Source organism: Phocoena sinus, chromosome 6 (genome assembly GCF_008692025.1).
Source record: "Phocoena sinus isolate mPhoSin1 chromosome 6, mPhoSin1.pri, whole genome shotgun sequence".
Classification (NCBI taxonomy): Eukaryota; Metazoa; Chordata; class Mammalia; order Artiodactyla; family Phocoenidae; genus Phocoena; species Phocoena sinus.
Genome location: NC_045768.1, coordinates 26,210,248 through 26,498,605, shown reverse-complemented (window position 1 = coordinate 26,498,605; position 288,358 = coordinate 26,210,248). Strand labels below are relative to the sequence as shown.

The 288,358-nt window shown below is 43.0% G+C and overlaps 3 protein-coding genes and 1 pseudogene across 12 annotated transcripts; 1 reads left to right on the top strand and 3 right to left on the bottom strand.

Moving 5' to 3' along the window:
* Positions 1–109,944: 109,944 nt before the first annotated feature.
* LOC116755766 (lipopolysaccharide-induced tumor necrosis factor-alpha factor homolog) lies at positions 109,945–111,828 on the bottom strand. The gene has a single exon (XM_032635661.1). The coding sequence runs from the start codon at positions 111,783–111,785 to the stop codon at positions 111,300–111,302; it is 486 nt and encodes a 161-aa protein (XP_032491552.1). The 5' UTR covers positions 111,786–111,828; the 3' UTR covers positions 109,945–111,299.
* Positions 111,829–121,023: 9,195 nt separating this feature from the next.
* Positions 121,024–125,647, bottom strand: LOC116754968 (homeobox protein engrailed-1). Its single transcript, XM_032633857.1, is given in 6 exon segments — positions 121,024–121,353; positions 121,355–121,485; positions 121,488–121,592; positions 124,489–124,522; positions 125,139–125,341; positions 125,623–125,647. Coding segments are annotated over 6 exon segments (828 nt in total).
* Positions 121,253–265,783, top strand: ZNF462 (zinc finger protein 462). Of its 10 annotated transcripts, none has more exons than XR_004350411.1 (14): positions 124,256–124,479; positions 180,007–180,256; positions 181,406–186,987; positions 187,810–187,974; positions 189,567–189,853; positions 193,609–193,727; positions 198,172–198,366; positions 228,358–228,625; positions 230,528–230,664; positions 240,248–240,471; positions 257,121–257,253; positions 261,775–261,898; positions 263,013–264,019; positions 265,078–265,783. XR_004350411.1 is itself a non-coding variant. In XM_032635375.1 (13 exons), exons 2-13 carry the CDS (start codon positions 180,034–180,036, stop codon positions 263,218–263,220), a joined length of 7,665 nt encoding a protein of 2,554 aa, XP_032491266.1. In that variant the 5' UTR covers positions 121,253–121,313; positions 180,007–180,033; the 3' UTR covers positions 263,221–265,783. The 10 variants fall into 10 exon arrangements, 7 of the variants coding, with proteins under 7 accessions (XP_032491266.1, XP_032491271.1, XP_032491268.1 ...); XR_004350412.1 differs by lacking the exon at positions 265,078–265,783 and adding an exon at positions 262,181–262,326 and having other exon boundaries at positions 263,013–263,140; XM_032635375.1 differs by lacking the exon at positions 124,256–124,479 and adding an exon at positions 121,253–121,313 and having other exon boundaries at positions 263,013–265,783.
* On the bottom strand, positions 180,740–180,837 carry LOC116756179 (annotated as a pseudogene).
* Positions 265,784–288,358: the final 22,575 nt, after the last annotated feature.

Below are 288,358 nucleotides of genomic sequence, written 5' to 3'. Positions count from 1 at the left end.
AATAGTGCTGAGGTTGAAAAACCCTGGTTTTGAATCCTGGATGTTTTCTGACCTTCATCCTTTATAGGCTTATTTTATTTCTTTTATGTTTATATTGATACCTTGAAAGCCAACACCCATTTAAAACAAAAGGAAATGGTTTACCTTATATCATAACAATAATGAAAAAGTCCCAGCAGTTAAGAAGATGTTCCAATAGTGTTTACTCATCTCCACTGGGGGTGGCGGGGGGGGGGGGGGCGGGTCATGTAGAATGGAGAGCTTGGAGATGAGGAAGGAGATACTGCAACACAGTCAAGAGTCTAATCGCTTGAGATTTCATTTTGTTCCTGAATGTGAGGCTACCTAAGGATTTGCCAGACACTTCCAGAGCCTCACAGTCTGAAACAATGTTTTGGAAAAGTCAAATGTGAGGATGTGTGATATCCTGTTTGCTAGGAGTGAGTAGGACCCCCCTACAGCCTGAAAAGATCTTGCTGGACTGGATTATGTGATTCTCTTCTTGCAAGCTTCAGCGACTCTCCACTGCACCCAGGACAAAATACCATGCCATGCTCCTCCACCTGGCTCCTACCCATCTCTCCAACCATCTCATCTCCTGGATTTTACCCCAGTCATACTGAACTTCTTGTCTTCCCCAGGATATAACACTCCTATCATGCTTCCTCTCTTGTTTGGTAAACACGGGAACTTTCTTCTGCCTGCAAGGTCCTCCACTCTGCTTTTCATCTAACCCCTAGCATTCTCCAAGACTTATCTCAAGTATCAACTGCTTTCTCACCCTTTGTCCAACCCCCCAGCTGGAGTCTGGTGGCCCTCTTGTGACCTCCCAGAAGCCCCTGTATTTACTGCCAATATAACACCTGCCCCTGTGGTCCTGAATTTCAACTAGTTGCCCATTGCCTCTGAGAACTTTTTTTTTTCATAGTTATTTAGTTGGCTGCACCGGGTCTTAGTTGCATCATGCAGGCTCTTAGTTGCATCATCGGATCTAGTTCCCTGACCAGGGCTGGAATCCGGGGCCTCCTGCATTGGGAGCGCGGAGTCTTAACCACTGGACCACCAGAGAGGTCCCCGTCTCTGAGCACTCTGAACAGTTCCCTGTTCAACCCCTCTACTGCCTACCAGACCCAGGGCAGGGCTTGGGTCCCTAACTAGCTTTCAAGGACGATTGGGGAAAAGAATAGAAGAAAAGTAGAGAAGAAAGGTGACAAAAAGAGAGCGAAGCAAAGAAACAGAAAAGAACAATGGAAGGAAGGTAGCGGGGAGGGAGGGAAGGAGGGCAAAGGGATGGAGGACAGAAAGAGAATGAAGGAGGGAAGAAAGCAGATTGGGAGGGGAAAAGGAGGAGATGGGAGAGGAGGGAGAGAGGAAGGAGAAAAGAAAGGAGAAGGAAAGGGAGAAGGAGGAGCTGTGCTCTTGTTCCCTGCTCAGAAAAGACTTTTCAGATCTTGCAAATTTAAGACCAAACCCTGCATTAACACTTTTTAGGAATCACATAACTCTTTCACAGCACTCACTACATTTGTAATTTTAGATGTATTTGCATGATTATTTACTACGATTTGCAAGCTCCATGGGGTCAGCATCTGTGTTTTCACACACTATTGTGGTTTCAGTACACAGTGTGTCCATAAAAATTATTTGCTGAATAAATGAAAGGGCGGGCAGACTAATGAGCAGTGCCAGCAGCTAATCTTATTAATAAAAAGGCAGCCTCTCTGTTGTTTAGAAATAGATCTGCGAGTTTGGATTTGGTTGTTTTACCTCCACCTAAATTTGTCCATATTAAAAAAACTTCCTCTGGTTCTGGGTAGAACTCTTCTAAAGCATTCAAGACAGTGGCGTATACATTCTCACTTTAAAAATTAATCCCAGGAGCAATTTATTACAGGGAAATTTCCTGGACTCCAAGAAGCACCTTGAAGTCAGGAGATGATTAATTTGATATAAACTAAAGTGCTGCAAACATCTGCTCCCTGCTGACATCTGCCTCTCATTAGATTACAGCCCCCACCACCCCTCACCCACCCACCACCACCCGCATCTGGGTGGTGGGAGTTGGGGGGAGCTGGCTTCTGTGTTGATCTGGTGACTGTAATTATAGGGTAAGCTCGGTGCTCAAGGCCCTGGTGCCAGCCACCTGGTGGGGGATCAATATAAAACTTGCTCTATTGCCTCATGTTCCAGATCCACCCTGAGCACTCTGTAAGTCCTCCGTCATTCCTTACATAATAGAAATAAAAAGTAGAAATGAGTTTGGCGAGCACGTTTTCATCTTGCAGCCCTGGGGAAGCCTGCGTGTGGATGAACCCAAACCCTCGGTTGAGTCAAAGAAGCAAATCAATTCCATGAAAAATCCTCTGAATCTATTATTTTGGCATCGGGTTTTGTAAACGCTCTTTAATTGATATCTCTTACTCCATTATCCTTCTCCCACCGGTTCCACCTTCAGTGCAATTGTCCTAAAACCTGTCTCTGACACTGAGCCACCCTATTCAGAAACCTCAGAGGCTCTGCCTCGTCCAGGAGCACATACCACCTTCCTAACCTTGACGTCTAAGCCCTCCACTGCTGCAATAACCTAACTTCCATCCCAGGACTCTGCTTCAAACAGCCTTGTCTTTTGTCATCCAGTGTGACTCTTGCTTTCCAATTCTGCTCGTGCTTTTTCACCTTTACACCTTAGCTTATCAATTCCATGTAAAGCCCAGATTCCGTATAACACCATCTTAATACAGCGCTGTGTTGAAGCAACGTCAACCCAGACCCGAAAATGTAAAATTAATTAAACCCCTGGCAGTGTTTCATAAAAACACCAAAAGGGAGAACATGCTCACAACACACAGAAAAACGTCCTAAAACTTGTCTTTCCCCATTCTTTTCTCTTATTCTTTCCCATGCGTCAAGGCTGACACAAAGTCTCTCTCCTCCCCAACTCCTACTCCAAGGTTGCCTTCGAGCCCACATCAGGCTCTTTTGTCTCCTTGCTAGACTAAGCTCTTCATATCTATAACATGTCAGCCTCCCTGGCTTCTTTGAATTTTCCTGTGAAAGCCCCAGAGCTAATCCAACAAGCAAAAATTCTTCCTCATTAGAAGACAGTATAAGTGGAAAAGACGGAAAAAAAATGTTCTACACTTTGTCTTATTTCTGTCATACTGACAATGCACACTCTGCCTGGAATGCCCTTTGCCCATTTCTAATCATTACTACCCCACTCGACCACCACAGCCCAGAACAAAAGATCCTTCCTCCTTGAAGACTGCATGATGCCCCCTTAGAGAACTTTGTACATGATGCCTTGACTTTTAGCTTTTGGTGTAAATAACTTATTTCTACTTTTGAAAATCAGGACTCAAGATCATCCGGCAAACCCCTATTTGCCTTTCAATACTCACCTAAGTATCCCTTCCTTGGAAATGACTTCCTCACTTTCTTCCCATCCTTGGTTTGGCCACCTCTTTGATGCCATAGAAACCAGCAATAACTTGACATATCACAATGAACTTCAGTGGGTATCTTCATCTATTCAGGCTGCTATGACACATTACCATGAACTAGCGAGCTTCTAAACAACAGAAATGTATTCTTCACAGTTCTGGAGTCTGGGAAGTCTAAGGTCAAGGCTCTGGCAGCTTCAGTGTCTGGTGGGAGCCCTCTTCCTGGTTCATAGGTAGTTATCTTCTCATTGTGTCCTCACATGGTGGAAGGAGCAAGCGAGCTCTCTGGGGTCTCTGTTATAATGGCACTAACCTTGTTCATGAGGGCTTCACCCTCACAATCTAATCACCTCCCAAAGGCCCCACATCCAAATACCAACACACTGGGGATTAGGTTTCAACATGTGGATTTGAACAGGACACAAATATTCAGTCTATAGCAGTGAATTTTTTACTTATCTGTATTGTCTAACTCCAAACACATGTATACCTTGGAAACAGAGAAAGCTCTCATGCCTCTTACACCCCCAAACTTATCCAAGTACTTGGCCAAAGGTAGGTTCTCAGAAAATGTGTATCTGGTGACATGTTTGCTAGTTTGTGAGTTCTCCACAATATCTAGTGCTGTGCTTTACTCATAGTAGGGGCTCAAAAAGTATCTCTGGAATTGAATTAAGTGTCTCTGGAACATCCAGCTTGATTGAATTTCATTTTTTTTGACATAATTTTGTCTGCGTGGTAGTCTAATGTTTTCAAAGATAAAAAATGGTGAAGGGAAAACAAAAGATTAAAAAAATAAACTGGTTTGACCAGTTTCTTTCCCTCTGGATACAAAGCCAAGCTTGGAGCTAGTCTCAGGCAAAAGCTAATAGGCTGAGTGTGGGTCCTTCTTCTGTAACCTGCAAAGCTGCAAGACCTTTTATTTCTGTATTAGAATATTCTATTAGGCTCATGTGGCTCCTTTGGTTAATGGTAACAGAAAATGTGACTCCAGGGCCACATAATTGCAAATACTATTGGCCTAGAAGCTGGAACAGATTGATACAATTGGCAAACCCCACCTATGCTGCTCTTTGTAAGAGGGGGGAGAAAATACAGTGATTAAACGTAATCACTCTTGTGCATTGTGCAATTAATCTCCAGCACCCCTGGACTGCTCTCCAGACTCTGTAACTTACACCCAACCCACAGAGATGGGCCCATTGACTGTGCTTCCAGTGTATAATGGAGTCTACACACAAAAATTCATTAATTCTTTTGAAATTCAGTCCTTCTCCTACAGTGGAGTGGGAGCTTGGGGGAAAAAGGATACATTTTCTTTGGCAAAGCTTTTGAGTCAGAAGTTCAGGATAGAGTAAGCCTGAGGAAAACAGATACCATTGGTTGCCTATGCATGCCCTTAGTTCCAGCCCCAGGGATGGGTCATGAACCTATTCCCCTTGACAACAACTGGTTTAGATGATGGCATGGATGTAATTCAAGCCAATGAAGTGTGAGAGAAAATCTGCTGGAGAAGTTTAGGAAAATCTTTCCTTAAAAAAAAAAAAAAAAAAAGAAAGATACATAGGAAAACCTGATCTCTCTTTTTCCGCTGGACATTGTCGTGCCTAGCTGTGATATCTACAACTGCAACAGCCATCTTGCAACCAAGAGAGAATTTAGCCTGAGGACAAGGACAAAGATGGCAGAGGCGAAAGAAACAAGGCCCCAGGTTCTTGATATTTTGCTACTGAGTAACCAACACTGGTCCCCGTTATCTCTAAATTTCTTATAATATAAAATAATATATTTCTTTATTGGGTAAGCCACTCAGAATTAGTTTCCTTTGCTACTTGAGGCCAAAATAATCTTAATACATTTGGTTTATTAAATTGACTGAAACTTTTGAAGATTTTTTTTAAAGCATAGCCCCTCTACCTGCTACATCATAACCAAGAAGGGAGGCCCCATACCTGCTTTGGCCATTCCCCCTCATATCCCTGGCCCCATAGTCCTGCTGTGGGTGGTGTTGCTGGCCTTCATCCTCAGCTGGGCGACCCACTGATTAAATGGTCTACACTGAACTATCAAGTCTATATGGCCCCTTAATTGCATGCCCAAATCACACACCATCCTTTTCTCCTCCCTTACACTTACAGAACACTCACTTGCTAAGCCAGCCCCCGACATCTCTTACCAGAAAGAGAATCTAGACCATATGCAGGTAGAGGCAAACGTCATGATCGTTACCATGTCCACCTATTCCGTTTACTAAGTTCCTGAACACAACCAGCACTTAGTTAAGCTCTTAGTGAATTAAAGGGACAAGTTGCTGGACCTCCAAGTGACTTCAGGCTCCAAAGAGCCATCCTTCAGACAACTACCTAGGTATTCCTATAGAATGCATCCATTTATCTATTTCATTTATTCAGCATTTAGTGAACAGTTAATCTATTCCATTCATCCTGCTTGGCCTTGGGGATACAGCAATGAACGAGCCTTTTACTCATTCAACAAATGAGTGTCTACTTTGTGCCAGTCAAACACTAGGAATAAAATTGTGATGGAAAAAATATGTGAAATTTGCCCAAAAGGATCACCTATGGTAGAGATAGACATTTACCATATATTCACCAAAACACTGGGTGAAGGGGAGAAATATGGCAAGAGAGAACATTCTAGGCAAAGGGAACTGCAAGTTCAAAGGCACTGATGCTGAAGGGGGAATGGTGCAATTCAGAATATCAAAGCCACTGTGACTGGAGCACAGTGAGCAAGGGGGAAACTGTTTCAAGATGTGGCTGGACACAAGTGACAATAATCAAGACATGGAAGCAACCTAAATGTCCACTGACAGAGAAATGGATAAAGAAGATGTGGTGTGTATATATATATACAATGGAATACTACTCAGCCATAAAAAAGAGTGAAATAATGCCATTGGCAGCAACATGGATGGACCTAGAGATTATCATACTAAGCAAAGCAAGTCAGAGAAAGACAAATATCATAGGATATCACTTATATGTGGAATTTTTAAAATGATACAAATGAACTTATTTACAAAACAGAAACAGACTTGTAGACATAGAAAACAAACTTGTTTCCAAAGGGGAAAGGTCAGGGGGAGGGATAAATTAGGAGGATGGGATAACATACACACTACTATATATAAAATACATAAACAACAAGGACCTACTGTATAGTACAGGGAACTCTACTCAATACTCTGTAATAACCTATATGGGAAAAGAATCTGAAAAAGGATAGGTATATGTATAACTGAATCACTTTGCTCTACACCTGAAACTAACACAACATTGTAAATCAATTATACTCCAATATAAAATAAAATTTCAATTAAAAACTTTTTAAATAAAAAAAAAGATGTGGCTGGAGAGGAAGGAGGTAAGGATTATGGCACAAAGTGCCCTTTATACCGTATTAAGGAGTCTGGACTTTTTCCTAAAGGTCCTGATGTGACACTGGAAAATTTTAAGCAGGATAGTAAACTGATCAGACTTTTGCTGGAAGGGCCAGGCCTGGAATCATGAAGACTAGTAGAAAAATAAACATAAAGTGAGGAATGACTTAACAAAGGTCATGGCAAGGGGAATGGAGGAGAGAGGATGGGCAAGAGACACCAGGTAGGTGGGATCAGCAGAAGATAACAGCTAGGATGCTATTGGAGGAAGAGGTGAGGAAGAAGGATGAGGAGGCAGAGGTGATTCCCAGGTTTCAGTGGAGTTGATTTGAGTAGGAGCGGAATTAGAGTGCATTTAGTTAGTGATATATTGTGTCCAAGGTGGAGGATCCAAGGTAGACGTTAAGATATACATGTCTGTGGCATTTTTCACAGAACTAGAACAAAAAATTTCACAATTTGTATGGAAACACAAAAGACCCAGAATAGCCAAAACAATCTTGAGAAAGAAAAAGGAGCTGGAGGAATCAGGCTCCCTGACTTCAGACTATACTACAAAGCTACAGTAATCAAGACAGTATGGTACTGGCACAAAAACAAAAATATAGATCAACGAAACAGGATAGAAAGCCCAAAGATAAACCCATGCACATATGGTCACCTTATCTTTTTTTTTTTTTTTTTTTTTTTTTTTTTTGCGGTACGTGGGCCTCTCACTATTGTGGCCTCTCCCGTTGCGGAGCACAGGCTCCGGACACACAGGCTCAGTGGCCACGGCTCATGGGCCCAGCCGCTCTGCGGCATGTGGGATCTTCCCGGACTGGGGCACGAACCGGTGTCCCCTGCATCGGCAGGCGGACTCTCAACCACTGTGCCACCAGGGAAGCCCGGTCACCTTATCTTTTATAAAGGAGGCAAGAACTTACAGTGGAGAAAAGACAACCTCTTAAATAAGTGGTGCTGGGAAAACTGGACAGCTACATGTAAAACAATGAGATTAGAACACTCCCTAACACCATACACAAAAATAAACTCAAAATGGATTCAAAACCTAAATGTAAGGCCAGACACTATAAAATGCTTAGAGGAAAACACAGGAAGAACACTCTTTGACATAAATCACAGCAAGATCCTTTTTGACCCACCTCCTAGAGAAATGGAAACAAAAACAAACAAATGGGACCTAATGAAACTTAAAAGCTTTTGCACAGCAAAGGAAACCATAAACAAGACGAAAAGACAACCCTCAGAATGGGAGAAAATATTTGCAAACGAAGCAACTGACAAAGGATTAATCTCCAAAATATACAAGCAACTCATGCAGCTCAATATCAAAAAAACAAACAACCCATTCCAAAAATGGGCAGAAGACCTAAACAGACATTTCTCCAAAGAAGATATACAGATTGCCAACAAACACGTGAAAGGATGCTCAACATCACTAATCATTAGAGAAATGCAAATCAAAACTGCAGTGAGGCATCACCTGACACCAGTCAGAATGGCCATCATCAAAAAATCTACAAATAATAAATGCTGGAGAGGGTGTGGAGAAAAGGGAACCCTCTTGCACTGTTGGTGGGAATGTAAATTGATACAGCCACTATGGAGAATCGTATGCATGTTCCCAAAAAAACTACAAATAGAACTACCATACGACCCAGCAATCCCACTCCTGGGCATATACCCTGAGAAAATCATAATTCAGAAAGAGTCATGTACCCCAATGTTCACTGCAGCACTATTTACAACAGCCAGGACATGGAAACAACCTAAGTATCCATCAACAGATGAATGGATAAAGAAGATGTGGCATATATACATAATGGAATATTACTCAGCCATAAAAAGAAATGAAATTGAGTTATTTGTAGTGAGGCGGATGGACCTAGAGTCTGTCATACAGATGAAGTAAGTCAGAAAGAGAAAAACAAATACCGTATGTTAACACATATATATGGAATCTAAAAAAAAAAAAAAAACGGTTTTGATGAACCTGGGGGGGCAGGACAGGAAAAGAGACGCAGACATAGAGAATGGACTTGAGGATACGGGGAGGGGGAAGGGTAAGCTGGGATGAAGTGAGAGAGTGGCATGGACATATATACACTACCAAATGTAAAACAGATAGCCTGTGGGAAGCAGCTGCATAGCACAGGGAGATCAGCTCGGTGCTTTGTGACCACCTAGAGGGGTAGGATAGGGAGGGTGGCAGAGAGACACAAGAGGGAGGGGATATGGGGATATATGTATATGTATAGCTGATTCACTTTGTTATACAGCAGAAACTAAAACAACATAGTAAAACAATTATATTCCAATAAAGATGTTAAAATAAAAAGATATACACATCTGAAGCTCAAGAGAAAAATCTCAATAGGAAAAAGAAAATTGAGTTCCACAGCAAATAGGTGGTACAAAGAGATAGAAATGGATATCACCCAGAGAAAGGATATAAAGTGAAAAAAGAGGCATCCTCATGAACATCCCTGAGGACAGTCTACATTTATGGGGTCTTGGGCAAGAGTACCAATGGAAGTCCCACACATATGGTTAAATACTTGAAAGTGAAACGTCAAATTAACAGGCTGTGAAAATGTTTGATCCTGCTACTTTTAAAATTATATCTTTGTGGGACTTCCCTGGTGGCGCAGTGGTTAAGAATCCGCCTGCCAGTGTAGGGGACACGGGTTTGAGCCCTGGTCCGGGAGGATCCCACGTGCTGCGAAGCAACTATGCCTATGCACCACAACTATTGAGCCTGTGCTCTAGAGCCCATGAGCCACAACTACTGAGCCCACGTGCTGCAACTACTGAAGACCGTGTGTCTAGAGCCCATGTTCTGCAACAAGAGAAGCCATTGCAATGAGACGCCCACGCACTGCAACGAAGAGCAGCCCCCGCTCCCCGCAACTAGAGAAAGCCCTCGCACAGCAACGAAGACCCAACACAGCCAAAAATAAATAAATAAATAAATTTATTTTAGAAATAAATAAGATTATATCTTTGTAATAATACAGTTTTAAATGTGTAAAATAATGATTTTAGATGACTAAAATTTGGCAAAATATTAATAAGATGACTGAGTTCAATTATTATTTTAAAGGTCTGCATGTTCTGTTGGTAGGCCAGCAGTGTGCAAATAAGGGATTAAAAAAATTCATACACACTACATGAGTTATTATCAATTTGTTCCCTGAAATTTATCTTCTTGTCTTCATTTCAAAAAAATCACAAATTACGTTGTTATAATCAAGATTCTCATATAATTCATGTTCTTTTCACAGTAGTGTCAAAATAGAAAACTGAGGCAGTAGCGATTGGAAGTGTCCAAAAAACTGTTAAAGTAATGCTTCAATTCAGAAATGAATTGTTAATTTTACATGTTATGTTCAAACACTGCAATATACAGAATATTTTAACTTCATTATCTCTTAGAGTAGTATCTAGATCTATAGAGCAATATAAAAATTCAGTGTCATACTTCACCCTTATTACGCCTAAACCTTCACATATACAAATTTAAGAGAAATATGAGCGAACAGTACAAAATGTTTCTCTGCTTCTATGTGACGCTACTGTAAATTTCACACTCATTCAAGAGTATTTCTAGAACTCCGAATCAGAAAGTGAAGAAAAGCAAGAAAATGGACACTTGGTACTTTGTAGAAATGATACTTCATTATATAAGAATGTATTGCATTCATGTTATCTGAGAGGAAAGGTTTGACACATTAATTAATTTGTCTTTCCTTTTATCTAAGCACTTTCGCCACTCAGATCCTCCCTATACTCCAAAGCAGTGCCCATCTCTGGCTTCCTCAGCAGCATAACCCACACACCATTATGGGACTTGAACTTAGAGGTCTTTTGCTTAGAAGTCATGGTTGAAAGATGTAGGGAAGGATTTCCCTGGGGCTTGAACAGTGTTAGTCACGAGAGTAATTGGTTAAGGTTATGAGACATGGTATGCCCCTGCTGAGCACTGGATACCAAATGGTAGAGGTGTCCTTGTGTCCTTCAATAAACATATTGGGAAGGTATGATACATGGGACTTTCTAAAGGATGTTGTTCAGGCCAGGGCTCCCTGTTGCTGAGTCTGAAGAGTGGACCTGTCCAAGGAGGATCAATGGCTAAAAAGTGAGTGGAAAGAGGGGATCCCATGAAGGAGTTTGAGGTGAAAGGGCTAGAGGAATACGAGGAAAATCGAAAGTGGTATTGCAGAAATCAAGGGAAGAAGGATTTCCAAGGAATCACCAACGGAGGCAAGGGTTGCAAAGAGGTAATAGATAAATAAATAAAAGTAGGACTTTACAGAGAAAGGTAAATATCATATGTCATTTATATGTGGAATCTTAAAAAATGATACAAATGAACTTATTTACAAAACAGAATAGACTCACAGACATGGAAAACAATCTTATGGTTACCTAAGGAGAAAGAGGGGGGAGCGATAAATTAGAAGTTTGGGATTAACACATGCAAACTACTGTATACAAAACGGATAAGCAACAAGGACCTACTGTATAGCGCAGGGAGTTATATTCATTATCTTGTAATAACCTGTAATGGAATAGAATCTGACATTCTGAAATATTTTTTCTGAATACATATTCAGAAAGCATATTTCTGAAAATATTCTGAATATATATTATGAAGGAATATATACAACTGAATCACTTTGTTGTACACCTGAAACTAACACAACACTATAAGTCAACTATACTTCAATTTTTTAAAAAGTAGGACTTTGGATAAACAAAATGTGGCATATCCATACAATCAAATATTATTCAGCAATGGAAGGGAATAAAGTACTGATACGTGTTTCAACACAGATGGACCTCAAAAAACGTTATGCTAAGTAAAAGAGGTCAATCACAAAAGACCATGTACGTTGTATGATACACTTTATATGTATTGTCCACTATAGACAAATCTATAGAGACAGAAAGTTTAGTGGTTGAAAGGGGCTGGCAGAGTTGGAGGGAGTGTGAGTGACTACTAATGGGATTTCTTTTGGAGGTGATGAAAATGTCCTAAATTTAGACTATGACAATGGCTGCATGACTCTGTAAATATACTAAAGGCCACTGAATTATACTTTCAATGTTGAACTTTGCGTATATAAGTTATATCTCAACAAAGCTGTTTTTTAAAAAGGGAAAAAAATAGAAAGAGATATCCACTACATTTAAGATCACATTATCCTGTGTCCAAGCCACCAAACATTGTCCACCTGCGAAAAATCAAACCTTGGGAGCTGCCAGATGTTTAAGACTGAACAGTCTACCATGGTGATTTGTCCATTGTCTCTGACAAAAAACTAAATCGATCTTCTATTCTTTGAAAACCAAGAGATGAGCTAGAGGGACCGCTTCATAATAAAGGTCTTTCACACTAAGGTAAACTTGAAAACAGAGAACATTTATGCAAAAATCCATTTACTGTGTCAGTAATTTTCAGCATTTCCCCTGCTGTTATTGTAGATAATTGAGTAAAAGCTTTTCCTTCCCTACATCAAGCATCAGTTTCCAACTGATCCTCTTAGAAATTCAGTTTTGAGATTTCACTTCAAGACCATGACTACAGAATTTATGGGAAATGCATATGTTTTTGGCTAAACGGAACTATTTTCTTTCCTTGAGCCAAACACTTAAAACGATTGGAAGAAAACAGAAGAGCGGAGAAAAAAGTAAAACCTCCCACCAACTGTATCAATAAAGGGTCATAGCTATATTTTTTTGGTAAACTTCCAACTGACTCTATGTCTAGGTATAAATCCCTATCTTTCCCACCCAATCAATTATTCAGCATTTTTGTGAATTCAAGGTACTAAATGCTAATATAGTTCTATTGCTCATGTATTTCATGAACAAATTAGTTGCAAAGTCCTTAAGCTGCCTAATGTCCAAGTCTGCCTAATGTGTAGGTTTGAATATACACCCGCTAAGAATTTATTTCTTAAAACCACAGATTGGAGGTATGGTGCCTACAAAGAAATAATATGGAATGGGAAGATTAATAACTGATGGGGACCTTATCAATCTCACGATAACAATTCCAGATAATAGGATAATTCACATTTACATTTTTACATTTTACATGATACAATCATACACAATACTTGGGTTTTTATGAAATGAGGAGAGCAGTACCATCTCCATTCTTTAGTTAGGTAATCTAAGGTTGGTCAAACTATTCAGTGACTAGAGGAGGTCTCCTTGCTGGATGTTTCCAGAGTACTTGTCTAACACCCACTCATATCTGATTACTCAACACCTGTCTTCCCTCTAAGCTTCATGGAAGCAGGGACCTAATTCCGCATCTGGCGCACAGTGTGTGTTCAATAACCATCACTTGAACTAAACTGATCAAGTTCCCATAGTTATTAAGACACAGAGACTAGATGTCAGACTCTGTATCACATGTCCTTTTAAAGCCCTAATAGTGTTTTTTTTACCTACTGTTACTGACAGCTCATGGAAGGAAGGAAGGAAGGAAGGAAGGAAGGAAGGAAGGAAGGAAGGAAGGAAGGAAGGAAAAGATGCAAAGTGAAACAGATCAGGAATATGTTTACTCCTGTACCTCAAACCACCTGTGTGGAGCAGCATTTTGGCATATAGCTCAGGGGTCACATAGCTCAGTGGTCAGATACCTCAGTAGCTATATAGTTTAGTGGGTCAGAGGGCTGTGGAGTCAGATCTTTACCCAAAACTTTGCTCTACTCTCTCTAGCTCTGTATTCTGTAATATATCATTGAACTTTCCCAAGCCTCAGTTTCCTCATTTGCAAAATGGAGATAAAAATTTCTCAATCTCTCAGAATTGTTGTGATGATTAAATGAAATCAAACCTGTAAACCATGCAGCACAATGCCTTAGCATTCAATATCCATCAACATCATCATCGCCTTGATCATACCATTATTATTATTTTGTGTCCCTAACAAGAAAAGCAAAAGCCTCTTGGGTTAAACACAGAATTGTCAACAGCAGAAAAGGCAGTTTGCTGATAACTCATGCATGATTTGAAATGGAAAAGCTTTTACTCAATTTTCTACAATAATAGGTGAGTAAATGTTAGCTCTGTCATGTCTTTTATAGGACGTTGAAGCCACGAGGGGCAAGTATGGCATCTCCAGCATTCTGAGAAGTTGATTGACTTGCAAGTTGAAGAATCTGGGGAGGGGACTTCCCTGGTAGCACAGCGCAGTGGATAAGAATCCGCCTGCCAATGTAGGGGACACGGGTTCAAGCCCTGGTCCGGGAAGATCCCACATGCCGCGGAGCAACTAAGCCCGTGCGCCACAACTACTGAAGCCCACGCGCCTAGAGCCCGTGTTCCGCAACAAGAGAAGCCACTGCAATGAGAAGCCCGTGCACCACAACGAAGAGTAGCCCCCGCTCACCACAACTAGAGAAAGTCCACGCACAGCAATGAAGACCCAAACGCAGCCAAAAAAAAATTTTTTTTTTTAAATCTGGGAAGACCTGGAATATTCTCCTCTAATTCTCTTTTACCAGCCTTCGGACATTTAATCTCCTCATCCCACTTCCATTGCTGTGTGCAATATTTTATCCAGACACCTACAACCCTACTTGATCATTTTAGGAAAGGGAATTCTTAAATCTCGTTGTAGCTCAAAGCCCGCGAGCCACAACTATTGAAGCCTGCGTGATACAACTACTGAAGCCCGCATGCCTAGAGCCGGTTCTCCACAACAAGAGAAGCCACCACAATGAGAAGCCCGCACACCGCAGTGAAGAGTAGCCCCCGCTCGCCGCAACTAGAGTAAGCCCACACGCAGCAACAAAGACCCAATGCAGCCAAAAAATAAATAAATAAAAAAATTTTTAAAAAAGAAAGAAAAACAGAGCATTAGGAGACAGACCGTTGAATGTGAATCCTGATTTAATCATAAATTAGGTGGCTGAGTTTTTGGCAAGCGATTTCATATCTCCATACCTTGGCTTACACATTTATGAAATGGTAATAATAATACCTACCTCAGTAACTTGTGATAAGATCACATAAAAATGCTTTGCAAAATATGACATTCTTCAAAAAATACTTTCATTACCCTGAATGACAGTAGAGAAAAAGAAAGAGGATGGAAAATCAATATGAATTTAGGGTCCACTGGGGGATGGGTAATTTGTAACTTTTAAAATGCTACTTTGTTAATTTCTGGGTTAATGCATTATTCCAGGCTGCTTCCCTATTCCTTTTTGTTCAGGAATGCTTATTCTGTTCCACCAGAGTGAATGTGATGGTCACTGCTCTGTCTCTATTCCTCTTCTCCCTTTACACTTTCTCTTGTCAAGCTCAGCTTCGCCATTATTTCAACTATCAACTGTAGACAAATCTTTCACAAATCTACCCTGCAGGCTAGGGAGTCATGAGACCATTAAAATCCCTTCACTTTTACCCCATGATGTAACCTAATCATAGAAGTGACATCCATCATATTAATAGGTATATAACGTCCATCATATTAACAGTTCCCATGCATACTCAAGTGGAGGAGATCATATAGGCATAGACACCAGGGGGCAGGATTCTTGGGGACCAACTTAGAATTCTGCCTACCGCAAGCATCCATCATTTGCCAAGCAAGTGCTTGGCAAAAGGGATACAAGAGAATTTCACATGTTCTTTACCTTCAAAGACTTGTAAATTGGATGATAATCATCCCTACCTCATAGGGCTAGGTGGAAAGGATCATATGGAAAAGATATACGTAAAGTGTTTATCATCGTGCCTGACACATGAAAATTAAGTGTTCAGAAATGTTATTTGTTATTATCAGATAATTGGAACACAATCTGTTCAGAGATGGGTGGAAGCTCTGGAGAAGGCAGAGGCTGAGAGGAGGAATGCTTGGGTGTTGAGGAGATCAGAAAGGGCTTCAAAGAATAGAAACCAATTGACCTCAACCTTCTCAAAAATCTCATCACACTGGCTGCATTAAGACCATTTTTTAACATATTTGAAAACCGAGGCTCGGTTAAGGAACTCACACAAAGCCATTCAGCTAGTAAGAGATGAAAGCAAATTTCACGGCCAGGTCTTCTGACTGGAACACCAGAGCTTCACTGTGTGTGTGTACATGTATCCAGTAACCAAAATTCCATTTTAGCCGTCATGAGGCATGTGCAGGGACTAGTGGAAAATAAGCTTATGCAGATGCCATGGGTTTCCACCACTGAAACTCAGGGAAAGGGTCTAAAATTAAGCAAAATAAAAAAGCAGGTGCCTTTGACAGTAGAATTACCTAATATCTAATCAGAATTTTATTTTAGAAAGATTGTCCTGGTCTTCATGGGCAAGATGCTTCATAAGAGAAAAATTAAATACATGATGGGGATAAGTCACGGAAGTTGCACTGGTGCTTTAGATGGGAAGCAACTGCAACTAGAAAGTGAGCAGTGGAGAGCAGTTAGGAGAAATGCTGGAAATGGAAGTGAGCAGTTAACAGGAGTTGGAAGAAAGGCCTGATGAATTTGAACCCCTCAGATGTTGGGTGGCCAACATCTCATCTTGGATTGTCACCAGAAGAATATTCTTTCCACAGCTGAGAGAAAGAAGGTTTCTTTTCATCTGAGAAGAAACAGCTTTTTGCCCTGACTCTGCAAGGGCCACGCGAGTCCTGAGGAAGGGATTCATTATTTCCAACTGCAATCTTCCACATTCCCAACACAAGCGCCATTCCACACCCAGACACATTCAGACCAACTTCAGAGCAGTGGAGCACATACATGTTCTTAGGTTGCAACTATTCATCACAGACGACTTTATTTTTCTTAAAGTCTGCTGGGAAAAGAAGGAAAATGAAGCAGGCCAAATAAGGAGTTTAGCAGGCTTGAGATGTGAATTTTCAGAAACTCCCTTTTCCCCCATTAATCCTTCTTTTTTGTCCTTTATCCATTATGTGGGATTAGTTCTTTGTAAATTTGGATTTGTACTGATGAATTAAATTCTTGGCAACCGCTGTTCCTGCCGACTGGGTGCTTCTTTGTGTCCTTTGTAAGATCTATAACTCACTGCACCTGTTGCATTGAATAGTCCTCTGCAGTCAGGAGGGTGTGTGTGTGTGTATGTGTGTGTGTATGTGTGTGTGTGTATGTGTGTGTGTGTGTATGTGGGGGGGGGTGTTCTTTAAAGCATTCTACAACGTTCAGTGTAAAAGGAAGAACTCCAGTAGATGGGAGGGGGTGCTAAACAGTGGACTGAGTTACGAAGGCAACTTGCAGAATCCCTTTCCTTGGCGATGGTTTAAGAAAAGCACCAGAAAAAGCTCTAAGCAGCGCAGTGGGCATTCGGTGCTCATTTGGGGCAACAGGTCATAAAAAATGAATTCTGAAGAGCTTCCAGCCCTCGGGGACTACTATATGTTTTCACCAGAGACCAAGAAGGGAAGTTGATGATCCTCTAAGTCAAGCACAGTTTTCGGATGGGGTCAGTCTAGGTCAGAGGAGTTTAGTAGTCACTCACCCAAGGTAACACAACCAGTTAGTGACAGACAGGGAACTAGAATCCACACCTCCTGACTCCAGCCCACCCCGAATGTACACAATCTCACTTTACATCCTCTTTTGTTCTTTCAGATAAATATTAACCAGCTGGTTTGCAAGGCCTTGGTGGAGAAGTTCTCTATTTTCATCATTTCACATTTCTGAAAAATTACATCAGAACTTATGCCAGAAGGACGCTGTATCTTTTCAATGAAACAGATTTTTTAATGGGAAAAAGAGAAAGTGGCCCTGGATATAGATCTTAGCAGCTGAATAAACAGATCTAGAGAACAAGCATTTTTGCCTTTATATGTTATATATTATTTATAAGGCAATCATTCACTTTATTAAAGATTGGACCATTAGTTTCATGATATCTGAAACGGAACTCAGCCCAATGGAGTCTGAGCATCTTTCTTGGAGATTCTGCTAGGTTTCCTCTCTTATTTTTCCCTATTTCCCACTGCTACCCACTACCACCACCATCATGTGTGAGCCTTTTCCCACACATACTTGAACTTATTCATTGGTTATCTGGGCATCCAGAAACGTGGAATGGGTCTAGTCCTAGAGGTGAGGATATTCTCACATATTCCTGAAACAGGTGGTCGTTTATGGGATGTGGCATAGCTGCAAATGGACCAATCTCTACGTCATCAGAACGTCAACGTAGGGTTGGACACTGACATCCCCATCAACAACCTTCAGCTGAGAGGCTACGTGTCTAAACGTTTCATGGTCCCGACTAGTCTGCTATGTCTTGCTAAAGGGTTACTGTCACCCGGGAAGACTCTGAGATGGTAACTAGAACATGTTCATCTGAAAAACCATTTACCACAAACTATCACACCATTGCAGAAATTAAGCAGGATCTTGAAAGACTGAGGACACAGACAGTCAGCTTTGATTGAGACAAGTAAGAGCTTTAGGTAAGCAAAGGGCAAGAGACAGGGTTTGCAAAGACCAACTTCGACCTCTCTACTATTGGACCCAGTGCTGTCTCTGTCTGGATGCTACCCCCACGTGTCATCAGCACGGCCCAGCTTGAGTGCACTCATCAATAGTACCCAGGGGAAATGGAGCCCATGTCCCATTCCAAGGTTCTGTTTCAGCTTCCACTCACCTGTCTAGATGGGATTCCTTTGTTGTAGACTGGAGAAATAGGTATTTCCCTGCTCAAAGTAGAAATTTATGGTAAACTTAACCTCTGACTTCATAGATTGCTCTATCCCAAATCCTGTTGCATCTCCATGACTCACAGTAAATCCAAAGGAGTAGAAAATCATTGAACATTTTATGGCTTCCAATTCATAGGCTGCAATCAAGATGCTAACAACACCAACTTTGATGTTTGATGAGGACTCCCTGTGTGTCAAGCCCTTCTATTATCACTATATATGCTACACACTATATCTATATATAGCTATACAAATGTATATATACACTATATATTAGCCACTTATATACATCATATATACCACTCTGTGAGGCTGCTAGATAATATCAGTATTAAACAGAACTATGTACGTACACGTAATCAAGCAATCCTAGAAGGCTGGTGCACTTTACAAATGAGGAAACCAAGGCACAGTAAGGTTGCGTTGACCTGCACAGCTAGTGAGTGGCAAAGCTCGAGCTGGAACTCAGGCAGCCTGACCCCAGAGCCCATGCTGGCTCACTGCACGTCTGCTGCATCCACACTGGGCTGAGCACTGTGCCATGTTAAAGCCTCTGAGCTGAATAAGCCACTGAACGAGGCCACTGCTCTTGAGGAGTTCACAGTCTGATGGCTGCGGCAGACGCGTAATTACAGTAAGGCAGGACAGGGCTGGCTGAGCTGAGTTTCGATAATGATTAGCATTGCATCCCTTGGTTGGATACCAGAATGAAGTATTGCACCTGCAGGAGTGTTGTGTGCAAAGGCAAGAAACAGCAGTGGCCATCATGGGGCTTCCATCAGGGTGAGCCACTGCTGGGGGAGGGGAGCAACACAAAGCCAGAAGGGTCGGCAAAGGCAAAGGGTGAAGAGCCTTGAATGCCAGCATACACGGCTTGTACTTTCATCCTGTGAGGTATGCAGAGCTAGTGATGGTTTGTAGGCAGGCGACTGAGATGCCAGAATGTGGTGCAGAAATATCACTGAGAGGTGGACTGGAGAGGGAAATTGTGTAGGGAGCAGACCAGTTAAGACACTCCTGTAGGACCCCATGCCAGAGAGACTCTGCTAGAAAAGACACATCTTTCCATTGTCTTTTCGTGATAAACATTTATTTATTTATTTTGGCTGCGTTGGGTCTTAGCTGCGGCACGCAGGATCTTTGTTGTCACGTGCAGGATCTTTAGCTGTGGCATGTGGGATCTAGTTCCCCGACCAGGGAGCGTTCCCCGACCAGGGATCGAACCCCGACCAGGGATTGAACCCTGACCCCCCTGCATTTGGAGCACGGAGTCTTAACCGCTGGACCACCAGGGAAGTCCCCCCCTCTCCATTTTCTTAAAGCATCTTAAAATCTTCAATGGTCTCCATTGCCCTTGGGATTAAATGCAAATTCCATGAGATCTTGAATAAACTGGCACGCACCTTCTAAAGTAGGTCCTCAAGTCCCAGCACTCCAGCTCCCCGCCCTACATTCCAGCCACATAAAGGGAATCAGTTGCATTTATTTACATTTGCTAGTTTTACTTCCTCACGTTCTGTGTTTCCTGAAGTTAAGAGCATCCAGAGAGAGAGGTATCGTAATGCCCATCTTACTGATAAAGAAATTGACGCTCAGAGAACAGCAACTTGCTCCAAATCATATTTGTAAGTAGAGATGGAGACAAGATGGAAATCCAGGAGCTATGAACCACCCAAGAGCGTTACAATGGAAGTCACAAAATCTAGGTTTAAGTTTCTTCTGTGCCACTTGCTTCTTTTAGAAGACTACTGTATAGCTGATTTACTTCATTGTACAGCAGAAACTAACACAACATTGTAAAGCAACTATACTCCAATTAAAAAAAAAAAAGAAAAAAATTACTGAACATCTCTGCACTTCAGAGTCCTCATCCGTAAAATGGGTCTATTAAGTCCCCCATCCCAGGCTGCTGGGAACACACAGGAAGATGGCAAATGTAGAGGTATCCTGCTACTATGAGGAAGTATCTTTCAACACAACCTGCTTTTGCCTATGCAGGCAGATGAAAAATAAGATTAACTGGACAGATAAAAATCATGACTAATACAAATCTTTTTAGCAAAGGATGTCAACCTTAACACAGTAGCAAAATTTTTTTTTAATTAGGGATTTTTAATTTCAATGGAGTCATTTCTCATCTATGTCTTCTAAACCCATTTCCACATCTCTTACAGGCAAATATAAAATAGTAGTGGATGAAAAGGATAAGAACTTGAAAGACTTCATTATCAATTAAGTCACCTGTGGGTCAGTTGAGGTCTAAGAAAATGTTTGTTGAAAGTTTCTAGCTTTTCATTTCTTCTCTGAACATAGTTTGACTCAAGAACTTCAAACCCCTCTAAAAGGTACTGTCTTAAACATAAAAGTTCAAAACACAGGAGGTCAGATCCACCACACGTAAGTCAGAAGATTACATGTGAAGCCGTGAGGGATTAAAATAGTAGGTCCGTGTTTGGTAGTGGTGGTGATGGTGGTGAAGGGGAGTCTTTCTCAAGGCTTATCTCCTCCAAGAAGCTGTCCTTGATACAGGACGAACTCTCCCACAGTGACTGCCTAAAGCACATGATGTTGCAAACAACACTTCGGTATTCATCAGACTTAAACACGTTATTGCATTCCAGTTGGCCTCCATGTACTGCATTGGGAAATCATCACGTCTTCACTATCTACGTAAACATGTGTCACTCCCCCTGTGTATGCTGTGTAGAGCTGTCCACGTGAGAAGCAGTTCTGTTTCTTTTCTGCACCTGCATTTCGAAGCATCTTCCCTTATGATTTTTATCTGGGGTGTATATTTAAAACCACTGGTATTTTCTCTATCTCAGCAAATTTCTCTGTCCTACGTAGGCTATAATTTAATTCAAACCATCTCAAATTGACCCTCACGTTGGTGACCAGCTATCTACACATTTTGCCTCCCAAGACAACAGACAAACAATAAACAATTTTTATTTAAGTGAATTCAATAATTTATTCATTAAATCAGAAAACACTGTTGAACACATTCTGTGCTAGGCCCGATGCTAGAACCTGGAAGCAGGTGAGATACAGTGAAAATGCTCAGTCACAGGCTCCTTGAAGAGTCAGGCAAATAATTAACCCCCTTCAATACAATACAAGAGCTGTAATGCAAGTGTGTGCAGAGGCTTGGAGAAACAGAGCAGAGAGGATGATGGGTTTTGCCTGGAGAAGTATGACGCAGGGCTTCACGAAGAAGCTGTGCTAAAAGGATTGAGCAAAAGCTTCCTGGGCTGGTACACAGAAGATGGGCCTTCCAGGCAGAGGGGACACTGTAAGAAAAAGGCAGGGAGACGTGGAGCAGCTACTGTGAATTGTTCAATGTGCCAGGAGTGCATCATGCCTGGGTGGGCAGCACTGTTAGACAAGAACCTGATGAGGGGGACTTCCCTGGTGGCACAGTGGTTAAGAATCCGCCTGCCAATGCAGGGGACACGGGTTCGAGCCCTGGTCCAGGAAGATCCCACATGCTGTGGAGCAACTAAGCCTGTGTGCCACAACTACTGAGCCTGCGCTCTAAAGCCCACGAGCTGCAACTACTGAGCCCACGTGCCACAACTACTGAAGCCTGTGCGCCCAGAGCCCGTGCGCCGCAACAAGAGAAGCCACCGCAATGAGAAGCCTGTGCACCGCAACCAAGAGTAGCCCCCGCTCACTGCGACTAGAGAAAGCCCGCGCACAGCAACGAAGACCCAATGCAGCCAAAAATAAATAATTTTTTTTAAAAAAAGAACCTGACAAGGGAGGTTGGGCTCAGATTATAAAAGGCCTTGAATGTGTCCTCCAAAGATGTTTGAGTTTGTCCGGTTAGCAACGGAACCATGGAAAGATTTCCTTGAAAATTGATGCTGGTGGCAGGGTTGATAAAAAAAGGTTCAAGGAGAGAAGCAGTTAATAAAATGGGACAACCAGTTAGATACTTACAAAGATCCAGAAAAGATGTCTGCACTCGAGGGAGGGAAATAGAGTCAAGAGATATTTGGGGATTAAGATTGCCAGCACTTATGGACAGGATATATACTTCTTTGTGCTCACCATACACGTTTTGAGTTTACAGAAGTCCGTAAGTTCCTTAACTGCTTGAGTAAACATCCATAATTCGATAAATAGACCCTCCAAGATGACAAATAAACAACATTAATGTACTAGGGGAAAACAGCTCTTCTGAACCCTGAGTCAGCAGTGCTTGGGATGGTGTTCTGGCCCTGTCCTTTAGGAGCTGGCCAGACGGTAAAGTCCTTTCATCTCTTTGAGACTCTCTCGTGTCCCAAAACGAGAAGCTTACTGGGATGATTTGTCTCCAAGGCCTCCTCTTGCTCTCACACTCTGTGAGTCAAACCCTTGTGATAAGGACCACCAGTCCCGGCCTTTCCAAGATGAATCACCTCTGAAACAAAGATTATTCTGGGCTTGACCAGGAAATGAGAGTTCAGTCACTGCAGTAATATCCCAAGGTCAATTCTTAGGACCAGCAGGTCTGGTCCGAGGCTGGGCCAGATGTCAGAGGCAGCTCCTTGATCACACGAGCCTCTCCAAGCTTCTCCCCTTCCAAGGTACAACCGAACTAAGTCCAAGAGACCTGCTGGGACTTCCACAGAAGAAAGAGTCCTCTGTTTCAGGTCTCTGGATTTCTCCCAGTCGGTTTTTCCTGCCTGTGTCAATCCCCACAGCCAATTATCCTGTTTACATTGTTCTAAAGATGCTCACAGGACTTCGCCACAAGAATGCAGGGTTCTCAGGTGCCCTTCACCGACTTCCTCAACCCTAGCACAGCTGGGAATCCACTTCCCTAGGACAACAGCAAGCCCTGCTTCTCAAAGCCAGTAGAGGGCTCCACCTCTGCCTATTTGCAGTTGTCTGACTCAGTGAGCACCTGCTGTATGCCCCAAGCACTTCCGCAAGTCAGCGATTCCATACAGCAACCCCACAAGGTGGATGTGACGACCCTATTTTAACGTGAGGTTTGGTAAAGAAAAGGTGAGCCATCAGAGACTGAGCTTCCGGGATGTGCCAAACCCAGATTCAACCTGAGGTCGGTCTGATTTCCAGTCAGCTGCATCCTTCTCCCTGTGACCAGAGTTAAGCTCTAAATAACATTACGCCCAAGCACTAACTATCCGCAGTCACTAAGCACGTCTGCATCTGTGTCTTTGTTACCCAAGGAAGGCCCAGTCAAGAGTACTTCAGGCCAAGGTACAAAAAGAGGTAAAAGGTCATAATTCACCTAAACAAGAGCACTCATGTTGGACGTTCAGGTTCCTTCCAAATTTTCCCCATAAAGTTGTGATCTACTGCTATCAGTCAGTATTGCAGCGTCGTGAAAATGAAGAGACCCTGTGAATCAGGCTGCCCGGCTTTGAATCCCTTTTATCACATCATAGCCAAGTAACCTTGGCCAAATGATTGAGGCGCTCTAAGCCTCAGCTTCCCGTGTTTAAATGGAGATGAGAATAATACTCACCTCACAGCACTGTTGTAAGGAGTAAATAAGATGATGCATGTAAAGCACTTAACACAGAGTCTGGCATATGGCGTGAGCTGGATAAATCCCAGCCATTATTATTATCATAATATCTTTGTGCATAAATCTATCTGCACTCTGATTGTTTTCTTAGGACCGGTTCCAATGGGTAAAATCCCTGTATCAAAGGGTGGCTCTTCATACATAGTACTTAATTATCTTCCAGAAATTTTAGAGTAACTTATACACCCAACAGAAGTAAATGCAGCCCCCGTAGCAGTGGACTCAAAAGATACATCAAATGTAGACGACTATGATACAATAAAAGATGTCTGAACATCCTTCAGTTCTCACATATAAGGACAGTAACTTTCTTTTTTTTTTTTTTTCATGCCTCTACCGTCATGGGAATAACCAAGGCCCAGGCTGATCACCCCAAAGGCCTTTGATTTAAGAGTCAGAGAAAATGGGCTTAATTCCAAGCTCTGCCACTTACTGGCTGTGAGATTCTAAGCTAGTTTATTTCCTTCTCGGTCCCTCAGCTTCTTCAACAGTTTGTTTGTTTTTTTTTTTTTAATAGAAATTATATCCAGGCAGTATCTTTCATTCATCTTTGTTGTAACTTCAAATGCAGAGTAAATGTGGCTATGCCTGGTGATAACAGCTGTTAATATTTTTTGTACATTTTTCTATAAGTGCATCGCATTTACAAACAAATTTTCACTTTAATATTATATAGATACCTCGTGTGTCAGTATCAAATGGAATGTAGATCCAGCTCTACCAAAATTTTGCTGTGCAATCAAGCCTAAGTGACTTCACCATTCTGGGCCTCCTTTTCCCGTCTGTAACAATGAGGACCTTGGTCCAGATTATCTCCAATCGCTATGTTTCTATCATCTTGCCTTCCCAAATATCAGGATCTCTCAATCTTGGCACTACTGACACAGTGGGCCAGATAATTTTTTGTTGTGCTGAGGAGGGGTGACTGGCCTGAACACTGAAGGATGTTTAGGGGCATCCTTGAGCTCTACTACCCATGGGCACCCCCAGCCCAGTTGGGAGCACGAAAAATATCTCTAGACATTGCCAAACATCCCCTGAGGGTCAAAATCATCACCCCCGATTGAGAACTACTTCTATATACTTAAGGATTTCAGGCATTGGATGTTAAAGAGCTGGCTTCAATGTCTTTTAATACTCTTCCGAATCATAAAATTCCAAAGGCCAAAGATGCTGTGACTGATTTGAACTTAAACCCATCTATAGGGCTTCCCTGGTGGCACAGTGGTTGAGAGTCCGCCTGCCGATGCAGGCGACACAGGTTCGTGGCCCGGTCCGGGAAGATCCCACATGCCGCGGAGCAGCTGGGCCCGTGAGCCATGGCCGCTGAGCCTGCGCGTCCAGAGCCTGTGCTCCGCAACGGGAGAGGCCACAACAGTGAGAGGCCCGTGTACCGCAAAAAAAAAAACATCTATAAGCCACATATTTGAGAGAGGACCTAGTCATCTACCATGTCTCTTCTACCTGCTGGATTCCATGGAGGAGACTGACTCAGTCCTCAGCATTTTGCTGGAAGTGACAGCTAAAACATCCCACCCACAGGCTTGGGGTCCATCTGACCCAATCACCAGTCAGGTATCCCTGGGCAAATTCTTTAGGTTTTCTGTGTTTTCCCACGTGTCAAATGTGGATGACATCTCAGAGCAATTTGGAGCAAATATACCTGGTACCAAGAAAGAGAAGGAGGAACTCCAAATGGGAAGCTTTTGCTTTCATTTTTCCCTACGGAAACTGATCACCACGTGATCATTTCCCAGCCCTAGCCTTGGGGTTTGAACCAGGTTTCCTTTTTTTAAAATAAATTTATTTATTTATTTATTTTTGGCTGCGTTGGGTCTTCGCTGCTGCGCACGGGCTTCCTCTAGTTGCAGCGAGCAGGGGCTACTCTTCATTGCAGTGCGCGGGCTTCTCATTGCGGTGGCTTCTCTTGTCGCGGGACACAGGCTCTAGGAGCACGGGCTTCAGCAGTTGTGCCTCACGGGCTCTAGAGCGCAGGCTCAGTAGTTGTGGCGCACAGGCTTAGTTGCTCCGCGGCATGGGGGATCTTCCCGGACCAGGGCTCCCCTGCATTGGCAGGTGGATTCTTAACCACTGCGCCACCAGGGAAGTCCCAGAACCAGGTTTCCTTTTGATTTAGGTGTTTCCAGCCAGAGTCAAGGAGCAGCTCTTGAGAAAAGGAGTGGACAGATGATCCAGTTAGCAGTCAAAGGAATGCTATGGACCAAGAGAGGGACTTTGGTTCCAGCTGAAAATGTCAGCAGAGTGCTGGGAGAAAGGAATCTGTTTAGCAGGTGTGTTTGAAATCTGGCAGAGAGCTCTGGGCCAGGGCCAGGACCACTGAGCTGCTCTGAATGCCTTCTATGTTGACTCCCTGGGACTCAGACCCAGGATTTAAAGGGGAGAACGTCTAGGGTAAACACACAACGGCCAGACAGCGGCTAGAATTTTTCCTCAGGCCTTCCGCGTCTCTTGCAGAGCACCAAGAGGCCAGCAACAGGCATGTGGCCTGAGTCGGCGGCCTTTGCCCACCCTCTTCTACATCACCTGATCCAAAAGGAGCTCCGAAAATAGCTCAGAATCTGGGCCTGCCTGGGAGAGACAGAAAGATCCATTTACATGGGAAGGTGACTGCTCTGAATACCCACAGCAGACCAATCTATGCTAATGGCTCAGTCTCCCTCCAATCTGGGATTTATATAACTGGCTCCTACACGCTGTCGTTGCCAGCAGAAATGCCTGAATTATCTTAATTCCAGAATGTAAATTATTCCAATTTTGAGGCCATCATTTTAAAGCTGTCAAAGTCAATATTTTTAACAGCCTAGAAAAAAATTACAACTGGAAAATGTCTAAACAAGTTGTGCTTGAGGTCTCAAGACAACTTCTGGCAAAATCTGTGCTGAGATGGAGAAATATCCCACACTGATTCCACAACAAGGGAAAAGCGTTAATTCATCCCGTCCCCAATTTGTCTTCAGGAGAAACAATGAGACAGTCTCCTCGCACTGATCACTTTCAATCTGCTACCTTCCACTTACGGATTAATCATTTATACTTTGGTCCTACATTTTGTGGGGTTTTGTTTTTTGTTCTGTTTTGTTTTTAAGAAATTAATTCCTAAAAGAATAACATTCAATACTTGGTCATGAGGGGAAGGGAAAAAGTCCTGCCCTAACCTCCCCTCTTTCAAAGTTTTCACTTCATTTTTGTTTTAATTCACTTCCTGCATTATTCTCTAAGAGCTACTCTATGCCGGGCACAGCTCTGGGGTGCTGGGATGAGTGAGAACTTCCTCGGGGTGAGAGAAGAAGCTTTTAATCGAGCTACCTTGCACTTGGTCAGGAAAGAAAAGGCAACTCCTTTTCATATTTGTGTGTCTTTTTCCATCCAGGTAAATCATCATCTCTACCTTATTAACCCTCCCAGACAGAAACCGGGAATTGAAGGAAGCGAGCGGGTGAGGAAAGGAGTGTGCAAAGCAGAATCACAGTCACGGTTCACCTTTGGGGCAGAGGCGATTCATGAGTACCTGGGGAGCCAGACAGGCTCCTGGAACATGGCATCGCCCAGTTGGGCACCTCCGCTCACCACTGCCCCAGACACCAGACTCAGGATGGTCCTCGCGGGTAGCGCTAGGAGATCTCCGTTATGGGTCCATCTTTTATTCAGGGGCTGGAAAACACCCCATTCCTGCAGCTCTGAAGCAGGATTAATTGATTGGTCCCGTATGAACCTAAAAGCTGTTAAGAGCAAGGAGGATGAAAAGCAATTTAAATTGCTTTATTACCATTTTCTAGTAAAGTACCAGTTTAGTTCTCAGCCCTACTGTGAAGCAGCAGGATTCCAGATATTGACTGTGCTGGCATGTGCTCCTAGAAGAGAGGAAATGCCTGGGTCTGAAAAGCAGAAACATCTGCTCAGATCTCCAGCGGGCCTGTTGCTAAAGTCAAGGTGGGGAGGGAGGCGTGTGCCCTCCAGGTGGTGTCACCACAGGCAGGAGATGGGGAAGTACTCCCAAAGGGGGAATTTCAGTTCGTGGGTGGAGGCTCTTTTTTTTTTTTTTTAAGACCTCATTCATTGAATGTGGGGGGAGGATGGGGAGAGAGATTATAAATGGTTTTATAAGGCATTCTACAGACTCTGACAGAGGGCAGCCAAGGTTATTATAGTAGTTATAATGATCATAACAATGGCCATCATGTAGGGCTTCTATATGCCAGGCCCTGAGCCCTTAAAGCATTTAATCCTCAGACAACACTACAAGGTAGGCACTATTATGATCTCCTTTTTACAGATGAGGAAACTGAAGTGCATGGGCCTAAGTAACTTGCCCAAGTTCACCAGTGGGTAAGTGCAAGAGCCAAGCTTTAAGCCTGGCAAGTCCAGTTGCAGAGTCCCTGGTCTTCATCGCTCCCTATGGTAATAATTACCCCCCTGTGCCGGATTCGGTCATGCGAACTTTTTCCTTTGATCCTTACAGGAATACTGTGAGTTGGACATTACTGTCCCCAATTTTCAAATGGGCAAACTGCAGCTGAGAGCTACGAAGTGGTTTGTTCAAGGTCACAGGGATAAGAAATGTCAGAGCCTGGATTAACCCACTTTTTGAGATAGCCTGATCCCTCATTGTGATCTGAAAGTTTGGACTTGGGTTACGCTTTCTCAGTGGGGATCAAGCCCAGAATGTCAATAACAAATCAATCAATAATAATAAGATTATTAATAGCTACCATTTACTGAACACTTGCATTTTGAGAAGCCCTCCCCTAGATATGAGTTCAATCCTCGCAAATCCCTGCAAGTCAGGTTTTTCTTTATTTTCCCCATGAATCAAAAAGGGAAACGGGGGCTCAGAGAAATGAAGTGACTTGACCAGGGTCAACTACACTTAAATGTGAGCTAAGTTGTTCTGGTTCCTAAGTACAAGTGCTTACTGATTGTCCTTTTTTCTTAAAAGCAAAAGAAAAAGAAATAAGGGGAAAAAGAAAAGAAAAGCAAGAGAAACTGAAATGTTAATATTTGGGGGGACTGATGTATATACACTACTATGTATAGAATAGATAACTAATGAGAACCTACTGTATAGCACAGGGAACTCCACTCCGTGCTCTGTGGTAACCTAACTGGGAAGGAAATCTAAAAAAGAGTGGATATATGTATACATAGGACTGATTCACTTTGCTGTACAGCAAGAAACTAACACAACATTGTAAAGCAAATATACTCCGATAAAATTTAATTAAAAAAAGAAATGTTAATATTTGAAATCCTTTCAGTGCCCTAGAGAAAGTCAAATGTAACAAAATCTTTGCCACACATCTGTAGAACATAAAGCCCACATGAATAGGGATTTTTGGCGTTTTCATCCTCTCCTGTATCCCCAGCACCTCTAACAATACTGGTAGATACTTGTTGAATGAATGAATGGCTGAATTTACTTTAGGTTGTAAAAGAAACATCTTAGGAAGCTTGAGTAGTTTGCAGGAGGAGAGTCTCATGACACTTCTAAGACAAATCCAATAGTGGGGCTACAACTAATCCAAAGTAATGAGGTAGCTCTCCCAGTAATGAGTACCACAAATATGTCCATCTGACCTAAATATTTATTTACAAGAACAGAACTCAATGGGCCACCATCTCTCCAGTTGCTCAAACCAAAACCAGAAACCCTATCCCCACACCTTGACCAAGCTACCGTCATCTCTCCCCTGAACTAACACAGGTTCTTCCCATCTTAACTCCTTGCTTCTACTTTTGACTTCTACAATACATCCTCCGTCCAACAGTGAGGGCATGCCTCCTAAAATATAAATCAGATCATGTCATACACCCTACTTCCCTGGCTCCCCACTGAACTTTGAGTGAAATCCAAACTTCTTCCATCGGCCTCTGCCTTCCACTACCACCATTTTGAACCACCTCCCCATAACTTAGCATCTAACAAACTATGTCCTTTCCCACCTTGGACCTTGTATATATGATCTTCTCTGGCTGGCTTCTCCTTCTCCCACTCCTCCCATTCCTGGCTCCTTCTTCCTTTTTTGGCCTCAGCTTTATGTCACCTCTGACCAAGGTTTTTCTCTGATCTTCCAGTCAATTTGTCTGTTTTTATTACTCACCCTCTCATAGCATTCTATTAGTTCCATAGCACTTACCAAGCACAGTTCAAAATTATGTATTTCGTTTTTTATTTATTCTCTATATCCCCCACTAGGTTGTAAGCTCATGAAGGCAAAAGACTGTGTCTGTTTTGTGTGTGTTTGTTGGGGAAAAGGGAGGGAGTCACCACTGACTATTAGCACCTAACTTTGTGCCTAGCTCTGCATCTGGTCTATAGTAGACATACAAAGTATTTATTGTTAGTGAATGAGAAAAGGTTATTGGAGCAGGAAAAGAGCACAGAGACCCATAAACTGTAAGCATATTGAGAGCAAGTTCTATGTGTTGGTCAGCTCTATATTCCCAACAACTTGCCCAGAGGTAGGGGTTAGATGAATGCTTGTTGAATGACAAAATGGGGTGGACAAGTGAATTAACAGTTACTAAACTGCTATGTGTTCTGTGCAATCTACATATTTCATTTCATGTAATATTTCCAATAACCATGTGTACTGGACACTATTATCTCCATTTTACAAATGAGAAATCAAGACTCAAAAAGTTTAAGTATCAAAGGTCACCTAATGATACACTTCCATGTTTATCATGCTGAATGAGTCACCTTATTCAACCTGCTATTTTTCCAGATGAAAAACTGAAGCCAACAGAAACACTCAAGAGGGTTTCCGTGGTGGCGCAGTGGTTGAGGGTCCGCCTGCCGATTCAGGGGACGCGGGTTCGTGCCCCGGTCCGGGAGGATCCCACATGCCGTGGAGCGGCTGGGCCCGTGAGCCGTGGCCGCTGAGTCTGTGCGTCCGGAGCCTGTGCTCCGCAACGGGAGAGGCCACAACAGTGAGAGGCCCGCGTACTGCAAAAAAAAAAAAAAAAAAACCCAAACACTCAAGAAACTAGGCATATAAAGCAACTACCTCAATATAATAAAGGCCATATATGAAAACCCCACAGCTAACTTTATCCTCAACAGCGAAAGACCGTAGATCGGTACAGCAGCGACAGAAAACAATATGGCAATGAGTCAAAAACTCAACATATAATTACCATCTGATCCAGCAGTTCCACTTCTGTATATATACCCAAAAGAACTGAAGGCAAGGACCCAAACAGATACTTGTACACCCATGTTCATAGCAACATTATTCACAATAGTCAAAAGATGGAAACAACCCTAAAGTCCATCAACAGATGAAGAGATAAACAAAATGTGGTATACCTACAATGGAAGTTTATTCAGACTTAAAATGGAATAGATTTTTGATACATACTACAACATGGATGAACCTTGAAGACATTATACTAAGTGAAATAAGCCAGACACAAAAGGATAAATATTGTATGATTCTACTTATATGAGATACCTAGTATAGTCATATTTATAAAGACAGAAAGTATAATGGGGTTGTCAGGGGTTGAGGGGAGAGGGGAACGGGAAGTTGTTGCTTAACGGGGACAGAGTTTCAGTCTGGGATGATGAAAACGTTGCGGAGATGGATAATGGGGATGGTGGTACAACACTGTGAATGTACTTACAGCCACTGAACTGTACACTTAAGAAGGGCCAAAACAGGGCTTCCCTGGTGGCGCAGTGGTTGAGAGTCCGCCTGCTGATGCAGGGAACACGGGTTCGTGCCCCGGTCTGGGAAGATCCCACATGCCGCGGAGCGGCTGGGCCCGTGAGCCATGGCCGCTGAGCCTGCGCTCTGCAATGGGAGAGGCCACAACAGTGAGAGGCCCGCGTACCGCAAAAAAAAAAAAAAAAAAAAAATGGTCAAAATGGTAAGTTTTATGTTATATATATGTTACCACACACAAAAAAGCTCGAAACCAAGATGAGAAGACTTGCCCAAGATCATACAGTGAGCACAGCCTACACTGGAATTCCCAGCTTCCTGAAGCCCAGGCTTGGGCTATTCTTATCTTTGCTTTAAACTAAAATAGGACTTACAGTTACAGAGCATTTGCAAACACAGGTAAACATCAAGTGGCTTGAACAAAATGAACCAAACTCCTCACTTATTGTTTTCCCCAGACTCTCCAAATAAAAGAAGAAACTGACAACCAGAATGTGTAACTGGTGGTGATGGTGGTGATAACAAACCCTCCACGCCCTGAGGCCTGGGCCAATGTGCATTTAACTCAACTCCCTGAACCCTATACTCTAACTATAAAAACATCCCAAGCCCCTTTCTCAACAAACTTAGACTTCGTTTTTATTTTTACCTTGATAAGTTGGGACTAAGCAGAAACTCAATGAATCAGAAACTCACTAATCTCCCAGTTAATTGTGGTTTTACTCTTAAGGTCCCTTTATGGAGGGAAGTCACTGGCGGTCCAGTGGTTAGGACTCTGCGCTCTCACCGCCGAAGACCCAGGTTCAATATCTGGTCGGGGAACTAAAATCCCATAAGCTGAGTGCCGAGGCCAAAAAAACAAAAAACAAAAAACAGAGCTTCCCTGGTGGCACAGTGGTTAAGAATCCGCCTGCCAATGCAGGGGACACAGGCTCGAGCCCTCGTCCAGGAAGATCCCACATGCCGCGGAGCGGCTAAGCCCGTGTGCCACAACTACGGAGCCTGAGCTTTAGAGCCCGCAAGCCACAACTACTGAGCCCACACAACACAACCACTGAAGCCCACGCATCTAGAGCCTGCCCACTGCCACAGAGAGTAGCTCCTGCTCACCGCAACTAGAGAAAGCACACACGCAGCAATGAAGACCCAACGTAGCCAAAAATAAATAAAACAAATTTTTTTAAAAAAGAAAGAAAATGAAACAAAAAGCAAACAAATGAAAAAAAAAACCTTTACGGAAACGTCTTTCTAACACAGGAAAATCAAAAAACTACCTGAAAACATTTAAAATTTTCAAACTGAAGCTGGGTTGGCCTCCTTTTTCTTCTCTCCTTTTTTTCTTCCCACTGTCAGGTTACCCCTTGTTAGGCAACTGAAGAAACTGTTGGCGTCACACTACAACCTATCCTCCCAAGGCCAGTAAGACTCTTCTGGATGTCATCTGTCACAGCTCTTTGACTACTCAACCAGTGTCTACTTCTCTTAGTCAAGGGTTAGGAAAGAGAAAAGAGCAAAAAAACTGAAGCTTTGTCGAACAAGATTACAGTCAAAACTAGATCACTAAATCCAATCAGATCATTTTACATGAACATGTATTCTTCTGTCCCATGCCATCAAGTAGCACTTTCAACAACACCCTTGCTGTTATAACTGATCTGCCTCCTTATTAATGTCCAAAGGTATCAGAAATCCCAGCAGTGACAGACTCACTGTCAATAAATTTAAATATTAAATTCCCAACTACATTTCCCTTTCAACCTCAAAAAAAAAAATCAAATGTAGTCTCATGAATATAGTGAATTTTAATTGTGCCATTTTTCCACAACAACCTGAATATGGTTATTGATTTTTCCTCCACTGGGTTTAAGTGTTCCGAGTGATACACCTCCCCTTCCCACTAAGTCTCTTCATCCTTCTTGTCCATTAAGAATCCATGTTAACTATGAAGAACATTTATGCTATCAAAGTTCAAACTTTTAAAAAGAAAAAAAACCTTGATTTCATTTTTTTAAGTTCAAGGCTTTTTGATTGGAATTGAAAAGGAAAAGAAACTTTTATGTGTCACATAATTCCAACCAGCTATTAATCACCTTCATCCTAAAGATGTGTGCTTTTCTGCCCTTTTAAAACATTGAAGTTCAAGGACTTGAAAATCCCTCGTTGGACCTAGAGATTATCATACTAAGTATAAAGTAAGTCAGACAGAAAAAGACAAATATCATATGATATCACTCATATGCGGAATCTAATTTTTTAAAAATGACACAAATGAACTTACTTACAAAACAGACTTACAGGTAGCGAAAACAAACTTATGGTTACCAAAGGGCAAACATCGGGGGTGGGGAGGGGAGATAAATCAGGAGCTTGGGATTAACATATACGCACTACTATATATAAGATAGATAACCAACAAGGACCTACTGTATAGCACAGGGAACTCTACTCAATACTCTGTAATAACCTATATGAGAAAAGAATCTGAAAAAGAATGAATATATGATAGCTAGTGGGAAGCAGCCGCATAGCACAGGGAGATCAGCTCCATGCTTTGTGACCACCTAGAGGGGTGGGATAAGGAGGGTGTTGTTGCTTCTATTGCTGTTGAACAACTAGGTTGCCTGGATTTGTGCTGCTCGCAGATGGGAGAAACACCATCTGAACAAGGTACCTTATTGATTCTACCGCCTTTATTCCTTGAGAGCACAGTCCTTCTTTTCGGCTCCAAAGATGAAGCGGCTCGTGAACATTTAACTGGCCGCTCATCTCACAGAGACTTAGGATACTTTTTCTCCAGTTCCCAGTTTCTCCAAAGGGAAACAAGTGGTAAATTTCTACTTGGGATTCCAGATGGTCCGACTATCACCCTCAGCCCCATCTCCCGGCCAAGCTTTGAACCACCCTCCCCTAGCAAAATCCCTCTCCTCCTGTCAATTTCCAGTAAGGTACATGTTGATTTAAAAAATATCTTAAGTAATGTTTGGCAAGCACTTTACAGTTTACTGTATACTTTTTTAAGTTAGATGTATGTTTTATGTTTTTCTAAAATATATTAGTTTTTTCAGTACAAAGTCAATTTTGAAAAATTCTTCACAATCTCACAAACCACATAACCCCTCTTATCATTTCTGAAACAAAAATAATACATTTATAATCTATAGTGACAGAAAGCAGACCAGCGCTTGTCCAGGGCTAGGAGTAGGGGGACTGACTATAAGGGGCAAGAAGGAATTTTCTGGGGTAACAACAGCATATTTTTTCCAGCTTTATTGAGATATAAGTGACATATAACATTGTGCGAGTTTAATGTGTACAGTGTGATGATTTGATATGTGTGTATATTGTGAAATGATTACCACAAGTTTAGTTGACACACCTATCACTAACCCAGTTACCATTCTGTGTGTGGGGTGAGAACTTTTAAGTATACAATACAATGTTGTTAACTTAGTCATCATGCTGTACATTAGATCCCCAGAATTTATTCATCTTATCACTTGTACCCTTTGACCACTTTCACCCACTTCTCCCACCCTCCCAGCCCCTGGAAACCACTGATCTACTCTGTTTCTATGAATTCGAAGATTTTTTTTAGATTCTACATATAAATAAAATTATACAGTATTTATGTTTCTCTGTCTGACTTATTTCACTTAGCATAACGCCCTCAAGTTTCACCCATATTTTCGCAAATGGCAGTATTTCTTTCAACAAAAGTATATCTTGATTGGGGTGGTTACATGGCTATATTTATTTGTCCAAAGTCATTACCCTGTACACTTAAACTGGGTACATTTTACTGTATGTAAATTACATCTCAATAAAGTTTAAATAATGATATATTCATTATGAAATTCAAATAAGTCTCCCAGTTAAAGACGCTGGATTTATTTTACTTTTCCCTTTCTCATAACCTCACTAAAATGGTAGTAAAGGAAGGGATATAAGACATCCAAGGACAAGGAGAACGGAAATAAAAAGTCTTCAGAAGATGAAAATTCAACAGCTTTTAGAACTTAGCTGAGCAGAGTAAGTTACAAACTCAGTGCCTACAGATGGATGAATAAAATCATGAGAAGTTACTGGGCATTTTTCTCTGTGGGATCCCTGGAGGGAAAGAGAGGGAAGCTTAGAACTTGAGGGAGGGGGTTGAAATATAAAAATAAAAGAGGGATTAGCTGAAGGTCTGTATGGAGAGGAATGGGACCCCTCCCACAACCCCTCCTTCACTATAGGCAGCTAGATCATTACCACTTCCTCAGCCTCCATGGTGGTAGGACAGAGGTGTATTTCAGACAGACCCCAGACTCAGAGGCACCAAGCACAATGGAAAGCAGGGGCTGGGGGACAAGACTGAAACAAGCCATTTACAAGTAAGTTGACCTATGAACTGCAGCCTCCACAGGTCAGTAATCTAAACAGTTCAAAGCAGACATTTTGAAGTTCTATCTCTGGAAAAATTAAACAGTTCTAGAGAAAAGACCATGCACAAACCTTCCAGGGTTTTACCCATGGTGAGACAGTTACCATCCTTGATCTGCTGAGACTGAAGCCTACCAGTTCATAAACATTCAATCAACACACACCCATACACACACACACACACACACACACACACACACACACACACAGCTTCCAGATAATGGCTCCGTTTTAAATAAGAACAGAGTGGAGAGCATAATTAGACATTTAAGAAATGTCATCAACGTGATTTTTTTTAAGAGTTGAAATAAGTATTTTTTAAAAAAAAGAAACTTGGAGGGAACAGAGACAACATAGGGAGCTTAAGAGAGCTTTTGAAAAAGAAACATATCTTTAAAGTGATAAGAGACACTGTTGCATCCATAAAACAAGAAATGGGTGCTATAAAAAGGAAATAATCAGAGAAGAGAGAGCTCTCAGATATTTAAAATATGTTAATCTAAGTAAAAGTTCATGAGAAGTATTGAAGTAGAGAAAATCTTATGTAAAACAGAACAAAAAGACACAGAGATGAGGAAGGGGATCAACCAGGAGGAACTACATCCCAATAATGAAAATTAAAGAAAAATAGAACCCAGAAAAAGGGAAAGAAATCATCAGAGAAATAAAGGATACAAATCTTTAATTGAAGGGGCCCGTGTGTATGTACACAAAAATGAACATACATAAATGCAAATCATCATGAAATTTTAAGATGTCAGAGATAAATAGAAAATGCAAAAAGCTTCCAGAAACAACATATAGGTCACAGACAAGGAATACATAAAAGAGGGCATTAGACTTCTCAGCATCAACATTGATTTTTAGTTAGTGAAGTATGGCCTTTAAGTTTGTGAGACATTTCTTAACTTAGAATTTTATATCAAGCTAAACTATCATTCAGGTTAGAAGGAAAAATAGGGCAATGTTTATATATGCCAAGCCTCAAGAATGTTTACCTCTTAGACCTTTCCTCAGAAACTACTAAAGGATGTACTTCAGCAGAAGAAGGACTGGGTTGAGAAAATGGAAGTTCAAAGATTAAGGAATAAAGAAGAGTGGCAAACAGAATTTTATGATGTGCACCAAACCTAGAGAAAAACCCATCCAGTTTAGATGAAGGGTATTGAGAACTATAGGAAAGAACTTCCCAGGAAAAAAATATAGAATTGATAGCTTTTACTTTATGTATTTAAGCATCTGGAAAAATTACTGCTGGGTGTTTGACATGTCTGTTGCTGTGCTTAGGGAAAAAAAATAGTGTGATAAGTAAACAGAAAATTAAATAAGTGGAAAAAATTCAGGTATTTATTAAATGCATAAAAAACAAAAATTATATGATAAAGAATCCATACTATTTAGCTAGGTAGTGAACTATTTAAGTAGTTGTGACAATATTGCCCTATCTATAAATTAGTTCAAAAATATTATATAATTATATTGGGAAGCTGGAGAATTGGAAAGGGAAGAAATGGGTTTATATGGGAGATAAATCCTCAAGGAACATAATAGGAATCTAATACATATCCAAAAAAACACAATTTTAAGTATATTATTCATATATTTGAAGATAAATATCAAAAGAAACAGTTAAACGAGTTTAAAGTAGCTCCCTCTGAAATACAGACCAGAGATAGAAAAAGTTGGGGCAAGGAATTATTATATCTTATGTAAGATTTTAGTACTACTTTATGTTGAAACTACACGTATCACACATGTGATTTTTAATACAAAAGAAAAGCAGTCTCATGTTTTTACTATTACAAGTAATATTACAAAGTACTTTTGCATCCACTGTCTCATTTGGTTTTCACAAGAGTCCACGGGGATAGAATTTACTGTTCACCCTATTTTACAGATGAAGAAGTTGAGAATCAGACAAATGAGGTGAGTTGTGACAAGTCTACTGATTCTAAGTCCTTACCTTTTCCTCCATCCAAAAGTCAAAGAACAATATTGTAATATGAGTGTATTTATTGTTCTGCCTGACTCCAAAAAGGTACTTAAGGTAACTTATAAAGATGCATATAGCACTGTCAGATAAATTGAACTAAAAATAAATCATTTGAGAAGCACATAAAAGAAATAAGGATAGTAGTCTCAAGGGTAAAACTAGTTTATCGAATGCAAGCCAGTAAATCCTATACATCACCATAGAAATAAAGCCAAACTCTGGCTCTGAGCTTCCTAGCAACCAATGCTAAAAAGGAAACAAGATTAACAAGTTAGAAGATTCACTTTGTCTACAAAGCAGGATCAAATCAGATATACCCCAAAATAAATAAATAAGGAAACTCATCTATTCTTGCTGCTGAAACCAGGGAGAGCTTTCACCCACTAGCCTTCCTAAAGAAGAAACTACATAATGTAATGAGCAATACCCTCAAGAATGTTCCTAAAATAGGTCAGTTACAAGTAGAATCTGTGTCCTTCAATGTGGACCAATTTCATCACACCACTACCAATTTGAATAAAAATAACAGGGACAGGAGGAGAGGCCTCAAAATAATGAGACCTAAGTATAAGAAAATATTCAAAGCAGATGTAATGCTCCGATTAGCCATGTATACATATATGCATATACAAGACACACATATACACACAGGTCTATATGAAATCTATAGAGTTTTTAAACAACTCAATTTCCTGGCACATTCACCAAGAGAAACTAACTGCAAAATGTATACAACCTAACGATTGATGCCACTTTTTAAACAGGATTATTCACTATAAATGAGTATAAAATTGATTTATCTACCTAAAACGGTGACATTGGTTTTGGAAGGATTGATCGGCAGCTATTCTTTCCCTAAGAGGCAACTGTCTCTTAAATCCACTCTTGATCCACGAGAACAAAACCATCTCAGCTGTTAAATGTTTTGTTTTGTTTTGTTTAAGACTTTTTTTTTGATGCAGACCATTTGTTTTTAAGTCTTTTTTGAATTTGTTACAATATTGCTTCTGTATTATGTTTTGGTGTTTCAGCCACGAAACCTGTGGGATCTTAGCTCCCGGACCAGGGATGGAACCTGCACCCCTGCATTGGAAGGTGAAGTCTTAACCACTGGCCCGCCAGGGAAGTCCTTCATCTGTTAAATGTTGACTCTAGATGAGAGATGTTGAAATTGCCTTTCCCTGTATCCACCTCCATTTTTGTCTCAAGAAGAGTTGTCCAAATTCTATGACATTTCATTGGGCCACAGCACCAGGGATGCTGGTTTGACTGAGCCACGCTGGAGAGTGTGTAAAAGATGGAAACTCTGGAGCTGTCCCTGGGCATCAGGTCCCTCCAGCACTTGCCTGCTGTTCTCTGGGTGAATAATGGGCATTCCAATGTGCTGACACCAAAGGATGACACCCAAAGCTGTCTTCCTCAGAGGTGCCAAAAATTCTCCTTTAGTCTTTAATGCATTAAGACCCTGCTGAGTTCTATGCACAAATGGAAACAACAGACCTCTCTTATAGAGTCCAGACCTGGTGCACATGGACCTACTGATAACAAGACCCAATGCTGTCTCTCTTATTTTGAACCGTCTACTCAAAACTTCCTCCTCGCGTGTATCCTTTTCTCTATGCCACTCACTCCTGCAAATAAATCCAGGCTCAATGGGATTATCAGGCTCCTAGTATCAATGTAGCCTGTGTGGTTCCAGGACAAACCAGCCTGTGGGATAGAAATGGATTCTCATTAAAACAGTATTTCAGTAGGTCTGACTCTATTCACTCCTCTGACCCTCGGAGGACTCGGGCATCACCCTCATCATTTTGCCCATTGACTCCCAGGAGGCCTCTAAGGGCTGTCCCACGCATGCTCACTTCCTCACTCTGTCTGCTCTCACCACATACCACGTCTTCCCTTCCTGGTCCAGAACACCTCCCCGATGTCCATCACCTTCACAGCTGTGTAAAGGCACCCCAAAAATGTTGCTAGGGCACACCATCAAAACACCTCCCATGGGGCTTCCCTGGTGGCGCAGTGGTTGAGAGTCCGCCTACCGACGCAGGGGACGCGGGTTCGTGCCCCGGTCTGGGAGGATCCCACACGCCGCGGAGCGGCTGGGCCCGTGACCCATGGCCGCTGGGCCTGCGCGTCCGGAGCCTGTGCTCCGCAACGGGAGAGGCCGCAACAGTGAGAGGCCCGCGTACCACAAAAAAAAAAAAAAAAAAAAATCACCTCCCATGTATCCACCAAAAATGCAGCTAACGTGCGGTAGTTCTGCAGATGCCAAAGCAGCACTTTGTTTCCATCAGTCTTTAAGGTACTTAAGTCAACTTATCTTTGCGCAGAAGTGGAGGGAGAGTCTTACGAGCTCCATTGTAAGTGGAAGTATTACGACAACTGTAGTGATGTATTTATGCTTACTTGAAGCTCGCTCTTTCTCTGGAGTCCATATAAGAATCTACAGAGGGCTGGACCAGGGGAGAATTCTGAATGGCAGACACCATGGCTGAAGGTGGGTGATCCATCCTTACCTATAAATTCTAAAGTTTTGATATGGGAATAATCATGTCTAACTTTAGAATGAAGTCTCTTCTGCTGGCACATAAAACAGAGATAAGCCCATCCCGTCAGACTTCTGAACAAACCCAGCCATGTCTTTTTTTTTTTTTTCCCAGCCATGTCTTGATCTTAGGGGAAACCAGATTTGACTCAAACTGTCGTACAACATTCACAGCTTAACAAGCACCTCCATGCACTTGTGCTGGTTCCCTCGTTTAATACAAGAATCCTGGGAGTGGAACAGTATTTTGTCCACTTTGAAGGTAATAACTGAAGCATGTCCATTCACGATCTTCTCCAGAGCTCCTCTCTGGGGCTACGGAGGCCTGGACTGTGCAGGGTCTACCCCAACCCAGTACTGGACACCATGTTGGGCCATATTGGCAGGATCCAACTGTACCCTTTTAGAAACTGCAACCGTAGAAAGAGAAATGAAACCTAGACACGAATCAAACTATTAAGAGGTCACATAATAGATTACAGGGTGCTGTAGATATGCTGGGGGTGGGGAGGACTGGAAATTATGGCACACCAAGTGCTCATGCTTTAAACGGCCAAGTGATACTCATTCATTCACTCAACAAGCAAAAACTGAATGTCTACTCTGGGCTAGGAACTGTACTGGGCACTGAAGTCACAACCATATAAGGAAACTCATAGTCTAATAGAGAAAGAATTAAATATTCCCACCGTGCTATTAATTTCCTAGAGCTGCCGTAACAAATTACCACAAACTGGAAAGCTTAAGACAAGAGAAATGTATTCTCTCTTAGTTCTGGGGTCTAGACATCCACAATCAAGGTGTTGGTGGGGTCATGCTCTCTCTGAAGGCTCTAAAGAAAGAATCCTTCCTTGCTTTTTCCTAGCTCCCAGTGGCTGCCAGCAATCCTTGGCATTCCTTGTAGCTGCATCACTTCCATCTCTGCCTCTGTCGTCGCCTGGCCTTCTTCCCTGTGCATCTTTACATCATCTTCTTCTCTCTCTGTCTTCCTCTGGCTTTCATATAAGGACACGAGTCGTTGGACTTAGGGCCCATCCTAATCCAGTATGACCTTAATTACATCTGCAAAACCCTATTTCCACATAAAGTCATATTCTGAGGATCCAAGTGGACATGAATCTTGAAGGAACATTATTCGATCCAGTACACCCACAATCAAGAAAACTCAACAAGTGCCGGATAGGGAAGTACAGGGGGCTATGGGGGCACGTGGACTGGCACTGAATTCAGACTCGAGAGAGTCAAGAGATCAAAATCCAGGAAGAGAGTGAGTTGGTGAATGCGCAAACCCAGAGTTCACTGGTATGGAGACAACTTGACTGCTTCTCCCCAAACGCACCCACCAACTCTCCATATCTCTAACTCCTCCTTTGTCAAAGTCAAGGCCCAAACCTACCTCCTCCATCAAATCTTTTCTGATTTCGCTCTCTTGGAATGAATCACTCCTTTCTCTGCACTTCCACAGCTTGACCTTGTTCATAGGAATGAATACTAGCATACATCGAGGGTCTTCTATGAACCAGGAATGTGCTAGTCACTTTCACGTACCAGCAATTCCCCTAAAGTGGAATCCTAATTTTAGAGGTAGAAAAACCGAGACTCAGAGCACACAGTGTCTTGTCAGTATGGCCCCAAAGGTCGTGCATGATGTTTTGACGCACATGCCTCCTCTGTTCAGGGGCTCAGTACAGTCCTAGGCCCCTTCTGCTTCCCCAGGACAACGTGAGCCAGCTCAGAACATAGACTGTATCTTCTGCCTGTGGCGTGGAGGAAACACCCCTAGGACACAGCTGAATGTCGCGCCACGTTGAATGCCCACAGAGGTCATGAAGGTCCATGAGCTACTCATCGCTCTCTGCATCTTCACTACACTCTGTCCAATCCTTCTTTCCTCCCAGGAGAAAATCAGACAGGTTGGGAGTGTTTGCACCAAGAAAAACCCACCTCATAGCAAACATTCCTCCAGTCCCCAAGGATTCCTCATAAGAGCTCTCCACAGCACCCGCTCCCAGGTCAGACAATGCGCTAAAGCAGCTGTTTAACACAAGAGGCTCCAGGTCCCTGGAGACCTGAGACAAGCTCCTGAGACATGTAATATGTCTCCATTAGCCAAGCAACTGGCTTGGGGTATGTTTTCTAATTCCATATTCCTGAGTTCATTAGCTGCAAGCAAGCCTGCCAGGAACTCAGGGCTCACCGGCTTTTCCAAACAGAGGAGAGAGAAATGTATCACATGGATTGCCCTACAGATCTCTTTTTCCTGGAACCCAATGCCAGAGAGGCTTGTTACCACCACAACCTGGGCAGGCTGAGCTGCAGGGCATGCTGGGATGTCCATGCTGAGTCAGCAGGGCCAGGTGAGTAAGCAGGAACAGTCATGGAGGACAGAGTAAACTCGGCTCTGAGAGACAGGGCAGGCTTCCAAGTCCCAGTATCCAAAAGGGCGAGAGGAAAGGGGATACAGCACAGCAGGTAACAGCTCAAACTCCAGAGTTCGACAGTATTGGTTTTGAATCCTGGCACTGCCACTTAGCAACTCTTTGACCTTAGGCAACTTACATAACCTCTTATGCGCCAGAGGTAATAAAAGAACCTCCAGATTGTCCTGAGGATAGAATGAGATAATGCTTGCAAAGCTCTCAGCACATGGCTTGGCCCAGGGTAAACTATAATTAATGTCCTTTGCAGGTTGATTTCAGTCTCCAGGGAAAGCTGGGGGCTGAGCTGGCGGACAGCGACCTCCCATCAGAAATGCCCTCACAGAGGGACTTCCCTGGCGGCCCAGTGGTTAAGACTCCACGCTCCCAATGCAGACGGCACGAGTTTGACCCCTGGTCGGGGAACCAAGATCCCACATCCCGCATGTCATGGCCAAAAAAGAAAGAAAAAAGAAATGCCCTCACAGAGAATAGCAGCTCACCAACTCCAGGTTCTCCTTCCAGGCTGCAACAATGTCCGAATTAACCAGTGTGGGATTGGGGCATGTATCGTCCAACAAGATAGTCACAGCTACATGTAGCTATTGAGCACGTGAAGTGTGGCTAATCCATCAAGATGTGCCATAAGTGTAAAATTCACATTGGATTTGAAAGGCTTAGTATGAAAAAACTTAGTAAAATAGCTCATGAATACTCTTTCTTATATTGCCTTCATGTTGACATGACAATATTTTGGTTATGTTGGGTTAACTAAAATATACCATTAAGATTACTTGCACCTATTTCTTTTTACCTTTTTCTTTGTGTTGTTTCGGTGTTGTTTTTCTTTCTTGTTTTGTTTCGGTTTTTATTTATTTATTTATTTTTTGGCCACACCACACAGCATGCGGGATCCAAGTTCCCCGCCAAGGGATCGAACCCGTGCACCCTACAGTGGAAGCTCGGAGTCCTAACCACTGGACCGCCAGCGGTAATTCCCATCTTTTTACCTTTTGCAATGCGGCTATAAGAAAATGTTAAATTACACACGTAGCTTGCATGCATGGCTCACATTACCTTTCCATTGGACAAGTGTTCCAGCCAATGCACTAGACTCAGGGCTTCAATTCCGGTGTCAAGAAAAGTGGAGCATAAGGCAGGCAAGGTTCTGAGCTAATATGCGGGCCAGGCCCAGCTCCCCTGGAAATAGAGATGATGATGGCAGCAAGACACATATCAGACCCACCTCCCGGTGGGAAGAAGCCCCTGTCAAAGGGCCAAGCCTGTACAGGGCTGGCTCTGTGACTAGGTAGGGCCAAGCTGTGAGCTTTAGGACCTGCACTGGGCACGGCTGAGGGCTCCAGGGACAGACAGTTACCATATCTGGGATTGTTGATAAACCTGGTAACAGGTAGGCACCTCATAACACCATGCGTTCCTCCCTCACGTGTCATTGGCAGAGATAAGGCATCATGACACCTCCCTCAAATGAATTCACACCCAGCTCAGAATCCTGGGCTGGAAGAGAAAGCCAGACAGAGCAGGGAGAAGAAGCAGGGAAGTTTTGGAGGAAAGCTTTCAAAGTATTGAGTGTGTCCTCAAGCCAAGCTAGCCACAGCCAATTCCCAGTCCGGACATAAGAAGAGTTCTTGGAGAGCTCTATCTCCTAGGCCCTTGAGAACACGATTATAGTTAGAACCATATGTAGGGCCTAACACGTTTGAGGAAACTCTCTCAGTCCCAAACAGCCTCTGGAATGAGATGAGGTACAATCTAAACCCAAGACTCCTCTCAGGCATGACATCAAAACCTATTTATTAACTCCTGGAGTTAAAGTTTCCCAAGAATATGTGCTGTCCTTACATGAATGAGGGTGAGCAGTTCTGTCAAATAATTTCTCCAGTTTGAAAACTGAGAAATTTAGCGTCTGATCTTGCCTCCATGAAGTACAAACCAACAAGCTCATATAAAGGAGGCACGTGGAAAGCACTGGAGAGCGAAGGAAAATAAGACAGTTTTGCAGCTCAGGAAGGAGACCTCTGTGATGTGCTGTGCTCTGGACTTAGATTATTTTTAGGCTTTGGCATGAAAATCAGGGTTAGTATTTCACTCCTTGGCCTTCTGAAGACACTCACATGCCTTGGTCTTCCTGGACAAAGCATGTGTTCTGGTACAGGTTAGGTGAAGACCACCGCCAGATTCAGTGAGGCAGCCCCATTCTTGAATATAATGTGCAAAAGGCAAGTCTGATCCCCGTGTCCAATGTGGGGACATGAAGAAACCTTGAATAACCTCTGGAAACTATTGGAAGCCACTCCAGTGGTATACCTCCAACATGTCTTATGAAAAATCCATTACATTGAACTGCATTCAGCATTTTGGGGGTTGCCTGTTTATCTCAGCAGCATGGATGACTCACCTCTATCGCCACATGTCACATGATAAGCCCAGTTCTAACAAACAGATGGGGACTCAGGTGAGGTGGGGACGTTTCCTCTGTACTCCCTGAGACCCCTGTACTCACCCCTCGTACTGTGTCACACACCATGTGTTGAGACTGTCCGCTAACTCAACCCACTAGGGCCACTCTTGTTTGTGTCTGCTCCATTTAACAGATCCTAACAGAGCCTGGTCTGTGCTGAGCACTTCATAAATGTGTGTTAAATAAGAATTACTGCCTAAAACTCTGAGCTTCATCTTTCTCAGTGCACCCTCTGCACTCTGTTTAACACAAGGAGGGCTAAGTCACCGAGCGGTTCACTGGGTTGGAAAGTTAACTCCTACTAGGGAGAAGGACTAGGGGGAGGCCATGGAGAAATGGGACAAGGCCAAGGTCTTCCACGGGGGCAGTGTTGGTTAGGTAAACCAGAGATGACCAAGTTCAGGGTGAGCTTCAAAGAGGCAGACATAATCCAACCTTCCCCAGAAAAACTTTCATTATCATAGTACTGATGATGCTAAAACTAAGAACAATAAGAATATTCACTTAACGTTTTTCATGCTCGTGTCTTGAATCTCTACAATGTTCCAGACAGTGTTCTGAGTGTTAAGGACACGGCAGGAAATAGAACAGTCCAAGTCCTCACACTCGTAGATGCAGGGAGACAACATAAGGAAGTAAATGTCATAGCATACAAGAGAGGGGGTGTCAGGAGAGGAAGGGCTGCGATTTTATTCAAGGTGGCCAGGACGACCTCGGCGACACATGGATACCTGCAAGGAACGTTGCAGAGGAAGCAAATACAACAATGGTCAGCACGGTCAGGGAGATGCAAGGCAGCCAGAGGAGTGGCGCTCAAGAAGGTTTTTCACTGCAGGACGTACCAGTACGTTGCTTCCCACGTGAAATTGGATAATATAGAGTCCAATGGTTGTGTCATAAAATTCAAAAACAACCACCAGCACAGTGACAAAACTTCTCACCAGAACCAAGACCAGTAGATGTCTCCCACACCAAGCCCCAGACGAGGGGACAAGTGATAATGTTTATTTTTGACTCTTGGTAATAAATGTACAACTGCCAGAAATGTCTCTCTGAAAAACAAGACACCACCTTCTACCGCCCAGCCCATGTAGCTTTACCACGAAGCTTTACCACGGGGCCCGGGTTTTGTTGGACGGTCCTGGACTTTCAGGCTTTTAACTCCACTTTCCCTATCTGCCTGCAAAGAAAAGAACAGCGGAAGGTTCCCTGTACCCGTTTGGATGTGACTGTGTTCCTTTGGTTATCCTCAAACCTCTACTAAAGTCTTATTTGTGAATCATCCTCTTCTCAGCTGCTTGAATCACTGTTACAACAAATATGAGTTACGTTTATTGAGTCCCCACCTGTTTCCCACAAGAGCTTTACGAGATACTATTTGTATTAGTCTGCTCAGGCTACCATAACAAAATACCACAGACTGGGTAGCTTCAACAACAGGCACTTATTTTTCCACACTTCTGGAGACCAGAAGTCCATGATCAAGGCTTGGGCAAATTCGGTTTCTGGTGAAGGTTCTCTTCCTGGCTTATAGACAGCTGCCTTCTCATGTGTCCGCATGTGGCCCTTCCTCTGTTCTTGTGCAGAGGGAGGGAGAGGGAGAGAGAGAGAGAGAGAGAGAAGACTGGTGTCTCCTCCTCTTCTTATAAGGACACCAATCCCATCAAATTAAGGCCCTGAACTTAGGACCTCATTTAACCTTAATTACATCCCTAAAGGTGCTATCTCCAAATACAGTTAAGGTTAGGAATTTAGGGGAGACACAATTCAATCGGTAATGCTATTACTTTCCCCATTTTGCGCTTAAGAAAACTGAGGCTTAGAGAAGTGAAGTAGCTTTGTCATAGCCAAAAAGCCAAGTCTTGGATGCCCAATGGAAGAAACACACCTTTATCCACTTCACTATACCACTGTAGTGAATTAATGTGTGTGGACACTTTGGCCAACATATTCCTGGGGGAGCAGGCTGGGTGGTGGCAGAGAAATCTACAGGAGAAGGGAAATCTTAGCAAGGATGGAGTCATGGCAACCAGGGTCAGCCAGCTGAACCCACCAGGGCTTTACCTTGTCGCCACACTTGGAGGTTCTAGGTCTGAGGTTTATTAAGAGAGATGACAATTTCACTTACATGATTCTGATAAAGAAGAAACACTATAGTCCGGACACTGGAGTCCCCAAGGGTTTGGCATGTCTGGTGGCAAAGCAGGGAGCCTGTGGTTCAAAATCACCCTGTTTCTTTCAACGCAGAGAATATCAGGTAAGCCGTGGGGATCACAGAATTCCTTTTTATTACCACAAACAGACTTACCCATCCTGGATGACCCCGTGCTCCCAGCCTTTCCTCCTTTCCCCTAACATCTCAATGTATTTGTCCGGCATCCTATTCCCTCTACCTGGCATGCTAAGGGAAAATAATGATTTTTAAAATGCCCAGTGGTCATAATGGCTAAAATGTCTTCTATTGGTATTTCACGGATTCATTCAACAAATACTTGTTGTCTCCCTATTATAGATCGGATAATATTCTAGGCACCAGTATTATAAGATTGAATAAGTCAAAAAAGATCCTTGTCCTCAAAGCACACATGTTCTAGGAAGGAACTTACATTTTTATGAGGTTCTTAACCTTTATCTTAAGGAGAACACCTCTACTGCTAAGTCAGTCACGAGCAGTGTGAAAAAATCAAACATGATTTGCAATCATGATTATAAGACCCGATTTCAAGCTCCAGCTTCACGTCTTTTATTTATTCATGTAACATCCACTATGTACCAGGAATTGTGCTTGGTGTCAGTGATATAGAAATGACCAGGGGGGGAGAGACAGACCATCACAATGCAATATGCTAAGTAGTATGAAAGAATCACCGTCAAAGTGCTTTGGAATTAGAGAGACGGGAGCAGTTTGATCTCTTTCAATAAAATATAGACCGCTTCACAGAAGAAATTAGATATTTGAGCTAAGTAATTAAGGAGCAAGAATCTTCTAGGTAAAGAAAGAGAGGTTGGTCTATGCCTCGATATGCACGGAAGTATACAGCACTTGGGGAAAATGGGGGGGGCGATCAGCATAGCTGATGATGATTTTAGGCAGGTGGGAGAAAGTATAAGGAACTCAAACTGGCCAGATTTGTCTCCATTTCTATGATTATTTCAGAAACCCAACTCTAACAGTTCCCACACCCTCATATTTTAATGGCACAATTGGAGAACCATAAATAAAATCTACCTCTACAAATATGCTTCTATTCTCAGAGCGTACGTGCAGGCAGACATGTACACAGATATATACTTCAGCCTGTAAACATATCATAATGAGATATAATAGAACTGAGATGCTTCATACTCAGCACTTGGATGATCTGACTTTACCAACAGTTATTCAAATTCGACTTGGAATATAAAATATCTTTATCTCTTATGGAGACAGAAGAATTAGCCTCAAATGCCATAAAACTGAGCACGTCAGAACTTGCATCAGGAAATCCTGCCCTTGCACTGTCTAAATCTTTGACTCAATTAAATGATGTTTAAAATCTACTGCTTCAAAATCATTATGATGCATTGAAAGCAATCCTCTGCTGTCAACCAGAGGGTAATTGATCCTGAGAAGGTACAATAAGCCAAGGAAACTTCCTGCCACTCCCAGAAAGTAGCTGCCCAACGGCCCCAGGCCTCAGCCTTCAGGAAGAGACTGGAGAAACAGTAAAGCATAACATATTGTTGTGTCAGCCTTAGTGCTATTTGCTACATAATTGCAGCTTTCTACTTTGCAGGCACTTGGGAATGTTACATTCTCTTCAAAAGTTTATTGTATTCCTTAAAAAAAAAAAAGAAAACTAAAAATAGAGCTACCGTATGATCCAGCAATCCCACTCCCCAGCATGTATACAGAGAAAACCATACTTCAAAAAGATACATGCACCCCTATGTTCATTGCAGCACTATTTACAATAGCCCAGACAGGGAAGCAACCTAAATGTCCATCAGCAGAGGAGCGGGTAAAGAGGTGGTACATTATATACAATGGAATATTACTCAGCCATAAAAAGAACGAAACAATGCCATTTGCGGCAACATGGATGGACCTAGAGATTCTCATACTAAGTAGGTCAGAAAGACAAATATCATGCGATATTGCTTATATGTGGAATCTAAAAAAATGATACAAATGAACTTATTTACAAAACAGAAACAGACTCACAGACTTCGAAAACAAATTTATGATTATCAAAGGAGAAAGTTTGAGGGGAAGGGATAAATTAGGAGGTAGGGATTAACATATACACACTACTATATATAAAATAGATAGTCAACAAGGACCTACTGTACAGCACAAGGAACTCTACTCAATATTCTGTAATAACCTAAATGTGATAAGAATCTGAAAAAAGATTATATATATATAGATAGATAGATAGATATAGATATATAACTGAATTGCCTTGCTGTACTCCTGAAACTAATACAACATTGTAAATCAACTATACTCCAATATAAAATTTTTTTTAAAGTCTTTAAAGAGTTTATTGTAGATTTTCCAAGCTTTTCTCCTCTCTCTCATGATGGCCAATGATAATAGCTGCTTCATCGTCCTGGTTCCGGAATGGGATACCCAGAAGCAGATATCCAGCCATTTTGTGATATGTGTACACAGCAAGTGAGAAATAAACCTCATTGTTAAAAACCAATAAAAATTGTGGATTGTTTGTTACTAGGTATAATCTAGCCTTGCTAGTGCATGAGTGTCACAGATTTGAAAGTTGAATCAACTCTATTTTAAAGTAGGACCAACTATTCACATATCAAGCACACACCATATGCTAGTATGGGTTCCATATTTTATCCTCATTTTCATACCTTTTGGGTAGGTAGGTATCTTTTGCAAATGATGAAACTGAGGCCCCAAACAGTAAGTCACAGAGTCAAATTACAAACCCTGTCGTCCTATTCCAAGTTTGGCCTCCTTTCACTATAGTACTTCATCACTTCTATTATTTCTAGGGCAAGATGTAATCTTGCCAAATGTAACCCAGCTATCACCTGAGACTTGGCCCTCAAGATCTAGACTCTGGACTTGAATCCTAATTCAATGCTTTGTAAAAAGTCAAATCCTTCTCCAAGAGTTTTGCAAATTCCCAGAGGGCTTCTGACCCCAAGCCTGTGTCCACTTCCTGCAATCCTGATTCCTTATTCCACAGTTACAAAATGTGAAACCGAGCCCCTTTGCCAATTTCTACAGAGACAAAAGCAACAAACCAACAACACCACTGCGCGCGCACGCGCGCACACACACACACACACACACACACACACACACGGCTGAGTAAAGGGTCTAACAGCACACTTAGATCAGACAAGTGAATATCTCATTTTAGACATTTCTGGTCTTTAAAAGTCCTTTCGGGCCACCCCGCCTCTAGGAGAGTTCCTTTTGTGACCTGTGCCCCCCAGGACACCTAAATTCCCAGCTGCTCCTGGCTCCTTTTTCCACCCCCTCCTCCTACCTTCTTCCCAGATTTCCCCTGGAAATCCAAATTCCTCTCCGCCACTCAGAACAAGTCAGCTCTCCCTAGTTCTCATGGTCAAATTCAGCAAGGTTCTCAGCCTTCCATTTGACAGACACTCACCTCTCAAACAGTTCACTGTGTTTCTTGTTTGTTTTTTTTTTTGCGGTACACAGGCCTCTCACCGCTGCGGCCTCCCCCGCTGCAGAGCACAGGCTCCAGACGCGCAGGCTCAGCGGCCATGGCTCATGGGCCCAGCCGCTCCACAGCACGTGGGATCCTCCCGGACTGGGGCACGAACCCACGTCCCCTGCATAGGCAGGCGGGCCCCCAACCACTGCGCCACCAGGGAAGCCCTGTGGTTATTTTTAAAAGCACTTTTCTGTTATACAAACTTTAAAAATGTTTCTTTTCTATCTTCCTTGATGGATAGCCCTTTCAGACACCAGAGTAGAACAGCTTTAAGGCAACACAAGTTCAATTCCCTCACTCAACACCATCCACCATCAGACATGTCTTGAGATCTGTGCCAGGCAAGGTAACAGTCGAAAAAGATCCAGCCCCGACCTCAAGATGTTTACCTTCGAGCTGAGGATCCATGGTAATTACAAAAAGAACATCTTGAAAACCTCCCAGGTTCTTATTGGCCTGGCAGCCTTTGTGAAGGCTGCGTGAGCTCAGTGAGGACCTGACATGGGCAAGCAAGGTCTCATGAGAAGCTATGACTTGAGAAAGGACTGAATGGATGTGTGGGATTTGAAAGATACACAAGCTGGGAAGCTTCAATCAGGCAGTGGGGAGAGTATAAGTGACAGAGTATAATAAATCAAGACAAGTTGGTGGGAGATGTCTTGGTGTGCACTAGTGACACTTCACCCCATTCTCCAACCTCTTTCTAGTTCACCATGCCCAGAACCATAGAGCAGCCCAGAAGTAAAAATGTATAAGACCCTGTGTTTCTATCTCAAGCCCAAGGTTCTTTTTCATACCCCAGTAGTTCTCAAATGGTGATCCCACAAAACAATAGTTTATCATGAGTTGGACTAATGAGCTCTGCAACCAAAATCTGGTCTTTTACTATTTGTTAAGGGAAAATATTAATGAATAACATTTTGCTCCATTTTGAGTTTTTCTTCTCTACATTTTTTAGTCCTTTTACTCAAGTTTCCACTCAAATTAACAACAAAATAATAACAAGCTGCAAGCAAGTGTTAATGGAGAAAGTGAGCGATAGTCTGCACTCAGTTTTTCTTTGTTTATTTGTGTCTGTTCTTTCATGAACAAGTACTCAGGGAAGTAGGAACTCAGGCTTTGGAGCCATTCCACTTGGGTTCACACCTCTGCCTCACCACTTATGAACTGTGTTCCTTCCTTGGGAAAGTTATTCAACCTCTCAGTACCTCAGTTTTCCCACCTGTAAAATTGGGATGCTTATAACATGATTTCACAGTGTTGATCTGAGAATTAAATGAATATATATACACAAATATACATATTGTATAGTATAAGCATTAGGAATCACTCTACCATCAGGAACATTTATGATAATGAAATAATAATAGCTAACATTGATTAAGAACTTAGTATGTGTCAGACATTGCCAGGCACTGATGAATTTATCAATAAATGTTAGCTATTACTATTATTACCATTATTATTGTTGTTGTTGTTTTATCATAGAGCTGTTACCAATGTGTGTAATGGAAAGAAAGGAATCATTATTCTGCAGTGTTCTGTCATGTTCTCTGCCACCTGAAAAACATTTGAGGAGCCCTGCATTGCTCATCAAGGAGGTTGATGTCATTCTTCCTTCCTGTATACTTTCATACCAATAACTTTTCATCCACAGTTCAAAATAGAACATTTGCTTCTAGTTGGATGAAAATCCCTGTTCTGAAGCCAACAAGGCGTCCAGAACTCATTGACTGTTCTGGTGTATGTTAGATAAGGGGGAGAAACCCTAGGGGGAAATGCTTAAAATTTCCTACTCTTGTTGCTCTTGGGGGATTTCTTTATGCATATGTTACAGACAGGGGTGCAATTACGTAGGTGTGCAGTTCTCCAATGTAATATATTTCAGTGTTGCAATCATGGTCAAAGCTTCTTTCTATGGCTTCAAATCCTGTCACTTCTAGTAAGATGAGTTCTTATTTAAATGGAGAAAATGGAACAAGATGCATTGCAATTCCATTTTAAGATTCTCTCAGTAAGCAAATTAATCCTGACATCACCCCGAAACTGAGTACATTCTGTGCTTAAATGGTTACCCTGGACGATACCTAAGAGTCCTTAACCATCATGCTTCTTCACAGAACTCATGTGTTAGGAGGCTTTCATTCAATCCCCCACCAACCAGATGGTAAGAATTCTCACAGATTCTCCTTTACCTAAGGGGAGGATATGAAATTAAATGACCAAAGTATTAAAGCAGCACTTATCTTCTAATCATTAGTCATTGTTTAGAGATTGACATTTTACAAATTCAGTCCGCACCCCGCTGAGCGCATAGCTATTTGCACCACAGAGCTATCCTTTGTCTCAAGACGGCAGATTTTAGAATTTACTAATGTATGTATTTCAAGATTCTCCTGTTGGAAAAGACCACAGTGAACCAATTCCTGTAAGGTCGCACTGAATTGAAACAGTGTGGTCATTTTTAATGGCCCAAGGAAAAATCTCTACATCATCAACAAGGCTGCATGATTAAATATTTCAGAAAGCAAGGGCATAGCTTCCAAATCAGTACTTTCTACAAAGCACAGACAAAAATCTTTAAACAACTGACTTACCAGATCAAGAAAATGACTGGGACCAGAATCTCCATAATTCATTTCAGATATAGCAAACCCAACCAAGCTGCAGAGACTCACATTAAAATTCTACTTACCCGGGGCTTCCCTGGTGGCGCAGTGGTTGAGAGTCCGCCTGCCGATGCAGGGGACGCGGGTTCGTGCCCCGGTCCGGGAGGATCCCACAGGCCGCGGAACGGCTGGGCCCGTGAATCATGGCTGCTGAGCCTGCGTGTCTGGAGCCTATGCCCCGCAACGGGAGAGGCCACAGCAGTGAGAGGCCCGCGTACTGAAAAAAAAAAAAAAAAAATCTACTTACAAAATTAGCAATGTGAAGTGCAAGTTCTCCAAAAGAAAGGATAACGTTAGCCAAGCGTGCTCTTCAGAATCCATTAGACTGGAATCTAGGAACATTGTTAGCAGTGCCCATACCCGTCATCAAGAGTTCTTGATTATCCAGATACAGTGAATGTGAATGGTTGGAACATACTCAGGGAATATAGGTCAAGTTGCTTTTGATAGATACTTAAAAATAGTGGTTACTAATTCTAAAGGCTTCATATCAGGCATTTTCTTAACAAATATTATTTCCAACCCTCGTAATAACTTTGCAAAGTGAGTGCCATTATCCCCATTTTACAAATGGAACAAGTAAGGGTCAGGAGTGTTGGGTCATCTTCTGAAGGCCTCAGACACAGCAACTGGCAGAGCCAGGAAACACAGGTGTGCTCTGTGAGAAACCATGCTCACTTTCCTACACACTGAACTGCTTCCCCAACGTCTACATGGTGCTTTTCTGTATAGTAATTGCCTCCTTGGCTTCAGTCAACAGTTCTCTGATGTAGGTATTGCTATCCTTGTTCAAAAGAGAGGGAAACTGAGATTCAAGAAGATAAGTGACAGCTAAATGTCACACAGGGAATAAGTGGCAATTCTCTTCCAATGGTACCACAGTGCACCTGTGCTAGAATTGAAAACAGAACTCCAACACCAACCAGGAGAGTAAGATTCAAATTGAACTCAGTTGCGGTAGATCCTTAATCAGACACATTCCATTTAAATTTTTGCAAAGTCTGTTGCCATGGTTGTTAAGACCAGCATGCATTCCTTGAGATTACAACAATCTCACAGCTGACGATGCTAGAAATTGCATTGTGAGGTATCATTTTAAGGGGAGTGGAACCAAAAAACAAACAAAAAAAAGAAAAGTGTTTACAGCAATAAGCTCAAGCACCCAAGGCCACTGTTCCATTTGGAATTGTATTTAAATATTTTTACCTTTTGTAATAACCCATATGGAAAAAGAATCTGAAAAAGAATATATATATATATATATATATATATATATATATATATATAATGGAATCACTTAGCTGTATGCCTGAAATTAACACATTGTAAATCAACTACCCTTCAATAAAAAAATTCTTATAATAAATAAATATTTTAACCAATGTTTACTACTACTATTATTCTTATTAAAGAAGTACATGGTCTTTATAAAAGAAATGTTAAATATAGAAAAGTAGAAAGAAGATGCAGGAAACCCATAGCATCAGCTCCTAAGTCAACTAGAACTATCACTTTAGGGTTGGGGTTTTTTTTCTCTTTTTTTTTTTTTTTAACATCTTTATTGGAGTATAATTGCTTTAAAATGTTGTGTTAGTTTCTGCTGTATGACAAAGTGAATCAGCTACACGTATACATATATCCCCATATCCCCTCCCTCTTGCGTCTCCCTCCCACCCCTCTAGGTGGTCACAAAGCACCGAGCTGATCTCCCTGTGCTATGTAGCTGCTTTCCACTAGCTATCTATTTCACATCTGGTAGTGTATATATGTCAATGCCACTCTCTGTGTCCCAGCTTACCCTTCCCCCTTCCCGTGTCCTCAAGTCCATTCTCTAGTAGGTCTGCGTCTTTATTCCCGTCTTGCCACTAGGTGCTTCATGACCATTTTTCTTTTTTTTTTTTCTTTAGATTCCATATATATGTGTTAGCATACAGTATTTATTTTTCTCTTTCTGACTTACTTCACTCTGTATGACAGAATCTAGGTCCATCCACTTCACTACAAATAACTCAATTTCGTTTCTTTTCATGGCTGAGTAATATTCCATTGTATATATGTGCCACATCTTCTTTATCCATTCATCTGTCGATGGACACTTAGGTTGATTCCATGTCCTGGCTATTGTACATAGAGCTGCAATGAACATTGTGGTACATGACTCTTTTTGAATTATGGTTTTCTCAGGGTATGTGCCCAGGAGTGGGATTGCTGGGTCATATGGTAGTTCTATTTTTAGGTTTTTAAGGAACCTCCATACTGTTCTCCATAGTGGTTGTATCAATTTAAATCCCCACCAACAGTGCAAGAGGGTTCCCTTTTCTCCACACCCTCTCCAGCATTTACTGTTTGTAGATGTTTTGATGATGGCCATTCTGACCGGTGTGAGGGTCTACCTCATTGTAGTTTTGATTTCCATTTCTCTAATGATTAGTGATGTTGAGCATCCTCTCATGTGTTTGTTGGCAATCTGTATATCTTCTTTGGAGAGATGTCTATTTAGACCTTCTGCCCATTTTTGGATTGCTCATACAAGCTGCATGAGTTGCTTGTATATTTTGGAGATTAATCCTTTGTCAGTTGCTTCGTTTGCAAATATTTTCTCCCATTCTGAGGGTTGTCTTTTCATCTTGCTTATGGTTTCCTTTGCTGTGCAAAAGCTTTAAAGTTTCATTAGGTCCCATTTGTTTATTTTTGTTTTTATTTCCATTACTCTAGGAGGTGGATCAAAAAAGATCTTGCTGTGATTTATGTCAAAGAGTGTTCTTCCTATGTTTTCCTCTAAGAGTTTTATAGTGTCTGGTCTTACATTTAGGTCTCGAATCCATTTTGAGTTTATTTTTGTGTATGGTGTTAGGTAGTGTTCTAATTTCATTCTTCTACACGTAGCTGTCCAGTTTTCCCTGCACCACTTATTGAAGAGGCTGTCTTTTCTCCATTGTATATTCTTGCCTCCTTTATCAAAGATAAGGTGATAATATGTGCATGGTTTTATCTCTGGGCTTTCTACCCTGTTCCATTGATCTATATGTCTGTTTTTGTGCCAGTACCATTCTGTCTTGCCTACTGTAGCTTTGTAGTATAGTCTGAAGTCAGGGAGCCTGATTCCTCCAGCTCCATTTTTCTTTCTCAAGATTGCTTTGGCTATTCGGGGTCTTTTGCGTTTCCATACAAATTATGGAATTTTTGTTCTACTTCTATGAAAAATGCCATTGGTAGTTTGATAGGGATTGCATTGAATCTGTAGATTGCTTTGGGTAGTAGAGTCATTTTCACAATGTTGATTCTTCCAATCCAAGAACATGGTATATCTCTCCATCTGTTTGTATCATCTTTAATTTCTTTCATCAGTGTCTTATAGTTTTCTGGATACAGGTCTTTTGTCTCCTTAGGTAAGTTTATTCCTAGGTATTTTATTCTTTTTGTTGCAATGGTAAATGGGAGTGTTTCCTTAACTTTCCCTTCAGATTTCTCATCATTAGTGTATAGGAATGCAAGAGATTTCTGTGCATTAATTTTGTATCCTGCTACTTTACCAGATTCATTGATTAGCTCTAGTAGTTTTCTGGTAGCATCTCTACAATTCTCTATGTATAGTATCATGTCATCTGCAAACAGTGATTGTTTTACTTCTTCTTTTCTGATTTGGATTCCTTTTATTTCTTTTTCTTCTCTGATTGCTGTGGCTAAAACATCCAAAACAATATTGAATAATAGTGGTGAGAGTGGGCAACCTTGTCTTGCTTCTGATCTTAGTGGAAATGCTTTCAGTTTTTCACCATTGAGGACGATGTTGGCTGTGGGTTTGTCATATATGGCCTTTATTATGTTGAGGAAAGTTCCCTCTATGCCTACCTTCTGCAGGATTTTTATCATAAATGGGTGTTGAATTTTGTCGAAAGCTTTCTCTGCATCTATTGAGGTGATCATATGGTTTTTCTCCTTCAATTTGTTAATATGGTGTATCATGTTGATTCATTTGCATATATTGAAGAATCCTTGCATTCCTGGAATAAACCCCACTTGATTATGGTGTATGATCCTTTTAATGTGCTGTTCGATTCTGTCTGCTAGTATTTTGTTGAGGATTTTTGCATCTATGTTCATCAGTGATATTGGCCTATAGTTTTCTTTCTTTGTGACATCTTTGTCTGGTTTTGGTATCAGGTTGATGTTAGCCTCGTAGAATGACTTTTGGAGTATTCCTCCCTCTGCTATATTTTGGAAGAGTTTGAGAAGGATAGGTGTTAGCTCTTCTCTAAATGTTTGATAGAATTCACCCATGAAGCCATCTGGTCCTGGGCTTTTGTTTGTTGGAAGACTTTTAATCACAGTTTCAACTTCAGGGCTTGTGATTGGTCTGTTTATATTTTCTATTTCTTCCTGGTTCAGTCTCAGAAGGTCTCAGTCTAAGAATCTGTCCATTTCTTCCAGGTTGTCCATTTTATTGGCATAGAGTTGCTTGTAGTAATCTCGCTTGATCATTTGTATTTCTGCAGTGTCTGGTGTTACTTGGTGTTACTTCTCCTTTTTCACTTCTAATTCTATTGATTTGAGTCTTCTCCCTTTTTTTCTTGATGAGTCTGGCTAATGGTTTATCTATTTTGTTTATCTTCTCAAAGAACCAGCTTTTAGTTTTATTGATCTTTGCTACTGTTTCCTTCATTTCTTTTTCATTTATTTCTGATCTGATCTTTAGGATTTCTTTCTTTCTGCTAACTTTGGGGGGGGGGGTTTGTTCTCCTTTCTCTAATTGCTTTCGGTGTAAGGTTAGGTTGTTTATTTGAGATTTTTCTTGTTCCTTGAGGTAGGATTGTGTTGCTATAAGCTTCCCTCTTAGAACTGCTTTTGCACCATCCCATAGGTTTTGGGAGGTCATGTTTTCATCGTCATTTGTTTCTAGGTATTTTTTGATTTCCTCCGTGATCTCTTGGTTATTTAGTAGTGTACTGTTTAGTCTCCATGTGTTTGTATTTTTTACAGTTTTTTTCCTGTAATTGATATCTAGCCTCATAGCGTTGTGGTCCAAAAAGATACTTGATACGATTTCAATTTTCTTAAATTTACCAAGGCTTGATTTATGACCCAAGATATGATCTATCCTGGAGCATGTTCCATGAGCAATTGAGAAGAAAGTGTATTCTGTTGTTTTTGGATGGACCGTCCTATAAATATCAATTAAGTCCATCTTATTTAGTGTATCATTTAAAGCTTGTGTTTCCTTATTTATTTTCATTTTGGATGATCTGTCCATTGGTGAAAGTGGGGTGTGAAAGTCCCATACTATTACTGTGCTACCGTCAATTTCCCCTTTTATGGTTGTTAGCATTTGCCTTATGTATTGAGGTGCTCCTATGTTGGGTGCATAAATATTTACAATTGTTATGTCTTCCTCTTGGATTGATCCCTTGATCATTATGTAGTGTCCTTCCTTGTCTCTTATAATAGTCTTTATTTTAAAGTCTATTTTGTCTGATATGAGAATTGCTACTCCAGCTTTCTTTTGATTTCCATTTGCTTGGAATATCTTTTTCCATGCCCTCACTTTCAGTCTGTATGTGTTCCTAGGTCTGAAGTGGGTCTCTTGTAGACAGCATATATATGGGTCTTTTTAATACATATATACATTATATATAGTTTTGTATATCTCTTACAAACTTGTAATTATTTATAACTTTACATCTTACGCTGAATATTATAACATGGCCATAAACAGTACCAGGTTACTGGCCACTTAATTATCCATTGAGCATGTTTACCATGATTTGTACAATATTTTTCTCAACAGAATAGTCCTTTTAGCTTTTACCAATTGATCTCTATTACGAAGAACATTGCAGGCAATTTCTGTTGCTGACATTGGCTATGACTCTGGAGTGGTTTTAAAATATATTCCAACCTAAACAAACTTACAAGCTTTTGTACAGCAAAGGAAACCATAAACAGAACGAAAAGACAACCTACAGAATGCGAGAAAATATTTGCAAATGATGCAACTGACAAGGGCTTAATTTCCAAAATATACAAACAGCTCATACAACTCAACAACAAAAATACAAAAACCCAATCGAAAAATGGGCAGAAGACCTGAATAGACATTTCTCCAAAGAAGAAATACAAACAGCCAATAGGCACATGAAAAGATACTCAACATCGCTAATTATTAGAGAAATACAAATCAAAACTACAGTTAGGTGCCACCTCACACCGGTCAGAATGGCCATCATTAAAAACTCTACAAATAACAAATGCTGTAGAGGGTGTGGAGAAAAGGGAACCCTCTTACACTGTTGGAGGGAATGTAAGATGGTGCAGCCACTGTGGAAAACAGTATGGAAGTTCCTCAGAAAACTAAAAATTGAATTACCATATGATCAGCAATCCCACTCCTGGGCATATATCCAGACAATACTATAATTCAAAAAGATACATGTACCCCTATATTTATAGCAGCACTATTCACAGTAGCCAAGACATGGAAACAACCTAAATGTCCATCGACAGATGAATGGATAAAGAAGATGTGGTACATATATACTACTCAGCCATAAAAAAAAATCAAAATAATGCCATTTGCTGCAGCATGCATGCAACTAGAGATACATACTAAGTGAAGTAAGTCAGAAAGAGAAAGACAAATACCGTATGATATCACTTATATGTGGAATATAAAATATGACAGAAATGAACAAAAACAGAATCACAGACTCAGAGAACAGACTGGTGATTGCCAAGGTGGAGGGGCTTGAGGGGGCCATGGAGTGGAAGGTTGAGGTTAACAGATGTAAGCTTTTATATACAGAACGGATAAACAAGAAAGGCCTACTGTATAGCACAGAGAACTACATTCAATATCCTATGACAAACCATAATGGAAAAGAATATTTAAAAAAAGAAAGAATATAGATGTATACCTGAATCACTTCGCTGTACAGTAGAATTTAACACAACATTGTAAATCAACTATACTTCAATAAAAAACATTAAAACTGAAAAATAAAAAAAGAACATTGCAATAGGCATCTTTATTCATAAAGTCTTCATTTTTTCAGACATTTCATTGGAGAGATACTCAGAAATGGAATTAATGATCATTTTTAAGACACTTGGTAGATGTTGTCAAATTATTTCTCTAAATGTATTTCCCACTTTTAGTATCATCAATATCATTTGAATATCCCAATTTCAACAAGTTGGCAGAAATTTTCCCAAAATATTCTCTGAAAAACTGTGTGAGCCTATCTCATTCATTCTGAATTTAACCATTGCACCAATTTATTCTGATGCTGGAAATCATCTTTGGCTCCAAAGGAAAAAACTGAAGATTTTTCAACAAATAATTAGTGTCCTCAAACCAGCACTGCCCTTTTAGCCATGTCCTCCCCTTCATTATTGCCTAATAGTTGGCACTGTGGAGAACGCAGCTGTAACCACAAACTCTTAAGCAGCAACCCATATATACAATATCTTTGGACAATCTGGTTCTGGATGTTCTTGCCAGTGGCAGGGACTTTGCAAAGCCTAGCCTTGTCCAACTTGGTCAATAGCTGATCTTCCATGAAGCAACTGTCGCTTGGGAAGGATCAAGTTATATGCCTTCCCTTTGGAAATTCTTTTCCCCATAAAATTTTCCAATGTCAGGATAGTTTGGAAGAAATATACCTTAAAAGAGATGAAGTTAGGGCTTCACTGAGTCTTCAAAAAGGAGGGCTGATCTCTGCAAGGTGAGAGAGAACTTTATTCACCAGAATCCTGCTCTGGACTGGGGAGTCGGAGGAGTAGTCCCAGGATAGAAAAAGAGGAAAGGAATGACGGAGGGGCAAGGAGCACAGAGTTAGGGTCAGAGACTGAGAATCAGAGATTGAATTGGAAATGGAAAGAGGGGACATTTTTTTATGTCTTTGGACAGATGGATGAATGAAGAAAACATTTAATATATTTTGCTGAATGAAATAAGGTGTAAACCCCTGGAGCAGTCCTTCAAGAAAAGATAGCAAATATCCACATCATTTTCCAGTCTTTAGAGTTAAACTGATAGTGGTTTGGGGTGGTGGCAGTGATCTGCACTTATTGGGCTGTTGTTAATGTGTCACCTGGCAAGAGCAGGTCTCCAGGTGATTCACCCGTACTTTAGTTATATGACTATTCCTCAAGGAAACCACTCTGTCCGAACTGGGCCTTCACCGAAGTTCACATACTTTATGAGCGGATATGCTCCTGTCAACTTTCACCTCTCTCATCAAATCGCCAACCCCCAGGTGATGAATTTCACTTGTGAAACAAAGAATCTCTTTTGCTCTTCCGATACCGACTTAAGCCCTGACCACATCTCCCAACTATCACCCCCATTTTCACATTTCTTCCTAGTATGGGCTTTGCTATCCTATCTGCCCTACATGCATTCCCATAGCATTTCCCCCTGACCTGATTGCTAGTACTTATAGCTTTAGTTGGCCTAGGCAGCTAGCAACAGTCTACGCAGCAGAAACAGCATACCAATCACGCAAAAAAAGGGAAGATAAATTCATAAAAAGACTTTTGATTGCCGTACATCATTCTGACAAATTACAAATCAGAAACCTAGAGGTCAAGTTAGAATTTCAATATCATCTTCTTAAGCTTTTACATTAATATTCTATCCACCACTCAATAGTAGAGTCACATCTTATTCGAAGGTTAGTTTCCAGTGTTTGTTTCAGATAAAAATTCAATATAGAAAAAAATAGAGGGCTTCCCTGGTGGTGCAGTGATTAAGAATCCGCCTGCCAATGCAGGGGACGCGGGTTCGAGCCCTGGTCAGGGGAGATCCCACATGCCGTGGAGCAACTAAGCCCATGAGCCACAACTACTGAGCCTGCGCACTAGAGCCCGTGAGCCACAGCTACTGAGCCCATGTGCCACAACTACTGAAACCCGCGTGCCTAGAGCCCGTGCTCTGCAACAAGAGAAGCCACCTCAATGAGAAGCCCACGCACTGCAACGAAGAGTAGCCCCCACTCGCCTCAACTAGAGAAGGCCCAAGGGCGGCAATGTAGACCCAATGCAGCCAAAAATAAAATAAATAAAATAAATAAATAATTTTTTAAAAAAGAAAGAAATACTACTCTTGAAATTCCTTAAGTCATCCATTTTTTCCATTGTTTTATATAATTCTTTAAGATTTATTTGTTATTTATTTTATTTATTTTTGGCTGTGTCAGGTCTTAGGTGCGGCACACAGGATCTTTCGTTGCAGCACACGGGCTCTTCGTTGCAGTATGTGGGCTTCTCTCTAGTTGTGGTGTGCTGGTTTTCTCTTCTCTAGTTATGGCACGTGGGCTTAGTTGCACTGCGGCATGTGGGATCTTGGTTCCCTGACCAGGGATCAAACTCACATAACCTGCATTGGAAGGCGGATTCTTTACCACTGGACCACCAGGGAAGTCCCTATAAAATATAATTCTTCAACAACTGCAGAAGCCAAAAATACCCAGTTTTTCTTCTAGGATCAGAATGGATCACCAGTATTTCAGTTGAGCACCAGAGAAAATCATTAGCATGTGTTTAGAGGCCAGGTCACAGACAAAAATATAAACTGTGTCTTAAACTCTAGACATAGAATTAGCATGGCAAGATGCTCCCACTAGAAGAGGCACAGAGCAGCTTGGAGAGACACTTAGGAACACCAGAATTGCAGCTTACAATTCACAGTCACTCTGAGGTATAAGCTCACTGAGTGTAAACGTAAGCAGAAATATTATGCATCAGAATAGTTATATCTACTCCTAGACTAAAGCAAAGGTGTTAAGTCCATTCATTCATTTATTCCAGAAACGCACACCATATGCCTACTCTGGACCAACTATCATGTCGGGTACCACAGCAGTTAAAAGAGGAAAGAGGGGCTCTCCTGGTGGCGCAGTGGTTGAGAGTCCGCCTGCCGTTGCAGGGGACACGGGTTCGTGCCCCGGTCTGGGAGGATCCCACATGCCGCAGAGCGGCTGGGCCCGTGAGCCATGGCTGCTAGGCCTGAGCGTCCGGAGCCTGTGCTCTGCAACGGGAGAAGCCGCGACAGTGAGAGGGCCACGTACCGCAAAAAAAAAAAAAAGAGGAAAGAGATATTTTCTCGATTCTCTAGGAGCTCATTGTCTGGTGAGAGACAAACACTTGAGCCAATATTGATAATATTTGATAAATTTTTATCAGAACTCACCATTTATCCATTCTGATAAAAACAGAAGTATGAATTTATGGGAGCACAGTGGGAGGGCCTATGAACCCTACCTGGAATGGATTATGGTGGTAATCACAGGAGCTTCAGAGAAGAGGCTTGATGATAAATTTACAATTCTCAGTGCAAAAAAAGGGCTGGTAGCTCCTACTCTAAAGATAAAGGATATATAATTCACGCCATGTTTTCTCCAAAAACGAAGCTCGCAATCTTCCTAGTACTATTGGTTCATCCTTTCGTCTATTCGATCACTTAAGTTTTCAAGCACTACGCCGTAGAGATTAGAGTATGGGCTCCAGAGTCCTTCAGCCTGGATGCCGTGTGTAAATTTGGCAATTACCCAAGCTCTCTAAATCTCATTACCTCCTCTTTAAAATGTGAATAATACCCACATGTTGGGATTGTTTTAAAAGTTGAGATGATACATGCCAAGCCCTTAACATAGTCCCTAGATCGGAATAAAGGGTCAATTAATATGCCTGTTATCAGTGACTGTGCTGTTTTTAAAGATGACTAGGGACTCTGGGAAAAAGTAGAGGGGATTCCAAGCCAAGGGAAAAGCTTATGCAAACAAACACAATGAAGAAAACACACCATGTGTTAAGGGAACGAGACAGTTCAGTTTGGTGACTGTGAAGTGTGTGTGATTGAGGGGAGTGGCAAGTGATGAGATTGAAAAGATAAGTCAGGTCCAGATTGTGAAAGACCTTGTAAACCATATGAACGAGATTGAACTTTACGCTGCTGCCAAGGAGAAGACAATGGAGATCTTTAAGCAAGGAAGCAACATGATGGCATTGTTTTTAGGATGAAAACTCTCACAGCAAATCATGTAAGAGACTGGAGAGAGGAGAGGTGGAGGCAGGGATATTGGTGGGGAATGTCCGTAATAATCCTGGAAAGAGAAGTGGGAATGAGTGGTAAATGAAGTAGAATTGAATTTGAGGGATACTATTAAGGTAGGATTAACATAACATAGGGATTCATCAAATGTAGGGAACAAGAGAAAAGAACAATTCTAGAATGACTCTAGCTACAGTTAAGAAAGACAAGAAAACAGAGGCACAGTGATTCTGTTGGTCAAAGAAGTAATACATGTATGCAAAACATGTTGGTGGAACTGTTGAACAGGCAGTTGAAAATTGGGTCTGGAGTTCATTGCAAAGCCCTGAGCTAAAGATATAAATTTGGGAATCATCAGAGAAGAGTAAGCAGTGAAAGCTCTGGGAATCATTCCAGGAAGAGGAGTTCAACATGCAATCTTCTTAGTCTATTGCATTACTTTCCCTGGTATTCACTCTTCTGAAATGAAGTGAAGCATAATCTATGTCACATGGTCTCCAAAAACAAGGTCCTTAAGCCATCCTAGAGGTATTCAATTTTCACCACATTTTTCTTCCACAAAATGCAACCATGGTTAGATCACCTCGCTTTCTAATGCAGAGGAAGTGTCCGATGGCATTGAATTAATCAAAAGAAACATGTGTCTTGGACTTTTGAGGCTTTGTTACCATTTGATGATGGACAGAAACCATGGCTTCTAACTGCAAGTAATTCACTTCAACTTTGCTCAGCCACAAAATGTTTGGAAAACTAAATTGCTCAGTTTTTTTTTTTTTAACCAAGGCAAGAATAAACTCATCTTCAGAAATTAACTGCATACACATTGACCAGAAAGCTCATCTTTTTATTACAGAAATCAAGGTTGCTGCCCCCTTACCTTCAACTTCCTCTTAAGACTTTGGAGATAGATTCTTCTCTACAGAGAAGTTTAAATTTTTTATTGTATCCCAGGTCCAGATGACTTTGTATGACTCTTCTAGGACTAGAAATATTGACTGTAGATGTCTCTAAAGGGCTTGTGAACTAGAGTGGTGCCTAGTTCCACCTTAGGCATCAGCCCTAGGTCAGTTATTTGAAGCAAATGAATGACCAAACACCATCATTTTTTTTTAAAATAGTTCACCATTAATCTTGGTTGAGTGTAAAGAATTTATGGGCAGGAGCGTTATTGGAGGACCATCATGCCTCGTCACCCTCAAGCTAAATGTTGGGCAAAAAAGAGGGTGCAGACTACCAACAATGCCTGCAAGGTGACTGATGGGCAAGATTAACCAGCATGGGTTGGTGGTTTCCTCCTTGCTCAACAGACCATATCTCGTTAACAACAGGAGCCTGTTATACCAAATCATCAATGAAAGAAATAGAATTAAAAGTTAGAAACCCTGGGTTCACATCCCAGCTCCTACCCTGAACAAATCTATTAAATTTTCTAGGAGGTCAGTGTCTCTATTTGTAAAACAACCGAACCACCTTTAGAGTATTTTTTAAGCATTAACAGGATAATAAATAATAATAAATATAAAAAAAACAGCATGGTGTCAAGTAAATAAAGACTTGCCCCAAATATCAATACTGGATCTGGATAAGAGCTTGGGGTAAATAAGATTATGGTCTGCTTATATCAGGTGTTGAGTCCCTGTCCAAGACTCAGTGGGGTGGATCCACTGAAATCACATATCTTGGGTAACATTAGATAGAGGGTGTACAAGACCCATCTTCATGTTAACCATCAGCAAATACATTCCCATTTGGGTGATTATACGATTCAAGACTTTTAAGTAGTTTCTCTTCTGACTGATTTTTCAGGTACTCCACAGGAAAACGTACCTTTACCACAATACACACACAAAAGCTATAATCAGTCAGTCACACAACTACTGAAGTGAAGAAAAAAATTGGTTTTTTCTATACTTGCAGAACTTGAGACAGAAAGGTAGAGCATACTCCAGATTTAGTAAAGTTTTGTGTAGACAGCTAGCTGCCTCTGAGACTCCAAGCTAGAGTTGTCTTAATATTTATTATAATAATAGTATGCATGACTAATATCTTGCGTAAGTTGTAAACCTATTTCATTCCCTAGGGAATTAGACTCTGTATATTTCCTCTCTGGTGTAAAATTTTGTTGGAGGAAAATCCCAGAGAAGTTCCACCGAATACAAAGAAATGAAGAGAGCAAACTTGACAAATAAACCAGCTTGTAAAAAGTCAAAGGACATTTAAGGGAGGTTGCCAAGATAAACAGCATAGGTTCAAAGAAAAAAAACAAAAACACTTAAAACGAATTAGTATTTTAGAGCTCAATCTCATACCCTAGTATATATCACTCTCCTTATATATTATAATGAAATCAGCATATATTTAGCAGATACTTACCAATAGGAAATTGACTTCTGGGGCCCACCTGCCATTCACCCCACAGCTTGCTACTGATACAAAGGAAGATTAATGTACCTGTTCACACAGAACCAGTGGAGGAGGTTTGAGGTTGCATCTTATTCATGACCAAATTCTCTCCAGCCAACCATGCGACTTCCTGGAACCATCTGTGAGAAGCTGTGGACTTTGTCATCCTGGGCCATTTATCCAGGCATAATGTTTAATTAGTGCACACAAAGTTGATGTGAAAGTCTTGGCAGCTCATCCCCTCACCCCGTTGGGTTCATTGCCTCATTAGAAAAGCCCTGGATGGCTGACCAGCCAGACAAAACTAACAAGCACATTTTTCTAGCCATTCACAATAGTAGTAACTAACATTTTCATAAAGATTTAAGGTTTACAAAATGCTTTTATGTATGCAATGTTCTCCGTGGCAGTATAGCTGACAGACCTTGGATTAGGAAGTCCCAAGTCTAAATTCTGATTCTGCCATTAGGTGACATTGGGAAAAGTATTCTGTCCTCTTCATGTGTCAGTTTTCTCCTCTGTGAAATGCCTGAATGGGAGGGAGTTGTTTGGATTAACTGAGATAATATATGTGGAAATAAATATGCCTTTACAGGTGTTCAATGATTATTATTCTAACTCAATCTACTGCCCTCCAGCTTCTCCATCCATTTAGCTTAAATGGTCTGCTGTGCATCTAAAGAGATGGACCCCAAACAGACCTCTGCGTATATATAGAGGTCAAATGAAAAGTCTATAATAGGAGATTCAGGTGGGAAAAGTGGAGTGGAAGAGAGTGTCAGGTAGATTTACCTGTCTTCAGATAAGATCTCATTGGCCATCCAGACCTCCTAGAAATTATTTTCTAGCTAAACAAGGTTCTTATTGGTTGCTAAGCCAACATGGTTAGGCTATGTCCACATGGCCAAAGGAAACGCTTTGGACGAAACACGGAAGACTGTTCAAGTCTGACTCTAGAATAGAGATCTTGCCTCTTGCATCTTTTCTTTCCCCATGTTCTGTTTCCAAACTCCACCGAGTCCTGAGCTCCCTCAAGAAAAGGGAGATGGAACTCCGCCAGGAACTGGATTTGCAGGAAAGAAGTGATTACCTCTCCAATCTTTCACGGCCAAATAAATATTTATTAAGTAACGACACACAGTGTACATTAAAATTAATGCTTCACACAGCTTTGGAAATATCTGTCATATCTGTCAATGTTTCAATAGCTCCATGACCGTGGATGGCTCTGCTGTCTCTCCGTGAGAGCTGCCATTTTCCTGACTATGCCCAGCTGGAGAGCAGGCCTGATGACACACCCAGAGCTGGAGGACAGGCAGCTAAGCAGGGGAAAGCTCAAGGGAGAGAGGACAAGCTTATAAAGTTTATGTTCAGTGAGGTCTGCGGCTGTGCTACAGTATTTGGGGAGAGTAATTTAATGGCGATTTCAAATAAAGAAAAGGACCTGCACCTAAGAGGGACATCCGTGTTTACAGACTATTAATAAAAGAACGCCGGAGAAAACCGACAATCATCTTCCCTTGGTTAAATAGCCTATGCAGAGTGACGCCTTCTGTGTGTCAAGTTGTCACCAGCCCAAGGGTTTAAGAAGGGACAGCGTGCACTTAAAAGATATTGATGCACCGCCAAGTGTCATTCACACCCAAGGCCTGTGCGGCATGGAGATATTCAGACCCAGGGAACTTTATTTCAGCGCTTTCCCCTCCTCTAGGAACAGTGTCAACTCCTGACAATAATCTGGCTGCTGAAGAGATGGCTTCCAGTTTCATTAATGGTATATTTATGATCCCTTTAAAATGCCAGTGATCTATTCTTCTTGGAAATATACACACAACCATTAAGAAAGCCAGAGTTTTCAGCCATTGCTCTTTCCGTTGGCACCTGGGGTCCTACTGCGGTGACTCACCAGGAGATGGAAGGAAATTTGACCAGCTAGGTGGGGATAGTGAGAGAAACAGATCTGGAGAGCTGTAGAAAAGGAGACACGAAGAGGTGCAATGGGAAATAGCAAACAGAGAGGTATGTGTTACACGGTTGACTACATTTCCCTCCCCCCATTCAGAAATGAATTGGTGACATTCCTGAATGTGCTGGTATGCCTTGCTTCATTCCAGCTGTGTTTTCTCTGTGACTCATACATTAGGGTCTCATCTCTTCAGCTCTAATACGTGAGTGGTCCAGTTTAACATCAGTGCTGGCTTCCTGGTTTTTTTCCTTAGAAACACACACTTCTTTTTGTGAGGAAGAAAGCCAGTCCTCTCTAGCAATAGGTTTATCAAGGGCTATACTTCCCCATGAAAGGTATGTTGCATCATAAAACATGGTATTGGAAATTATTTCAGGAGGTCTATCTCAAATACTTCTTGAAATTACCTGAGTGTTTGAAATATGCTTATTATTTCCGTATAAATTGCAGAGAAACTTGCATGTGTAATTCCAACATTCAGAATTAGCATAGGTCTTAGTTTGGCTTTCCCCAAAGCAAAACCTGAGGTAAGGATTCCTTCAGGGGAGACCTATTGAAGAAGTGTTCTCAGGAGAAACTGGGAAGGGCAGAGAAATCAGGACAGACAGAGAAAGAAGCCAAACATGGCGTGAGCTCAGGGGAAGTTCCAGCATCGATCTGAATTTGCGACAAGCTCTGGAGGAGAAATAATGCTGCAGAGGTTTTTTCAACTTTGAGGAAAGGGAGCTGGGGTTTCATACTCCTGACCCAGTAAACCACCAGCTCCAGGATACCCCTGAGGAATGTAAACTACCGAACACTATGCATCTTGGAAGGTCAGGGCACAGAGTGTCCAATGGCCCAAGGCTAGTCCTCTCCAGAAGGTTGATGGTGTGAACTGCTAGAAGCAAACCATACAGGAGCTTGGGGATGGTATCTGAGGGCATCTGTGTAGAGCACCGACAGCATCCACTGTGACATATGACCATAGGACCATTTATTCTCAAAGCAATCACTGAGTGCCCGCTATGTGCCAGGTACTGAACTTAGAAAAATAAACAAGAAACGATTTCCTGAAAAAGCTCAACAGCTAGAGGAAGAGACAGGGGAAGAGGTCACAAAGTATCATGTGTTTGGTGCTTTGAGGGATAAAAGCGCTATGAAATCACAATGAATCAGTGCCTAACAGTCAAGGGGGATGTCACTGCAAAACTTCAGAGAGGATGTAATTTTAAACACTGGACACTTCTGAACAAGTAGAAGAACTCTAAATCATTGCAAAAGGATGAAGTTCTACACACTCCGCTCTGCTGAGCTGTGCTCAAACCCTGCATTACTGTTGTTTTCTCTGAGACATTCATTAAATATTCACCCAGAAAACATTTACGGAGAACTTGATATGTTCCAGGAACAACAATAGGCACTGGGGAGAAAAAAGGAACAGCCTAAACCCCTAGAGGAGCTCACATCCTGAGCTCATCATTTCCTATCGTGGAAATCCAGATCTCCCATCTGAAAAATAAGGGTTAGAAACCCTGGATACCTGTCTATACCCAAAACTGATACATGAAAGATATGAGCTCAGTGGAAGGGCTTCAAATAGTTAAGATCTCAGAAGTGCCCAGAAAAGAAACCAACAAGCAACGTTTCTTTCTCTCATCTTGGTGGGAGATACGGGCACAGTTTGCCACAGACTTAATCTCAGCTCTTAGAATGAGTGACTTATCCCCAGTGAAATATCCCAAATGTCTTCATATATGCCCAACAAATAAAAATAAAAAGTAAATGAATCTTAAGTTCCCTGGGATAGTCGCTAGCACAGGCAGTCAAGGGAAACCACATAAAAGAAAGCGTCAGAATGAAGGATGGTGACACCCAGGGCCCAGATGTGGATGTGACTGTCAACAGAAAATGAAGAAGGAAAGCAAATAATGTAGAGGAAAGTCAAGTCCTAAGTGATTCTCGTCCGCATGTCATCTACCCTAGTCCACCAACTGTGATGCTGTCCTTTGGCCAATCCAAATCTTGCCCAAACTTCCTCAGACAGCCAGGTTCTACCTCTTTAATGAAATAATCTAAACGCTTCTCTTAATTCTAATTGTTCTTAGGTCTACACCACTCATGGACCCAATCCTTGTTAATCATCTGGTCTTATTTCTTGCCTCATCTCCAGCAAGTACGTAAACTCCTTGAAGGTAAAAATTCTTACTTTTCAATCTCTCCAAGCTGAGTGCAAGGCAAATAGAAGATGTCAAAACTCATGCTTGGGGCTTCCCTGGTGGCGCAGTGGTTGAGAGTCTGCCTGCCGATGCAGGGGACACGGGTTCATGCCCCGGTCCGGGAAGATCCCACATGCCGCGGAGCGGCTGGGCCCGTGAGCCATGGCCACTGACGCTGTGTGTCCGGAGCCTGTGCTCCGCAACAGGAGAGGCCCGCGTACCGCAAAAAAAAAAAAAACTCATGCTTGTTAATGGAGGACTAAGCAGAGTCTCCTCAGACTCCAAGTATGCCCTCAAATTCTGAAGGGCAAGGCAAAATCTGGGCGCAGGGAGATTGCATATTGGCAACGATGCGGGTGAGTCATCAAATTTAGCAAGATTAGCACAGGAACGAAACAGAACAGGCTGAAATCAGGAGCTGACTCCAACGAAAAAGATGACTTTGATTGTCAACCCTAATCAAAGGGTTGACAAAAAGCAACGGGCAAGAGTCAATTTGAGGAGTAAGTCAAGATCAGAGCTGGCAGGGACGGAAAGGCAAAAGTAGAGAAGAAAATCTGAAAGTTAGATCGGCCTCTCTAAAAAAATTTATCTTCGGGATTTCCCTTGTGGCGCAATGGTTGAGAATCCATCTGCCAGTGCAGGGGACACGGGTTTGATACCTGGTCCAGGAAGATTCCACATGCCGCGGAGCAACAAAGCCTGTGCACCACAACTACTGAGCCTGTACTCTAGAGCCCGTGCGCCACAACTACTGAGCCTGTGCGCCCTAGAGCCTGCACACCACAACTACTGAGCCCACATGCCACAACTACTGAAGCCCGCGCAACCTAGAGCCTGTGCTCCGCAACAAGGGAAGCCACCGCGATGAGAAGCCCACGCACCACAACGAAGAGTAGCCCCCCGCTCGCCACAACTAGAGAAAGCCCACACGCAGCAATGAAGACCCGATGCAGCCAAAACTAAATAAATAATAAAATAGAATTAAATTTTTTTGACATACAGAAACTATACATAATTAATGTATACAACTCGATGAATTTGGAGATAAGTTTGGTGAAACTATCACCACAACCTATGCTTTAAACCTACCCATCACTTCCAAATTTCCTCCTGCCCTCTTATTTATTATCATTATTATTATGTTTATTATTATTTTGTGATAAGAACACTTAACATAAGACCTACCATTTTAGCGAATTTTTAAGTGCACAATTCCGTATTGTTAATGCCATGCTGCATAGTAGGTATCCAGGACTTACTCATCTTGTATAATCAAAACTTTGCACCCTTTGACTAACAACTCCTAGTTTCCCCCCTTCTCTCAGCCTCTGGCAGCCATATTCCACTCTCTGCTTCTATGAGTTTGACTGTCTTAGATTTATCATGTAAGTGGTATCACATAGTATTTGTCCTTCTGTGTCTGGTTTATTTCACTTATCATAATGTCCTACAGATTCATCCATATTATTGCAAATGACAGGCTTTCCTTATTCATTAAGGTTGAATAATATTGCACCGTGTGTGTGTGTGAGTGTGTGTGTGTGTGTGTGTGTGTGTGTCTTGGCTATTGTGAGAAGTGCTACAATGGACATTGAAGTGCGGATATCTCTTCTAGATCCTGATTTCAATTCCTCTGGGTATATACTCAGAAGGGGGATTGCTAGATTATACAGTAGTTCCATTTTTGGTTTTTTGAGGAGCCTTCACATTGTTTTCTATAGTGGCTGCACCAACTTATATTCCCACCAAAAGTATACAACGTATCTCCACATTCTCACCAACACTTGTTACATTTTTGTTTTTTGATAAAAGCCATCCTAACAGGTGTGAAGGAAGCTACTGTCCTTTTTTGATGACAAAGTTTCCACTCAGTAATCACCGTTGAATTGTGTTGATGGCCGCCTCAAAGAATGAGGGATTACGTGTCTTCATAGCTCCTATGAAATTCTGTCTTTGAGAATAAAAATCTTAAAGACTACAACAACTCTCTGATCTCCAATTTAATCGGCTGAAAAGGTTACAGAAACTAGAAAATGGCTATGCCCAAGACAAAGAACATTCGTGCCACGTATGTGAACAATTTATCGAGATATTTCTTTTGTTTCAAATGAGTATCTTTGACTTTTTTATAGGAATAAGGGTAAAAATTGGTAGAAATTAGCTGAAAGTAGGGGGGGAAAGCACTACAGGAAGTAGAAAAATTGAATACCTAGATCAGTAGTATCTGCGGGATCTTCCGTGATAATGAAGATCTTTTATATCTGCACTGTCCGGTCAATACAGTGGCCACTAGCCACATGTGGTTCTTAAGGACTTGAAATGGGACTAATGCAACTGAAGAGAAGCTGAATTTTTTATATTTTCTTTAATTCTAATTTATACTAAAATAGACACATGTGGCTAATGGCTCCCACAATGGACAGTGCTAATCTAGATCATCAGCTTAGAAGGATGAAGAGAAAACAATAAAAGAATGAGGTGGAAAGAAGAAAATAGAAAAGAAAAATAATGACGAAGGTTGAGAAAGTGATGTGAAAGGGTAACACAGTTGGTCAATAGAAGGAAAGAGTGAATGAGACCATCTGGGAGATCTGTTTTTATTTAGGAGAAGATGTGTTGCTAGGAGATACATCAGCCTAAGACCAGAGTTAAAATAGCTTAGCTAGGAGAGGTTAGATTGGCAAGAGGCCTTGTCAGGAAATATCAACCAGTTTCTACAATCTGCAAGGATGTTGAGTTAAGAACTCCTTCCATGTTCAACTTCCAGGCTCCTAAATAAAGCCATGTGCAGTATCTGTTTCAGTTTAGATTAGGCCAAGGAATATCCCTAAAAGTCACTTTATTTGATACTACTTCCCGAGAAATGATAGTTCTCATTATCTGAAAGACAGCTCTGATCATTTCAGTCTTAAACCCCAGAAAAGAACACTTTAGAGACTGACACTTATCCTTGAGTGGGTTTCATTGATTTACCAAATGTGTAAAGGTTTATAGCACTTTGTCCATCAATCCAGAAAAGCAGATGACTTTGCTTCTCATTGGTGAAATGTGGAACTCTCCACCTAGACCATAGGTCCAAACATAGACCAAACAAACCAACCCACCTTGTTCCTGTTCAGTCAGAGACATTTTCTGAACACTGGGAGAGTCTCCCAATGGAGTCTCAATGGAGTCCCATTGAGGTCACTAAAAATATCAAGGGTGGGGAAGTTCCTGAAGAAGAACAAGAAGAAACATGCTTTCTTTTTTCTTTAAACATAGGAAGCTGCTCCCAGATCAAGTCATTTGCATTGTTTATTTTCTACCTTCCCCTTGAGTAGGCTATGCCCATCTGACTATTACGTTTATATGGTACATAAAAAAGCTATCAAGTTGAGGAAAAATAACTAGTATCTTCATAGAGCTAAATTATGGAGGAAACCTTTCTAAACCCTTATTTCCTTGATCAGCAGATCATCCTTATTCTGCAGAAGAGACAACTGAGCCTCCCAGGAAAGGGTAGTCTGCACAAGATTACCCAGCTGGTGAGTGGGAGAGATAGGGTAGCCCAGGTCTGCTTCAGCCAAATCTTATATGAAAGCACCTAATCCAGGGTCTGACTCTTAGTCTTAGGAATTGCTTCCTGCCTTCCTCAAGAACACACACAGAACAAAATCCAAACTCCTCAGGCCAAAAGAGAGTTTTCAGACTACAATACCTAAAAATCACTGGCGGGTGAGCAAAGAGGCACCAGGACATTAAGGTGCTCACGGTTACGTCCACTGTATGTGAGACACAGCCCTGGCAAATTTTGGTGAGAGGTGAGAAGAGGGATTTAGGCAAAAAAATGACTTCTAAGTAAAAGAAAGAAGAAAAGGGCAAGAAATGTTATTACAAATCCAAAATTTGAGTTGGTCATTTTAGATCTGAATTCGTGGCTGGTTGGTAAGTAGAGCTACCCTCTTACCATGTTCCAAACAATGAGCTAAGAATTTAGCAAACAGTTTCCTTTAAAAAAAAAAAAAAAAAAGAGGAATTCCCTGGCAGTCCAGTGGTTAGGACTCCACTCTTTCACTGCCAGGCACCTGGGTTTGAGCCCTGGTTGGGGAACTAAAATCCCACAATCCAGGTGGCATGGCCAGAAAAAAAAGGTTGATTTTGTAGTGGTTGTGATGGACTCTCCAGCATTTATTTGTCCTGAGATGATTGGTCTATACCAGTTATGATAACTCCATCCTTGCTACCAGTCATTAATTTCGGAATAAGCTGCTAATCCAGTGGTCTTCAGATAAAATCTCCCTTGCTCCTAAGCCACAGACACTGGAATGTGTGGCCTCTACTTCCCTTCAGAAAGTAGTGAACCCTGAAGATGATAATGCCGAAAGATGGAAAGAACATTAGAGTCGTTGAATCTCACGATGGAATCCACTGTGCCTTTGAATTTCTAGCAATGTGAAACAGCCAGTTATCTTACTGTTGGAATGTCTGCTACTTGTAGGCAAAATTATCCCAACCGATGTAGTCTATTAGCCTCATTTAAAGACAAGAAAAGTGGGGCTTGGAGACATTAAGCAACCAAATCACACAGGTAATAAGCAGCTAAGTTGGGGTTTGAGCACATATCCATCTGACGTAAAAGCACAAGATCTTTTGTTTCATTTGGTTTTGGCCGCACCATGTGGCTTATGGGATCTTAGCTCCCCGACCAGGGACTGAACCTGGGTCCACAGCAGTGAAAACCCACGTCCTAGTCACTGGACCACTAGGGACTTCCCAAAGCTCGAGATCTTAACCACAAAACAAACTGGACTCATTTGCTCAAGTGACTTGGTCACTGACAATCACTTTACCAAAAACCTCTTTACTTCACATTAGAAAATGACACACTTAACAGTCACCAGTAAATTACTTGACCAATTCCCCTTTTAGACCTACCAGTCCTGTTTCTTATGTATTACTCTTTTTTTTTAATTTATTTATTTTTGGCTGTGTTGGGTCTTCATTGCTGTGCACGGGCTTTCTCTAGTTGCTGCGAGAGGGGGCTACTGTTCGTTGTGGTGCGCGGGTTTCTCATTGCGGCGGCTTCTCTCATTGCAGAGAACTGGCTCTAGGCGCGCTTATGTATTACTCTTATATTTTTCATTCAAATACAAATTCACGCCCTCAAGGAACTCAACATGGAGTCCAGTGGTGCCCCATTCTTTTCATACTTGTGATACACTTTTTTTTTCTTTCTTTTTTTGCCACACCGCGCAGCTTGTGGAATCTTAGTTCCCTGACCAGGGGTTGAACCTGGGGCCGTGGCATTAGAAGCACCGAGTCCTAAGCAATAGACCGCCAAGTAATTCCCTGTGATACACTCTTAAATACTAGAAATTTGGGTGTGCATTTGAAGGGTTTAAGTTTCCTTCATCAATCACAAAGCACTGTCTCATTGTTGGGGTAGAACTGTGGACTGGCTTCACATAAATTTCTGATCTCTATTCATTCCTGGCCTTCTGTTGACAATTCTTACCTTTCCCTGTAGCAAATAACACCCTGTTTTATACCACACTGCACAACTTGCTCAGCTCATCTGACAGAAGTCACTATAATAAATGTGTATACTCGGTTGTAGCAAAATAAGCTTCACACTTGGAGCCGATGTTGGGAGTGTATCAGGGGAAGATTCATTATCTATCTGCCAACCTTAACACAACAGCCAAGAATCACTGATCAGTTTAAAGAGACATTTGTAAACAACTAATTACAACATAGTCTAAGGGATTCTAGAAAGAGAGGTTAATGCAGAGGATGGAACAACTTATTCTTCCTAAGGGGTTACCAGAGAAGGCTTCACAGAAATGTGAAATTTTGAGCTGGACCTTGAAAGATGAATAGAGTTATGCCTACCTGAGAAGGCAAGTTGGATGGAATGTGGAGGAGAGGATTCCAGATGAAGGGAATAACCTGGGCAGAGTCATAGTGGCATGACATTTCCTGTTGTAGTCACAGAAGAGGGGGTTGACCAGTGAAGCTGAGCACTGCTTGGATCAATACTAGGAGAGGGACTTCCCTGATGGTCCAGCAGTTATGACTCTGTGCTCCCAATGCAGGGGGCCCAGGTTCAATCCCTGGTCAGGGAACTAGATCCTGTATGCCACAACTAAGAACCCACATGCATCAACTAAAGATCCCACCCACCGCAATGAAGATCTCACATGTCACAACTAAGACCCGGTGTGGCCTAAACAAATAAATAAATAAATATTTTTTAAAAATACTAAGAGAGAGTGTCGGTCCATGATAAATAAATATTTTAAAAAAAAAATACTAAGAGAGAGGGTCAGTCAGTCCATGCCCAACAATAAGGAGAAGAGGGCCTTGTAAGGATACCTATGAACTTTAAAATAGAAATAATAATTATTATCCCTAGATATATAATACACCCCACACTTTAAAAGAAGTTTTGCATGTATTATCTAAGTTGGCATTTACAATGACTCATTATCATTTGCACTATTCTTCAGAAAGGTTGGATGTCTTGCTGATAACCACACAGCAAATACTCAGCTTAAACTTTAAGTAAAATATTGATTCCATCTCCCCTTCAGCAAGAGCTGAGCATCTCCCCTTGAGCACCTCACAAACTAACCATCCTGGGGAAATTAACATGCACATTTATACTGATGCCAATGAACAGAAGACAACTGCTGAGTAAATCAAGAAATTGGGACAATAGTACATTGCTTATATTCTCCAAAATTGCACTCTTCTAATAAAAAAAAAAAAAAAGAAACATTGTGAGTGTATCTAAGATGGAAATGGTAATATTTCTCTAAATTTCAAAATTTTTCATTTTATGTTGCATTTAGTATTGCTTTCTAGATTACAAAGTAATTTACACTCATTTCATAGAATTTGAGGAAGAAAAGCTCACTTTAATCTAATCACCTGTTTATATTTTGATGCATTTTTGGTTTCTGTGTATCAATGTTATGTACATACATATGTACCTCACTGGCCACCAATTTCTTTCTCAGATTGCTCATCCACAGAGGTGGAAGAGAAGACAAGCAGACTATCTGAATTAGGTAAAACACTTCATGCTGAACAAGCCACAAAATAGGATTGCTAGGATTGCGACTTTGAGAAAAGTCTCACTATTGGAGCAAGCAGAGTATAGGGAGGAGAGCTTGACCCAGTTCAACTGAAGAGAGCTGAACACTGAAAGCATATTTAAGCTGCTGGTCCTTCTCAAACCCAGAAATCCCAGTTGGACATACCACAGTGAATAAAAAGGATGTCACTTGGAGGTATGTTCTAATAGGAAGTCACAGCTCTGTGGTCCCAGTAAGGATGGACTCACTTCATGAATGTAGGACCCACAAGGCATTGCTACCACTGGTTGGTCCCCATGACCTAATTTGAATGTTACATCTACATTGCCAAAAACATAGGGTCAGAACGTGTTAAGATACAAATATGAACAATGAGATCTAAAACCATGAAGATGGTTGTCAGCACTAAAATAGTGGTCAGTAGGGAAGTCAGAGACCAGGAGGACATTCTTAGGATCAGAAAAGAGAAATGGCTAAGTTGCCTTCTCATCCATGCTTCCTATGAAGGATAAAATCTTAGACTAGGATCACCCAAAATGATGTTCTGAAAAGAACGTGATTACCACTTGAAATAAACAAGTTAATCCATGAATCATCTCAGTCACCCCAACTGGAAATACCACGCCCCCCATCATTCCTGGATGGGAAGGACTGCTACATATGCCCCATCTCTGTGCTTGTGCCACCACTAAGCATCACTTCTGTAGTTAATGAAGCTTCCAGCTTCAGGATCTGGTTCCCATTCGTAATGAGTAAAGGATCCAATCGCTACACTTCACAGCTAAAATTGTCTCTCACCAGTGGTTATCATATCAAACTCTTTTCATGGGACTTGTCTGTGTTGGGAATGGTCATCACTTTTGTAGATGACAGCTTCGGAAACCTCTGAGGATTGTCATCCATCCCTGCATGATATTTTCAATCACTTAAGGAATATTCAGAAACGCATTGATCACATATATGCCAAGCTTCATGTGAAGTGCCAGGAGGAATGACACACTAAAAGAAAGTTTACTCTTTCTGCTCTCAACAAGCTTGCAGCCCGTTAAGATAGACATGAATAACACAAGAGCCAAATATATATCAGAGGAATATACAACTAAATACTACATGGTGAGGTGGCCACTCTGATGTACTAGAGGAGGGTAAGACCCTGTGGGCTATAGACAGAGCTGTCTAGTGGAAAATATACTGAAGTCAGAACCTAAGTTCAAGTCCTGGCAGCACTACTTACTAGTTGAGTGACCTTGGGCAACGTAGTTGAGACTTTGAACTACATGGCTTTGTCCTCTTCCTGCCATAAAACTCTGTAACTCTCCATGACTCATCTTGAGTTACAATGAAGGTGAAATAAACATTGTATAAGTAGAGAGGAACAAAAGGGCATTCAAGATAAGAACAATGTGAACCCAGAGAGCGATGGCCTGTGTGTGGCAGGGAAGACACTAAGGCAATGACAGTAATGCCTTCTGGATTGAGAGTTAACAAAAACAGACTATTGTCAGGCCAGGGCTCCCATTTGCTCTCCTCTCCCAACCACGGGCCCTCCCTTAATACAAGCAGGTTCAGACATCAGAACCCAGCCATACCTAGACAGCCATCCAGACACGTAAAATGTAGAGTTCAGAAGAGTTCTCTTCTGAGTAGTTTAGCTTTGTCAGGAACCATTTGGTTGCTTATAACAGCAACCCATTCCAGCTACTTTAAGTAGGGACGGATTTATTGAAATAATACAGGAAGATGCTACGGGATCTAATTGTAGAACCTAACAATCAGGTATCGCATGATCTATAATGTCATCAGGCACCTACTCATTCCATCTCACTCTCTGAGCCACGTGGTTTCTTTCTCATTCTTTGCTGTGCGTCGACTTCACTCTCCTCTTCCTGCACGCCAGCTTGGTCATTCTTGCCCCATCCATCCCAGGACCATAGCATGGATTCTGTCTCTAACTCTTCATCAGTGTAGCATCCCAGTGTCCAACACACTTAGGCTACGGCTTTGGGAACTCATTTCAAATTTTAAGGAGAGCATCTGATTGCCCAGTGGCCAGCTGATGGATTTATAAGTTCTTGAAAACTCCTCTAATTATCAGAGGTCGCTAGAACATGGAGTATCCAGTTCTGGCTCTTCCGTGGCTTTGAGTGGAATAAGTTAAGCCAGAAGGAGAATTTGGCTATGACAAACAAATCAATTACTGTCTCTGCTACCAGCTATTATAACTTAGATATCTTGTGGGTTAAAGAAGATTGTATGAACTAGCCTAATTACCTATCATTTATAACATATCATTTTTAGAAGAAAATATGCTTCAAGTTCCAAATTGCAACAATCTTTTTGGGGAAATCTATTTTTAATTCGGGGGCCATTTCTGTACAATGTCTACCAACTAAACATGGCATATGAAATGAAGGCATTGGCCAGACTGCCTTAACATGGTTCCACAAGGATATTCCTCCATACCACGAATTCTCTAACACTCTTGAGCAGAAACCTATGCCTTTATGTGGAGAACAAAAACCAATCATTTAGAAAAGAATTCAGTGGCAGTCCAGTGGTTAAGACTCCGTCCTTCCACTGCAGGAGGTACGGGTTTGCTCCCTGGTCAGGGAACTAAGATCCCACATGCTGTGTGGCGTGGCCAAAAAAAAAAAAAAAAAAATCGCTTTTGGAATGGTGGATGAGTGGCTGAGAAGGTAAGATGGCCATCCTTCCTCCAAGACATTAATGAGAACTTCAAAAGAAGGAAACTAACCTTTGTTTGATGTCAATCATATGCGGGAAACTGTACCAAGGGCTGAACAGGCATTTCCTTATTTAATCTCATAAAATCCTAACAGGAGGCTATTATTAACCTCACTATCCAGACAAAGGAACTAAGACTCAGTGAGGACAACTAACTTGCACAAAGTCACAAAAGTTGCGAAGAGTCAATACACAAAACAGGGTCCATCTGACTTGAAAGGACATGCTCACTCATTTCCCTCCCTCACTCAAATCAGCATAGTGGTAATGGACATGGGCTGTGCAACTAAACTACTGGATTCCTACCCACCTCCATCCATCCTTGGCCTGTCTTATGACGGGGGCAAGTGAAACTGTGCCTCAGATCCCTCGGTAAAATGAGAGTTATTTAGAACCTATTCCAAAAAGCTGTTAGGAGGATCGAATTTAAATCTGCGAAGTGCTTAGAAAAATTCCTAATACAACTTAAGCACTACACCATTCCCTTTGGTATACTCCATTGGCATTCCTGGGCTTGAGAAGTACCAGAAACTGAGATATGTTCTCAAGGTCCAGATGCCTTCAGTTGGAACTGAATCAAGGTCTCCTTGCAAACCCTATTTGCTCCAATAATGAGATTTGGAGCAATCCTATTTTGTGGCTCATTCAGAGTGCAGAGTTTTACATAACTCAGATGATCTGCTTGTCTTTTCTTCAGTCTCTGTTGATGAGCAATCTGAGAAAGAAATTGGTAGCCAGTGAGGTACATACATACATACGTATATGCACAGAAGCAAAAAACGCATCACAACTATGGATATTATTATCCCCACATGGCTCTGGAGGCTACGATCCATGAGCAGATGACTGATGCATTGAAGAGGGAAAAAGCATTTGCCTAGATCTGGTTATCAGCACACAACAGTATTTTCAAACTAGAAAAGAATGTGTTCTAGGGCTTCCCTGGTGGCACAGCGGTTGAGAGTCCGCCTGCCGATGCAGGGGACACGGGTTCGTGCCCCTGTCCGGGAAGATCCCACATGCTGCGGAGCGAAAAAAAAAAAAAAAAAGAATGTGTTCTAAATGTTGAAGAAATGTAAGGAAATCCAAGAGGATATACTTACCCAAGGAAACAAGCTGAATGTCTGTTAGCACAGACATTTTAGAATGAGAGTGGACCAAATACTGAAGAAGTAGAAGAAGGAATAAAATATGCTATCAGAGTCATCTTCAGTACTGGCCCTAGGAAGATAAACTAAGTAACCTAATAGGTGTTTTCCATCTTTGAATTCTATGACTAGAATAACAATGAAGGTGTTAGCTCAGAATTGGGATGCTACAGCCAACTTAGGTCTGCAGAAAGAAGCTTTTATATTACCTACCCACACTGCGTCTGGCTTAAACTAGCGCTGATTGATTGCTATTTTCTAAGTGCTCACCCACCATAACCATGTTTTTACACACTGTGTGCAATCGTCATGCTCACATGCGTACAATTATAGCTTCAGATACACGAGCATTTGTGTATAGACAGAGTTTGAAAGGTAATGTTCATCCCTGATGCCTTGGTTCTGTTTTACCTTCAATACACAGAGAATGAAAGCATATTTCTTTTAGAAGGGAAAGAAAAGTAGTAGTTTGGAATTTGTGGGTCAAATGTTAATTCCCTGAATATTTCAGTAAATGAGTATTATACTTGTAACTTGCAATGTTTATCAAAAAATGGTAGTGTCTGTTGGGAAAAAGAGGCCGGCGGGAAGAGAAAGCTGTAACTTCCTTCAGACTTCATTATCAACATCACTTGGCCTACCTATTAAAAATTATGATGATTATGTCTTTAAAGGTAAAAATATGCTTATACTGATCACATTAATTTTCTTATGGTGGTAATGAGTTTGAACAACAAGGTAAAAAGACTAAAATTAAATAACCACTAACGGTCTTGCAAAGGTTATTAAAAATAGAAGATTTCTCCAGATGGTCTAGAAATTATGCCCGTTAAATAACATATGGGTCCAATTCCATGATCTTAAAGTCAATAAAAGTATATATTTTTTGTTATACTACTTTTTATGATATTACATGAATAGTTTAAACATAATATTAAATGAACAGATCTTATGATATAAAATGAATAGATTATTAGCTGGGGCTTTCTTATCTCTCGCAAATAGGTATTTGTTGAAATGGAATCTGACCCACACGAACAAATTTATTTTTATGGATGTGAATCTGATATGGCAGAAACCCTTTCAAATTTCCATGTCACATGTTCTTTCCATTACTAAACACTTTCAAGAATATATTCTAAGTGCATGTAAAAGTTATTTCCATCGAATGAGGCGTTAAATTCTATATGAATCTCAAAAGGTGGTAAATTATCATAAAATACTAACTCAAACTGTTGCATTTAAAGACACTCATTGTAAAATATACGGGTGCATGGAAAAGTACCTGAACAACTATTTCAGCATTTCATTCTCATTTAATTAAGCTTAGAATCCTTCAGTTGCAGGAGATGATTATCGCCTATTCAGCCTTTTTGTTTTTCCTTCTCCCGTTGTAGTCTAGGGACATTAAAAATAACTTTCTTGCTTCGAGTCTCCCACCTTGGATTTTTCCTCTAGGTGCTTGAGTTTACCAAAAAAAGTCCTAGGGCCCTCTTATGTGGAGACTCTTATTGTACATTTACAACCAGATAGCATCCTCTTCTGTAGGTACCAGCCAGATGCTGTGTTTAGGGTCTGTGCAACCCTCATTCATTCATACGTTCTTTCTTCAGCTAATAGGTATTCATTGTGCCAGACCCTGTTCTGAGGGTTTCGCGTGGCTAAAGACAGAATAACACTCAAGTAAGGAACAGAGAAGAAATTCTTCATCCTTGAAGCAAGGCACTGATACGGTGCTTCCTTTGTTAACAATAATTGCTTGTTACCTTACAACGCTATCCTTTAATTAGAAATGCCGATACAGGAAAATGTTAACTAGGTCTCACACCTATTATCAAATGTAAGATACGTCAAAATCACACGTAGTTGTAGAAATGCGCACTCCTAATAATGATGAGAATAATATAATCATAATAGTAACATCTACCACTTATTAGTGCTTCACACATTCTTGACACCGTGACAAACACTTTACATTTAACCACTAGACAGTCAATTCTCTTAGGGCAGGAAACACGTATGTGTTTTGTTCATGGCTACATCTCCAATGTCAGGCAAATTGTAAATATTCAAAACATACTTCTGTCAAAGGAGCGAAAAGATGAATGAACGAATCTACTACCTCATTAAATTCCTGAGCGATAGGTATTATTACCTGTCTTTACAAATGCGTAAACTTAGGTACTCATGAGAGAGATGCAGTATGCATGGCAAAACTAGGATTTAACTCCAGTTCTGATTTACTCCAAGGTCTGTGATTATAACTACTCTGCAGAATGTCTCCTGGTATTATGGGTCCTAAGTTTCACTTACTCATTTAATTAAACATACTCTTGATTAAAATAAGCATATAATTCTCTTTCATTTGATATATCGTTTTGATCACCTACTATGTTTCTCATTTTTTCATCCCATCCCTCTATAAACACTAATTCAGACTTTATTCAGAACACCTATAATTAACTTTCAAAACAAATGTGTCTTAAAACAAGTCTTCTCCCTTCCACCCCGCAAATTCAATGTTCACATTACCAAAAGGCAGAGAGCCTTGAAGGGATGCACATATGGTTTCAGTAACCCAAATCACTCTTCTTTGTATTGAAACCCGGTGTAGTGAAAGTAACTCAAGAACCGGGTAAGGCCAACCTGGGCTCAAGTCCTCCTCACTCCACTACTTCACCAGCTGTGTGACCTTCTCAGTTTGACTATGCAAGCCTCAACTCTTTGAATGTAAAATGGGAACAATTAGAGGAAATAATGGTATACTATCTGCCGAGCTCCTAGTACAGTGTGACATATGAGAGGCTCAATAAATATCAGATTCCTTCAGAGAACATGTTAAAAGGATGCAAACAACTGGAACAACCAGAAGCAGACAGAAAACACTGGCATGTAGTGGTTATGCCCCTTTTGGAGAACAATACCAAGGAGGAAGGCAGAAGAGTTAGCCTGGGTGACTCTGTTGCTGGTCCTGACTTACTGATGGGTCAAATGTATGCTCTTCTCCAGGAAAGATGCTCAGAGGGATGGCCCTTCAGGATGAAGCATGGAAAGGGATAACTGCTCCCTGACACAGAACCTGAGCTTTACTCTTTTTGAGAGGTCAATGTCATCTCCCGTAGGGGAAGTCTTTGGGGTAGAAGCTGGTGGAAGGTCTAAGGTGTGGGACTAGACAGCTCTGAGATTCAATCCAGCAGTTACATACTATAACTCTAACCTCTGACCAATTTCCAAAAGTAATCTGAATGATCTCAAATAGCCTGTAAGTTCAGCAATGCAGAACTCCCCAGTGTTGAGGGAAAGAGGGGAAAAGTGGAAATTCACATCACCCAGAATGCAGAAGCTCTAAGGCTGGTGAGATTACTTTAAACAGAACTGGGAAGCACAGCCAAACAGATTTCAGAAAGGGCACTGCTCTCTCCCTCTCGCCAGCACCCCAAAAAGAAGGCCTTCTGCGCTCACTAAGTCTTCCTAAATATATGTGAATGCAGCCTCAGATAGAAAATTCTAAAAGCATGCAGGAAAAGTAACCTACCAAATTTCACATTGAAAAGAGAAGGCTCTGCTCTCTGGCTTGGCAAAGAACATCAACAGTATACTGAATATCTGCCTTTTACTGGAGAGAGATACAAAAACAAATAAGAAAAGGTTTCTGGGGCTTCCCTGGTGGCGCAGTGGTTGAGAATCTGCCTGCCAATGCAGGGGACACAGGTTCAAGCCCTGGTCTGGGAAGATCCCACATGCCACGGAGCAACTAAGCCCGTGAGCCACAACTACTGAGTCTCCGCTCTAGAGCCTGCAAGCCACAACTACTGAGCCCACGAGCCACAACTACTGAAGCCCATGCACCTAGAGCCCGTGCTCTGCAAAAAGAGAAGCCACCGCATTGAGAAGCCCATGCACAGCAACGAAGAGTAGCCCCTGCTCGCCACAACTAGAGAAAGCCATGTGCAGCAACGAAGACCCAACACAGCCAAAAATGAATAAATGAAATAAATAAATTTTTTTTAATGTGCTATGGGAAAACAAAGATTCAAAATAAGAAACTAGAAGAAAATTCCATGGAGAAAGTGTGTTTTAAATTGAGCTTTAAAGAATAAGCAGGATTTATAATAAAGAAGAAAAACACACAGAAAATAACCTCCCTAAAAAAAAAAATGGACAAAGGCCAGGGACAAGCAATTTCCTACAAAATGCAATGTAGATGACCAAAAAAAAATTTTTTAAAAAGAGATTAATCTCACTAACCCTCAAAAATGCACATGAAAGTAACGCAAAATTATTTTTCATCTATCAGATTGGCAAACATTTCGTAAATGATAATATTCAGTATTGGCACAAATAGGGATACTGTGTGTGTAGTTCTTATGAGAGATCAAGCAATCTATATCAAGGTCCTTAAAAGGATAAACACAATCTAACCCAGTAAATCCAAATCTATTCAAAGGGGGAAAAAAATCAGAGAGACACATAAAGACATATATCAAGGCATTATTTATAAAAATAAAATATTAGAAACCACTCAAATGTTCAATAATATCTGTATAATAAAATATGATGCATCCATTAAGTATATTTTAGAAGAATATTAATGACATTGGAAATCTTTCCATATACATTAAAAAAGAAGGGTTCTAAATATATATGTATGTATACATAAAATATGTGTATGTGCTTTTAAGTAAAGACTAGAAGGTATATATAAAGATATAATTCTATTTCTGGATTGTGGAATTATGTGATTTGATTTTATACTTAGTAACCTAGGTAATAGTCCAAAGTTTTAATCAGAAAAATAATGTTATTTAAAAACAAATTTTTAATGAGTTGGATTTAGATAGGTGGAGAAGTGAAAATGACATTTTACGCCAAAGAATAATGTGAGTAAAGACAAAAAGACAAATGTGAAAGGCACTTTTGGAAAAGATAGGGTAGAACAGTAAGGAATATAGTTGTAAGTGAGACTGGAAAAGTGGCTGGAATTGGATTACTGAAGACCTTGACTGCTACGCTCATGAATTAGTAATACAAGTAGTGAAGATCTTTAAACAGAGTGATTGTGTGATCACACTGGTTTGTAGAAAGGCTATTTAAATGACAAATTGGGGGATGGAGGATGGATCAAAGGGCGAAAACTAGAAGAAGAGAGATTGTTTCTATATATTCTAACCTAGCAGCGGCCTCCAAAATTTTAGACCATGACCCACACAGTAAGAAATACATTTCAGAAAAAAAAAAAAGAAATACATTTCATACTGTGACCCAGTACACTCATACACATGCACAAGTATCCTTCACTATGACTAAAACAAAGGTTTCATGAAAAGGTCACACCCTTACCTTGTGAAATCTACCCTACTGCTTTCTCTTCTGTTTTGTCCTATTCCTTTCCACTCTATAACATTACATTTTATTTTTTTAAATGCTGGTCGCAGCCCACAAAAATGATTTCATGACTTACAATGTGACAACACTACTCTGGGAGAAATCCAAGTCTCCCTTACCTCTCCCCAGCTCCACTCCCGGGGCGTAAACCAAGCTCCAGTCATGGGTTAAGACCAAGAACCCACAGCTGGGCCGTGATACAAGGAGCTGGAACTCTGCAGAGAAAGAGACAAGAGAGAAACAGTTTTTGACCCCGTGTTGAGAAATATTTAAGGGGATCTCGCTATTTGACCTCCCCTTCTTCCTTGGAATGAATGCTTCTCTGTCCTGTAAATCACTTCCCCTAGAGCCAGTGAGATAAGAAGGCTTGGGCCTTGTCCTCACCCGCTGCCAACCTACTCCACCCACAGAAGGCCAACGGGAAACTCAGTTTAGCCCGGGAGAAAGGAGCCTGGGCAGATGAGCAGCCAGCCCAGACACAAGCAATTCTTCCAGCTGGCATGTCATCCAACCCGATTCCTAACATAGGAATTTGGAACAAAAGCCCAAGCCAACAGAAAAATATAGTAAATCGGTAGGCTGCTGTTGGTATAACTTTCCTTTGGACACAAATTCATAGGCGGCGACTATGGATGGAAGCTGTGTTTTCATCTATCCCGACAGTGAAGGATTCAACTATCTTAGTGAGAGATGATTCAGGCCTTACCTAGGAACAGAGGGGATGACAAGTGGAAGGGAAATCCAGTAAACATCTCTGTGACATTATCAGCTGGATTTGAAGCCCAGGTGGATTGACGAGGGGAGGAATGACAGAAAGGGGGGTGTGGGGGGCAGGGGGTGGTGAATATGGCAGGGAATAGCTCCCAGGTTTTCAATTTGGGAGACTGGGATGGAAACTGGGTGTATTCTGACATTAACAAGGATAGAAATATGGGAAGAAGAGGAGGCTTTATGGAGGAAGTAATAAGGTGTATTTTGGTAGAGGTTCATGTCGGGGAAAATTCGAAGCAAAGGGACAAAGATATTATATTCTCCTCTCCTGAAGTATTCTTATTTTTTATGGAAGGAGGCAGAAAATAAACCAATTCATTATTACACATTCCTGGATTCAGAGTGAGCTAAGATACCCCCACTTCACATGTCAAATGCAAACAGCAATACTCAGACACTTAACCAAGTTTTCTTGTTACCTTTTCACTTACAAAGCTCACAACAACTGGGAAATACAAGGGTTATCACTTGCAGTTTGTAGATGAAAAGCCTAGACACAAAGATTTTAAGAGGCTTGCCTGGAATCACATTTAGTTCCGGCAGTCTTTACCACTGCCTGTTCTACCCTGCAGCCCCCTCTTATTGAACAGTGAGTCTGTAAATTTGATCAGGAGAAGAGAGGGGAAGGTGCCAGCTGAGGAGGCCCAAGTGGAAGAGTCATCTCCAAAAGGGATTTGGAATATTCCAGAAGACAGGAGAGAAAGACAGGCCTTACTCGGATTGTAAGAGAGAATAAAATTGTGGAACACAAAATCTAGGCCATTAGAAAACATTTTCATATTTTGATGCTAGTTATGTTATGAAATACAGCCCCAATGAAATCAATCTTACAGCTTTACAATCACTCAGAAAAAAATCATTTCAGAAAGAGAAGAATAGTAAGAGAATTAAAATGTTTTTTGCTTTTGAAAACTCTTGTATTTTCTTAGGCAGAAGAAATTTTCAACCATTCTGGAAGCATGTCAATTGACGTAAGTCATATATGTTTTAGCTATTTCAGGAAGGTTAGTGTGGATGAATGATGTTTTTATTAACAATTTGTTTAATCTTTTTGATGTAAAACAGCTGAGTCAGACTTTGCCGGTAGACCAGTGCTGCGGAGAAAGGAGAACTTTGGATTCAGGGAAGTTAGGATTCTAAGTCTGGTTCTACCACATACTAGTTTGCTGACTGCAATTGGACAAGTTGTAGCAGAATTCATCTGAGCCTCAGCTTCATCATCTGGTAACTAAAAATAACAATACCCACCTTACATACTGATGTAAGAATTAAAAGAAATAAAAATGTATACAAAGCCTTCAGTCCAATGCTTGACATACCAGAAATTCAAGGAATAGTCGCTATGATGATGAAAAAGAATGAAGAAAAAAATAACACTATATGCCAGCTTTGAAAAGATGTGGTAATTTTTTAGGTCACTGGGGTAACATTCTTTCTGGAAGTTTCAATCTTTTAATAAAACACAATCGATACTTGCAAAATATATGTTTGGTTCTAACACTCATAGTTTGGGTAAGCATGAAAAAGACACCTTGTCTTCTTTGGCTCAGATTTTGCAAAACACCAGGATAAAAACACTTACTTCTGACCTTTCCAGAAATATAGTGAATATTTGCAAAGATCAGACGGGGTTAGAAGTTAGAACAGAAGTTCTGTTAGAACAGAAGTTCTGTTAGAACAGAAGTCAGTCCAGCTCTTCTCTTCAGATAAACACATACACACTCATAATCAGGCATAGAAAACCAAACCAAACCATTTCAGGCAGGTAAGAGGTAAGCCTTTTTGGTCTAGGTTTTCAGAAAGGAAATGTGGCCATACTTCCTTTCTAGAGAACCCATTAAGGTATTTATCAACCTACACTATTGGGAAATTTTTCCTTAAAAATAAACAGAATGTCTATCTTATACTTCCTTTCTAGAGAACCCATTAAGGTATTTATCAACCTACACTATCGGGAAATTTTTCCTTAAAAATAAACAGAATGTCTATCTCTCCACTGTATTTCCTCATGTTCTAGCCTTAGCAGAGTTCATGTACAATTGGTTGCCACTTCTCAATGGTACCTCTTTAAATATTGGAGGATTTATAACAGCTTCCTCTCACTCTTTCCCAGGATAAGTCATCCTGGTGCCTTTAACCTCTGCAGACCTTGCTGGAATGCCCTGATTCTATTCAAGTGCTTGGCACCCCATGGATCTTAATAAAATACTCTGGACAAACTGGCTAACGGGTTGACTTTTGCCATAGATCTTATTTCCCAAACTTCTAAACATGCCTGTAGCTTTCCTGTCCAAGTTCAAATATAGTATAACACATCACAAGTGCTGAGAAGCAGGAAGTCCATCACTGGATCTGGCACTGCAGTCCTGAGTGGAAAATACCATTTGTTTCCTTGAAAATCTATCCTTGGTAACTGGCCAGTAGGGGAGCAAAGGGTTAATACAGCCATGGAAGAGCCTCTCCAGCCTACCAGCTCTCAGAGGACAGGGAAGGGTGGTAGGGACTGGAATTCCTGGTACTACTGAACAGGAAGTTGGAGAAAAGGTCTAAAGGTCTAATGGCCTCCTAATTAAGAGCTTCTACTCCACAACAAGTTTATAATCAGGAGTTGTTGTACAGGAAGAAAAGGAAAGGACGACAGCAAATGGGAAAGTCACTTTTGCATTGAGAATTGGCCAGCCTAGAGGATGGAAGGCAGAAGACCTTTCCAACATGTTAAGAGCCAAAACAGTACCTTTTAGTGTTTGTTTTGATTATATTTGCCTGTAACCCAGCAACTGGACCCAGATGCCAGGAGCCCAAAGAGAACACTGCTGATGACTGGTGTATGGAAAGAAAAAGAAATCCTTTTGTTTTCTTACTTCTATGGTTCTTCTCAAGGTGAGTGAAAAGGGCTAGTAAGGACCTTTTGAAACTGTTTAGAACCCTTACTCATTTTTCTAACAACAGCTGGGATGATTTATAATACCACATGTTCTCATTGGTGGTTTCCTCTTTTTTATTTCTGAAGACAAGACACAAGTGGGAAATGTGAATGCTGAGCCAGAGTTAAGCTCATCTTTTAAAGCAACCGAATGAATTTTCCAGTTACCATTCTCCCCCCTCCCCCACAACCCATCTTGAGGCTTTCCTCCCTGAATCACTGAGTTCTCCACCGTACAAGGGTGATCATGGCTCAGTGTCACTCGAAACTTTTGGATTTCGAGAGCTCCATGTTGCTCAAGATTCCAAGTTGCTTTTGCTTAATACATTCCCTTTCTCTCACTGAGAGAAACAAAAGTAGTATATTTAATGTATGAAACTCATTAGAGCTATTATAAAATCACACCCAAATTATCTGAGACAAAATTACATTATTTCAATAGCTATATAGAAAAAGGAGAAAACAAAACTAGGTCATTCTTGATAATCTTTGCAACTAGGTAAGTCTTCTTTCTTCAAGCTAAATCCCTCCTCTTTCAGCATTTAATTTCTCTTGTTCTTAACTCCATGGAAATAGGGAAGAGTGTGTGTGTGTGTGTGTGTGTGTGTGTGTGTGTGTGCGCGTGTGGTGGTGGTTATGGTGGTTTTATTTTAATTTAACCATCATCACTCAGGCATTTGAAGATAAGTATTACACAGATGCAGACGTAGAGAAAGGACTTGAGGACATGGGGAGGGGGAAGGGTAAGCTGGGATGAAGTGAGAGAGTGGCATGGACATATATACACTACCAAATGTAAGATAGATAGCTAGTGGGAAGCAGCCGCATAGCACAGGGAGATCAGCTTGGTGCTTTGTGACCACCTAGAGGGGTGGGATAGGGAGGGTGGGAGGGAGACGCAAGAGGGAGGAGATATGGGGATATATGTATATGAATAGCTGATTCATTTTGTTACAAAGTAGAAACTAACACACCATTGTAAAGCAATTATACTCCAATAAAGATGTTTAAAAAAAAAAAGAAGATAAGTATTCACACAATCCTTAACCTATTCTTTTCTAGATGAATTAATCCGAATTCTTACGATTTCACCCTCCCCGCCAGGTCTTATTTGATATGGTAGAAAATAACTTTGAATTAAAATATTTTATTGTTTCTTAGTAAATTCAAAGACTCCTAGAATTTCCCATGATATGTTGATTTAAATGGAGAAATGACAAGTAAATTTCATTTTGCTGGCTAATTTGGTGAATGGGGTTTTTTGATTAATCAAATATCCTCCATATATCAATACGCAAAAACTGTGAAATATATCTAATACTAAAATTATGTGCAACAAAAACTTAACCACTCTGATGATTCAGCTGGCATTTACAAATCCTGCATTACTTCAAAAGCTGTTTTTGAGAGTCCATTATGCAACTTCACACTGGTAACCTGAAATCAGTTGTGATGGGAGTATTTACATCACAGTAAGCAGTAAATTCTACAAAAAGACCCAATTGTTAAATATTTAGTAGTGTACCATTGGCTTCTAGGTCACTATTACAAACATAATGACCAACTACCTATAAAATTCTAATTCAAAAATCTATACCGTCGGGCTTCCCTGGTACTTTCTGCGTACCGCAAAAAATAAATAAATAAATAAATAAATAAATAAATATAAACGAAAATCTATACCCTCAAATATGCTGCTACAAAGTAGAATAGAGACTAAATGAATAACAAAGTCTGCAAGTTTTGCTCATGCAAAAATGCAACCTGATTTTAATTATCATTAGTAAGCATTTTCTAAAATTTTAAAACAAACAAGTTTCCTCATTAAATGTGAGCAAAACAATTATACATGCTGAAATGACAATGTTTTAAATCCTGTTAAAAAGGTTAGGGGACTTCCCTGGTGGTGCAGCGGTTAAGAATCTGCCTGCCAATGCAGGGCACATGGGTTCGAGCCCTGGTCCAGGAAGATCCCACATGCCACGGAGCAACTAAGCCCGTGTGCCACAGCTACTGAGCCTGCACTCTAGAGCCTGTGAGCCACAACTACTGAAGCCTGTACACCGCAATTACTGAAGCCTGCACGCCTAGTCCTGTGCTCTGCAACAAAGAGAAGCCACCATAATGAGAAGCCCGTGCACCGCAATGAAGAGTAGCCCCCACTTGCTGCAACTAGAGAAAGCCTGCGCACAGCAACGAAGACCCAACGCATACAACAATAAATAAATAAATATTTAAAAAAAAAAAAAAAAAAAAGGTTAAAGGAGCTTTACAATGTAAAGAATCCTTGAAAATCAGTAAGGAAATTTCACAAAGTAATACATATGGATACTAATTTTGAAAAAAATGTACATATTGTAATAGAGAAATATTTTTAAAAGTAAGATTCTCTTTTATCTATAAGATTGGCAAAGCTTAACTTCTTTCTTTTCTTTTTTTAAGTTTTTGGCCGCGCTGCACGGCATGTGGGATCTTAGTTCCCCGACCAGGGATCTAACCCACATGTCATGCATTGGAGGGCAGAGTCTTAACCACTGGACCGCCGGGGAAATCCCAAAAGCTTAATTTCTTTTTTTCTTTTTTTTGCGGTACGCAGGCCTCTCACTGTTGTGGCCTCTCCCGTTGCGGAGCACAGGCTCCGGACGCGCAGGCTCAGCGGCCATGGCTCACGGGCCCAGCTGCTCCGCGGCACGTGGGATCCTCACGGACCGGGGCACGAATCCGTGTGCCCTGCATCGGCAGGCGGACTCTCAACCACTGCACCACCAGGGAAGCCCCCGAAAGCTTAATCTCTTAATAAAAACATCCAATGTTGGTGCAAGTATAGAGAAACAAACGTTCCTACACAGCTAGTGAGATCGTAAAATATCAAAATTTTCTGGTGAAGTTAACAATGTGTACGAAAAGCCTTAGAAATATGTATACTCTACAACCCAGAAACCCTCTCTCCAGAACTGTATCCTAAGAAAATAACCAGAATTTTGAAACAACTAATTATTCAACAGTATTAGATTGCTAAAGTAAATTAGATTATTAAACTAATAATTAAAACAGTTTTCCATTAAACAGTTATGTTGCATTGAGTAGCTCATACAGCATTTCACATTTATGCAAACAAGGTAAAGGTCAAGTAGTTAAATCTGACAGCAACAATTTTAGGGAGCTAAGTTCAGGGCACATCTGAGACCCACACAGAGCCAAAACTTAATATAATCCATCTTACCTAATGTTGGGCTGCACCCCGCAGGCCTATAAGGCCTGCACTTGCCCAGCTTTAAGACTGAAGAAAGCCCAGAGTCAGCAACAGAGACATCAATGGTTTAGCGGCTGGGGCCGGGGCTTACATGTCTGAAGAAAGGTCCTGGAGCAACACTTGACCATAAGCGGCAGACCGCGGGCAGGACAGGGCGGTAGGCTTCCCCGCGGGGGGAGGGGAGGAGAGGCAGATTGCCAGTTATGGGGGAATTGACCTCAGGTGGGCTCGTTAGTTACCACGGGAAACAGCAGAGGGGCACGCCTCTCACCGCCCCTTTGATAAGAACAATCACTAGCTGGGGCGGGGGCAAGTACGTAGGAAGGTCAGTCCTGTGAGTAGGGTGTAGGCGAAGCAGACGCTGGTTGGGCAGGGGAGGTACAGAGAGCAAGAGAAGAGCCGTCTTGAGTGGCCTGACCATACAACTAAGAGCCTTCATTATCAAAAAACAAAACAAATCATAATAGTATTGCTCTGTTTTCTAAGGCTGGAAACCATGCTCTGGGTCTTAAGCGTTCTGAATTCTATTCTTCACACTATATACAGTCTTTCCTTCTACAACGTTTCCAATAAACAGTAGGTTCATCACCCTTGTAACATGTTTTTATTAAGCGGTTTTGTTTTTTGTTTTTGTTTTTTTTTGCGGTACGCTGGCCTCTCACTGTTGTGGCCTCTCCCGTCGCAGAGCACAGGCTCGGGACGCGCAGGCCCAGCGGCCATGGTTCACGGGCCCAGCCGCTCCGCGGCATGCGGGAACTTCCCGGACCAGGGCATGAACCCGCATCCCCTGCATCGGCAGGCGGACTCTCAACCACTGCGCCACCAGGGGAGACCTATTAAGCGTGTTTATAGATATCGCCATGACCCCAGATTGTGCTATCACCGTCTCTTGCTCATCACTTCAATAGCCTTCTAATTGGTCTATATTTCCCTTGCCCCTCCACAGTGCAGCAACAGACACCACTCTTAAAACACTCATCCCTTAATACAGCCTCCATGTTCAAGTTTACATGATTGGCTCCTAAACACCTCTCCAACTTCCTCCATCTTTCCCTCCAGTCCAGCATCCTTCAGCTTCTTCAGGGCACGATGCACAGGCTCTTTGCGGAAGCTGCTACCAGCGCAGCGAATGGGCTTCTCACTGTCCTCCCCACCCACTACGATCTCTATCCCCCTTAATTTTTTTTTCATCTTTTTTTCAAATCTGACTTCGTTGGGTGTTGTTTTTTTCCTTCTCAAAGAAACCTTCCATGACCTCTCCAAATATTTGAGGCTCAACTAACCTCTCCTTCTGGGCCCCTGCTGTCCCACCTGTGTGGGAATTACTGGCATTTGTCCCTCTTCCAGATGCCAGCAGGAAATAGCCGACAGAGCTCTGGCTGGCTCGTTCAGGCGTTACTCACCCCTTGGCCTGGTGCTTTCAGGTAAGGCCTAACCTGAACAGCTGCGGTGGTCCTGCCCTCCTTAACAAGGATCGCAGCTGCAATTTCACAGTTTTCACGTGCAGTCATTTTTCCTTCTACTTGCCCAGCCTCTCCTACTCTACTCACTAGAATGTAAGTTCCAGCAGGTCAGTGACGGTTGTCTGGATTTGCTCACGATTGTATTCCCTCTGTCTCGCACATTGCCTAGCACAGAACAAGCACTTAATAGGTATTTACAAATCAATTGAAGGAGTCTAATCTTCCTTTTTGTCATGGTTATTATTCTTTCTTCTCACCCTTTCCACTGTTGATAATCCACACACAAAGACCATTGAAACCTACCAAGGAGGCTCCATAAGTGACTTTTTACATCAAAATTACACCAGAAATGAGAATAACTTAAGATCCTCAAAAAAAAAAAGGCGGGAACCACCATCTTCACAAGAGATCCAGCACATGTGTTATCATTATTCCGTTTCTTCATTTTTAACATGTATTTAATTTTTGGTTTTTTCTGCATTTTTAATGTACAGTGAAGGGTGGGATATTTAGGAAATGAAAGAATCAAGAAGATCTCAGTCTAGCTTGGCAAATAATTTTAAAGCATTTCTAAACTACCAAAAAAAAGGGATGAGGAAGACTTACAAGAGAAATGACTAGGTCAAAATCACACTAAGGAAAGGAAGAGCCTAAAAAATAAAGTTTAGCAGTCAATGACCACTTGTACTTAAGATTGACTAGGGTTTGTATAAGGCTGAAATCCAGTTTTAATTCTGGCAGATCTCAAAGAAATATCAGACTTCACTGTTTTGGTAAGTATGAAAAAAAAAACTGGATTTCAGCTTTAAGCAAAGAATTAAAAGAAGACAACTGCATGTTTATAATTTTTAGATAGATATTTTATAATTTTCTAAATAATTTCTCAGATTAGAAATGAAGAAATAATCCATTAAGACAGGTGGAGAAAATATAAGACAATGAACACGTATTGGTTTATGTAGAGAAAAAGAAAGAATGAGACTCCAGGGACATCCCTGGCAGTCCAGTGGTTAAGATTCTGTGCTCCCAATGCAGGGGGCACGGATTCAATCCCTGGTCAGGGAACTAAGATCCCGCATGCCTCACGGTGTGGCCCAAAATGAAAGGACTCCATGCCTTGGGTTAATTGGATAGATGCAAAATTGGTATTATTGTCTTTCTCTCTTGATTTTCTAAAAGTAGAATATTGGTGCGTGGAAATGTTTAGGAAGAAGGGCGAGTTCATGATGGAAGAGGAATTCTGACTCCTTTTTGCTTCTAAATCCAAATCCTACTGGTAAAACAATGTACCTGGGGAAAATTGGAATGCTTACAGAAAATATAATCAAAGTAGGAAGAAAAAGAACTCACTGTGTTGGTCTAAAGTGCTTTTAGATAGGTATATAAACTTATAAAATCAATTTAACCTAAACATTCCAACAGATATTCCTCCGTGAATCAAGAAATGTGAATAACAGGCAAGTTTTGGAGATTAATAATGAGAGTGAAAAACAAGTCTTTTGTCTGATTAAACAAGTTACAGCGCATATTCTATACTTTCAGAGTCAACTAAGATCATGTAGTATTTGAGTGAGAGGGAGATAGGAGATCTTGTAGACCAACATTCCCTGATTTATAGCTGGCTTATTACATCATTCACAGTATATGTGTTGGGTGCCTTTTCATGCCAAAAACTGTGGTGGGTGCTGGGGATTCAACAGGGGACAAATCAAAACCCTGACCTCAAAGAACTCATGTTCTAGTTGGGAGAGAAGGATAATGTACAAATAAAGAATTGTGTAATAGGTCAGATGGTGCTAACAGAGATGGACAGTGTATGTATGTATGGGTATGTATTTATGTGTGAAGTGGATGTGATAGAGTGGTGGGGAAAATCATCTCAATAAGGTGACATTTGAGTAGAGATCTTGGTGAAGAGAATGTGTCCCTGAGGATACATGATTGCAGAAAATTCCAGGGAGAGGGGACAGCAAGTGCCAAGAATCAAGTAAGAGAGAGGAGGCCAGTGTGGCCGAAGCAGCCTGAGCGAGAAAGAGGGCAGTAAAAATTACAGCCAAAAGGGTAGTGGAGACAAGGTCATAACAGACCCTAGAGTCCAAGATGATCCAATATACTTGGATTTTATTCTGTATGAGTTGGGGTACCACAGCATATCGGTCACTAGATCTGACAATGTTTTAAAAGGGCCACTCAAAATAAACTTTAAGAGGTCAAGGGTAGAAGCAGAGAGGTTGGTCAGAAGGCTATTGAAATCATCCAGTCAAGAGATGATGGTGCCTTGGCCCAGATTAGCAGTAGAAGAGGTAAGGGATGGCTACATTAAGGACATATTTTGAAGCGGAAGGATAGGATTTGATGATGGATACCATACTGTGTGACACAGTAATGAGTTAAACATGATTCAGGAGTTTTGGGAAAAATGGAACTGCCATTTACCATCGGAGAGAACAGGGTGAAGTGGAAATCAAGGATTCAGTTCTGAAGTATTAAGTTTGATGCCTATTAGACATCCAAGCAGAGATGTTGAATATGCACTTGGACATCAGTGTTCTGGAGTGCAGAGGAGAGGTTTAGGCAAAGATGTAAGTTTTGGAGTCACCATATATTTATGGTACTTGAAACACACAACTGGGTGAAAGTACATTGGGGGTGGGTTTAAATAGCCAAGGGAGGGAGTCTAGAGACTGAGCTTAGACTGAGCTTAGACTGAGCTCCAACCAATAGAAGTAGGAAAATGAAGAGGGTCAGGCAAAGGAGACTGAGAGTGTGTGTCTTGTGAGACTGGAAGAGAATCAAGAGGGCGATCTCACAGGTCAACTGAAGAGCATGTTCAAGAAGAAAGCAATCTGCTGATAGAAAGATTGAGACCATTGAGAGCTGAGATTTGACTTGAGGTCTTGGTTAGATTTTCTTCTAACTTCCATGCTTTTTCCATAACACCACCTTCCCTCTGCTCCATTGTTATCTTACCTGAGCTACAGATAGGATTCTTTCTCACTCTGGGAGTTGCTAATATAATCAAATTCACTGACATAGAAATGGTGAAGGAGGAGGTGTTTCCCCAAAAGTAGACCCTGAGACAAGGATTTGAGAGAAGACAATAGGTGTATTAATGAGTATGTCATTGTTATGGGCAACTGGTTCAGTTGAATGGGGACCTTCTGAGGAAGCATGCTGGCATCATCAAGAGGGTCAAACTGGGGTAGTTATTCATAGACTCATTGATTGAAAATCGCATTTCTTGGGTTGCCCTGTGTATGTCCTGTGGTGCTAGCAGAAGTCCCTAGGCAGGGAAACAGAAGCATGGGTACTTGCGGTAGGAAACTGTTTGCATGCCCAAGAAATGCCCATCACAGCTGCAGGTAAACCCTGAGGTGGGCCGAGGGAATATGGGCATTTGTTGTTGAGGACAGTGCAAATGTGATGGTGGTCACATTGGTCACAGCACCTAGTAGTAGATTGTCTGGACTTTGTTTCTTCTTAGACTGTGAACTAAGTCTTGTGCAAATGGTCAAGTGCTTTTTTTTCTTAAGCACTTGCTAGATTGGGGGAAAATATGCTGTGGGTGAGAGATTATTCTTTAACAATATTTATCACATATTTTGAGTAATAAAATATGGCTTGATTAATATAAGAAGGCATAACACTCTGCTCGCGTTTTTGTATCTAGAAATAACTGGAAAATCTTCAAGTGTCGGCTGTATAGAAAATGACAGAAAGAAAATTATTAAAATATAAACATTTTAAATAGCATTCTTTCTTCTTTTTATTTTAAAACTTATTATTTTGATCCACCTAGTACCAAAAAAGATTTCATCTAGCTAAAATAAATATTAATACTTTTTAATGTTTTAATAGTGCACATGTCTATGTGAACATCTCATTAAAGTGAAATTATTCATAAGTTTGTCCAGTGAGCTACTACCATATCTCAAGAAGCTATATTTCTCCCCTGATAAGCAATGGGCCTTTATTAAAGACATGATAGATACATATCTTAGTAAGGTTTCTTAACTTTCTACAGAGAGCTTACCCACACAGATATGCCTATAATTTGCAACACAGACCATCTGAAGTCCAGGTTCTCATTCAAGAGCTCAGCTATTCCAAACAAATAAAAAACGTGGTGGCAAGAATTCCCTGGTGGTCCACTGGTTAGGACTTGGTGCTCTCTTGCTGCCAGGGCCCCAGGTTCAATCCCTGGTTGGGGAACTAAGATCCCGCAAGCCATGTGGTGCGGCCAAAAAAAAAAAAACAAAACATGCTGGCAAGCAACGAGATTAATAGGGGATTGGCTGAAGCACAAGTAGTATATCCTTTTCTCTACGTTCTTTGGGTTATCCTGGAGGAGGTCAAACCACGAGAAACATGTCAATATAAAGGACATTACTTTTGCTTTTCTAGAACTACTTTCAACCAATCAGGATTTGACATTGTCCCTCTAGCCTGTTGAGAGGCTACAGATGAATCCACAGAAGTAATGGCTCTCTTAAGTGTTTAGAAAATAAAAACGAACAAAAAACTAAAAACTTGTTTTGCCTTTATCTGCTGAATGCCACGTCACTGATCATGTGTTTTACCTGTTTGGACCTTCCCCAAACACACGTAGGAGCCTATGCCACGCATGTCTGTATGCTATCTGAGCACATATAACAATCTGTTTCTCTTACTATGTAGGTCAGATACTAACTTAGCTATGTGACTTCATCCCTGATTGAACAACAATAACAAAGGACGATTGATTAATGAATCTATTCCAACTTGGAAGTGGTCATTAGTAGCACAGTTCAAAACTCCCTCCTTTGCCTTGATCTTTCAAAGAAATCACAAAAACATTGGGCTTTGTGGATTGAGAATTCTGTAAAGCTGGGAGAGATATCTAATAAAATGGAAAACAATATCAAGACTGAAAAAAAGTTGGGGAGTCTGAAATGATAAACCAATTTTAAAGATTGTACTTAATAGGGATAACAATAAAGTCTTGATTTAAGAATTAAAAAGTTTGTTTCGCAAGTAAAATGAAGGAGAAAACCAAGACCTGGATAGACTAATACTGGTTAAAATAAAAAAAAAAAGAAGTGAGGGGGTGCTGAGTGGTATTAACGTGACTTAATATAAGTAAATAACATGATTGCAATCAAAGCTAGAGACACTAGTGCAAATATTAATTGAAGTTGACATTTAAATAAAAGTCAGCTAAATCTCCTCTGTACTACCATAGCATTAACTTCATTGTTTTGGTTCAAAACCCTGTCTTTTAAAGACAGTATCAGGTACATATCTGGAGAAAGAAAATTGAGATGGAGAGGCTCTGGAAATATAGCAACAGTTGAAAGAACTGAGGGTATTCAATGTGGAACAACAACAAAAAATTCAGTGAGGGGTGGAATGTTTTTTGGAAGGGGTGAAGGATGGATTGTTTTCAGACTTTTGGAGGGCTCCCTGGTAGAAGAACAGGTGACATTCTGCACTCCTCCAAATAGAAAAAGCAAGAGTATAAACTGTGTGAGGGTAGAAACCATGTCTTAAACATCTTTGCATTTGTGGTAAGTCCAATTACACTGGAGGTGTTATTTGATGCTCACTGAGGTACGTAACTGATGCTCCAGGAAGACAGATGCCAACATTATATAGGGAAGAACTGTACAAGACGTGAAACAAGAGTCTTTCAATATATTGAGTGTCTTATCATTGGAAAGGTCCCAACTGTGAAGACAGTAGGGTGTAGTGGTTCAAATTAAGAACATAGGCTCTGGGATGAGGCTGACCTGGGTTCAAATTTCAGCTCTGTGAATTAGGTGTGTGACCTCAGACAAATTACTTAACCTCTTGTGGTCTTAGTTTCTGCCCATAAATTATGAATAATGGTAACTAGCTTTCAGTTTTGGTGTGATGTTTAAGTTGAGAGAATGTTTGTGAAGAGTTAGGACAGTGTCAGGAACAATAGTAAACATTCAATAAATCATAATTATTGTGTTGGCAGAAACTGTTTTACAGTCTTCCAAAAATGTTGTGGAAGGGATTCTTGCATTGGATGAGAAGTTGAATAAATGATCCCTTGGTCTTGCTCAATTCAAAAATTCTCTGATTCTGTGATTTTTCAGCACTATTCTTTTTTACATCCTTAGCATTTTACAAATGTCTCTGGAATTGCACTTATCTCACTAAACTGAAAGCATTAAATTAAAGCAAACCTCAATGTCCTTAGTAGAAAGGATGATCTCTTCTTCATCTTCACACCTCCAAGTACCTTGCACACTGGCTGACGTAGCATCAATAACACTATATTCATTGTAGAAATGAATGAATGATCGAACAATTAAATATTTAATTTATCTCAAAACGTAGACCGTATCTGCCATCTTTCAATGAGAATTTCAAGTACAAATGCTTGATCCAATCTGCTTGATCAAGGTATGCTTCCTGTAACCCCAGCTAAGAAAAGCAAACGGTAAAGACTATAATTTACTTATCTCTAACCTCAGCCACTTAAGAAACCAACACTTACTTGTTGAGCACCCAGGTGTTTTTCATACATAATCTCATTCGATCTGTTCATGCAACTATGAAGTAAATATTATTTTACCTAATTTGTAGATAAAGAAACTGAGTCTCTAAGAACTTAAAAATATTCAAGTCACACAGCTATTAGGTGATAAATATGGAATTTGAACCTCAGTCTGTTTTATCCAAATACTAAGCTGTCCCTTTTTAAATATTTTTAATTGCAAAAGCAACATGATACGTGTTTATTTTGAAAAATTTGAGCAGTTAGAAATGCACAGACTAAAATACTGAAGCCCCCTTATAGATAATTTTTCTCCCCCTATTCCCTGCATTAATATTCTCCAATCCATAAGAAAGCATCCTATTAGATGCTGTTCTATGCATTTGAATGCTTATATGGTATAATATATAAACATAAGATTTCTAAGATAAATATAATGTATAATGTAATAATGTAATATTAAAATTAGCTTTAAAAAATAAATATGGCAATTTTTTTCATTTCACGATATACCTTGAAGTTCTTGCCATGTCAATACAAACAGATCTATCTTAATTGTGATGAAAACATAAAACATAAAAACCTGTTAATAGTGCAAATTTACATGCTATAATTTATGAAATAATTCTACAATTGTTGGGCATTTAAGTAGCTTCAGATTTCTTCTATTAGAAACAATATTACAATAAATACCTTTGTGCACATATGCAAATATTTCCATAGGTTGGATTCTTAGAAGTATAGTTTTTGGGTCAGAAAGTATGAATATTTTTAATTTTGATAGATATCACCCTATTGTCCACCAAACCACTGTACAGGTTTACATTTCCACAAACTTAGCACTTGTATATACACATCAATACTGAATAGCATCAATTTTCAAAATATATTGATCTGATGATTTTATTCACTTTCATATTATTTTATTATATTATTTTACCATCATTATAATTTTCACTTCCATACTTATTATAGATAAGATGTCTTTTTAATATGTATTTTGCCCTTTTCATATGCCTTCTGTGCCTTATGATATCCTACGTTCATTAGAAAAATGTAGATTGTCTTTTTCTTATTGAATCATTGGCACTCTTTATAAATTAATTTATCTTTTGTTATATATGTGGTAAATATCTTCTCCAGGTCTATCGTTTGTCTTTTAACTTTCTTCACTTACAGAATTTACTATGTAGATTAACTGGTCAATCTATGTCGTTTTAGAAAATCTTTTCACACCCACGATTACAAAAATATTCCCCCATGACTCCAGTATGTTACAGTTTTGTTTTTCTGTTCTTATAATCTTAATCCATCTGGAATTTATTTTTGTACATGGTGTGAGAAAGGAGTATAATTATTTCCTCCCAAGTGGAGACATTTTTCCAAAATTAAGTCTGAAATAATCAATTATTTCCAACTGATTTGAAATAGTAAATTCATTATACTCTAATCCTCATGTGTATATAGGTGATTTCAGACTTTGCATTCTTTATTGTGCTCCATTCTGTACTCTACTATTTGTATCCTATTCTTGTGCCAATACCACACTGTTTTTATCAATGTATGGGTATAATCGTTTTCAGATATGATGAGGAGTTAAGCTTCATCTAGTCTTATGTTTTAAATAATGTCCTCTTATAGATAAACTTTAGAATCAGTTATCCAGTTAAAAAAGAAAAGGCCATTTTGTTTTGGACTACTACAAATTTGTATATTATTATATAGCGAATCAAATTTTACCATATTGAGGCTTTTCATATAAGAATGTGATGTGTCTCCATTTTTTTCCACATCTTATAAAGCATTTTAGTAAAATTTCTAAATATCATCATATAGGTTTTATATATTTCATTGCTTATTTATTCTAGATATGTTATGAATTTTTAAAAATTTATTTTGTTGAAGTATAGTTGATTTACAATGTTGTGTTAATTTCTATATACAGCAAAGTGATTCAGGTATACATATATATATATATATATATATATATATACACATTCTTTTTTCATATTCTTTTCCAGTATGGTTTATCACAGAGTATTGAAATATAGACCCCTGTCCTATACAGTAGAGCCTTGCTGTGTATCCATTCTATATACAATAGTTTGCATCTGCTAATCCCAAACTTCCAATCCATCCCTCCCCCGTTATGATTTTTTTAAATTAATTAATTAATTAATTAATTAAGTTTTGGCTGCATTGGGTCTTTGTTGCTGTGCGTGGGCTTTCTCTAGTTGTGGCGAGCGGGGGCTACTCTTCATTGCGGTGCCTGGACTTCTCATTGCAGTGGCTTCTTTTGTTGTGGAGCACGGGCTCTAGGCATGCGGGCTTCAGTAGTTGTGGCTTGCAGGCTCTAGCACAGGGTCAGTAGTTGTAGGGCACGGGCTTAGTTGCTCCGTGGTATGTGGAATCTTCCCGGACCAGGACTTGAACCCGTGTCCCTTGCATTGGCAGGTGGATTCTTAACCACTGCACCACCAGAGAAGTCCTATGATTTTTTTTTTTAACTTTTCATTTGAGTGATTGGGATCTTCTATCCCCATCATATTTTCTACTTGGTATAGTGACATACTCTGGGAGTCATCTACCAAGTAGCTCTCTGATCACTTCTCCCTTGCTAACAGAATCCTACTTTTACTTGGGGTCAGCAATGTGCCCATTTCCAGAGGATGAATCATCCATCTTTGGTCTAAACCAGTCATGGCAATCCAAACGGTTGTGACTTTTGCTACATTCCCTGGCACCCTTGCCACCAAGGCTGACCATATTACCTAGTATTACATAATGTCTGATAGGGAAATTATGATACTTTTTACTCCTTGATACAAATAAAGCGCCTTTGCTTCTGCTCTCCTTTCTTCCCATTTTCACAGCTGATGAGCAGGAATGACACCTGACTGGGATAACCATAATGTGGCCATGAGGCCACAAATATGAAGAGGAAAAGGCAACAACTTGAGATGTTGGGGCAGAAGGAAGAAAACTGCCTAGGTCCTTGAAGAAGTTATTGGGCCACTGAACATACCAGTCAGTCAACTGCTTTCTTCCACATTCCCTTTTTAGCAAAAAAAGGTTTAAACCTCGATTAATTCAGCATCCTCTAACTGAAGCTGAATGCATCCAAATCCACTTAGATATTACTGGAGTATGGGAAAACGATTGATTTTTGTATGTTTCCCTACAGAATTCTGAGTTCTACTAATTTTTAAGAGGTTTGTTTGAGAGTTCCTAATTTGCAATTGCAAATAATGACAGTTTGCAAAACTGTCATTATTTCTAATGACATATTTCTAATACTTATTCTTACTATTTCTCGAATTACTTCAAAAGCTGAGACCTTAGTGAAATGTTGAATTGTATCCGTGGATAAGAGGTATTTTCCTTTTCAATTCCTGACCTTAATGGGAATGCTTCTCATATTTCAGTAGGAAGACTTTGCTGTATTTTTTGAAACATAACCTGATAATAATTTTTAAAAATATCATTCTAGTCATGGATTAATAAAAATTCAATTTTGTTTTTCTTTTTTGCTGTTTTAAAATCAGAAATAGGTATTAAATTTTATCAACTACAGTTTGGCGTCTATCAGGTTTATCACATCGTAATTCTACTGTGTTCAGTTAATGTAATGCATTATTATCAATAGATATCCTGGCTTTGAGCATCCTTGCTTTTCTAGGATAACCTTATTTACTCATGGTGAGTCCTTTCTTTCATATGCTGTTGGATTTTATATAAAACATTTTATACTGGAGCTTTGCATCTATATTTACAAGTCATATTCTTATAAAATTTGATGTATTTGGTTTTCTTTGTTGGATTGTGGGCTGACAGAGTAACACTAGACAAAAAGAATGAGTATAAACTCTTTAAATAGCCTAGGACTTTTACTTTTATAAACTCTTTAAATACTTAGGACTTTTACTTTTATGTTTAAAATTTCTGCATGTAATGAGTTTAAAGATAAATACATAAATACATACATATATTTTATAAACAGGAATTATCAGTTTCTATAAGGTGTACTAGAATTTACCTAATACTCTAGTGTGGGGTTTGGAGATTTAGCTATGTTTTTTCTTTTCATGTGATAACTGGTCATTTTTCTTTTCTTCTTCCTTTGAGTCAATTTTCATTACTATATAGAGTTTTGGAAAATTATCCTTTTCACCTGAGAATTTTAATTTTATTGATACAACATTCTTTTTTTTTTTTTGGCTGCACAGTGAGGCATGTGGGATCTTAGTTCCCCAACCAGGGATTGAAACCGTGCCCCCTGCAGTGGAAGCATGGAGTCCTAACCACTGGACTGCCAGGGAATTCCCTATAATATTCTTATAACTTTAAAATCTCTTCTGTGTCTGTAGTTATGTCTCTTTCCTTATCTTAATATTATGCATTTGTGTTTTGTTTTTCATCTGACCTATCTGATTTTTTGTTGATAGTTTAATTGGTAAAGTTTACTTGTTAATTTTCATAGAATTCTGCTTTAGCACTCAATGCTTTCTACTTAAAAAAATTATTTTTAGCTCTTTCAATTGAGTATTTGTAGATTTTAAATATTTTGTTTTCTAACTAATACATTTAGTGATATTAATTTCTATTTGACTACAACTGGGTCATATCACATAAGTTGCGATATCTTGTATTCTCTCTATTGTTGCTGTTTAAAATAGTCTATATTTCAGTTTGGTTTTCTTTTTAACCAAAAGTTATTATGAAAATTTTATAGTATATAGTTTGTGTATGTGTATGTTTCGGTCCTTTGGAGTTTATTTATAGTTTTATTGCATTCTGATCTGTATTCTGCTTTCAATATTTATTGAGATTTTAGAGCTTTTATTTTTGTGGCTGAATGACTGGCCCATTTTTGTAAATGTTCTATGGGTACTGGAAAAGAATATCAGGCACACAGTTCTATACATATATCTATGACCAGGTTTAATGAATATGTATTCAATTCCTCTATATCCTTTTGTATTTGGGGGCCACTTAATTTGTCATTTTTGCTGAGGCATGTCAAAAATCTACAATTATCATTATAGTTTTGTAAACTTTTTTTTGTAGATATGACAGATTATACTTCATATATTTATTTATTTTTTTTTTTTTTTCGGTACGTGGACCTCTCACTGTTGTGGCCTCTCCCGTTGCGGAGCACAGGCTCTGGATGCGCAGGCTCAGCGGCCATGGTTCACGGGCCCAGCCGCTCCGCGGCATGTGGGATCTTTCCGGACCGGGGCACAAACCCGCATCCCCTGCATCGGCAGGCGGACTCTCAACCACTGCGCCACCAGGGAAGCCCAATATACTTCATATATTTTAAAGCTGTATTATCAGGTACAAAAAATGGTAAATTATTCCTTTTAACAACTAAAAAATTTTTTTCAATTTAGTATTTTTGCTCTTGAATTTTATTTTGTCTAATTTTACCATGTTTTCTCCTTCTTTCTTTTTGATAGTACTTACCTGATCTCTGATTACTCCTTTTGATTTTCAAAAATTTCTGCTCACTTACTTTTATTTATGACCTATTTAAATAGCTGTTTGCCTTTTCTGTTTCTTAGACTATCATGTTGTTTAACACCTCTTTCCACAAACTGACAGATTCTGTGACCCTCAGATTAAAAAAAGGATATAGAGGAATTGTACAAACCATTTAATAAATTTGATTAAAGTTTATGGTTATTTCTTTGGTTTATTTGTATGAGAGTTTCTATATCTTAATAGAGAAACTTCATCCATTAACATTTATTCTGCAAATGGACATGAATATATTAACCAAACAGCTTTATTTCTGACATCTTATTTCTAACATTGCCTTTGTGTCTTCTCTTTTCATTTCTTCTTGTTTGTTTATACCTTTTTTCTTATATTTTTCTTTTACTGCATTAATTGAATTTTCTTGTTCCTCTTTGCTTTATGAATTTTCAAGTCACTGCTCTATTACCTTAACTGATTTCTTTTTTTTGGTCTTTTAAAAAATTTTTTACTGAAGTACAGTTGATTAACTGATTTTATTTTTCTAATATTTATTTATTTGGTTGCACCAGGTCTTAGTTGTGGCAGGTGGGCTTCTTAGTTGTGGCTCGAGGGCTCCTTAGTTGTGGCTTGCGGCACGTAGGTGGGATCTAGTTCCCTAACCAGGGCTCGAACCCGTGTCCCCTGCATTGGCAGGCGGACTCTTAACCACTGCGCCACCAGGGAAGTTCCAATTAACTGATTTCTTAGTGAGATGAAACAAAGTTGAATGGTGAAGAGTAGTGTAAGACGTTAGACTCAGAGTACTGAACCTAACTATATTAAGGGAAAAGCTCATGTAAAGTTTTGAATGAATTTTTAATCCACTAATGTGCCTATAATTTTGTGAAATGATAAAGCCACCATTTGGGGGCATGAGCTAGACAGTAACCTGTGCACTTCTTGAGGGAATTTGGACTGAGTTATGTATAGAGAAATTTCACTCAAATATTTAATAAAATCTAAACAGTACTGTGATCTTTTTCAGTTTAAAGGGGTAAACCTGATAATAAAAGAGTACATAAGAACCAAGAAAAAAACTGACACACATCTCCTAATGTAGACAGATAAATGGAAACAAATGGATAGTCTAGAACATTATGTCACTACATACAAAATTGTAGTGTACAATAAAGGTGACCTTTCAATTACTTGGGTAAAGGAAGGATGCTTTTTGTTTTTTCAGAGTGAACAAAAGACTTTATTTTGAAAAGCAGATAACACCAAAGTACTATGTACTATCCATAGTCATTGCAAAAAATATTACTGGGGCTTCCCTGGTGGCGTAGTGGTTGGGAGTCCGCCTGCCGATGCAGGGGGCACGGGTTCGTGCCCCGGTCCGGGAAGATCCCACGTGCCGCACAGCGGCTGGGCCCGTGGGCCATGGCCGCTGAGCCTGCGCGTCCGGAGCCTGTGCTCCGCAACGGGAGAGGTCACAGCGGTGAGAGGCCCGCGTACCGAAAAAAAAAAAAATATTACTGGAACTTTCAAAACATCAAATGAATAAGCCGAATCAATGGGTTATGACTATAATTTTCAACCAATATACAGACTTACGATCAAGGCGTAGGCTTGATTTCTACATATTATTCACATGCATTCCCTGTGCCTATTTAGTATCAAAACGGGATCTCTTGAAAGAGCCCAGCTTTGTCTTGATTTCAAAGATGACACAGCAGCGAACCGAGAACTCTGGCTTGCTGCTTCAGTCCTAGAAATCATGTCTTCAGATGTTATACAACAAATTGATTTCTGAAAAATAAAATCCAGACTTCAGATGCCTTTGAAACAGTCAGGTCCCTGCACTTTTCAGCACCGTGGTACTCAGACGTGCTCAAACACGCTTTCCTTTGTCTTTCCAAATATCCACCAGGAACCCAAAAGGGGACCCTCTTTAAGAGTTCCACTATGGAGGTCTTTAGGAACCACACTAAACCCAAGTGAAGGCAGTGGATGAAATTATGCCCATGACTTTTTCTGTTAAGGCAAAAAAAAAAAAAAGTGAGAGTGCATTGGCAAATGGGAAAATGATACCAGTCATATGGATAAGGAAAACGGTTCTATAAATCCCTCCTTTCAAAATTATGTTCAAAGGTGCTTAAGACCAAAAGGAGGTCACAAAAACTGTTAATACAAACAATTCCTCTACCAAAAAAAAAAGCCCTTCATAGAAAGTGGCTGAGGATCTGGTCCAAAGAAGGCGGAACAGCGTAAAGATCCAGGCTTCTATTCCTAGCCTGCGTTTATGACCTCATGGCTTTGTGTCTGATGAGTGTGAATAACCCCGCCCTGTACTTAAAAACGAATTAAGAAATTAAAGTGAATTTGTGTGCTATTTAAAAGCCTGCAGTTGCAGAATCTGAGAGCCAAGCCCTTAGACTGTAAGGCAAGATTTTTGTCATCAGAAGTGGAAACAGATGGCTATGGCGGTAGGCACTAAAGGTTGGTTCAGCCGTACTGGGGCCAGAACAGCTTCAAAAATAAGGCAATCTGGGGCTTCTCAGTTTGAGACCACCAAGAGGAAGGCCCACTGAGGCAAAAAAAAAAGAAGCCAGCCAGTGGCAAATCACCAGAAGATACTCAGACAGGACAATGGTCACAGCTGGATGGGATGACTTGGGGTCACAGACGGGGAGGCAGGAAACCCTTGAACCAGCACTCAAGGAGAATGTCTTTGCATGTCCTGTGCACGACACCAAGCAGCAATTTCTGGGGTTTGGAGGTGTGTTATTTTTGCGGTATTTCCCCCCCAAAAGAAGACACGAAGGTAGAGACCCTGGAGAGGTGAGCCCACCAAAATGGAGCCTTCACCAGGGGCGGGGCTGTGTGAGAGTCGGAAAGGCCTTCTTGCAGCACACCGCTCCTTTAAGGTCTGGCTGAGTCCTACAAACGCTTGTAGGTGCCCAGGAGAGCTTTGCAGTTGCGACAGTAGTGGTCCACATCCTGCAGGGCGTCCACACAGAAAGGGATGAAGCAGCAGCCCGCCATGCACCCCAATAGGCACAGGTTCCGGCAGGAGAGCCAGGTGAGGGTGCCGGCATTATAGGACAGCTGAGTCACGATCATCTTGTTGCAGGAAGGACAACACATCTGGACCGGGCGGTCGAAAAAGGAGATGGGCTGCTGCACGCGGACTGTCTGCACAGCAATTGCATTGGCATTGGGGACGGGCACTGGCTGGGTGTAGTACGCAGGCGGATTCATGCCCTTCCCATCCGGGCCCATCATGAGCCCCGTGGCCGGCCCAGGCATGGGTGCTGGAAGTGTGGGGTAATAACTGTTAACAGAAACTGTCTCTTCATAAGACGGGGGTGCGGTCGGCACCGAGGAAGGTCCCGCAGCCGCCTGGGAGGATCCTGGAGCAGACATTTTTACCGCCGCCTGCGCAGCCAGTCGAGCCGGGAGGTCTCAGGAAGGATGCTTTTTAAATAATGCTGAGACGATTTAGTTGATGATTTGGAAAACAATTAAGTTTAACCCCTGCCTCATACCACATATTAAAAAATAAATTGTACATAGTTTGTAGAGTTAAACGTGAAAATAAAAATCTTGGAATTAGTAAAAACACAACAAATCGTGTAAATGAATAGTTGTCCTATTAGGGGGCTTGAAAGTATAAACTATACCAATGATAGAAAGCATAAAGAAAATGATCAATAAATTTAAACATAAAAATTTTAACTTTTAGGTATCAAAAAGCATTATTATTAAAGTTAAAAGTAAATAAAAACTAAGAAAAATATTTTATTACATATTGGAAGGAGTTAATATTCTTAATCTATAAAGTGAACATCACAAGTCAATGTAAAGATACACACACAAAATTCACATACACACAAAAATAAGCAAAGAACATAGACTATCAAACCACAAAGGGAGAAATACAGACAAGAAACAGAGAATAATACTAATTCTCTCTGTGTTTTGGGACTATTCTTTTATTTTTCTGTATTTGCTAAATAATCAGGAAATATATCTAGAGATAGATAGATAAATGGAAAAAACATATTACTATGTCATCTTGGGAGTTTAATACTTGACAATGAGAAAGATGATGCTATCTGGAATCAGAAGTCCTGAGTTCAAGTCCAAGCGCTCATTGAATGATCTTGGGCAAAGTCACTGGACTGCTTTGAGCCTTGGTTTCTCCAAATATAAAACAGAAGAAATAATCTTCATGTCATAAACTGCTGTGAAGAATAGATTTAAAAAATGTACATGGGAAAGGCTTTGTGAGATCATTTACAGATGTCAGAGATTCCTATTTCTGATCCAGTGCTTTAAGGCTTTTCCCAGCCTCCGACAAAATCTGTGCATCTTCTCTTACAAATACCATATCCCTTGACCTGATGAGGGTTTATGTTCCTGAGTTGTTCAGGTGACAGTTCATCTGTGACGCCTTGGATTTTGCAGTCTCCTCAGTGGATGGGACAGGAGCATCTACTAGATCCTGACTATAGTCAAATGGAAGTGCAATAACAAGCACTATTGCTTTTCTTCTTCCATGTTATATGCTTTATCATTCAGTTCTAGTATACACAGAGTTAATTTGATAACCAAGTTGATACTATAATTCCATGTTCATGATATTTAAAAAGTCCTTACTAATTTCAAATTCAGGGCTCTGTCGTAAGTCAAATGAGAGCACCAGCCTATCTCTCTTCTCAATCATAGGAATAATTCCTTTGTGAATGCTGCATGATATAGAGTGAACACAAAAGGGCCAGAACAATGAACTTTTCTTCTTTCACATGATCCCTGATAAGTAGAATAGTGCTATGTTTCTCCATTTATATCTCTATATGAAATAAAAGCAGAATTATAATTTTCCAGGTGAAAAAACCTTATGCCACCTTCGTTTTTTCTTTCCTGGTCCTAAGCCTATAAAAACCCTTTTAGAGTGAAAGATGAAAAGAAAAAGGTGAAGGAAAACCCTAAACATTCCCAAGGAGCAGAAGATGTTGATATATGAAGACCACAATTAGCTGTTTGGCTCATCCTCTGCGTTAGAAAAAAAGATGAAATGAACTGAAAGTCATCAAAATAATTTAGAGAAAGCATAAAAATTATTCACTGGTTGACTAAGCCGTTAATTATTGTTGGTCATGTAAAGTACAGTTTCTCATTTCTGGGAAACCTTAGAAAGAAAGGGAGAGAGGGAGGAGGAAGAGAAGGAGGGAAGGAAAAAAGAAGGTAACTGAGTTTTTGGTTTACTACCAGCTCAAGGAAATCTCTTTTGCTAGAAGAGCGGAAATTGCCATAAAGAGGAACTGGGTAGGTCTGGATCTTCAATACCTTAGTCCGTAATTCTGGGCAAAAGATCACTTTTCCTTGAGACCATTTTCTCATACTGGAATAGATCAGTGGTTTTCAAATTGTGCTCCAACAGAACAGTGCTGATCCGGAAGCTAGACCAATGAACAACGGTGATCTCTATACAATTCACAGAAAAATGGAGTAAAATAAAATGCTCCGCATTTGCTATAGTTTACTTATTTACATCTATTATAACAATTCCTGCATTGTATGGATTTTTCTGAGCCTATACAACCATTTCTTCGATTTGAGATATCAATAAAAATTTTTTCTCGATTTTAAGATTTTCTTTTTTACTTTTAGAAAACCTTTGTAATGAGAACTTACTGTATAGCTCAGGGAACTCTACTCAGTGCTCTGTGGTGACCTAAATGAGAAGGAAATCCAAAAAAAGGAGGGGATATACGTACACGTATAGCTGATTCACTTTGCTGTACAGTAGAAACTAACACAACATTGTAAGCAACTATACTCCAATAAAAATTAATTTAAAAAAAAACAAAAAAAAAATCCTTTGGCCCTACTGCCACATGCCTGGTGGCTGAGTTTTTAGAAAATGACAAAGTGAACTAACTAAACAGAAAATAAGAAGTAATACGCAGAACTTAGATACAATTAGTCATACTTAGGTTTTTTTATTTTAAATGATCACTGTTGATTTTAAAGATTTGTTTAAATATAATGAATTTCTTTTGTTATGTGTACATATTCTGGTTTTGATTTCCTGGACTAGATACCTAACTTTTTGTTTTTTTAATAAATTTACTTATTTATTATAATTTTTGGCTGTGTGGGTCTTCGTTGCTGCGCTGGGGCTTTCTCTAGTTGCAGCGAGCAGGGGCTACTCTTCGTGCATGGGCCATGGCTTGTCTTGCTGCAGAAATACGGGCTCTAGGCGCACGGGCTTCAGTAGTTGCGGCTCGCAGGCTCTAAAGCTCAGCTCAGCAGTTGTGGCGCACAGGCTTAGTTGCTCTGTGACATGTGGGATCTTCCGACCAGGGCTTGAAGAACGTGTCCCCCTGCACTGGCAGGTGGATTCTTAACCACTGGGCCACTAGAGAAGTCCGATACCTAACTCTTGACTCCAAAATTTAGGGCTCTTCACTTCCCTATGCCACCTCACAGTAAAGCTATAAGACATAGAACAGGGACTTCCCTGGTGGCCAGTGGTTAAGAATCCATGTTTCTAATGGCAGGGGGACACAGTTTCAATCCCTGGTGGGGGAAGCTGAGATCCCAAATGTCGTGCCCTGTGACCAAAAAAAAAAAAAAAAAGAAAAAGAAAAGAAAAAAAGGACATAGATCATAATATTAGCTAGCAGTTACAGATTTTCATGTTCCTTACATACATTTTTTAAAAAGCCTCATAACCACAACACTGTAAATCAACTACACTCCAATAAAAATTAATTTTAAAAAATCCTCAGCAATCCTGTAAGTACTTAATTATACTTCTTTACAGATGTGGAAACTGATGCATGGAGCCCAAGGTCATCACTCATAAGAGCACGAGCTGGAAACTAGTAAGTAGGTGTTCGTTGTTAGAGCTGGATTTGTCTTTATTATAAACATTAAATCAATAAATACTCACTTAAAATATGCACCCTGAGAAACATCAGAAAGATACTAAAAAAAAACTTGTTCTGCATTCCAGACACTTAGAACACGTAGGGCTTCCCTGGTGGCGCAGTGGTTGAGAGTCCGCCTGCTGATGCAGGGGACACGGGTTCGTGCCCCGGTCCGGGAGGATGCCACATGCCGCGGGGCGACTGGGCCCGTGAAACATGGCCACTGAGCCTACGCGTCCGGAGCCTGTGCTCTGCAGCGGGAGAGGTCACAACAGTGAGAGGCCCGCGTACCGAAAACAAAAAACATGTAGCCAATAAGTAACTTTTGTGACACACTGTTTTTAGCAACTTGCTGGGAAAGCACACAGGAGAGAGTATAAATAGACTCTCCTGAAAGGGCAACTCACATGAAATCTACAAGGGGTCAGTCATGGGTGATGGTTGGTGGATGCAAAGTCAAGTTAACCTTGGTGCTGGAAGTTATTACCCAAAATCTGTACTAGAAGCATTGAACTCTGGGTAAAGGCTGTTTGAGGAATCGAATGTATGCAAGGATTTCAAGGTGTGTGATTTTCAATAATGATTAATAAAACCGCACAGTTAAAATTTTTGTTTTTTACAAATTAGACAAACATTTGGTTTGGTCAGTCTTTTTTTTTGTTGTTTTTTTTTTTGCGGTATGCGGGCCTCTCGCTGTTGTGGCCTCTCCTGTTGCGGAGCACAGGCTCCGGACGCGCAGGCTCAGTGGCCATGGCGCACGGGCACAGCTGCTCCGTGGCACGTGGGATCTTCCCGGACCGGGGCACGAACCCGTGTCCCCTGCATCGGCAGGCGGGCTCTCAACCACTGCGCCACCAGGGAAGCCCCTGGTCAGTCTTTATGATATAAAAGAAATCTTGTGCTAGCAAAGCTTATTTGGGAGTTCTAAATCTTTTTCTCTCTAATTGCAAAAGAGAGAGAGATTCATTGTGCAAATGTTTAAAAATCTAAGAAGCCACAGTGGAAAAAAATATATAATGTACCCGTAATTACATCACGTAGAAAAAATTACATCACCTGGAAAAAACTACCGTTAACACTTTGATTATACTTTTAAAATTATTTTTCAATGCCTAGATGCACACACACGTTTACAAATATGAATGTTATACATATTGTTTTGAAATCGATTTTTCCCCTTATCAAAAAATCATGTAAATATTTCACTATCATTTAATATTTCTTACAGAATTTGATAGCTATATAACTTCCTATTACATAGATGAACATAATTTCTTTAACCAATCACTTGTTGTGGGGTATTAATGCCACAAGGAACTCCCTTGTACAAAAGTTTTTGGTGACAGTTATTAATATTTCCTAAGTCAATTTTTAAAAGCTAAATTCCTGGGGGGCTTCCCTGGTGGCGCAGTGGTTGAGAGTCCGCCTGCCGATGCAGGGGCACGAGTTCGTGCCCCGGTGTGGGAAGATCCCACATGCCGCGGAGCGGCTGGGCCCGTGAGCCATGGCCGCTGAGCCTGCGCGCCCGGAGCCTGTGCTCGGCAACGGGAGAGGCCACATAGGTGAGAGGCCGGAGTACCGCAAAAAAAAAAAAAAAAAAAAAAAAGTTAAATTCCTGGGTTAAAGACTTCTAATACATCCAGAAAGACTCCACTAACAGAGAACTAGAGGGTCTATTTTTCCATATCGTGAACAACCGAGAATTATATATACTCTTAACAACTGGGAAATATGAATATACATATAGATCACTACAGTATGTATTGCTGTCTAATTTTTTAGGTGTAAAGCAGTATCAGAGCTTTCATTCACATATTTGATGAAGATACCTTTTTTCATAGTGGCCAAAAGAAATTTCCTTTGGTATATTTGTGCAATATTTTGAGATTGTATGGAATTCTAGATTTCAAAACATTAACAGTAGAAATTGGGAGAAACTGGATTTTAGTCTTCTTTACACTATTAGTGTCCGAAGGCCTTAGGTTAAATCATTCAATCTACTTTGGCCCTAATTTCCTTTTGGTATATAAAATGTACTCAAAAATACTCACTGCAAATCTTCCTATTGGTCCCTGTAAAAAGCAATTAACTTATCTTTGTGAAAAAACAGATACTGTGCACAGTTTTATTAGCAATATTAATAAGATCTTCAAGACATATTTATAATTACCAGACACATAAAAGTGGGTTCTATCAGTTAACGTTAAAATTTTTTGAAATACGAAAACAAGTATTTGACAGTTCAGTTTCAAAACAAAGCAGTCGAACTCCATCGTGTGGGTGTATATATGTAGTATGCACACACATATATGTATATATGTGGTTTATATACTTATATAGATCTCTATATAGTTCTACATTTCCTAAAATTTTAATAAGTCAATTTACTATTGACACGCTGGTATATTTCCTTTGAAAGTGATTTCTGAGTGTGTGCATTATGAAAAAATAATCAGTGATCATAACTTTATGTCTAGGGTCTTTACCTAGCATGAGGCCATTTTTCTATTAATTACAAAAATCTTTGTAAAATAATTTTAAGCTGCCTAATATGTCATAGTGGAGATTTACTATTGACTAACCATTCCTCTTCTCCTAATCACAAGTTATTTTCAATTGTTTACTTTACCTCTACCATTTTTTTGTGTAAATCTTTTCTACCATTTTTGACTGTTTCCTTAGGGTAGATTCTAAGAGGAGGAATTAAGGGAACAAAAAGTGTGAACATTTTAAGACTTTAAATATATATTGTTAAATCGCACTTAAAAGGCTTGTGCTAATGTTTAATTCCTCTAAGTATATATAATGAAAAGGCTTACTTTGGGGCTGTGCTAGCCACCACTAGACCATACAATTTTTTCTTAGTTTTTAAATTATAAAAGTGATTCCTGTTTGTACACAAAAAAATAACTCAAACTTTCTTTTTCACCTTTCTCACTCCTTACCATTAAGAGTTTGGCATGTATACTATCAGACTAGTTTTTTAATCCAAAATCTTTTTTCTTTATTCTAATTTTAATAATATATTTATTTTGATGTGTATTATAATTTTATATATTAATAGACCCATCGGAACTTGTGATTTCAACTAGTCATATTACTTTTGATGGAGCTAAGATTTTTTTTAAGTTCATTTAGAAATAATATATGTTAAGTAAATAACAGTACAAGTAGTATGGAAGCATGTCAAAAAAAAAAAGAAATCTTGAAGGTGATATCAGAATGATAACTTTAGGAAACTGCGTGGAAGCATAGCTTGTAGAGCTGACTGCCTTTGACCAGCACTGTGTTCCTGACTAGGTCACATCCCCTCTCTGGGCTTCAGTTTGAATGCAAGTAGTAGGAATCTGGAAATACTGGTCTGTCTGCTAGACGGGATACCTCAAAAAATAGACAATCCTTCAGTTGAGTCTTTCTTATGAATTTTGGTTAATCTAATCATAGTTGATCTAACACAGCTCTTTCTTCCTAAAAAGATCTTCTCTAGTTAGAATTTCACGTTAAATTATGAGTTAAGGCAAGACACTGGCTTTAAATTATTTTAACACAATATTACTTCCTACCAACTCTGTAGTATGAACAAAAATGTTCAAATTAATCATAGCCTCCTTATTGGCCAAAGTCCTGTATTGCTTTTGAGTGAGTAAAATCTAAAGTTCTATATAAATCCAAATAATGGGCATTTTAAAAGCTAGTGGTTCCTGAAAGTAGATCATGCATTTAGACTTTGACTCATCTTCTCTTATTCATCTTTGTATCCCTGGTATTCAGCTGAGTGGCATATTGTAGATGCTAAACAAATATTCAACTGGTTAATGGACATTTCCACATGAATGGTCCATTATTACAGTAACTAGCTTGATAGAACTGTAAATTTAACTTCTACCTATGGGCAAAAGACTTAAAAAATTTTTTTTTTTAGAACATCGCTATTGAAACATCTTCTTTGGTACCCAAAGGTATGCATAGAAAGATTCACACAGGGGAAGTTTAATATAAGTTATCGCAATTTCTCTTCCTTTGGGAGCTGTTCAGAATCATGAATTATCCACGTTTGTCTTCTTTCAGTCATTTCTCCCTAGGCGTGGACACTAGTCAACTAGTTACATATGTTTAGGTTTGGGTTTATGAAAATATATTGATTTTTCGGTAAGGGATCAGAAAGAAGGTGTGTTAGTGACTTCACTTTTTTTATATCTGGAGAGTCCATAATTATCCAATTTGAAGTCTTAAAAAAAAACTTTTCAAGGACTAGTCATTTCCAACAAAAGTAAAAGATCTCAAAAATTCAAAATAAATAGCCCATTGAAAATAACTCAAATAGTAAAAAGACTATATTGGATGGCATGGGAAATTAGTTTTACATGGGAAGGAAAATACCAAGTTCAAGAGGTGTGTGGTCAAATGTTTAAAGCCGGAATAATTAAGACTTCTGAAAAAGCCATACTCTCTATTCATCTACTCCTTGTTTTGCTAAAATCATCAGCCTGAACAGTTTTCCAACTGGAATTTAGAAAGTGGGATTATAAACTGGAAATTTTTTTTGCATAGTTTTCAGGAGGCAGGACTTTTCCTTTTTTATATGATATAATGTAAATATTGAAACCATGACATTAAAACATCTATTCACTCTTGTTTCAGTTGAAATTCTATCTTTTTAATGTAGCCTCTGGACCAACTCTTCCTTCTTTCCATGATTCCTTCCTGTAGGGGATAGAAGTCCCCTTTCCCCCCATAAACACTTTTGAGAGGTCTGGGCACTTTCCTTTACTAACCTTTAAAAACCAAAATGATTTATAGACTATCCCTATCCTGCTAGAGTTGGGCAAGTAAGTGGATCATATTTGCATGGGTCACTCTGATTATAGGACTCCACTGTTTCTTGAACTAAAATTGCAAGATTTATTATTCTATTAATGCTCATAAAGTCACTCTTTTGATGAGCCATAATTTCCCTTTATGAGGAGTCTGTATGCCAGTCACCCATGATAAGGGAGAAGAAAGTCCAGACTTCCCACGTATTCATACTTCCTGGAACACTAACAAAGTCTTGAAATCCCATATGACTCCAGGGGAATAATGGCATAGGGTACAGTAACAAAAGGCAAATTTCACAAAGCCAATGTGTCCCCAGAGACTTGCCTCACATTGTTGCCTGTGTACAAAACCTAAGCTTTTCCATTTTAATTAAAAATTTTAGAAATTAACCCTCCTGGTGGAGAGGATAACCCAACGAGGCTTGTATTATCTCTGTGAATATTCTTAGGGAATGAAACAGCAGGAGGTGTGAACTTTCTCCTGTATATCTTAATGGTCCGCTAATGGCAAAGCATAATTACACTTACTTAAGTGCCAAGTTTGTCAAGGTTTTCACTAAAACCTTCAGCCACACACTTTCCTTGAGTGACCTAGCTTTTATTTATCCAAATGCCTTCTTATCATTTGAAAGAAAGCTACCCCCAATAAAAAAAAGCAGGCAAACAAAAAGCCCACTCCCCCACCATGTTTATTTCTTTCATGCTAATTTCTTTCAATTATCTTAGATGGATAGTTAAGACACTTGTGACTTCAAAAAAAGTCGAAAAATTTGTGTATGGCATCGTTAACTGAAATTTTAGCCCTCCACATTCAAAAAGCAGGGCAATGCGGGAGTTTTGCAGTAGTTTGCTTCACGGCTTTGGTAAGTCAATTTGCTTCTAAACCAGAAGATGGTCTTCTAAAGACTATCCTGTATTTGGAATGGAAACTCGGCCATTGTACCTTTCGCCCAAAGCACCCACTTGAGAAGCCCGAAAGCCACCTATCTCCCCCATCGGCCTCTGGATCTCCTCGCTGCCTTTGTCCCTTCTAGACGTGGAGGCTTGGAGAGGAGGTTTAGTTTCCAAGGATTGGAGCGTTTGAAGGGCGGGGCCATCTCCAAGTCCATCTCCCCTTTTTGTCTTCTTCTCCTGGGACGGGAGGGAGGAGCCAGGTCCCCCCGCGGCCGGTTCGGGAGCTATCATGGTCGCTCGAGGTGAGTCTGAGAGGGCGGCAGCCCGTTTAATTGCAGCGCAAGGTTAATTTCTTGAGTTCACCGCAGTCGGTCCGCCAGCCGCTTCCCCGGTCTTTGCCAAGTGGGTTTATGAGGTCTGAGGCGTGTTGGGGCGCGCTCACGTTCTCGCGAAAGGCTCCTCCCCAGGGCTCATTCCCCGACTGCGGGAAGCCCTTTGGTGCCCCAGGAGTCTTGGGTTTCCTCTGACCTCGTCGCTTCCTCCTCCCTCCGCACCGCCGGGTTCCCCGCGCCCCTGCCCCCCTGCCCCCGGGGAAGGGCGGCCCCCATCTTAGGACTTCCGACCCAAGCCAACCAGAAGGAACCTTCACGTCGATGAAGATTTTATCACAGCCTCCAAAACCCAGCAGTTAATAGAAGCTTTCAACCTGAAATACGATTGTTACTTTCCCGGTGCAGAGCTTGACAGAAAAAGTCAGCTTTTTATTAAAGACAAAGAGGTAAATTATCAGCCGGGGCAGTGAAGGGACGGCGGAGACCTGGCGTGCTTCCTCTCGGTGCCACGAGGAATTTATGGGGGAGCGGCGGCCAGGGCTCAGACACCCCTGGGGTCCCGGGGGTGGGGTGGGGGAGGAGCTCGGGGCAGAAGGACTATCTCCAAGTCCTTCCAGGCACCTGGAGTGGGAGTCCTCCCAAGGTCCTGTTCATAAGGCCAGGGTCATTTCAGTCCTGAACAGCCTTACCGTGTCCTTCTCTCTCCTTGTCTTCTTTCTCTTCTTGCTTTGACTACTGTTTCCCTTTCGCCTCTGAGCTTTCTCCTCTTGGTTCTCCTCTCCCTACTTTTTCTCTTTCCCTCTCCTCGCTTTGCCTCTCCTCCCCCTCCTTTCTCCTCCACCGCACAGCGTAGAGTGTCATTTTAATTTAGTTTAATTTATCACCCCCGCCATCAACACCCTTTTAGGGCTCCCAAGCTTTTCAATGTGAGTGGGAGGAGAAAAGGGCAGGAAGTGTTGACTGGAAGGGGGTGAAATCGTGTCTCTGGGTGAGAGATTCTGCCCCGGAATAAACGATTGGGGAAAAGCTTGGAAAAGGATTCCGATCTGTTTATAAAATCCCGCTGTCTGGTGGGAACCAACTCCGCGCGCGTCTCCTCCTCCCCTTCATTGTGTGGGTTTACAGGGATATCTTCCCGGACTGTTGTTGGGTTTGCGGGGGAGGTAGTGAGTATCACAGAGGACAGTCTTGCCCTGGATCCTCCCCACCGCGCCTTCTCCACCGGATGCGCGCTCCCCAATGCAAAGGAATCCAGCACATCCCCCAATTCAGACGCGGACAAAGAAACTTTAATTAAGGTCTCTGCCCCGCGCGCTGCGTGTTTCTCTCCTCCCGAGGCCTGTTGATGTCCAGCTCGAGGATGCGAGAAATAGAAATGGTACAAGCAGCCCATGCCCTTGAACTTACAGTTGCTTCTGACTTGCTATATTGATTTTTTTATACTGTAGGCACCACCCCGCCCCTCCCCACCATCAGATTAAAGCCTTAGGAGACATTAGACCTAGTGAGAGAGGGAGGATAAACCCACTCCTTTGCAAACTAAACAGTTCAGAACGATTGTGGGGAAATTACACTAAATAAAAATTCAAGGTGTGAAAGCTTCATCTTGGCTCTCTTGTCTTCAAACACCATGACACCTTATCATTAGGAGCTCTGATTGTTACTTTCCGAGCTGTTTGGAATGATCAGCCAGAAAGTGCAAGCAACGCGGGGCTGGAGAGTGTAAAGTTATTTAAGTAGGCTTTTTTTTTTTCCCCCCCGTTTTGGTGCGCCGTCAAAACACTTCACAAGTTAGGAAAAGAAAGTGGTTGTTCCGAGCTCAGAATGATGGGTTCTTTTCCCTCCCTCATACCTTCCCTTACCATATCAGAAAAAGAAATAAAATGCACAATGAGCCTTTATTTCGGAGGAGAAGTAACTTCAAAATACGTGTCAGTAATGGACAATTTGAGCTTTTCACTGGAGATACACCCGCAAGCTGGAAAGGGATTAAAAAGCCCCACGTGGTGTGATCTGGGTTTAGACTTGCAACCTCTAGTTCCCGAATGTGTGTTCTTTGCAAAGATTGGCCTCTAGATGGATGCGTGCGAGGGACTCTCTGGGGCCGGGCTCGGCGCTCGGGCAGGGCTGATGGTGGGAGCGCTATGAGCGACCGGGCAGGGTCCTCACTGGGGGCTTCCACTGCCGGCCGGGGCGGCCGGGCGCCTCCGGGACGCGAGCGCGCACGCCTCAGCCCGGCCGCCGCGCTCCTCGCACCGCCTTCTCCGCAGGTCTTTATTCATCTCATCTGCCTCTTCCCCTTCTCCTCCTCCTTTGCCTCCTTCTCCTCCTCTTCCTCCTCCTCCTCCACCACCACCTCGTCCCTCCGCCACCGCCTCCTCTCGCGTCTCACTGGCCTGGCTCTGTGTTGCTCTGAGTGACAAAGACAATGTCCCAGCCTTAACTTTGCAACCACCTTGCCTCCTTCTGGGGTTCAGCGCGGGGGGGGGGGGGCGGGCGGGGGGGAGGGGGGACAGCAGCCGCAGCCTCAGCATCTCCTCCACCTTCTCCTGCTCTTCTCAGCTCTTGGATAATTCTTCCTTTCCCCCCCCTCCAGCCCTTTCCTCATTTCTTTCTTTCTTTCTTTCTTTTTTTCTTTCTCTCTCCTGCGCGTTGTTGTTGTTATTAGAAAGGCTTCGCGCACCCCCTGGTGCTCCGGCGTTTTGTGTGGCAGGAGAAGATTGTCTGCCTTCTCTCTTTCTGTCTTGCTTTCTCTCTCCCTCTGGTTGCTCATTATTCAGAGAGAGACACAGAGGGAGGGAGAGGGAGAGAGAGAGAGCGCGCGAGGGAAAGGGAGAGGAGAGAGAAGAGGAGAGAGAGAGAGGGAGAGAGTGAGAGGGAGAGGGAGGGAGGGAGAGAGAGGGAGAGGGAGAGAGACGGATATCTCAGGTCATCTGCAGCTGCAGCGAGTCTGAAGAGCCGAGGAAGGCAGGGAAGATGGCGATCCTCCATTGCTGAGACCCGGCAGAAGCACATGAGACTCCCAAACAACTTCCACAACAATAACCCGAGCAGGAAGAGGAGAAAGAGAAAAAGGATAAGGAGGCGGTGGGGCTGGAGAACCCGAAACACCTCCCGGCGCCGGGACGCTTCTTCAGTAAGTTACTGCAATTAACCAGCACCTCGGGGTGGTCCGAGTGCTGCGGGGAGGAGAGCACGGGGTGGTGGAGGCACAAACGCGCTCATTCATTCGGCCAAGGAGGGTTGGTGGAGCGGGGAGGAGAGGAAGTCCCCTGCATGGACTGGCTGTTGGAAGAGAAGAAGCAAGAGAGAAGGGGGGGGGAAGGAGGAGGAGGAGGGAGAGAGAGCTGGAGGGGGAGGAGGAAGAGGAGGAGGAGGAGAAGCGAGGGAGGAAGAGGAGGAGAAGGTGGTGGTGGTGGCGGTGGAGGTGGCTGTGCTTTTCCTGCTGGCTGCTCCTTCTGCCGGGGGGGGAGCGGAGCGCTGTGGCTTAATTAATTTCGTGTAGTTCTATGGAGAGAAGAGAAAATAAAAGATGAGTGAGGAGAGAGCTGGAGCCTTAGGACGGATGCTCCTGGTGTGGGCACAGGAGTAAGGGACAGAGAGGGGGGCGGAGGGCGGGAGTCGGGGAGACCTGAGCCGAGAGCCAGAGGGAAAGAGCGAGGGGCAGAGGAGGGAGCGCTCCCGGCCGCCCCGACCTGAGCGGGTTGACCTCTTTCTTTCTCTGTCCCTCTCCTTCCTTTCCCCCTCTCTGTCTGCTTGTCCCCAGCCCGATGGCAAAGCCGTGCGGATTGGCACCCCCCTCTTCCTCAGGTATTTGGCTCGCTCTCTTCTCTCCCCGAAGTTGGGATGCGGGGTCGGGATGTGTCGGGGGGGCGGCGGCGGCGGCTGCCGGTGCTGCCGGTGAGCAGATAGGCGAGGAGCGGGGGGCGCCGGCCGGCTGGGGGGCGCAGGTTCAGGAGCAGCTAGGAGCTGTCTCCAGGCTGGGGGTTCAGAAGCGTCTGGTGGAGGAGGACAACGGTTTCTGGAGAGGAGAAGCCATTACACACGCTTGGCTCTCCTCGGAGGACGGGAGAAAAGACCCCAAGCAGGGGCCTGGGGGTCGCCTGACTCCTGGTGCAGTTCCCAAGGGTCTGTCCTCCTTCCAGGCGCGAGGGGAAGCCGCAGCCGCCCACCAGAGGAGCAGCCCCTCTCTTTCCCTTTCTTTATCTCCCTGTCCTCCATTTGCAAGCTGTCTGCTTTGGTTCCAGTCCAGACTCCAAAACACAAAGCTTCTTCTCACGTTCATTCTCCAGGCTTTTCACCATTCCTGGAGGAACCCTCATTTTCTTTTCATTGTAGCTTCTAACCTACAGAGAGGGAGGGAGGCTGCCTGGAGTTCCTTTTATATTCCTCCCCTACTGAAAAAAAAAAAAAAAGTTTCATTTTTAAGCACGCGTCTGGGATGGGAAAAGACCAACCAGTTGGGGCTTTCTCCCAGGGCTCCCGGGGGGCTGTGTCTGAGTGTCTGTGTTGGCTGTTTGGTTTGCTTTGGTTTTGTTTCTGGAGGTGGCTTGCAGGATTTTTGAGGAAGTAACTAGTTTGGTTGAGAGCTGGGAACTGAGTCAGGTAAGCCCGTGTCATGTTGTAACTCCACCAGAAAATGGAGGAGAGCGGGTTTCCAGGAGACAAAGCTGAGAAGTGTTTATAAAATTATGGATGTCTCCATTTTGAAGCTCTGTTGGTGATGGCTGGAGGAGGAGGCCTGCCAGCGTTCTCCTTCTCCCTTTCCAGGGGGTGAATCTTGTGGTGGCTCCTCTCTATCTGTTCATTATGCAAGGAAACGAGGGGCTTGGAAGGGCTGCTCGCATTTTCCTCCCACCTAAGGAGTGCTTTCACAAGTTATGGAGGCGTTTGTTGCCAATTTAAAGTAAACTTTTGGAATTTTTTTTCTCTCCTTTTGAGTGGACCTGAGGGTTTTGACCTCCTTCGGGAAAGGCAAGGAAAACCTTAAACATTTTTCCACTGAGGTCTTCACACAACTTTAAGCTGCTCCAGGTCTCCTGCAAGTCACCAGGAAATGTGATTTCCTCATTGTGAAGATGGTGGTGGCCCTGAGCTGAGATTTTTGGAGTTCTGGGGCTTGGTTATCATCATGTTTTGATGCATTGCAAGACTTTATTGTCTGGTTGGGGTTGATTTCTGCAAAACAACAGCAACAACAGCAAATCCTGCAAGATCTCAGAGGAACTCTAAGACTGGCTGACACCAGTTTCTTGAAGGTCTACATTTCTTTTCAAGATGCTCCATTTGTGCATTAGGCCTTCTTTTCGTTCCTTTGTTTTCCCTCTTCCCTTCCATTCTGCTGTTTTTCTCTGTGTTCTCAAGTATTGTTAAGTCTTCAGAAATATCAGATGTCTCCTTAACAATGTCACTATGGAAACAAAATTTTAAAGTATTATGTCAGTTGAGAAAACCTTCTGTCCAGGTAGCTTCACCTTTCTAATTGGGAGGAATTTATTAGTCTTAGAGGAAGACATTTTGTGAGGATGATTTGAAGAAAGGACCCAAACCTACCCAGTCCACACACACTGATTGGAGTTCTTCGCAGATTAGTTCTAGAGAATGTATGTAATTGATCCAAGTAAAGAACTAAATCCTGAAATGCTTGAGGAATTTATAAAAGCCAACCATGAAGATGTTGCTTTTCCATTAGGTAAGGTAGCCATCTTGAGGATGAGGGAAGATGTTGGAAGAATTTTAGACGGACTCTTGAAGATAGGTGAGGAAGGCTCCACAGTGGAATGAAAACTTGGAGGAGATTCAGAACCAATTAATAATATATTGTAAGGAGGCTGATTGGACCTCGTTTTCAACTAAGGAGAAATATAGCAAGGTACCAGCTTCAACAGAAATAAGGAACACATTGGTGAGCGACTTATACCAGCTTTTTTCTTGCTTTGCTTTCTCATTATGTGTCAGATTTGTGTGTGTGTAAAGTTCTTTATGTCCACAGTATTTTTGGTGCAGATTGAGGTGGTTTTTAGATTCCAGATGTAATTATATTCTGTTGAGTAACTGGGAGCAGTGTCATTCAGTAAATGCTCAGTGCTGTATGTGACAACATCACATTTTTCAAACCAAACTGTTGTGTCATTAATTGAGGGTTATTGTTCTTCTGACGGGTGTGAAAGGAGAGGAGAAATACATGGTTTTTTTAGCTAATAATTGTCCATGGTCAATGAAGTAAAACCCTGTTTTTGCAGACGAAGATGTATGGTTTTCAAGATTTGCATTTGATGTGTATGCTCATTTAAAAATACTTCTCTTCAGAGCTCTGCTTCTTTATTAAAAATCTAGGGCTCTCCAAGAGCACTTAAAAAAATCTTACTTGGAATCATACCTTTCATTATTCATTTATTGACTGTTACTCTTTGATACCATTACTTTTGCTCTTAAGTAGAATGTCAGCAGTGTTATATTTAAAATTACTAACGCATGTATGTATTTGCTACATATTCAAACTCGGAAGTTCAAATGCAATGGGATAAAAAGAGTTATTTGGGGAAGTAATTACCAGATAGTTTTGCATCTAATTAACCATATATGTCTATGTAAACATAAGTACATTATAGTTGATCTTGAAGCAAACCTACATGATGTCTTTGTTGTTGATGTTGATACCAGGAAATCTGGTTAATTACTTCTTTCAGTAGGGAAAAAAGCTGACACACTGGTTGCCAGTCCAGCAACCAGGTTTTTTGACTCATAGTTTTTACTTTGCAACCAGATATTCAGCCTTAGAGCTGAGGTTTTCTGGAGGGAAAAAATTAGGTATCTAGGAGGCATTTTGGAGTTTGAGAATGTGTTCTAACTGGTTACCTAAGAGACACATCCATCTCTGATGCTCTTCACCAACATGAGAAGTACCATTATATTCAAGACATGGTTTCTTGCATTTTTCTAGATATATGCATTTGAAATGGGACAAGTATTTAGGATAAACCACTATGAGAGAAATAAAAGTGTCCAGTGGAACCTTCTCATTTGATGTCAAAGCTCAGAGATCCTTTTTGTTTTTGAGACGTCAAGTTGATGGCTCGTTAGGCAAGTTTTTACCTAATTTGTTCTAATATATCACAGAGAGAAATCATTCTGGAGAAGTATATGTGAGCTGTGATGCACACTGCCATAAAGAACATTCTTGTGGTCTTCGGATTCCATAATCCTTCTCATGTTAGATTTATGTCCATCTAATTCATTGATCACATTCCTCCAGGATTTGTTTTTTTCCTTACTCTTTGGAGTTGGAGACAACTTTTAGATGAAATAATTATTTTGCATATATATGTGTATATATTTTAAAATTTTCTAATGAGTCTTCTGGAAGACAGTAGGGGAAAAAAGAAATCCAACTGCACTAATGGACTTTAAAGTACTTGTGGTCAGTTTTCCTGAAAGGAAAGAATGGTAAAGTTGCCTTGGGAAAGAGTCCCGTTTTCAGTGTGATGGAGTTTAATAGGGTCTAGTCTATCTTGGATTCTTTCCTGGTATTGAGGTTTCTTGGTTAAGGTAACCTTACTTATCTTCTTTGTGGTATGTGCCTTTATCAGACTTATAGTTCACTGCCTCATGGGACAGAACACTGACAAAGCTGCATTGAATGTTTCAAGTTGATGGCTGGGGAATAGAGAGGCTATTTCACAATGAATGCTACACTCACATATTAGGAAATATATAAATAATGAACTAAGATTGGAAAGGACCTGACATGGGTGTATGATTGGATATTGGTATATGGAAACGAAGAAATTCAGAAGAAGTGGGGGAATATTTCCAGTGTCTATTACTAAAATCTAGTGAGCTGAAAAAAAAAAATCAAGTGTCTGTGAGAGAGAGAGAGAGAGTGTGTGTGTGTGTGTGTGTGTGTGTGTGTGTGTGTGTGAAAGCAAGCATCTTTTGAAGTTCACATACTTAGGAAGTTGGTGGCTTTGAGGGAAACATTAGCTGGGTGTTGGTGACCTATTAATTGATTATGAGCAAACAGAGAGGAAAGTAGATAATGTTAGAAGAAAATTCCTCTTCTTGTGTGATACGCCAAGACATCTGGCAGATGTTATGTTGGGCCCTAAGGAATGGACAGTTTAATTTTAGCCCTAGCAAGGAAATGGGAAGTTCTAAGCTCTTTTAATAGCACAAGTCTTAGTTTGGGGAAGGTTGCTTAAAAAAATAAGAGAGGAAAAGAAAAGAGGCATTGATTGTATTATGAAAGAACTCCGGGGAACATCGGAATTAAGCTGAGATTTTGGGGGTTATGGACAAATATATTATTTCCCAAGTAGAAATTAACATAAAAATCATTTAAAAATTGACTACTTGGTAACACCCTAAATGATGAATATTAAGTGTCTGATAGTCACCTTTCAGAACTTTTCATTGAGAAGCTAGTTTTTTTGTGCCTTAGAGAGATCATCTCCTTCACATCTGCCCTTCCCCCTGCATTGTACTGAGGAGGAAACTGGCACAGAGACGTGAGGTGACTTGCACAGGTCAGAGAGTTCATTTGTAATAAAGCCAGGCCTAGAACTTAGGTCGGCTGACTCCCAGTCCAGTGCCCTTTCCACTGCCCTACTGCCCATGATTGTAGCGGTTTGTGAAACACCAACTCTCCTCTCCAGAGTACAAGGCTGTCTGAGAAACCCTGAAATCACACGCTAGTGGGGCAGGAGTATTGATTTTTGTTAGCTGAGTGTAGCATGTTGGGGAGCCTCGGGCGAGCATGGTCATTCATAGAAGTGATACGCGCCAGAGGCCAATTCTGTTCGTGGGACTTTTAGCTCTTGGGTCTGTAGCTGTGATTTTCTTCTAATTGTCCTCCTCTCTGTAGTTCTGTCATCCAGGGCTGGGGAGTCCTTTTCAAATGCCCTTCTTTGGAAGTTTGTCTGGGTCTACTGCAACTTACCAGAGTGCCCACAATTGGACTCCGAGGATCTGTTTTGCAACCTGGTACAGATTTCAATTGGCTTCTTGCAGAGATGCCATTTTGTAATACTGATGAATGGCCAAGAGAGTGAAATCCAGTCTAAAACGATGACTGGTGGCTTCCCAGTGTTCCAGACTCATCCAAAAATGTGCCCTCTATGTATCTTCTTGAGGCCCAGTTCTCTCTTGCAGACCCATGGCTAGCTATTTCCCATGCCCCAGTAGACGTGAAGTCATCCTTAAAATGCCGTTTGAACAGCACGTGCAACATTTAACCATGAGAGAGGGATGGGACAGTACTTGAAGAAGGGTGATGACAGGTTTCCATTTCTGATTCCTCTTAGACAAGTGAGAGTAACTTTGTAAAGAAGAAGAGTGATGTTTGGAAGTTTCCACGTTTTCTAAGCTTCTTCCAAACGAAAGCATAAATTCTTAATCCAGGAGGCAGTCTGGAGAAGGTAGGGCTGGATGTGGACTTCTGGCAGAAACACAGTTAACGCTATAAACAGTTGGACCTCGGTGTGGCATTCCTCCAGATGAGTTGACTGTCGAAAATAAAATGTTCCAGAAGAACTGGGAGAACAGGAAAGAAGTTAAAACAGCATGGTTTGCATGCCAGCACTGAGGAAGAAAAAAAAAAAAAAAGTTGGGGGGGGGGCATTGGAGAGAAGATAATCCTAAATGGAACTGTCTCTGGGATTTATAAAACCTAGGAGGAGAAGTTTGCAAGTGAAGGAAAATGGATTTTTATGAATTTAGGTTGCATTGACAGCAGTTTATTAGGAAGCCCTTTTGAATCTTCTGTCCCCTTGAACTTTGTATCTGGAGAACGGCACACACTGAGCAGTTTACATTTTCTGCTCAGAAATGCTATTGTAAAATAAATCTACCTTCTAAGGGATCCTGTCCTTATCAGTTGACGCATACATAGGGTTTGTAGTCTCGGGATTTGTGGCTCCAACACCAAGTTGGATTTTTCAGGGCTTGGAAGGACAAGAGGCAGAGGAGTAGTGTGGGCTGAGAGGTTACCCATAGGGTTCACCTGCAAGTGCATTGTCTTTTAATTTTGGTGAGCACGTGACTTGGTGTCTTCAAAGCATTCTTGCCTAATTCGTAGCCGGAGAGGGTTTTTTTCTTGCATTATTCTTGGAGGGAAGGTTTCTTTTTGTGCCAGGTCATGGGTATTTTGGTATTGATTTCCTCGCTTTCATGTGTTTGCTTGTTTAGTTCACTGCGTGTTGCTTCTGAATATTAAGAAAGCACTTCTGCCGGCTCTGTCCACAGCTTACCCCCAGCTTCATTGAGAGAGCAGAGCCTGCTCCAGAGGGTGAAGGGAAGGTGGGGAGGCACTTACTTGTTCAAAAAATAAATCCTTGAAGACTGCTTAATTCAGAAAGTTACTTGCCAGGCTTTCGAGTAGACTTTTCACAAAGACCATGCAAGGAGAGATGGGGAAAATTCCACAAGCAACCAGTGGGTCCTGATGAAAATGTGTTAGGATCACTTAGTAGGAAATTAAGCATTTGTCCAAGATGAGTAGGCAAGACTTATCTTTGGATTCAGATTGGTTTGAGTACAAAAGGAGCTCGAGGCCCCGGCGAGACAACTGTGTCAGAAGTAATGAAGCCCAGGATTTGTGGAGCGGCTTAGCTGGCTGGGGAAGGCCAGTTCGCTCCCTAAGCCCTCGTCTGGCCAGTTGAACCACAACACGAGCTGAGGCCTTCACATTTTGGAATTCTTCTCTTCCCTGTTGAGATTTAAGAAGGGAAAGTCACTGTCCTTCAGTTTTGCTCATGTCAGCTGAGTGCTTTTCTCTTGAGCTGGTAAAGCCAGAGAGGGTGGGGGAAAGGCAGAATGTTCCTTTAAGGGAACATTCTCCCTTTTAACGGGACAAATGTGCCTATACCATTGTACTTATTAGGCAGAAAATAATTGTGTAGTGGCACAATGTGGGATACTTGAAAGATGTTTGCTACACAAAGGTTCCAATACTCACCTGCAGATTAAGAAATGGGTTTCTAAACCATCTCATCTCTATTGCTAATGAAAAGCGTTGGAAGGCACCTGTGAATCAGCGCTCCAGCTGCTATCATGGTAGGGGAAGTTAGGCCTTGAAAGGATACACGGATTAGCCCATCAGAAAAGCAAACAGTAGCATTTTTCAGCACAAGTAGAAAATAGGGTTGTTAAGCTAACAGAAAAGTAAGCTAAAGCATTGCCGTAATTACGTGGTGGAAATTTGCTGGGATGGAGAGACTGCTTGGATGGGAGAAGGAAAAGAAGAGAGGCAGGAGAATGATTGACAAGTCAGAAGAGAAGAGGTCTGTCCACTGGGAAGAGCCTACAGGAAGAAAGGCATTGCTTTTAAGAAAACAATAAAGCAAGTGAAAAAAGACCTTGTAATTTGGTACGTATTGCATGTGAAATATGAAGACCAGTGTTCAGACCCACATTCTTTGGTCAGTTCTTATTGTAAAACATAGAATTGGGCTCGGGAGACAATTTCTGTGACTTTGGGGTTACAAATACGGCGTTGCTGCTAAAGGGCAGATGGAAACTTGCAGGAGCTGATTAAGTAAGTAGAGTTAGGTGGAGATTTTCCTGGAAAAGGAGCAAAGTAGAGAATAGAGCACAGCAGAAAGTAGTTGCATTATTAATGGGCAGAACATGTGATAGTCCTTGCTAAGGTTATCCATAGAGCTTCTCTACCTGCGCCCTGGGTGTTAGAAGAAGTGAGGAGCAAAGATGTGCTTACTTCAGAGGGGAAAGGCATAGACCGTGATGACTACCTGTGTCCAGTTTGGAATTAAGCCATTTGCTGGAGCCATGCATCACAGGCTGGTCTGTCAATCCAATCTTGGCATTTTAAAATCAAAAATAAGGCCACCGTGGTCCAGAACGTTTAGCTATTCTAACCCGTAATTACATCATCCCTCTGTGTGACCAGTTAGTCAGCAATCCCACATCAATTACCCAACCCAGATTGGACCTGATCTGGGGGGGTCCTACACGTGGGGTAAAATTTGAACACTGGGTTATGGGCTGAAGATGGCCAAAACATAGATACCAACTAGAGATTATGTAAAGATTTCAATAACAAGTACTTATCACGCAGAAACTTTTCTCTTCAACGGTTTCTAACTTAAATGGTCTTCACTGAAGACTGTTAATTAGTATTTCATAGTGATAACTGGCAAAGGGATCTGGGTGGAAGAGACCATTTTCATTTGAATGTCAAGGTTCAGCTGCAAGGACTTCTCCCCCTCGGGGGAAGGGTGGACTGGGACTTTGGGGTTAGTAGATGCAAGCTATTACATTTAGAATGGATAAGCAATGAGGTCCTACTGTATAGCACAGGGAACTATATCCAATTTCCCGGGATAAACCATAATGGAAAAGAATGTAAATACGGATGTAACTGAGTCGCTTCGCTGCACAGCAGAAATTAACACAACGTTGTAAATCAACTGTACTTCAATAAAAAAAAAACTTCTCCCCTCTTCTGCTGTCTACTGAGTATTGTCCCTTCTGATGTTGGGTAAGAAGACCTTCCATAAGGAGATTAAATATGATTGCTTCATCAAAAAATTCTGCCAGCTCCTCTATAGAGTGGGAATATCACATAAACCGTTAACAGAACGCTATTTCCCTTCTTGGAGTGACTCATAGTTAATATTAATACTAGGTAACTTTTGTTTAACATTTAATATGAACCAGGGACTTTTCCTATGGTAGAGAAAGCTGAAGTCGGGGAAGTAATTTACCCAAGTTTCATGGAGCTATGTAATGGGGGAGCCAGGATGCGCACATGGGGGGACCACCTCCGGGCTCTCAGCTTCTGGGAACTGGCCCTGGCTATTACTTAGCTTGCTAATAGCTTATGTTTCGGATGGTTTGTCTCTTCCAGTTGCTTATGCCAGGAGTCTATCCTGGTGTTCTGGAAGGAACTCTGAGCTTAATGGAAAATTAATTGTAATATATTAGTTGATATGAGAGATATAACTTATTGTAATAGCTTGACAAAGTGTGTTTAAGTAAAGAGTGCCCTTTCTTTGTTCTTCTGAGTTACAGAGGAGATGGTAAAAAAGAAAAGCCCAAGAGACCATGTAGGGGGAAATTCAGAGAATAAATTAAAAAAAAAATTGTACTGTATGAAGTTCAGTAGTGTAACGTAGTTATACACGTGGCTATTTAAAAGGCGCCCCCTCCCTGTTACAAGCAGAAAGATAATGCTGTATGACTTTTTTTTTTTTTTAAGTAGAGAAGGTATCTTAACTTTTTCTCTTCTTAGGGCCCCTTTTGAAAGTCTGAGTGCCCTGTACTGGCTCTGGTTACTGCAAACAGGAGAAGTGTTTTCAAAAGCCACAGAGATATATTTGAAAATTAGGTCCACTGTCTAAGGGTCGCTGTTGGAAAATAGCACAGGTGTGCTTCAAAGCATGGGTGCTGGTATCCTCCACGCCCTTAGTGATCACCATGAGCTCTATTTAGATCATGGAGACATGATGGATGTTTTGGTTTTATTTGCCCCTCCCTGAAACATCACAGTACAGTAAGGAAGCTGTTGTTCAGGTATGACCACAAATGCCCTTAATAGAGTAACAAGCTGTACTAAGGGCCGTGGAGCAGGTCCAGATATCCCTCAGATATCCAGGGCAGTAGCTTTTCTGTAGGACAGGTGGTTGGTGTTAATTGCAGAGTAGACTCTTTAACCTCGAAGCAACTGGTGGTGGTTTTATAAGGATCTTAACTTTGCCATGGATCTGTTCAGGTGATCATCTGTCCCTAGACAGACTCATACCCAAAACCTGGGTAGGAGGATAAGCGTGTGTCCTGTGTCTAAAGCGTCCTAGAGGAGGTCACAGAGTCACCCACTTTTACCCATCATTCGTATCATTATCTACCAAACTTTTAAGAACCATTGTTTTCTTAGATAAAGTCCTTTAATGGGAAAACGGCTCAGAAAAAAATAGCTACATAGTTGAAGAGAGTAATATTGAACTGTACCAAAGCGTGCAGTTCTGCGGGTGGAATTTCTAATTTTATTCATTTATTTATTTATGGCCACACCTTGTGTTATGCGGGATCTTAGTTCCCCAACCAGGGATCAAACCCATGCCCCCTGCAGTGGAAGCACGGAGTCTTTTTTTTTTTTTTAATTTAAACATTTATTTATTTATTTGCCTCTGCCAGGTCTTAGTTGCGGCATCTTTAGTGGTGGCATGCAGGGTCTAGTTCCCTGACCGGGGGTCGAACCCTGGTCCCCTGCATTGGGAGTGCAGAGTCTTTAACCATTGGACCACCAGGAAAGTCCCATGGAATTTCTCATTTTAGAGCCACAGGGACTGTCTTTGGCCTGAGCTATAGTGCCCAGCCATCTAAGATGCTCCCTCAGACCAGCCTGTTTCAGAGACCAGTCCTTTACATGTTTCTTCTTCTTTTTTTTTTTTTTTTTTTTTTTTTTTGGTACGCGGGCCCCTCACTGTTGTGGCCTCTCCTGTTGCGGAGCACAGGCTCCAGACGCGCAGACTCAGTGGCCATGGCTCACGGGCCCAGCCGCTCCGCGGCACGTGGGATCCTCCCGGACCGGGGCACGAACCCGCGACCCCTATATCGGCAGGCGGACTCCCAACCAGTGCGCCACCAGGGAAGCCCCTTCAGTCTTCTTAATTTTTTGAAGAGAAGTCTTACCCGGGCTACTCTCGGGAGCACTGCAGAAAGTGAAGGTGAATTGGGTCAATGTCTCTTTGTGGGTGCAGTGACATCCACTTGGGAACAGGACATTGAGAACACACTCAACATGAGAGCCAGGGAGGAGAGGGAGCTTTAGAGCATGTCGGAGGAGGTAAATGTGTAAAGTTTATGTATTTAGGCCTGGTGGAGGAATCCTCTATTATCCTGAGAAGAAAATCACCGCTCCCAAGACAGATTGCATTAAAATGTGAAAAAGCACATTATATAGATCACATAAAATAGCACCCATTTAAGAAAGCAGAATTGTATCCTTACGCTTGCGTGGAAGTTCTCATCATTCTTTCCATCTTCTCCCGTGGCTTTGCCTTTCATTAGTAATTTTGGGAGGCTGAGCAGTGAAGTGGGATTGAAGAACAGATTTCAGATGCCCCTGAAATTTCTCCCCACCCCACCCCTTGGCTGACTCAAGTGAATCCCTCACCCAGTCTTTCTCTGACCAGTGGCTGTAGCTTGTTAATAATGAGTGAACATCACCCATAGGTCCTGAAATGAGCAAGTGTTAAATGTTATGTGATTATTAAGGGAAAAACAAGATAATCTAGCCAGTGGGTTTAATTAGGTTGTGATTGCCCAATTGCTGCTTCATGATAATTGTATTCATAACCCCGTTTCTAGACGTCAACTACAATTAACAAAATTGACCCCAGGACAGGTAAGTGTTAACGATCTTCTCTGAAGCAGCTTCTGAACGGTGAATTTCCGATGTTCCCAGTACGTTCCTCCTGGTCCTTTGTCCCTTCTTGCCAACTTCCCACCATCTTTTCCCCCATTTTAGTAAAAAAGTTGGTGGCAACATCATCTTGTCTGTGACCACACACATATTATATGGCTCGTATTGATGTCTACAGAAAAATAAATTTTCAAGTTTTTGAGTCAAATATGGCTGAAAAACATTAATAAGTCAGCACATGGGAATCTTGAAGCGTAAAAAATTGAAAATTGGCTAGATTTTTTTCTCAGCCCGTGATACCTGTTCAGTAGATTTAATGTGATTCATTTGAATAGATCTTTTACTTTATAAGGCATAGTCTTAAAATGAAAAAGAGAGTCATCTGTGTTTAAGATGCCGCCTTATCCGCATGATCATTAAGGTCTGAGGAGTACAGAGCGAGGGCTTTTAACTTTATAGGATCCCCCCTTGTCCAAATTCCTGACATTTGCCGCTAGTGTATTCCAAGAGAAAAAGAACATATCACTGCTGGGGGACATCCTTTACTGTTATCTCTTAAATGAAGTCAATGATTTCTAGGAAGTATAAACAACCTGTATCAAAAGTGGGTATGTCAGTGTGACACTGTGAATCACTGGGCCAGATTGTCACTTGGCAGCCTTCCCTTTCTGACATGCAGTTATATGGGAAAGTAACGCAATTAAAATCTGCACACCATGGTGGAACTTCATTGCATTGAACTGTTTGAACAGTTAGGAACTCGGCTGCCATGTCTATGGGTATATGGGGGTATGTGTATGTATTTATGTAGAAGTATGTAAATATATTTTACATAGATAGATAGGCAGACAGACAGGATATTCTTGCTGGGGAGAAGGCATTTACATTTCCTGAAGAATCAGGAATGCAAATTTCTCAGAATTTCTGTGTGAGCGTGCAGTTCTTTGTGCTTGGGTCTTTAAGGAAATGGTGTGTAGTGGGTGGAGCACTCTTTGGGTGTTGCGCAAGCACCGGATGAAATTTGTCTCTGTTCCTTCCTAGCTGTGTGACCTTGAATAAGTCACTTAACCTCTCTGTTCCCTTGATTTCCAACCCAATAAAATGGGGATAATAATATGAATCTGTAGAACTGACATAAGGGCTAAAAAGTATTATGTGTAGGGCTTCCCTGGTGGCGCAGTGGTTGAGAGTCTGACTGCCGATGCAGGGGACACGGATTCGTACCCCGGTCCGGGAAGATCCCACATGCTGCGGAGCGGCTGGGCCCGTGAACCATGGCCGCTGAGCCTGCGCGTCCGGAGCCTGTGCTCCGCAACGGGAGAGGCCATAACAGTGAGAGGCCCGTGTACCGCAAAAAAAAAAAAAAAAGTATTATGTGTATAGGGGTCTGGTTCATAATGGGCACTGGAAAAATGATAGTGTCTTTCTTCCTCAGGGATAGAGAAACTGAGGTAGAGGTCTGCTCTGAGGGCTTTACCAGGTATGAATTGTCTTGTCCTTCGTCTTAGACTCTGTGTTTAGATTAATTTTGTGCCGTGTCTGTCTTACGTGATGAATAGTCCTCGTTGCTGTTGTCCGTTCACAGGTAGACTTTTCCAGATTGTGAGCCTCTGGTCTGGCTGGCTATGGACTCCGCAGCACTCTACATCTGCATGTGCGTTCAGTAGGGATTTGTAAAGCACTCAAGGATGATGCCATGTCCTCTTGGGGAAGTGCACTTACTACCCCACCTTGCAGAACTATTCCCTGCAGTGGTGTGGGAACAGTTTTTAATCAGTGTGAACTTCTTCAAGCATTTTGGAAGAATGATGTCATTATTGTTCCTCTTGTTTGGCGTCATTCTGGCAAAAATGCTTTGTCTAAGAACACTGTATTTGTTCAGTGGAAATACTGGCCTGGGCTATTCCACATAAATGTTGGTTGCCTCTTTATGACTTCACTGCGATAGGTAGCTCTGAGCCAGCTTGAGGGCTGTCCTGTGTCCTTGCTTTGAATTGCTTTGGTCTTCTCTGTGCAAATGTTTATTTTAATAGTACATGTCCACTTGGTCTTACTAATGTACTGTAATATCAGATGCTTAGAGATCTCAGGGGTAAGGAGGCTAATTTTAGAGTGCCTTCAGGGTAGGTGATATTTCAAAATGTGGACGGGTGTTGATAGGGCCTAACAGGACTTACCTAGCCTGGTCTGTGCCGAGTCAGAAGAACATTCATTGGTGCCTCCTGACAGCGTGCTGGTGATGGTGGTGGCAGAGATGGAGAACATGTAAGTGGTTCTTGGGTAGCACAGCAGTGATTTTTTTCACCTCTCAAAGCAGATTCCCCATGATGCCTTATTTATTTATTTACTTTTACATTTTGAACATTTCCAGAGAGACAAGGGTGGCGGTGGAATTTTTTTTTTAATTCTTAAAAAAATTTATAAAAAAAAAAAATTTATAGTCGCCACTTAAAATTGTGTGCAGCGATATTTGAGGAGGAGAGGAAAAAGTAACCAGGTATTTATTCACTGTGTTCCGCTGTCTAGGATGCTCTCAAATGAGAGACTTTTTTTAAAAAATAAATTTATTTATTTTATTTATTTATTTTTCGCTGCATCGGGTCTTCGTTGCTGGGGAGAGCTTTCTCTAGTTGCGGCGAGCGGGGGCTACTCTTCGTTGCGGTGCGCGGGCTTCTCGTTGCGGTGGCTTCTGTTGCAGAACACGGGCTCAGTAGTTGTGGCTCGTGGTCTTCAGTAGTAGTGGCTCGCGGGCTTCAGTAGTAGTGGCTCACGGGCTTTAGAGCTCAGACTCAGTAGTTGTGGCACACGGACTCAGTAGTTGTGGCTCATGGGCTCTAGAGCTCAGGCTCAGTAGTTGTGGCACACGGGCTTAGTTGCTCCATGGCATGTGGGATCTTCCCGGACCAGGGCTCGAACCCATGTCCTCTGCATTGGCAGGCAGATTCTCTACCACTGCGCCACCATGGAAGCCCCTCAAATGAGAGAGTTTTGGTGTCAAAGGGTGGACGCCAAAATGAAAGAAATGGAGGTTTAAGCTGTGGGTGTGGTCTTGGCTTTAATAGTGTGGAATGCCCTCAGTAAAATAAAAAGTGTGGGAAAAGAGGAGGGGCTGAAACTAGAACTTCCTAGCTGCTAGAAAAGCTCTGGGAGTGGAAAGATTTTTCCATTTTCCTTGAGACCTCAGGGAGTGTTAGATTTGGGGATGCCACCTTCACCTGTGTTCAGTTCTTTCCAAGTTGCAGAATACTTACTTATCTGTGACAACCAGGTTGTAGAAAAGTGATTGGCTTCACTTGGGGTCAAGTTCCTAATTTGCTCCTGACCTCCAGTTTATCTTTAGAGTGAAATCCCCTCTCTGGTGAAGGCTCAGAGGCATAATGTATGTAAAACCCCCAGCACCCTGCCAGGTACTAGATGAACGGCCGCCTCTGCAGTTCATTTGCAATGATCAGATTACTGGCCGTCCACTGCCTCTTGTGCAGGTGGCTTGCTCGTTGACATTTAGCCGCACCTGGCTTTGCGCTCCTAGTTAGTAGCTGTGGGATGATGATAGAGTTGGAAAGAATTTAGTGTCTTCACTCTCATGAAACGTGTTTTATAGATGCTGTTATATTTAAGAAATGTGTGCCCATTCATCTCCATTCATCAAACATTTATTGAGGGCCCTCTGAGCCCCTGGCACGCCTGCAGTGTGTCTAGGTGGTCGAACCCAGGGGAGGTGGGATCGTTCTACCAGTTGTGTTAGGTTCTTTGTTTTGGTAATTGGAGTGATTATGTTGGAGATGGCTGTCCTTAACCACATTTAAATGAGCCAGAGGGTGGTGAACCCTTGGCTGGAGGCAGTGGGCCACGGATTCCTATTTAGATGCGTGTATTTCTGTGTCTTTGTGTGTATATATTTACAGGATAACTTGCGAACCATGTAGTTAATGCTGCTGGGGTGCGGAATCTGGCAGATCATTTAAATATTTACTGTTGGTGTGAAGTCGAGTTCCCAGTTATTTTTAGGTCATTTTCATCTTAGCAACCCCGTTGGAGATGAACCAGACACACTGCTGTAAACTGTCCCCACATTTTGATAGAATTTAATAAAGTCAAGTTGAATGGTTTGGTCCCAAGAGGCAAACGGACCATCTGGTTAGCAGAAGGGTTAGGTTGAGTATTGCATGGCTGCTGAGAGGGCCACAAACCAGCCCCGACCGACGCACTGGTAATATGTCCAGTTGCTGAATGCATTAAGCATTGAAATGGTGCTTTCAAGTCTGCCGAGCCAGCAGTTCTGTTACCACCGCTGTGACGCAGGAGATAATTCAGCTGGGCAAGCGGCAGCATGGGGGTGGATCTACAGTACAGGATGTGTAATGTCAACATGAAGGATTGGAGCTGGCAGAAGGAAGGGAAGCACTCATTTCATGCCAGTGCAGGAAGCCTAGAGAGATGCTTCCCGCCCCCCCCCCCCCCCACCCCCGCTTTGCATCTTGTCCTCTTCTGGAGCTTTCCCATGATGTGCTAAATGATTACCTTGTGCATGGTCCATGGCAAAACTTCGGCTGATTTTCTCCCTCTTTTGGAACCTGTCAGCATAAATGGAGTCAACCATATTTCCCACACATGTAGGGCGGGCAAAGGCAGGAGTTAGTGGCCCAGCCTGGGAGGAGGAGAAAGGGCTTCGTTAGGCTGGAGCATCTTTGCGCTTGAGATGGAATCCCATTGTACGTCCCTTTGTGTCCAGCTTTGAGACCGGCCATCCGTTCAGAGGCTGCAATCATCTCGGGACATTGTGTTGCAGCTGTAGTCAGGAGGAAGCTGCAGAACGGTTCCAGTGATTCTGCAGAAGCTCGGCAATTACATAATTGCTGTGTAACTGGAGAGAGCCATCAGGGTTGTCTAGTTCTTCTGGAAAGAAAGCTACAATTCGAAGGGGAGATTGTTTTCCCTCGTTAAACCTGAAAGCTGATGAGCGAGTAGGTCAAGCCACTAGGCTGGAATGGGGTCCTCTCACGGGCCTGAGAGGGCACGAAATTCACAAGTACACTTGGCTGGACACTCGGTGGACTTCGCAGCTGTGTTAAAGGGAGAGAGAGAGAGAGGAAGTCACTGACTCTTGGAAAAGTGGATTCTCATATCAGCTGAACTCGTTTCTAGTATCTGGGACTCCGTTCTGTATGCATTTGAAGCATGGGGTATTCCAATCTTCCGTTCCTAGGAATGGGACCGGCGGAGTTGCACTTGATCGCCAGGAGCCCTCTCAATTTCTGCTGCCTGCTCGGAAGGATTTCACAGCCTCTCCTGAATGAATCCTCCCGGATGCAGATCAGCAGAGGCACCGTGAGGCCTGGCTCTCACCAGCTCTTCCTAAATGCTGCAACCCTGTGGTTGTCAACCCTTGGTGCAGCAGCCCGGGGGCTGGAGCAGACTGGACAGTTTGTCTGGGAAGACCTCACGGCACAGGAATGAATTCCTTCTTTCAGCCACCTTACCACTTGTTTTCCCCGGTGGAGAAAATTTTGAGGTGGAGTTGGTGAGATGCAGGCGCGAGGGTTGCATTAGACCAGTCAGAAGCCCAGGCTCCAGATTTCATCAGATACGGAGCAGTCACCTAAAATTAGCCACACCTCCTAACCCAAGTGAGGGCTTTATGTTTATTTATGTTAAGTAGCTCTAAATTTCACCAAGCCTGCCTTTGTGGGCTCAGTTTTGTGCAGCTGTGAGTAGAAAGAGGGGTTGTCAGAGGTACAGTTTTATTAATGGCAGAAGTTGGGCCTTTCATAACTGTGGTACTCATCTGCATTTTTCTGTGTAAATGTGTAGTCAGAACTTCTGTATACGGGAAAATTATATATTGTGTCTCCTTTGTGAATCAAAAAGGAGGAGCCAGCAGGCAATATTAGGACTTGGACTTCCAAAATGGATTAGGTCCACAGATCCCTAGACCTTTTAGACCTCTGCTTTACTCTGTACCCGCTGGGTTTAATGCTGAGGTTGACGGATGCGAAGAGTTCCTTTGAGAGGTTCGATTCCTCTGAAACGTTACTGGTGGATTTTCAAGGAGCCAGCCTGTTGCAGCCCCGAGCTAGTATTTTGGAGTAGTCTGGAAGGGTATAGGATGACCCTTGCCTGTGTCATTCCAGGCAGGCCTTGGCATGCTCCAGCAGATGAGTAAGGGCAAGGGCAATTGGCAGGAGGACCCGCTGAGTTCATCTTGCTTCGTATCTCAGGAACCGTCCTGACCTTTTTCCATCATCAGTGTTCGGGCACTTTGAGGGCCTCTCACCGCTGTGGCCTCTCCCGCCGCGGAGCACAGGCTCCGGACGCGCAGGCTCAGCGGCCACGGCTCACGGGCCCAGCCGCTCCGCGGCATGTGGGATCCTCCCAGACCGGGGCACGGACCCGCGTCCCCTGCATCGGCAGGCGGACTCTCAACCACTGCGCCACCAGGGAAGCCCTGGACCCTCTTTGAAGGGTCCTGGAGATTGTATTGGGGGCAGCGTGCTCTCATATCGGGAAGGAACACTTGACTCTAATGCAGAGACCGCATCGAAGGGAACCCTTTGCTGTCAGGGTTGGGAGGCCCGTGAAGACCTTGGCAGTGAGGGCCATGGTATGTAGTGGAAAGAACATAGACCTCAGAGCCAGTGAGTAGCTGTGTGACCTTGAGTGAATGATTTAATCTCTGATCCTCAATTTCCTGATCTGGAAAAAAAAATCCACTTTGTAAACTTCTTGTGGGGAATAAATAAGATCACAAATGTGAATCTCTGGTGCAGAGCCTGATAGGTTGAGGGCACATAAAAAATACGAATCCCCCTTTCTCCCATCCTTCAGTTTTTATAAAACACTTATGATAGGCAGGGCACTGTTAAACAGTGACTATCTGATTAGGAGTCCAAATACACTTGAGTCCACTTGAAATCCCTGTGAGGGGGCTCCTTGAAGCTTGTCCTGGTGGGACTGATAAACATTTAACTTCTTGGCTTTAGGGGCTGAGCGGTATCTTTTATTATATGGTGACTTTTAAGAGCCAGTGTGCTCCTCAATGAAACACGACCCCAAAATCTGGTAAAGGGGAAGAAAAGTACCTTAACCTCTGTATGCAGTATGCTGGGCATTCTGTAATGGATTATTTATTAAGTACCTTAGATGAGGTTCTGGTGTTTTTGTTTTGACTGTGGTTATACAACGAACTCCCTGAAAAGAGAAACCTGATGTTTCCCAAGAATAGCCCTGATGGGAGAGATCGGGGTATCCAGAATGCAAAAGACTGCACAATATGGATGACTCTTACAGGCTTTTCTTTGACCTCTAGCCCAGTGTGCCATTCCTTAGGTTGGTGCTCAAGGAAGCCTTGTTGACTGTTTTCAGGGGAAAAGACCTTACTGAGTTAAAATTTAGCCAAATCAACTTGGAAGGCCAACCACTGGTTTGGCTCATGTCAGTTACGGAATGGAACTAGCTGGAAGCTGTGGAGAGGCAGGTGTGGGGTTTCCCCTTGTTCATCTCTATATGTCAGTGTCTTGCTGAGTGCCTGGGGCAGATGTACATAATCAATAAGTATGGGTTGAGTTAGTTAATCAAGTCTAGCACTTTTTAAAAGGGCACGTTGCTCCTGAATATCTGTTCCCCAAACACACCTAGATTTCTGAAATCAAACATCTCTGAAATCAGACATTTCCGAAATCAAAAATCTCTTAGTTCCTTTTAAGCAGTGGTGGCTACTGCAACCCTCCTAGACATCCAGCGTCCAACTTAAGTGGAGATTTGGCACTGACATTTTCATTGAAAAATGAGAGTATTAACCAAGGGAAACTGTCCAACTCTACAGTCTATATTCAATATGTTTTGGAAGTAAGAATGTCTAGATTGCAGTCTAGGTTGAAGAAGCCAAGGAGAGTTTGATTCTCAGCAGTACTCAAGGATTCAAGGCCGGTGGTTCTGGAGGAAACTCATGCGTAGTTTTATACGACAAAAAGAAGACAGATATTTCCCCAAGACTTTATTTGGCTTATCAAGTCTAAATGGATCATGGCATGTATTTCATGGTGGTATGGAAGCTCAAGGAATACAGACCAGTTACAGAGAGAAAGGATGAGTATGTAGTGTTTCCCATCAGTTGAACAGAATTGGAAGAACGAAGCAGTGGAGCCAGGACACTAGTCATGCGCTTGGAAGATGGTCAGGAAGTTTCAGCAAACATGTTTCCTCACCTTTGCCTTTGGTTCTCGAACATCTCGGTGGAATGATTTAGACTGTTGAAAGTCTAGTGTGTGCAGAAGGCCTTCTAGGTATGAGGTGACTGCAGCGTTAAAGAAACCCATGGATCCTGTTAGTTCCAACCTCACTGAAGGACATACTCTGAAGAGCCAGCTCATTAAGCAAGCTTTTGAAGGGTGTGCGCTGCAGAGCAGTTTCCTGTTATTTGGTTAATGGTTGACCTAGTTCTGTTGCCATATGCTTCCTGGAACGCATTCTAATATAAAGTATGTGTTAAAGCGAGACTAGGAGAATAGCAGGAAAGTCAAAGCCTTTCTGAAGCCGGGACCATGTGAATGTTAGCCTGGTGAGGGTAGAAGAGTGTTACGGACAGAAGATGAAAAGACTTTTCTCTTCATGGTCCTGTTTACTAATTCCAATTTTAATCTTCACATTGCATCCCAGCCGATTCTCAGGAGTTGCATTTTCCCAGGGTACCTTGTACAGAAGGCCTGCATCTGTGTCCTTAGTTATTTCTTGTGTGGACTAGGCTAAGCTTGACGTTGAAGTACCCTGAGTAAAGTTATTACTTCAAGGAAAGATGCTATTCGATGTGGCCGAGAACAGGTGATTTTGTTTTTGTATTATTATTTTTGCCATTATTATTTTTGTATCGCCAACAAGGGATTAGTCAATCTTTCGGTCTGAAATCTGGATGGAATCCAGGGTCTAAGTCTGAGGCTCCTTTGATATATTTATCATTTTACCTGGGATCAGCAGCCTTGGCTTGTTCATTTTAGGTGGATAAGGGAGCCCACACAACCACGGGGGCTGCTGAGCAAACTTTGCACCAGACACGGTGTTTGTTTTAACAGCTTCAGGATGTGAAGAATCTGTGGGTCTCTATGCTAATCGCTGGATATTTGGGTGGTGGTGGAGGAGGCTCTTCTGTTCTCTTCATTGCTCAGAAAGCAAATGTTTGAGGAACCACGAGTATGGGGAATCAGGTGCGATGGGGTGGACAGTTCCTTTCGAATTTTTTTTTTTTTTTTTAAATCACCGTAACTGTGGTATAGGGTAGTGATTCCTCACCTGGGCGGACCTTCAGAATCACTCTGAGAACTTGGAAACAAAAAGAAGGTTATTAAAAACCGATTTTTAGCTTCTACTACGGGAGAGGGATTTAGCAGGTCTGGGGTGGGACCCTGTAATGTGTGTTCTTAGAAGTCAGGTTTAGGAACCACCGGTCTTGGAAATTCAGTATCGTTAGGCTGGCAAGGGGGAAAGGAGCAGCCGCTTGTGCTTTACTGTCTCACATGCAGGAAAGCAGGAAAAGGAAAAGAGGTGCTGTCAGAACTTGATATTTGTAGCTGCTAATAATTTGAGCTATGGAATAGGCTTTCGTCTTTTCTTCCCTAGGAATTCAGTACCTCCAGGGCACCTTAAGGGTACAGTACACCACGTGATACAGGTTTGGGAAGTGTCATCTTAGTGGCAGGCTACTTACTGTGCTTCACCACCACCACCATCCCCCAGTGCCCCGTCCCCTCCCTCCCACCATGGAGGCCATGTTAGCAGAATATCTGTCATTCATCGATTAAACAGGATGCAGTTTTTTTTTCATATTATACCTTTGGCAGAAACAAAGGGATGTGACATTGTGTTGATTTCTATCTACAAAGAGATCGCTATTGACCAACCCAATTAGCTTCTGGGTTTTTTTTTTCTATTAACAATAAAGAGATGCACTTGTTGACCGAGGACTTGCTCCATATGGCCGCCTGCCTGTCCTGTTTTGAAGTTGTTCCTTCTGATATTGGGCCACAGCTCACTGACCCATTTGTGAATCAGAATGACCTTGACTACAGGATCACCCTGATCTGGGGTCTAATAAGGTGCCTGATAAGTGATAGATCTTGAGTGCTCGGTTAGTGAACGAATGAATGAATGAACCAGCTAAGTAAACGTTGCCCCCAAGAGATAAGATGTGGCTTGGAGGGAAGAAGATTCCGTTTCACAGGGATGTTGTGTGGTCATTGTAACCTTTTTAGGATATTTTCTGCATGAATCTCAGCAGAAAGGAAGATGACCCTGTTGCAAAATTTGATAGATCAGACACTTTGGCTTCCTGAGAAAAAGCAGGGCAATTATTTTTTTTTCTTTTTAAAAATTTTATTGAAATATAGTTGATTGACTATATTTGTTGTGTTAATTTCTGCTGTATAGCAAAGTGACTCAGTTATACATATATATATTCTTTTTCATATGCTTTTCTATTATGGTTTATCACGGGATATTGAATATAGTTCCCTGTGCTCTACAGCAGGACCTTGTTGCTCAGGGAAATTATTTCTTTTTTTACGTGTTGTTTGTCCCCAAAACAACAGTCACCACTACTGCCACGAAAAACCCTCCACACATAAAAGAGTGGCTACGGAACAAATATTGTTAAGGATGTTTGATGTCCTTTCTCCATTCTTCCTCCAAACTTTAAAGGTCCCATAGGGAGTGAGAAGACTGTTGTTTTAGGAGCAGCAGAGAAGAAACAATTGAATAGAAAGAAGAAAGTTGAGGAAATGTCTCTTCTTGACAGTCATTTGTTAGGAACCGAAAACAGTGGTCATGGCCTCAGAACTCATGGTCATGTCCTTGGCATGCTTAGAAGCTCCAAGAATGGAAGAAAGTCTCTTCGAAGTTATTTTGAGGAGTTGGACACTACCTACCAGGCTTCTACCGCTTACCCAAGTTAAGAGGTTGAAGTGCCTCCAAGGCTTTAAGTAGCAGCTGAACATGTGATCTTGTTAACCCCGAGATGTTGCTGAGCAGTGACTCAGATCACTGTGGCAAGCGATCCTGGCCTGTTCCAGCTGCCCCAGCAGAAATGAGCATGAGGTCACCTTTTAGGCATATGGTACAGAGCTCATGCCCCCATCAGGACTTTAGATCCAGGACAACTTGAATTGGCTCTCCTACACGTGGGACCGATGTTGAGGACTGCTTGGTGCTCTGGACCTATCTGATTCCTAACCATTTCCAGTTCTTTCCTCCATCCCGTACCCCCTCCCCTCACATACATCACCTGGAGAGAAGGGGAAGATGCCAGAGAGAGTCATGAGTCCTCATAACGCTTTGCTCTTTGGATGTTTCCTCATCGAGATAGACGGAGGCTTGTGTTTTCCCCAGGAGAAGGTAAAGTATGCTCAAGGTCGCCTAACAAATACGTGATGCCTGTTTGGAATCAAATAACAGACTCGAACCGTTTGTCTCTTACTAAATGATAATCCAGAGGTGCCTCGTACCCAAGAAGCTGGTGTGTTGGCTTTCGCAGGAGAGAAGGTAGCCGTGTCACGACTCACGGAACATCTCTGATTTCGTACAAAAGACAGATGGGGGTGTGGGGTGGCAAGAAGGTGGCTCAAGTGGTTGCCTCCCTTGAAACTTTTTCTGCTTTTTCATGACTCCACTATGTTTATGTAAATCTGGGATTATTTTGAAGCTGGAAACGTCTTTCTGTTCAGCTGAGTGAATGTGTGCCTGTTTCGAAAGTTGATAATGACTCAAGGGTATCCAGCTCTCAGGATTCAAGCCACTGCGTGTTGGCAACGATACTGGATCCCAGTTTTATAAATAAAATGCCGGGGTGCCGCCTGCAGGATCCAGACATAGTCTGTGAGCACATTCTAAATCTTGACCCATGGGTACACAGCCGGTGTCAGCTCCAAAAAAATAGAAGGAGCCAGGGTCCAAAAGGGAAGGAGTTCCTATCTTCTGCAGTGAATGTCAAGTCACTGGTGATATTCAAAGAAATGACCTCTCAGGCTAGAAGGGACCTATGAAATCATCCTGGCCAACCCCTTCATTTTGCATCTCTGGAAAGGCTACGGTGATTTGTCCGAAGTCCACAATGTAAGAAGTTAGTTAAGAAGCCTGAGATGGAATTTCAGTTTCCTGTCTTGGCCATCTATGCTTATTCCACTACAACAGTGCTGGCAAATAGATTCTAGTTCTTGTGCCAATTTTGATTGATTGGTGGAGACGGTCCGGAGCCCCGCTTGGAAGGGTCTGTGCCTTGTCTAGGCGTGTTGTGAAAGAGTGTGGAGATGAAGCATCAAAGGAGAAGGCTGCGGGAGAGGGGAAATCCTTGGTTGGGGGCTACTTCCCCATAGTTGCAATTATGTGTTTTAAAGTCACAGACTCACTCACTCCCAAACGCCTTGGTGTTCATGAGGTCTTCCTATTTCCAGATGGTTTAAACCAAAGGAGAGAGTATTTAGTTGGGAGGAAACTCACTCATGGAGCAGCTTTTCCAAGTGACTTATCCAAGGTAACTAGGTTGTTAAGTAGCACTTTGAAGCAATGATAGGGTTTTCACTGTGGTTTTTATCAAGTAGCCTGAAGAGTTCTCCTTCTGCTTGGTTCATATAGTTTAACCCTGGTACTGGTGAGGGGTCACTCAGCTCCCTGTTTCACTGCCGCCTTCTTATTTGTTCTTACATGTTGTCCACAGTTGGCCTTTCATTGCCCACCTACTTGAAGGGACCTCCCAGAACATCTACATTAAATCCCTTCCCTCTGTAGACGGTTCAGAAAGGTTGTAAACGTGCCCAGGGTCATACAGCTAAGTTGGAGAATACAGACAGACAGCCAAGCTAGATCCCTGTATCCTGACCATCACTGCTTCAAGATATTACCTTAGAGGTTTCCTACCTGTTACTTGTGATTTTGAAACTACAAGGAACCTTGGAGGCCATTTATTTAATCTCAGTTTTTGGAAATGAGAGTGAAATTGAAAACGAGATCAAGGACTTGCCCAAGGTAACTAAGTTGTTCAATAGCACAAAAACCCTCTAGATCTTGAGGAGCAAAGCCAAACCCATAGTGTAAATTTTTTTCTGTACCATCTCTCTTTTCTCTTTTTTAATGAGAAAAATGAACTGTTTATCACAAAATCCACAGGGGGCATGACTGCCTTGCCTCATATTAGAATCTATAGATGTTATATAGTTAGAATGATGAAACCGTGATTCAAGAGGACTTTTGCGAGTTATTCTTACGTAGTCCACATAGTAAATTTAGAAGGAAAAACTTTGGTCATAAATTTTCTTGTGATGTGACCCTCACGAGGTTTTAAATATAATTTTAGAACCCTTTCTGCTTCCAAAGATAAGCTGTCATAAGGAGCCATGGTGGGTATAAATGTGCCTGTGAATTGGTGATTGTCAAGCATGGCGCTAGGCCAGCACGGGAGAGGTGTTCTATAAATGCAGCTTTGTCTGTCTGCAGGATGTGGAGCTTATACCACCAGAACTCTGCCATGGTTTTCCCGCGTATGAACAAAGCGTGTGTGATAATACTTTGCCTTGAATCCGGTCAGTGTTTGGCGGGGAGGGAGCTCTGTTTCACACGCAGAGCAGTCTGTTAACATATAATTTGAGATGAATGCTGTTGATAACAACATAGCAAGGGCTCTGTGATTTCCCATGCAGGTGCATCCATTGGCCCCTCTTGGCTGGTCTGGAAAACAGAATTGAGGCTGTCCTGTATTTTAGCATTTTCAGCAGCCAATAGCTAAGAAATGCCACAGACGTCTGTTCCCATTGGCCGCTCCACATCTATCCCTCTTCCCGCCATGTTAGCCGGTGAGGAGGGAGAACCATCTAGCTTTCTAAGAACTCTTGGTATTCAAAAGAGTGTTGACTCAACCTTAGCAAGTAGGCAAGGCAGCCCACCTTGGTGCTTTCTCCCTTTGCTGGAACATTTCCTTTTGAAGCACCACTGCGTTTAGAATCATCAATAGAAAACGTTTCTTTTGCTTCTGGAATCACCATCTAACCTTGAGCCTTTGTTTTGGAAGATAATGGTCTAATTTCTGCACAAACCTGGGGAACACACTACTCTTAATTTCTTTCCCTCCCAGTCAGTTGTTTCAGCAAAATGATCCCCTTTCACTTTAACAAAAAGATTCTCTTGCGAGCTTAAAATATTCCGGATATGCTTTAACTTGCCTTGGGGTCATAGCACATGTCTTCCAGGACTGATAAGTCTTGTCAGTTGCCCCAGGGTGAGAACTTTAATAGGCAAATTGCACACACCTGGTTTTGCAAAATTTTGGCCTAATGGGGAACCTAGGTGGAAGTCAGTACTTCCACTCTTTAGTACACACCCTTCCTCTGCACTCCTTTTAAAACAGAGGCCTCAGAAATTGCAGCCTTGCTGCCATTTATCTTGTAAAACTTGCCTCTTTGCTCCCCTGTTGGGATCTTTAACGAGCTCAGGCCAGCTCAGGTTGTTGTTGCTGTTGCCGACCCTGCTTCTTCTGTCTTTTGAATTTGAAGGTCATGCCAGTGATGGGATGTGGTGTATGTATGGGAGAGTCTGGTTAAAAGGGAACAGGGCTGGCAAACTCTCTTTGTCAGATTATGCAGCCCCTGCTCTGCTCTTTGGTTTGTGGCAGCTCTTGGTATTTGCACAGCCTTTCCCGGCCCAGACTTCTCTTGGTTAGTTGAAGAAAGACAGCCTGGTACCCCGATTTTAAAGGCTGGACACTGGATTGACCTGTCTTTCACCCTTATTCATTCATTTGGTCATTCGTTCAAACACTTATTGAGCGTTTGTGCTAAACTTCGGAGATTGACAGAAAGACCAGATCCTGTCTTCTGGAAGCGCATAATCTAGTGTTTCTGTCTCCCATAGTTGGCAGGTGTAATGCACTGCCACACCTCCTAAGATGCACTGTAGTGTGTATTCTTTGGCTTCTATGTTCTCTCCAATTGCTGAAGATCAACTCCCCCAAGTAAAGCTGTCGGACGTCTTTCTTGTCATCCACTCTTTCAGGTACGTCAGGGTACCCAGGTGATCGGGATGCAGGACCACTTCCTTAAGAAGCTGCAAGTGGTACTGATGTATAGGTATATTCAGACCAGTGAACGGGCATCACCCTTCCCTTGAATGCTTTATGCTCAAGACTAGATTCCACATTGATCATGTTCCAGGATTCTTAGACCAGGCCTTTTCTGCAGTGTGCAACCTATATATACATCATTGCTTGACATTCTACTAAAAGTTGATAAAATCTGGTGATGGCCTGTAGCTCTTTAGGCAGTAAAAACTATGTATAAGGCTTCCCTGGCTCTGACTAGGCTGTGGCTGACCTTATTCTCCAAATCTGTTGTCAGTCTGTGTTCCACCATCATTTGCATGTACGTACCTCAGAAATTCCAGTCATCACCCCAGCAACGCCTGAAGTTCCTCTTTCAGGAACACTGGTGATCTTCCAGTCTCTTGGTTTGGAAGAGCCTCCCAAACATCTTTTGGAAAATTTGTTCATCTACTTCTAGAGTCCCTTTTCGGGCATATAAAAAGCTAGCACACTGCACAGGACATGAAACCTTTCAATCAGATATCGTATCTATCTCCCACGGTTCTCTCTCTGTGTCCATAAACCATGGTTATACATTGTTTTATTATGTGGTTAGGCTAAACACCGTTGGTGATGGGAAACAGTCGAGGCTTGTCGCCACTCACACGGCCACGCTCTGGCTTACCTTCATTGTACGGGTGAATGTCTCAGGTTGGCCCCGTGTGTCCAGGTCAGAGGGCATGTGCTTTGCTGTGGAATCCCAGAGGTCACTCCCTGCCTTTGTCCTCGACACCAAAGCTCATGTCACTTGCATCATGCTGTGACATGAAACAATATTGCATCGTAGGGAGTGCATAATGGGCTGTGTTGTCCAATTATCATGAGATTACCAAATACTTTTGCCTGGAAACTTGCCAGCAAGAGTGAACAAAGAGATGCCCCATGCCACTTTTTCATCTTTATTCCTGAAGACTAAATGGCATTCCTAATATCCTCCGTACCTTTCTGGTTGAGTAAAAACATAAGGCAGGCTTTTTTTTTTTTTTTTTTGGACAAAGAATATGGCTAGTACAGGAAATCAAGATTTTTTTTAAAGCTAATTTGATGAGAATTGGTAAAAAGTCAGAAGGTGGAACAGAGTATACACCGACTAGAAAAGGAGATGATGGATTTCTAGGAAATGAGAGGTTGATATATTTATAGTAATGAAGAAAAGTTCTTCCTGGAATAAAAGCACTGAAGAAGTAACAAAAAGAGGCAAAGAAAAAGCATTTTCCTAGCACACAAACTATGAAGCCCATGCTTTTTGTTACTGGAAATTCTGACATTTCTTGAATTCTCCCACTTTCTTGATTTTTAAAATCTAACAATTTCGTTCCAGAGTCATCTTTATCCATCTCTGTGCTTTCGCTCTCCCTGAGTTGTCTGTGTCCTCGGAAAGTTAAAAACAAGTGGTATCTTTTTTTTTTCTCGTCTCTCCTGGCAGAGGCCTACAACGGGCTGCCTTTCCCCTTCTCGGTGGAAAGAATGGAAACAGAGTACGCGGCCAGCGGAGCTCCATACGGATTGACATTCCTTGCTTCTGCTTTTGAAGTTAAGATGGTCACGAGAGAGAAAAATATTTTCGGTTCCAAGCCTAAGAAAAGGACATTCCTTTCCGTCTTGGCACTCTTTTTTTCATGGTGTTGATTTCTCTCCGAATCATCTTCAGTCCCATTAATCCATCACATCTGAAGATGAAATCACTTGTGTAAGTTCTTTTCCTCACCACACCCTTGATTATAGGAAAGGTGACGTTTTCTTAGATTTATCTGTAGTAGCTTTAGGATATATTTTCCTGGCATTTTTTTTTTTTTTTCTTTTTTTTGCCCTGGATGAGTTCCCATTGTTGATCAAGCACATTCAAGAGAGTTTTCCAGAGCCCTGAGAGACCCATCCATGCATTCTCTTCTGTTAAACAAGGAAAAAAAGGAAAAAAAGATTTGTTTTCACCTTGCCGTAGAGAAGGAAATCTCAGAGGAATCGTTTTCCTTTCAGGAAGATTGGGGTTTGTAGGTTGAATTCCACATTCTATGAATTCCCTGATGACAAAGAAGCTATGCGATCAACAATCTTTCTTCAAAATACATTTCTCTGTTGAAAGAGGAGGGGATTCCATTTGAGGCTGTTGATTAAGACATGAAGATGATGTCTGAAATCGGTGGTGGCTCAAGGTCGCTGGTAGAACGAATGGACCGTTTGAAAATTATTAGCAGCTGGTTTAATAGAGTTGTAACAACTACAGCTGTGTGAGAAAATCCACACACAAGGTATTAGGAATGTCCCCTTTGAGGTCCTTTCCTATTGTTCTAGAATAATCCTGGCATCCATTTAACAAAAGCACAACTTGGACAGAAGATTATGTAGCTTTATGCATGAGCGTGTAATACAGGCTTTATTTGCTTTAGGTTTTGGATCATCTTTGTATTTTTTACTTTTATTTTTTTTAAATGCTGGCATCATGACGCCTCTCACACAACCTGCACATCCCCATGTCCCACCTGCTAAACCATGACTTCAGACGCTCACGATGTTTGAGAATTTTAATGGCTTGTCAATGGAGTTCTCTTTCTTTTCACCTAACATTTTTTATTAAAAAATTTTAATCATATCAAAGGATTTATGGGGTTTAATTTGCCAAACTCCAAGGCAGTGAAGAAGACAAAAGAAGAGATGTTGTACTTTCTACAACAACCCTTGTCATAAAACACAATGTTGGTTTCTGGATTTATGCAACCTAATAGAGGAATGATTTGCTTAGATCTTGGCCTTCCTTCATAGCTGGAGGCAGGCGCACGCGTACACACACGTACGCATGTGTGTGTGCATATGTAAAAAAATTTTTTTTTTTTTTTTTTTGCGGTATGCGGGCCTCTCACCACTGTGGCCTCTCCCGCTGCGGAGCACAGGCTCCGGATGCTCAGGCCCAGCGGCCACGGCCCACTGGCCCAGCCGCTCCACAGCATGTGGGATCCTCCCGGACCGGGGCACGAACCCACATCCCCTGCATTGGCAGGCAGACTCTCAACCACTGTGCCACCAGGGAAGCCCATATATAAAAACTTGGTCTGCAAAGAAATATGCCTGTTTCCTCCATGTATCATCTGTACCTTGCTAACCCAGAAACTTGACAGGGAAGAGAAATGCAGAGAGCATTCCACCCGTTCATGAATTCCACAGCCATGAGTCACCCTGGCCCCAGGCTTCTCGCCTCTTTGCCTCATCCTATCCCTGCTCTCAAAGTCAGAGGTCTGGATCTCCAGTTCCTAACTCTGGAACTGGGCAAAAAGGTAGGAGATGACACAACGAACATAAAGCAAGAGATCTATTCCTTATCTCAGGGCAAATTTCCAAAATACGCTACCAACGCACAAGAGTATGGAAGTCAGGTTTAGATAAATCCCTGCCTTACGTTGATTTGCAAAACTCTTTGTAAATGAGACCTAGGGCTTTCAGTACACATTATGTAAATTTGTTCTCCACCACAACTCCCTGAAGCAGATGTGCTGTCTCTGATCCACAAAGGTCAAGTGACTTCCCCAAAGTCACAGCTGGTTGAAAGCCAGGACAAAGGCCCAAACCTTGTCTTCTGACCAGTCCTTTCCAGGACACCATGGATGACTCACCCATGAATGACAAATGCTTTGTTGGCTTTTAAAGGAAGTTGGGGATATTCAGGAGACATTCTCTAACCTTGTGAGGATGTCTCATTGTGGAAGGAAGTCACCATGTCCTTCATACAATAGTCCTTCTCGGAGCCAGTGGCCCAGATGGCCTGCTATGGCTTATGTAGGATGGATTTTAGTGATGATTAAAGACATGGTAAGATAGCAGATGCCCATTGAAATAGTAAACGGTCCTGTCAGAAGAGTTTTCCTTTGCCTTTACTGCACTCAGAAGAGATGTATCCCAACTCATTCCCAAACTGATGTGTTTCATTAGGCTCTGATGGAGAAGGGGAAGGGATGTGTAAATGGTACTCAAGAGAGGGCAGGCACTATATTTTCTAAGGGCCAGATGACGTACTCTGTCTGTTTTCTAATATTTACCATTATTGTTCAGTGGATCCAATTTTGTTGTTCTTATTTAGCAGATGAGAAGACAGAGGCCCAGACAGGTTAAGTAACTGGCACGTGGTCACATCCGTGTTAGGTGTCAATGCAGCGATGTGAACTCAGGTCAGCTGTGCTCTTTCCATTGTGCAATGCTGCCTACAGACCTCTCTGAGATTGTTGAGAAACATGACACTGGTGTTTCTGGAAGACAGAGAAGTCCATGAAAATAATGGCTGAGAATTATTGGTGATAGACAAAGTGCCCAAATAATTTTTATGTATTATCTCATTTAATCCTTACTATAATCCTATGAAATAGGTGAGGAAATAGAGGCATAGAAAGGTTATACAATTTACTAAGACCAGGCAATTAGTAAGTGGATACAAACTCAGGCAAGTGGGCTCTGAGCCCATGCTCTTAACTACTGTGCTGGGTGCTGCTAGGCAGGCTAATTGCCAGGTTCAAAATAGCCCTCGTTGGCCGAAGGTGTTTTTCAGCTGATCAGCTCTGGGGCTGGTGCATTAGAAAGCCAACTTGACAATGTAGGTAGAGAGATTGTGCTTTAAGAGACCTTTGTATCTCTATTCGTATAGAAGATATCAAGATATTATTTCAATAAACCATGAAACTTAATGTGACAGACTCTCCTTGAATGGGAGAGATCCCTAACTGGTCAGTCTTAAGGAAAATGTAAAGACATTGCAGGGCTGTAAGCCGGGGAACTGATGTGATTAGATTAGCATTTAAAAATCTCTCACTCCAGATGTTCAGCTGCAGTAGAGACTACCTCAAGGTGAATTCCAGTGAAAACTCAATTGAATAAGTACTTTGTGTTCAGAGGGATCCTTGAAGGTTGTCTTAAGTTTACATTGTCCAATACGGTAGCCCTGAGCCATTTTGAGCATTTGAAATGTGCCTGGTCCGAATGGAGATGTCGCTGCAAGTCTCAGACTGAATTTTGAGACTCAGGAGAAGAAGAATGTAAAATATCTCATGAATGTGTTTCTGTGTTTGTTATATGTTGAAATAATACTTTTGGATATATTAGGCTAAATAGACTATATTATTGAAATTAATTACACCTGTTTCTGGCTGCTAAAAAATTTAAAATTACTACATCCATGGCTTGCATTATATTTCTTTCTGATAGTACAGGTCTAGGTAATTTCCTTGCTACCTCGTTACATAGAAAATACATAAGAATACCATTATCATAGGTTGATGGTGTATCTCTGAGAACCATCCGGTTTAAGTATTCCAACCTAAAGACTGTTGCTTCTTGGGTGATATTCTACGCCTTCACTGGCACTGTTCTTTTTAAAAATGCAGTTAAAAGTATAATTTTTCATTGATCACTGAAGAACTGACTGTCTTGACATATGTTTAAAAAAATGTGCTTGGGGCTTCCCTGGTGGTGCAGTGGTTGAGAGTCTGCCTGCCGATGCAGGGGACATGGGTTCGTGCCCCGGTCCGGGAAGATCCCACATGCCGCGGAGCGGCTGGGCCCGTGAGCCATGGCCGCTGAGCTTGCGCGTCCGGAGCCTGTGCTCCACAACGGGAGAGGCCACAACAGTGAGAGGCCCGCCTACCGCAAAAAAAAAAAAAAAAAAAAATTGAGCTTGGACCACATCTCATTAGTTACTCTAAATGGGTCAGAAAGTGGTGGTGACCTGGTGATGAGATCAATCCACAGAGCACTGGCTTTTGTCATTTCTCCTTTCTCCGTACTGTGTAGGCTTGACCACCATCTCCTCACCTCCAGTACATCTTCTTGGTCGAGACCTACTTTGGCTCATCCCTGGACCATCTCAGCAGCTGCTTGAGCAGCTTGTATCTCCCCCACCCCCTTCCTCCCCTCCTCCCACCCCCAGAAGTCCTTCATAGTGCTGCCAGAATAATCTTGAGAGGACACAGCTTTCATTATATCACATTCCCCTGATTAAGGATGATAAGAGTTCCCTGTTGCTCTCCCAGTGAAGGGAGGGAGGGAGGGAGGAAGGCATCTGACATTTGAGGCTCCATCGATGTTATCTTATTTCATCCCTATGAGATGGATATTTTTAGTCCCATTATACAGGTGAGGAAGCAGTTCTGTATCTTGCCTGAGGTTAGGCGGTAGGCAATAAAGCTAGATCCTAACTGCTAGGGTGAGATCCTATTATCTTTCTTTGCTCAAACCTAGGCTAGTTCTACTGACCCAGCTGGCTGCCTAGCTTTCAAGAACATTCATTATCAAACCCACAGACCCACCATGTCCTTTGCTTTCCCAGCTGTTCTCATCATCTTTGTACTTGGAAACTGTACCGTGACAATCCACGCTTCATTATAAAGTGTTTATAATTCTTCAGTCTCTAATTTTTTTTTTCTGTTAGTCTTGTCCCAACTATGTTTTAACTTCCACGAGAAAGAACATGCCTTATACCTGCCTTTTGTCCGCCCCCGTGTTTCTTTCCGTTTTATTTATTTTTTAAATTTTTTTGGCCAGGTCTAGAACCATACCAGCTACCTAGTAGGCACTCAGGTGTTCAATAAATGGATGGTGTTGGCACATGGTAGCTGGTCAATAAATATGTGTGTTGGACTCAGTTGAAAATGATTTTTCTTTTAAATGAGGGCAGAGAGCTCCAGGTCAGTGACTCCCTTTTCACTCGTCTAGATATGTGAGGTAATGGCCTTTGCAATGACAGGATACTTCTAAGCCAGACTTTACCTCATTAAGTCTCAGATTTCCCACCTTATCTCAGTTGTGGGATGAGGTGGTCATGACTGGTGTCCCATGTATCTCCAGGGGCGTAATGGATTATGTTGCTTCTAATATTTCCTGGAGGGACATTTAAGATGTACCTCTTTTGAGGTATAAGATAAATGGTGCAGTCCCTGGAGGACAGTCTTTGTCTTCCTTGTGCTTCATGAACATTAAATGGAATGGTCCGTCAATGGGGTCCCCTGATGGATTGATTAAAGTTTGTGTTCAAATGTGTGTTCCAGCTGAACCTTGCTTTCTCAAATTGTATGGGACACAACTGCTCCTGTCTGAAGCTCGTGGAGAAAACTAGCAAAGCATTGACACCTGGTCCATTTGCTGATAGGCAGTTAGTGTTCTGTGGTCAGTCTTGGCTGTGCCGCTTTTCTTAGTGTGCCCACATTATTATGTGGACACATATTAAGTATTTACACACCAAAGTGATCACGCACCCACACGTTCCCTAAAATGTGGGCTGACTTGTTGGACCTGGGGATTTTTTTTTAAGGGAGACTGTTTAGCTTGTTTACTTATTTCTCTGAAAACCCTCAAACGTTTAAAAATCATTTCCAGCTCGTAGAACCAACATACTAATAACAAATATACAAACATTATAGAAGTTGGAATTCAGGGAAAGTGAAAGTTCTTTTAACTCCACCCCCAGAGAAAACTTCACCCGTGGAGGGTTTGGGGAATATATTTTCTTATTGTTTTCCTATATTTGTATACTAATATTATTATTATGACATTATTATTTAACTAGCAACAGACCATGAATTCTGTTGTGCAGCCTTTTTTTTTTTTAAACATCTTTATTGGAGTATAATTGCTTGACATGTGCAGCTCCTTTTTCACTTATTTATGCCTGTTAAGGAACGCTTCCCCCAAGAATTCCTTAAGGAGAAGCACGGGTTTTGTGATGCAGGCGAAGGAGCTGAATGCCTGGGGTTCTTAGCTTTGGAGACAAGAGAGCTTTGCCTATGCTGTGCTGAACCTTGGCCATCAATGACCTCATTTCTCTTTAATATGTGGGTCTTCAAGGAGTTATATTTTTTGAGTAATTCCATAGAAATCAACTTTTTGGAGACCAGTTAGTTCTTTTCAATCCCGACATTTCTCATCCCTCCAATACACCAGCCTCCTGGAATACAGCAGTGTTTTATGAGTGAAAATGGTATTTTGTAAGGACACTCTTCTTTGTCTGAAATTTCATTGCCAGAGGCAGGGACAGTATAAGGAGCATAGTAATGTGTGCAAGGATGTGAGAGAGGGAGGATGCAGGTAGAAACATATCAAGTTCCAAAATCTCCAAATCATCCAGGAAGTCTTAAGACAAGGGCAGCATTGAGATTAGGAAGGAGATGACTTAAGCTTGAGAATACAGAGGGAAATAGGCCAGCAGAAGGGTCCTGCTGATCTACCTTAGAGTAGCCTCCAGCCACAAGCCAGGCCCCTAACTCATGGCCATGGAGTACTGAAGCTAGCCTTTCTCTAATTCTGATCCTTAGCTCCTAGATCAACATTCCCCCCACCGCTGCCCGGCACACAGATACATATATGCACAAACATGCAGCCCATTGGCTCAGCCTGATTCCTTATTTCCTAGCTACCGAGACCCACTTTCCCCTACATATGTACATTTCTCAAAAAGGATGCATGTTACAATCAAAGTTTACATTGTGTGCTTGGGGTTTTTTTACCTTGAAAATCTGTTAAAGTATGTCATAACAAATTTGTTTTCAGCGGGAGGAAGAAGAATATGTAGGTTCCAGACACTGGCTGGGGCTGAGGTCGAACCAAACACAGACCTTGGTGCCAGGGAACTCACACTGCAGTGTGAGGAGACAGGCAATTAGGCAGACAGTGCTGTGTGGAAAATGCTTGGGAGCTTGAGGAACACCTAGGAAGCGTCTCAACCCAGCCCTGGAGTGCCTGACAGGGTTTTCTGGAGAAAGTGGTTCTCAGCTGCGGGTGATTCTGCCCCCAGTGTCTCCAGTGAGAGTGGCAGAAACACTTTGGTGGTTGCTACTGGGGATGATGAGGGAGGGAGATGCTACTGGATTCTATTGGGCACAGGCCAGGCGTGCTGCCAAGCATCCTACAGGGCCCAGGACAGCCCTCCCACAACAAATATCTGGCCCCGGATGTCAGTGGTGCTGAGGTTGAGAAACCCTGGTCTAAAGTCAGAGTGAAGGATGAATGCAGATTGGTGGTTCTGGTGGAGAGAATCATAGGTATCCAGGGAAGAGAGTTATTTCAAGGAAAAAGTGGGCTATGGTGGAGAATGGTGCAGAAGTTATGGTTAAGTTAAATAAGGAGAAAAAGTATTCTTTCATTGGTCCGAAGAACGTCGTTCCTGACCATGGTGTGTTTGTTTTAGCCAAATGGTAGTTACAAATGCCAGATGTAGAGGACTGAGGGAGAAGTAAGGAGCATGAAAGCAGCTTGTCTGTGAAGAGGGGGAATTAATGGTAATTATGGCAGTTATGGTTAAGGCTTCCTACAATGTCAAATGCTTTATGTTCATTATCCAGATTATACCACCCAGCAACCCTATGAAACGTGGATTTCTTTGTATGGCTGAGGAAATAGAGATTTGGAGAATTTAAAAACGTCAAGAATTCATATAGCTCATAAGGCATAGAGTAGGGATTCAACCCTAGGTGGCTTTGACTGTACCTATATTGTTTTTCCAGGGGAGAAGATAGATCAGAGGGACATGGTGTGTGCGCGCGTGCGCACGTGCACGCATGCGTGTACGTGTGCGCGCACGTGTACGTGTACGCATGCGTGTACGTGTGCGTGTGCGTGTACGTGTGCGCGCGCGTGTGCGTGTTGGGCGGGGTGGGCGGGGGCTGGGGAGTTCTTCCTGGATAGGAGAGTTTAAGATGGGAATGATTTAGCTGGTAGAGAGAAATTGAAAATGCAGGCCAGGTGGGCTCCCAGGTGAGGCGGGAGAGCATTGATCAGGAGCCCAGGTCTCCGCTAAAAGGGACTGGAGCACGCCTTCCATTGTGGCAAGAGAAGAGGGAAAGGATGGGTACCCGCAGGGTTGAGGAAGGGAAAGGCAGACAGAAGATGGAAACCTCTTCGTCTTCTCAGTTAGACACGGTGAAGAATGGAAGACAGGTAAACATCAGACTACTGGGTAAGTTTGAAACCGTGAATTTTCAGGGGTACCAATCTCAGAGTAGGGAGAACACTGATTTACACGGATCCAAGGTTGAGATTTTTCCAGATGGTTATGAGGGAAAGACATTGGGTCGGGCTTCTTAATTTATTTCAGGAGGTCATTCTCACAGTTTTCCTCCTCTTGCTTGAATTCCTTTGAGGAGGAGATAGAGTAAAGCTTTTTTTTCCACAGAACTAAAAGACTTTCCAATGCATGGGTGGAGCAGCTTGTTGCTTGAGAAGATTATATGCAGATAAAATCAGTTAAAAATTATCTTCCTGGGCTTCCCTGGTGGCGCAGTGGTTGAGAGCCCGCCTGCCAACGCAGGGGACACAGGTTCGTGCCACGGTCCGGGAAGGTCCCACGTGCCGCGGAGCGGCTGGGCCCGTGAGCCATGGCCGCTGGGCCTGCGCCTGCGCGTCCGGAGCCTGTGCTCCGCAAGGGGAGAGGCCACAACAGTGAGAGGCCCACGTACCACAAAAAAAAAAAAAAAAAAAAAAAATTATCTTCCTGACCTTAAGGCTGGAGTTCCTAAAATCACTGCACAGAGATCATCTGAGGCTATTGCCTTAAGGAGTCATTAAAGAGTCTTAAATTGGGTAGAAAATGGAACGCCAGGGCTGGCAGGAGAGTCAACATACTTGGTGAACGGAGGTGCAAACCACTGATAACAATGCTGTGCCATATCACTCCAGTGCTTTATATTTGATGGTTGTTTTAAAGTTAAAGTAATAACGTCTTGTTGAAAAATTTTAAATCATTAAGTAGAAAGTGAAAGTGTTGTTCACCTGGGCCCACACCCAGGTGAATTACCTTATAAAGTTTAGAGACTTTTCAAATTGTTATTTCTCTTTATGTTCTTGTACAAATACATGGGCTAGGATTTCTGCAGTACTAAGTAATAGTGATGACCCTTGTCCGGTTTTTGATTTGAATTTTTATAATGTGTTAAGCATGCTGCTGATTTATATATATATATATATATATATATATCTCGTTAAAACATTTTTATTGGAAATGGTTCTGGAATTTCATCAAATGCTGTCTAGCCTCTCTGTGTTATCAAATCATTTTTTTCTCCTTTGACTTCCTAATGTAGTAGAATACAGATTTTCTTTTCTTTCTTTTTTTTTTTTTTTTGCCGTACGCAGGCCTCGCACTGCTGTGGCCTCTCCCGTTGCGAAGCACAGGCTCCAGACGCGCAGGTTTAGCGGCCGTGGCTCACGGGCCCAGCCGCTCCGCGGCACGTGGGATCTTCCCGAACCGGGACACGAACCTGTGTCCCCTGCATCGGCAGGCGGACTCTCAACCACTGCGCCACCAGGGAAGCCCATCTTTCTTTTCTGTATTTTTTTTTTTTTGGCCGCTCCATGTGGCTTGCGGGATCTTTCTTAGTTCCGTGACCAGGGATTGAACCTGGGCCCTCGGCAGTGAAAGAAAGTGCGGAGTCCTAACCACTGGACCACCAGGGAATTCCCTAAAATTTCTGGTACTGAAATACTGCCTTCCTGCAGTGAATCCCACTTCATCATGGAGTGATATTCCTTTAATGTGCACCTGGATTTTATTGTGAATTTTTGCCTCAATATTTAGGTGCATTGGTCTGCTTTTATTATTTTTGTATTACTATTTATTGTTTGGGGCGTAAGCTTTGATATCTGTGCTACACTATAATGTGTTTGGAAATATACTGGTGAAAGTCTTACACTTCAGACTTTGGACCAATTTAAAAAGCATTCTGATACACTGAATTTTTGAAGTCTCTTCTCTGGTTGGGTTGGCTCCTTTTCTTGGATTAATTTTGGTAGTATATGTGTTTCTAGACAATCATCTATGACGTTTAGGTTTACAAATATAACTATGAGTTGTACAAAGTAATTTTAAAATTATATTTTATTTTCCTTTACATTCGTGGATATTTTCTGCTTCTTAGTTATATTTGTGTTTTGCCTTCCTCCTCTCTTTTTTCTTGTTAGGCTAGATAGTGGTTTTTATTTAATTTTACATAGAATTACATTTTTAAAAAATAAGTGGTTCCTCAGGCAGTTTTATTGTTCTTTGATTTTTTGAGTCCTGATTTTCGATCGTAATAAAATTCTTTCTTCGTCTTTTCCTCCTTTTTCTTTTCATTGAGTTAGATGTTTCATTCATTTAGTATTATTTCTTGATTTATAAGAAGTATTACTATTTCTTGTTTATAATTTTCATAGAGCTATGAAATTTCCTCTAAGTACAGCTTTTGCTAAATTCCACATTTTACATACATAAGATTTTTAAAGTCACATTCTGTAGTTGAGTCTTTCTGTTTATCCGAACTTGTTTAGAATAATGTTAAAAAAAAATTTCAAGTGTTGGAAGATTTTGTTTTCCTTTTTCCTCTAGATATGCTGCTGTGTAAGTAGAAATGATAGACTACTTTTTTCTATTTGTAGTTTATAATCTCTTAATTCTGGCGTTAGAGATGCTTGTAAACCTCCATGGGCATTTGAAAACCTTTGTAAATGTCTCATATTTGCTTGAAATGAAAATGTGCTTCCTGTTTCCAGGATACAGAATTTGAAATGTGTCTCTTAATTCTATTAATTCTGTTATTTCTATCCTTAGTTGCCTTTTTCCATTTAACATATTAAATACTTATGTCTATCTCTTCTTGTATTGCCTTTTTTTCTTCTTTTCTTTCTCCAATTGGTGCTGTTGGGGTTGGGGGGGCATAAATATTCACGATCAGTCTTCATTGTGGATTGTAAGTTTTTACATTATTAAATGTTCATCTTTATTTATTTATTTATTTTGGCCGTGCCTTGCGGCATGCGGGTTCTTAGTTCGCCGACCAGGGACTGAACCCAGGCCCCCTGCAGTGGAAGCTCAGAGTCCTAGCCACTGGACCTCCAGGGAATTCCCTAAATGTTCATCATTAAAACTTTTCAAAATATAATTTATTTTCCTTTACATTTGTGGAAATTTTTTATTTTTGCTTTTGCAAAAATTTAAAGATAAGCTTACAGGCTTTTTTATCTTGAATTAACCATGAGTAAAATTTATCAAGATCCCTACTTTTCTTGATATGCTTTTACCATATTATTACTTTAAAGATTTTGTGTCATTTTATGGTGTATCTCTTGTAGACAAAATGCAATTAGAGTTCATTTTTGAATCTAGTCTGGGAATATTTTCCATAGTAGTTTATTGATTTAACATATACACTTGACTAATTAATTTTTTGCACGTACTTGTATATGTCTACACACTTTTCCTTTGTTCTGTTTTTCACTACGTGGGCTGTGTTTGCTTTGATCAAAGAAAAGATTAAAAACTAGTCTTTTTATTTTTATTACTAATTAAATTTTTAGCTTTAATACCTCTGTTTAGTAACTTCAGAAAGAATACTATCAAGTATTCATATTTGTCCTTCTGTGAGAGTTGAGAATTTTCTTCCACTTACATTTATCCTCTAATGCCAACCACCCCCACCTCTTTCTTTTTAACTTGTTCATTTTATAAAATGTATTTATTGAAGTATAGTTGATTGACAATGTGGTGTTAATTTCTGCTGTACAGCATAGTAATTCCTTTATACATATATATGCAGTCTTTTTGATATTCTTTTCCATGATGGCTTATTGCAAGGTATTAAATATAGTTCCCTGTGCTATACAGAAGGACCTTGTTATTTATGTATTCTATATATAATGGTTTACATCTGCTAATCCCAACTCCCAATCCATCCCTCCCACCTCTTTATTTTTGTTGTTATGCTTGAGGATTTTTCCCAATTCTATATAATTTTATTGTTATTATATGGAATAATCTATTGTATTATAATTGTTCCCTTTAAGGGATTGTAATTTTGTTTTGTAATTATTATAAATTGATCAATCTTTGTTCTAAATGTAAGTGGATTCTGTGTTCACATCCTCTCTTTACCTCTAAATTCCCCATTCTTGAGATCTCGATTTTGAACTTTCTCTTGGTTGGATATATTACATCACTGAATAGATTTTGAAGAAGAGTCAGTAAGTGCAGCATTCCCTGACTGTGCTGATTGGAAAATGTGTTATTACTTTTATACATGGTTGCGAATTCAGTTGGGAAATGAATACTTCCATCTTGCTCTCTCCTTCTCAAGCCTCTGTAGACATCCGTTCACTCTTCTTCCTCATTGAATGTTACTGGGAAGAAGTTTGTGGCTGTCTGACTTTTCCCCCCTGCAATTGACTAATTTTTAAATATTTTGATTTTGTAGTAATCAGTGTTCATCCTAGAAAACTGTACCTTTACCGAGATGTCTCAATTTTGATGATTCTGTTACTTTTCCCTGGAACATCAGATATTCCTTTATTTCGGGTAAGTTATTTTCCATCACAGATTTGAGCAAATTTTGTTTTGCCCTGTTTTGTTTTACTGTCTACTCGAGAATACCTTTTATCTGTATGTTGGATCTCTGTTTTCAAACTCTTACCTGTCATGTTCTCTACTTCCTTTCATCTACTTGTCCTTTTCCTCTGCATTTTGTGCAGTTTTTTTGAAGACTGTTTTCTGCATCATCAACTTTGATTCTGGTTTGTGGATTTTACCTCTTATTACTTTAATATATTTATTGGTTCTGCTGTGATAATTATTTTTGTTGTCAGTTTCTTTCTTCAACTGCCAGCTTCTCTTTTATCTCCTGCTGATGTCTTATCTTATCTTTGGTCTCTTTTTTTATAGTATCTCTGTTAATCGTTGTATATAATATTCTTCTTTGCCCTGTTCTTTCAAAATATATTGTTCATTGGTCTTTTCCATGCCATGTTTCTGTCACTTTTTTTGGCCTCAGTTCACTTTTTCTAACTTACTCATCTTCAGTTAGGACATGACTCTCAGAACTTTCTCTTGGCCCCCAGGTAGTGAGGATAATATCTCTCTAAATCTCCTCCTTAAATCCTGCTTAATTCTGCTTTCAGAACCTGAGTTTGGGTGTGGATGGACTGCCTTTCTTCTGTAGCCTTCAGCAATCTACAAGGGTCCTGGTTAGATGCCTAGGTAGGACACAGTTGATGAATCTTATCTCTGAACTCTGTGATTCTAAGTTTTAAGTCCTGCTTTAGATTTGAGGGTCCCATAGATCTACTGGTTTGGTGTGGCCAGTTTTTTTTTTTTCTTTGTTTATATATTCCTCTTTCTTTTCCTTCATCCAAGACTTCGTTTGCAGTTTGAGACAATTAGCCACCATTTTTTTCTGGAAGTCCCTTGGTTAGCTTAAAGCACATATCCTTGTTCTGAGGGATTTCCAAACACTTCTGTGTTTTCAGACGTTGATCCTTACAGTGGATTTAACTCAGTACTGCAGCTTTAGTGTGGTAATCAAATAACCACTCCAAGTTTGAATGTTTTCTGACAAGATTTTGTTTTATTATGGAAGCCTTCTGTCATACAAGAGTCTTGGGTCCTGAGGATTTACCCAACTCTTAGTATTTTCTGTATAAAATACTCCAATTCTTTCCTTTGTGCATTGCCACATCCCACTTTAGAAATATCAAGGACACCATGTCATGAACTGTTCTTAAATTATTAAGGGAGATGAATATCAGTATCAGCATTGTCTTGGCCACAGTATTCATTCTTTCACAGATATTAACACTGTCTTTTAAGGGTGTGCTCTTATTAGCTTCTGATGCTGGGTTCTGCAACTTAGTATTTTCCCATTAATTGTTAAATACGTGAAATATTTGCAAACATTAGTCTTGTCCTAGGCTCTTTAAAGACTGCATAGCTATTATTGTATTCATTCAATCAACAGGGCTTATAAGTAGGGCTCCCAGTGCGATGGAGAAGGGAACTCAGCATTCTAGCTGCTGGTCTCAGGGACTAGAGGGAAGATTTGAGCTTGATCTTAAAACTGGAGTGAGCATGAGGGTCCCCTTGAGGGCTTGTTAAAATACAGATCGCGTGCGGGGCCCTACCCCCAGGGTTTCTGATTCACAGAGTCTGGAGCGGAACCTGAGAAATTGCATTCCTAATGAATTCTTGGCCAGTGCTGCTGGTCTAGGGATCTCTCTTTGAGAATCATTTTCTTAAAGGATGGGAATTATGTGGATCTTTAAAATGTAGGTAAAAGTATTCTACAGGGAGGAAAACATGGACAAACATGGAGATCTCAGCAACCTCCTGATTTCTTAGTCATTCTTTTTTTAAAGAAAAACTTATTTAATTTATTTTTGGCTCCGTTGGGTCTTTATTGTTGCACGCGGGCTTTTTCTACTTGCGGTGAGCGGGGGCTACTCTTCGTTGCAGTGCGGTGGCTTCTCTTGTTGCGGAGCGTGGGCTCTAGGCTCGCAGGCTTCAGTAGTTGCGGCATGTGGGCCGAGTAGTTGTGGCTCGTGGGCTCTAGAGCGCAGGCTCAGTAGTTGTGGTGCACGGGCTTGGTTGCTCCACGGCATGTGGGGTTTTCCCGGACCAGGGCTCGAACCCGTGTCCCCTGCACTGGCAGGTGGATTCTTAAGCACTGCACCACCGGGGAAGCCCTCTGAGTCATTCTTCTCATTATGGTAAGGGACTCTTTCCTAAGAGACCCATATGGGGGGAATATTGAAAAAGTTAAATATGATTACTGGCCGTTCGGATGCATTTAGTTTTTCATATCCAACAAATGGATATAGATATCTACTAGGAATATAGATAAGTAAGGGATAAATATATAATATAGTATAATAGAAATGTATTAGTAAATGTGGTGAAATATTCTAAGTTGTGGTTGGTTTCAGGATATGACGTAATTTGAAATGGAATCTGGTGTCCACAGTATTCTGAAATTATTGGTCTGAGCCACTGACTGGCTGTGCCACAAGGAGACAGGTTCATTTTAAATGAACTGACCCTGATATTTCCAGACACCCCTAAGGCTCATTCAGCCAGCCTCTTCAGCCACTTTGTTGGCAGAGCACATTTTCCATAAGAAACAAGATGACGTTTCTCATGGGGTAGATTTGGTGGGCATAAAGCTACTACATAACCTTGTTCTGATCCCATGAGGGTGGATTCTGAGGAAAGACGATTCGGTGTTATGGATCTCGTTCTTCTGTGTATACCTTTGTCAGCAACTTTCAGTCTTCCACGTGTGTTTCCAAAGCAGGAGCGCACTGCCTGCATACCTAAGGAGATCTTTGAACAGCCAAACTGCAGATGATGGATTTTGCACCTTTCCAGTTAATCTCCTGAGTATAGAATTCTGAGCAGAGGAGGAGACACTGGGGGTTATTCTGGAATCTGCCTCCTCGGTGAAGAAAGACTCTTGTTTGTGAGAATATATGGGGCGTGGACTTCAAGTGTGAATAACTATTAATGAGCTGAATAACATAGAGTGTTTTTACTGCCGATTTCCTTTCTCTAATTATGGAATTCAACAGATTGTTTTTCCTGCTTCAGAGAGTATGTTCCAGAAGCCTTGGGCAGGTTATTTTTCCTGAGACCTTCAGTTTCACTATCTGAAAAATGAAGATATCGGGCCCCATTGGACGACATGGTCTTTGAGATCTCCTCTCTAGTGGCCACTAATGAGCTTACAGATAACTTTTAGGAGTGAATTCTTCTGTTTGAGTTAAAGAAGGCACAGATAATTTATTGTTTCAGTATTTTTTAGGGAAGCCAAGGAGAGAGAACTCTGTTCCTACCTAATTTCTTTATACTTTCCTCTACTGAAAAGGTTTATACGGTTTTGAGCTATCGGGGAGAATTGTTCCTCAGGCTTTCCAGAATCTTTGCAAACAAGAATCGAAAGGTTTTTTTGTGGAGGGAAGGCAACCAGATAGTCTCAAGTGTAGCCCCAGGTGATGATTCCAAGTGTCACATCAGTTTAGGGGAGCTTAGCAGTGTTACAAATATGTGGGTAGAATGCTGCTGCCAGAGTACCTTCCGCTTGGATGGTGAGGAAAAAGCAAGGTGGCCACTTCCTCACGTATCAAGGACAGGTGGGGCCATGGAATTCCTGATATCCCAGCAGTCAGCCAAGCGCTGTGACGTGGCTTCATGAACTTTATGAGTTGAGTGGGAGCAGTGGTATATGGTGCTAAGTTCTGTTTTGTTTTGTTTTTCTGGTCGTGGAGCCTCTCTGGAATTGCTTAGGTTCCTATATGTTTACTTTGGGTTGGTACCACTGGTTAATTTTCTCCTGGAAAGCAGGCAGGCATGCACACACTCATTCGTCCCACAGATCTTGTCAGGGCCAGACCTGTGCTGGGCCCTGGGGATGTAAGAACCAAAAGGAACACGGTGCTCATCCTTTGAAGAGTGGTTTTGAGTAGCCTGGGGCCCCGTCACTTTGAGAGAAGATAATTTTGTATGTTGGAGAGGAGAAAATGTGCGTGATGTTTTTCATAGAAATTTTAGTTGGAGGCCACGTGCTAACTGTAGGACTTGACCATTTTTAATGATGTTGATCCCTTACCCACAGAGCCCACAGGGTCATCATCAGTGCAAGGGGCTTATCACTAAGGACAGATGGACCAGTTATAGTCCTTAATCTTGGATTTTTCTTGAAAAGTTTATAGTAAAATACCCAAATCAGAAAAATGAAACTCAAAAACTCATGATGTCATAGGACAGGAAGGCTACTAAGATCATTTTGAACCAGGGAACCATAGAATCTTTGCGCTGGAAGAGAACTTGCTGATCATCTAGTCCTGAGATTCCCCAGCCAGGACCACATGAAAGGCTCATAAAGGCAGGTGGCTTATAGGCAGAGACTGAAAATACCTAGAGACCACTTGTGACAGGGTTTCCATCCTCCACACTCTTGTCATTTTGGACCAGATCATTCTTTCTTATGGGGGTTTTCCTGTGCGTTGTAGGATGTTTAGCAGCATCCCTGGCCTCTACGCATTAGATGCCAGTAGCACCGCTCCCCCCGGCCCCACCCAGCTGTGAGAACCAAAAGTGTCTCCAGATATCCCTGGGCTGGGGTCTGGGGGGGTAAGATTGCCCCTGGTGGGGACAACTGCTCAGTGACAACATAAGGTTAGTAGAATAATCTGACTCTCATAACCAATCGTTTTTGTTTTTTGTTTTTTTTTTTTTTTTTTTTTTTTTTGTGGTACGCGGGCCTCTCACTGTTGTGGCCTCTCCCGTTGCGGAGCACAGGCTCTGGACGCGCAGGCTCAGCGGCCATGGCTCACGGGCCCAGCCGCTCCACGGCATGTGGGATCTTCCCGGACCGGGGCACGAACCCGTGTCCCCTGCATCGGCAGGCAGACTCTCAACCACTGCGCCACCGGGGAAGCCCAACCAATCGTTTTATGTTTGATTGGAATCTTATCACTCACAAGCTCTGCTTCATTCATTCATTTGTTCATTCATTCAGCATGTTTGCTGAGTACCCATTGTGTGAACTGTCCCCAGTGCTGAAGATATCGGTGTAAATAGACAGGTGTGGGCTTGCTATCGGGGTGCCTGTGTTCTAGCAGAGGGAGATAGAGCACAAACAAACAGGTATCATAGCAACAATGAAGGAACTTGCAAGGCAGCGTCATGTGGTAAGAGAAAGTCAGCATGGTCAGAGCTGTGGATAGGGGCTCGATTTCATGGGGATGGGGAGAGCGGGCTAATATTAGATGGAGTTGTGAGAAAGCCCCTTGGAGGATAGAACCTTTGAGCCCAGAATTGCATGAGGAGGAGTCAGTCATGACGAAACTAGGCATTTATTTGTCTCTGAATAATAATAAAAAGTGAGAGATGAATTAAGTCAGAAAAAAATCTTTCAAGATATGAGAAGAAGATTTTGTAAAACACTCCTTTGTACAAAAAGGTTGACTGGCATAATCTAATCTCTTCATTTAGTGAAATGATCCAAGTAAAGGCTTCGAAAGACTTGTTCAAGGTGAAGGTGGCAGGTGGAGCCATCACACCTGCTGGGAATAAATTATTTTACTTGCTGGAGAGGCATTTCTGTATCCTTGTCTTTTTTTTTTTTTTTTTTTTTTTTTTTTTGAGCAGCCCAATAGTGAATAGGCTGAAAGACCTAAGTTTGTTGGGCAAAGTGAGATTTTCATTAAGGATTTATGGAACGTGGGGCTTGGCCAAGTACCTGAGCCACTGTAGTGTTTTCACATGGTGATAAATCCTACTGTTGTGTTGGCAGACAAATGTCTTAACTTTCTGCTAAGAAGTTCTTGAGGTGCAGTGATTTTTAGGAGTAAACTTACTTGCTGAGAGTAGATTGGAGACTGCAAGAGAAAAGGAATTCTTTAGCTATCGTGTAAAATAAAATATTCCTAATTCTTGGGTATCTGCCAGTTCCATACATAAGGACATAGGGTGTTTTTCCTGTTTTCTTGGATCGGGGTAGGAGAACCAATGGGTCTCAGTGGGCAGTGCCTTCTGCTATAGGTGGAGGCCAAGAGGAGGAGAAAAAAAATCACAATCTTCTTGAATAGGAGGACTTCACAGTGGTCACGGTTCCTGATTCACACAAGCCCAGCCATTGTTTACCTTTCCAGAAAGCAGTCTGCTTAGGGCTTTCAGCCTGAGGGGGTAGTTAGATCAGGAACCATGGAGTGGCTATGTTTTGTCAAATATAAGAAATTGAACTGGAAAGGTTACTGCATCAGGGCCTTGTGTGCCACAGATATAGGCAGACTCGGGACAATTCTCATTTAAAGGAAGTGACTTGTCTGAATTTTCTGAGCACACCGTGAACACAAGGCAAAGAACAAATCTCAGAGGGATTAGCTTGGGACTTTTGTGGGCTTTTCCTCAAATAAAAGGGGTTCTTCTGGCAAAACTTTCTTCTACTTTCACCAGCCCTGGATCCTTTCGTTTTGTTTTTTGTTTTTTTTCCTCTCAGAAGGTAATAGAGAGCAAGGTGAGTCGTTCGAATGGTTTCTGGATTCATTCACTAAAACTGTAGAATTTAGACGTGGTGGGGTTGGTTAGACCTTCTGTGCCAGGCACAGATCTGGCTGTGAAGACATGCCCAAGGCCTGTGGTCAGCGAAGCCTTCAGACCCACCGAGGAGCTACTCAACGCGTGGTTTGGTCTTTCACGACATGGAGGATGCCTTTGACTGGAGCTTCTGCTTACCCTGCGTCTTAATCAGTTCTGTAATGAAGACCCAGCAGCATATCTGCAACTTCCCTTTAATTTTACAATTTTTATAATGAGAGTTCTTGTAGTGTGAAAAGTGTCTGTGGAAACCCAGGCAGCATGCTGCAGAGTCTACAAAGGAATACAGCGATTTTCTGTCTCTGCCGTTGGGGTGAGGTTTGGCTCTAGAGGAGAGAAATCGGGTCTCTCTTGATCTCCAGGCTCGGGCAAGAATGGCTTCAAGGTTTCCAAGGAATTTCCTGATGGACCCACGACATTTCAGAGAATTCATTCAACCCTAAGAGTGGTTTTCGCTCATTTGGAAGAACCAAATGAGCTGGGATCTCATTTGTCGTGGTTGCCTTTTGAGAATTTCAGCATGTGGAGGCGTCTCCATTTTGTTTTGTTTCTCAAGGAGAATATTGTCAGGACGCTTCTCAGAATTGGACTTATCTGGTGAACTGCAGGTTCCCCTTCACAGACAATGAAGTCTAAAGCTCCTGAGATACCACCCTGCTTCCTCCCTTTCTTTTCTAGTCCCTTCTCTCCTCTTTTATCTCCTTATTCAAATCACACGCTTCCTTTTCTAAGGACAGGAGAGCTGGCAGGCTGCCTGTTGGCCTGTTGGCCTCAATTAGCCTTATATCATTGCAAAGGAATGCATGAATTCTCCAGAAGGTATGTACTATCTCTTTCTGTATTAGACACTCACTACCTGCTTTCATAACAGGTCACTCAGCCAGAATGGCTTCTTGTTTACATATCTGATATGTTTTTGGTCATTTGGATTAGATCATCTCATTTTAATAATGATCCCCGAGGTTATCTGTTATGAAATATTACTCCAACATGCTCTGTAAAACTTGATTCAGGAAAACAAAGCTAAAATAAGAGAACCTGAAGGCCAGCATCCTTGGCCGCAAGGTGACTGGGGTTATTAGTCTGCAGATTGCCTGCTTCAGACTCTGTCCCAGAGATGGAACAGAGGCCACACACGGGCATTGGCAGGACTCAGGCTCGCGTGGTATTTCTCTGCTACTATTTAAATTCAGTCTCGTCTCGGGGGTTACATATGTGATTGCAAATTAATCCTTTCTCTTCTGAAAATTTGGTTTTGAAGAACAGCTGTGTCTCCCTTCTGAATTCCTTAATTATTTATCCTCCCTGATATGTTAAACCTTTCATTAGTGTGGTGAATTGCCAAGAGTACACAGAACTGCTTAGATCATGTAGCAAACAGTATAAACATTGGATAGGACATTTGAAGACACCACATGGTAAGCCAGGATCTATAGTTGTACCAAATGTTGTGGGATCAATGTAGGTATCTTGTTGTTGGAAGTTCTTTGTTGGTTTACTTTGTTGGCTTATTTTTTTTTAATCACTATAACATGGGAAGAGTATGGATGTCATTTGTACTTATTCAGAAGTGTTCTAACAGAAGTGTTAAATTTGGAGGGCACATGCCCCTATCTGAGTTCAAATTAAATCAAGAAAATTATTTCACATATACGTACACGTATCTATGTATATATGTATGTGCAGAGGACAGAGGCACCCTATGATACAGGTGTTTGCATATATATGCATGCCTGTGTGTATATCTACAGTCTGTATTTGCATTTGTAAGTGTGATTCCATCACTACTGTTCCTTTTCCTGAAAGGAGATTTCTACCTCCATTTCTTGATCCAGTCCTGTTTGGAAAGATGCTTTAAATGATTTTTAAATTAGAATTCCCACTTCGACCATGACAAGAGTAAATGATAAGCAGTGATGTACAACACGTCTTGTTGCTGAGAGTAGCAACCCACACTCACAAGTGGATTAGTGATTTTTTTTTCCCCTCATTTTTCATCCTAAGCATGAAAATTCTTCTTTCCTCCCAAACCACGTTCCTGGGACTTGAAATAAGAGATGTTAACTTCCCAACACACCCCGCAGCTCTTTGACCTCATCATAGCAACAGTTTCCGATCTCAAATACATTTGTAGAATGATCTTTAAGTTCCTGATTCTTCTGTCTTTCTAGCTGAACGGTGCCGAAGTTTATGCATTCCACTAACTGATAATTGGTTTTTCCAATCATGGGAAAGGAAAGTAAGAAAAGCACGGACAATAGGTGCTCACTAAAGCCTTTTCTTAGAATTGTGATTCAAGAGAACCGAGGAGTTCAGTGTCTTACAAATGAAACTAGGTTTCTGGAGTGGACATAGGAAAAGCATCTTACGGTGTTTCTGGTTCTATTTCTCAAAGGCTTTGAACCTTATAATTAGTTGCTCTTGAATCCCTGTGGCTGTGGTGCTTCACAGCTTTATTTCTGGTCTGCAGTCCTTCAGTCAGAGAACAGGGTAGGTCCAGGCAAGGCCTGCACCTTTTCATTTGGACACTTCCCGGAGACAGTTGAGATTTTGACTTCAAGACCGTGTTCGTGCTCCATGCAATCCTGGAGAACAGTGCTCGCCGAGGTGACCCAGGTGAGGGTTGTGGTGGCAGGATTGTAGGAGTGCCGTCAAACACCCAGGGCGCCTCCCTTCTCCCCTCCTGTCTGGGCAGTGAGTGGGGAGGACACATGATGAACCTGTGGATTGTCCCCTTTCACCTTCACAGGAGGAAAATGGAGGCATAATGGGTCTCTGAAATTGTGAACACAGAAAGTGGGTGGGCAGACGGTAGAAATTAAAATTGGTGGGTTTTTTTAAGTTGAAGTGTAGTTGATTTACAGTGCCGTATTACTTTCCATTTTTTAAATTTATTTTTTAATTTTTTGGCCACACCGCATGGCATGTGGGATCTTAAGTTCCCGGACCAGGGGTTGAACCTGCGCCCCCTGCAGTGGAAGTGCAGAGTCCTAACCACTGGACCGCCAGGGAAATTCCCTGTGTTACTTTCTGAAGTATAGCAAAGTGATTCAATTATATATATAGATCTACTTATCTATCTTTTTTTAGATTCTTTTTCCGTCATAGTTTATTACAAGATATTGAACATAGTTCCCTGTGCTATACAGTAGGACCTTGTCATCTTTTTTTATATATATAGTAGTTTGATTCTGTTAATCCCGAACTCCTAATTTATCCCTCCCTCCCCCTTCCCTCTTTGGTAACCATAAGTTTGCTTCCTATGTCGGGGAGTCTGTTTCTGTTTTGAAAATAGGTTCAAAATTGGTGTTCTTAAGATTGAGGAAGAGCAGCTGGTGGCCGTTCTCTCCCTTTCCCCCTTCTCAGCTGTATATTCCCAATCCTTAACAAGATCTCTGGATTTTCTTTAAATATGTCTTCAAGAGTTTGTCCAATATGGAAAGTAGGGTTTGGGGTTTCCCATCAAAACCCCACCTCTCGAGAACTCTAGACTTATCCATGTAAATTGCACGGACCAACACGTGGCAATCAGTAGTGCAGAGTCGTGGATAATTAGTATGGTCGTCTAGGGGTTTCACATTAGGAGGACTAATCACATTAGGTGCTAGCTTATTTGGGAACGAATCCATTTTTCACCTGCCTGCCAAGGCCTCATCATGGGTGGTGTTGCGAGTCTAGTCGTCCGATGCCTGTTTGACCTTGAGGGGCCTGGAGATATTGCATTGGGAGTAGGAGATGGGGGCGGGGGGGGGGGGGGGGGGGGGGGCGGGGCGGACATGCTTGTTTGATTTGTAGATTCATCTCATGACCTTTTGAAATAGCATTTCTTTCGGTTAGTTCAGAAGCTTCCTCTTTGGCTTTTGATTTTGCTGATTTGGTCAGTGGGGAAAAAAAATACTGCTAATCTCATTATTGCAGTAGAATTTTTAAATAAAGTAAATAGATAGGAGATCAAGGCTTTTGACTTGAAATCGTCATTTGGTAGCAGCTCAGTGTCTGGTGTAGCCTTTTAGGGTTGCTGTTCTTTCTCGGTTGATGAAACAGTCAAATATGCAAGAGAGTATTTTCTCATCTTTGTTCCCATCTTTGTTGTTGGTTTCTCAGAGGATTACCATCTGCTGCAAAAACATCCTCGAGTTGATGGATGGGTCATCCTCAGGTCCAGCTTTCTTTGTCTCTCTCCTCCCCTGTTCCCTCTCCGCCTCCCTCCTCTCACTTTTTGCCCATGTGTACGTCCTCAGTCTCATAAACACATCAAGTTTCTGTGTCTTTGATTGTTTAGGCCATGCAGGCAATTTCTGTTTTCTTCTGTCAGCGTCTCCAGGAGCAATGTGTGCACAAAGACAAAATGGCTTTCAGAGGAGGCTATGTCCTCATTTGAGGACTCGGTGCAGACATCCAATTGAAGGCCATTCAGTGGTAACCAGACACTGGTTCTCTCGGCAGCCTGGAGATTAACCTCTTCTAAGGCTCCGTGCTATTTTTGAGGCAGAGTCTGCAACAACATTAAAGCTAGAACCTATTAGGAAATCACTTTCATCATCTCTTCTTTTTCCAAATCAGGGGCTTTTTTTTTTTTTTTTTTCCTGATCTCCTAACCCTTTAATCTCCTTTGTAGCAGAACAAGGAGACCGTTGGTTTGTTTGCATCCAGCGAAGTTTGAATCCTTGCTAAGAGCTTCGGAAGACACCAAGATATTAGAGAACCGTGCAGAGAGATGAATTTCATCTCGGGGTGGATGACTTAATGCCAAAGGTGCCCTGCTTTCCTTGGGCAGAACTGTCATTTTTTTGGTGGATGTTGTGCGAACTAGGCTCAAACTTTCCAAAAGACACAACAGCAGAAAGCCTTTTGTTGCATTATTTCTAAAGGCTTGAAGTTTTGAAGGGAAGAGATTTTGTTTTGCTCTCGGCTACACAATGGAGCTTTCAGAGAACCTCTTTTAAAAGGAATAGCTACAGCCTTTGTGTTGAAGGGTGTGCCTGTTGGCAGGGTCTGCTGATGCAGACAGACTGGCTGGTGATTAACAAAGGTCATTAGACTTTGGAATCTGGCAAGCAGAGTCGGATGGTATGTCTTCTGTGTGTGGAAGGACGACTCCCAAGAAGCCAAGGCATTCTGGAGGTTCCCCCCTCCAGCCCACCCCCAAAGGCAGCTGGAGAACAGGGTCTGGTCCAGGAACGTCCTGCGGTAACCAGGGCTGTGCTGGGATGAACGAACTAGCCCATCAGGCATGGGATAAAAGAACCTTCGGAGATCCTGGTGAATGACATTTGAGGAGGAGAGAGGTGCTGCTTTTTCGGGAAGGAGTGAAAACAGTTCCTCCTTTGTTGGGAGGAGGAGGGCAGAGGAGGGGCCCAGGCTGCTCCTCTCCTGTTGCCTCGGCCCGGCAGCCTGGCAGCATCCATCCCAGAGAAGCCATGTTGTGCTCAGAAGGGAGGCTCTGAGCTAAAATGGCCGCTCCTAAAGCTCAGAGGACTAGGGCAGCTTAGTGAGACTTAGAGCTCCAGTGACGCAGGAGCTCCTATCTCTTGAAAGTGTGATAAACACATTCAGCAGAGCTGTGGCTTGTTTGGCTGAGATGAAAGGACTAAGCTGGGGGGATGGGGAGCGCACACTGGATGATCTGCCTTTTTGCCGTGAAGTGTTCTAAATGCAGGAGTCGTCTGCACTATGGAAAAATTTGTGTTCAGGTCTAATGGGCTGTGCGAAAAGGAGAAGTGGGGTGGGGCCTCGGTGACGGCTGTAATTTGATCCAGAGCTGATAGCAACCTCTTCCACACAATTTGGGTTGGTGCTGAGACAGAAAAGCTGGTGTGGCTGGGAATATGGAGGCTGAGTTAGCTGACAGGGACTCTGGTGCACAGTTCAGGGTTTATTGAAAAAAAGGAGAAATTGCTGGGTGAAAGGGGAGAAGGTAAATCTCTGTGTGTCTCACTCTGCAAGCTCAGGCTGTCCAGAGCTGGACTTGCCAGGAGTTATTTTCACAGGAGCATTCTTTCAGAGAAAATCCTCCTGCCCTAGCTCCTTTCACTGCATTGACAGATTTCTCCACTGTATTCTTCCTGCAGAAATCATTGATCTTTTACAATAAAAGTATAGAAAGTTGCTGTACGATCAAAGTATCGAAAGATTTGGCTTGTGGCTTTGTTCTTGGACATCTGGTTCTAGATTACAGTGACTCAGTAGAGTTTGCTATGAGCTCAGTGAAGTAACTCAGTCATTAAGATAATAACTGGGTATCTCAACTTAAGATAGGAAGGCGTATGCCTTCTCATACATTTTTAACTTCTTAATGGTGGGCCGCTCCATTGAGTTCGTGTGAAGCTATCTGTATCTTTCAATCACACAGTAAATAGCAAGACAGAGGCAGCCGGGCAAGTTTTACTTTATTCTGAATCAGGTTCACTGCTTGTTATGGCCAAGTATGCACTCCACATTTGTAAAGGGGAGAAGTAGAAAAAGAGAAAGTCCTGCCTTAGAAGCCCTTCTTCCAAACCACGTGCATTTCTGTGGCCTTAGTGTAAATCGAGGTACCGAGGTGCAACCTGAAGCTAGAAACCGGATTGTCATCTAAAGTTGGTTGTTTAAGAATCTCTTGAGAAATATTTTATGACCTAATTAGATTGGAGAAGCTGTTAGGTTGTAATTGGTAGGTAGTAAAAAGCAAATAACCATTTAGCTCATGAAAAGAAAAAAATAAACCGTTTAAAGAAGGGAAGAAGGAGGTGTACCGCAATATCAGTTAGGAGAGTAGAAGAATAAAAAGGTACAATAAAAGCTTTTCCTACTGCCACTCAGAGATGCAGTACTGTTTCACCGTTTGGTGATAAAACGTCGATGTTTTATAGTATTAAAACAGCTGATGAAGAGTGAAGTTTGTCCTTTCTTCTGTATGGGCCACCTCTTTACTTCTGAGAAGATTCTGGTTCAAAAATAAAACTGGTCCCAGCCGGAATCAAAGTCAGTATTAACCTACCAAGAAATCTGAATTCAGTCAAGAAATTCAGAAACTACTAAAACTTTTGACGTATTAGGGGTTTCTTTGGCACATGGCACTTGCAGATACATCAAGCTAGAAAGAGTTTACCTGGTTTTTTCCCCCCTTCTTTGAAGTAAGGAAGTCAAGGACACCATCCCTATTATGTCTGATTTCCTTTCTTTGGCCAGTGTTCCATCTGACAAAGTCCAGTGAGAGGAAATGGCCGATATTGGAATTTCTTCCATTAATGGACTTGTAGCCCCAACAGCTTGGGGTACGCGATGAGCGCGGGCCTTAAGGTGTTTCGTCTGCCTTCTGCCACCGCAGGTTCCTAATGTGAGAGGGTAGACCCAGATGATGGAGGTGCTTCAGTGCGATGGCTGTGACTTTAGAGCCCCGTCTTACGAAGATCTCAAGGCGCATATCCAGGATGTCCACACGGCATTTCTGCAGCCGACGGACGTTGCCGAAGACAATGCGAATGAGCCGCGATCTGGGTCCATGAATGCCAGTAACCAGACGGAGGTGGAGTTCTCGTCTATAAAGGATGAATTTGTGATTGCAGAGGACTTATCAGGTAAATCTGTCCTAGGCTCGGCATATCTGATGTATTTCACCGCCCTCATCTATTTTGAGCCTGTAGCCGTGGTTCTTTTTATTTGGACAGGAGAGTAGGACTTATTGGTGGGCGTGAGTAAGGAGGGGACGGTGTCAAGGCTGTCATGAGTGCAGGGTCCGCCGCTTGTCCAGAGGGCCAGGATTACAGATGTATTTGACCTCACAGCCATCCGGGATGAGCTGCTTTTCTGCCACCTTGTTTTCAAATTCATCTGCATTAAACTTAGTAAATGCCCACTTCTTGGAGATGTGGCTCTTCTGGTGGCCAGGGAACTTGAACTTGGCCCTGTGGAGGGCCTTAATCACATGCTCCTTGTTCTGCAGTCTGGTGCGGATGGACCTTATGACTTGGCCAGCGTGGACCCTGGCCACTGTGCCCTGGGGCTTTTCAAAGGCACCGCACATACCTGTCTGGAGCCTAGATTGGGCACAACATGGAAAGGGCTGTCTCCAGGGTCCCTTAAGGCAACCAGTACAGGCAACAGGCTGCATACACTACCGAGGAGCCTGTAGCCGTGGTTCTTGACGTGCACGGTTCCTACAGAGTTTCTTTTTTTTTTGGCCACGCTGCAGGGCTTGTGGGACCTTTAAAGGTTCCCCGACCAGGGATTGAACCTGGGCCACGGCAGTGGAAAAACGCTGAGTCCTAACCACTGGACCGCCAGGGAATTCCCACTTGTGAGCCATTTTTGTGGTTTGGGCATCACGTTTCTCTTCTTGAGTAGCCCAGGTTATTGTTCTTTCAGCTTCCTCTGTTTCTTAGCTTCCTTTCGGTTTGGAGCACAGGGGAGTATCTTGGAAAGTTCTAGAATGAATATTGCAGTTTGTGAAACTTGCATTTTCATAGCTCTGTGGCACATGAATCGAGATGTGGAGACTCTTGCACCTGAAGCCGAGCACTGCCTTCCGTCCGTGAGAAGCAACGTGTTTATGTTCGTTAATGCTTCGTGAATACTCTTCAGGGCCTCATCTTGAGATGTTAGGCTTTTTGAATGTGATGTTTATTAATGAAGGATAATTGAGAAGAAAATGGATTTGCATGACTGAATTTCTTGACTCGCTTTTGCTATGCTTTTCTCTTCCCACTTACCTTATGCCTTCTCTTTAGGTCAAAATGCAACTGCATTGGGGACCGGAAGTTACTATGGCCATAGTCCAGGATATTACGGTCAGCATATTGCCTCTAATCCCAAACCAACAAACAAGTTTTTTCAATGCAAGTTCTGCGTACGCTACTTCAGGTCAAAAAACCTCCTCATTGAACACACTAGGAAGGTCCACGGGGCTCAAGCTGAAGGGAGTTCGGCGGGACCTCCTGTTCCAGGATCCTTCAATTATAATATCATGATGCACGAGGGATTCGGAAAGGTCTTCTCTTGCCAGTTTTGCACATACAAGTCACCAAGGAGGGCAAGAATAATTAAGCATCAGAAGATGTATCACAAAAACAATTTGAAGGAGACCACTGCTCCTCCCCCTGCCCCTGCTCCGATGCCAGACCCAGTGGTCCCACCCGTGTCCCTGCAGGACCCCTGCAAGGAGCTGCCGGCGGAGGTCGTGGAGCGCAGCATCCTAGAATCTATGGTCAAGCCTCTGACCAAGTCTCGAGGCAACTTCTGCTGTGAGTGGTGCAGCTATCAGACCCCCCGCCGGGAACGCTGGTGTGACCACATGATGAAGAAACACCGCAGCATGGTCAAGATCCTGTCCAGTCTCAGGCAGCAGCAGGAAGGGACTAACCTGCCTGATGTGCAGAACAAGAACGCTCCCAGCCCCACGTCTAACTCCACCTATCTGTCTGTGAATGCTGCCAGCCGGGAGCTACCCAACACTAACGTCTCCACCTTCAGGGGCTCCATCGGCAACTCCATCATGAGACCCAATTCTTCTTCCGCTTCCAAGTTTTCGCCCATGTCTTACCCTCAGATGAAGCCGAAGTCACCTCACAATTCTGGCCTCGTCAACTTGGCGGAGAGATCCCGTTACGGAATGACTGACATGACCAATTCTTCTGCCGACCTGGAAACTAACAGCATGCTGAATGACTCTAGTTCCGATGAAGAGTTAAATGAAATAGACAGTGAGAACGGCTTAACTGCTCTGGACCATCAGACGGCAGGCATGTCCGCGGAGCAGCTGGTGGGCTCAGAGGGCAACAAGTTATTGGAGACCAAGGGGATCCCATTTAGAAGATTCATGAACAGGTTCCAGTGCCCCTTTTGTCCGTTCCTCACCATGCATCGACGTAGCATCTCCCGTCACATAGAAAACATCCACTTATCCGGAAAGACAGCCGTCTACAAATGTGATGAATGTCCATTTACTTGCAAGAGCTCGTTAAAACTTGGGGCTCACAAACAGTGTCACACGGGTACAACGTCAGACTGGGATGCCGTGAATTCCCAGAGTGAAAGCATCGCCTCTCCGCTGCACGAAGGTGTCGTGTCTTACGAGAGCTCGAGCATCAATGGGAGAAAGTCGGGGGTCGTGCTGGAGCCCCTGCAGCAGCAACAGCCGCCCCCGCCGCCGCCGCCGCCCCCGCCCCCGTCACAGCCTCAGCCGCCGCAGCTGCAGCCGCCCCATCAGGTGCCGCCCCCGCCCCCGCCGCCCGCGCAGGCCCCGCCCCTGCACCCCTACAAGTGCACCATGTGTAATTACTCCACCACGACGCTGAAAGGGCTGAGGGTGCATCAGCAGCACAAACACTCCTTCTGCGACAACTTGCCAAAATTCGAGGGGCAGCCCTCCAGCCTGCCAGCGGACGGCGAGACAGACAGCCACCCCTCTTCCAGCAACACTGTGAAGAAAAGTCAGACCTCAATTCTTGGGCTGTCCTCCAAGAACAACTTTGTAGCTAAGGCCTCTAGGAAACTCGCTAATGACTTTCCTCTCGACTTATCGCCCGTGAAGAAGAGGACCCGGATTGACGAGATAGCGAGCAACCTGCAGAGCAGAATTAACCAAACCAAACAGCAGGAAGATGCGGTGATCAACGTGGAGGATGATGAGGAGGAGGAGGAAGACAACGAGGTGGAGATCGAGGTGGAGCTGGACCGGGAGGAAGAGCCACCAGAGCCCGTCCTGGAGGTGCCCACGTCCTTCTCAGCGCAGCAGATCTGGGCGAGAGACGCCCCTGAGCCCCAGAAGGAGCCCAACTTCAGAACTGTCACCCACGATTACAATGCCACCAACGGGGCTGAGATAGAGCTCACCCTTTCGGAAGACGAAGAGGATTATTATGGCTCCTCCGCGAACATGAAAGATCACCAGGTTTCCAGCGCCGCTCTGCTCAACACCCAGACTCCTATCTACGGAACTGAGCACGGTAATGAAAACGCGGACTTCAGCGACTCGGGGAGGCTTTATTATTGCAAACACTGTGACTTTAACAACAAATCTGCCCGGAGCGTCAGCACCCACTACCAGCGCATGCACCCGTACATTAAATTCAGCTTCAGGTACATCTTGGACCCCAACGATCACAGTGCAGTGTACAGGTGCCTGGAATGTTACATCGATTACACCAACTTCGAAGACCTGCAGCAGCATTACGGCGAACACCACCCGGAAGCCATGAACGTTCTCAACTTCGACCACTCGGACCTGATCTACCGGTGTCGGTTTTGTTCCTACACGAGCCCCAACGTCCGAAGCCTGATGCCGCACTACCAGAGAATGCACCCCACCGTCAAGATTAACAATGCGATGATATTTTCGAGCTACGTGGTGGAGCAGCAGGAGGGGCCGAACACGGAGTCCCAGACGCTGAGGGAGATCCTGAACTCGGCTCCCAAGAACATGGCCGCGTCCGCTGCCGTGGCCCGTGGCGGCGGGGTGCCAGCTCCGTTCCCTAAGAACACCCCTTCCAAGACCTTTCCTCCAGAATGTGAAAATCAGAAGGACCCCTCGGTCAGCACCGTTGTCGTGTACGATTGTGACGTTTGCTCCTTCGCGAGCCCCAACATGCACTCTGTGTTGGTTCATTATCAGAAGAAACACCCGGAAGAAAAGGCCTCCTACTTTAGGATCCAGAAAACCATGCGAATGGTGTCTGTGGACAGGGGCTCTGCCCTTTCTCGGTTGTCATTTGAGGTGGGTGCTCCAGTGTCTCCCAAAATATCCGCCATGGGTTCCCCACCCCCCCCACCGCCCCCGCCACCAGACCTCGGTACCGAGCTTTACTACTGCAAACACTGCTCCTACAGCAATCGGTCAGTTGTGGGAGTCCTTGTCCACTACCAGAAAAGACACCCAGAGATAAAGGTTACCGCCAAATATATCAGACAGGCTCCTCCCACAGCCGCAATGACGCGAGGGGCCGATGGGCCCCAAGGCTCCCCCCGGGCACCGGCCCCCAGGCAGCAGCTCAGCCGGAGCGGCTCCGAGAGAGACGGCCCTCCCGCGGAGAGTGAGATGTTCTTCTGCCAGCACTGTGATTACGGGAACCGCACGGTCAAAGGTGTCCTCATCCATTATCAGAAGAAGCACCGAGACTTCAAGGCCAACGCGGACGTGATCCGGCAGCACACGGCCACCATCCGAAGCCTCTGCGACCGTAACCAGAAGAAGCCTGCCGGTTGCGTGCTGGTCCCCGCCTCGAACGTGGAGCGGGACAGAACGAAACTCCGGGCGCTCAAGTGTCGTCAGTGCTCGTACACCTCCCCCTACTTTTACGCCCTGAGGAAGCATATCAAGAAAGACCACCCCGCCCTGAAGGCCACGGTCACGTCCATCATGCGGTGGGCATTTCTGGATGGCTTGATAGAATCTGGCTACCACTGCGAGTGGTGCATCTATTCCCACACAGATCCCAACGGTTTGCTCCTCCATTACCAGAGGAGGCATCCCGAGCATTACGTTGATTATACGTACATGGCCACCAAGCTCTGGGCTGGGCCGGACCCATCCCCTCCCTCTCTCACGATGCCAGCTGAAGCCAAAACGTACAGATGCCGAGACTGTGTTTTTGAGGCCGTCTCCATCTGGGACATCACCAATCACTACCAAGCGTTCCACCCCTGGGCCATGAATGGGGACGAGTCCGTGCTGCTGGATATCATCAAGGAGAAAGATGCTGTCGAGAATCCCATCCCTCCGCCTGAAGAGCTCGTGGGCCCTGTGAATTGTGAAAACAGTATGCCTGCCCCGCTCCCCGAGCAGGAAGCTGAATGCCCCGAGGATGCCAGGCTTTCCCCAGAGAAGAGCCTCCAGCTAGCGTCAGCCAACCCCGCCATCTCCTCTACCCCGTACCAGTGCACCGTGTGCCAGTCTGAGTATAACAACCTGCACGGCCTTCTGACCCATTATGGGAAGAAGCACCCAGGCATGAAAGTGAAGGCTGCTGACTTTGCCCAGGATATCGACATCAACCCGGGCGCCGTCTACAAATGCAGGCATTGCCCCTACATCAACACCCGCATCCACGGCGTCCTGACCCACTACCAGAAGCGACACCCGTCCATCAAGGTGACTGCCGAGGACTTCGTGCACGACGTGGAGCAGTCCGCCGACATAGCCCAGAACGACGTGGAGGAGACGAGCAGGATCTTCAAGCAAGGGTACGGCGCCTACCGCTGCAAACTGTGTCCCTACACGCACGGCACTCTGGAGAAGCTCAAGATCCACTACGAGAAGTATCACAACCAGCCCGAGTTCGATGTCTTTTCCCAGTCTCCCCCGAAGCTGCCCGTGACCCTCGAGCCCGAGATAACCACTGAAGTGAGCCCCTCCCAAGTCTCCGTGACCGAGGACGAGGTGGGAGAGGAGCCCGTGTCCACGTCTCACTTCGCTACCTCGCACCTGGTGTCCCACACTGTGTTCCGGTGCCAGCTCTGCAAGTACTTCTGCTCCACGCGGAAGGGCATAGCCCGGCACTACCGCATCAAGCACAACAACGTACGCGCCCAGCCCGAGGGCAAGAACAACCTCTTCAAGTGCGCCCTGTGTGCCTACACCAACCCCATCCGCAAAGGGCTGGCCGCCCACTACCAGAAGCGCCACGACATCGACGCCTACTACACCCACTGCCTGGCGGCCTCCAGGACCATCAGCGACAAGCCCAACAAGGTGATCATCCCGTCGCCGCCCAAGGACGACTCCCCGCAGCTCAGCGAGGAGCTCCGGCGCGCCGTGGAGAAGAAGAAGTGCTCCCTGTGCCCCTTCCAGTCCTTCAGCAAGAAGGGCATCGTGTCCCACTACATGAAGCGCCACCCGGGGGTGTTCCCCAAGAAGCAGCACGCCAGCAAGTTGGGGGGCTACTTCACCGCCGTCTACGCCGACGAGCACGAGAAGCCGGTGCTGATGGAAGAGGAGGAGAGAGGCGGCTTCGAGAAAGCCGAGGTGGAGGGGAGCGAAGGGCAGGAAATCGAGTGGCTCCCGTTCCGCTGCATCAGGTGCTTCAAGCTGTCCTTCAGCACGGCGGAGCTGCTGTGCATGCATTACACGGACCACCACAGCCGGGACCTCAAGAGGGACTTCGTCATCCTGGGCGGCGGCCCCCGCCCGCAGAACTCCGCCTACCAGTGCAAGCACTGCGATAGCAAACTGCAAAGCACGGCGGAGCTGACCTCACACTTGAACATTCACAATGAGGAATTCCAGAAGCGTGCCAAACGTCAGGAGAGGAGGAAACAGCTTTTGAGCAAGCAGAAATATGCAGATGGTGCTTTTGCAGATTTCAAACAAGAGAGGGTAAGGATATGTTTTGCTTTCCCTTCCCCCAGGAGGCCTCTCATCACTGGTGCCCACATGCACGTCTTCGCTGCCAGCCAAACCGCTACGGGCTTCCTAGTGACTTAGCCTGCCAGAGAGCTCAATAAGTCAATTAAACATTTCGAGCTTGATTATCCCCCCCGTGTTCTACGCTCACCCTTCTCCCCGGCCCCCTCCCTCTGGCCCCTCCCAAGGTTCCCCAGGGGAGGGTCGGGTGGCTTTTCTGTATTTCTCTCTGCCAAGTAGCCTTATCCGAGGCCTAGTTACAGGACAACGCTCGCTCTCTTTCCCAAGGCAGTTGCGGGCCGTCTCTTGGTATCGTTAGCGCTTCTCGGCCATGTCTTGGTTTGCAGTGTCGGCTACAGGAACCTAACGTCTCCAGGAGTAGAGTTTTTTTTTTCTTCATCTTTTTTTTTTTTCTTTTTTGGTCAAGAAGTGCGCTAATGGCGTAGCTATGCGACGTTTCGCCTGTGTAGTTGAAAAATTGGTTTGAAAACCAGATAACTTGGTGGCAGTGACAATGAGGCTTCAGCACCGAGATCTTCTCTCCTCACAAGTCGTAACCTGTTTGGGTTCTGGAGACTTCTCTCTCTCGCGCGCGCGCGCGCGCGCGCGCGCACAGTGGGCAGCGCGCCTTGCCCCTGACGAATCTGTTATGTAAAACTGCTCGCCGTGTTATCTCCCTTGGTTTTTAACCTGCTAATCTGCTTTAACGTAAAATCTGCTAGTAAGCTGCAAGAATAAATGCCGGCCATTGAGGGAGGGCTCGGAGTACTGATGGCTACCACTGTATTTTACCAGCCTTTTGGTCACTTAGAAGAGGTGCCAAAGATCAAGGAGAGGAAGGTGGTGGGCTACAAATGTAAATTCTGTGTGGAAGTGCATCCGACGCTCCGGGCCATCTGCAACCACCTGCGCAAGCACGTCCAGTACGGCAGTGTCCCGGCCGTGTCAGCCGCCGTGAAGGTGAGCACTGGGAAGGTCTGGATGAGGAGTCTTGTGTGTGAGCCCTTCGAGTTCCTAATTCACGCCGTTGCTCAGAGCCGCTCAGGAAAGGGCGACCCCAAATGTGGGCGTTCCTGAGTTATGCTGGGATCGGTCTGGCTTGTTTTGATTTCTTTACAGGTTGGATCCTCCTCATCTTCCGTGTTTCGACCCGGTTGCGTTTCGATCTGGTTCCCTTCCACGCGGATAGTCTGGTGGAAACAGAAGATCCGGGCCTCTCGGTACAGGAGGCCTTGGGTCTCCCTTCTATGCTGCATTTAGTGCCGTTAGGTGTTTGCTTTTGCCAGCGGCCCGGGCTCTTGAGAGGAGTCCAGTGGGTTCTGTTCCCATCCTCTTCTGCGCCTCCCACTGCCTGACTTCTTGCTGTTCTCATCTGGCGATGGTGCAGAGAGCCCGGGAGAATCTGTCTTTTACTTCTTATCCTGGGTCCCCGGAGGAGCGTTCAGAAACGTTAGATCTAAAACTGAAAGCCTTCAGGTCACAGTTGGCCCTGTGAGCCCTTTGACCTGATTTGTCTCCTCCATCCCCTCTCCCTCTGTGTTGCTGGCGAGCACCTTCTCTCTGCCCCCGACCAGTATTAGGCCACCTGGTTTGAAGATCATAATCCTTAAATGAGCCACTGTTTCAGTGACCGAGCTGCCATCCCTGCCTGCCAGGGTATTGCTGACCACTTAGTGCTGAGCAGAGAAGTCAGTTCAGGGCTCTGCTCTCTCTCTCTCTCGATACGTGAATGCATTTCTGTCATCGGCCCTTCTTGATCTCGAGTCCTGTTTTGCCGATGTGGCGTGGAGGCGAAGCTTCCGCTCTTCCCATTGAAGACTGAAGCCTTGCGGCTGGCGGCACAGCAGTGAGTGGCACGGGGACAGCATCAGTCAGCTTCTTGCCCGCCACCAGGGTGTGTCCTAGCCTTGCGTCCCGTAATTGCTCAAGGGAGACAGCGGCTCTTCCCGTGTAATCGGTAATCCGAAGGAGCCGCCCCAAACCAGGCTAGGCTGCTTCTTAATTTTTTGAATTGATTGTATAGCAACCTTCGGTCAAGGGGTGATGTCACCGCCTGTGAGATGGGGATGAGCGTGGTGGCAGAGAGCTGGATCTTCCAGTTTCCTTCATTTCCCGAGGGTGTTCCAAGGCTCCCAAGCGCCCATACCACACCATTCTCCTTTTTCCCCTTCCTTCCTCTCTTCCTTTCTCTGAGCCGATAACCCTAACCTGCTTTATATCAGTTTCGGTAGGATCCCAATTTGAATTTTCTCTTTAAGATAGAAGGTAAGTGAGTGAACTGTCTTCAGAGTGGGAGAGCCGCTCCCTCACTTTTCCCAGACAGTAGCAACCTGTGTCCGGATATGTTGCCCTCACATCACCACCACTGCATGAAGGATGGCAGTTGGGTTTGCCCTCCCTCTAGGGGGAGCTGGAGAGGCAGGGGAGGAAACCTTAACAGGAAATGCTTAACAGGAGTTTGGGAGAATGAAGGGAGAGGAGGAGAGCTGGGAGCAATGATGATGGATATTTATTTTGTTGGTGGGGCATGTGTGTGTGTGTGGTTCTCTTAGCAGGAGGCTGAAGACCCTTCCCACTTGTTCCTGGATGGACTGGAAGCAGCCAAAGATGCCAGTGGCGCCCTGGCGGACCGGGTGGATGGTGAACACTGCTTGCTTGATGGAATGTTGGAGGATGAAACCCGGCCGGGGGGATACCATTGTAGTCAATGTGACAGAGTCCTGATGTCCATGCAGGGGCTGCGTTCTCATGAGAGGAGCCATCTGGCCCTGGCCATGTTTACCCGCGAGGACAAGTACAGCTGCCAGTATTGCTCCTTTGTTTCTGCTTTCAGGCACAAGTAAGTGCTCACCGAGTGGGTGCAAGTGGTAACTGGAGGAGGTGGAAGGCAGGAGCGCTTGGAGGCGTCTGAAGGCCTCGCTCATGGTTCAGGCCTGCCGTTCAGTTGGCTGTGTTACCTTGAGCCTCTGTCACCCCACCGGTCAAATGGGGCTGAGAACAGGAGATTGTTTGCCTGACATCAGATTTGGCGAAATCGGGCATTTAGAAAAAAAAAATTGAAGTATAGTTAATTTACAAGGTTGTGTTAATTTTAAGCGTACGGCAGAGTGATTCAGTTATACACACACACACACACACACACACACACAATACATATACGCATTCTTTTTCAGACTCTTTTCCATTCCAGGTTGTTACAAAATATCGAGTATAGTTCCCTGTGCTATAGAGTAGGTCCTTGTTGTTTACCTATTTTATATAAAGTCGTGCAGGGGTCCCCAACCTTTTTGGCACCAGGGACCAGTTTCTTGGAAGAGAGTTTTTTCCACGGGGCGGGGGGGTTGGTTCAGACGGTAATGTGAGCGATGGGGAGTGGCGGATGAAGCTTGCTTCACTCGCTCCCCCGCCGCTCACTTTCTGCGGCCTGCTTGGGGGACCCCTGAAGTAGTGTGTATCTGTTAATCCCAAACTCCTAATTCGGTCTCCCTGGCCCCCGCTATCCCCTTTGGTAACCGTAAGTTTGTTTTCTATGTCTGTAAGTCTATTTCTGTTTTGTAAATAAGTGCATCTGTGTCATGTTTTTTAGATTCCGCATACAAGTGATATCATATGGTGTTTGTCTTTCTGTGTCTGACTTACTTCACTAAGTATGATCATCTCTAGTTGCACCCCCGTTGCAGCAAATGACATTATTTCATCCTTTTTTATGACCTAGTGATATTCCATTGTATATATGTGCCACATCTGTATCCATTCGTCTGTCGATGCACGTTTAGGTTGCTTCCATGTCTTGGCTGTTGTAAATAGTGCTGCTATGGACATTGGGATGCATGTATCTCTTTGAATTAGAGTTTTCTAAATTGGGCATTTTCTTAAATGATAATTTTGGAGGTATTGCTGTGACTTACACAAGGAAAGACCAGAGGGTAGATGAGTTTACTGGTGCATCTGTCGAACGTTGATCCAGAACCAAATCATCATTTGAGGAAGTAAAGTTCCGTTTGGGAAATTTGAAGCGGCTAAGGAGGTAAAATTAGGACTTTTTAACCCATATGACCAGAGGGTCATCGCTTGGCCTTTTTAAAAAGACCTGGAATGGTAAAGAAGTTTATCGATGCCAGAGAGTTGCCTGAGGTACAGGGTGGGTTGAGGAGACGGAGCTTCCTGCTACCAGGCACAGCTTTGAAATTGAAAATTTGGGTTTTTGTGTGAGGCTTTTCGGGTCGATAGGAAGAGGGATGGTTCTGAGAAGAAACAACCTTTTGTTGCCTTTCTCTCGCGACTGTATGAGAAAGAAATTTTTCAATAACGTGTTCTGCAGTCTTGGATGAAGGTGACTGATGGTGAGACTGACACGCTGTTTATTTTTATCATAATTGAAAAGAAGTGATGGGCTGTTTGCTTCTTAAAAAAGATAAAGTGCTAGTTAGTGTCTGTTGAAAGGCAGGAAGAGGTGATGCTTCCACAGAGGTTAGGATGGGTTGCAAACTCTTTTATGATTATACAGAGCCTAGTATCCAATCTTTGTCATCAGATTCATGCCCTGGCCTCAAACTTGTGTAGTTCTCATCCGTTCGATAAGTATTTGTTGGACAGCAACTCAACGTTTTCTGACACACACAACCTCAATAAATCGTTGTGGATAAGTGAATATGCCCTGTTGTTGAGGCTTTGGGGGAATATAAAGATGAACAGGACGTGGTCGGTGATCTCAGGGAACTTAGGGTCTAGTCGTGTTACAAGTAAAGCAAGCGCGCAAATGACTTGGCAAAACAAGGCACATGTCTTTAAAAAAAAAAAGTATCAATAAAATGCAATGAAGTTTCAAAGAAGGGAGATGGTACATCTACTTTGGAAGAATCGGGAAGGTTTTATGGAACAGGGAGCACTGGAGCCAAGTCTCGAAGTAGGAAGACAGGACCTGCCAAGTTTGGAAAGAACATGCAACGTGGAGGAAACGATGAGAGAGTAGGGCCCTGAGGAAGAGATCGATGCTTAGGAGGGACCAGCTGGCGGTCTAGTTGGACTAATTTTTAAGTGATATGTAAAGGAATAGTAGAAGGTAAAGTCTGAATACCTGAGTAGAGACTGCATTTGGGGGGGTCTTTGAATGCAGAATTAGTGCTCTGTAATACTACTGGTAAAAGGAAGACTCTGAAACGAGTAAAGGCATCTTAATCACTAACATTTATTGAGCCTCACTGTGTGCCAGGCACTGTGCTACGTGCCTTCAAGTATTATCTCATTTTATTCTCAGAACAGCCCTATGAGGTATGGTCCCATTATCATCTCCCTTTCCTAGATAAGGGAAGCGAGGCCTTCTAATACAGAGGGGTTATGGAACTTGCCCAAGGCCACTCGGCTTATGAGTAATAGCTGGCATTTGATCTCAGGCAGTCTGACTCCATCGCTTGTGCTTTTGAGTTGGAAAAAAGATGGGGGAGACCAATTAGGAGACAGTGATAGTAGCTGATCCACGAAGTTAGAATGGAACTTTGGGAACAGTTGAGGGAAGGAGGATCTTCATGTCTTGGGAAAATTGGCTTACTGGAGGGGAAGAGGGACAGGGTACAGTACAAATGGCACAGAGGTTTCCAGGCCGGTTGACTGACAGCTTGGAAGGGTTCTTTCTACAAAGAAGGGAATGAAGAAGAGAATTTGTTTGGGATTTTAAAAAACTGACGTGTTTGTTTCAGGCTGGTTGAGTTTAAGATAGCTGAAGGACATTCAGCGGGTGGTGTCCTTAGGCAGTGTGGAAAGGGCTGCTTTGGAGCTTGGGAGAACATTATATATTTAAATGGTAAGCAGTACTGTTCCCATATGAGTTATTTAGAATGGAATCTAGTTCTCCGGGGCATTGATACAAATTAAATTAGAACATCTTCCCACACCTCGTTTGGTAGATTTATTATTTTTTTAGAGTAGTAATTATTATGAAATACTGGGAAATTATAATTAAATCATTTCTTTATAAGTTGCTTCTGGAATATGGATGTACAGCAAACATGGTTTTATCAGAAGGCATGGCCAGCCTTTGGATCACATGATTTCCTGTAAACACACCTGCACTGGACCTCCATATTTAGAAAGACCTCGAAAATAGCCCATTGCAAGTGCCCTGCTCAAGTGTTCACAGCGGAATTAAGGTTTAAGAAGAAAGTCAGCCTTTTTTTACATGCAAAATTTCTCTAATTCCCTTTTTTTTTTTATGGTATAAGTTCAAGGACTCTTTGATAGGCATCTCATTGACTTTTCAGAAAACTTAAATTTGTCCATATTGTACCTTTTCTTTTTAGACGTCCTCTTCTACTTCACAGTGCTTTAGAGAAGGGAAAATAAGTCTACCAAGACCTGTTTCCATTGCCATGTCTCTCAATCCAAAAAAAATTTTGATCTCTTCTTTCCTTTAGCTTCTCCAACTCTTGCCAGTTTGCGTTTGTTTGTTTGTTTTTTCCCTCCTGTAAGCACCATCCTTGGAAAGTAACAAAATGACTTTGAACAGCTTAGAAATAGGATTTCTGGAAAAGGGCAATGAGAAAATGTTGGATGCAATTTTTAATATTGTCATTTCCTTTTCTCTTCTTCTGCATCAAGTTTGGATCGCCATATGCAAACCCACCACGGACACCATAAACCATTCCGATGCAAGCTCTGCTCCTTCAAGTCCTCCTACAACAGCCGGCTGAAGACACACATCCTCAAAGCTCATGCTGGTGAGTTGGTGTTCGCGGTGCACTAGTTCCCTGAGTTTGAAATTTAATAGTCTTCAGTGAGTGAAATTTTTAAGTCTCTTGCTCCATACACATGAGAATAAGGTTCTCTTGAGATGGTTGTGTATTGTTTTATTTTGATCTAATTAAAAAAATTAAAGAATGGCCCAAAGGCAAAATAATACCAAGTACCGTGTCACGCATGTCATAGTTGATTCATGCAACTAACACATACCTACTGACAGATCCTTGCTACTCACAGGTTCTGTTTTCTAGAGAAATTTCTAAATTACCTGGACTTTCTAATGGAAATGCAAGAATTGGTACATCTCCTGAAGATAATTTCCAACTAAAATAAAGTGATAATCTTGGGGACGTTCAAAGGGACACAGAGACCTCAGGATGTGTGAGGTTTCTCATGAGATGCCCTTAGATGCATTTCCACATTCCAGATAAGAAATGACCTTGGGTCATGAGTGTCCAGGAGTTGTGTTGATCTCCATCACTCTATCATCCCATCTCATTGTGCTCGTCTCATGAACATCCCTTACGTACCAGTCTCTGTACTAATAAGCCTGGTATATTCATCGTCTCATTTAATCTTCAAGGCAGTCCCAAAGGTTAGATGTTGTCGCCCTCAGTGTCGGATGAAGCCACAGAGACTCAAAACCCAGTGTCCTGCTCAAGGCCACAGAGCCCATTCACTAAGAATTTGACTCCAGAACAAAAGCCTACATCCTTGTCACTCACAGGGTGCTGCCTCCCTCTCTCTTCTGCTCTTTTCTACTTGGCATGTGATGGAGGATGCCCACAGGTGGCTAATCAGAACTCATCCAAGAGAGGAAAGAGGCATGAGTAAGAAAGGCAGTGTGGCAGGGTCTGGGGGGCCTCCTCCCAGGATGTCCCCAGTCCTCTGAGAAGCCCGACTCCGCAGCAGCCTGTGGCCCTCTCAGAAGTGTTGTCAGCCTTTGAGGAACTTACAACAAACAAAGGAAAATTGGGGAACCAATAGCTTTAGAATAGCTAGCGATACTGTCAGAGATTCTTCTAGAGATCCAGTCTCCCTGCTGAGTTTCCTCAGCTAAGGTGTTTAGAATTCTAGTTGAGTTCTAGTTTAAAATTTTTCAATCAACTAGAATTCTTCTGTCTCATTTATTTGCTTCCCTTCCCTTATTAGCTTCCCTTCCCTTATTAGCTTCTTATTAACTGCCTAGAACCCAAGTCCTTCACTTTTGTCATGTCCTCACCCCCTGTGGAAATACAGCCATGTCTCTGCTGTTTCCTGAAGGTTGGGTCCCGTTGAACTGGCTTAATGGAGTAAAACTACGGAAGCCTTCAGGATGCCTTCAGCCCACTGGGGGTGGGGGAGGGGATGGCAGATCAGCTGTATGGGCTCTTCTCCATCTATTAGTATTTTTATATCTTCCAGAACATTTTACTAAGGTCCATGGAGTAAGAGGCTTCGGGGTTCAAACCACTCTTTTCTAACTGGTGTATATCGTAAACTATTCTCTCAGGACTCTATCCTGGGTTTTCCCCATAGATCTCAGCCTTGTCAAAAGCACTTTACCAGTGGGAGTTGGGTAAGTGATTTGGCCTGTGGGAAAGACTTTAAAAAAGTGCCACAGGCTACACACTGACTCCAGGGCATTAATCTTCAAGGCAGTCCCAAAGGTTAGATGTTGTCACCCTCAGTGTCGGATGAAGCCACAGAGACTCAAAACCCAGCGTATATTCTGAAGTGTATATTCTTGGAGCTGACCAAGCAGACTGGTCTTCTGTGCTTGCTGGTTTGCAGGAAGGAAGCATCCAGAGAGAGAGGGTGGGAGCATCGTAATCCAGTTCTCCACACACCTTGAACCGTTGGTGTCTATGACTTGGTCTTAGCTACAGAGAGTGGCTTGGCTTGGAGAAAGCCAAATCATTTTCCAGAAGACTCTTGACTCATCTGTTCTAGATGGAGTGTTTTATTTTATTTTATAGGGTAAAAGGTAGTGTGTACTAACCAGATACCTGGATTTGAATTCTCTCTCAGGTTATGCTACTTATAACCACCCACCAAGGTTCATATAGCCAGGTTTGCACTGAAAAACTGAGAAATGGAATAAGGAGAGCAGTAGTGTACAATATGACATAATATTTATTATTTCAGTAAACACCATTATTCATACCCAGCATTATCCTGTAGCTAACAGGTCATGGTCTGAGGGGTGTGGAATTGACTGGTGTTCTCGCTTGGGTCCTCTGACTTCTTTGTGCTTCTCTTCTGCTTTGGGCTATAGTATGTTGCCTCATTCAAGGTTTTGTGTGGGTCTCTTCAAGGCTTTCTTGGAAATGCACACTTTGGGGGTCATCAGTGGTGAAAAGGAGGCTTGAATGCGGGACTTCAGATGCTGGTCTCACTTCACATGAAACCACTTAGTAATTTTCGGGGTGGCAGGAAAGTAACCATCTCAGCAGGGTAAAAGCAAGAGTGGAGGTTTAGGGCTTCCCTGGTGGCGCAGCGGTTGGGAGTCCGCCTGCCGATGCAGGGGATGCGGGTTTGTGCCCCGGTCCAGGAAGATCCCACATGCAAAAAAAAAAAAAAAAGAGTGGAGGTTTACTAGCTCATTCTTGCTCTGCTTTAGTGAGCATTTGTCTATAGCACATCAGCGCTGTCCTCAGTTCATATTCACTGGTCCACAAAACCTTCGTTACTAACAATCCTTTCTCCTCTTATTCCTCTCCTTCCTTTCCCTCTTCTCTGGTTTTTAAGTTTCACTTGAAAATAAATTTTAAAAATACATGTTCATTAGAAAAAAATTGAAAATGAAAGAAGAAATACAGTCAAGCCATTCATAATCTTATTATCTGAAGACCACTGTTGTTAATGTTTGATAATATTTCCTTTCAACCATTTCCTCTATAATTATTTTCCATAGTCATGATTATAATTTAATCTAAAGTGTATTATGCTTTTCTATTTTTCTGAGTTTCAGTATTTTAGTTTTCTATGAATTGCCAACTCTTCGAGAATTTATTTTCATGAATAGTAATTTATCAAGAAGATATACCCACATTTACTTAATCACTTACCAGTGGTTGGAAATTTAGGTTGTTTTGCCCCTTTTTCAAGCATAAATAATGTATATTTCTAAACAGAGATTTCTAAGTATTCAAGGGTATTTCCTTAATATAAATTCTCAGAAGTGGAATTATTGAGTTGCAGGCATGAGCTTTCTAAGCTTATTGTTATAAAAAGCAAAATTGCTTTCCGAGTTGATTGTACCAGTGTTTGTCTGTCCAGCGACATAAGGATGCCCATTTCACACCCTTCTTAAATTGCAATTCATGTAAAAGCTGACTTAGGGCAAAGATAAATCATACTCTCATTTAATTTGATCATAGCGATCTATGCTGTATTTCAGTGGTATAAAAACAATTAAAAGGAAAATACTTTGTAGAAAACAAACTTATGGTTACCAAGGGGGCGGGAGGGGGAGGGAGGGATAAATCGGGAGATTGGGATTGAAATATACACACTACTATGTATAAAATAGACAACTAATAAGAACCTACTGTATAGGTATTGTACAGGGAACTCTACTCACTACTCGGTGATGGCCTATATGGGAAAAGCATCTAAAAGAGAGTGCATACATGTATATGTTTAACTGACTCACTTTGCTGTACAGCAGAAACTAACACAACAGTGTAAATCAACTATACTCCAATAAAAATTAACGAAAGAAAAATACTTATTTTTACCTACATGTCCTTTTTATTGAAAAATATTGGAGCTAAATGCAGACACACGTTTATATACATAAACACACCTCTCTCGGTTAAAGAAATGACTTTCACCCATTTCTGTACTATTGATTAGATAGGGAAATGGAGTTTGTGCTGAGGTTCGTGAACTGGTCCCAAAAAACCCCACAGGTAGGATGTGTGGAATCCAGGAGGCCTAGAGTCAGCAAGGAAGTAAATTATGAGGATAGCACAGCAGTTTGCACTGAGTGACTTCGTGCTCGGAAAGCCACCGATCGACCCTTGGAATAAGAATGGAGTGTGTTATTTTCTGTGGATGATACAAAGGCTGGAATGAAAACTGACATCGTCATTTCTAGTACAGAGAGGGAGGGAGACAGACGGGCAGCCTTTGCCGAGGGAGCTACCTAGACATTTGGTTTCACTCTCTGCTGGGGAATCTACCGTAGGCTCATCCCTGTAAACAAAGCATGAGATGGCAAGGGACCAGGTCACTTGTTTACGGAGCTCCTAAAAGAGTTCCGATCCTCCAGGAGCCCTGTGGTCGTGGCAGTGGGCAGGGGGTTGGTCTGGGAGGGTCCTCAGACCGTGCAGCTTGAGACGGGCTCTCTGGAGTCACTGACCCTGTTGTTCTGTCTTCCACCCGCCTCGTCCCCTGTCCCCTCCCTCTCCCCTGCCGCCGACCGTCTCCCTCCAGGTGAGCACGCCTACAAGTGTTCTTGGTGCGCCTTTTCCACCATGACCATCAGCCAGCTGAAGGAACACTCCCTCAAGGTCCACGGAAAAGCCCTGACCCTCCCCAGGCCAAGGATTGTCAGTCTCCTCTCCTCGCACGCCCACCACTCCTCCTCCCAAAAAGCCACCCCGGCCGAAGAAGTGGAAGATTCCAATGGTAAAACCGGGCTTCCGAGCCGCCATCAATCATGGGTGGGGGGAGGTGGGCTGGGGTTAACGGCCCATCCTTCTTTCTAGAGGAAAATCTGACACGAAAACGTGGCGGTTCAAGTGAAGGAAGAAACGGGAAAAGGTTGGAACAGTATAGACATTGGAGTTGGAGGGTGAAGTGAACTCGGTGAGCATCTGTTTGGTGCTGAGGCCAGACGCCCCTGCACTGGTGTGCCCGCTGCTTGTGAAAAGAGCACATGTGTGATGGGTTCGTGTTGGATTCTTCCGCCGTGGTTGTGAGCAAGGAGGAGGATGAATACCAGGCAGATTTCTTTCTTCGTTGACTTTTTTACTCATTGATATCCTGTCTTGTCCTAAAAAATACATGTGCTGTGAAGTGTTCAGGGTGCCAGATGTGTAAGTTAAGGACAGAATTCAGAGGGACTGGAATGGGTGAGTGGGTGGGGGCATGTGTCTGATGGGGTCACAAGATAATTTAGGGGTAACATAATGATTTCTGTTAATGGCTGAAGGATGTCGAGGAAGCGTCATTTGGAAGGAGGGTGTAACTGCCCACTTTTGGAAGCTTCAGACTAAAGCTGGGAAGCCCTGGAAGGGGTCTCCTCGCTGGCAGTGTAACTAAAGCTGTAGGAGAGAGAGAATGAGAGCGAGAGATGGCGGGTATGGCAGAGCGAGCAAAGGATGGCTTGTTGTTTTGATCCGCCCAAGAAACAGAAGGGTGTTGATTACTCAGCTCACCTCAGATGACTGCAGAATCTCGTGCTTAGGAGAGGAGGGAGTCTGGAGATTCTTAGTGATGTAGAAGACCTGAGAGCTGCTCTCTTCCATGAGCCTCTCGTGCTAGAATCCCTTCTGCGGCATCTCTGGTAACCAGTTATCTACCCCCTAGCCTGAATACTTCCCAGGTCACGGAATGGACTATTTCCCAAGGTCTGCTACTAGGTCCTTGAGAGGAACTTAGTGGGCTGGCAAGAAAGTTCAGGGGCTCTTTGGAATAAAGGCTTGGCTTTGAATCTTCTCTCAATGCCAGTTGTGTTTTCCTGGGCAATCTTAGCTTCCTAGACTCACATGACAAATTGGATAATGATACCTACTTCACGATGGCCTTGAGAGATTAATGAGAAAAGGTACATGTGTAAAATGCCTCACACAACACCTGACACATGTAGGTATTTAATAAATGGTCATGTTATTCAGCACTTTACATCCTTTGATTGCAGTTTTGGCTTTTGAGACCATTTATGACACGTATGAATTTGGGGTTATTTTTAATGTAAGGGTTTAAAAAGATAGAATCCTCAGGTAACCTGAAGATCTGACAGCCCAGCATGTCCGTGTGGGCTGGTTATCCAAATAGCAAAAGCGTAAATGAGGAATCTTCATTCACAAGGTCTGGGCGAAGACAAGTGGGAGGAAAAGAAAAGGTAAGTCCTGGGATTAAAAGCTGTTGTTGCTGAGTTGTAGAACTTAGTGGCCTTTCCCTTTGCATATCAGTAAACACCAGCTTAGACACAATAACTCCTTGCCGGTATTCCTGTCTTGAAGGACTTCTGTTTAACAATGAAGGCTTGTTGTTACGACGGTGGCTTGTAATGAATGAAGTGAGCGCGCTGTCTCCTCAGCTGTTGTGTGGCAGTTTAACCTGTGTTTGTTGTTGTTTTCCAGGAAAACTTAAGAGTCTCAGAGTGAGGGGTGGAGAGGAGGTGGGGGGAGCACATGTGAAAGGCCACAGAAGATGTCCCCTCTGCACCTTGAGATCCTGTTCTTTGTAAGAGATTGGTATATTGCAACAAAAGGCAAAATAGAATTGGATGTAAATTGTAAGGTCTTGTTTCACATGCTTGTCAATGAATTGGTTTCATCTGAAATGGAAGCTACGCTTGTGGAACCATTTGGGTGAAGTTGATACATCCAAACACCATTCCCAGCAAAGGCTTTTCCTGGGACATTTCTCTCCATGTTGTACCTTCTTTTCCCTTTGTCCTCCTCCCCCGCCCCCCTTGGAAGGTGGGTCTTAGTCTCAGGACAAGGGAATCCCGCAGACTACTCACTGCATGGCTTGCCTCCCTCTGTGTAGGCTGAAAAAGAGTTCAGTCAACTTCCTGAGTCTGTACTTTCTGCCAGGAGGTGTGCAACGCACAGAAGCATCATAAATGGATACAGTACCATTCTGGCCACCCAGCAGCTTAAAATCAAATGTTTAGAGGGCATTATCAGCATGGTATTGAACTAACCACAGCCCTCAGCCTGAAGCCTAACCCTTTTGGGGCTGATTTCAGGTTCTTGGAAGCTAGACTAGGTTAGGACCTTGGGAGGAGGGTGGTCTCAGAAACATGATGATAACGATATTGAGTAAGTCTCTGCGTAACACCGATGGTCTGTTCAGCCACAGGGAGGTAATTGGGCAACATATAAAAGTGTTTTTCTTTCTTCTAAAGAAAGAACATAATGAATGTGAAAGCTCTGGGTGGCAACTCTCTAGTGAGGCGTACACAGAACTCATTGGACCTGTGCTGTTTTTAATGTATATAAATAACCTGGATCCGTGGGTCTACAGTGATTTGTTTAATTTGGGTGAGGTAAACCCAAAGGTTTAAGGTGGGGTAAACAGAAAAAAGGCATCAAATGGGCTGTTCTCATGAATGGATAGAGTGGAAAGAAAAATTAATAGTGTGTCTGTTCAAAAGATATTTTCTTGAATCCTTCTGACGTAGGTCTTGCAAGGTTTTGGATGCCCAAGAATGACGGAAGAGGTTGAAAATGGGAAGGCTGTCTGCTAGGGAGCTGAGTGGTGGATTCCTAGAAGTGGCTACATCTGGGGGACGAAAAAACAGCTGTGGGGCTAGACAGTAGCCTGTAAATCACGCCTTGAATGGTGTTTGAAACACGCATGTGAAATCCAGTTGCACATTTTAATAGGGGGAAGCTGTAGGGCCATTGGCCCTCAGTTAAGGTTTCCCACACTGCAGATGCCAGGGCGCTCTGAACACAAGAACCAAAAATGTGTTGCAGGCCTCGGGGGGAGTAGAGACCTATAAAACCAGGGAAATCACCAGTGTGTCCTTGGCTTTCTGACCCCCGAGTGAGGGATGTGACTAAAACGACGGGACACGCTCGCTGCTGTGTGCAGTGGTCAAACGCTTGCAGTCTTGAGAGCGAGCCAGCGTTCTCCGGCAGAAGGAGACGGGCTGAACAGGAAGGTTCTTCCCTAGCTGCTCTCCCTCGCAGTGCCGAGGGGAGCCCCGTAAGGGAGGGAGGCTGGGGAGGCGATGTGAGAAGGTGGAGGGGTGAGTTCGCTCCCACTGCCTGGCCGCACACCTCTTCTGGACATAAACAGAGCTCTCAGGCTCTGGGCTCTCAGTCTTGACATGTCTCACCAGCACGTGGATCCTCTGTATGTCCTTCATGATGGCGGTTGGAAAGAAAAGCAGTGCTGATCCCGTGTTATAGATAATGGGAAATGACATTAATTGCTGTTCTAAAACAGTGCATTAAGGGGAAATCATAAGGTTGTCAGCAAGAGGAAGTGCTCTGCTGTGTTTGTGTTTCCTGGGTTCTTTCTGCCATATAAAAGAGAGGACTGGGTTTTTTCAGGCTTTCTCCGAGTCTGTGCATTCAGTACAGAAAAACACACATACACATACATCTATAAAACAAGAAAGAAACTAGAGCAGTGTCGTTTCATTATGAGATTTGTTTAGGCCTGAGTAGCTCCACAGTGCCTGGGCAGTGGATATGTAATTTAAAATTCAGCTCTATCCTTAGTAAGAAGTCAGGCCACTGGTGACGTTCCATCTTTTTCCTCCCTCGAATTTCCCCTAAAGAATAGCTGATTTTATTTCTTCTCTCTGTCCAGTTATGCTGTACAGAATGGCCTGTTTTAGGGAAGTAGCTAGCGTGGTACGCTTAAAACAAAAATCGGACACGAAGACCAGGTGCAAAAAATAAATAAGATGTGTGAGAATTAGATAGTTTTTCAGTCTGTGCCCTAATGGCAGCCTAGGGAAAACACCAAGAACTTTCGGTCATGAAATCCTTCCCCTTGTAAGATAGATCTCATTGTGGCCCACCCAGCAGAGAAGGCTTTGCTGGTATGAATTGGTAGAAAAATGTAAGGAGCTTTGTGGTTTTTTTTCATTTGGCTTCTCGGTTCTAATCTCTAGAATAATATTTGATAAGCACTATTTTTATCAAGGCACCTCTCATCAGAAAACCACAGGCACTTCTCATGTCAAAATCCAAGTCCTCTGCGTTGCATTCAGAGTTCACCACTCAGTCCCACATTCTCCATCCTGAGTGGTCTCTCCAACAAATACTACGTTTCCAGCCATCTCTGTACTTGCTGTCCCCAGCATCTTCCGCCTTCATTTCTACTTCCATGCATCTGAAGAAGCTCTGCTGGAGCTTGGAAGGATTTCTTCCTTGTCTGCTTCTGTCTACCAGTCTCTGAGTTTAACTTCTTCTAAGACTGACACGTACCAGCCCCAGCCCTACTCTGATTTCTCGTCGATTGATGATCTTCTTGGTGTTCATTTGTACTTTTGGATATGCTGTTGGTTCTGTCCCCTAATTTTCCAATGGGAATAGTTAGGTAGATACTTATTAAATACTGACTTCTTTTAACTGACCAACGATTTCTTGGAGGCATCACAGTTTTCAGTTCAGTTAATTGTACCGAGTCTCCTAGCCTGTCTGACCAACTCCACAGAACCAAGCTGTACAGCGGTAAGTTAATTTCATTCCATTTAAGAGGCAAGTTCAAAGACAGACGATCCAAAGATGAAACCTTAGGGATTGCTCTAAGAGAAGCTTTCTGACACATCAGTCTGCCAGGAGGAAATGATCTTCCTTGACCAAAGAGTGTTTCCAACTTTATCATTGTTCCCTGGATAACGAGACCTTCTGTACAGAAGTGGGAAACTGAAGTTTGAGACAGGGTGTAAGCCTTTCCAGTACTCAGGAGGAGACAGGAAGTGTGGTGGCACTGGGGAGATGGGCGTTACCAGTGTGGTTACCTGGTAGCAGAGCGCCTTGGAGCAAGCGCACATAATCATTTGACCCTGGAATGGACTAGCCTGTTCTCTGCGTCTGTGTCAAAAAACATACAGTGTGGGCTTCCCTGGTGACGCAGTGGTTGAGAGTCCGCCTGCCGATGCAGGGGACACGGGTTCGTGCCCCGGTCCGGGAAGATCCTACCTGCCGCAGAGCGGCTGGGCCCGTGAGCCATGGCTGCTGAGCCTGCGCGTCCGGAGCCTGTGCTCCGCAACAGGAGAGGCCACAACAGTGAGAGGCCCGCGTACTGCAAAAAACAAAACAAAACAAAACAAAAACCATACAGTGTTTGGTTGCTGTTAAATCCAGTTCGGAGAAGCTATAGAGTGAAACTGACCAACAAAACTCATAGATTAGTAAAAATCTTTTACTCTCCCTGAAAACTTTGCCCACCAGCCTTTTAACATAATATATGGGTTAGAGGAGACTTGTAGTGGTTAATTTCTACAAGCCATAAATCAAGGATTGGCACACTTTTTCTGTAAAGCGCCAGATAAAAAATACTTTCAGCTTTGTGGGCCATAGAGTCTCTGGTAGAACCAGTTAACAGTGCCACTGTACTGTGAAAGCAGCCGTAGACAATATGTAAACAGATGGACATGGCTGTGTTCCAATAAAACTTTATGTGCAAAAGCAGGGGAGGCTGGATTTGGCCCATGGATTGTATGTTGCTGAACCCTGCCATAGATGACTGGTGGAAAAAATTACAGCAATACCCATGAAATTAATCCTGTCTTTAATAAATGTCATTATAGACCTTTATATTTAACATATAGACTATTTCTAGATGTCACTTAAAATATAACTTGACCTAAATATATTCTTTGTTTTATATATGAAATGTAGGGCATTAAGTAGAGCTTTAAAACTGTTATTGTGTGAATTACACTTATGCTTGAAAGAAAATCTTCTCTAAGAATTGTATTGAGTCTGGCGCCAGACTATCAATTCATTTAACCTTGACTGCAGCAATACTTGACACTTAAAAATTAAGATCTGAGATGCCTGCTTTTTGAAGAGAAGCTTTTCAGATTTCTAAATAGGTCAGACATAAAATTCAACCTTTAAGAGGATCCAATTAGTTGCTAGGGCATAAGACCCTTCCACACAGGTTCCAGTTGCAGTCACATTTCTCTTGGGGTGAAAGAAAGAAGAGTGGTTTTTTAAAGATGACTCCTGAGTGAATAATTGTGAAATATAAAGATCTACGTCGTTTATAGCACGTGGGATACAAGGCATAATTTCAGTGGCTTGGCCGTCATTTTTGTTTTTTAATTAATTTTTTATTTATTTTTGGCTGCGTTGGGTCTTTGTTGCTGTGTGCGGGCTTTCTCTGGTTGCTGTGAGCGGGGCTACTCTTCGTTGCGCTGCATGGGCTTCTCATTGCGGTGGCTTCTCTTGTTGCAGAGTACGGGCTCTAGGCGCACAGGCTTCAGTAGTTGTGGCACGTGGGCTCAGTAATTGTGGCCCGCAGGCTCTAGAGCGCAGGCTCAGTAGTTGTGGCACACGAGCTTAGTTGCTCTGCGGCACGTGGGATCTTCCCGGACCAGGGCTCGAACCCGTGTCCCCTGCATTGGCAGGAGGATTCTTAACCACTGTGCCACCAGGGAAGCCCTTGGCCGTTATTTTTTAATAGGTTCTGCTGGTCTCAAAATTATCTGGCCAGAGAATACTAACCTTCCCTTTTTTGACTTCAGAATTTCTACATTAAAATCTGATCTAGAGTTTATTTTAGTGCTTATTATGAGGAGTGGCATTTCTCCTATAAAGACTTAAGAATCCTGTAACTCCAGTGGTGCAAAGTGGTACAGATGATTCCGCATCTTCTGTTAGACATCCAAAAGTCTTCAGCGGTTAAATTATAGACCTTGCCCTCATCAGCAAATAGGGAGCCTCCGAAATTATCACTATCCTGAAGTCGAATATCATGTGATAGACCCTTCCCAAGAAACCCACCTGCCTGAGATTTCTGTGACTTTCTGAATTCGCCACAGTTTCATGTGCCAAGGATTGAAAAACATTTCAAATATAAGCTTTCCATGTCCTGGGAACTCAGTCAACTCGCCCATCTCCCTCTTCCCATGCCAAGAAAAACATTTGTTCCTCAGAAGTACAAGCATATACTACCCAACTCATTCAGAGCTAGTTCCTAGCAACACCAGAATTTGCTTCATAATTCCGCAGCTGACTTTTGCATTTCTTGGTTGGAGGTTACCTAAAAGTCCTCCAGAACCTCAGTTGTGGGAAGTATCTAAAAGGAAGAAGAAATTTACTTTATTCTGTGGCAGAAAACATATCAGTTGTTAGGCAAATCATCTAAGATTATCTCGGGTCTTTTTCGAAAGGAAGATTTTTTTGTCTTATCATTGCCCACCTTGATTTTTTTTTTTCCCCTGGAACCAGAGCTAGATATTTTCGTGCAATTTTATTGAATATAAAATCCCTTAAACTCTTTTGAGACTTCTTATGATTCATAGGTCCTCTCCTCTCTTCCAAATACTGTTCTGCACTAGAGGATTTTATACAAGCAGAGGGAAGGGTATTGGATTTGGGAGGACTAGTGTGTGTGAGCCATGATTCAGAGGTAGACATCCTGGGGCAGCTTTGCTGGAGCAGAGGGCATGTCCTGGGCAAGATGGGCATGTGAAAAAGAATTGTTTTTTTAAGAGCCGAGATGAGAAGTTGCCAGAAATAACCTTCTTGAAGCAGCTATTATTTATTTTTTAAAATAAATTATATGAGTTTTGGTGGTGTGGCCCAGCATGTCCAAATGATGTACGCATTTTCTTCATTCATTCATAATCCTAAATAATATCCTATTGAAAAATTCCAGTGGTGGTACTTAATCAAAAACGGCAAGATAAAGACTGGCCAAACTGACGTGAAAGGTTCAGGTAAGTTGGATCTGCTTGCCTTTTACTGAAGTCAGTCCCTTGCTGTTTATGCCCAGGAAGGGACGTGTTCCTGCCAGAGTGCTCCTCTGTTTTGTAAGTAGTTTCATAGTCATCAGGGTCAACCCAAAAGAGGTGTTTGGCTAAGAGTACAGGGCCCAGCTAAGGTTTTATTTACCTGTACACTGCTCTTGGAGAAGTCATTCCAGGGCTACGCTCTCCAGGTTCCTCGGGGACACAAAATATTCTTACCTGCCTCATGGAAGCCACCTCCTATGTCATCTCTTATGTTCATGTGCTGTGAGCCCTCCACCAAAGCTGTTGTGATTGCCCCATCGAGCAACACAGGATGACCTTCTCAACCTTTCCTGTAGTCCTTGATTTTTTAGCACTCCTAGTTATTTTTTTCTCCATGACCAGTTTGAAAGTCATCCATTCTGGGTTATTATAAGGTTTCTGGCTGTCGTCTCTTGGTTTAATTCTGAAGTGGTAAAATTAATCATAATTTTTATTTACTTCGGCTGACTGCCTTAAATTTGCCATCAGATTTAATATGTCTGATGAATCAGAATTACAAATTATTATTAGCCTCATTTTATAGAAAAGGAAACTGAGACTGAAATGATGAGTCCCAAAGTCATAAAACATACATGTGGTGGACCTTGTCTGAACCCAAAGCTTATGCCCTTAACCTTTGTGCCATTTCATCAGAGAGTCGCAGCAGAAACACACATGCATAAGTGAGCCAGAGTGGAGAAGATGAAACCTATTCTTACATGTCTGGGGGCCCTGGAATCTTCCAAAGGAAAATAAAGCCAAATTTTATTGTTGATTGATAGTTAGAGCTTAAGTTAATAAATACGTAGAGTTAATTAGAAGAACAGAATATAACAAGTGAGAAGTTTTGCATTTGGATTTTATTGGCTGCAGCCATGGAGAAGAGAAGGAATTGATGAGTCCTGGAGGGCTTCTTGGAAGAGGTGGGACTCAGGCTGGGCCTTGAAGGGCACGTAGGATTTTTTTTATGGTCAGATCGAAGTCTATTCCAGGTGAGAGGAGTATCAGAAGTGACCAAACTTAAAGAAGGGTTCCTGGGATGGCAAGAAGACCAGTCTGGCTAGAGTGGAGGGTGTGTAGGGAAGTTATTGGGAGGATAGCTGGCGAGATGAGGGGAGGTAGAACCAAACTGTAGGGGTAATTAACACCAGGAAGAGGTCTTTTCATTGTTAAGAAGCTGGGCTAAACAAGGAAGACCAGCAGCGAGGTCCCTGTCCCCTTTGGCAGTGGGAGGGTACTTTTGAGCTATGGGTGCCTGATGTTGATACCTGTAAGTCTTCAAGAATGAATGTGCATTAAAACTAGTCATGGGAGGTAGTTATCCCTTTTGAAGATGTCTGCATGGATTTTTCCTCCTGATGACAACAGTAATACCTACTTAGGATTAAAGAACAGCTTTATGGCAGTACATAACATAAAATGTGAGGGCCACCCATAATGCCAGCCTCTCTGCACCCAAAAGAATTTAATAACAGTCTGCTGTAGAATCATCTAGATGTTTCTTCTTTGCGTATACAGACAGGCTCTGTTTTGTTATTTTAATTTTTTTCTAAAACTGGGACCACAGTATACAAACTACTTTTTTTTCATGTTTTTGTCTTTACTTGGAAGATTCTATCACTATTTGACTCACCTTAGTTTTAAAATGTGAGGGCCCATATCTCAAAACCAACAAAAATGATTCCCCTTCAAATCATAAACATTGAGTACTTAAAGGCTTCAAGAATTTTTGTGTGAATGTGATATATGTGTTTAAGATGGGAGTCTCAGAATTATAGAAGGCCTTTGAGGTTTCGCCAATCAAAATTTCACTCGTTTATTTCACTTTAAAGGCTCATTCACCTTCTAAAAAATTACTTAAGTCAAGTCTCTTTTCCTACTGCTTAAGACTTAATACATTTGAAATACTGGCAAATGGTCCATAGTTAAATGACAAAATCAAGATTACAGACTGTCTAGACTGTTCAGAGTAATGAGCTGAAAATGAGATTTCGTTAGGGAATAAATATAAAACATGTTGGGTAGCTTCTGACCTGTGCACTCACTTCCATTACTAGACTTGCCAAATATTCTTACAATTGTCGGTTATCATATCTGTCTCCACAACTAAACTGTGTGCTCTCTGAGGTCAAGGACCATTTCAGAGTCTTAGCACTTGGCAGGCCATTCAATAAATATTTCTTGATGTGAATCAGGGTGGCAGAATAAACCACACACAAGGAAAACAGACAAAACAGTAGTTTACGTGTAAAAAAGCCTGGGAATTTTAGTGATTGCGAGCTCAGCTGTGTCACACGATGTTTGGGAAAAGCCAGTGGAATTGTGCTGTGTGTACCGTGATGTTGCACGTTTCTTTGGTCACACCTCCCTCCTCCAGCTCACTAGCTTTGCCCCCCCCCACCGCCCCCCATGGCAACTCCATCTCCCTCTCAGCTCTCTGTGACCAAAGCGACTAATCCCTTTCCTCCGAGTAGCCAAGAAGAACAGTGAGTGCAGTCCTTACTCGCTGCTACCTGTTGAGAACATTTCTGCTTCCTTCACTTTTCAAGTGTCTGCTCTCTGCTTATTTCCTTCTTATCTTCTGGAATGTTCCTTCAGCTTCCTCAGTGAACTCAGTGCCAGGCTCACAGCCCGCCTCTTTACCCCAGCCATGACCGTCGTGCTCTGGAATTTCAGTGTACTAGACTCAATGGTCATGACTCAGTGAATGTTTGGTTTCTTCCAGCTAGAGAGATTCACGTCTTCCTGACTGTGTTCCGCCGCCCTTCATCTGTGGCTGGACTCACCATAGCCACTCTACTTCCAGCATCTCAAACCCATAAATTCTCTCCGACCACTGCCGCTCCCTTGTCGAGCCAACCCAGATCCTAGGCTTAGCCATTTCAAAGGGGCTTTCTCCTGCATCCTCGTGTCTCTGCCTCCTTTGTCCTTCTCTGGTTTCCAACCCGCCAGACCCCAACGCTGAATAACCCTCACCTTGTACTTCCTCTGATTTCCACCGGTCTTCCTGGCTCTAATCTCAAGCTTTCCCAGTCTGTTTTCAAGGTTATCTCTATTAACCACAAATCTGATTTACTTTTCTTTTTATATTGAAGTATGGTTGGTTTACAAGGTTGTGTTAATTTCTGCTGTGCAGCAGGGTGATTCACTTATGCATAGATACACATTCTTTTTTTATATTCTTTTCCACTATGGTTTATCCCAGGATATTGAATATAGTTCCCTTTGCTGTGCAGTAGGACCTTGTTTATCTGTTCTGTATGTAACAGCTTACATCAGCTGACCCCAACCTCCCACTCCGTCCCTCCCCCAACCCCCTGCCCCTTGGCAACCATACGTCCGTTCTCTATGTCTGTGAATCTGTTTCTATTTTGTAGATAGGTTCATTTGTGTTATATTTTATTTATTTTTTTTATTTTTTTGTACTTTTTGGCCACACTGTGCACGGCATGTGGGATCTTATTTCCTCAACCGGGGATTGAACCTCCGTCTCCTGCATTGGAAGCACAGAGTTTTAACCACTGGACTGCCAGGGAGGTCCCTGTGTCGTGTTTTATCTTCCACCTATAAGTGATTTGGTATTTGTCTTTCTCTTTCTGACTTACTTCACTTAGTTTGATAATCTCTAGTTGCATCCATGTTGCTGCAAATGGCATTATTTCATCTTTTTTTATGGCTGAGTAGTATTCCATCGTATATATGTACCACATCTTCTTTGTCCATTCATCTGCTGATGGACATTTAGGTTGCTTCCATGTCTTGGCTATTGTGGGTAGTGCTGCTGTGGACATAGGGGTGCACGTATCTCTTTGAAATTATCAATTTTTTTTTTTTTTTTTTGCGCTACGCGGGCCTCTCACTGTTGTGGCCTCTCCTGTTGCAGAGCACAGGCTCCAGAAGCACAGGCTCAGGGGCCATGGCTCACGGGCCCAGCCGCTCCACGGCATGTGGGATCTTCCCGGACCAGGGTACGAACCCGTGTCCCCCTCATCGGCAGGCGGACTCTCAACCACTGTGCCACCAGGGAAGCCCCTATCAATTTATTTTTAAAAATAAATTTGAGCTTATTCCGATTTATCCCTCTAACATCAGTTTACTTATAAGTATTCCAAGGTACTTTCTTGAGTGAAAGAGACAGGCATGGGGTCACAACCAAGGTGGTAGAAGTTTCAGATAGCTGCAGGGTTTACCTTGTCTGTCCCAAAGCTAAGAGTGAATAAATGGAGTGAGGAGCTAGAGTTAATAGCTGTGGTATCACAAATTATTATATTGTACTTGTGAATTGTGATTTTTCTGTTACTCTGATTTAACAGTATTTTAAAATGTTGCCCATGGGGAAGTTTTTAATTAGGAATACAGAGAAGGAAAGATGGAGAAACCCACATCTAACTTGCATGCAAAAAAGAATAATGCCACCAGTGTGTCTGTTAGAAGGAACAATTGTGATAACTCAATTAAAGGCAGGCAGTAAAGTGTAAGTAAACTTCCCTAGTAACACATTAAAATCAGTAATTTCTATATATTGTTAATAATAAAATAAGACCATTTTTGCTGATACATTTACAGTATACTTTTGCATCTTGGTTATGTTACCTGTATAATGAAAGACTGGAAAAAAACGATTGTCTAGAAAATGATTAAGTTTAGTGTTAAAATACAGGATAGAATTTTTTTTCTCTTCCTTTTTTTTCAGTGGCTTTATTATTATGTGCCTCTATCCCAGTACTTTTCACTACATTTCTGCCTTCTCTAATTTTCTGGGATATTATCTAAATCACAGTGTCCCTAGGGAAGAACGTAGGCTACACAGATGTCCACCCACTGTGTGTTGCCAGGGCAGAAGTGTTTGAGAACTACGGGGTGGAAGGATGGCAGTTCTGTGTTGAGTCAAGGGCAGGTTTAAGATTTTATTTATTTAATTAATTAACATTTTCTAAATGGCGAGATGGCAAGAACAGTGTATGAGAAAACAGCTTTCATAATATACTGAGTAAATTGGTGGTGTTTATACTAATCGTCATCATCCCAGTAAAAGGAGATGACCGTGCTTGAGCTGGTGACGTAAAGCCATATATGTTAAGCAGCATGGAGACCAGCCCCACCCCCGCAGCCCCAGACTCTCCCTGTGGACCAGGTGGAGCATCTCTCCTGTGACCCCTGGGCTTCCTGTCTCCCGAAGCGGTGTGAAGGCGATTAACAGCAATAGGTCAGCAGCATGTGAGACACGAGAGGTCCTGCTCCAGGACGTCTGGTGGCCGAGGGTTCCGTGGAACCTCTTCCCCAACTCAGGACGATTTTCTGTCCAGTGTAATTTTAGGGTCGCACTGCAGTACTGGCGCGGAGCATGACTCTTCCTGTGTATCGCTGGGTGCGTTTTGATTGAGCAGATGCCAGGAGGACCCATTTTAACCCAGCTGGAGCTAGTGAAAATGAGGAGCGAATGATCTTTCCAAAACCAGTTATTTGTATAGATCATCTTTCCTTAAGAGTCTGCTCGGGGACGTTGGACACCTGAGTTTGAGGTCCAAGTCCAGGAAGTACCACCCACATTGGAGGCGGTGGACCATCCAGCATGTGGCAGCCTCAGGCGGAGGGCCTGACTGCCTCCGTCTCACGCGTGTGGGCTGAGAGAAATCATTGACCTTCCACGATTTCATTATTGTCACGTAAGACAATAATGATGCCTACTTTGGGGGGTTATTTTGTGGATGAAATGAGATAGCATATGAAAATGCTTTCACATTCTAAAGTACTGTAGAAATCTTAGTATTAAAGTAGCATAGTAAAAGCAAATTTCTTGTCAATTTATGATCATTTGTCAACAGCCAGAGATTGATGAGGATTTATTCTTTTAATGGAAAAGGAAAAATACTTTCACATCTTGCCTTGGAAGCTGAGTGAAATCTCTTAGCATCATGAATTGTTTCTTGGGAGTCTAAAAGAATTCAGTGTTTGCAAAGTGGTGCTTAATCAGGAGTCCTGTTGATTTAAATTTCTTTGGACTTTGGGGCTGAATGGAATCCACCTACACAAGAAACTCCTTTGCGCTTGATGTGCTGATCAGTGGGTGTAATGCAGTGATAAGTCCCAAAGTTAGACATTATTATTATTGGCATTAGTCAGTATATATTTTAAATTAATGATAACTGTCATTTATTGCGTGTCTGTTAAATACTTTACGAACACTGGTTTGATCCACACAACAATTCCATAAAATAGGAACTTCCGTAACCAGCTTCCTGCTGTTTTTGGAAGGAGGAAAATAGTCTTAAGAAAGGTCACAGTTACTACCTGGCAGGGTTGGAGGAGGGTGGAGTCGGCCTAATTCCACAGCTCTGTCTACGATGTCACACAGTCTCCCGAAACCTTCGTTCTCAGATGTGTTATTGTTCCCTTGGAGAGTCTAGAAAAGGGAGCGCTATGAACCCTGGGAGAGTGCTCTGTGTTTTGAATATTAAAACCATTCTTGGGTAAGAACTTCTGCAGTATTTCCTGCAGTTGCCATCTTAGCCTCAGATCTCTTGAAAAGAACCAATACTCCCAACTTACTCTTCCTCGCCACTCGTTCTCTTCTCAAACTGCTAGAGTCTGTGTTCTGCCTTCAGCGTTTTATTGAAACCACTCGTGAAGTGACCTGCTGGCCACCCCCAGAGACATTCTCTCTGGGAAAGAGTCATTCCTCCCTTGTTTACACCTGCTGCCGCCTCCTCTCCTCCCCTCCCTCTCTGGAATCCTTTGCAGTGTGGCTTTGGCTCCAGCGTGCTAATGGAATGGCTCTTATAGAGGTGGACAGCAACTCCAGACAAACAAGTCCACGGCCTCTGCTCCTGCCTCATCCTTCTTTTTTTGTCCGTGGCATTTAAAACTGCTGACCTTCCTCCCGGCACCCATAGTGTCCCCAGACCCATAGTGTCTTGCAGGCTCTCTGCTCACAACAGGTAGAAATGCCCGTGGGCATTAGCTCTGTTCCTTGAGCACGCACTCATTTTCATATGTGTTTCAATATTGTCCCCTAAGAACCGGAGAGCTCTCGAAATGTGAGCTCTGATGGTCTTGGTATCTGTCAAATACCTAACATATAGTAGATATAATATTTGTTATGATGAAACAAACCATTTATAAAACACTAATGAATCCAGGAGAATGTTGAATCACTTTACAAGATAATATTTTGACCATTGAGTTGAGTCTGAGTCCAAGAAATACGTATTAAGTGTCCTTGGGTTGACACATGGGTGTTAAAATTAAGGAGTACAATACAGATTTAGAAACCTTTTGGATGTTGCTGAGATGCTGTATTTGAACAACAGACCACAAGATCTTGGCTGGCGCCTGCGTCTTTTTGGTGTTTGCCAACGTGTGGACATACCACTTGGTTTCCTGTGCTTCCTTGGTATTTTCTTGCACGTGAAGGGTTGGTAGGGAGCAGAAAAGGTAGCCTCCTGGGTTTCCAGTTTTCCTTCCCTTAGGTAGTAGGACCATAATCCATTCCAGATGTGAATGTAATGTGTTCAGTTGAAACAGTAGGAATTGAATTTCAAATGAACAATTCCGACATGCTAGTAAAACCCAGAGAGGAAGAGTTACCACATTGGTGTTTTCTACTTGACAACACAAAGCATGGAGTCATAGGCAGCTGCAGCTATCCCTCATCAATAAGGAAGGTGCTGCTGCTTGGTTTTCTCTCATGGTGGGAATGCATTTATGCCAAGCTGCCTTCCCTATCTGAGAGATGGGGCAGGGCTCTGGGTGCAATCGATAGACCTAGAAAAGGTACAGATGCGAAGCCTTTATCTCACCTGGTTCCTGCTTCAGACCCTTCAGTGGCTGTCTGCTCTGCCTTCATAGTAGATTCAAGCTCAGCATGGAAAGCTGATACTTGGGCCCCTCTTTCTCTCAGGGTCGCTCCTCACCCCTTCTTCCTGCCGCATCCTGCACTGCAGCTGTCCTGGAGGCCCTGTGTCTGCACAGGGCCCTGCTCTCACCCTCCAGGACCTTCTAGTCCTCCTTCCTGGAATGTCCTCCTCCACTGATTTTCACCTGACCTCCTCTTCATTCCATTCACTTGGCTAATTCCTACTCATCCTTGAAAACTTGAATCTTCCTAACTCTTCCTGCCTGGCTAAGGGACCTGCTTTCTGTTCACATCTTTGGGCACTCTTTAGTTCAGAGCTGATCATACTCTGTTGTAACTGTCTGACTTTCCATCCCCCCCAAGACCATCCACTTCCTTTTTTTTAATTGAACTATAGTTGATTTACAGTGTTGTGTTCATTTCTGCTGTATGGCAAAGTGATTTAGTTCCATATGTATGTACACATTCTTTTTCTTATTCTTTTCCATTGTGGTTTATCCCAGGATATTGAATATAGTTCCCTGTGCTATAGTAGAACCTTGTTGTTTATCCATTCTGTATGTAATGGTTTGCATCCGCTAATCCCAAGCTCCCCGTCCATGATTCTCCCACCCCACCCCCCTTGGCAACCACGTCTGTTCTCTATGTCTGTGAGTCTGTTTCTGTTTCGTAGATAAGATCATTTATGTCATATTTTAGATTCCACATATAAGGACCATCAGCTTGTTGAAGGCAGAGGCCATCATTTTTTTAAAAAGGGCATATCATATTTTTTTAAAAAATTGTTTATTTATTTGCCTGTGCCGGGTCTTTGTTGCAACACGTGGGATCTTTGGTTGTGGCGTGTGGAATCTTTTAGTTGCGGCATGCGGGCTCTTAGTTGTGGCATGCGGGATCTAGTTCCCTGACCAGGGATTGAACCCGGGCCCCCTGCTTTGTGAGTGCGGAGTCTTAGCCACTGGACCGCCAGAGAAGTCCCAGCAGAAGCCATCATTTTATTTTGAGTCCCCAGAGCGTGGCAGATTACCTTGCATGCATAGGCACTCAAATGAGCTATTTAAGTGAATGGATCTAGTCTTAAGTGCTGCTGTTCTTGGTGCTGCACACTGGCCACGACCCTCAGGAGGCCGAGACGCATGGTGGTTCAATGGCAGGACCGCCTTTTGTCACAGACCCTTAACATTTTCCATACTGAGTCTTGGGCAGACACTCCGTGCCCAGCTGAGCCGGAAGTCCCCAAGAAAACTTAGATGCCCTCATTGGTTATGAAATAAAATCCAAACATCCATGCAAGTTAAGAAGTTTGAGACAAACCCCTCACAGATAGTGGGGAGAACCAACCAATCGACCAATACGTACGTACTGTGGATCAGGTGGTTAGAAGTACAATCGTACAAGGTAACAGGGAGAAAAGGGCAGCGGCGGCAGTGTCAGGTGGGGGCCTTTGGGAGAGCATCATTAATGATGGGGATGATCACACCTGCCAGTCGGTTACCCAGGGACCTTGCTCAAAGCTGGAGGTGATGTTGAGAAACCTTTAAGAGGAAATAGACCCCAGAATGGTTGTTGCCAAGAAAGCTTCTAAACTTTGGAAATGAAATTTGCTCTGATGTGCCTTTTCGTAGCAAGTTGATTTGTGACCATTCTATGTGCCTCGTTATCTAACAAAATGGGGGTGACTTGGTGTATTATTGGGGTCGAGCCCTGCCTCTGAGCTGAATCCAAGCCCCTCGATCAGTCCCCTCCCCATGGCAGCCATCCTCACCTACAGAGTGAGCCAGCTGGTTGTTGCCAGAAGGGGCAGTGCAGTTGGCTTTGCCCAGAATCAATCAGCCACAAACTAGCTGCCGAACACCTGCCATGTGCCTGGAGCTGGGGTGAATGTCAGTTACATCTGTTTAGAGCAGTGTAAGAGATGCTCATTCCACTCTGTCCTGCAGTCCAGCGAAGGAGATCAAATTCTTTCGTCTATAGAAAACACTCCGTAAACACTAAAAGGCAATTTGTCGTTTAGTGCAAAATATATGATGTAGATTTTAATTGCTGTGGAACTGAGGCCCTTAAAGCACCCCCACCCCGTGCCAGACACTGTACTTTACACACTGCTCTCCTGTTTGCACTGCACCCTATGAAGTCGTGGGTATCATTGTCTCCGTTTTATGAATGAGGAACCAGAGGACTGCTTAATTGAGAGTCCCCAAGGGTTACGAGGAGGCTCACATGCACGCTCCGGGGCCCTGAGAAGTTGCCTGTTTTCCAGGTGCTCCCTTGGTTTCCCCATCTGTAAAATGGGAAGTAACACATCTCATGTCATAAGGTCATGGTGAAGATCAGTGAGAGACTCGTGCAAAAGCACCTGACATACCTGATGACCTAGAGCTGCTAAGCCAGTGAAAGGTGAGCCTGGATTTGACTGCCTGATCCTCCTGCTTCTTGGAGGTTTACACCCTACACCTGAGCCCAGCATCATTAGCAATATTCCTGCGGGGGAGTTTGGAGCGGGTGCAAGAGTGTCTGTCCGAAGAGAAGGACCTACTGCTTTAATGTTATTAAAAATACAGCTTTACCCGGAGCCAGGATTTTCTTCCACTGCATGGGAAGAGGTGAAAAGAAAAGGAAAAAAACGGGTAAGAAACCCACTGGGTGTGTTGGTTCAGAGACTCCTGCTGCTGGGGGACAATTTTAGAATAACCGTGCGCTTTGAAGTGCGGCGCTCGTTCCTGTTCTTGATCCGCCATCATTATCCTCACCCGATTTCCATACCGTCACTTAGAGCTCGACATGTATCTAAATATATACGCTTCTCCTTAGATGTGTTCTTTCCTCTTGCTACGCTGAGCTTTTGAGAAATCTCTGCATCGTTCCCTGTGCGGGCTCTCCCTGTACTGTTTGTTGCAAGCTGGACACTGTGACCGCCTCCTTGAAGTCTGTAGGTATCTTCCCTCCGGTCAGGCCTTGAGGAGGAAGCAGGGCGGCCTTGCCCATGGCCCATAAGCTCTGAATACCATCTGAAGTTGCTAGCGAGCTCTCGACGGTTGCGGCCAAGTCACTGATGTCAAAGAGGCTTTTGTACTCCACGTTGTTGGTTGGATTTTCCGTGTGGTAAAGACATCTATACGATCTAAACGAACAGCAGGAAGCATTACTTCCTCATCAGACAATTCCAAAGAGTCGCAGGTGAATTATGCATTTGGTATTGTGAGAGTGTCTCAATGAACAATGGCAGATGCCACCCAGAGTTTCCTCCTGAAAAACATTAGAAAAGGGCTCCTTCACCGTGCGTTCATTGGCTTTGCGACAAATTTCCAGCCGGTTTCAAGGAGGGTTTTTAAGAACACACACTTTTGAGTTACAAATACCATTTAGTACAGAAGGAATACCTGTGATATTTGCTAATGGCTGTGGCAGAAAAAGAACGTGTTTTTGAAACTGGGGCATGCAGGAGCCCCGGGTTCTGTTCCTGTTTCTCCACTGACTGGCTGGGTGACATGAAGCCATCTCTGCTTTTCTGAGCCACCACAAGTCCTTTTGCAAAATGAATCGCCATACACTACATATCTGGGAGGAGGGTGCATCCATGATGGAGGAAAATTGGTAAAACATTTCATACGGTGAGGATGCAATGCTAAAAATCTTCAAGTAATCCATGAATACCTTCTGGATTGCAGAGGCCTTTATTTTCGTGGCCTTAGGTGTTGACTGTAGCAAAGTCATGGTGCATTTAAATACATGGTACCGTTACACCTATGCATTTCACAAACATCTGTGCCTACCACAGATCTGTGCCTACCAGTGGGTACGAAAAAGGAGAGAGAGGTTCATAGTGATTCATCCAAAGTGGCTCCCAGGTGTCCTGATATCATCTGTTTTAAAGTTTAGACTTTTTGCTGATTTAGGGTGAAAGCCAGAAATTATGCCTGTGACTTCTTGGGATGGTCATGGATCATGAATTTCCTGCCATTCAGATTCTCAAATGTTTCAGAAGCTATTCTCCAGGTAATCAGAAAAGACCCAGGCTTGTTTCAGTAAAAGTGGATCACTGTTTCAATGGGGCGGCTCTCTTAACCGCAGTGTTCAAGGAGAGAGTGACATTTGGTTCATTGCATTTTCCTGTTAAATCTGGGTTTTCCAGAGCACTTTTTCCAGTTTGAACTCTTTTTGGATCTTTATAACACGTTCATTGAGCACCTCTTTTGGGCCAGGCCCTGAACTAAGTTCTGGGAGATAATGAACTTTAAACAAGTTATGGGTGGGTAGCTGGATGGATGGATGCATGCACGCGTGCATGGATGCATGGATAGATACCCTGCTTGCAAAGAGATCACAGTCTGGTGGAGGCAAAATAAATTAACCTGCGTGCAGCATGAGTTCCAGCAGGAAAGCCTGAAGGGGGAGTTAAATAAATGTATCTAGAAGGATCAGGGAAGATCTTCATAGTGATAATAAATTTGAACTGAGTTCAGTTTTGAAAGATGAGTTTGCCAGGCTGAGAAGTCGAAGGAGGATATTGCAAGAATGTACAAAGAAGCAGCGAAAAAAAGCACACAGAGTGAATGCCAGGACCTTTCCTTGTGGCAGTAGCGCTGAGTGGGAGCAGTGTGGGTGTGGAGTGTGGTAGGTCTGGGAAGATGAAGGTGGGCCAGGGTACTGATGTTCAGAGTTTGGACATTTTTCTTGTAAGAAGGCTTGAGTACCTTGATCATATTTGCTTTTAGAAAAGAAAGGGATCTTAGGGGGAGAAGAAACTTGAAGATAGAAAGCCAGTTAGGAACGTCCTGCAATGCAGGTTCACACAAGCAACCACAGGGGCCTGAACAGAAGCAGTGGCTGTGGAACCGTGAGTGGGTCACAGATACGGGCTTTTTGGGAGGTTGAACCGATAGGGCTTTTTCATTCCATGGATAGAATGAAAGAGAAATGAATCAAGGATTTGTTCTGATTTTATTGACTGGGTGGATGGTGATGCCACTGGGGGAAAATGATACAGAGAAACAAATGGGCTTGTCCCCGATTATAGGACCTAGTGAATTGCAAGTCCAGGAATTCTCTTTTTTTTTTTATTTTATTTTTTATAATAAATTTATTTATTTATTTATGGCTGCGTTGGGTCTTTGTTGCAGTGAGCAGGCTTTTCGTCGCACTGGCTTCTCTTGTTGCGGAACGCGGGCTGTAGGCGCGCAGACTTCAGTAGTTGTGGCTCACGGGCTCCAGAGCACAGGCTCAGTGGCTGTGGTCCACGGGCTCAGTTGCTCCGCGGCATGTGGGATCTTCCCGGACCAGGGCTCGAACCCGTGTCCCCTGCATTGGCAGGCGGATTCCCAACCACTGCGCCACCAGGGAAGTCCCAGGAATTCTCTTTTGTTTTAGGTCAGACTTGCCTGGATTCCCCCGAAAATATAGAGAAAACGAGAACGTGACGCTTCATGCCAAATAAGGCCTTTGAGAGACCCTTTCAGTGAATTTAAGGATGATGGGATGCTAAATCTCAGCCCCTTTTCGTTTTTTTGCTGTTTTTGTCATTTTGAAGACTAACTTTTTGTTTTGTTTTGTTTTCCCTGATCATATTTCAAGGTTTTCTTTTTACTCATCAGAATGACAGGAAGTTTTCAGTGCGTGTTTCCTTCAAGTTTGGCCTCAGCCTTATTTTCAGGATTAGGCATTTGTTTTTCCGTTTGTCTCCATGACAACCAAGCCCAGAATTCCTATATATAGTCATCCAGTGCCCATTGTCCCCCCTGGCCATTGTATCATAATCTTGTACATCCAGGCCAGAGAACTCTACTGATGATAGAAGACAAGGAGGTGCCAGAATCCTTGGCCTGGAGGTTTTCAAGGCATAATCAAAAGAAGGAAATAAAGTAACGTGGCTGCCTTTAGAGATTTATGTTCCCCTTTAGACGCTATCCAGGAGGAGTTGAAATGGCTTGTGTTCCAAAGCTTAGTTTCTAATATCGTTTTCCTTCGGAATGGCCCAGTGTTCTATCTGGAGAACCTTTTTGAGAGTCTTCAGAGGAAATACGTGGACAGTTGAATTGGTGATTTGAAGTCGGCCATGTTCTGGATGACACACTCTGCTCCCTGTTAATAGCAAGAAGTGAACAGCAGGTATCTTGAGAAAGAAATTGAGTTTCAAAGGAATTCAGATAGAACCTAAGAAGTCTTTAAAAATAAGTAAACCTCTTGAATCTGTGAATCATCTTGACAGCTCTGTGCTACAAACAGTCCTTGTAACTTCAAACAGAGAGATAGACAGACAGAGGTACAGGATTGAATTTAAGAAAGTTGTTCACAAATTCAATCCAGGAAACATTTTCTTAAGTACTTTTTTGAATGAAAGGACCATGAGAGTCTCTGGCTGTAAAAGCACATAAGATACTATTGCTGTCAATCTAAAATGTAAGCCCCACGAGGGCAAGGATCCTTGCTGGTTTTTTTCACTGATGTATCCCAAATGCCTAGAAGTGCCTGGTACACAGAAGCCTCTCAATAAGTATTTTCTGAATTAATATAAAATAGGGTCAAACATATAGATAGATACAGTTGAAGCTTATTTGATATAGTCAAGACCTAGTTTCTCAGTGATATTTGCAAATTTCTTAATGCGGGGAATGCTTTTAAAAATGCTTTAAGCATTTTATTTTCACTTAAAAATGCATTCATTCACCAGGATTGTGCTGTAGGTTTCAAGCTTATGTATTTGAGTCTGGGTCTTGTGATTGGAGTTCCCCATTTTCTCTCTTGCATAAACTGTAATCACCTATACTACTTCCAGTTTCAGTTTCTTTTAAGTGGCATGATAGTTTAGACATTTGTGGAACAGTCTTAGAGCAGAGTCCTTCTAGACTTTTATGTTCTCCTCAATCATTTATCTTGCCAAAACGTAGTTTGACAGTAATTTTTTTTAGCAGCTCGACTTTCTCAAATCTTTTCCAAGCACTTAATGTAGCTTTCATAGAAATGGCAACTTTTATACCCATCTTTCATCATTTTAGGTAAATTAATTAAATTGAATAAGCTCAGTAACAAATATAACAGGTACAAAGAAGTTTGGGAGAAAATAAAACTGATTTTTGTTAGCATTAACTCAACTGCTGGAAGCAGAAATGGATGGGGCTGCTGCAGAGCGCTCCAGCAACCAGCCTGGACCCTGTTGCCATGGGATGTTTTAAGGTCAAAGGCATAGAGAGATAAGGCCAAGTTTGTCGGTGGAGGTTGCTTAAGAGAACATATTAAGTGTGAGCTGAAGTATAATAAGTTCCAGATGAAAATCACTATGTGTGTGTGTTGACAAAGCACAGAGGAGAGCAGGGTTCTGTCTGGATTGTTGGGGGAAAGCCTCACAGAGTAGGTGACATTTCAGCTGGGTTTTGAAGGATGGGTAGGGATTTGCCAGGCATAAAGAAGAGGAAGAACATCAGGGAGCCCTTGATCAAGGATTCCCAATGATGAGATATGTAGAAAGTGCAAGGAGTTGGGAATTAGCCAAAAGTGAGGCTGGAAACACAGGCTGAGACCAGACTGTAGAGCTGTATGTACCAAGGAGTAGGCTTTATCCTTGAGCCCTGGGGCATAATCATATCATACTCATGAAAGTGATGTACATTATATGTCTATGACGTGTATGCTGGCCAAACTAGAACAGATCTTGGAGGAAGGAAGACCAGCTAGGAGGTTGTTCAGAGTTGCCCGTATGGGATCTGAGGACGTGAATGAACAGTGGGAAAGGTAGACAGGGCCCTGGAGGAGGAATATGATTGGAGGTAAGAAATGACGTGTCTCTGGGATGTGGTACCTGGTGAAATGTGCTACCACAGGAAACATCTGACAGTCTGAAGGAGGATTCCCACAGTTTGAGCTTGAACGAAGTGGTGAGCCATGGACTCACATTCAGAACGCCACCGGAGATGCGTGAGCAAAGATGGTGGCCATGTGCAGCATGTTTAAGGCGTCCACCAGACAGTTTTTCGGCTTTAGGTGAAGACTCAGGTCATGTCTAAGCTCACTGATAAGCAGGAGGATTCTCTGTCTCGTCACCAGCAGATACCTGGGTTGCTGTCACGTACATGGAAATACTTGGACCCTCTTTGTCCTTTGCCTGAGTTTCTTAGCCGTTGTATGATAGGAGTTGATGCCATTCCAAAAGCTTCCTGCCTGTTAACTAAAGTATGTCTTTAGCTGCTCTCTTGTCATTGTTGGTGTGCCCTTCTCAATATTTCTAGGAACAGTGGGCAGTATTTCCAGCATATTTGGGTCCCAACCCAGCCCCTATACTTTGGGCATTTACCATATTTGTTGTTAAATTATCTATAGGTAATATTCTGTTTCTGGTTTCTTATACTACAAACCTTCAGTTGCCAGATCACCTGCTTTTCTGAAGAAAATTACAATCTGTGCATCATTTTGAACTCTACGCTATTTTAGGACTTGAAGATTTTAAATCCTTCCTTATGTGATCTCCCTCACCCTCCAATGTGCACATTTTTCTGCTCAGATTCATCCTCTGATCTTTCTTTCTGTTCTCTGTAGGAATTAAGTCACTTTTGTTGTTGTTGTGACAAGAATGTAGTTGTTTAATTTCTATTTATGACTTAAGGTGGAGGTGTGGTGAATTGAACATTTAGGTAGCTTCACGTCTGGTAGTGATTTTATTAATTAACACACTAGCTAATACTAATTATGTTTATTAATGGAATTCAAGGTTCTCTTGACGTCCTCCCTCCACCTCCCTCACTCCTACTTCTATCAGTCACCGAGTACTGCTGGTACTGCTGATTTTGTCTTCTTCTCCACTAGGTCTTTGGAGATAAGGTGGCTCCATTGAGACTTTTATTTTTTCTTTGCAGTGTATCACCATCAGTTATTTACACGTCTGTCTGAGACAGTGAGTTGCTTGAGGGCAGGGACCATGTCCTACTGTTCCAGAACAGGGTCACCCATTGACTTAGATGTTCAATAAATGTTTGCTGAATGAATGGGTGTCATTTAACCGTTTGCTCCCCTGGCCGCCTCTAAAATTTGCTTGCCTAAAATCCTTTTGTCTTTTATTTTCTCCTGGTACTGGATTTGCCCTGACCAAAGAGCCTCTCTCCCAAGTCTGCATGAAAATCTAGCCCAAATATAATTAACTGTGGTCGCTGGCACCAAGGTACTGCTGCCACTTTTCCACCTTCACTCACACCCTCTCTGCGGAGCTGTGGAAAATTGAGAATTGATCCACCCGTACAGCTTCCTTTTCAGATCACTCGGCGTATAAGGGAGCTGTCCTCTCTGCTGCTCCCACAATTTACTGCCCAATTGATTCTTACTCTTCCCTGTGTCTTCCTTAATCTTGCAATAGTTAAACTCTCCTGTTACTGTTCAGTTTTTCTCTTTGCCTCTTTTATTCCTTCAGTCAGTGGAGTAAGTGTGTTAGACACAGAGCAGGCGTATGTCTTCATAACAGCCAGCTACTCTGTGTTTCTCCTAGTAGATCAGGGCTCCTAGAAGGCATCCCTCGCGCCTTCTTCTTTTGTGTTTTTGGCTGTGCTGTGTGGCTTGTGGAATCTTAGTTCCCTGACCAGGGATTGAACCCGGGCCCCCAGCAGTGAAAGCGCCTGAGTCCTAACTACTGGACCGCCAGGGGATTCCTTTCTCGCACCTTCTTTGACTTTGAGTCCCTAGAGCCTGCCTGTGGCCTGACACGAAGAGGGTGTCGAATATTTTGTTGGATCAGAATGTTCACGAGGACTTCATTCTGTCATGTTTATTGTTCTTCCAGAGTTCACTTATTTGTCGTTTGCTATAAAGTAGATTTCCAGTGATTATTTCTGTGCTGGCTAATCTCTGGAGAAAAAAGAAAAGAAAACAAAACAAAACGCTTTGAATGGATACTTAACTGGGTTTGGCTGGAATTCTGGGGGTCTGGAATGAGAGCCAGAAATTTCCCATTTCTCCAGGAACCTGACTGAATGAGAGGGGTGGGTAGGAGGTCTCATCTGGAACTCAGCCCTTCCCCGGTTTGAAATCCTGAGCTGTCCAAGAGCCCCCGGAAAATACTCATCTCCCGTTCATATTCGTGTACCTTTCTTTTCCCAGCCAAATCCCCCCTGAGGAATTAGAGTATTATCTTTCTAGGGCAGTTTATCCAGCATCTGACTTAAGCATGCCATTCGGGCAGGCACATCTCCAGTTCTGGGTATTTGCAGTGCTTACCTGTGTAGCGTGCTTATAGAAATGTCCCCTGGGTGGTCCCTTTTTTCTGTTTTCATAAAGCATTTTGAAATTTTGGATATTCTTTTTCTTTCCCGGGAATCTTACTTTGTTGATTCTTTTTTCGCATGTGCTCTGAAATGCTGTTTTAGTGTTTTCTTTGGTATTCAGTTTAATATTATTTTCTCTTTGTGACCATTTCTACCTAGTCTGATGTTACTTTCTCAGCTATTTCACCCTTGCTGCCATCTCTCTCTCTGTCTTCTCTGCTGTGTGTTTCTTGCTGATGGAACACTCAGATATTCTTTCTTGTTCTTCTGACTTGCATCAAGGGACCCCCGGAGGTCAACCCATTGAGTCAGATGCCTGATAGACAAGTTTCAGATTTTAGAGTCAGAGAGATCTTTGTTCCAGTCCTACCTCTGCCTCTCGGTAGCTGTGTGGCCAACCATTCTCAGCCCCAGCCATCTCATCGGTAAAATTGGCATGAGAACCTATGTCGTACACCATAGTGGTGAGACTTCGTTGTTGGCTGTTCAGTAACTTACAGAGCCCCACCTAGATGCGCTGTGACCATCCATTCTACAGTTCTGTTACGATCTTGCTTTTATAAAATCATCTTCCTATTATAGACAGTTTACAAAATGGATAGCTCCATGTAACTTAGCTAAATTTATTTTATAACTGCAATTATAAATCATAATTTAATTTCCAAAACTTTGCACATAAATAAAGTCACAAGTCAGAGACCGACACTCTTTTCTGAGACTGCACATCTCAGGGGTGGGTTAAGAATGGATGGACCAATGCCCTCTTGCTGTTGGCTCCATTGTAGATATTCGTGGCCAAAGAGGCGGTAAAGATGTAACCTGTACTCCTGTGCTTTAGCTGCTGTATGTTCCCATGACCACAGGTCGGGCTCTGCAAGTACAGAGTGTTTTTCCTTTCCTTTTCTTAAGCTTGGAATGAAAGAAAAGAGTCTTAATGATGATTTTTAACTTCTGTGACATGCCCTTCACCGCTAAGAATCTGCTTGTCTTTCTAGCCTGGGCACAAAAGCATCCTCTTCTCCTCTTCTTTCTGGCTATGCCTCGTGAACGAACTGGGGTTTTATGTAGCTCAGCAAATGGGCTTTTTTAGGATCAGTGGAATCAGACACCCTCACGTCTTTGTCACTTTAGTGCCTGAGGTGCTAAAACTGTACATTATTCACAAACTCCAAGTGGGAGCGAGGAAGAGTGTGTCTTGGCACCAGAGAGGACAGTAAAGCTCTGAGAAGACCCAGAAAGTTATCACGTGGGCATTATTTCAAGTGTATCCTAAGTGGTGGGATTTGCTTCTTTCTGTAAGTAAACCTGTCCATCTGATTTTAACCAGGAAAGAAGGATTTTATGACACGGATACATACAGGTGTTCTTTTCACACTGCCATTTGTGAAGGGTGATGAGCTGTCCTTTCTTGGAATGCTTTCTCCACGACTTCTAGCATTTTTATTTCAAGTTTCATATCACATAGAAATACCCATGTTAAAATTGAGAATGTGTTTTTTGAGATGGGTGGAATGATATGCCATAGACCCTAGAAACAAGAAAAATGTGTTGAGTCAGACTCCTCTCCCTTTGGGGAGTTTACCCAAGAGAGTCTTACGTGTGCTCTAGGTTGGGGGTGGCAGAAGGTAGGGGAGACAGATTGACCTGGTTTGTCTTCTGATTGATTAGGAGCCAGTTTGTAATTTTGTTATAAAGGGACTGGAGCTGTCCAGTGCCTTGTGTCTGAGTCTTAGAGGCCGTGGTGGCTGCTTATTGAGAAATGGGCTGTTCCTTTGTTTTGGTCTCTGGGGAGATTTGTGGATGGTCAACTGGTCAGGGCAGTCGGACCTGACTTCGGCCTTGCTGGTCCCAGGATTTCTTTCCTGTAGAGCTAAGAGCAAACCAGGACCAGCACTGGCGAGAGGGCAGGGCTGGCCGGGGTACTGGCGTGGCAGTGCTTTCCCAGCAGCTCAAGTCCCAGTTAACAGGAGAGGTGGGCAGAGCATGCATTGTGCTTCATTGTGCGTGTGTCTGAAGCAGAAACTAGTCTTGAGAGCTTAACCAGAAAGCATCTCAAACAGTCCATGAAATGGTAAACAAACCTGCTGTTGAAAGAAAGAATGAGAAGTTGACAGTTGCATTATTGTGGTCCTGAGTGGGTTCATCGGCTAGGCTAGGGTCGAGGAATAAGGAAAAAGGAGATTAAAAGAATCGGGTGAAATGAATTCAGTTGTGTTAATGTCTTTCTTCCTTTGTCTTCAGTTTACACCTGGTAATGAACCCATGGAGGCTCGGAGATATTGTTCGAGTTTCCTTTTGTTTTATTTGTGTGTGTGTGTGTGTGTGTGTGGCAGGTTTGTTTACAATTTCCAAAGGGGTTTTTTCCTCCATCCTGAGGAATATGAATTGAGGAGGGGGAGGAGGAAACAAGAAGGGGAAGAATTTTAGTATTTTGAAGACAAGAGGTGACCCCACAATAAGGGAACTGCTCTGAGGCCGATGGGATGGATGGTACCAGTCTCATCAAATATGGGTTTTACAGAGCCCCCGCGTGTCCCGCCTGGGGAAATCACGCTTTGGAAAATTAGGTGTCCATCAAATCAGGAGGAGGCTGGTACAGTTTCTGTCCCGTTTCCCCCCCTGCTTTTTGAAAGGCTTAAGAAAAGAGTCCTTTGTTTTCTTTTCAAGGAAAGTTACACTGAAATTCATCTGTGTGGGATTCACAGACTCCATTTGTGTCATTCATGGGCAGCCGTAGGTTATATAGGACAGTGGTGGTGATAACGTTGGTGAATTCCTGACCTCAACATTCAGAGCTGCGTGTTGGGAAAAGGTTCAAGACCTTTTCTTCTTTTCACTTGCTCTCTCTTTTTTAAAAAAATTATTATTATTTAAGGAAGAAACTGAGATTTTCCTACCTCCCGTCTACATTAGATTTCCCCACCACAGGACATTGGAGCATCACAGGCTTAAGATTTGTGCCCGTCACTTCCAGCATTTTCCTCCGAATTGCAAACTTTCAAATACCTTTCAGGGAAACTTGTTTGGAATTTCATTTTAATGGGATTTATGAATAAATCTCCATCTTAATGCTGACTAAGCTTTAAACATCCATTCCTGGAGAACACTATTGGATTTTTATATTTTAAAATTTAAATCACTTGACAGTGAAGGCATAAAACACTTTTATATTTGTGAGTGCCATGTGCTTGAGCATTTCTGTTAAAGACTTTTTTCCCCCCGGTTGGCTTGAATAATTCTGGGCTGCAAAGGAGGAGATATTGCATCTTCTACTTTCCTTTCTCATGTGGATGCCTGTGTACATTGTGCGGGTTTGTTTATCTCACCTACAAGGATGGGGATTCTGTGGCAGCCTGTTGCCACGCTGCAGTTTCCTTTAAAAAAAAGTTTACTTTCTTCCTTCACTTTGAAACCTTTAACCTCAGAATTTTATTTTTAAATGCTGTGAACCCTCAAAGTCAGATTAAAGGAAGTGACGCTTCCTCCCTACCTGCCTTTCCCCAGAGATGCGTTGTAGAATGTAAATGAAGACGAAAGCTGGGATCATAGTCAACCCCTTTAAAAAAATACTCAAAACTAGGGCTTCCCTGGTGGTGCAGTGGTTGGGGGTCTGCCTGCCGATGCAGGGGACGCGGTTTCGTGCCCCAGTCCGGGAGGATCCCACATGCCACGGAGCGGCTGGGCCCATGAGCCATGGCCGCTGAGCCTGCGCGTCCGGAGCCTGTGCTCCGCAACGGGAGAGGCCACAGCAGTGAGAGGCCCGCGTACCACAGAAAAAAAAAAACCAAAAACAAAAAACTAAAAACGAATGCTGGGGGTTTTCAGGTGTCAGTCCTCCACTGTGTTCTTTGTGTCTGGTGTCATCTTCCCCCATCTGTCCACAGACTCATCCTACTCCGAGCCTCCAGATGTTCAGCAGCAGTTGAACCACTATCAATCCGCTGCTCTGGCGAGAAACAACAGCCGTGTTAGCCCCGTGCCTCTTTCTGGAGCTGCGGGGGGCACTGAGCAGAAGACGGAAGCTGTTCTTCACTGCGAATTCTGTGAATTCTCCTCTGGCTACATCCAGAGCATCAGGCGCCATTACAGGGACAAGCACGGTGGGAAGAAGCTCTTCAAGTGCAAAGACTGCTCCTTTTACACAGGCTTTAAGTAAGTGGCATGAAGAACAGCCTTGAAAAACAAGGTGGCAGCACCCGCTTCACCCCTCACCCTACTCTTCCCTTTCACTCTCGTATCTGGAGCTCATGGGAGGCCCTGCCTGTGGGATGAAGAAGGGGTTGTTGGGTCCAGTCTTCACAAGAGGAGGCTAGTTCCAGAAGACTGTTTTGGGGGTTTGGGGAAGAGATGAAGAGCCATATCAGAACAAATGAGTTTAAAAATCAGAGCGAATGGGTGCTCAAGGAGCGTGAGATCACGGCAAAGGATTTCCCTGACCCAGTATGTGCAGCAGTGAGTGTTTTCCCTTTGGAAAACCACACCCTCACCCTCACCTGTTATTTTATTTGTCTTTGGGGGAAAAAAAATACCTTCTCGGAAGCAAAGTCAAAGTCAAGAGAGAGAGAGACGCCCCTGCCACCCTTGCAGAGATTTCTTATTTCTTAAGATCATGTTATTGAAAGACACCCAGAGAACCAAGACTCCACACTGGGAAGACTAAACTTGAACAATCACAGAGAGATTGTTCCCATCTAGAAAAAAGATAATCCGGAGTCACCTTTGCTCCTGTGTATGAGAAAGATTGGAATGCTTCCTATCATTTACTCTAACTCCTGTGATCTCACCTCATCCTGGGAGGTACTGTTTAGGTTCATGGTTACGAGTGTAGAATATGGAGCCTGACTACCTGGGTTTGAACTCCAGCTTTGCCACTTACTGGCTGTGTGACTTTGGACAAGTTACTAAGCCTCTCTGTGTCTCTGGTTCCTTATCTGTTTAAAAAAAAAAAAAGACAATAATAGTACCTACCTTGTAGGGCGCTTGTGAGGAGTAAAAGAACCGTAAATGAAGCCGTAAAGTGCCTAGCATAGTGCTTGGAGCAAAGGAAGCACTAATAAGTGTCAATGTATCATTCATAGAAAGCTTTTATAATAATGTGAAGTGCTACAGTACAGATATAAAGCTGTTATCTGCTCCTGCTGCCGTCAGGGCCTGGGCTTTAGGTCACTCCAGTATTTCAATACACACTCCACACAGAGAGGCTGGTGAGTAGACTTCATGCCCCCCCAAAAAACATGAACTGATAGAAAAACAAGTCTCTTTTCCAGCAACATCTTAGTTGCCGGGATTTAATGGAAAATGTGTTACATCTCTATTAATGTGGTTCAGTTGTTTTTTAGATAAATATGTATGTGGCCTTAGAAGTGAGAGAAGGCAAAAAGGACCCAGATAACAAGGGCCCACTGACAGGTGTCCATGTTTCCCCAGAGAGAGGCACTCGGGTTAATAAGAAGGGGACCTTGCCCGTTAAACTCTTGGTTTCATCCATTTTTATGAGACATTTAAGGCTTTGTAAATTTTGAAGTTTTGAAAAGGATGGAGTGGGGAGGCAGCGGTACCCTCCGCCTTTGAGCTGGTACAACAGCTCTGAGTTTCCTTTACGTGGTCGTCAACCGTCCTGACTTCCTAACCAGCCTGCCCTCCCCTGTTCCCTGGGAGGAGTCACCGAGGCAGCTGATGAATCTTCCCAGCTTCAAAACAGTCCCTCTCCTTCTGAGCTTGATGCGAAATATATTCTCGTAGGGATTTTGTTTTATATTTTTAACAGGCAACTTCTAATTCTCAAGAATAAAATCAGGAGTCTGTTTCTTTCTTTTCAAACGTAGCCCTGCCTGAGCCCAGCCAGGTAGCAAAATTTCCAAAAAGAAGTTACCACTGCATGACAGTGCTTAGTTATTGCACGAGGGACCAGGGCACTCGTGGTCAGCAAACATGATGAACCACCGTAGTTGTGGCCCCCGGGTGGAGTGTCTCTGTAGTAGGGTTGCTGGCAGGGGGTGTGAGTGAGATGCTCCTTGGTTACACTCATCGCCTCTCTCCCCGCCTCCCTCCCAGATCTGCTTTTACTATGCACGTGGAAGCCGGGCATTCGGCGGTCCCCGAGGAGGGCCCCAAAGATCTTCGCTGTCCTCTCTGCCTCTATCACACCAAATACAAACGCAACATGATTGACCACATTGTGCTGCACCGAGGTAACCTTCCACGCTCGGGTTTCTTGTGCGGGGCGGGGGAAGGCGGCTCGGGTGGCGTTAGAGGGAAGCCGTCTCAAGGTGGAAGCGGCACCTTTGCCTGGTCCCTTGCTCCCCACCGTATCTCCCCTCAAGAAATCACAGCGATCACCCTAGTGACAGCCAACAGGGTAAAAACATCTTCCAGCTGAGAGGATTTCCTTCACGTGGAGGGAGGCAGAGGTGATGGATTCTGCAGTGAACGGTTCTGCGGGGCTTCCCCCTGAGAGGGAGTTTTATATCCTGAGTCCTCCGCTCTCACGGCCTTGCTAAGGAAGGAGTGAATGAGAAGCAGAGTGGGTGGGTGAGGGCAAGGAGCTCTGTGGCTGTAAGCAGTTCTTTGGACGGACACCAAAATGATGATTTCCGAAGCAGAACGCGGAATTTCCCTTGAACTGGATGGAGAGAGAAAATTCTTAAAACTGAAAGTGGCCTGATATATGTTAGAAACCCCCATAGGCTTTGGGTTTAAATTCTAGATTTAAAGCCTCCTGTGTTTAACCTCCCTCTCCTCCGTAAAAAGAGGTGACGAGTTATGCCTCTGAGGTGACGTGTTGAGTGTCTAGTGTGTTCCATGTGGGTGCATCCTGGGTGTTCCGTAGCCGTCGGCTCCTCTGCTAAGCTGGGGTACGTCTTTTAGGTCCTCTTTGTTTTTTCTTTGAGTGGAGTTTACTGCTGGCCAATTCAAACAGTTAAACAACAGGCCCGTCTGCACTGGAAGGAAAAATATGTTTATGTAAAACCTACTTTATCCGGAAGAGATTCAAACCAGAGGTGGATGGAAAAAGATGGCTAGAGTACCCGTTGCCAGTCTCTCTTGCTATTTCCACCTACTGACCTTTCCATCTCTCCTTCCTTCCTCCCTGCCTCCCTTCTTTTCTTCCTCTTCCTGCCTCTCTTCCTTCCTTTACCTCTAACCTAGGAAAGCTTTTAGGTATTTGCCGAAAATACCGAAAAAAGACTCGAAGGCAACAAGTGTCTCCTGCTGCCCTGCCGAGATGTTACTCTGAAATGCTGGGCATCGGGGGTGGGGGGAGGGGGCATTTTCAAAGTTTCCAGCATTTCCCCAGAGCCGCTGCCTTTGGCCGGCACGTTTTGTGACATGTCACCCACGTCTGCTGCAAACTCCGTGGAAGCCTCAACCTTCAGCACCCTCAGGTCCCCCTCCTCCCCGGGCAGGCTCATGAGACGTGACATGCCTGCTGGCGAGGACGTCCGCCTGCAAGCTAGGGAAAGCCACGCAGGAGCGTTTAGGCAGGAATTCCTGGCCCGACTGCCCCCTCCTGGTGTGCCTCCTCAGCCACCTGGCTTCCGGTCCCCCGGCCCATGTGTGTGTCGCTGGCTCTGTGCCCGCACTGCTTGGGGCGAGGCCAGGAGTCGTGCTGCTGTAGAACAGACAGCATCGGTGAGACCCCACTTTGGCGGTGGATTCTCTCTCTTTTCCATGTTGCTGCCTGGTGGGATCAGAGCCTTGATGCCTAATGCACTTGATGACTTTCCTTCCCTGAGCTGAGAATTCAAGAAATGGAGGCAGAGAGAGAGAAGCGCTTAATGCCTGGAGCATGCCACGCCTGACGTGGTGCTTCTCACACACGCTTACCTCATCGTCCAGCCACACTGGGAGGGACAGTACTGTGACCCGTAGTCCTGATTTATGTACGTGAAGCTTGAAGCTGGAAAAAACTTTTTCTTTGATTTAGTGTATAGTTACTTACGATCGTTTCCCAAAGGATTTAAGGTATCTTAAAAATAGTCGTGCAGAACTGTAGGATTAAAAACAAATGAGAAGGGCTTCCCTGGTGGCGCAGTGGGTGAGAGTCCGCCTGCCGATGCAGGGGACACGGGTTCGTGCCCCGGTCCGGGAAGATCCCACGTGCCGCGGAGCGGCTGGGCCCGTGAGCCATGGCCGCTGAGCCTGCGCGTCTGCAGCCTGTGCTCCGCAACGGGAGACGCCACAGCAGTGAGAGGCCCGTGTACCACAAAAACAAACAAACAAACAAAGAAACAAATGAGAAGATTGGGGCAAATGCAGAATAAGGAGAAGGCAGTTGAAAGTCACGTCAAGTATGAAAAAGCTCACGTAGAGTCTGGGTACTCAGTGTCCACCATGAGGTGCTGTGCGTTTGTTAGCAGTGGGCTGCAGTCGTGGCCCTGGGACCGCGGCCCACGGTAGGAGAGACAAAAACGGAATCAACTGGATTTAGAGTGTTTGTTAGACTCTTGAAATTTTGTTCAGGAATCTGAGATGCTGGAACCTGAAAGGAGTTTCTCCGCTGGGTTCTCCTGAGGGGACCGTGTAGGATGTAGTGCATATTGTCCCCACCCTGAATCCAGTGCTGAGTCCCTTGGGCCCACGAGGGCTGAAGTAGTTTAACCAAAGTCATCCAACCGGTGAGCAGGGAAACTGTGTGTCAGCGCAGTCCTCTGACCCCATGACCCATCCATCATATTGCCTGTCACTGGTTACTTACAGTCTCTTCTCTTTATTTACAGAGATGATTTATTTTAAAAGAGGCATCAGAGTATATAGATACGGTCCTCATTGGGGTCAGAAAGTGCACAACCTGGAATGAACATGAGCATTTGAGGGTTGGTGGTAATAGTGACAACATCCATGGCAACAGCAGTGGTTACTATTACTGAGAGCTTATTAGGTACCAGGTGCGGTGCTAAGTGCTTTCCAGTGAGTCATTTTATGGAATTTTCACAAAACCCTAAGTGGTAGTTATTACTGTTATCCCTGACAACAACAGAAAAACCAGGTTCAGAAAGACTAAGCATCTTACCTAAGGTCAAATGACTTAATAAGCAGCCCAGCTGGGATCTGAACCCGGGCTTGTCTGACCCCCAGCCCATGCCTTTACCCACCAGGCATCACTGTCTCATCCTTGGGGAGGTGGTTGGTGTCACTCGGTTGAGCGTTCTAGTGGCTGTGGCATTTGGGTCTGAGGATGGCATGGTCTGCAGGCTGCAGGTCAGAGGTGAGGACCACTGAGCCGCAGGGGGGCAGGGTGCTTTGGGGCAGCGTATCTGCCATCTGCATCCTGGCCTGGCTTTGGTGGCCATCCCAACTCAAAATGGCAGCTCAGTGGGAAGCTGGTCTCGACAAGTCAAGAGACAGGGCTGGGTGCCTGCCTGGCAATTTCGAGTCGGGGCAGACCTCCAAGTTCCAGATGTGGCTCTTCCTCCACCTGTGCTTTCCTTACTCTGTGGATGAATAAACATCTTTGGTCTCTAGAGCCTGCAGTACAAGATCTTCCTGAGACCTTAGTTAATTAAAATACGTGGAATGAAAGGCAAGAAAAGCAACTTCTGAACTGGCCCTGAGACTGAGCTGCTGTTTGCAAGACTGGAGTCTCCTTAGCTTTTTGTTCAGACAGATTGCTATATCTACATAGGGAGGAAGGGAAAGAGAATCCGTTTCACTCCTGGGAAATCTGAATGAGAAATAACCATGGAATTACGTTGGCTGTGGCAAAAGAGAGCGAGCATACTGTTTGTCCATGCATTCAGCAGACATTCATTATTTGCTTGTTTCATGCCACGCCGTGCTGCGTTCTTTGGGTTAAGATGGGATACACGAGACCCAGTCTGCCTCTTCAAGGAGATGAAGCGTGTGCATAAGTCCATATAAGATAGTGATCAGTATCTAGGAGATTCCCAGTGGCAGATCTATTTCTGTTTGGGGTAGAAAAAGGTGGTAGAGGGGGTAGCTTTCAAAGTGATCCATGATAACAGTTCAGCAGGCAGAGAAGACTTAAGATGGGTGTATTCATTATCTGGGGGACTTAACAAAAGTGCATCCTCTTTCTGCTTTGGAGCCCGGAAGTCTGAAATCCAGGTGTTCATGGGGCTGGGCCCCTCCTCAAGTCACTAGGAGAGAGTCCTTCCTTGTCTCTTCCCGGCTTCTGCTGGCTCCCGACTTCCCTGGGCTTCCCTTGCCTTGTGGCTGCATCATCACTCCAGTCTCTGCCTCATCTGCACATGGCCTTGTGTGTGTGTGTGTGTGTGTGTGTGTGTCGGTGTGCCCTTTCCTCTTCTTATAAGAGCACTGGATTTAGGACCCACTCTAATCCAATGTGATCTCATCTGGACCTTGTCTTGACCTCATGTCCCAATAAGGTCACATTCTGAGGGGCCAGGTGGACATAAATTTCTGGGAGCACCGTTTGACTCACTACAGAGTGGAAGGAGAATTTTAACAAACCAGTCAGGTGAGTGGAAGCAAGACGTGTTTCCAGAGTGGTATCAGACTGTTCTGAAGAAAATAGGAGACAAGCCTAGGAGAGTATATTCCGGCCAAACTAAGGAGGGCTTGGGTACCAGCATGGGGTAGAACGTTACTCTGTAGGTAGTTGGGAAGCTGGGGTACTGATGAGACACCTGTGAATTCTAATTTAGCAAAGATTGAAGCCAAGGATTATAGACCCATCTCTTGGAGGAACTGTGAACTTAGGTCAGATCAACATTTGGTGAGGTTGACCATGATTGGACCAATTTAACTGGAGAAAAATTAAGCCCTGAGACTTCTGTTTCAAGGAGAAAGTTGGTGGTAGGAGGTTTGGTGGGTTTTCATTCATGCCACCGACACTTAACCAAACACCCATCCTGTGCTAGTATTGCTTTAAGCTCTAGGGATACAGCCAGGAAGAGTCAGGCCAGGTCTGGGCACTGAAGGAGCTTGAGCTTTAGTGGCAAGAGAGACAGTGAACAAAGGAGTAAACAGTTTCGGGAGTATGTTTCCACTGAGCTCTTTTTTTAAAAAATAAATTTATTTATTTTTGGCTGCATTGGGTCCTCATTGCTGTGCACGGGCTTCTCTAGTTGCAGTGAGCCGGGGCTACTCTTCATTGTGGTGCACGGGCTTCTCATTGCGGTGGCTTCTCTTGTTGCGGAGCACGGGCTCTAGATGCGCGGGCTTCAGTAGTTGTGGCTCGCGGGCTTTAGAGCGCAGGCTCAGTAGGTGTGGTGCACGGGCTTAGCTGCTCTGTGGCATGTGGGATCTTCCCAGAGCAGGGCTCGAACCTTGTGTCCCTGGCACTGGCAGGCAGATTCTTAACCACTGCCCCACCAGGGCAGTCCCTCCACTGAGCTTTCGTCACCATTGGAAGCACAACGCCTCATGCATCGCTTTGCCTAGACGTCCCTTGTATACGTACAGCAAACCTGGGTATAAAAAGCTGGGCACAGGTTGAATTATAGGCATGAAACAGTTCTGCCAAATATTTACATTATAATTATGAAGCTCTGTAATCACCGAGACTGGTCTCCAGTTGGCTTGTTAACTTCTCTGTTTCCCAGCCTGTAACCTCAATACGTACACAGATGCTGAGTACAACTGAACCCTGCAGGTGGGTATCTTTTTGGAACTGAACTAATCTCCCCTGATTGATCTGATCAGTACCATTTTTCTTGAGGAAAAGAAAAAAATCTACGGTGAGAATTGATAGTCTTTCGTTTTATTCAGTGAGATTACACGTTCCCTTCCTCCCCATCACGTGCTTTGGCCTGTTAGAATTAGAGGTGCAGTTCCCAGCTCTGTCTGGCTTGAGGGTGGTAGCCTGGCTGATGTCAAAACTTCTTACAGGAGCTGTTGTGCTTATGTTTCTGCGTGTCTATTTATGGTTATATTTGGGGATGGTGGCTTCCTAGTTCTCAGCCTTTGTCAGTTGTTTGGCTGAGAGAGGGTAACAGGTGGGTCTTTGGTTTGGCCCAGAGAGGGTCTCGGCCCTCTACCATGGTAACCTGCATTCAGAGTTTGTTGGAGTGAATGACTTCCAAATCTCCCCCAGCTTCCTGTAGGCCTGGCACGTTGTGGGGAGGAAACCCATGTGTGTTGTGGGCTCCCTTTCGGGAAGGATTTTTCCTTGGTGATTCTGGGCTCCGCAGTGATGTGGGTTTTTGCTGTTTTGAGCAGAAGTGACCCCCTCACCCCCACCTCGGTAGTGGCGATTTTGCAGATTTTTCCACCCGGCACACACTTCCGGGCTCTTGGTGAACTTTAGCACCCACGTGCTACAGTGTGGCGTTGCTCCCGGCTGGAGCCTCTTGGCTTTTCTGTCCAGCTGCAGTGCTAAGCCATCTTTTGGGTGTGAGGAGATGAGAGACACGATCTATCTTGTAGTCAAACTGGTGAAGTCGTAATATTTTTGCAACCAGAGCTGGAAGCTGAGTCACAGTGAGTGTGATTCAGGCCTTGATTTCTTACCCAAGGTAATTTCGAGAGGTGTGAAGTCAGGAAAAGACCCCCAGTTGTCGCTGCCCCCGTAGAAAAAGCCCCAAGCGCTGAGCTTCTGTAGCCAAGACAGGGCTCAGGCCCCACCTGGAAACATTCCAGTCTCCCACTTTAGGACCTTCACTGGCGTCCGCCGTGAATAACCTTATTGAGAAAACGCTATCGGTCCTTCACCTGCCTCTTAGAGTCTGTCTTGTTTTATATCTTGGTCATGTTAACCATGTTTGTAGAAAGGAAAAAAAAGATAACTTTTTTCTAAAATTAACGTCCATATAACTAAGAGACTTGGGACACACTGTAGTTAATGTCTTAGTTTGGAAATGGGAAGTCTTACCTTTCAGGATAAGTTAGCAGGGAAATGACCTATGAAATCCGGAAGATTTGAAAGAAATACAGATAGACATGGTTGCCTTAGACACCGATAGCTCTTGTGATTTTGAACTATTAGGAATAAAAGGCTTAGCAGTGCATGGCGAACAGACTGGACGTGCCCTGAGAGTTCTCTTCAGGAGGAACAGAGGAGGAGGGCGCGGGTGAAGGTCAGCGGACCCAGGCTCCCAGGTCACAACTCTGTGCTGAACTAGAGGAGCGACTTCGAGGAGGTAGCTTAACTGGTCCGTTCTCGGCTTTCACTGGAGATAATCAAACTGACTTTGCAGGGCGTTGTGAGAATAAAAAGTAGCTGAGAGGGTCGAACACCTAACCATGCTTGAAACGTAGTGAGCCCTTAATAAATGGGAGCAGCCGTTCCCGTTCATTGTTATTGTTTCACCTCCAAGGTATTATTCTGGGTGCTCCCGACTTTGTGCAAAATGCATTTAGACACACGGAGTGAAATAGGAAACTGCCAAGAAGACTAACCCAAGTGGTAGAGGAGCTGAAAAGGAGACCTATGAAAAAAACACAAGCTTGAAAGAAACGATTATTTATGGGGGAGAAGGGAAGACTGGAGGGCGACCGAATGTCTTCAAGGTGTTGAGGCGTCGTTATGTGGAAAATTATAGCCAGCTGTTCTCCATCTCCGCGGAGGTCGACAGAACCGGGGCCGACGGGACAGGCCAGAGCCAAAGAAGGAAAGGGGAAGCAGTAGAAACGACAAAATATAAATCAGGAACAAACACAGAGAGCATGGGGCGGGGGGAGGGTGCGAGTCTCAACTCTTCCCATGAACTCCTGAGCTGCAGGGTGTGGAACCCGGTGCCCTCGCTTCAGCCTGCCCCCCATCTCTTGCCCTGGGCGCCAGCTTGCTCGTAGCTCATGGCCACGCCTGTCTAACCCAGGGCAGCTGGACTGAATAGTTGGCACTTGACTTGGAGCGGTGTCTCAGTCGGGGTCCATCTTGCTTCTTCAGGGTGCAGCTGTCTGGAGGCATTTTCTGTCGTCGTGACTGGGGGGAGGAGCTGCTGCTGGCCTTGGTGGGCGGGGCCTGGGGTGCGGTGATACACATGCTGCCCTGCACGGGAAAGCCTCCCACAGCAAAGCATTACCTGGCATCAAAACATCAGCAGTGCTACTATTGAGAAAACCTGGATTAGAGGAATAGAACATCATAGGCTGGGCTTTCTTAAGGCTCATTAGTTTACGCCAAAGCATTTTTTCCCTCCATTTACACCAAACCGTGGAACTGAATGGTTAGAAGACTGTTACAGCATTTGCTATTCTAAGAAAATGTGTGGATTCCATTATAATCATGTGTTTCTTAGCTGTCTGCTCTACTGTGGTTTAAAAATATTTATATTTCTAAATAAGCGACTGACTCTTTGTACAGGGAAAATAACATATGCATTAGAGCTCCAGGGAGTGTGGTGCAGACAGCACCTTCCACGCTTCCTCTGCCCAGATTCTTGCTGGCCAATTAATCGCTGCATTCAAGGGCTCCCACGGCAGGGACTGCCCTGCACTGAGAATGTGCTGGTTGAGAGAAAGACAGGGCTTCAGGTGGGAAAATTCCCCAGGGGCCAAACACAGGCCAGCAACAAAGGGAGGCCTCCCAGGGTGAGCGGCTCCACACAACGTCCTGCTGCTCTGGAAATGTTGCCACTCGGTGACTCTGAGGGTACAGCACGCTTTCCTGACTTACTAATACATTGCTCTTTCTAAATAATATACGTTGTGTGTGTCCATCTGTAAACTTTCAGAGTCTTCTGAAATTCACACACAGCATGAAAGCACACGCTATATTTGATCCTTGCATAAATAGCACAGATTTTAATTTTATCCCAGTTACGGATATCTGGCGCGTGTGCCGAAACTCTGGGCAGACTGGTGTGAAATTTAACTTGAGCAGCTAAACACAAGGGTGAGAGAGCACAAAATAAACAAGCACACACACTTCCAGCCCTACAGCATTTGGTATGTGAATGGGAAAAGCACCCAAATCCTCTCTCTCTTTTATTTTCTCCCTTGTGACAGTCAGATTACAGATTGTCTGTAAAGGCACAAATCCTCCACATCTCCCACGCCACCCCTTTCTCCCCCGGAAGGCTGCCTGCAACCATTTCATCTGCCTAAGTTCTTCCGAGGTGGAGTTGGAGTTTCAGTGAATGAAAGTGTCCAGGATGCTTTGTTTTCAGATTTGAACTTAGATTAGATTAGAGATTCCCTTGGTTTCCAGAAAAGGAAAACGGTCTCCTTGAGAACATCTTGGAAGGGGAAACAGGAATGGAATTGGAAACGATGGGAAATAACAGACTTGCGGTTTGGTAGATGGGCATGGGGATCTCGGTTTGGGCAATTACAGAGTTTGTGACCCCTAGAGAGTTACTTAAAAGCTCAGTTCCTTGCTTTACTAATTTGTAAAAATGGGAATAACTCCAGCCTAATAGAGTAGCTAGGGAGGTACACAGTGGTGGCACATAGGTGCTCCGAGAATGTCATTTTCCTTCCCCCTTAAAGACATCTGTGACATCTGTAAGTCCAGCCTAAATGCCACTTGCTGAGGAAGTAGGATACACTGATGGTTGCTGCTGATAATCATCCATGTTGGTACAAATTCTGTTCTTCTCTCCTCCTTTAATCACCTCCATTCAGGAATTAGCCAACGCCTTTCAGCCTGCCCACCCCTATTTTTAGGTCATTCTGGGTATTAAGTACACAGAGCTTTCGGCCTTAGAAACACCTGTGTGTCCCAGCGGACTGTGTTGATTTGGGGGGTTGGAGGAGGGACGGGGGGCATGTGCGTGCAGTTCACGGACCTGGAGCCATGAGAAGTAGCAACAGTGGATGGGTGAGTCTCTCCTTGTACTCCCGAGAGAGGACATCTGCCTTCCATCAGTAAAAATTCCCATCTTTATATTCAATTTGTTTCCACAGAAGAGCGCGTTGTCCCCATTGAAGTATGCCGATCCAAACTGTCAAAATACTTGCAGGGAGTAGTTTTCCGCTGTGATAAGTGTACCTTCACCTGCTCCAGTGACGAGAGCCTCCAGCAACACATAGAAAAGCACAATGAACTGAAACCTTACAAATGCCAGCTCTGCTACTATGAGACCAAGCACACGGAGGAACTGGACAGCCACCTTCGGGACGAGCATAAGGTACGGGCCTGGCCTCCCTCCTCCCACCCCCACCCCCAGCACACCTGGGGGAGGGGCTGGGCCAAATTTAGCCACACCCATTGTGTGCAAGACAGAGACACGCGCCAAAGTAATGTTTAAAATGAGGTTCAGTTTATTGTTTTATAGAAGAACTGTAAGGTCGTTTTAGAAAAGTGGAACACATAGGTGGGGGAGAGAGAACCACCTGTAATGCTACCCCCACATCCAACTGCTTAACATTTTTGGTCTCTTCTGTGCCCACTTTCCTTTGTTTTATTTAATTATGATTCTACCTTACATGAAAGAGCATATCTTTCCTTTCTTGTTCTTAACTTACCCTAACTGGAGTATTTTTCCATGTTATTTTTTATTTTTTTGCGGTATGCGGGCCTCTCACTGCTGTGGCCTCTCCCGTTGCGGAGCACAGGCTCCGGACGCGCAGGCTCAGTGGCCATGGCTCACGGGCCCAGCCGCTCCGCGGCATGCGGGATCTTCCCGGACCGGGGCACGAACCCGCGTCCCCTGCATCTACAGGCGGACTCTCAACCACTGCGCCACCAGGGAAGCCCTTCGTGTTATTTTAAATGTACTATCACAAGAGTTGATGAACTTTTTCCATAAAGGGCTAGATTGTAATAGTTCAGGCTTTGCAGGCTAGATGGTCTCAGTGGCAGATACTCAGCTCTGCCCTTGTAGCAAGAAAGCAGCCCTAGACAAGACAAAAATGAATGGTCATGGCTGTGTTCCAATACAACTTTATTTACAAAATTAGGCGACAGAGTGTGGACCCTTAGTTGCCGGCCCCTATTCTATCTGATGGCTCTGCCGGCGTGTCCCTCAGTCATGTAGGTTGTTTCTGATATATTGCTGACTACAAAAATTTTCCAAGGCTTTGCTATTCATGTCTGAACATTGTAAGGACCGTGCAGTATGTGTTTTATTTGTGGAGGGAACAGATTAGTATAGGACATAAAATAAGGGGTTTATGAAAAAGAATTCTCTTCCAGAAGTCTGCTGATCAGAGGGTAAAATCATCCCAGATGGCCTCCTCACTTCTCTGAGGACTTGTGTGGCACATCAGGAGTTGAGACAGTTGTTTCTGGTTTTGTATATTGTCCAAAGTGTGGGGAGTGTGTGTGGGGGGGGGGCAGGGATGATCAGTATTTGTTTCATGAAAAGAGCCTATTGAAATGTTTTCTAATTAACCAACAAATCCAAAACATCTAGTGCGTGTTCACCTAAGGCACAATGAGAAGCACTTTTGATACTGTTTCCTTTTTTCCTTGCTCTGTGTACTGTCAGTGGAAATAACAGCTTCTCTCTTCTGGACTTACAAACCCCAGTTATAAAGATTCCTGTCTGAGTCATCTGCACCCAAGGGTTGGAATTTTTCTGTGGGGTGTTGAGAGAGAAGGCTGAGCTTTATCACCCATCTACAGTTTAATGGTTTGATGCTAACTTTTCTGCTTTGGAATGCCTTCATTTTCTAATGTGTCTCCCCAAAAATGAAAGCAGAGAAGAAAAGCCTGAATTACCTCACTTAAAAACTTCCAATACCCTTTCTTATCCAAACTTCCTGGGCATTTCTGCCCCAAAACTGAAAGGAAAATCACTTATCTATCTCAAGCTAAGCTTTCTACAGTTAGGCACACGTGTCTTATTTATGTAACCACCTCGGATCTTTTCATTGTAGTGTTGAAGCCATCAGACTGGTATTTTGGGACTGAGCAAACCAGGAAGGTAGATTCTTCCCCAGTGGTTGCACAGTAGCTGTGAGTCACTGGAGCATTCCAGAGAAGGCTAGAAACCATACCAGATGTGAAAGCAGGCAGAATGTGGGGCTTTGGAATATGCATCAAGCAGATGGGTTACTCAGGAAACTAGGAGCCCAGTTTAGAACTTTTGGAGCCAAACAGACCTAGGTTTGAATTTTGTCTCCACCATTTACTGTACAGCAGGTTACTTCAATTTCTCTGTTTCCTGATTTCTAAATGGGAACCAGTATACTCTTCTCAGAAGTTTTGTAAGAATAAATGAAGTCCTGGTATTTCCCACACTTCGAGAGCCACGTCTCAGTCTATTTGTGAATTGAACTGTGCTCAAATACAACAACAACCTATCAGAAAGGCGGTTACGTCCCTAAAGACCTAAAATGGACTATAAAATCACTAACGCTACTTTGCATTTTAGACATGGCCTTTGATATGTTATATTTTCATTATGCCATGTTCGATTCTTTAATCTTACTCCCTCTCATGGTTGACCAGCTTATTAAGTCCAGCAAGCACCTAATTGAGGCTAAAGAATTGCCACTCTCAGCACGGCTAATGATTTTCATCTTTGTCTCAATCGTTGTGAAGTTTGAGGCTCGTGCTTATTAACTATTCCTTCTTTTCTAAATGATGAATACAAAATGCAATTTGCATTTTTGAAATAATTATCCAAACACTACTTTATAAACATAGCAGTGCTGCTGAAAGTGAATTTTTGACTGATAGGCAGTGACAGTAATTATAAATGGTCATTTATTGGGGTGAAGGATATACAGCAGCCTGATTTCAGCATTCATGATAAAGGGTGTAGGAGTATCAATGAACAGGGTGCCAAAGAGAAGTTTGCTGGTGATTGAAACACAAAAGTCAAGAGCCACGAGGCAAGAACAAGAAATTAAAGCCATAAGAATCGGAAAGGAAGGAATCAAACTGCTTTTGTTCACAGACAGTGTGATCTTTGTAGGTAGAAAATCCTAAATAATCTATTTTAAAAGATACTAGAATATTAGTGAGTTTAGCAGAATGGAAGGATATAAGATCAATATACAAATGCCAATTATATTTCTATATACTAGTAATGGACAGTCTGAAAAAATGAAATTTTAAGAAGATCAGTTTCATTTATAATATCAAAAAGAATAAAAATGCTTAAGAATAAACAAGAACTGTGAAAGCCATATGCTGAAAACTACAAAATGTTGTTGAGAGAAATAAAAGAACTAAGCTGATGCAGGATATACCATGCTCATGGATTAGCAGACTCAATATTGGCAATGCTTCCCAAACTGATCTACAGATTCAGTGTAATCTATCAAAATCTCAGTAGGCTTTTTTCTTTGGTAGAAATTGACAGACTGATGCTAAAATGTATGTGGAAATGCAAGGGACCTAGAATAGCCTGAACAGTATGAAAAAAGAACAAAATTGGAAGACTCACCCACCCTTCCTTATTTCAAAACTTTTACTGTAAAGCTACAGTAATCCAGAAAGTGTGGTATTGGTATAAGGACAGATGTATGGATCAGTGGTGCAGAAGAAAAAGTCCAGAAATAAACCCTAATATATGTGGCCGGTTGATGTTCATCAGAGGTGCCAAGGGAATAAGGAAAAGATAGCTTTTCAACAAATAGTGCTGTTACCATTGGATTTCCATATGCAAAATAGTGGTTGTTGACGCTTACGTCACTCAAATTTCTCTTGGGAAAAAATTCTTAGGTGTGACACAATAGCTGTGAACATTAAAAGAGAAAAGATCAATAAATTAGATGTCATCAGAATTAAATTGTTGCTCTTCAGAAGACACCGTTAAGAAAATGAAAAGGCAGGCAGCCGATTGGAAGCAAATATTTGCAAGATAACTAACAAAGGACTTTAACCAAAATATATAAAGAACTTTTACAACTCAGTAGTAAGAAGATTAACAATTTAATTAAAAATGAGAAAAAGATCTGAATAGACACTTTACCCATGAGGATATACGAAAGGCAAATGATCACATGAAAAGATGCTTAATAGGACTCATCATTAAGGAAATGCAAATGAAGACAATTAAATGCAAATTAGGTAGTAAGCCATCACTACCTCTCCACCAGAGTGGCTGAAATTAAGAAGACCAATAGCACCAAAGTGTTGGCAAGGATGTGGAGAAACTGGAAATCTCACACAGGGCTGAACGCAGTGTATAATGATGGCACATCTACTTTGGAGCATTTTGGCAATTTGTTTAAAAGGTAAACGTACACTTTACCATTTGATCCAGCAGGTCTACTCCCACATAAAGTGGTTGCATAAACAAAGTGTGCTGTATCCATACAATGGAATGCTACTTATCAATAAAAGCAATTAGCTACTGATAACATGTAACAATATGGCTAAATATCAGAATCATCAAGTTAAATGGACAGAAGCCAGACACAAAAGACTGCATATTGTATGGTTTCTAGAAAAGGCAGAACTGAGGAGACAAAGCAGGTCCGAAGTTGCCTCAGGCTGGAGGTTTGGAGCAGGGATTGCTTGCAGAGGGTATGAGGGTATTTCTTAGAGTAATAGAAGATTGTGGAGGGTTGTACAAATGCATACGTTTACTAAAACTCATTGAAATGTTCATTTAAAATGGATTAATTTTATGGTAAGTAAATTACATCTTAATACCTAAAAGATGCAAGTTCCCCAGGACCTGACACATGGTAGGTCCTCAGTAAATGTTAATTTTCTGCAGTCTTTTCTTATAAGGTTGATCCTGAGAACAGACAGATCTATAAAGATGCAGAGATCCAGAGGAACGTGTAAACTGCCAAAAATAAAACGTGCAATAGACTTAGCAGTTGGTTCTAAACTAAGGTTTTCTGTTTTCTAGCGAAACAATGTGTTGTGTGCATTGCTCATTACGTTCTTCCACAGATAGCTTTAGGTGGTATTGTGTGGTGGGGAGAATCTATACAAGAAATTAAAAGACACTGTAGGATGTATTTTCAGTCAAAGGATTTCATCATTAAACAGAAGTGGATATTCAAAACTGGACTCCTGAATTCTGCCTGCAAAGCTTGTAAACCTCAGGAATGTCTCTGAAGATGTCAGACTGTATCATTCATGGGCTAGACAGAACACTGGTTCAGGAGGAAGCATCCTTGAAGTCAAATAAACCATTCCACTGAAGAACCAAATTCTCAAGTGTCCTGGATTTATACTGCTGTGTTTATCCTCAGAAGCCAAGGTGAAGTAGAAACGGGTGACAATCAGCACATTCATTTTTTTCTCTTTATTTGTTTTAGCACCTTCATTTTTCTAGGTGACACAGAATCTTGTCTTCCTAGATCTTTATCTTTGGACCAGTGAACAAGGAATCACTTGTAAATCTCTTGGAATCTAAAGTAAACAGTACAGGCTATTTGAACTTTTAGTTTTTCATCCTGAAACTCCCTCTTTTTTTCTATCTCACTAGGTCTTCTAGAGGCAGACTATTCTGTTCTTTCAGTTTCTCTCTCTCTCTCTGTCTGTCTCTCTCTCTCTCTCTCTCTCTCTCTCTCTCACACACACACACACACAGAATGAAATCATATGTCAGTAGTGCCATTTATCAGCAATGCTGGTACAAGATGAAGAGGTAACGTTTCTAGGAACCTTGAAGTCATAAAAAAAACCCAAACCTCGCACTTCTCACATTTGGAAAAACACACATGTTTTTTTCTTTGAAGAAAGTTTAAGTATATGCAGTACCTTGTTAGCGTTCTTTATGGTTCTGAAGTCTCTTTGCTAGTTTAAGGAACATAAAAATATATTATCTCTAACTTGCTTTGCTCGTAAAATTGTCATGTTCGCTGTATTAAATTTAGAAGGATAGTCTATTCAGCCAATACACATTCACTAATTGAATTTACTTTGAAATGTTTTTAATTTTTTATACAAATGGAGCCTCAGGCAGCTGAACTCTGAGGAACTCGTGTCTCTTTCTTTTTGTCAGTTTAGGGGAAGCAGCAGAGCATTCAGCTCAGGAGGAATTGCCAACATTTGAGTTATTCCAATAAAACTGTTCCACTTTCCGGACTAGTGAAATCCACAGTGGCAAAAAAGTCACATAGAATATTTGTTTCCAGCAAAGGGAATGAGAAGAAACAAAACAAAGAACCTTCCCCAACTCCAAATCATAAAATACACCTTTGGCCATGGTCTTTTTGGACTGCGTTTAATTTCTGAACTAAGTACTGGCATCTCTAGCTTTATGAACTCTGTAGGTTCCTGCAGGCTGAAGGTTTTTCCAGAAGATTATGTCATTTCATCTGTGCTCTCCCTCATGTTAGTTGCTTCTTGATTTGTCAGCCGTGGACCTGCTTCTATCATGTATTTTGGAAGACAAATCAGAGGTAGCTGAGCAAGAGGTGTGGTCATATTCAGAGGGATGTGCCTGGCAGAACCTTAGAAGGTATTTCTCAAGTAGACATTTGAAGATGTTCTTTGCCTCTAACCTTTGAAACTATCCACTAAACTCTCCAGCCAAAATGAATGGCCCCAGCTCCCAAGCTTCCATAGAGCTCTCCTTCTTCCTCTGTTAAGGCACGTATTTCATGCTGCCTCAACTTGGACTTAACTCTTAACGAGGCTCTGTCTTGCCACTGGATGCAACAGTCTTAAAATGGAAACCACATTATTTACCTCTCTTTGCTTCCCAAATCTAACCATAGTGCCCTGCATACAATAAAGTCTCCAGTAGCTGGTTGCTAAGTAAATAAATAAATGAAAGCACTTTTCAAATAAGAAATTATACGTGTCTTGTTTGTTCAAATAAGCAAAACATGACAGCAGCAGCAGCATCTTTGCCTCTGGATTTCGAGTTCAGGAGATTGGCAGCAGCTCAGTTGGCCGACAGCAAAGTTGTTTGACTTTAATGATGCCTTTCACTTGGCTATCTTGAGTACTTGTGACTGGGGCTCTGCTGAGATTCTCAAAATGATTGATTTTGTCTGGACTTTTGCTAAGTCAGGTCTGGCAGAAGCATGTTTTCTGTTCTAACTCAATGATGGCAAAAGAAAGTAGATAGTCTCCTTGACTTCCGTGCCCCATACCCTTCTGGAACTTTACCATCCTTTATTCTTACTGTTCTTAGAAAGGTTTTTATTTTGAAGAAAATATTCTCAAAAGATTCGACTGCTTTATCCCACCAAATTTTGGATCGAATATTATTGTCAGTACTTTTTTCTTCCTTCTTGTGTTCAGCCAGTATCCCATGGATAATGTTTCCATATTTTGTAAGCAGATCTACATTTCGACAGATGATCTGCATTCTAATGAGGAAAGCTGGAGCTATGTCATCTGAAGATGTGAGTTCTGATCCTGGCTTTATCACTTACTTGCTTTGTGTCCTGTTTTCCTCATCTATAAATACGGGAGATAACACATATCTTACAGAATGATCATAAGGGTTAATGTGATACGTGGAAAAACTACTGGATTAATTTTTAGCATATAGTAGATTATTTGGTAAGCATTGAAACAAAATCTTTTAGAAAATGTCCAATTTTATTCTCATTAGCAAGCAGATTTGTATCATGGCATGCGATATTATGAAGTTCTTTATACTTTATCATCGCCTATGGGATTTTATGTTACTGGTAGATTCAAATTGCATGTATTGTGTGTCAACTAGATGACTGGCCTTACACTCTGCACTGAGCCTGTAAAACTAAATAAGAAACAGTTGCTACCCTGGAAGAGTTTATAAGCAAGCAGATGAGATAAACTTAAACAGAGAATCACAACCAGCGTGTTAAGTGCTGCATAAAGAGGTCTGTAAAATCGGAGGACAGCATAATGCAAAGCAAGTATGGTGTCGTGGCTCACCTTCCATAGAACTTTAGTACACTGAGCTTTTATATCACGAGATATAAGGATCTGCACCTAGTTTTACAGTCTGAGTGATATCTTTTCTAGAGGCTTTTATAAGAGCTCTGGTAGAAATGCTCTTAGCAGAGAATTTAAGACTTCTACCTGCGTCTTTGACCACCTTCCTGTAAGAATTCGTAGAGACAGTGCTTTGCTGACCCTTTCTCCCACTGATTCCTTTCCCTCATTCCCATTCTGACTTTCAGAGACGGGCAAAGAGGATGTGCTGGGCAAACCACCTGATACCGTAAGTCGGGGTGGGCAGACTCTGGCCCGTGGACCAAATCTGGCCCACTGCCTGTTTTTATATGGCCCGCCAGCTAAGAATGGTTTTGACAATTTTAAATGGTTGAAAAAAATCAAAAGAGTAATATTTCATGACATGTGAAATTATACAGAATTCAAATTTCAGTGTCCCTGAATATAGTTTTATTGGAACACAGCCATGCTCGTCCATTTCCGTATTATCTGTGGCTGCTTTCAAGCTACACAATAATTGAGTAGTTGTGACAGACCATATGGTCCAGAAAGCCTAAAAAACTCGCTTAACTGGCCCTTCACAGAAAAAGTTTGCCTGCCTGGGCCATGAGTCCTTTAAAATCTTTGCAGTACTACACATTGTCAGTTTGTGACTGAGATGGGCACTTCTGATGTAAGAGACAGTTTTTCCATGTTCTCTTCTGTCACTTCTTCTAGAAGTAAAAAGTTCTCTTGGCCTTTCTTTTTAACACGAACATGCACTATTAGGTGATGTGGACATCCTGGTTGGGGGTCTCTTTTTAAAGGTACAAGTGTTAAGTCAGTAGGAGGGGGGCTCTGGAAACATTATGTGGGTTTGTCTTCATCACCATCTCCCCCAGTTAATGTTTGCTAAGTAATCTGAAGACGAGGGTGTCCAACTTCATTCTCTCCGTGACAAGCAAGGTTATATCAGTCTTTCCTGTAAGGCTGGGTCTGCCCCCCGGGGCAGTATGAAAATGCATGTGCAACTTGCTTATATTTGTAAATCACATGACACTCCTTCCCTTAGAGTAAGACTCGAGTGTGGAAATTCTTTCATATGCTAGGGACAGACAGAAACCATTTTGCTGAATGGTTAAAAAGCAACAAACAAAAAGACAGGTGTAGTGAAGCTTGAACACCAAGCCTGAGCATTGAAGGGTTTACAGCATCTCTGCTTCAGTGTTAAGGGGTAAAGTTTTTGCTGGTCTTTGGCAGTTCATCTCACCTCCTTACTGGACAGCTTCTCACACAACTCTGAGTTAGCGGTCTTTACGGGGGACTTTCAATTCCTGGGCATTCACAGATAACTTTCACGAGATATAAGGATCTGCACCTAGTTTTACAGTCTGAGTGATTGTGTGTTTGAACAGTCTACCCTTTAAAAACTTGGATGGCTTCTTTTGCCTTCAGAAGGCTCTAAGGAGCCAGGTTCTAGAACTCAAACTCAGCCTTGCTGTCTTTCTCCCTCTGTTGTGGGCTTTTGTGAAACAAGGTGATAAATTGCTTCTCATCTCTAAAGAAGAAAGTGAATGTCCCTCCATATGTCCTCTGTCTCATTAAGAAATTGGTCGGATACCCACCAATTTCGAGATCCAGAAAGTAATCACTACAAGTATGATCATTTTAGAAGCAAACTTAGAAATATATTGGAACTTTGATATAAAATCTGTATACCATTTGACTTTGACCCTGTAATTTCATGTCTGAGTATTTAGCCTATAAAATTAAAACTAAATATAAAAGAAAGGTTCATGTACAATAAGGCTTATTACTGCATTCTTTTCTATTTTTAATTAAAATTTTTTTAAAAAATTATTTTAAATTGGGAGTATAGTTGAATTACAATGTTGTGTTAGTTTCAGGTGTGTAGCAAAGTGATTCAGTTATATATGTACATATATCCATTCTTTTTCAGATTCTTTTCCCATATAGGTTATTATAGAGTTCCGTGTGCTATACGGTATGTCATTGTTGATTATCTGTTTTATATATAGTAGTGTGTATATGTTAAGCCCAAACTCCTAATTTATCCCTCCCCCCACCTTTTCCCTTTGGTAACCATAAGTGTGTTTTCAAAATCTGTGAGCCTATTTCTGTTTTGTAAATAAGTTCATTTGTATCATTTTCTAGATTCCACATGTAAGTGATGTCATATGACATTTGTCTTTCTCTGTTTTACTTACTTCACTTAGTACGATAATCTCTCGGTCCGTCCATGTTGCTGCAGTTGGCATTATTTCATTCTTTTTTATGGCTGAGTAATACTCCATTGTGTGTGTGTGTGTACGTGTGTGTGCACACATACCACATCTTTTAATTAATTAATTAATTTAGGCTCCGCTGAGTCTTAGTTGCTGTACACAGGATCTTCGTTGCAGCATGTGGGATCTTTAGTTGAGGCATGCGGGCTTCTTAGTTGCGGCACGTGGACTCTTAGTTGTGGCATGCATGCAGTATCTAGTTCCCTGACCAGGGATCAAACCTGGGCCCCCTGCATTGGGAGCACTGAGTTTTACCCACTGGCCCACCAGGGAAGTCCCTATACCACATCTTCTTTATCCATTCATCTGTCGTTGGACATCTAGATTGTTTCCATGTCTTGGCTACTGTAAATAGTGCTGCAATGAATATTAGGGTGAATGTATCTTTTCGAATTACGGTTTTCTCTGGGTATGTGCCCAGGAGTGGGATTGCTGAATCATACAATAGTTCTATTTTTAGTTTTTAAAGGACCTGCCATACTGTTCTCCATAGTGGCTGTACCAGTTTACATTCCCACCAACAGTGTAGGAGGGTTCCCTTTTCTCCACACCCTCTCCAGCATTTATTGTTGGTTATTATATTTATTTAATATAATATTATTATATTATTATTTGATTATTTGATGATGGCCATTCTCACTGGTGTGAGGTAATTCGTCATTGTGGCTTTGATTTGCATTTCTCTAATAACTAGTGAATTTGAGTATCTTTTCATGTGTTTTTTGGCCATCTGTATGTCTTCTTTGGAGAAATGTCTATTTAGATCTTCTGCCCATTTTTTGATTGGGTTGTTTGTTTTTTTTGTTACTGAGCTGCATGAGCTGTTTGTATACTTTGGAGATTAATCCCTTGTCAGTTGCTTCATTTGCAGATATTTTCTCCCATTCTGTGGGTTGTCTTTTTGTTTTGTTTATGGTTTCCTTTGCTGTGCAAAAGCTTTTAAGTTTAATTAGGTCTCATTTGTTTCTTTTTTTATTTTCATTAGTCTAGGAGACGGATCCAAAAAGATATTGCTGCGATTTATGTCAAAGTGTGTTCTGTGCCTGTTTTTTCCTCTAAGAGTTTTACAGTATCCAGTCTTAAATTTTGGTCTTTAATCCATTTTGAGTTTATTTTTTTTGTATGGTGTTAGAGAATGTTCTAATTTCATTCTTTTACATGTAGCTGTCCAGTATTGAAGAGACTGTCTTTTCTCCATCATATGTTCTTGTCTCCTTTGCCGTAGATTAATTGACCATAGGTGTGTGTGTTTATTTCTGAGCTTTCTATCCTGTTCCATTGAACTATGTTTCTATTTTTATGCCAGAACAAAAATGTGTTTTGATAACTGTAGCTTTGTACTGTAGTTTGAAGTCAGGGAGTGTAATTCTTCCAGCTCCATTTTTCTTTCTCAGGATTGTTTTGGCTATTCAGGTGGGGTCTTTTGTGTTTCCATACAAATTTAAAAAATTTTTTGTTCTAGTTCTGTGCCATTGGTAATTTGATAGGGATTGCACTGAATCTGTAGATTGCCTTGAGTAGTATAGTCATTTTGACAATATTGATTCTTCCAATCCAAGAATGTGGTATATCTTTCCATCTGTTTGTGTCATCTTCAGTTTTTCATCAGTGTCTTATAGTTTTCAGAGTACAGGTCTTTTGTCTCTTTAGGTAGGTTTATTCCTAGGTATTTTATTCTTTTTTGATGTGCTGGTAAGTGAAATTGTTTCCTTAATTTCTTTTTCTGATCTTTCAGAAAAAAGATCTAGTGTATAGATCACTATACACATTTCTAGTGTATAGAAATGCTAGATTTCTGTGTATCAATTTTGTATCCTGAAATTTTACCGCATTCATTGATGAGCTCTAGTAGTTACCGGTAGCATCTTTATGACTTTCTATGTATAGTATCATGTCTTCTGCAAACAGTGACAGTTTTACTTCTCCTTTTCTAATTTGGATTCCTTTTATTTCTTTTTCTTCCCTGATTGCCATGGCTAAAACTAAACATGAAAGAAAGGTTTGTGTATAATAAGGCTTATTGTTGCATTTTTTTTTTTTTTTTTTTTTTTATGCGTTACGCGGGCCTCTCACTGTTGTGGCCCCTCCCGTTGCGGAGGACAGGCTCCGGACGCGCAGGCTCAGCGGCCATGGCTCACGGGCCCAGCCGCTCCGCGGCATGTGGGATCCTCCCAGACCGGGGCACGAACCCGTGTCCCCTGCATCGGCAGGCGGACTCTCACCCACTGCGCCACCAGGGAAGCCCCTATTGTTGCATTTTTAATAGTGAAAAGCCAGAAATAACCAAAGGTAGACTCACATGGGAAGAGTCAAGTAAACTATAATATATCTACTTAACGAAGTATTATGTGGTGATTAAAAATGGATGTATAGGGCTTCCCTGGTGGCGCAGTGGTTGGGAGTCCACCTGCCGATGCAGGGGACGCGGGTTCGTGCCCCGGTCCGGGAAGATCCCACATGCCGTGGAGCGGCTGGGCCCGTGAGCCATGGCCGCTGAGCCTGCGCATCCGGAGCCTGTGCTCCGCAACGGGAGAGGCCATAACAGTGAGAGGCCCGCGTACCGCAAAAAAAAAAAAAAAAAGGATGTATACAGAGATTGATATTTATGCCGTAGCATGCATCGAAAAGCAGCACTGTAAGTCACCTGTGAATGGAGACAGGAATACAGAAACGTGACCGCTTGTTCACAGGCATTATGTACAGGTCGTCGGATTTCATTTTATTTTTTTTTAAATATCTTTATTGGAGTATAATTGCTTTACAGTGGTGTGTTAGTTTCTGCTTTATAACAAAGTAAATCAGTTATACATATACACATGTCCTCATATCTCTTCCCTCTTGCGTCTCCCTCCCTCCCACCCTCCCTATCCCACCCCTCTAGGTGGTCACAAAGCACGGAGCTGATCTCCCTGTGCTATGCAGCTGCTTCCCACTAGCTATCTATTTTACGTTTGGTAGTGTATATATGCCCATGCCACTCTCTTGCTTTGTCACAGCTTACCCTTCCCCCTCCGCATCTCCTTAGGTCCATGCTCTAGTAGGTCTGTGTCTTTATTCCCGTCTTACCCCTAGGTTCTTCATGTAGGTCGTTGGATTTTAAATGAGTTTTTTCTGCTTTCTAGTTTTTCTTTGTAAACATTTATAGTACAGAAAAATATAATAAATGAAAATGCAGACACCCAGTATCCAAGAGGTGAGAACCATGCCTGCTCTAATCTGGACACTGCACTGGCCAGTGCAGATCTGGCTGTGAATAAGCTGCAGGGTGTTTGTCTTCATGGAGTTTGCAGTTCTGTTGGGCAGGCAGGCCAGAAACAGTTAATTTCTGAGGGTTTTTTTAATCGCACCATTGTTGATTTACAGTGTTTGTTAGTTTCGGATGTACAGCAAAGTGATTCAGTTCTACATACATATATAGGTTATTACAAGGTATTGAATCTAGTTCCCTGGGCTGTACAGTCACTGAGTTATGAAAGGGGAGGGGAGGGTGCTGTGGAAGCGTAGGGCAAGGATATTTAATCTAGGAGGTGTTGAGGGAGGGTCCCCCGGATACAGTTACATTGGAGTGATGCTGGAAGGCTGAGGAGACGAGACACCATGTGAGCGAGGCAGGCTTGAGAGAATTTCACACAGAGGACATAGCCTCTGCGGAGAGAGGCACAAAGTCAAGAGCTTGGCCTGTTCCAGAGACCTCAATAAGCTCAGGGTGGTGGGAGCAAAGGGCAGTCACTGTGAGGGCAGGGTGGGCCAGGGGGTAAGATGATAGTCGGGGGGACATGTAAAGCCCAGTAAGAAATTGGGGTTTCATCCTCAGGGCAAGTGGAGTCTGACATGAGCAGATTTAATTTAAAAAAAAAAAAATCACTCAGTCAGACCACCCTGGAGGTTAGATGCAAGAGGTGGTGAGAATGGACGCTGGGAAGTCAGCAGGGAGGGAGGGAAGGGGCTTGCAATAATACAGGAAAGAGACGGTGGCTCAGAAGTGCAGCAAGGAGTCTTCCTTTTGTATGACGATTAACCCTGGATTGCTGGTTTGGAGATTTAAAGTATAGTAAGAACTCAACCCTATAAAGAGTTTTTAATTTAAAACCCTCTAATTACATAGCAAAATTTTTCATTTTTATTTTTAAACAAAGATTTTAGAAATCTTCAGGACAAATAAATCCTCGGTGAGCCCCGGGTGAACGTTATACCATGAAAATGTCATGTACTCATAAAATTGTGCAGAATCCAAAATGCTAACAGTTTTCCTGTAAAAGGAAAAGAAACAGGAAGGAGGAAAAGAAAAAATAACATTTGGTTTGGTGACAGATCTCCTTCTGTCACTGTGAGTTCCTTGATAGGCACAGGGCCTGGCATACAGCAGGGCCCCTGGGAGTCCTGAATGAATGAATGAATGCAAACTGCTGGATTAAAGATGTTTGAGGATTGTTTTTTGGCCTTTCTTGGTTTCATTTTTTTTTGTTTGCTGGCAATGCCCACCTCTCCTGCCCCTTCTACATGCTTATAGTTGCCCTGGCTGAAGCAGGGAGAAAGCTATTGGAAAAGGCTGCCTTTTAAAGTACTGATCATTTCAAAGTATTGTTTCTTTGCATATTTTGAAATTAGGCCAGTTGGAATCTTGCCTCCTTTTCCTGAAAAAAACTGGCAACCCAGAAAACTTTTATTCACATATTTGTCATAAATGCTATTTGATTAAAATGTCGACTTTGTGGTGAAACATAACTTCATAAATATGCACTTACGATACTTATATGTGTTTCCAAAAGCCAAAATCGGAAAAGGCCACATTCCCAGAAAGGGGAAGGAAACCACAATTTGGTGAACTATTTATTGTGTTTCGTATACTATGCTGGCCCCCTTTTACAAACAAGGACACTGAGGACATTTATGTTCAGTAATTTGCCCGGAGTCTCATGGTTCACGGTGAACCCGAAACTTGCGCTCAGGTCTGTGTTACAAATTTTTAAAAACCTGTATAGGTCAGTAGGAGTGAGGATAGTACATAGAGAAAGCCCTAATTGGGAAGGTACTTTGTTCAAAAGTCCTTTGCCGGCTGATACCGTGAACTCAGAAAGAAAGAAAGATTCTAACTTGACTTCCTCCTCTTCGCCTTAGGCTATTCATTTTTAAAACTTTTTTTCACGAGCAGAACAGGAATTTGCCTTCTCTGAGGGTTGACTGCTGAGAGTGACGAAGAGGTCTTTTCCACCCTCATGCTGAGTTGTTTTCCAAGTCAACTGATTTCATGGATTTCATTCAGTGGATTGTTTCTCTTGCTTTAAGAGAGCTTTCATCCGGAGGGTTCTTGCTCCTTTTCAACGCGGCCGACCCCCAACATGATGTGATGGGGGCGGTGTTAAGCTTTTTCACAGCACTGTCTGTTGGCCCTGATGCTCTGAGGCTCTTTCTCTCGCATTTGTCACAGTTGATGATGATGTTTCCATCTGCCAGGCATATGGAATTGGTGGTGCTCAGCACATCTTTGTTCCAGGCTGGTCCCAGGGAATATTTTGGAACTGTCTTGTAAATTCTCCCTGTCCTCTCCTGCGCCCTCATTACTCTCTCTCTCTCCTGTAGCAGCTATGGAAATCTGCCTTGGAGTCTCATTAATGAAGTCTGTCTTCCCTCCTCAACTAAACTCTGCGCCTCTGGAGGCCAGGACCAGGTCTTATTTATCTCCATGGGCCCCTTCCGTGGTCCCCACAGGGGAAGCACGGAACCCATCACTGTATTGGTTTGAGTCATTTTGTTGGCTAGACTCCTGTGCTGTCGTTGCTGGTAATTCTACACGTGCAACTGAAGAAGTTCTGAAAATAGATTAATTGAAGAGGTTGCATTTTGTACTACCATTGACATGAGAACCCCAAACAGAATATCCTTACAGAGTTTTCTCAGGGTGGATTTTTATTTCTCTTGGATGATATTTTGAAGACAGTTTGGATTCCCACATTATCCTAACCACGTTTTATGTAAACAAAAATCAGCCATAGTTAACACTTTAAAAGGGTTTTTAGGGATTTGTCATCTAGATTTTTCTCAGATAATCCCCAGCTGTGATGAATAGGTTGTGGTCAGCTTCAGAAACAGTAGTAACACTAAACAGTACCAATATTATTGTCTTACATCTAAACCGGAGTTAGGAATCGAATAGCTGTCGTTTGGTCAAAGCTAGGACAGCCCATAGCCCTCCAGCTTGATAGGCTCATGGTGGAAATGTTGTGACTCTGCTAGTCTTCAGGTTACTTACAGAGTCACTTCACCTCCAGAAACATAACTTCGTAAACATGCGTGTATGACACTTCTTATACATGTTTCCAAAAGCCAAAATCAGAAAAGGCCACATTCCCAGAAAGGGGAAGGAAACCACAATTTGGGTAGTTTACAGAAGGTACATCCTTGAATTCAACTCCAAAAATGTTTATTGGACACCTGTTCTACACCCCGGGCTTCACGATGCTTTTGATTTTCTGCTGACGGTAGCTCACGTTTCTTACTGAATTTGGTAAGGAAGGTCCGGTGTTGACACTTCCGGTGAAAATGAATGTGGAAGTAAACGGCAGGTACACCTCTGAGAGAGTCAGCGTGAAGAAAGGACCTCTTAGGCACTGGGGTTATTTGGTCCTGGCTCTAAAAGCACACCCACGGGAAAATGACGGCGGGAAGTTCTGTCCTCCGGGGAGAACCGCATTCAGTTGCGGTTTGTGATTCCACCGTCTGTTTGGGTCTGTTTCAGGTAAGCCGTAACTTTGAGCTGGTTGGACGAGTTAACTTGGATCAGCTGGAACAGATGAAGGAGAAGATGGAGAGCTCCAGCAGTGACGAGGAGGACAAGGAAGAAGAAATGAACAGCAAGGCTGACGGCAGAGGTAGGTCCCTCCCCTGCCCCCTGAGCCCCAGCTGGCACCCAGCCCGGCCGTGCTGAGATACAAGGGGAGGCAGAAGGTTGTTGTAGGGGCAACAGAAGGAATGGACTGACTTAAGAAACACACCAGGGGCTGTGTCCTGTAAACTAGTACCAGCTCTAGAAACTCCCAGGAAATACATTTGGTAAAAAATACGTGGCGATGATTGGTTTTTTATTCAGGAAAACTGGTGTCTTGGGAATCTGCAGAATAAGGACAGACAGACAGCAAGATGGATGGTCCTGTAAAAGCTACTGAGGAATGTAAACGAGCTTCCGATTGAACGCTTATTTCAAATTGCTTCTGCTGGGCTGGGGGGAGCTGCAGGGGGCTTGAGCTCTCTCCATGTGTCCTGCACGGTCCTCCTCTCACCCCCCTTGCTACTGCTTTTGCTTTGTAAAGAGAGCGAGAGAGACCAGGGGCTTTTATTTGGCTGTGTTTACGGGGAAGGGTTTTGTGGTATTTTTGTATGAGTTTCTGTGAGTCTATCATTATTTTCAAAGTGAAGTTTTTCAAAGTATATTTAGTTGTAGACATACGTTTACATGATCTAGAGTTGGTATTCTATATTGCTCAACATAGAATCTTATGGAAAACCCAAGACTCTACGTAAAGGATATAGGTTGGAATATCTTACTTTAGTTATTGCAGATTTATCAAAAGCACATGGATAACCTAGACCTGAGAAATAAATGTGATAGACATCATCCCAGTGATGAGAAGAATGGTATTAGTTGCCATTACTGAGCAGCCGGATGTGCCAGGCCCGGTGCTCGTGGGTTTTATACTTTTTATCCTTAACGTTACACAATGTTAGAGGCTCTGTAGTTGGTCTGCCTGGATTTGGCTCCCAGTCGCGCTACTTGTTGGTTATGTGACTTTGGGTAAATTATTTTCTCTCTTTATGCATTCGTCATCCTAGGGTTGCGTAAATCTTAAATGAGAGAGCACACAAATGTTAGTCTAGTTCCTAGAACATAGTAACCAGCTAATAATAATGATAAAACCCTGCGACGTAGATGGTGTTATTGCCATTTTTACAAATGGGGAAACAAAGGCCCAGGATACTTAAGAGCTTGTTCAAAGTTTAAAAAAAAAACCACTGGAGGTTGACTCTAAGTCTTCTGGCTCCAGAGGCAAAACGTCTTTTACACTATACACCATCTCCCCTACCCTTTGGACAGCGGGGTGATCCTCACTGAAGGGAACCTGCCCCTGAATTCCGTCAGTCCAGCGGCCCTTAGGCCTCACTCTAAGGGGCGCTTTTGCGGAATTTCTTGGCTTTTCTTCCTTGGTCAGCCTGCAAGCCTAAGAAAGCCGACTTGGTGGCCGTTCCCTCTGCGGTTCTCCCTGTTCTTCTTCCTGACTTGCCCTGACTTCCAGCCCCATCCCCTTGCCCACCATCTTTTACCTCTGCCGTAGTAGGAGACCACAGGTTTGCTGAGTGGGGATCCAGTTTGGCTCCTGAACCCCCGTGCCCGCGGTAAATGGATAAATAGAACACGCACACCATCTAGACTGATTGCCCTTGTCATGTTACAACTTTTATTAGGAGGGGCTGCAGTAATCTGTTTCTTACAAGGAAAATGGCTGTGATCTGAGAAGCATGGTTTTTAAATTTTCTTTCCCTTTGTTTTTTTTTTAGCATTTCACAAATATGTTCTTAGTGAGGAATTCTTTAACGTCTGTGCACTGTTTCCAGAGTTCTCTGGAAGAGGATGCTTGTGACAGAGGGTACACAGGCTCCTTTTCTTCATGGTGCTCTGTGCCCTACCGTTCCTCTCCAGGAAATGAATTAGTCCTCATTGGCTACCATGACGTTTTAATCTCTAGAGCCGAGCACACATGATTTTACAGGTTATAAGTATTGCAGAGGCAAGAACCTCCTTTAGTCCGCCCCTCCCCTGTGACGCCTCTAAACTAAATGGCAGTTAGCTGTGAGAGCACCAGGCACGCTCCCTCGCCCAGCCTGGCCGCCCCCTCGCACGGGCACTGTGGCATCAGACCAGCTCTGTTTGCCTGGAAAGAACTTCATGGTGTCTGATCGCCTGTCCCTGGAAAGTTTAGCATCCACATTCATGAGCCTTAACAGCATGGGGGAAAAAATCTTGGGGTGGAGAAGCCTGTATTCCTCTCTCAGCGGGTGGGGGAATTACATGAGTCACTTCTAGTAACGTTAATGGGAATTACTAGCCAAAACCTTCCCGTACCCCTCGCCGGATCCTTGAAAGAACAGCCTCCTTTGTTTCATTGCCTTTGAATCAATTTTCCACCATCAGGTGTATTCTTGCCAACCAGAAGAACCCGGCACACAATAGCCTCGGGGCGTTTTTGCCAGACGTCCTGTCTTCCAGGAGTAGAGAGCGGGAGGTGGCTTTAGCACAGCTCTCGGGGCTAATGGAGAGCCATTTGATGTGTGACAGGTAATGACTGGCCTCCTCCTTTGAGGATGAAACAGCATGAGCCCTTGGAAAGAATAGGTGGCTGGTTTCATGTTTCCTAAGGGTAAGCGAGTACGTGTGCCAGGGGCAGGCCCCGCGTCGGCAGTGTAGGTGCTCATCGGGCGCTCAGTTCGGGGGGCTCACGTCCTCGGAGCCACCCTGTTCCCAGCGTCCTTTCCCAGCACGAGAACCAGGGAGGGGACTGACTGTGGCCACATTGCAGGTCCTGCCTCAGAAGGCAGCTCAGAGGGAATCTGAAAGAGAAGAAACCAGGCGTGAAGAAATCAACATGAACCCAAGCAGGACCCTCCCCACCCCCTCTCATTATGCAGCTGGGAGGAGTTAGGAAGGCATTCTGCTGATTTCTTGCCCAAGATAATCCCTGCTAAGGAATTAATGCGCAGGGCAGATGGTGCTGTCTCATTTCCAATGAAAAGAATCAAGGAAGGTAGTCTGTGCAATTATTTTTAATGGCTTGTGTGGTGATCTTCTTAATTTGTGAGAAAATGTTTCATCTTTTGTTAAAACTGGCCCCATTCACAGAGCTTTTTGTGCTGAAGGTGAAGGCAGCGTAGAGACACCTGGCCTGTTAACGTCCTCCTGAGGATTTTTATCAGACGGAGTGTTTCAACCAGGAGACATCCTCCTGTAGCATCTTGTAGGTACAGACACACAGCGATCAGATACGCAGAGATGATCATTTCCCCGTGTGCTGCCCTCACTCTGCCGCGTGGCTGCAGGGCCGTCTCGGTCCTGCTGTTTATTATGCACGTAAAGATCTGGCCCTCTGTGGTATAATCAAAGACGTGTGGGCTTGGGACTCAGGATAACACAAAGGCCATATAAGCTCTCATCTTTGAGTTTGCCAGGAGGCGTGGTCTCTAAACAATTAGCCAGCCAGTCCACGTTTATCAGACCACTCACGTGTGCCCAGGGCCGTGGAGGAAATAAAACGACAGTCAACATTTGATGTTACCAACAGAGCTATCCAGAAATGTGTGCATATCCCCATGTTCAAGAATACACCAATTGGACTTCTCTGGTGGCTCAGCGGTTAAGAATCCGCCTGCCAACGCAGGGGACACGGGTTCGAGCCCTGGTCTGGGAAGATCCCACATGCCGCGGAGCAACTAAGCCCGTGCACCACAACTACTGAGACTGTCCTCTAGAGCCCACGAGCCACAACTACTGAAGCCCGTGCTCCGCAACAAGAGAAGCAACCGCAATGAGAAGCCCGCGCACTGCAACGAAGAGTAGCCCCTGCTCGCCACAACTAGAGAAAGCCTGCATGCGGCAACCAAGACCCAACACAGCCCATCCCCCGCCCCCCCAAAAAAAAAAAATATATATATATATATACATACCGATTGAGGCATAGATGCTGGGCAGCTGGCCAGGAGCCCTTACTAGCTGAGGACACGCTTTCACATTCCAGACTCCCTGATGCCCGGGACTCACTCCTGCTAGGTTCTTTGCTTACAGATCTCATTCAGTGTTTGCAGTCATCCTGGGAGGTGTTGATTCTGATATCCATGGCAGATGACCACCAGTCGTGAGTCCTCAGCCTTCCTTGGAATGTGTCGAAGCCTTGAGATCTTACCACGCTTTTCCTGATCTGGTGCTTTTTTAGTGAGCGGAGATAAACTTGTGTCAAATAGAAAATGAATACATGCTAAACGAGGCACTGATAGCATCACAGAAGGGAGAGATTTGATAGGGAAAAAAAAATGCTCAGATGCCATTGGAATGAACAGAAGGGGTTCTTCAGGCAAGACAGACCCAGGTTATTTGTGATGGAAGCAACTGGGAGGTGAGGAGAAGTGAGGACACCTGGGGCTCGGGAACCACAGGAACAGTTCTTGCGAGAGTTTCAAGAAATATCCTTTGGTGAAAAGCCAGTAGGAGAAAGAGTAAGGAATCTGGAAATTGGTTGCACTGAATGGCTTTGGGACAGAAGGTAGGAGAGGAAGCTTCCTAATGGATGTTGACTTCTCTTCTGCCCACTCCCCGGCACACAGGTAACACTTCTGCTTTCTCCTCACAGATCTGATGAGATTTTCTGACCGTGGGGCTGCTATCAACACTGAGAAGCGTTTTCCATGTGAATTTTGCGGACGGGCGTTTTCCCAGGGCTCTGAGTGGGAAAGGCACGTGCTGAGACACGGCATGTAAGTCCCATGAAGGCCTTCGCCCATCGTGCGAGGTGGCGGTTTCTCCTGACAATACATAGACCCCTCTGTGTCACACTTCCGGGCATGGGAGGAGAGGCAGTTGTAACGAACTGGGTTTCTACCTTTCTGCTGGTTTTTAAATGGTCACCCAGACACAAGTCAAAGGAGGAAAGATCATCTTTACGAATGACAGATCCCGCTCAAGCCCTCGTGTAGAAGTGTAGCGCTCTCTCCAGCCCGTGTCCCTTCAGCTTTCATTAGCATGACGTTCTCTGATAGAGCGTGGACCGGGGTCCAAAGATCTGGCTTCTGTTCCTGCCTCTGTGATGACTCATTCCCTGAGTGGCCTTGAACCTTCCCACGCACCTCTTGGTGCCTTCAATGCTCTGCCTCGGGGACAGAGCCCGCTTCTGCCTGCCTCCCAGGTAGGTGGGAGCATACCTGTAGAGCACTCATAAGATCCTTGAACATGAAATTGTCCCCTAGATAAGGCACTTAGAGCCCAGCAGATGCTGGGAGAACCTAGGAGTTGGTCCTTCCAGCAGAAAATGCCCAGAAACGTGAAGCATCTAAACTTCAGAGGATGTAACTAAGCTCCCCAGGACATGGGTCCCGTCTTCAGGTTTTTGTTTTTTGTTGTTTCTATGATTTGTTTCTGGACCTATCTATTAAATCTTTAATACCTGAGTTGCTCGTTTAGTCCGAATAAATGTAGCAAACCTCCAAGCTTCTAGGCTCCTCTGATGGGTCTGAGCATAAGGCACTTCTGGCTGTGACCGCTTATGATTTATACTGTTCCCAGTACAGGAGGGAACATAAAATAATTATGTTGATCTGGAATCAAAGCATGGTATAATCAAAACATAGTATGATAATGGATATTTTTATAGGTTCAACTTTTTGTTAAGATGCCAGAAATATATGACCTAAGCATAACAGGTAGCAAGGATAAATCACTCACAGTTCAGTCATACTTGTAAGACCCCAAGACCTTTTTAGGATCAGAGAAATAAGGACATGAATGTTTTTTGTTTAACTAGAAAAAAAAAAAAAAATATATATATATATATATATATACACTCACCCTTCACTACCATGAATGTTTTTCCAGGGCGTTGAATGACACCAAGCTGGTGAGCCAAGAAGAAATCCACCTGAAAGATAGCATGGAGGACAGTATTCAGGTGCCCTCTATAGAGGAAAAGGAAGATGACGAAGCAATCGGGATAGACTTTTCCCTAAAGAATGAACCAGTAGCCATCTGTGTAGTAGCTGCTGACAAATCTCTCCTGGAGAATGCAGAGGCCAAAAAAGAATAAGCGTTTGGTGAAATTCTTAATCACCTCTTACTTGAACCGTGATGAAAAAAAGTGGGAGGGCCAGCTTGGGCTGAGAAGGGGGGGGACAGAAAAGAGAAGACAGAACAAAGCTGCTTTTTAGGACTGAACAATCTATTTTCAAAGCACTGGTACCTGTGTGAGTGAGTATGTAAATTAAAGTTATTTAAATGGTTGGAATATGTGGCTCCTTTTCCATCACTACATCTTTCCTTCTGGATCTTCATCGTGGAAGTTTCAGTTGTTGCGGAATACGAAGCACCTCCCTTGCACATGTGTGCGCTATGGTGGTCTCGGACAGTATGTGGAAACAGAAGCTCCGTGACAGTAGAAGACTTCTCTTAGGGGAACAACTTTTTGACGCACAACTTTTGGTGCGTTTTTCTAGTTTTAATACGTTAAGCTTTTTCAAGACCTAACTGCAGCCGCTTTGGGAAAAAACAAACAAAAAAACAAAAAACAAAACAAAAAAACTGCTTTGCCTAAAACAGTCACCTGTTTCCTAGTACCTCAAACTTAACCAAGGGAATTCTCTGCATTTGTCAGTACTACCTGTCGTCATTGTGGTTAAATGTAGAGAGAACTGCTGGGCAAGATGGTGAATGGAGAAAAAAAAAAAAGAGTTTTAAAGAAAGGAACACAAATTGTGCTTAAAATCCCCACGTGGGTTTTATTTCTTAAAATACTGTGATTTTTTTAATTATTTTAGTAAAAAACAAAACAAAAAAAGAAACAGACTTTAATTATTAGACAAATGTTTGTGAATTATCCTTTATTCCAGGTAAGCTGTTTTTTAGTGTTCAACTATAATTTAGAATTGGTAGATTTCGTGTGAGCTAATTTTAAGGTGACTGTGGAGTTTTGTTTGCCACACGTTTATCTTCTGTCAGTTTGAGTGTTACAAACACAGCACAATTCAGTTTTTCATATAAATTGTTTTTTGTGTGTGTGTTATTGTTGTTTTGATTTGGGGGCAAGGGAGATTTAGTTTTTCGTGAATAGGAACGTTTTTATTTTAAACATGGAAATAACAAAGAACTTTTTTTTTTTTTTTTAATTTAACTAAAGAACCAAACTTTTCGGCACAGCTATGCAGCTTGTGGGCCAGACGAGGAAGTCCTCTTCACCCTTTTGTTGCTGTCAAATTTTACACATTATCTGTCTCACACAAATAATTTCTGTTAGGATGGGCTGGCTTTTGTGTGTGATTTTAAATCTGTGTTCTGTTTTTGTTTGCATTGTGTTTTTTGGGGGGTGGGGGGATTCTCATTTACTTTGCGGGACAAGGGGATGTGCTCAAATCCCATCCCTTTGGTGAGAGTGTTCACGAAATACTTATATCCTACAAGGAGCCTGGAGAACTACTTTTTTTTTTTTCTTTAATCTAGCTGCCAGCTGCTCTGTTTCCCCATATTAGCTTTTTCAGGAGGGAGCAGCTTAGACTAAATCTAAGTCTACATTTATAATACGTTCTGATTGTGAACAAAGGGTTTCGTTCCAAAAAGTAGAACTTTCCTTGAATCTTAGGTTTTAGAAGCCTGTGTGCGTGTGAGCTTGGATGTGTGCGTGAGCATGTGTGTGTATGTGTGTGAGTCCTTTGGTTTTCATGTTTTGTTTTTTTTTTTTTTTTTAACTTGGAAGGGTTGGGGGAGGGGGGGAGAAAGGGAAGGGGAATTGCTGAGATGACAGTGTCCCACACAGCTTCAAATAAAATCCATGGAAAGATATTGCATTTGTGGAATAAGTGCTTACTTGAAAAGCATGTTGTTCTTTTACTTTCTTGCTGTTAAGAATTTTTATTTGTAGGGCGTTTGTTTTAATTTAATTTTTCTTTTTTAGGGATGGGGGCCATCATGTGGAAACCAGAAAAAGGGAAAGTGTGAACTATCTAGACAAAGATTCATTTTGTGTCCATATTTGTTTTTAATTGGCCTCATTTCAAATGTACTAAACAGTTCCATACCTGGATTGGGTGTTTGTAATGGTTACCAAAAAACAAACAAAAAAAAAAAAAAGAAAAAAAAGAAAGAAAAAAAGAAAAAAAAAGAAAATATTTGTGACATGCTTTTATCACTACTTTATTTTTCAAATAACATGTAAATATTGTAATCCATTGGATTTTGTTTTGCTAACCTGTTAATAAAAATATGGGACCATTATCCTTTTAACAAGGCTAGAATGTCATTTTTTTTTTCTTTTTTCAAACATATACCTGATATTTTGTGGCCGCACATTTTGGATGCATTATTATAATTCTGTTGACTGTAATGACATAGAATTTACAACTTTTTTTGTTTAATTTATACAGAGGACATTTTTTTTTCAGAGCTTGAGAGAAGAAAATAAATAGCAAAATGATAACCTATTGACTCCAATAAAATCAGTATTTCCCAGTACTTGATAAAAGATCGGGAGATCCTGAGTTCTTGAAGCCAAGGGGTTTAAAAAACAACAAAAAACACACAAGTAGGTTATTCAAAGTTGTTTGCAACATACATTTTGTAATGAAATGTGAGAAATTAATAAAGAATTTTTTTCACATGTGTCTATGTGCATCTGTTGTAAATCATTTACAGATATGAAATGTAGAAATTATATAGCATTGCCTTTCAGTGCATGTACATGAGGGATATTTCAAGCCATTAAATCTAAACCGTTACGAAAAGCAAAGGTAAATTTAAGGTGAGGCGTGAGCTGGAATTGTAAAATGTTAATATTTCTCCATCAGCTGTTTATAACCAACTGGGGGGAATTTTATGGAGGGAATGAATGTTTTCCATCAAAAATGTTAAAGTGGTGTGTGAAGCCTCAGAAGGAGGAAATGCCAGTGACTGAACATCATCTGGGGACCCTGAACCCGTGAGCAGTTATTTTCCTCTAACTGCAAGTCACAGCCACTGCCACAGACTATCTTACTACGCACCCTGCCCCGGTAATTCCCATCATTAACCTGTTCTTTGAGCTGCCCTGTTACAAATCAAAGGGAAGATTAATCGTCATGAAACCTGGAAGAGGGGTAAATTAAAATCAACAGCACTGATTTTTTTTTGTCTTTTTTTTTTTAAACATCTTTATTGGAGTATAATTGCTTTACAGTGGTGTGTTCTGCTTTGTTATCAGTTGTACATATACATATGTTCCCATATCTCTTCCCTCTGGCATCTCCCTCCCTCCCACCCTCCCTATCCCACCCCTCTAGATGGTCACAAAGCACCGAGCTGATCTCTCTGTGCTGTGCGGCTGCTTCCCACTAGCTATTTTACGTTTGATAGTGTATATATGTCCATGCCTCTCTCTCACTTCATCCCAGCTTACCCTTACCCCTCCCCATATCCTCAAGTCCATTCTCCACGTCTGCGTCTTATTCCTGTCCTGCCACTAGGTTCTTCGTGACATTTTTTTTTTCTAGATTCCATATATATGTGTTAGCATACGGTATTTGTTTTTCTCTTTCTGACTTACTTCACTCTGTATGACAGTCTCTAGGTCCATCCACCTCACTACAAATAACTCAGTTTCATTCCTTTTTATGGCTGAGTAATATTCCATTGTATATATGTGCCACATCTTCTTTATCCATTCATCTGTCAATGGACACTTAGGTTGCTTCCATGTCCTGGCTATTGTAAATAGTGCTGCAATGAACATTGTGGTACATGACTCTTCTTGAATTATGGTTTTCTCAGGGTATATGCCCAGGAGTGGGATTGCCGGGTCATATGGTAGTTCTATTTTTAGTTTTTTAAGGAACCTCCATACTGTTCTCCATAGTGGCTGTATCAGTTTACATTCCCACCAACAGCGCAAGAGGGTTCGTTCCCTTTTCTCCACACCCTCTCCAGCATTTGTTGTTTGTAGATTTTTTGATGGTGCCCATTCTGACTGGTGTGAGGTGATACCTCATTGTAGTTTTGATTTGCATTTCTCTAACGATTACTGATGTTGAGCATCCTTTCATGTGTTTGTTGGCCATCTGTATATCTTCTTTGGAGAGATGTCTATTTACGTCTTCCATCCATTTTTGGATTGGGTTGTTTGTTTTTCTGATATTGAGCTACATGAGCTGCTTGTATATTTTGGAGATTAATCCTTTGTCAGTTGCTTCATTTGCAAATATTTTCTCCCATTCTAAGGGTTGTCTTTTTGTCTTGTTTATGGTTTCCCTTGCTGTGCAAAAGCTTTGAAGTTTCATTAGGTCCCATTTGTTTATTTTTGTTTTTATTTCTATTTCTCTAGGAGGTGGGTCAAAAAGGATTTTTTTGTCTTTTAATATGATCTTTTTAGTGATGAATTCAAACTACTTTAGCTTTTTAAAATTATTTGACCAGGCAAGTATTACTGTCAGAAGCTAGCTCAAATCAAAATTATCATGTAACCAGTTAAACTTATTGCATTCGAATATTCAATTTTTGCCAACCCATAATCTAATCGTTTCAAAATAATTTTTTTAACATCTTTACTGGACTGTAATTACAGCACTGATTTTTAAACTCAAAGCCGATTTATACTGTCTGCCTTCGCCAGTGTTAAGAATGGCTTACATCCAGAGCCCATTCTAAAAATTTGATTCTCACACTTCCTTGTTTTTATCTCCTTCACAAAAGAAAGATATTAAGAGACTTACAGAGTGTATAAAACACAATTAGAGCAAACAAAATGAGGTAAATCAAGACCTAAAGGGAAAATGACTGAATAGCAAAATCATAGTAGAGAACTGGCAAAAATGCATTCCATGAGACCATGCATAAGCTACATACTTGGCTCTGAGCTTGCTGGGAGGCATGGCAAAACAACGGCTCAATCAAGAATCACATTCTTAGTAACTTTTTATTATTGAATGTTCAGGAGACATTCCACCTTTTCTAGAACTGCAGGTTAAGAAGTTTCTTCTGTGTGTTTTCCTAAAGGAAAGTGATGTAATCGACTTGTCCATTATAAAACATAGCTATTCCTCTCTCATGGCCTCCATCAAATATTTAATGAACAGTGTTTTTATTGAGTTCATGTCTAATCCATACTCCCACTTGGTTTTATGTAGAGGAAGTAGAATATACTGATAAATTAGTCATGGTAGGCGCTGCAACAAGGCAGCTCCTTAGCACCATAGAGGTTTAATTCTTCCACAGATTGGCAGTGAGGGTCAGTGGGAATGCCCTTTAATCTATTGGCTCAGGAATCCAAGCTCCTCCATCTGACGTTGCTGTCATCTTAACACATGAATCCTAGGGTCACTGCTGAGAGCTTGGAGGTGATCTACCCACTCAAAGGCCTCATCCAGGAAGTAGCACACATCACTTCGAGTCTTGCTTCATGAGCTAGACCTGGTCATACAATCCCACCAACCCACAAGGGGCTGGAAAGTGTGTGGTCTAGTCTACCAATGTGCCCAGGAAGGACTCATGAGCTGGCAACCTCTACCACAACCAGGAACTTACAGAAGTGTTTCCTTGGAAACAGAAGGGGAGATAGAAACCCTCTATTTAGAAAGCACAGGATGCCGGCCCCATCCCCCATGCACGTCACCAATATTTTTGAGCAAATGTTTGGTGCTAGCCAGCGAGTAACAACAAACCAAACAGACATGGCCCTTGTCTTCCAAGAGCTCACGAATGGTGAGGACAGATGCAACGTGGGAGAAGTGACTACCCCTGAAGATGCTGGGGCTTGCTGGACCGTCAGGCTCCTGTTGTGAAGGCTTTGCCCCCACCTCTGGGTTGCTGCTGGCAACTCTGGGGAAAGGCAGCCTTGACGGAATATGTCTTCTGTGTCTAAAAGCACACATTTGTTTTAGGGAGGCATAGGAGAAATTGGTTACTCATATACATTTAGTGAGTCTTCAGCCCGAAGCATAACAAAAATTACTACAGGATGTGCTCTTTCCTTGCAACTATCCAAATTTCAGGGCCAAGGGGTATGACAGGGGACAACACTAGGTCATAAAGACCGTAAGATGCTTCGAAGTGCTGTGCTCATCATTTCCTGGAAATAGGGTTTTTTTCCCCAAACACCCTGCCCTGTACATGCCACTCCCTCTGCCTTCAGTATTGAACTCCTTTTCTTTACCGGAAATTACCTGTCCCTTTAAGAGTCAGCCTAAGTGTAACTTCTGACATGAAGCCTCCCCTGACTTCCTACATGTCACAGGTGGTCACCCTATTTACCACCCATCCCCCGCCTTAATAAACATTTATTGAAGGCTCTTCGCTTCTCTTCCCCACCCCCACTCCGACTCCGACTTGAGTCTCAGACACACTGCTGTCAGATGCAGCTAGCCTTTTTAAATTCAAATATATTCCTGTTGATACCAAGTGTTAGTTCCCATCTGATTTGGCATCAATGTTACATTTTCCTTCAGAGCTTGAGATTGCTTTTTAAAATATCTAAGTAAAAATATGCAGCTCGGTAGATGAAAAATGTCTTTGTCTGAAACTCTCGGCTCTCTGGGAAAGCATCAGAGAACTGACACCAACAGTCCCCCTCAAGAGCTCACTTTGGCCATACTCCTCCTCCTACTCTCTTGTCCAGAAGTGAACAGGAAATGGATGGGGAGGTCCACTGGCTCTGAAGATTAGGCGTCAATGGTGGCCAGCCACGGGATGGGGGAGCAGAAGCCAGAACTGGCGACGGTGGCGGCAGGGATGTGTGGCAGTGACAAGTGGGTAGATGACTGGATCAAGATGCACCCTGGCGAGAGCAGGCAGGCAAGGGGGGGCTCGGGAGGCAGGTTCGAGGAAAGACTTTTTTTTCGGAATTCGAGCGATTTGGACATGTTCATTACACTGGAGCGAAGGAGTTATGGCAGCTGCAGAGTAACTGACAAGCAAGCTCACTCATGTTGGGATCCAGGGCACAGTAGAGGAACTGGCTTTGCAAAGAAGAGCGGCTCTTTCTCCCCTGAGAGGGGAAGTAAGAGGAAAGGGGATGTGCTCTCTGTGCCTTTGCAGGTGGGAGGTGCAGGGGGCACTGAGTTCATTCTGTAGAACCTCGGCTTCCAGGTGGAATCCAGAGTGAGAGATGGAGGCGAGTCAGCAGAGAGCTTGAAGATTTGCAACTGCTGCTGAGGGCCAGATAGAAGAGAGCTGAGTGGAGGGAGGCTGAACAGGACTGGAAGCAGTTATTATGTTCTCCATATGACAGAAAAAGCTTACTCAGAGGATCCGGGGAAATAGATCTTTTACTAGAACTTCCCTTACGATACCCACTCCTCTGCCCCCAAGACACACAGACAAACCACCACCACCGCCACCACTACCTAGTAAAGAAAGGAAATGGAGAAAGAGAGAGAGTCAGCTCTTGGAATCAGAAGGGACACTTCCTTTACACTTCCTTTCCCCGCCTACTTAATTATCCGGCTTTTTGAATTAGGGGTGGAAAGCAAACTTGCCTTATTTCTATTCACCATTTCTCTCTTGAGTTTGCTCCCATTCATGAAGCAGCTTAGTTTGGTTTAGCTAACTGCATGCATGACTTCCAAAAACCACATCACACTGTGGGAGGAATGCAGCCTCTAGCAAAGCTACAGCGGCTTCACCACATTGTTTAAAGAGAGAAGCAGCGGCAGCGCCAGGGCCTCTGAAATCCATTTAAGATGTGTGAAAACATGAGATTGAAACGCTGACCTTTCCCTGAAGCTGAAAGAACCTACTCCAGGGGACTGTTTGGAAAACTGCGGCTGCAGGTCCGGGCCCATCCGAGACTCCGCAGGCCCCTGGCTCCCAGGGGCCCGTCCAGCCGGGAAGCCCTGCCTCTGTGTCCTCTGTCCCACACAGGGCATCAGCCTGAAGGTTACTGGGCATTTTGGAAGGGGAGACGTCGCTTAAGGAACGGTCATGGAGGCCAGAAGAGGAGGGGGTCGTCAAAGGGCAAGAGAGGAAAGGAGGGAAACCTTATCTAAATCGCCTGGGTCCGGGTCTATGGCCGCCCACTGCCTTTTCAGATTCAGGTCAGGGAGGAGACTCTACCCAGATGGGCTTTCTGATGCTAACCCAGGTGCCAAATCGTTTGAGGCATCTCAAGGCAGGAGCTTGGCCATAGAACTTGAAATTTGATTAACATGACTGAATTTTCATTCTGCGAAATGAAAATTCACAGAATTTTGTCACAGAAAATAGCGGATAAATATAGCACAGCTGGTTAAGAGTGGAATCTCCGGGCTTCCCTGGTGGCGCAGTGGTTGAGAGTCCGCCTGCCGATGCAGGGGACACTGGTTCGTGCCCCGGTCCGGGAAGATCCCACATGCCGCGCAGCGGCTAAGCCCGTGAGCCATGGCCTCTGAGCCGGCGCGTCGGAGCCTGTGCTCCGCAACGGGAGAGGCCACAGCAGTGAGAGGCCCAAAGAGTGGAATCTCCTCCTCCCTGTCTCAAACTCCCGCAACTTCTTCGGCTGTCCACTGGTCCTTGGGCCCCCTTGCTGACTGTGCCAGCAGGCTGGGTGTCGCCTCTGTTTCAAGCGTGCAGAGGTATCCCTCTTTAGCCTCCCCTCAGGTCAAGACCTACTATTACCCTGAGTCCCCAGCTGATTTTCGCCCAACTGGATGTTTGATCCAACACTGTTATGCTAATCGTCATAAGGGTCACATCCTTTAATCTTTTTTTTATTGAAGTACAGTTGATTTACAAAGTTGTGTCAATCTGTGCTGTACAGCAAAGTGACTCGGTTACACACATATAGACATTCTTTTCCATTACGGTTTATCACGGGATATTGACTATAGTTCCCTGTGCCGTACAGTAGGACCTTGTTGTTTATCCATCCTATGCATAATAGTTTACATCCGCTAACCCCGAACTCCCACTCCATCCCTCCCCCTAGGGTCACATCCTGCAGGGAATTTTTCCTTGTATTAGTATCATCATATCGCCTGTGGCGCTCCAGCCCTATCCTTCAGCTCTATCAGCTTCTTTTCCTCTTTTGCTGGATGACGAAGCCCATTCAGGGCCAGGTCTCCTCCTTCCCTCTCTGCAGCGTTTAGGGTTTGGGACTCGGGTCGCTGGTCCTCCTGCTGGCTCTTACTCCTCTCTGTAACTAACCCAGGGGCCACCTCAGGCGCACCAAACAGGCAGACTTCCGCTCACAGGGATCTCACTGCTGCCTTTGCCAACACACCCTTTCTTAAGGCCGGATGCCACAAGCCCAGTTTTCCCTGCTTAATTAAACACCTCCTCTGCCGAATTCCCTACCCTGGAGTTAGGGGCCATCACGGATTGGGCCAATTATACCATCTCTTTCACTGCCATCAGAACTTAATTGTGCAACACCCCCTTGAGGGGGTCCATCCACTGAAGTCCCTAACTGTGCACTCCCTTATGTTTTTGGGGTATCAGGGACACTGGGAGAGCACCAGCACAGACAACTACCATTTGGCCAGACCCCTGACTGATCATGACAGATCCCTGTCTCGTCATAACATCCTAACAAAAAATGGGGGTGACTACAAGCACCCCGAAGGACTCCCCGTTAGGATGCATAGCTAACTGGAGTGAATTTAGACAAGGTGGTTTAAGAAAAGAGAAATTAATTTTCTTTTGCAATACTGCATGGCCCCAATACAAACTAGGGGACCAAGAGATCTGGCCAGAAAATGGGTCACTGAATTACAATACCATCTTGCAGCTGGACCTATTTTGTAAAAGGGAAGGTAAATGGGGGTAAGTTCCATATACCCAAATGTTCATGACCCTGTTCCAAGATCCAGGAAATAAAAACAAAAGCAAAATAGAAATAAAAGCAAAAATAAACAAATGGGACCTAATCAAACTTATCAGCTTTTACACAGTAAAGGAAACCATAAACAAAAAGAAAAGACAACCTATGGACTGGGAGAAAATATTTGCAAATGATGCAACCGACAAGGGCTAGATTTCCAAAATATACAAACAGCTCATACAACTCAATAACAAAAAAAGCAAACAACCCAATCAAAAATTGGCAGAAGACCTAAACAGACATTTCTCCAATGATGACATATAGATGGCCAACAGGCACATGAAAACACGCTCACCATCGCTAATCATTAGAGAAATGCAAATCAAAACCACAAAGAGGTATCACCTCACACTGGTCAGAATGGCCATCATTAAAAAGTCTAGGGCTTCCCTGGTGGCTCAGTGGTTAAGAATCCTCCTACCAACTCAGGGGACACGGGTTCGAGCCCTGGTCCGGGAAGATACCACATGCCGCGGAGCAACTAAGCCCGTGAGCCACAACTACTGAGCTTGCGCTCTAGAGCCCGCGAGCCACAACTACTGAAGCCTGTGCACCTAGAGCCTGTGCTCCGCAACAAGAGAAGCCACCGCAATGAGAAGCCCGCGCACAGCAACAAAGACGCAACGCAGCCAAAAAAAAAAAAAAAAGTCTAAAAATAACAAACGTTGGAGAGGGTGTGGAGAAAAGGGAACCCTCTTGCACTGTGGGTGGGAATGTAAATTGGTATAGCCACTATGGAAAACAGTATGGAGGTTTCTTAAAAAACTAAAAATAGAGTTACCATATGATCCAGCAATCCCACTCCTGGGCATATACCCAGAAAGAACTAAAATTTGAAAAGATACATGCACCCCTATGTTCACTGCAGCACTATTCACAATAGCCAAGACATGGAAACAACCTAAATGTCCATCAACAGAATGGATAAAGAAGATGTGGCACATATATATAATGGACTATATTACTCAGCCATTCAGAAGAATGAAATAATGCCATTTGCAGCAACATGGATGGACCTAGAGATTATCATACTAAGCAAAGTAAGTCAGAAAGAGAAAGACAAATACCGTATCACTTATATATCGAATCTAAAATACGACATAAATGAACATATCTATGAAACAGAAACAGACTCACAGACATAGAGAACAGACTTGTGGTTGCTAAGGGGCGGGGGGGAGGGAAGGACTGGGAGCTTGGGGTGAGCAGAGGCAAACTATTATGAATAGGATGGACAGACGACAAGGTCCTGCTGTAGAGCACAGGGAACTATATTCAATATCCTGTGAAAACCATAATGGAAAAGAGTATGAAAAAGAATATATATATATATATATATATATATATATATATATATGACTGGGTCTCTTTGCTGTACAGCAGAAACTAACACATTGTAAATCAACTATACTTCAATAAAATTTAAAAAAAAAACTCCTGCCAGGTATTCCTGGCTCACATGTACCTTCTTCTCCTACAGGAGCCCCACAGGGACCCCGAAGGACTCCCCACTAGGATGCATAGCTAACCGGAGGAAATTTAGACGAGATGGCTTAAGAAAAGAGGAATTAATTTTCTTTTGCAATACTGCATGGCCCCAATACAAACTAGGGGGCCAGGAGATCTGGCCATCTGATTTTAGATGATACCCTTATGTGGACCTCTTGAGGTCCACAACCTCGAACTCCTACCCTCCCCAATTCTGAGGGGAGACAGTCTTCCAGACCGTCTACCCTAGCGCCCCATCTGGGCTGCTGGAAATACCACCACTTATCCCTCCAGCCCTGTCCTGTATCCTCCGTTACCAGAGGTGAGTCCTGTCAGTACTACACGAAGCAGGGCTACCTGCAAACCTCCCAATACCAAACTCTGTCCCTTAAGGGAAGTGCCCGCTGGCGATGGAGGAACAACAGAGTCCACGTCCCTTTTCCAAGGCTGACCTAGCTACTTGCAAAGAACAATCTGGATGTTCTTCCGAGGACTCCAGTTGGACCCCTTTGTGGAAGGAATTCACCAAGCTGACAATGTCCTATGAACTTACCTGGGGGGACCCACAGTTCCTCCTTCTACTGCTGCACCTTTGAAGAGAAAAGCCAGATCCTTGGGGCAGCCCGGGCACATGCCAATGAAATGGCAGCCCCAAATCAAGGACATATAATCTACCTTACAGAGGGGATGCAATCCCTGACCAGGACCCCCACTGGGACTGCCAACAGGGAGGTAGAGGCTCGAACACAAGAACCACATGATAAGTTGCCTCACAGAAGGGATGAAAAGGCGTGTTGTTAAGCCTGTTAATTATGACAAAGTCAGAGAAGTAACACAGGGAAAAGGTGAGAATCCAGCCCTCTTCCAGGACTGCCCAGTGGAAGTCTTTAGAAAGTATACCACTTTTAATCCTGACACCCCCGAAAGGCAAGTCCTCATAAATATCCATTATATCACTCAATCTGCCCCAGACACTAGGAGAAAATTACAGAAGGCCGCTATGGGACCCCAACCTCCCATGAATCAGCTCATGGACTTGGTCTTTGGAGTATTAAAAAAAAAATAGAGATAGAGTTGTGGAAGCACAAAGGATTTGGGGGGCAACAATGCAGGGCACAGTTACTAGCTGCAGCCCTATCTCCTGCACCTCAGGGTTACCCTCCCCGACTTCGCCACCCCCCATCCCCTGCCTTGCAAAAGCCCGTGGCAGGGGCAGGATCTAGAAAATCTGGAATAGAGACACTGCCCCACCAAAAAGGGACCTATTTTAATGCAGCCAGGAGGGCCACTGGAAGAACGAATGCCCCTTGTATGGAAAAGTCCACCGGGACCCTGCTCGATATGAGAGGGCCACTGGAAGCAGGACTGCCCCCAGTCCTGAAGGGGACTTAGGGCTCCCAAGCCGATGATGGCCGAGAGGACTGACGGGGCCCGGGACACTCTCTGTCTCCCAAAGGACACCTGGACACCTGGTCATTTCCCCTGAGGAGCCTCGGGTAACCCTTGACGTGGCAGCTAGGAAAGCTACTTCTTTTTTTTTTTTTTTTTACTAGATACAGAGCCACCTATGCTTTCTGATTTCCCCGGACTCTTGTCCTCCCAATCCCGTATAGAAATAGGGATGGATGGACGATGGCCCAAAGCCAAATGATTCACCATACCCCTCAGCTGCTTATTAGGAAGTTTTACCTTTGCACACCAGTTCCTGTTCATGCCTGAGTGCCCCATCCCCTTGTTGGGAAGGGATTTTCTCACCAAATTCCAGACAATAGTTCAATTTGGAGACCGCCTCCGAGAAGGCATGCACCAGGAGAAACAGCTGCTCTTGGCCGTGGGAGCCTCTGCCTCAGTAACACATCAGAGGAAGCCTCCCTGCCTCACCATAGGCTTCCCAAGTGAACCCTGCTGTCTAGGATACTGAGGTTCCTGGCAGAGCTACCAATGGACCCCAGTTCAGATTTCATTAAAAACCAATGCTGATTACCCGTGGAGAAAACAGTATCCCTTGAGGCCCGAGGCCCAACGGGGTATCCAGCCTTTCATAACCAAGTTCTTAAAATATGGGCTGTTACGACCCTGCCAATTTCCGTGTAATATCCCCATTCTCCCCATAGAAAAACAAAGTATACAGAATACAGGTTTGCTCAAGACCTGAGGGCAGTTAATGAGGCAATGGTCCCAGTTCACCCAAGAGTCCCTGACCCATACACCATACTGACCCAAGTTCCAGAAAACACAAACTGGTTCACAGTGTGAGACCTAAAGGATGCCTTCTTTTGTATTCCCCTGCACCCAGACTCCCAGTTATCTCTTTGCCTTTGAGTGGACAGATCCAGACACCCAGAGCCCCTCCCACCTAACCTGGACCGTGCGGCCCTAAGGCTTTAGGGCTAGCCCCAACCTGTTTGGGAATGCATTAGCAAAGGAGTTAAGAGAATGACAGTTGGTTAATGGATCTCTCCTACAGTGTGTGGACAACCACCTAATTTCCATTCCCACTAGGGAAAACTCAGATAAAAACACCACTCAGGTCCTCAACTTCCTAGGGGAATGAGGATATCAAGTCTCTCCTCACAAGGACCAAATTTCCACCCAACAGGTTAAGTGCCTGTGATACATGCTCACGTCTGGGACGAGGACTCCAGTACAGGACCGAAGGAAGCCACTGTAACCCTCCAACCAACCCCCCTGGATACCTGGATTCAGGCTCTTAGCAAAGCCTTTCTATGAGACCCTAAAAGGAGGCGACCATGAACCCCTTAACTGGGATGAAGATTGCCAACAAGCGTTTCTAGCTCTGAAACAAAAATTAGGGATTACCCCTGCATTAGGTCTCCCTAGCTTAGAAAAATCCTTTACCTTCTATATAGCTGAGAGACAAGGGGTAGCCCTGGGTGTCCTCACCCAAAAACTCAGGGACCTCACTAAACTAACAGCTTATTCCTCAAAACAACTTGATCAGGTGACCACTGGATGGCCAGGAAGCCTTAGGGCAGTGGCTGCCACTGCTCCACTAATGGGAGAGTCCAGTAAGTTCACCCTGGGACAATCACTGGAAGTCCTAACTCCTCACAGGCACAAGGAGTCCTAGAAGCAAAGGGACACCAAATGGCTGACGGGTGGATGACTGCTTAAGTACCAAGCCCGCCTACTTAACGTCCCAGATGTAACTCTTAAGGTTTGCCAAGACCTGAACCCAGCTACTCTAATGCCAAACCCCCCACCCCAAGGGTCCCTTGTTCACTCCTGCATGGAGACTGTTGAACAAGGTTACTCCAGTAGACCTGACCTCAAGGATGAGCCCCTGACGAATCCCGATGTAGAATGATTTACCGAGGGAAGCAGTTTCATACGTGAAGGGGTAAGAAAGGCTGGCTATGCCATAGTCAGCCTGCAGACCACTACTGAGCCTGGAGCTCTGCCCTCTCACACTTCCGCCCAAAAGGCCGAGTTGATTGCCTTGGCCAGAGCTGTTCAGCTGGAAAAGGGATTAAGAATCAGTATTTATACTGATTCCAAGTATGGATTCCTAGTGCTACATGCCCATGTTGCCATATAGAAAGAAAGGGGACTATTAACAGCTAAAAGGTCCCCTATAAAACACCAGGCAGAAATTCTAGAACTCTTAGAAGCAGTCCAGCTTCCAAAGGAGGTTGCAGGGGTCACCAAAAGGGCAACAAGTCCCTTACAAGGGGAAATGCCCTGGCCAAAAAGGCCGCTAAGATGGCAACTCAACAACAGCTTGTCCTACAAGCTGTAGCTGTAGCCCTCAGACCGGACAGCCCACCCTTCCCAATGGTGCCATCTTATACACCTGAAGAACTCGAGTGGGCTAAACGTGGGGGACTAGAAAGAGACCTCTCAGGGCGGCTGACAAAAGATAACAAGCTTCTCATTCCTGGGGCCAAGCAATGGAAAATAATTAAGCACTTCCGCGAATCCTTCCACTTAGGGCAGGACTCTCCTTATTCAAACTGGTTACTCAGGTGTTCCTGGGTAAGGGACTGTCCCAAATTGTTAAAAATATCACCAGGGCTTACAAGTTTTGTGCCTGCAATGCTCCAGGAAGCCACCCCATACCTCCACCCCTAACTTGGCCCATACAACACCGGGGAACCTATCCAGGGGAATATTCCTGGATATTCCTGGACTTGACCCAAACACCCCCATGTAGCAGATGAAAATATCCATTGGCATTCATAGACACCTTTATAGGGTGGATAGAAGCTTTTCCTACCTACTAGGACTGAAAAGGCAATAGAAGCGTCCAAATTTCTGCTTAAAGAGATAATCTTGAGATTTCAGTTACCAAGAAGCTCACAGAGTGATAACAGACCTTCCTTCACCACCAAGCTGACCCACCAGGCTTCCCCAGCTCTGGGTATTAACTACTGCTTCCACTCTTCCTAGAGGCCCCAGTCCTCAGACAGAGTAGAAAAAGCAAATCACGTTCTAAAAAGAACGCTTGCTAAGCTGTGCCAAGAGACTTCAGAAACCGGGGTCTCCCTCCTCCCTGTAGCCCTTCTAAGGACCAGGATGGCCCCAAAGGGAATTTTCAACTTAGCCTGCTTGAAATGACCTATAGGAGGCTGCTCTTGACCTCAGATCTCTGTTTGATGAGGAAACCCACCAGTGGTCTCCCACCTTGTTAGCTTGAACCAAGTTCAAAGGGCCCTCCAAGAACACGGAAACGAAGTGCTGCCCATCCCCCCAACAAAAGAAAATGTCGAGGAGTCCATCCAGTCAGGGGACTTTGTCCTACTAAAAACTTGGAAGGAAGGGTCCCCTGAGGACCAGCTACAACCGAAATGGAAGGGACCATACCAAGTGTTACTAAGTACCCAACTGCTGCCAAGCTACTGAGAATTACTAGTTGGGTTCATCTGGCTAGATTAAAACCCGTATCTTTTAAGACCCAACAGGAACCAGAAGAGAGCTACTCGTGCGAGCCAGTGGAAGACTTCAGATACCTGTTCAAGACAACAGATAAGTGGCTTCGTGTGGCTGTGATGGGTTGGCCTACTCATCCTCGTGTTTCTATCATGCTCTTATTCTGCCACTTTTCAGAACCCCCTCCCCCTGGTAAACATCGGCTTTGCCCCTGCTGGGTCTAAGAGAAAAAATACAGTAATAGCCATGCTACTACTAGTAGGACTTCTGACGATGGTCTTGGCTCAGAGGGAATGGGAAAGTCATGCTTTAGTAAACATATCTACAATAGCCACCCCTGCCTAACAACAACCATTACAGATACAAACAGGCACATACAACAAGAGCTTGACCAATTCAAACACATGGCATCCCCTCCTCCCTCCCCATACAAGCATGATGGACCATACTCCTGTTAGGCCCACTACCTTGCCTAAGTTTAACTCTTTTTAAAAATATGACTTAAAACTTTTCCATTAATAATGACTCCTTTTGTCATCCAGAAAACCAGTCATGCTTCCAACCTCTAATGGTTCTCTTGGCTATAGTAAGCCTTTTTGGAATAATCCCTGGCCACCCAATGGTAACATCGCCATAGCGTTTTGGAACCTGGACCCAAACTGAATTCCCATGAATGCCTCCACTCTGTGTGCTTACAGAAATCCAGGTTGAGGGTGCCTACAGGATAGAGATGGAATGCACCAAAAATTGGGCTAAAAATTGTCTGGCTCTATGGAAGCGGTGGGTAAAACCCTCTTAATTCACCATCTCATCTAAGCTGAGGGCATGGAATACTCCCGACTTAACTATTTTGCATATTCTAATGGGCCCCTGTCCCTGCATTGTGTTTATAACTTGTCCCTTCCATGGGTCCGGACAGTTGCTTCCTTGTTAAATTCTTCTGTTCCCAGATCTCTTATTGCACCTTCAGGATGTGTCTGGATATGTGGCACTCCCCAGAACGAGGGCCCAAAGACAAGTGCACCCCAGGGTAATATGTCCCCTATATAAATCTTATCCTTATATCAATAATGTGTGGCATGAGAGAGCCTATACATTAGGACATTTGGTCCCATTCACAGCACAATACATAATAATACTCAATATTATTACCCAGGAAGGCCACTGGATTAATATTGGCAGGAATAGGACTGGCAGGGGGATTGACGGCTCCATGGGGAGGCTTTGCCTACCATTAAATAACCCAAGAAAATCTAACCAACACTTTAGAGAGCCTAGCCCTGACCACTGGAAATGTCCCAAATAGACTTTTTGACTTCTTTAAACTCACTGGCCAGTGTGGTTATGGACAATAGATTGGCCTTGGATTACTTGCTGGCCAAGCAGGGTGGCGTTTGTGAGGTCATAGACAAACCTGCTGTACCTATGTTAATAATTTGGGCCGAATCGATAGACATCAAAAAGATTTATGAAGAGGCATCACGGTTACACTGCTACAACCGGGGGTCAGCCCCTAAGGCCATCTGGTCCCAGGTGCCTCCAAAGCCTCGGGGCTTACTGAGGTCATCGTGCTGAGGACTCAGAATAGAAATGCTCTGCTCATTTGTGAGCCTCTCTCCCTCACTGATCGGCTGTGTCCCCAGTGCTCAGCACCGTGTCTGGAAAAAAGGAGGTTGATTCAGTCAGGATGCTTTGTGCTGCAAGTAATAGAAAATCCCAGTGCTAACTCCAACGGGCTTACAACCATGAGGAAATGTATAATTTCACAAAAATCGGAAGTCCAGATACACGGTGGGAAACAGGTACAGTAGGATCAGCAGCTCAATGATGTCATCTAGGGTTCAGTTCTGATTCTTTTCTCTGACCACCATCGGTATCAGCTCCACCCGAAAGCTGGTTCCCCTTGTGGTCACAGCATGGCTTTCAATGCTACATACTTTATTGTTTGCATGTAAGAGGGAAATTTCTTCCCAACCATAGTCTATAAAAGTTTCTTGTAATCTCATTGGGCCAACATAGCTTGGCCCACACATATAGCCCTGGACCTTTGCCAGGTAATCACCATCATCTGATTGTCTTAGACTAATCATGGTTTCCATCTGGAATAGGAACGGGGTGGTGAGCAAATCTGGGTTCAATGAGGAAGGAGGAAAGGGGAGCTAGATGTTGGCTATGCAACCAGCAGTACCCTTTCCATAGGTGCTGAATAATTATTTGGTGGATGATATAATAAAAACAAGAGCATGGGGCTTCCCTGGTGGCGCCGTGGTTGAGAGTCCGCCTGCCGATGCAGGGGACACGGGTTCGTGCTCTGGTCCGGGAAGATCCCACGTGCCGCGGAGCAGCTGGGCCCGTGAGCCATGGCCGCTGAGCCTGTGTGTCCGGAGCCTGTGCTCCGCAACGGGAGAGGCCACCACAGTGAGAGGCCCGCGTACGACAAAAACAAAACAAAACAAAACAAACAAAAAAACAAGAGCATGGCCTGATGCTCCTTGGTGTTGTCCCAATGCAGAACAAAGTCAGAGTGGCTGAGGCTCTTGTGGTGTTTCTCTCCGCATTGGAATGTCCTCAGTTTCGGGAAACTTTTGTTGATCTAGGCACCACTGGGTCCTTACCAGTCTGATGCTTCTTTTTTTTTTTCCTAAAGATTTATTTATTTATTTAGGCTGTGCAGGGTCTTAGTTGCAGCACGCAGGATCTTCGTTGTGGCATGCGGACTTCGCAGTTGCGGCATCCCCGACCAGGGATCGAACCCAGGCCCCCTGCATTGGGAGTGCAGAGTCTTACCCACTGGACCACCAGGGAAGTCCCACCAGTCTGATGTTTCTACTCCTCAGCCATCCTCTTGCTCAGAGAGGATACTAGTAAACTTGTCCAGCCACATGAAAACATTTCAAGAGTTTAGCAGGCAGGATCCCTATCTCCCCATCTTAGACCGTTTCCTTAACTCTAGCAAGGTATTTAGCAGACCTGCTGCTCACTTTCCTTATAACCCAACCTTTTCAGTACTCATTAGTTTTCAAGAACCAGAAGTCTCTCTTTGGAGACAATTAAAGAATTATAGTCTTTCTTCCCAAGCCTGTGTCCTATAATCTATCCAATCCACTTCTTGGGGAGGAGGTAGGGGCAGATGGTAATAAGGGTCTTTGGGATCTGATGGGTTTGTCTTAGAACACCACCTCCACCACTGACTCAGAAGGGGACCACTGGGAAACCACACATGCTCCCTAAGTCTTTTTCTCCTTTTCTGTGAAATAGGGTCTTTATAAATAAAGTACTGTCTCCCCTACCTCAAAGAACGGGCTTCTGAAAACTGCCAGAGTGGGACAATTTGTCTGTTTAGTTTTGGCCATGCCATGTGGCATGTAGGATCTTAGTTTCCCAACCAGGGATTGAACCTGTGCCCCCTGCATTGGGAGCGTGAAGTCTTAACCACTGGACCGCCAGGGGAGTCCCCAAAGTAGGAGAATTTGGGTTTGAAGAAATTAAGACCGTACAGAGAATTGGGAGAAAGTGGGGGGCAACATGAGCAATAAGCCTATGAAAGGTCTCAAGGGGACTTCCCTGGTGGCGCAGTGGTTAAGAATACACCTGCCAATGCAGGGGACACAGGTTTGAGCCCTGGTCCAGGAAGATCCCACATGCTGTGGAGCAACTAAGCCCTTGCGTCACAACTACTGAGCCTGTGCTCTAGAGCCCACGAGCCACAGCTACTGAGCCCACGTGCCACAACTACTGAAGCCTGCGCACCTAGAGCCCGTGCTCCGAAACAAGAGAAGCCACCGCAATGAGAAGCCGGCGCACCGCAACAAAGAGTAGCCCCCGCTCGCTGCAACTAGAGAAAGCCCGCACGCAGCAATGAAGACCCAACACAGCCAACAATAAACAAACAAATAAAAATAAATTTTCAAAAAAGGTCTCATGAATATATATATATATTTTACGAATATATATTTTTAATTTTTCCTAACATAGAGCTTAAAAAAAGACAAAATGGCAGTGACATTTAACACATATTAAAACATGAATAACAAGTGCTATCTGATTAATTTCTATTTACCATCCCTTGCTTGTAAGAACATTTTCAACATCTCCCACCCCTTAGTTTATAGGAAAATGCTGGCAAGTCAGATTGTAGCTAAGCAGATGAAGAGGCGTTTGTTGGTTTGCTTGTTCTCGATTTCGGGTCTCCATCCTATGCTCACTGTATTTCTGTTGGGTTGCTTGGGCATTGTTTTTCTCCCATTCCCCAGAGACCCAGGCTCAAGGCACCAGAAAGAACACACCTCATGCACCGTCTGTCTACACTGGGGCCGCTCCTCCCCTGGGGCTCCCAGTCTCAGGGAAACACTACCACTTAACCAGTCACCCAAGGAGAAATCTGGGCACTGAGTCCTCCCTCACACTAGCTCCTTGGGTCCAGCTGTCTGCTGCACAGAACCCCCTGAGTCCATCTCCTTCTGGCCATACTCACTCCAGATGCTATAGCTTAGCTTTCATCACTTATCAAGACCACTACAAGCACTTCTTATCTGGTTTCCTCCAGTCCGACCAGGCTACGCAAGGCAGCCAGAATGGAGGCAGATCTAATTCTGTCACTTCCTTTCTTCAAGCCTCTCAAGACCCTCTAGCTCCATCCTCCCAGGCCCCATAGCCTCCAGTCATAAAGAACATCCTGCAGCTCCCCACCCCCAAATTATTCCTCATACTCTGTGGATTCCCCACGCGGCTCCAATTGCTTGGAAAGTTTCCCTCTACCCCAACCTAGCTAACCCGTCTTTGCCCTTTAATACTCAGCTCAGATTTAACCACTCTAAGTTTTTCATTCCATAAAATGAGCATAATAATAGGACCTACCTCATAGGTCCTTGGAAGGGATAAATGAGTTCTTCCATATAAAGCAAGAAGAATTGTGCCTGGTAGTTGGATAAATGTGAGCTATTATTATCCTTTCCAGGTAGCCTGAACCCTGAACCATACTCCCCAGATTAGGTGCTTCCATATTGTCCCACACTTCCCTCATCACAACCCTTCACAAACTGAACTCAGATGGAATCACTAGACTTTGCATTCCTTGAGAGCCTACCCAGGGTCATATTTTATCTCTGTGCTCAGAGTAGGGCCAGGAGCACTGAAGGGCCACAGTGAATGTTAGTTGAAATGAATAAAGATTCAAGGCAAGAAGCCCTTTTACCACTGCCTGAAAGCCATCCCAGATGAGTTACAGAAACTCCCTCTCCTGGGAATTCCCTGGCAGTCCAGTGGTTAGAACTCCGCAGTTCCAATGCAGGGGGCACGGGTTCGATCCCTGGTCGGGGAACTAAGATCCCGCATGCCAAGCAGAGTGGCCAAAAAACCCCCAAAAAACAAAAAAAACTGCCTCTCCCCAGGCTTCTGACAAAACATCCTGGATGTCTGGGCTTCTGTCCCAGCACTCACTGACCAGAGACAACCCCGTCAACTGGTGATATTTGTGGCATGATAGGCGGGGTGACTCCACTTAAAAAAGGAAAAAAAAAAAAAAAAAAAAACACATGAAGAGGAAAATAACTTAGTCATCACTGTCAACCTTGGCAAATAAACAGTGCTATTACACACTCCAGAACTCAAGGAGCGACACGTAATTAGGCACAGGTTCAATCAGCAGCGTGAGGCAGCTTAGGTGGGAGCGCCAGGGTATGAGTGGCTCATTTGCACTCAGAAGAGATGGGGATGTTGATTTTCATGCAAACGCTGTCTCTAAGATTCCCAATTAAATGCGCACATGAATGTGTTTAACGCCCTACCTAGGAGAAAGGCTTTTCCTGAGAAAAGGAGCAGGGAGGTGGTGTGGATGTTTCTGAGTTGGCAGCAGCAGATTTATTAGGACTTTACTTATTTTCTGATTTTAAAAGTAATATATTTTCATTGCAAACACCTTTGGAAAATATAGAGCACAATAAAGAAGAAAATAAAGATCTATAATAATCTTCTCACACACTTGATCCTATCGCGACTTTGATTTCCTCTATTTACATTCAGTAACTCAGGAAATGCTTTCATCCACTCCCAGGGCTTTAAATGCCGTCTTTATGCACATGATTCTCAAATTATATCTCCAGCCTCCTCCTCTCCACCAAGCTCCAGACTAGATGTCAAGAGATGGAGGCCTGTGGGTATTTAAAAGCATCAGAAACTCAATGTGGCCACAATAAATCTCTTGTTTTCTACCCTCTCCTTGCAAATTTCCTTCTTGGATCTTCCCCATATTAGTAAATGCCACTGTTATCCACCCAGTTGCTCAAGCCAAAAACTAGAAGACATCATGCTCTAAACTTCACATACATTTTATCCACCATCGAGTCTTAACTTTACCTCCAAAAAACATCCCAATTTCCTATACAACCTCCATCTCTACTGCCATCCCCCAAATGCCAGAGTCCAACATTTGTTGCCTGGAATAGAATTTCTCTATTCTTTGTACAGCAGTCAGAATATCTGGTTATTTTCTTAAACGTGATACCTAAAAGTAGAATTGCAAAACATAAATAATTTAAGGTCTTGATTACATATGTATCCAAGTCGATTTACAGAAATCATCTCCTAATATTCCCCACACCAACAGTATCTGAGTGTCAGCATTCTGAGATAGCATCCCCAGTTGTATCACACACCTGGCCAAGAGCAAGCCTAGATCTACATCACCGGTTTACGTTTCTATCTCTGCTACTGACTGAAGCAATGATCACTTCTTTGATCATCTCATATCTATATACAAGTATGAATTTTCAATCTTTGGCATAAATGAATCAAAAATATAATTACATTTTTTTACTCATAATTGAACTTGTATCTATCTGGAACCCCCATGTTGTCTAGTGGCAGAAAACTCAAATCTATTTAATTCTGAATAAACTCAATCACTTAGGGGTTTTCTCTGTCACCACAAGTTTAAACTCAGTCAGTTTGGATTTTTTCTACCTCTTCCTTCAGCTCATGACCTGAAACTTATCTAAGTTGATAGAGATAGCCGGATAGGGAGGGTCTTTATAGTATCCTACCCCCGGACTGAAAAAGGGAAGGGGGATCTGGTTTACAGCTGTCATTTGTCCTTGCTGGAATCTACTGAGAAGAACTTTTTGTTTTGTGGTCTTTGGTTAATCCCACCTTTTTCAGTCGAGATGTCCCCTGCCCACCATAAACTTTAGGTGTCACTTGGTCCGGGCAGCCCAGGTCTGACTCTCCATTAACCATTGCTGAGCCCTCTTGGGGATGCAGGGAACTTTCAGGCACTTCTCTGTGGCAGTGGGGGGCCATGCTTGGGCTGTTCTGCTGTCATTCCACCTCCGCGTCAGTCCCCCGTGCTGCCTCTCTTGGGTTGCATTTGGGGAGTTCTCACCAGGCCCTTACTGCAGGCTTTCTAAGCCTATCCAAACATTCTATCAGCTCCGGGCCTGGGATTAAGCTCAGGGACGAGAGGATTAGTGTGGTAAACGTGGAGAGACACTGCTGCCCAGATCCCTTGTCACAGAAGGACTTGCAGCCCAGCTGCAGAGACTGAGTGCAGTAGCAGATGGTCTCCAGCTGTCAGCTCCTCTGAGATGCAGACAGCCACCTCTCTCAAGGTCATGCCCTTCCCAGAGCATCTTGTATTGATGACTGAGTAAGGTGGAGGTATAAAGGTCCAGCCATTCCACCCAATCCCAGAGTACCTGGGTGAGTAACATTTGCTCCAAGGTTTTGTCAGGCTTCCATCCCAGTTCAACTTCTCCCTCGGCCCAGTGCTGCTTTCTTTCCCTTTCTTTCTTTGATGTTAATTCCCAATCAGCATTTTGCACTCCGGACTTCATCTCAGAGTTCCCTTGCAGAGAACGCATCCTGGAATGATTGCTAAACTGAGCCACATTTAGGGGTCCCTCTCAGAAATACTCACTGCTACTCTGTTGCTTCTCCTAGGACCCCTGGGTCTCAGTACAGCCCCTGGAATCTCTATAGACTCTATACAACTAGACCATTCATTAACGTTTAAAATGTTTTAACATATTTTTATTTTATATATTTCTTTGCATTTTAATATTTTTTATTTATCGTCACATAATCTCCCCAAATCTATTGTAAACATCATAGCATATGGCTTTTGGCATAAGAAAAGCCAAGCTTTTGAAACTCAGAAACCTTTTCTATCAACCTGTTTTCTTTGCCAGGACTCTGAAAAGACTCTTTGAAACTCAAGATTGAGAATTGATGCCTTTGTTCTCTTTTGTTTGGCTATAGCCTCCCTTCCTTGAGGCGATGAGCTTTGCCTGCCTGAGCTGCTGCCTGAAATGATAGAAAGTTCCTGTGGTATATTAGAAATGTGGAGGTGGCTGTGTGTGGAATATGGAAAATACTTGGGCTAACTCAAAATCTTACGCTAGCTTATACCATAGCCTCTAAACGCCACTAAAAACAGGTGAAGCTCAAGTCTGCGCTGGTTCTGAAACCCAGACATGGGAGGTGAAGCCATAGGGAGGTGAGGTGAGACCTCTCTAAAATCATAACTGTCACTACGTAATGCTAAAAGATGTTCTACCAAGAAGCTGGAAATAAATTTTCTCCTCAAAAAGAGATGCAAAGTCATCTGAAATAGATGGAGTAGCACATAAAAGAGTAGGGCTCTCTTATATTTCAGTAGATATTCCTTTAGCAGATGGACTTAGAAATGTTAAAGCAATATCAAGATAAAGAGTCCCAGAAGCAGACGTGGACAGTCCTATTGGAAAGTCCTTACCTATGGTGTAGGTTGACGAATGAAAAGTTGTTCATTCTGTTACAGTGGTGGCCCTCAGTGAGCACACTCTGTTCAGTCTCTCCCCTAGAATCTGGGCTGGTCCTGTGACATACACAACCAACAGACTGCAGAGGAAGTGACGTTGTGCCAGTCTGGGGCATAAGGCTTGGGAAGGCCTATCAGCTTCCACCTTTGTGCTCTTAGGAGCTCTGACTCCCCGTGTTAGAAGGCTGCCAACACTGCTGGAGAGAACGTATGGAAAAGCCACATGGAGAGAGAGGTCCTGAC

Excerpts from the sequence above, each read along its gene's own strand:
- LOC116755766 (XM_032635661.1), bottom strand. The coding sequence starts at position 111,785 with ATGTCTGCTCCAGGATCCTCCCAGGCGGCTGCGGGACCTTCCTCGGTG.
- ZNF462 (XM_032635375.1), top strand. The coding sequence starts at position 180,034 with ATGATGGAGGTGCTTCAGTGCGATGGCTGTGACTTTAGAGCCCCGTCT. Across the intron at positions 186,988-187,809 it reads CAGATTTCAAACAAGAGAGG|CCTTTTGGTCACTTAGAAGA; the intron begins GTAAGGATATGT and ends GTATTTTACCAG. Across the intron at positions 261,899-263,012 it reads CACGTGCTGAGACACGGCAT|GGCGTTGAATGACACCAAGC; the intron begins GTAAGTCCCATG and ends ATGTTTTTCCAG.